This window comes from Phymastichus coffea, unplaced genomic scaffold (genome assembly GCF_024137745.1).
Source record: "Phymastichus coffea isolate CEN01 unplaced genomic scaffold, Cenicafe_Pcof_1.1 PCOF00039, whole genome shotgun sequence".
Lineage (NCBI taxonomy): Eukaryota > Metazoa > Arthropoda > Insecta > Hymenoptera > Eulophidae > Phymastichus > Phymastichus coffea.
In genome coordinates this window covers 1,925,012-2,213,369 of record NW_026706850.1, presented here as the reverse complement: position 1 = coordinate 2,213,369, position 288,358 = coordinate 1,925,012, and the positions used below count along the sequence as shown (strand labels likewise).

General features: G+C 36.3%; 13 protein-coding genes across 18 annotated transcripts; 6 read left to right on the top strand and 7 right to left on the bottom strand.

The window, feature by feature from the left end:
* Positions 1 to 13,429: 13,429 nt before the first annotated feature.
* LOC131663903 (uncharacterized) lies at positions 13,430 to 28,847 on the bottom strand. The gene is made up of 6 exons (XM_058934662.1): positions 28,399 to 28,847; positions 25,938 to 26,143; positions 20,584 to 20,719; positions 19,446 to 19,579; positions 16,514 to 16,781; positions 13,430 to 15,017 (listed from the first exon to the last, which is right to left on the bottom strand). Exons 1-6 carry the CDS (start codon positions 28,469 to 28,471, stop codon positions 14,938 to 14,940), a joined length of 897 nt encoding a protein of 298 aa, XP_058790645.1. The 5' UTR covers positions 28,472 to 28,847; the 3' UTR covers positions 13,430 to 14,937.
* A 54,403-nt stretch (positions 28,848 to 83,250) lies between these two features.
* LOC131663913 (nucleoporin Nup35) lies at positions 83,251 to 85,430 on the top strand. Its single transcript, XM_058934683.1, has 4 exons — positions 83,251 to 83,356; positions 83,721 to 83,831; positions 83,957 to 84,263; positions 84,371 to 85,430. Exons 2-4 carry the CDS (start codon positions 83,721 to 83,723, stop codon positions 84,919 to 84,921), a joined length of 969 nt encoding a protein of 322 aa, XP_058790666.1. The 5' UTR covers positions 83,251 to 83,356; the 3' UTR covers positions 84,922 to 85,430.
* Positions 85,431 to 85,477: 47 nt separating this feature from the next.
* LOC131663914 (glucose-induced degradation protein 8 homolog) lies at positions 85,478 to 87,112 on the bottom strand. 2 transcript variants are annotated; one of them, XM_058934685.1, is made up of 4 exons: positions 86,786 to 87,112; positions 86,408 to 86,585; positions 85,897 to 86,291; positions 85,478 to 85,812 (listed from the first exon to the last, which is right to left on the bottom strand). In XM_058934685.1, the coding sequence occupies exons 2-4, from the start codon at positions 86,526 to 86,528 to the stop codon at positions 85,636 to 85,638; spliced, it is 693 nt and encodes a 230-aa protein (XP_058790668.1). In that variant the 5' UTR covers positions 86,529 to 86,585; positions 86,786 to 87,112; the 3' UTR covers positions 85,478 to 85,635. The 2 variants fall into 2 exon arrangements, with proteins under 2 accessions (XP_058790668.1, XP_058790667.1); XM_058934684.1 differs by having other exon boundaries at positions 85,482 to 85,812; positions 86,408 to 86,542; positions 86,786 to 87,106.
* A 3,573-nt stretch (positions 87,113 to 90,685) lies between these two features.
* Positions 90,686 to 93,567, top strand: LOC131663870 (parafibromin). The gene is made up of 6 exons (XM_058934597.1): positions 90,686 to 91,086; positions 91,454 to 92,039; positions 92,128 to 92,416; positions 92,495 to 92,902; positions 92,983 to 93,124; positions 93,200 to 93,567. Exons 1-6 carry the CDS (start codon positions 90,956 to 90,958, stop codon positions 93,234 to 93,236), a joined length of 1,593 nt encoding a protein of 530 aa, XP_058790580.1. The 5' UTR covers positions 90,686 to 90,955; the 3' UTR covers positions 93,237 to 93,567.
* A 55-nt stretch (positions 93,568 to 93,622) lies between these two features.
* Positions 93,623 to 96,211, bottom strand: LOC131663871 (protein Red). 2 transcript variants are annotated; one of them, XM_058934598.1, is made up of 4 exons: positions 96,100 to 96,211; positions 95,432 to 95,924; positions 94,715 to 95,363; positions 93,623 to 94,633 (listed from the first exon to the last, which is right to left on the bottom strand). In XM_058934598.1, the coding sequence occupies exons 2-4, from the start codon at positions 95,909 to 95,911 to the stop codon at positions 94,197 to 94,199; spliced, it is 1,566 nt and encodes a 521-aa protein (XP_058790581.1). In that variant the 5' UTR covers positions 95,912 to 95,924; positions 96,100 to 96,211; the 3' UTR covers positions 93,623 to 94,196. The 2 variants fall into 2 exon arrangements, with proteins under 2 accessions (XP_058790581.1, XP_058790582.1); XM_058934599.1 differs by having other exon boundaries at positions 93,623 to 94,609.
* Positions 96,212 to 97,082: 871 nt separating this feature from the next.
* On the bottom strand, positions 97,083 to 98,805 carry LOC131663956 (N(4)-(Beta-N-acetylglucosaminyl)-L-asparaginase-like). Its single transcript, XM_058934755.1, has 5 exons — positions 98,656 to 98,805; positions 98,443 to 98,599; positions 98,138 to 98,366; positions 97,709 to 98,004; positions 97,083 to 97,374 (listed from the first exon to the last, which is right to left on the bottom strand). Exons 1-5 carry the CDS (start codon positions 98,786 to 98,788, stop codon positions 97,134 to 97,136), a joined length of 1,056 nt encoding a protein of 351 aa, XP_058790738.1. The 5' UTR covers positions 98,789 to 98,805; the 3' UTR covers positions 97,083 to 97,133.
* Positions 98,806 to 99,697: 892 nt separating this feature from the next.
* LOC131663954 (N(4)-(Beta-N-acetylglucosaminyl)-L-asparaginase-like) lies at positions 99,698 to 101,994 on the bottom strand. 3 transcript variants are annotated; one of them, XM_058934751.1, is made up of 6 exons: positions 101,959 to 101,994; positions 101,251 to 101,652; positions 100,996 to 101,152; positions 100,704 to 100,929; positions 100,329 to 100,624; positions 99,698 to 100,048 (listed from the first exon to the last, which is right to left on the bottom strand). In XM_058934751.1, the coding sequence occupies exons 2-6, from the start codon at positions 101,381 to 101,383 to the stop codon at positions 99,817 to 99,819; spliced, it is 1,044 nt and encodes a 347-aa protein (XP_058790734.1). In that variant the 5' UTR covers positions 101,384 to 101,652; positions 101,959 to 101,994; the 3' UTR covers positions 99,698 to 99,816. The 3 variants fall into 3 exon arrangements, with proteins under 3 accessions (XP_058790734.1, XP_058790733.1, XP_058790736.1); XM_058934750.1 differs by having other exon boundaries at positions 101,729 to 101,982; XM_058934753.1 differs by having other exon boundaries at positions 101,834 to 101,976.
* A 148-nt stretch (positions 101,995 to 102,142) lies between these two features.
* On the top strand, positions 102,143 to 105,016 carry LOC131663847 (thioredoxin-related transmembrane protein 2 homolog). The gene is made up of 7 exons (XM_058934550.1): positions 102,143 to 102,250; positions 102,316 to 102,375; positions 102,478 to 102,869; positions 102,946 to 103,126; positions 103,208 to 103,394; positions 103,494 to 103,689; positions 103,759 to 105,016. Exons 3-7 carry the CDS (start codon positions 102,687 to 102,689, stop codon positions 103,855 to 103,857), a joined length of 846 nt encoding a protein of 281 aa, XP_058790533.1. The 5' UTR covers positions 102,143 to 102,250; positions 102,316 to 102,375; positions 102,478 to 102,686; the 3' UTR covers positions 103,858 to 105,016.
* Positions 105,017 to 105,065: 49 nt separating this feature from the next.
* LOC131663846 (probable ATP-dependent RNA helicase kurz) lies at positions 105,066 to 110,308 on the bottom strand. The gene is made up of 18 exons (XM_058934549.1): positions 110,111 to 110,308; positions 109,846 to 110,028; positions 109,502 to 109,780; positions 109,019 to 109,439; positions 108,699 to 108,934; positions 108,263 to 108,614; positions 107,956 to 108,187; positions 107,709 to 107,889; positions 107,448 to 107,636; positions 107,288 to 107,331; positions 106,973 to 107,199; positions 106,649 to 106,894; positions 106,321 to 106,510; positions 106,079 to 106,234; positions 105,794 to 105,997; positions 105,486 to 105,704; positions 105,313 to 105,410; positions 105,066 to 105,233 (listed from the first exon to the last, which is right to left on the bottom strand). Exons 1-18 carry the CDS (start codon positions 110,186 to 110,188, stop codon positions 105,151 to 105,153), a joined length of 3,618 nt encoding a protein of 1,205 aa, XP_058790532.1. The 5' UTR covers positions 110,189 to 110,308; the 3' UTR covers positions 105,066 to 105,150.
* A 275-nt stretch (positions 110,309 to 110,583) lies between these two features.
* Positions 110,584 to 111,639, top strand: LOC131663946 (ARL14 effector protein). Its single transcript, XM_058934734.1, has 3 exons — positions 110,584 to 110,946; positions 111,075 to 111,340; positions 111,501 to 111,639. Exons 1-3 carry the CDS (start codon positions 110,905 to 110,907, stop codon positions 111,592 to 111,594), a joined length of 402 nt encoding a protein of 133 aa, XP_058790717.1. The 5' UTR covers positions 110,584 to 110,904; the 3' UTR covers positions 111,595 to 111,639.
* A 3,968-nt stretch (positions 111,640 to 115,607) lies between these two features.
* LOC131663943 (epithelial discoidin domain-containing receptor 1-like) lies at positions 115,608 to 242,988 on the bottom strand. 2 transcript variants are annotated; one of them, XM_058934731.1, is made up of 18 exons: positions 242,842 to 242,988; positions 242,715 to 242,750; positions 171,792 to 171,974; positions 168,048 to 168,153; positions 162,109 to 162,340; positions 151,464 to 151,611; positions 150,598 to 150,908; positions 139,644 to 139,851; positions 135,264 to 135,615; positions 132,896 to 133,083; positions 131,764 to 131,939; positions 126,302 to 126,424; positions 125,677 to 125,786; positions 122,341 to 122,541; positions 121,688 to 121,780; positions 116,515 to 116,656; positions 116,237 to 116,446; positions 115,608 to 115,775 (listed from the first exon to the last, which is right to left on the bottom strand). In XM_058934731.1, exons 3-18 carry the CDS (start codon positions 171,871 to 171,873, stop codon positions 115,611 to 115,613), a joined length of 2,847 nt encoding a protein of 948 aa, XP_058790714.1. In that variant the 5' UTR covers positions 171,874 to 171,974; positions 242,715 to 242,750; positions 242,842 to 242,988; the 3' UTR covers positions 115,608 to 115,610. The 2 variants fall into 2 exon arrangements, with proteins under 2 accessions (XP_058790714.1, XP_058790715.1); XM_058934732.1 differs by lacking the exon at positions 162,109 to 162,340.
* LOC131663945 (uncharacterized) lies at positions 147,652 to 148,751 on the top strand. Its single transcript, XM_058934733.1, has 4 exons — positions 147,652 to 147,840; positions 147,923 to 148,114; positions 148,173 to 148,340; positions 148,421 to 148,751. Exons 1-4 carry the CDS (start codon positions 147,667 to 147,669, stop codon positions 148,634 to 148,636), a joined length of 750 nt encoding a protein of 249 aa, XP_058790716.1. The 5' UTR covers positions 147,652 to 147,666; the 3' UTR covers positions 148,637 to 148,751.
* A 16,721-nt stretch (positions 242,989 to 259,709) lies between the features above and the next one.
* On the top strand, positions 259,710 to 265,042 carry LOC131664023 (cytochrome P450 6k1-like). Its single transcript, XM_058934849.1, has 5 exons — positions 259,710 to 259,825; positions 263,238 to 264,129; positions 264,209 to 264,430; positions 264,506 to 264,757; positions 264,814 to 265,042. The coding sequence occupies exons 2-5, from the start codon at positions 263,268 to 263,270 to the stop codon at positions 264,978 to 264,980; spliced, it is 1,503 nt and encodes a 500-aa protein (XP_058790832.1). The 5' UTR covers positions 259,710 to 259,825; positions 263,238 to 263,267; the 3' UTR covers positions 264,981 to 265,042.
* Positions 265,043 to 288,358: the final 23,316 nt, after the last annotated feature.

Here is a 288,358-nt window from a genome sequence, read left to right as displayed (position 1 = left end):
TTGCTATCATTTTCCATTCGTCGTCTGTAAGTTGAAATAGATGATCTTCGCGAAATCACATCTACGCTACAATCAAATGAAAAAATTGCATTACAGGAACTTGAAATATGTCTACAATTTAAAACAGTATTTCCCAAGAACAGCAGCAAACAAATACTTCTCTCGCGCGAGCTGGAAATTTGCTTACCCATAACACAAGGAATTAACTCGCCGAAACACAGTCTCACTCTGTGTAAATGCATGTGTACGAGGTAAAGCGAGAGTAGGTTGAGGAGGTACATTAGCGCTTAAAAATGCTGTCGCCTGCTGCAAGCCGAGAGAGAAAGAGAGGGGTAGCCGACAATTATCTCCCCATTTTCCTCCTTAATCAGGAAATTACGACGTTGAAAATTTCATAAGCGAATGAAAATTGCGCAGCTGCGCGCAAAAGCTCGCGTACTATGTACATTTTTCGAATCTATATCCAAGAATTTTCATACTGAAATACTCGCTTTGCTTGGGTCGAATATTCATGCGAGTAATTAAATTAATTTCTTCGTGACTAATGATAATATCAATTTAGTCTAGCTCGTTCTCATTACGCAGTTGTATGACGAAATTAACTTCTGATTTATAACAAGCTCACGCAGAATAGTTTTAGAATTGGAATATTTTATCAGAAAGTTTGAAAACTAATGTAATTTAACTTTGTAAATTAACTTAGTATTTCAATGAACTCTGGTTTACCAGTGTTTTACTTATTATATGTTCATAATTCTTAGCTTACTAACATCATTAGCAAATCCAATTTCCAATCTTTTATCTAAATATGATGGATTTGATTGAACGATACAGTTGAATATAAATTTTACAAAGGAATAACAAAAATTAATGTATAACTTTCACGTTTTATTCATATGTCACATATTTCCTTCGTTGGTCTCATCAAATAAAAATATCTTTTTCACATTTTTGATGTTTTATGTAACAGCAATCAATAGGAGTATCGATGTTTTATTTTGAAATGTATACGTGTGTCTGCTGAAATATGAAACTAGAAAATGAAAAGAATAGTTATAAAAACATTCCATCACGCAATGTATTGAAGCTGTAATACTCGTAACTGAAGAAAAATAAAATGAGAAAAGGAAGCAATAGAAATACGAAGAGGATAAAAGCGAAGTGTAATAAAATAAAAATTCATGTAGAAATAGTACAACCAGAATAAATCTGACTCTGTAACAGAAAAACTCGATTATGAGTAGTTGGATATAACTGCTTGTACATTTAATTTTAGCTATATTTAAATTCCTTGGTAGCCTCAATAGACAAATTATGAAAATTCCGTTGCATGAGGCTGTAAAATGTACTAGTCAAAGTAAAAATCCTATTTTGCTTTTACTTGTCATTTAAATTATCATTTTTAAGAGCACACTGAGTATTTTTCCAATGAATATAACAGCATATTTACGATAATTCCCAAATTGAAAAACATTTAGCTTTGAGTGATCATAGCATATCTGTGTTCATTTCGCTATCTCATACGCTCTCCGTGCCTGGAGAGTGCAATAGTGCATGCGATTAGTACAAAGTCATTTCTCGGCTAGTACGCCATCGAGTATTGGATCTCAATTTCCAATATGGTCATTGACATCCAGAATCCCCACCTTCTCTCTCTCGTCCTCGCTCTCAACCAAATGTGTATTCTACCCTGATGACCGATTTGATTTTGGTGTGCGTCCATGCATGCGTTTGCCTCTCTCGTGCTTTTCCCAAAGTCAGCCATGTGATATATGACACTTTGATTCCCATTTTTACTGCTTACTACACTTGTATTTTCAACTATTCTTTGCTTTATGATTACTTTGTTGGTTATATTTTTAAATTGGTACTTAGATTTCATTGACTAGATACTCAAAGCGATATCAATCAATATCCAATTTAAATTTTTTGAAAAAAAAAAAAAAAAAAAAAATTTGTGATAAAATTCGTGAAATATTTCAATTTTCATTCGATAGAATAGAGAACACATTTTGCTACATGGCAGAATCTTGTTCGTTTCGATCTTGACATAAAACTCGAAAGGTATTCTATCAGACCAACAAACTACGTAATATAAAAAAATCTTTATCTTCAGTTGCTGCAAACTATGTAAAAAAAAGAAAGATTTTCAGGGTATTTTATAGCATTTTAAGAAATTTAAAGTGTTGCCTGATGCTACAAACAACTTTCTTATCAAAACCCAGCAATAATGATCTCAGCATATTATCTCTTGAATATCTTATATAGCATCACATGGAAAATCTTCGGATATTGACAACAGATTTATTTTTATTTCAATCGAGAATAACTGAAAATGTTTGAATAAAAATTTGAGTAAAAAATCTGCAAAGTAAACATACCGTTAATTGTTTTGACTATCTTTTTTAGCAAAAATATTAAATCTTAAATAAGATTATCACAGTATATTACTTTCGCAGTGAATAGGACTTGTAATTGATTAAGTGATTTGCTATTAAATGGTAGATATTAAAGTCCCTTGCGTTAGCATATATCTTATCATATTGATTTGATATATACCGAGTATCTCATATACGCGTTACATTAATGTCACCGTATATGTCGTGTGAAATTACAGCTTCTAAACTTGATGGCCTTGTACGTTAACTTTAAAGTATTTTGATTTTGTGCTGCATATATTAACCAATCAATACGAAGATGTTAAATAACTGAAGAATAATAGTAATCTCAAAATAATTCAAAAACGTCATATACTGTAAATTGTATTACATTATTTCAAAAATCTATTTTATGTTAGAAAACTAAACTGCAGTGGAATCTCTATTTGAGTCAGTGTCTTCTTTTTTCAATTTTGAAAGTTTTTTTCTATAGAACTTCATCAAATAACACTTTACAAAGGAAGTTCTTTAAAAAATAATATACTTTTAAGGATTTTTGTAAAATATTTCTATAAAAAAATCTTAAAATTATTTTTTGTGTAGAATTTTTGTGAGATTATCGAGATTTCAGGAATGCCTTAAGTTGACCCTTAATACAGTACAGAATCTTATAGAAATGTTACATTTTCCGCTTTTGGACTGTGATTGTAGTTATTTTGTAGGTAAAATGGGATAGCGGTATTTTATTTTTCTAAGAAATGTTCTATTACATAGGCCAACATTCCAAAAACCCAAAAATGCGATAATATATTTTCAAAAGTATTCGAAGCGCTGAATCCGAATTTGGCTTCAGAATTGATCCATTATCTAAGGTTCTCAATATACCTAACTTAAAAGTGCAAAAATCACGATTATTTGCTATGTTTGAGGTTATGTAACACTGTGAATAAATTTTTCTTCCAAAAACCTGTAAAACCATCACAAAGCAGCATTAGGATTCAAGAGTCTAGAATTACATGGTTATAGATTACAGGGGTTGAGGGTTAAAGAAATCGAGATTTAAGGGTCTGGAGTATGCGAGATATACGTATTTGTTGATTGGACTGAGTTAATGTTATTACAAAACTGCTTAAGTACTTAACTTCAATCAATATCTCAATGAAAAAAAAACTCTAATCCGAAAAATTAGTTTTAATGGGTAAAAGTGCTCCATTGTCATGATTCTACTTGTTTTTAGAAAAAAATTTATCGACGGTGTTATATACCCTCGAATATAGCAAAATATCGTGATTTTTGAAAACCTTAGGTGATGAATTATTTCTGAATCCATATTCGGATTCAGCGCTTCAAAAACCTACGAAAACATACTCTAGCTTTTTTTAGTTTTTTCTATTTTGCAATTTTGTTGGCCTGTGTTTTGTAAATCATAGAAATAAAGATTTACATATACAATGCCTATATAAGGATTTGAAAATTATATATACGATATATTTATCAAACGAATATTTGACATGAATAATAAAAATTTCCACAGACTTCTTAATGGCATCTAAAACAACTAGTAATACGTAAGAATAAATCCGTACGTAAAAACGTTCAGAACCATCTTGTAGATTTCAATGATACTTGTATTCCACTAACCAATCAGAACAGGAAAAAGAATAGTCACTCAATAAGATATATTTGACTCATTTAATAAATTATGACCTAAAAAAGAGAGCGGAAAATCGAACTGGGTAAGTAGTGAAGAAAAAAAATTATGAGCGAGCAGCCACTGTGAGGAAGGAGGCACAATGAATGAGGCGCAGCAACCAAGAACGGGAACGTATAATAAGAAAAATTTATCAGGGTAATGAGAGAATGCAAAAGGCGACACCAAAGAAAAAAGGAAGGACTAAGAAACGAGAAAATAAATGTTAATGCACAAACGGGAGATAGCGGAAGCATGAAAGTTACGGGCGAATTCCGTCCCGGCAAAATGAGCGTTAAGAAGAAATAATGAAAGGAGAGGCAGAGGGAAGGAAAAGAAATATACGAGCTCGAAAAATAGAACTCAAGTGGCTAAAAGCTTAAGAGAGTGGTAAGCGAAAACAAGAATAAGCGTGATCTCGCGGAAACAAAAGGATTGTAGTTACCACTGCGAAAAGCATATTACGGATATCGAATTTCCCTTTCGCTCTCGCCCTGTCGAATGCTCCTTGGGATAACTAAATTACTTGGAAAGTTTCGTGTATTGTTAAGGATCCTCTTGGTTGCATGCACGAGAAATTGCGTGTGTGATCGTGACATGCGTTACGTCGTGAGTCTCGAAGGCAATTCGTCGAGAACTTACATCACATCTGAAATCTCGTTTCCGCCCCCTTACATTGCGCTTTCGTCATGATTCAAAATTTACGCTTTGAAATTCGCACTGCTTCTCACAGCGAGAGGAGGTGGTAGAGAACTGCAAGCTGGGAAAGATATAGGACGAAGACAAGTAGTTGAGGTAATTGAATATTTTCCTGCTGCTGGAAATTGGACAATTCTCTCTTTTTTTACGAGCCACTGAAACTATTTTTAACCATATTGGAGAGTGAGTTTTTGGCTGCGAGAATGACTATCGTATAGAACTGTCTTGACTGTGTATGCGACGTAAACTTATAATATTATTGAAAAAATAAATTAATGTTGTAGATTCTTCGTGAATTTAATACGATGATATTAAAAAAAAACGTAACAAATTATATTATTTAAAATAAGAACATTTACATTTTTTTTCAATATTAAAGACGAAAATATTGCAAATAGCTTCTTACTTTAAAAAGTCGCAGTGTCGGATACACCTGGAATAGCATCTCTTCGCATCTTTTAACCTTGTTATCGGGTTTCTCAAACAAGTTAACGAGGATCCGTCGATCCATGAAATCGCAAGTAAATTGAGTTAGCAGTAAGGTCAAAAAGTAAACGTTAGATTCTAAAGGACCTTCTTGGCCGAGAGCTTCTCTCTGGAGCTGCTGCGAAAATATAGAGTACTCTCAATGCGAGAAACGAGCCAAGTAAGTGAGTAGCCCGTAGGCAAAGTACACATTTTGGCAACTCGCAAGTTTGACAGGTTTTTTCAGAGCGTCAAATGTTCTTCCTTGCTGTCGATCCCGTCAAACCAAGCTTTTACTCTTTTCACCTTCTCCTCTCATCGTCTCTACCACTAATCTGCTTATCTAAACTGCCATGTGTACGTGCTTATGCGACCTATGCACCAGCTGGATGAACGAACAAAAATTACGATGAATAAAGTTTGAAATGTTTGAATTATTTAATAAAATTCATAAGTTTTAAATGTACTTTATTATTAAAGTTTTTCATCATCGCATAATCAGCGATAGTTTTATTCACAGTTTGAAATAGAAATTTTCTTGAAAGAAGACTCTTTAAATTTTCAATTTGTCTGTATGAATTTTTCTGTATTATCTTCAATTTTTTAGTATTCAATTTTAGTATTTAATTTTAATTTAGTATATTAATCGTCAAGTTGTCTGTTGATTAGCAAGTTAAATTCCTATCCATTACTTTTATATGCGAACACATTCATCTGCAAAGGTGAAAAAAGTCGGCATGGAGCATAGTTCAATCAATCTTGCACAATCAACCGATTCGACTTTTAAAAATCCGGATGCCTTTGTGACTATGGAATTCTTGATTTTCCTCTCTCTTCCCCCCCCCCCCCCCCCCTCTGTGCTTTCATTCACCACGAGCAATTAAGCAACTGAAGTATGAGCAGAATCGTTAGCATCATCATTGGACGTCCCCTTTAATTTTGGGAAACACCGAAGAGAGAGAGAGAGAGAGAGAGAGAGAGAGAGAGAGAGCAAGAAAGAGGAAAGTTTTCATTCTTGCTGAAGAGTTATTCCAGAATTTATTAATAAAATTGGATTTTTTGCATTTTAATAGGAACGTTCTCAATTTCAAATGTACCTTTCTGACAACTTTGTAGTTTTGTAATCAGGAAAGGTAAAAACACTCCATATCACTTCTTCAATAAAAACATTTTCTAATAAATACTTATTTATTTTATCTTTAACTAGATTTCTTGTGAACCGAGGAGTTGTCGAGTACATTTTTTTGATATTCATAAATAATATTGTTGCGGTAAAAAGTCTTCTTTTGCCAAGAAGACTCATCTTATCATAAAAAGATATTCTTCTACACTAAGCGAAAATTCATATTCATCAATCTTACTTTTATAAGAAATTTATTCCAATAATAAAAACAAAATCCATTTTTAGCAAGAGAAATCCACTTGGACCAAGAGAAATTTTTTTCGAGTAGATATCGCTTGATAAAAATGAAGATTGCTAATTTAATATTATAGTACAACTGGAAGTAAGTATACGTTCAGTAATAATCAGATAGATAACCACAGTTACTGTATCGAATCGTTTAAGCAAACACTAAAAATTTATTGTTTGACTTTCGTTTACGCAATGATAAATTCATTTCGAGAAACTAATTGAATTGTTGTTCTACAGGAAATAAAAATATTAAGATATAAGTGATGAAAAAACATGCAAGAAATAGCAAATCTATAAAAACAATGAGGGAGGAGAGAGGATGTAGGTGTGGGCACTCGTGGAAGTGCGGTCGGAAACTTGCGTGAATAATAATAGTGGACGTCCGAGTGAAAAGCCATCAATCATATCTTAAGCTTTGGTCGCTTCCTGGACACGTGCCTTTACACTTCGTTCGCAGATACACGTATACGTACGCGCAATATTCTTTGCCTTTTTCCGCCTTCCGCTACTTATATTATCACAATGTAATGGCCCTCAAGGGAAGACTTGTAAATATAATGATGTAACTCCCATTGTGCTGAAGATGATTTTGTTACTGACACATTAACCTATGGCATTGTTTTCTGACGTGTCTTATTAAGTGTTCCTTTCATCCTGATATCGATTTATCTTTTGTTTTTAGAGGTGAAGAACTCTCGAATATTACTTAGAGAATTTTGAAAAAATTAACAGTATTTTTCATCTTATACAAAAATAAACATTCAGTATTAATTTATCTTATCTTCATTGATATATGTTTCAAACTTTAACAAAGACAATAAGTAATAATTGTCAACTCTTCTAGCATTTTAGAAATGTTGAAGTAACAATCGTAAGGAAAGTATAATAAAGAGTCCACGAGTAGACAATAAGCAGACGAAGCAAAGCAAAGAAAAGCAGAATGTCGAGGAAGTAACGCCGCGCGCTAGTAAATAAACGCGCACGAAAATGCAAATTTTTCCGAGGATCCGTGGAGTGGAACGACGGCCTTCTTTTCCGGCTTGAAAATGTAAAGAGGCAGGAACTGCTCGACTCCCTGACGGAGCATAAAATCGACGAGCCACGTTGTCTCGCATACGAAATCAAGTTGAATCTTTCAAGCGATCATTCCCTTTTTTTCTTTGTCGGCTTGTACTTTGAATCTCACCAATATCAATTCACTTTTCAGGTAAACAACATGCACAAGGAGTCAATTTACTTTGTACTGAATATCTTTTAAAACAAATATCGATTAAAATAAATACAATTAATAGGTCTGACTATATACGGTTTCTTCTACTTATTTTGGGTGATTGAAAAGTCATAAGATGAAATTCAGTGGTAAGGATTTTATTTTTATATACTGTCGTTATATAAACATTATTTTAAATTGAAATAAATGAATATTCTTAAAACAATATCGTTGATTATCGAAGAATTACAATCATTTCAGATTTTAGTATACTTATTCGATATATTATCGTTAATCGAGCATTTCTTCCATTAGTACATCGCACACGAAAGTAAGTCTCGAAAGAAAGTAAGTGGATAAAATTAATTCTTTATCACGGGACAATGGCGGTTAGACCAGTCGAAGACTGCAGCGGCGGCAAATGATAGTGACGCATAGAGGAGACCGCAGCGTCGTCTCTTCGGGCGCAATTTCGGCGAATGTGGGCGAAACGAGGCAGGAAATTTGTGTAAATTTGAAGGTCCTCGATGAATTTCCAATGGGATCGCGCGTCCCACATCCATAAACTGCGCGCTCATGTGTACGCTGTGGATATTTGAGAGAAATGCAGGGAGGTTTGAAACGTGCGGCGGCACGTCGGAGAGGGCATAGTCCTCTAAATCGCGCCTCGCTTCACACTCTGTAAAAATTCAGTCGTTGTACGCGCGCGCTCTCCGGCCGGAGACCCGTTCAAATTTGCACAATCTTTTTTCTTTTTCCGCGAGCTTGAAGGACACTACGTAATGAAGTGAAGAAAAGAGAACGAGCGTGCGAGAATGAAAGCACGTAATGGATTGAGATATTTAATAATGAAGAAGATATTCAAGAGTAGGATAAATGGCTTTTATTATGAGTGATGTTCGAAAACACTTCTCACCAATGATTAATCGACAAACAAATAGACTGCGCTTCGCTCTGCAGCACGTTTACAAAAGTATAAAGAAAGTACATAAAGCATCCGAACAAAGAAAGTAAATTTTCTCACGCAAAGTTCCCTTTCTACTGATATAATACCCGCACACGGTGCGCATATAAAAAGGAAAACTTTTATATGCGCGTCAACCACTATAAATCCAACGTATAGTTCATCACTCACATGGTATATCACAGGTATAAAAGAAAATAAAAAAAAAATAAATCAATCCAACTAAATTAAAAGAAAGCTTAATCTATCCATTAGATTGGTCCTTTGGTGATTTTTCCCACGCAGGCAGAGTACTCGAGTGACAACGTTCGAAAAGTTGGCAACTGTAGAAAAAACGGTGGTTGCTACGGCCGCAGTAGTGAGAAAAGTAGTTCGCGTACCTAGAAATTGCCGGCATCAAGGGTAGAAGAAGAGGAGATGGCAGTACGACTAACGCCGCTGGCAGTCATAAAGGTTGAATAAAAATGAAGGAGCAAAAGGAGCAGCGGCAGCGCCGAATGGAATGAAAAGAAAGAGCCGTAAACGAAAAAAAAAAAAGAAAAAGTTTCTTAAAATCAAGCACACATAGCGCAACCCACTGGGAGAATGTGGAAAGTCTCTAATGCTCAATATCGCCTTCGGGAATTCGAGTGAAAAGGGAGTGAGCGAGCGAAAGAGAGATTGAGAGGTGTGCACAATGCATTGCTTGCGTAATCGGTGCGACGACGACGATGGTTGAGAAAATCGGAAATGAATCTGATGGTCTATCTATTGTGCGGGCTATTGTCAAATCGAAACGCTCTACCTTGAATTTGTATACGTTGGCAGTTTTATTGTATGGGAGAGAGGAACGCGCGCGCTGAGCAAGTGGGACGAATCTTGATGGGATAAATCTCTCATTCATTGTTGACATACTTTACTTTTTGGCATGAATAGAGTTCAATTTCGTTGAAACTCGCTTGTATAACGATAGCAGTGCGATTGTGTTAGCGCTAAAGTATTCAACGGGCAACAATGAAAATTCAATAACGTAGTTCTAATCTTTTATAAAGACACGTACAAAAATTTACATGAATTTCTCCAAAACAAAAGCGTATGCATAAGATCAGAAAGCACACAGGGGTCGAGATCGCATGATCTCTCGCTCTCCCGCTGCCTTTGTTAGCCGTTATTTTGCACGAAAAATAAAAGACGAAAGTAGCAGCAGCAGCCAGGTACTTGGAAACTAAAATAGGTGGAGACAGAATCGATCTTTTTTTAGCGTGCAAACGGCCAATTTGGCCAGTAATTGCATCTAAACTCCACTTGACGAGCGCAGCCCGGGATTTATTGTCGCGCGTAAATGCAGGAGCTGCCAGTCTTTTTTTCGTGTAAGCTTGCGCAGCAGCAACTCGTTAGATGAGAGAAAGCGAGCGAAAGGATCTTCCGAAGGATAAAAAAATAAATGAAGAAAATTGCTTAATTTGGTATAGCGCGGCCTGGTGCGAGAGAAAAGGGAATTAAGGGCGGATAAGAGTGGTTGGAAGCGCATGGGCGGACCACCGCCGCGCGTACAACTAACGAAAATGGAAACGAATACGAAGGCCGCAAGTGCTCGGGAGAGCAGTAGCAGCAGCAGCAGCAGCAACTGGAGGACCGGAATAACGCGCGTAAACTAATTTTAATTTTCACGTACTTATCTTTACGCGGCCCCTTTTCACGTGTGTAAGCACAATAACTTCCTTTTCTCTAGGCTTACTTCTGTTTTTCAAATTAACTGCGTACGGAGCTACGAGCTTACTGTTGCATTTGCTATTTGCAAATGAATTCTCAACTTAATCTTTTTTTATAATTAAAGTACTTTTGAAAAATCAATATGAGTATATAATTTATTGATTTATTATCTCGCTATTGCATTTTATTTTTCAGAATCTAGTAGTAAAAAGTCATCACTTTTTCTCAATTGAAATTTGAAGGTCGTTATTTGGAAAAGAAATATATTGTAAAGTTTAGAAAGAAACTTTCGAGATGCGGACATCGTTTTACATTCGCTGTAATATCCAATATCCTTCATCAAACGAATTGATCGATTTTTAGACGTGCCTCAGGGGAAAAACGCGCGGTAAGTTTTAAACGCGATTACGATAATGACTTCGACTTCGCTTGCTACGTTACGTCTGCAGAGCATTAGATTACCGGCAATCTTATCTTAATTCGATAGCAGAGTAGATTTAAAATACAGTTGAAGGGATATTTGCCAAAGCTGAACCACTCAATGGGTAAGAAACGACTTGCAAATCAACGCTGATGGTTATCTGAAGTCTTCAGCCAACTATTTAATTTTTTCTTGAACTTCATTACAGTGAATGAAACGGTCTTTTCGCAGTTAAAGTTGTTTTGTAACAAGAGCGACTATTCTTAAAAACGTATACAAATGTTCATTCTATGTGACCTGATTTATAAAGTATATTACATTGGTAATTTTCTAAAAAATTCCAATAATTTGTAGTATTTTCTGAATGTCTTTTACAACTCTTCACAAGAAGAAGAAATTCCAATCTTTGGGAAAATCAATATTTATCATCACATCATTGGCAAACATATCTTCCAAATCGCAACTTGCACTTTCTTTTTCTTGATAAATCCCTCGATATTATCAAGATGTATAAAAAATAGAAGAGCCATAAGATCTGAGACCAAAGTACCCGATTAAATGGAACAAAGAACTGCTATGATGAACAGTAAGTAGAAATTAAACCTGCGCCCTAGAAAAGTATAGATTGTTTGAGGCTGAGAAAATTCTCTCTCTATTTGCTTCCAAGTGTTTGATAAACTTAATGAAGATATTCTCAATGAACAAGTTATTTGATATTATTATTGAACATTTTCTCTAAATCAAAAGAATCTTTGTAGAACGCACGGAAAGCGGACTAATATTCTAAAGCCAGAAACCGAAATAGTGTTTAACAAAGTTCGGTTTGTGGTTATTACATCACCTAATAGCAGATAAGAGCTATCTGGGCAAAGCTTTAATAAATCGCTTTATCTTGCTTCCTCTATCCTCGCTCTTCTCCCTGCCAGGCGCGTGAGCGGGTGCATGTAATGGCCGTCGTCACGTGAGATATTCACGAGTTACTAAAAAGGCCTCCGTATCAAAATCTGATTGCATTCTTCAATCAGAATTATCAGGATTCTAGTGGAACTGTTTTAGACACTTTATAATATAGTGTACAAAACAATGGCTTGTTTCATTGATGTTAAGTCGTATGTTCTTTTGTCTGTTAATTTTCATAAACTGGTCAAATGATTAACATAAAACTAAAAGTTTTGTACTGAAAAGAGCTTAAATCAATTCTCTAAATCTCTTTTTTACTATCTCTTCATCGATGAAGAGCTTTCAACAGTAGAATAAAAGTAAATTAATTAATAAATTAATGAAAATGATGTTTATAGAATGTAGTTGTGATTGAACCAAAGATATCAGTGAAGGTAAAAAAGGGAGTGTAAATTGAATTTCAAATTCAGTGATAAGCTGGTTATCGAGTAACTCGCAGCCATAATCCTTTCACTCGGCAGCGCATTATAATTATTCATACGCACGCACAATATCGCGCATTTAAATTGTGGCTCTGAACAGATTGCATGAGAGAGTGGAAAATTGAATTCGTAATAAAGCCTCCAAATATCGTAGATTAGAACTCGGGTGTGCATTATGAACTCGGGTATATGCTATCTCTTTTCAATCCTGCTCGCTCACCGCCACCACTTCTCATCCATTCATCCTTTATATTTTCGTTTTCCAAATTCGCGAGAATGCATATTATTGAAAAATCGGCTTATTAACATGGAAATTAATGCAAGCCATACTTACACTAAAAATTTATTCATTTTATATCCGCGCGCCAACAGACCCACAAACTCATTAAACTTAATCATTAGCATTATATTAATGAACGTAAACTTGCAATAAATAGTTTCCAACTGGTCTAAATGAATCATTTTGTTGATATAAATATCTGTATAGAATTATTATTATTAGAAACAAAATAATTCCATAAAATCTTTTTCTGATTAATGATTCCTAAACATAACATAGTCGAAACCGAAATGAAAGATTTGTATATATAATATAAACAAAATTTATGTTAATTTTTACTGAATCATAAATTTGCCAGTAAAAATCTTTACATTGATTCTGTACAAAAGTATATTAAAAATATAAAACAGCAAATTCGTTTCAAATGAAGGACTTCCATTTCTAATAGCTAAATATTCAATGTACATCAGCAATTAACTTGTTTATATTTATCTTTAATAAAATAAAGATTAACAGACCTAGTCAATTTAAGTACACTTTAAATATAATATATAACTAATTTAATTATTAGTCAATATTGTTTTAATAATTCAAATATTTATATTCTAATATGTTTGCTAAAATAACGAGCTTGATAAGGTCGGCAAAACCAATATTGGAAACAGTGTAATTGAAGAAATGTATATTTAACCTAACAATGTCAGTCAATTATTTATCCGTAATCTGTGAATTCACTCGTTGATTTAGGCTTTGAAATGTTTAATTATCACAAATAATAATTATATAAAGTGCATGTTACATGAAAATATAAAACATTTATTCATATTTATAGCTTTACATTTGAGATTATAATACGATCACCTTTATGAGTATGATATTATAACATATTTTCACCTTATCACACTGTACCTTGGACATCTGGCCGCTACTTTATAATATTGATTAAAGTAATACGTACAGGCGATTGACAAACTAATAATATACACGATTTCGGAATCACATGATTAACAATTTGATAACCATCAATGTATAGAAAACGTTTTAAATAATATTAGAACTATAATTAGATAAAAAATCATAAACAAAAATTATTTAAGAATTAATATTAACTTCTGAAAGAATGTGAATAAACCAAAAAAGTGTACTTCGGAATACAATACGTACTTAATTAACATTAATAATTACCAAGCAATATTTATAATAGCTTTTGACTTATTTTCCAATATGAATAAAACTTATGTATGGTATCAACAGTCTTTAATTGATGATATTAAGTTAATGGAATAAATGGTAAGTATAACAAATAGTTATCTTGTCTATAGATTTTGGCAAGCGAAAGAAAATGATAATAGACTTAAGAGCTTGACTACAAAGTTTACAGAGTACGAATTTCATAACCAAATGTATTCATGCTTTATGGATATAGGTTAGATATATAGATATAGAATATTCATTAGAAATTCTATTATGTCTATTTGAGAAAGTTGTTCGTAATAAGTTTACCATGAAAATATCCGAGAGCAATACTACTGTAACAAGTTTATTGTGAAAGTTGAGTTCTTCTTAGATTGTTGCAATGGGTTAAGATATGATAATCAAATGAATTATCCATCTTATGTTCATCCGTATACGATTCCAAATCACTAAAATATCTTATATAAGTCTTCGGTTTACTATTAATAATTTTCAATAATTTTCAAGGAGATGAAAGCCATGTCAATCGTCCTAAATTATCATACAATGTATGCCAATGTTCCCTATGTATACAAAGCGAGATACTTACTTTGAAAAAAAATTCTTTTATCTCACTCAATCTATACGCTGTGTTTTGTACGTGTTGCCATAGTATTTATCAAAAAATATCAATAAACGTCTATATTCTTGAAGCTTTGAAAGTAACGAAGGAACTTAAGATTGCGGAGCATTAAAACAAACATTTTACACTTTCAACATTCTGATACTATTCACTTTCTTTATCGTATCAATGTAGAAACTAGGACCAAAAAGTCTCATTTTAAATTCGATTGTACAAGTACAAATGAAAGTTTTTATCTACACTTATATCATGAATATCCTTGGTAAATACTTTCTTTTCATTTACCATTCATGAGAGTCGTTCATCTGTAGCAGTGCATTGAATGGGAACGGCTATGAAAACCATAAAATCGAGTAACAGCTCAACGAAAATTTCGCTCGAATTGATGTCTAGTATTTGTATATTTATGTACAATTTCGAGCATTGATATACAGCACTCATTTATGCTTACAGTGTCCAATGCTTTTTATACTTTTTTCTTCTTAATTAATTTCCTCCTTTTCCGATATTCCATACTCATTTAATGTTACCGTATCAATGTACAAGTCATAAATGCCGATAAAGTAGTTAAAATGATCACTAATAAAATTGAAGATATTTCAGGTCCTGTGAACACATAACAACCAGAAAAATACGATGTCAGTAGATATTTTTAATTTGAAAAGTACATAAATAAAATTTTATTGTTCATGCACTGCTATGCATTTAATACAACTAATTATAAAAGTAATTTAAGGAAGGTTACTGATGTAATTTCTATCCGACCTAAAAAAATGTGTCTAAAATTAAAAAATTTCTTACAACAGAAAACTTTTTTTGATTTTCTTTGGTTAAAAGTTAATATTTTGATAACACTACTAATCTCTCAATGTTGCAATTCTACAGTTTAAGCCTTTTTGACATTTTACAATGTAATAAATACCTTCACGTATCTATTAGGAAATCGTGTATTAAAAAAATATATTAAAAAACTAAAGACAAAGTAAAATATTCATAAGAGATTGAACAAACCTAAAGGTATTGTGATTGCTCTAAACCAAAACATAAAATTTCAATAATCGATTCAAACTTTGAGATATTCAGCAAATATGACATTAAATATCCGTGTAAAATTTGAAATTTATCCACCACGATGTTCGTGAGTTACGGTTAATTAACTTTAATCTATTTTATAAGTGAACAATGATAGCGGTATGGCATTTAGACACCCTATAATTATTTTTTAACTTCTTTTTCTAGCTTGTATATATACTACAGAGTGGTACATAGCTGCCTTTATGCAATAACACATAATTTAACGCATGGTGAAAAAAAATATGTTCTGCACTTGGTGCAGAAATGTGTACTTTCCGCACGCTCAAAACGTAGCATGCATTCTAAATTGACTTTTCCACTCCTCGTACAGAAAAATATTATGCTATAGTCTAATGCGGGAGGGTTATTTTTTACCTCGCTTAGTTTGCTTTTTCTCCCTAGCTTTTCTCAGGTAGATACAGCTACACAAGTTTATAACCGTTACCATATCAAAAAATATCATAGTTTTTCCAATGGCAAACCATTTCTCCATAAAATGAAGTTAAACTATTAAAAAAATGTATATTTCAGTAATATCGACAACTTTGTTACGTGTAGACTAAAATGTCAGTGGTTTTCTCCTTGCGATATCATTAAGTAGAATTTCATTAACTATGAAAAAAACAAAAGGTCCACGATTGGTTGACAGTTATATTGACTTTGAAAAAGTGTAATTCCCATTTGCCAAGAGTTGAACTACAAATCAAAAGCGAACGCTTAATCCAGAGTAGCGTTGACGTTGTAAACGTCAAGTGAAAGAAGCTTATACAAAACTCAAATTCAAGCCGCAGCAGCAAAGAAACACTGTTCTTTGTAGCAAAAAGAAATTACTAGTCCAACGAGATTTTGCTGGTGCAAAGTGAAAAGCTTTCTAGTGGCAGCAGTAAAGGCGACGAAAGAGTGAGAGAGAACAAAAGCGCGTAGCAGGCAAAAAGATTTCCCTTGGCGTCGAATCAGTAAAGCAAACTTGGTGTAAAGCAAACAGAAGAATTGGCCGTGTACGTAAGAGGCTTAACCTGGGTATATACCTTGGGAGGAGCTGGCGTTCCTTGTGTGGCTCTGTGCACGGGTCTCACGACTTTCCATTGGCTGCTTGAGAAATCGCTCGTCCCCGGCAACACGGTGCTCGTCGCTACGTAAATAGAGCGACGAAATCGTCGCCAAGCACTTCAGCTTCATATCGCCTCGGCGAAAGTGCTTCGCTGACAAGCGGAACTCCAATCCAAGCTGTGATGAACTTAACCCGCCCGCGTCTACGCTTATATTATGCGGCCCTTTTAGATGTTTACTATCCACCTGAAATCAACGGATTATTTTCCTTCTTTTCTCATTTAGCAAGTTAATAATACACTAATTTGTGGAATAAATTTCTCGAAACTTTGTAAAATAAAGTTGAAAGAGTAGTCGCGAAGGAAAAAAACTACGATTTCCTTATCGGTGCAAAAAAATCCACTTTCAATCAAACCAGTAAGTTAAAAACAATCAAACCAGTTAGAAATTGAAAAGCAACGTTGACGATTGAGAATGCATTGATTTTGTCGCAAAATTTCACCTCAGTTATATATATATATATATATATATATATATATATATATATATATATATATATATATATATATATATATATATGTATATATATATTTATATATATATATATCTTCATAGTAAACCTCATCTATAGGATTAAAAGCCTTCCTGTGACTCCTTTATAAAGCTTCACGTGGTCTATAAACTTTATACGCACATGTGACCTAATGCTTTTAATATAGACCAACGTTTTTCACTGCTGCACATGCTAGAAATTTTTGTATCGAGTCGATCACTTAGTTTTGACTTGTTTATTTTTTCATAAGCTTCTATGAACAAGAAATATATAACGCATGGAAGGATACCGGATGATATTGCGATTGTATCTCAAAATTAAATTCCATTTATTAATCGAACAATTATTCATATAAAAATTTTTTCAATTATATTTGTGGTCAAAATATTTAAAAATTAAAAATTAAATAATTGAAAAAATTAAATTAAACTACATACTCAATTTTTTTATTTATTACAATTTCCATTTTTCTGTTATTATTATTATTATTATTATTATTATTATTATTATTATTATTATTATTATTATTATTATTATTATTATTATTATTATTATTATTATTACTATTATTATTATTATTATTTTTATTTGTATTATTATTCTTATTTGAAATTTGGAACTCAAAAGTATATTGCTACATTTTTCCGAGACTAACATAGCACACTATCTTAAGCGTTCTTCATTTAGTTTATACTATCGTATCCCAGTTCATTTCAATTATTCCTTATCTCTTATTGATCGGTCTAGGAGTCCCGTACTAATAGAATTTCTCTTGATATAAAAGATTATTAATGAATCCAAATAAATAATTTTTTAGTTAAAATCTTTATTATAACAAGAGAAGCATTTTAAGCTAACTGAAAAATAAACATTATTTTAAATTATACTTTTATTATTCTTGCTCTTATTTATATAAGAATTCATCAGGTAGCGGTGAAGAAGTTCATGAAGCTCCAAGAGTCGTACATTGATTTATAAAGTTGACACTTTGCTCGGTCTCATATTACTTCTAGGATTAACGTCACGTATCTCCCTCTTCTTTACATAAAGAAAATCGCATCCGTCAAAGAAAGTAGAAATTAGGACAGGTGCCGTCAGGATGCGACATAGATCCATACCAATAGATCGTTGTACGTGCTTACGTTGATTGATGGAATAAGATTCATTTAAAAAAAATAACAAATTCAAATGTTTTATACTTCAAATTATCAAAATAAAACGAGACTGTAAGACCTCAAAAGTATATATTTTCAAATGAACATACTCCCATTGAAATCGATTAAACTGTTCCAGAGGAATGAACGAACGTACATAAAAAATCAAGTCCAATTTGGAACTTTTTCTTTTTTAAATCAAAAACAGTATGATAAGCTACGTAATATTTATAATGTAAATTTTTTTGAAACGTTAATGTATTTCAATATGTTTTCGTTCACATATTCATGAAGATGAACTGTGATCTTACAAAATCCTTAAAAAAATACTCCCGTATAATATCTTGAAAATTCAAATTTTATGTAGAAAATATTATGATTATCAAAATGGTATTTACAGATAATAAAAAATAACATGCTGGTATCATGATAAGATACAGAGATATGAAATCCATATAACTGAAGCAAAAGAAAGTATGTATATGATTATTCAAATAATTGAAAATCTATCAATTTTATATCAATCTGAAGTAGAAGTTTGAATAAAAAACTTAATACGATATATTTCCATGTTCTCGTTTTTGATAGCCTTTGATTCATTATAAAATAATGAAAATTTAAATGTTAGATGTAACACAGTATTTAATCTCAAATATCCAAGTATACTCTTAACTCGTATATAGTAAAACCTTCCGTAACTTATAAATATGAATGCTTTACTTTCGAGAAAATCCGTATTATATGAAAATTGCTGTCACACTTTTCCATTTTAATAATATAAACTGTGAGATTGACATAATAATTTTTCTATTTCTGCCAACAAATAACGTTACTGTATACTTGGTGCTAACAAATTTCCTTTTAAACATATAGTTTGTCAACATATAATCCTCGTTAAATTAACAAAAATTTTAAAGCTTTCTAAGTCAGCAACTTAAAGCTTGCGCGCGAAAGCTTTAAATAAAAATACAGCAAGACAAGCAAGCAACACGTTACAATAATAAGTGAGATAAATAGTTTCCAATTCTAATTAACAATGTATTTTCATGTAAAAAAATAATTTTTCACTTTTTCTTTGAATTAATTTTTCAACGTTGTACATTTCTAATGTGAGAATTACAGTAATTGCTTAAATATTTCATTCACTAGGTATATCACATAAAGTTGAATAATAAATGTTTGTTAAATTAAATAGGTACCTACTGGTTCCTCGTTGACATACCACATCAATGTGGCAGGCGGTTTCGAGGGAGCGGAAGTACAGTTTAGTCGTACCAAGTCACCTGCTTGGTATTTTACCTTGGTTCCGCTTATTCTAGGGCCTTGCTCCGGTAACACTATGCAAAGGAATAAGAATGTAAATTAATCAGTTACTTTATTGTAATGTATGGTGTCTATACTAAGCTTTTTACGATTATAAATTAATTAATTGGATAATGCGATGCATTTATATTAATCAAGGTAACTTAAAAATTGCTACTTCAAAATTTGCTAAAATAATGTAATGATTATACTCACACGCTGCAGACATTGACAATCTATATCTATTCATACATCGATCGAATATGTAAATAAGATACACGAAGATTGGTGACATATAAAAAAAAGTAAAAAATGGACACACGGAAGACTCGTACCGAGGCATCTCGGTTAATAGTCTCGTGTGGAAGAAATAACGAGTGTTTGTTGGAAACAATAAAGAAAAATGAGAACTTCGAGACTATACATACGAGAACGACGAGTGAAAGGTGATGATACAAAAACAAAAAAAAACTTAGCGTCAAAAGCACGGAAGGAAATAGTACGTGAAATGACGGGTTTGAACTCAGAGTACGTGTTTTAATTGGAAGAGAAAGAAGGAAACGATTGGTACAGAACATAGGCGTAAACTTACTCTACATTTTAAAATCAACTTAAACTCATTTTATGTGATTATTTGTAACGTATTTACTTGATGATTACATAAATAAAAGTAATGCCAACAACTTTTGAGGAAAGATCCAAAAATACCAAGAAAATGCCAATTCTGAACTGAAAGATAGGGCAAAAGATACAGATCGAGATAAAAATGCAGTGGTCTCGTATAACACGAGGAGAGGAGAATATAGACGAACCATAAAACTTGGTAGCTCTTGAATAAGCGCTAATTGTGCACTTTCATTAGTAGCTTGTTAAAGGTAGATCCGACAGATAAGGACAAATTGGTCGAGGATTGAGTAATCAGATAATTGAGCCTCGGCCTACACCTTATCCGATAGTGGATATATATATATATATATATATATATATATATATATATATATATATATATATATATATATATAGACAATGTGACACTTACCAACTACGGTCATATCCGCGTGATTCGAGACGGTGTGGAAAGCTGGTGCCTCAGCTGATACTTCGCACCTGTAGCGGCCTGTACTCTCGTGACTTACTCGCCGTAGCTCTATCGATCTTTCTATTGACTTTCGTTTCTGTAACAATTTGAACATTGGTTTGTCTTTTCAATTTTGATTATTAAATTCTCTTAGATTTCATTTTAAAACAAAATGTTGACAGTACGGTTCTTATAGTCATGCGAGTTAGACGTATTTTCGACTACTGTCTGGATCAGTGTTTACAAGTAGTTTGTACCAGAGTTTAACACGGCTAGTGCCGCTAGGGTCCAGTTGCTTGAACATTTACTAATTGAAAACGTAATTACATTTACCGAAAAAATGGTTTACCAAGATAAACCAATCAACTCACAGTCCCAATTTGCTCAAAGTTCTCAAGAAATCAACTCTACAAACAATGCTAAAGATTCTACAAAGTTATTTTCGAAAGTGGTCAGCAACAGTCTTTTTTTCAAAAAGAACCAGGCTATTATTAAATGACTTATACAAATTGATTTAAAGCTTAATTTAAAAAAACAAAATGTTCAAGATATACACTATTTGCAAAACTGACTTTAACTCTTACAGATGTACAATGTTAAAAAATCAATCAATCATTCAGTCCTTGCTTCGAAGTGGAAATAAATTGAACATCAACTTTGACATTTTTCATAATGTATATGCTTACAAAGTTTTAGAAGTAAATTTTTTTCAATCTAATAATTATAAAGCTATCACGCGTGCGTAGCCAAATGGAATTTACACAAACTTTGTCCAAAGACAAATCTTCACTAATTATGTGAATGGGTAGCTTCCATAAATTAAATTAAATTAAAAAAAACTTTTCTAGTTAGATTTTGCCGTATTGTGCTTATTTATTATTATATTAAACATATATTATTATTCAACAAAAAAATACGGAAGTAATTTAATAGCTACTTTAAGTTTCACGTGCGCTTCTAACAATTTTCACTTTTTATACCCAAGTAATGATGAAAGCTATAAGATATGTTCAATGGAAAGAAAAAAGTTTAGTAAAACATTGGTTTTAAAGGCATTTTAAACTGTAAACTGATCTAAAGTACTGTTATCGACGAAACAATTGTTTTCTAGAGTGATTCGAAATACTGTGGTCGGTACTATTAAAGTATTCAACTGAAATTTGTATGTACATATAAAGAAATGAAACACAGCTCAAACAGTTAAATCAGCGGGAATTATAATCACTGACACAGTTAAGCGCAAGTAACTTTCGTACAAAGTTTGGCCGCTACCAGGTGCAACGCTAGATTAACGTAATAGCTTGTGTTTATGCCACACTACTTTACTCACAAATCATAAAATAATTATAAATTTTTGTTTTAATTTAATTTAATGTCTTATGTTAATTATGCTTTACCATAAAATCCTTCATACAGAAAAAGATTACCCAGGCAAGTTAATATTTCAAAAAGTTAAATAATTCAATAAATAATGTATTCCAATCTGTGACACGTTTGGGAAAAGAGTCTTTAAAGCAAATAAACGGAGGAATTCATTCGAAGAATGAAAAGTTGGGTAGTGATTCACGAAGCAGAATTCAGTTAAAAATGTTTCTTGCCAGTGGTTTAAATGCATGAGCGCGTCTCTCCAACATAGTATATGTAATTATAGTGTCTCATGTGCAAAAACAATGATTGAGCAAGCACTGCGTATACTCAAGGTGTGCCAAAATTGGCGTCGTCACGCTGTTCATTATCAGAGGAACGACAATATCTTGGCACCAGTGGTGATGGTGGTGGTTGGTCTGATAAACAAATGGCACGTGCCTTATCACACACTTACACATACGCTACACGCAGTCGATAGATAAGAGAAGGTATAGCTGGGAAAATTACGAGAGGCGTCCCGCCATGAGAACAAAGGACACTTCTGTGATTTCCTGATGCTACGCGGCGCTGGGAAACGAGTCATTCTATTTCCACTGCACGTTTGAGTTTGCGGGGCCCGAATTTACGGTTAAATCACGTTCTTACCCCCTTCCCTCCCTACCGCCGCGTCTCTCTCTCTCTCTCTGTCTGTACGTCTATCTCTCTCTCTTTCTCTTTCTCTCTCTTTCTCTTTCTCTCTCTGTCTTGTGCTCTCGTTTTCTCACTCGTTCTCTTAACTTTTTTCCATTATCACCTTACGGACCAACCATGACTTCGCCTCCTTTCTTCTTGTCTTCTTCTTCTTTTTTAGTGCGTTTTCTTTTTATTAAAAAAGATATCAGAAGCCATTGATTTTAGTTCGACTGAACGGAATGGGCAACCAGCAAGGGGTAACAGATTTTTTAATCCGGACGTTGTTGGGAAAGGTCACGTTCGTCTGTACGCTAGCAAGAAAATGAAACTTTGTAACTAGAAACCTGATCGTAAGAGAAAAAAATAGAACGGTCATCAGTTTTGAGATTATACGTTTTATGTTTTAGTTAAATAACATGAATGTTTTATTTCAAATCAATTTCTATAACATAATTTACGATTCCTATTTTTCACCAGATTATAAGAAGTATGAAAAAAATGGGAAAAAAGTTTTGTTTGAAAAAAATAATTCATACGGAATATATACGCAAAACAAACGATATCAACTGAATCGACATATTTTTACAGTTTTTTTAAAAATGCTTATGCAGTCATGAAATCAATAAATATCAAAAGAATAAATCGTCGATAATCAGTATAAAGAAAAATATTTGTAACATTTTAAACTTGGAGGGTTTTATAGCTGTTAAAACAGTATCTCTTCAGGATTTTAATTTAAAGAAGTTATTTGTCAATTAAAGTTCTACTTGCTTTTCCGTGTATGTCAATAATAGACTGGACTCAATTTCTCTCGTAATAAAAGAGCTTGTATACAGCTACTTTTATTTACTATAGGTACGATTAATGAGTTTTCCATCTTGAAACGGGCGAAAAATGCGAAGTACTAGTTATACTTATAAAACAGCCTCTCTTTCTGTACATTTCGTATGAAAATATCTCGTGCAGCGCCCTGATTCAATGTGAATAAAGCGCTTGTTTTGCGTCTAGCCGACGAGACTAAACTTTTCTCTGTTTTCTGCATAGTGTCGCGTAGCTGCCGACTAGCTTTCATTGCAACTTCAGTAGTGAACAAGTTTTATACTAGCGCCCCGCTTAATTCAATGAGTCGCGCGCTCGCGCGAATTCGGCTTTAATTCCCAGGAAACGAAAATTAGACGAAGCTTTTTTTTCTCTCTCTAGCTGTAAAAGCTTCTACTCAGGAAAATACTCAAGAATGTTACCAGAAAATGCTCTTGTAGAACTTTAATTAGTCGGGAACTTTTAATGAACATTATATCTTCAAAAGTTGCATTTTAATGTATTCTTTTTCTTTCATTCAGCCCAAAATATCTTATAAAAGATTTTTTTATTATTACTCTTTTAGTCTTTGAAGTGAAAGTTGAGTTAGCTGATTAAAATTTCTTTCGTGGCAATGCAGATAAAGTTTTGTGGTCGACTTCAGTTAATTTTCAAAATTTTTCTTACTTTATCTCGGTTCTGTGTTTGATGCAGCGGATCAAAATTAAACTTTATTATTAGATTATCATAGTCTCAATAGTAATGCGATTCACTGATCAATCAAGATATTTATCCTATTTTTAGTAATAAAAATGATCTTCTCTGTATCAGTGAGGCGCCGATAAGCATGTTCCTTCAGTGATATAATTCTTTGACAACATATATTATATGTATACCTGGCCTCGAGGTACGAAAGCTTTCGTTAATATTAAACAGGGCGCCAGAAGGGTATCTACACGTGTATAAGAGTGAAATGATTTCCCAATAGCATTCCAACAGTATTTCTCCGCCCCTTTTGGCCTCTTATCTTCTTCATTTTTGTTTTGCTTTTCGTTTTTAAGCTGGGCGAAAAAAGAACGAATCCCTGAAGGCATTAAAGGGTCGATTGAAAAAAAGGGAAAAAAGTCGGTCACGCATGTATGAAGATAAAAATCATTCGTGCAACTGAGTAACCGCAGCTTCATTTTTCTTCGTGAAGCCATTTCTCGGAAATGCTAAACAAATATTATTTATTTGAGCAATATTCCTATCTTCAAGTACCAACTCTCGTCCCCCTTTAGCGTGTTTTCCTCTTTGCGTTGCAGCTAACGCCTAAGTGCATTTATACAAGAAAAACGCGTGTAGGCCATTACTATTTTTATCTTTAATAACTCTATTTGTATTCAGGAGTTTCTCGCTCGCGATTTACATTTAATATATGAAGCTACATTATTTCTACTACTGTAATGTAATCATTTATAAAGTGTTTTCAAAGTTATGATTATTCTGTTTTATCTGCCTCAAAGTATCCTTCAAACGTAATAGTAATATCTTGAAGAATTATAATATCTTGTGATTAAATATTCGAGCAATTTTTTTATTTGAATATTACATACTAGTAACATCATAGGAAGTATATAAAATCCATCTTAATTTAAATAAAAATATTATTTCAAATTAACTGAATTATGATTGATTTAAAATAGTATATTTTTAAATTTTATTTTTAATTTAATTTATATTTTTCAATTTAATCCAATAAACGAGTTTAAGTGAACTATTTCAAAATGTGAATCATATATAATGAGGAAATTTAAGCTGTGTCATAAAAAATAATCTTCAATTCATCTTCCTAGTGTACCTATTGGTTAATCTATTTAAATGCTCGTGTTTCGTTGAAGCTATATATTAACATATGGAAGCTATATAACCTATGCAACGAGCAATTCATTTCGAAGTAAATTAATATTGGAAGAAAGAAATAGTTATTCAAAAGATTCAATACAGAAAGAGGTTTTGCAATTTTTGGTAACGTCACTTATATTATTTCTTACTCGTTTAAAGGAAGTATCTTAAATCCTTATTAGGATTAAGCAACCTATTCCATCTTTTCAACAAATAATAGCTGAATTCAAGTAAAAAAAATGTCATCATAAGCAATAATCATGACTCCATTTAATTGATTTTTAGAGTGCAAATCCGCCTAGGTAATTGTTACTATCTGCAAATATTTTTTTGAGTGGCTTTTGCATTTAACTGAAGTACGAATTTGAAAAGCCTATGTTTGATGCTGTTCTTCTCTAATTTGTCTCCCAACGCCTTCTCCTACCTACACTGTAAATTGGATTCGAGAAAGAAAAAGGTTTAATGTCTGATGAGTAATAAATCGTGCGAAATTTTTTCAGAAAGGCTGTTCACGTATAAAATCTTTTACAGCGTATGATTACAAGTAGACATGAGAAAAAAAGGATTGTAAGTGGCAGGGAAAGAACACTCACGTCGACGTTGACCCCAGGTAAAGGAAAGACTTGTACGGCTGGATGTTCTTTGGGCACGTAGCGATAAAACTCATGTCCATCCTTGTACCACTTGACCGAGTAGAGAGTTTCCCGGTCCAGGTTGAAATTGCACTCCATCCGCACCGTTTGATTCTGCACTACGTGCTGTGGAATTTTCAGAGCTGTCATGCGAAGAGCTTCTATACCTGCGAACACAAGCAAAACTTACTAGCGCCTTTACTCGATTTGACCAGTGCCAGTCGCCGCCAAACGCGACGAACCAGGCTAAATGGATCCTCTCTCGTTCTGCTTTTACAGCCAGCACTTGCGAATAATAGCACTAATGGTGCTGACCGTTCTAAAACAAAAACCAAGCTTTATTGAGACTGTAAAACTACCTCCGTATAAATGGCCTTCGGTATGTTGAGAAGCATATAGCATAATTTCTATTCTTTTTTACTTAGCAATCTGTATCTGTCTGTATCTGAATAGCTAACTGTTTCAATTAATCTATATTCTATTTTTTTTGTTTGAAAAAGATATAAAACGGTTAGTCTCTTTATTACATCTGTTCAAGAAGAAAAGCACAAATGAACAACAAAGCAGTTGGAAAATCAGAATTTTCGTGCAAATACCATTTATGCCAAATAATATTCAACACGCATGATTACATTCTGTAAATGGTAATATTCCAATTTAATATTTGTTAAATTGTAATCTGAAAACGGAGATTTGCTTTTTCTACTCTTCTAATGAATTTTCCATGAAGTTTCAGTCATGTAATATAAACTACGTTTTTATTTCCTTACTGTTTAAAAATTTGACTTATGTGGGGTTTCAGTAAATAAATTCCAAAATATTCAATAGTAAGTTATCTACCTGTATTATTGCTCAATAATTCATATTGAGAATCCAGATAAAGTATTACTTTATGATGCAATACATCGAGATTGTTTTTGAAAGTAAATACATAGATTTAAAAAACACACACAAACAAATAATTAACTTTACATCAATAGCTGCGACTAAAAATCACACGTTATAATCAAAAATGTCGAAACAGCGCGGAAATGTATCCAGCGTGTAAAAACAGATAAGAAAAAAGCTCAAACTATCAATACGATAACAGAGACTCAAAAGCTTACTTATGTACAATACAGAGCTACAGAAAACCAGTGCCGTCCAAGGAGGAGATAAAGTTGAGAAGCGAGTGGCCACAAGCATCAACTATCGACTTTCGAGACCGCGTCTAAACCTTAAGCTCTGAGCGTCTGCCTTTCAAATAACCCTACATTGTGTTATCTCAATAGTTGAATTTACGCGACAACTAATCGCGAGTCTAATCGAACATGTGTAATTTCAATGTGTCTATGAGTAAGCAAAAAGGCGGGCAGAATATGTAATGTGAGTTCTTACGAGCGTGTGATTTGTTCGATTGTGAAGTGAATGTTTGAGTATCTATTTGGAATGATAAAATGCGATAACGATATAACTAGTTTATGAATAGTTTGAAACTTCTAGAATCCAATGAACGAGAACTAACAAGTCAAAGGGATGGGATAAGATTGTCGTGCTTTCAATGAAACGATGAAACTAGATAAGAAAAATATCTATCGAAATATTCGTAATACTTAATTTTATTAGCTTATTAGCCCTATATTAATATAAGACCTTGTTATAGTCATTTGCTCAAACGTTACACGTCGATATTACGATAAGAACTTTCATCAATTATTTTGTATGAATTTCACGTTCGCTCTTATATACTTATTACTTCCTTTCCGTACTAATATCGTAAAATTGCTATAAATATGTATGCCATACACATGCCTTTGATAAAAGTTACGTGTACAATGATGTCACTGTATATGATTGATAGTCTGAATTCCCCGATTCATTACACGATGACTGTTCAATGCTTATCCTTTCACGTAGTAATACACTTATTTAAACTTTGTTTAAGTCAATTTAATGCTGAAGCCGTATTTAAATACATATACAATTAAATAATAACAATAACATTAGTAGGTCTATGACTGTTATCACTGAGCTGCGTATCACAAATTAATTTATTATTTCCAGTCTCTATTAAAGATGATATGTGAAGAAACTCTAACTCGGTATTGAAGAGATTTACAAAAAGATATGACAGGCTGATTGATAGTGAACATAGAAAAGAATTTTGTACATTTATTAGTAGAATCAATTGTAATTATTGATAAATAAAATGAGAATAATTACTATAACTAACGATATCTCTAAAAATTGTAGTGTTGGTTTTATGTAGCTTTTAAGTATCAATTGTTCAAGCAAACAGAGAGATAACGCAGCAAAGTATATGAAAATCTGATATATAATCTCAAATAATTCAATTTCGTTCACTTCAATTATGGGAAATTCAGTTCGATTCAATTACAGAAATCATAATCAAGAATTAGGAAGGAAATGAAATCATACGAACCTGTAAGATAATTAAAAATCAAAAGTAGTATTTGGACAGTGTGATACATAGTTTTCCAAACTTGGTAACTCATTGTTCAATATAGACTTGAACTCTTCAAAATCACAATATTACGTCAGAGCACACACTTCTATTATTTTTTTACAGCGGGCCAATAAATGTCGAAAGTTAAACACTCACGCACTCGCAATCAAATGCGATGTCAAAGTCAACTTGTATCCAAAAGAAATAAGAAATTCAACGAAACTGTACTGAAAGGCCTACATCGTAGGGTACACGGACAATCCCAAGAGAAATGTAGCAGTAAACCCATGTCATAAAATTGTACACTCAGGCCTCTACAAACGAGACTCGGTTAACCATATATACCGTTCGCTAAAATTAACACGTACAAGTAGTAAAGGTCAGTGTGTGCCGAGACACAACACGAGCGCGGCGGACCGGCGGAGACTGCGACACACTCCTGTCCCAGCCCCAACCTCAGCCAGAGCGAGAGAGAGAGCTCACTTTTCCACTCCTCCCCACCCACAGTCTCTATTTGACTCCGAGTCTGCGCTACAATTCTATCCCTCTGGCCTCCCTCCTTTCCTCGTGCATGCGTGCTGTTGCGGCAAATATAGTTTGGGAGCTGCCGCGCTTTCTCTCTATGTACGTTGAGATTTGAAGAATCGTTGGCTAAACGCAGAGAAATAACCTGTAACAAATGTACTCTCTCTACCTCGACTCTGAAGAATTGCGCAGTTTTGCTGTAATGACGAAGAATTAAAGTGAGTAACTACGCCCGATAACAAATAGATCACAAAACTGTATCGCTTTCTGCTTTGATTAATGATCATTGCGCCTTTCGAACTACTTGCACATAATTTTTTAATATTGTTTTTAACCTTCATTATTGATTGGTAATTTGTTTGGGCATGAAACAATGTTTCAAGATTTTATATTTTACCAGTTTATTGCGTGATAATAATATCAATTTACGCTTAAGAAGTAATATCTAATTGACAAAGTCTAGACGACGGAACAATTAAGCACTCGAATTAGGAAGCATGTATATATACGTTACTTGAAATCTCAGCTCTGCACTTGTCCTTGTCATCTTTGTTCTTGTTTTATCCGTGGCATTGTGTTGCTGTCTGACTAGCTGCTGACCTGCTTTCATTCGTCCTTAAATCTTTCTTAGTTTCCTTCTTCGCCGAGCTTTCTCTTTCTTTCTCGGAATTGAGTAATTTTTTTCTTCTTTTTTTTACACACTACCACCGCTACTTCTGCGGCTATCTTCATGCACTTTTTCTTAACTCAGTTCTTCTCTAAAACACGTTACCCCTAATGCATTTGCCCTCGCGATACCATACTTAACTTGAGACTGCGCTATGAAAAATTTTTCACAAGTCAGAAAAAACGACAATAAATCTCAGCTGTAGTACTTATATACCAAGATCTAGACGAATCTACCATTTGGATTGATGCCTTAAATCGCATGTTAAAAATAACACGCAAATATTACCTTGCGTATACGGTTACTTATTTCTATTAAAAAAATGTCCATTTTTGAGGACCAGAACCGAATAATTTTTCATTCACTATAGCATTTTAGCTATTTTACCACTCTTACTTAGATATATAGTGACGAAAAGCACTGTAACTGCATCGTTGCAGACCTATAGCATTGAATCTGCAGATCTCCAACCATGGAATTCCAGCGTTAGAGATCCATTTCTGGAGCACCAACACAAGAGTTCTAACTCTAAGGAGTTACGGATTCTACGTTGTAATTCCAAATCTTGAGTATGACTTGCAACATTATATACTACTGATATTCTTTCTACACACTACTGATTTTATACATATTCAAATAATTTCTGTGTATTCCAACGATAAGGCTGGGTTATACTTATTTTCCATCGCAATAAGTTAAGCGCTTATATCAATATCCATCGCTACAATTTCATTTTAAATGTACTGTTACATTAACATTGCTTCGAAGTTGTATCTTTTTCAAGTTTTACTAGAGCAAAAGTTCATTTCTAAAACTTCAATACGATTATTGTTTAGTTCGAGTTCTGAACTCAAAATTTATATGCGAGTATATTGTACAATATATATATCGTATAACGCGTGATTTTCATGTCCTTAATGTGAGAATGATGTACTTACGAAAAGTAAACTACGAATCGTAACTGAAAATTGTTAAAACTGCTTTAGTTGTTGCGTGAGATGATACAGTTAACTTCCTGAAGCTCGTTTTTTTAACGATACGATCTCATTTTGCAGGTCTGAGATACTAACGCAATATACAGTATGATCTATAGCTTGTATTCAAAGCTTTGAAGTATATTAAATTATTTTTGTTTTTTTCAACTAATGTAAACCAATTTATTTCTTATTATCTATATTTACGAGTATTAAATTTATGAAATTCCTACTCGAATATCTAGCTCAGTCATATTAACGTCTGTTATTTCAGTAAAAATAATATTTTTAATTTTATTTTTCGTTATAATATTGAATATTTTAAAATAAAATCCAAAATTTTAAATGTTTACAACGTCACACCTGTTACCCGCACATTAACGCACTTGTTATTTTGAAATAAACATTTGCAATATATTATATTTTTTCTATTTATATCTGTTCATACAGGAATCTCAATAAGGCTATAGATCGGAGAATTTAAAAACAGTTTATCGTTTTCATAATTATTTTCAATCTAAGAATTGAATTTTCTGAGCCACAATAATTCAGTCATATTCAAGATTTTTACTTTCTTCTGTCTTTCTGATTTTAAAGATTGTATTTCGATGGTGAAGTGAAATTTCATACACAATTCTCAATAAGAAAAAAAGAACGAATACAACAAAAATCTGGTGAAAAATTAACTTTTATAATTTCAAAGACGTATATTCTTTGCAGGGATTATTGTAGTATGGGTATGTTAAATATTATTGGATAGATAGATCTATGAAGCGAGCGCGAGGTTTACACACGGCATTCGTAGTACGATCATAACCGTAATATATCATAAAAGTCAGGGTGGCCGACACAACCCACAATTAAGTATAGCTCGGGGAATAACGCGACTGTGTTGTAGTACCATCATCAACGAAACGGCAAATTACATCAGAGAACCGAGAGGCAGCAACACGCCATCTTAACGTGAACTCGTAGGCATTGATTGATGAATACACTTTTTGTGATCTTTTATGAAACTAGTATTCTCCCTCTACCTCATGCAGCTTCATTTTTATTTTTTTTCTTGCCGCTTGTGGTTCACTTCCTTTTTACCATTTCTGTCACCTTTAGAAATTAGTATCGACTTGTTACAAAATTACATTGTATACTCTTGTACTTCTATTCCTATTCCGATCTGAATTAAACACTATTCAAAAATTTTATTCTTTTATAATTTGACGTTATGAGATCGTTGAAAAAAGAGAGGACATTCATAAGTAGTTAAGTCGATATTAACTACATTTCGTGGAATTTCCATTCTGAAACAAATATTTGTATAAACATTTTCACTGTCACAGTAAAACCTAATCTAGCGGAATATACGAGCGCCCACAAATGACACCGCAACGCTCAGTGTATATCTTTCGTATCAAATGAACGTGCGAGTGACACTCGAGGAATTAAATTTCACATCTGTAATATTCGCAATAAAGTGTCACTCGTTATATACGGAATTATTCTCCGGCGTGCCACTTGAGAAAACGCATAAACTTTAATCGACATCTAGCAAACGTCATGAAAAAAGGAAATAGAACACGTTTTCCCGCGGTTCCATACCTCATAATATGTCTATGTGCATCCGACATATGGTGATGTGCACGTATATATATATATATAAAATCATACACCAACGATGTGCGGCGAAATGACACGAAAATAATATCATAGTTTAAAACAAACGATACGAAAGAAGAAAAAAATAAGAATGTAAGAATTCATAGCATTATTTTGTACTAATAGAATAAATGCGGAGTAATGTTTATATACTTTACTTATCCAACAGAATAAAGCATCTTTATAACTATTTGAAAGACACAAAAAGCCTATTTACTTGATTTTATTTTATTATTTATAATAAAACGTAATATATGAGATATTATTTACGTAAAATTTTATGAACGTCTACTGAAAAGATTTTAAACAATGTAGGTATGTAAAATACAAGCGAGTTGCGAAATACAATAGCGAAAGGTAACCTGGACTAGCACTATAAGTGGCAAGTCGAATGGAAACTACATGAAAGGAAGAAAGGAAGGAAGGAAATATAGTCGATAACCCAGATACGGGAAGGGTACGAATCAGCGAATTTGCCATAAACTTCCGCTGATAGGATACTTGCTTGCTCCCTTTGCGTGCTCACGTACCGTGGATACCCGAACTGTTACAAATTATGCCGTGCTTACTTGATATTTTATAATTTTTACTTATACTCCGTATAAGATCATTTTCTTGCGTTGTTATTATGCTACTAAAAGCATGCAAAACGTTGATATCCTACGCTCATTTCTGCATTAAAGTTTCTAGTGCAGAACAAAATTAAATGTTAAATGTAAGATTTTACTCAAAACATATTTATTTTCACTACTGAAATCCTTTCTTATTTCTATTATCAAGAAGAGTACACATTCGAATATATGAAATATATTTAAGTGATTGAAATGTATGTTGGATCTGTGGATAGGAAAATCTTTAGCCTGACAAAAAGATCTTATTTCCTAACTATGCTTATTTATGTGGTCTACGTAAATTTTAATCACTTGCTAAAGAATTTTTATATCCTACCATATACTACTTCCGAGTCTTAAAATCGAATGATGTTATCTACACTACTTTTTTGTTGGATATTTTAATTTTCCACTTATATATCCTCTATTTCCAAGAAAGAACAATAAATAATCCGTGACAGTCACTTTCATCTTCTAACATTCATATCGAAGATGATTTTACTTTCATATCTTTAAAATATGAATGAAAATATATTTCAAGAACTAGAGCTTGATTATTTGCGTGACTTAAGATATCATTCCTGATTAGTAAGGCCCATGAACATAATGTAAAAGTAGTTTTATTTTAAAAATACAAATTTTTATAAAAAATCATATAATAAACATTTCCATTAAAATGTCAATAAATTTGAGATGTTTCAATAGTGAAAATGAAATTTTTAAATTATACATTCATTGATCTGTTAAAAATACTGAATCAATACAATAAATGTTAATTCTTCATAAATTATAGTTCACCTTGGATTAAAATGAGGTATAAATCTAAGAGACACAATTAATTTTATGAAAAAAGATGTATGTTGGATTTCAACCAATTAGAGACTTGGTACGCATGGGCAGTTTTCTTTCAACACTGATAAAGTGGTAAACCAAATCAATTGAAAGAACTTCCAATTGATTCGATAAGTTTATATTTCAATACCGTTAAAGTTGTGGATCGACCGTAGTTTTATTGTCGTGCTCTTGAATCTTTCCGCTAAACTTCGATCGTTATATAGGTCACGCAAACATTTTTACAGAGGCTGGTTTATGTTTTCAAGCATTATTCTCCTTTCAAAGTCTCAGCGAACTGCAAGGAAACACAAATTTCTCTCTTCAATCGTGCTTTAAAGAACATATTTTAAGGATCGCCGCCTGATTAAAGTCATAATATTTTGAACCATATAATGGGATAATTTTACAATATTGGTTTGCTTATTATACGCGCGTCCCTATTTCAGCAACCACAGAAGTAGACAGGTGAATTTTAAGCAGAATGCTTGCGTAAGCTCACATCAACATTAGTGTGACACGTTTTCCCCGATTAATTGTATATGTCACGAGCTTCTCTCACACAGATCCTCTAGCTTTTGAGCGTGAGCACAAGCTTCATTATGGAAATGTCAGTTATCTACTACGTCGTTTCAATCTCTCCCACGCACAAATTCTAAAAAGGATCTATGTGTGACTGTGATGTCTTTACTGATGTAAGAAAACTAAGCTTTTTATTCGCGTACGCGTGCTCTTTGAATTTTTATTTCAATTTTAACTAGCTGACTTTAATATACAATAGATATCTTTCTTTTTCCTCCAAAACTTTTCTTTTCAAACCGTATTCCTCGCGATCTATTGTTCAATTTTAACTGACATTTTCCATCCTTTCTAACAACAATTTCCTTTCAACTTTTTGCACGTTCATCTAGTTTCATTTCCGTCTATTTTCTTAACGCTTTTTGTTCCCTTTCGCTTCAGCTTTTACGGATCTTTCTCAGTGGCGCCCCTCTAACGCGCTGTTTTCTTTCTCAATTCAACATCACTCGCCTCTCCTCTTCTGACGGAGTTTCCGCACACACGTACACAGTAGCCCCTCGAGTCGAGTCACTCGCTCACCCCCTCGCCCTCTCTTCTACCCGCTCCCCTCCGCGCTTACACTCTCTCTCGTTCTCTCTGTAACTTCACGATCTTGCCACGAGTTCTTGCACACAGCGTAAAGGAGCCTATTTAACTGTGTAGGTACTCTTACTGCGCTGCTACATGTGAATTTGCACTTCACTGTCTGCTTTACTTCTGACTTTGCAGCTATGCGTTTATACATGTGAGTAAATATCGATAACTCATATTTATCATGATGTTCTATATTCATAGGTTATAAATTTCTTGTGTAGATGCCACGAATTCATCGCTAATTATAAAACAAGTAACAAGCATTTAATTTCATCAGCAACAACAAAATGTTACTTTAAGATTAATAGTAGTAGATAGTAACAACAAATAAAGTCCGTGACATTTAAAAAAATTATTAAAACTTCCTTCGCCGCGCTGTTAATAGTTTTCGGCGTAACTAGCTTTTTGACCGAGCGATTTTCGTCCTACATATCTGAGTTAAAAGCAACGCACGCTAACTGCTCGTTTATTCTTTGCCTTAATCGTCGTTAATTGAAGCTGGGACTAATGTCCGGTCTCCATAATTTTGCTCTAGTTGCTTCCTTTCGCATCCTCATGCACGACATTGCTGTTGCATATCCATTTAATTCAAATTCTAATTTAATACACTATCACAACAAATAACACTTTTGAAAGATCTTTCCAACTATACAAAAGATTTGAATACCCGCCTGGAAAAAAACAGCAAAAAATGTTATGACGCTAGCATGGCTCATTACGAATGATGAATTAGTTAAACGAAATATGTACTTGGATGATTGATGATAACACATGTTATTCATTATGTGTATTCATCCGTATATATTTGGATTATTTTTTTCAGAAATCTTCGCTTCGTAAGTCAATAATTTGCAATCAACTTTTAAAATTTGATGATCGGCTTACCCGCAAAAATGAAGCAAGTTTACGCACTAGTAGTATGATAGGTAATGACATTAGCAGGGAGCTCAAAGCCATGCGCTATCAACTCGTGCGTGCACGCGTAAAACGTTCATAATTTCAATTTGTGCTAGCTGACAGGAGGCCACGGCACCGTGCGGTAACGTAATAATTAAACCCTTAGCGAGGGATATGTATTGACACGTGACCCATGGGAGGTAAAACGATTATTTAAAACTTTTGATCTGCTCAAGAGAAGAAGAGAATAGATATGTATGCTTACAAGGCTGGCGAGTAAAGTGTGCTTAAACGTTGCGGTCATGCATCTGGCCACACAATAGGTTATGCCGTTAACACGCGATGCAGTGATCGATTGGATATATATAAGGAGTGCGTTATATACGAATTTCACGTTCGCGGGAAAGCCGCGCGTAGCAACAGTAAGCCGAGACCCCGATTAACCAAGCCAATTAAACCTGCCGGAAAGCCCTTGGCTCGCGCTCTCGCACTGCAGCTCTGATCGCTTATTACGCACTGACGCAGCTGATATTGCTGCTATAGGTGTATTTAGAGCCCCCACCTTGCCCCATTTCCTTTAAACGCTCCATGCATCAAATCCGATAAGGATAGTCGTACCCAGATTACACAATGCACATACGTAATAAGCCTCTTTTTCCTATCAATCCATGAATTGCTAGGAGACAAGGACAACTCTCGAGATCAATAATGATTTATGTGGTTAACGTGACGAAAAGTGAATTTCAATAATGCTAATTGTGCCTTTTACAACGGTCGAAGCGGCTTGCCCTTAATTGATTTCCTTGTGTAATCCATGATAATTTAATAATAATACACGCTCCATTATCCCTAATGCATCTTCTATTTCGAGCTTTCCAAATCGAGTATTCAGATCTGTTTGTATTATATCCAAATCGAATTATAGCGCGAATTGCCTTGACAATTTACATACGTTTGCGAACCACAAATACAATGAAAAATCTACTTTGAAGATAATCACATTGAAGTTTACATTTTAGAATCAAAAAAGCAATATTTTAATCTACTTTCAATGAAACTTTTTTAATCGGACATTTTCACTGAATCGCCCTATTTCATACGTCTCGATACTCTTATACATTCTTCTTATTGACGCTCGAGTTTTCACTGTTTGACGTTAACATTTTATTACTTTTCAAGTCTCTCATCTCGAACTCTTTTTTCCGTGTCAGAGAGCTGCTTTCTGAAGTTTATTGACTTTCCAGTAGACTGCAACTGTTTCATAATTAACATTCTTGGATGATGAGTTGTGCCTTTTCTACTGGCAATTATCCGCTGAAGTTTTGAATTTTTTGCGCTTACCCTTTCTACTCTTCTACTAAGAATTTATGCAATTCAAATTGTAAAAGTTTGCTTTTATTCATTCAGCGTTCAAACTTAGATTTCGCTTACGTATATACATAGCTGTAATTAATACAAGCCGAAACAATACCAAACTCGTTCAATACTAGAGGGATTTCATCCTTGACAAATTGTATGTATACCAAAGTGCAGACTGAAAAAATTATTCAGATGTGTACTAAACTAGTGGTTTTGTTTTTTTATATCTAACTGAATATTTAGATGAGAAATAATAGTGGAGTAAAAAATTAACCTTTGGCATAGAATTTTTGTGAATCGATCAGCAAATTTAGAAAAATACAGTCATGACATACATATACCCACTTGAAAATATTTTATAAATATATAAAGAGAGATACTGGTGCATGCCCACAATATTTTTCTAAAAGTGTGGTTTCTCATACATTGCTGTCTCTATAAATGATCTTGAGAAACGATAAGCTCTTACAGAGTATCAGATCTTCATCAAAATTTCTCGTTAAATTTTTGTGCGTGATAAGATGCGCACATTAGGCTATCGAAATACAGGTCAGAACAGACAGAATATATCAGCCGATTTTTACAATGTAACTATTCATCGCAAGTATAGCACGTTCAAATATACAGCTAATTCATTCATCACACTAACATTTTTTATAAATAAAAAGAGACGAACGACGTTTCCTTTTCAAGTTCGACTACAAAATGTAGTTTATTTATCGTTATCGGTTATTCGCATGCCTACATGTCAATAAACAAGCAGCTGTTCACATGAAATCAAACTTACCAGCAAGTAACAAACACTTCATGCAGCTGAACTTGAAAAGAATACGTCGTTCGTTTTCTTTAATTTTTCGAAAATTTGAATGTGACGAATGATATAGCTGTACATTTAAACATGCCTTTCCGGAAGAAACCATTGTTAGATAAGTACGTAGGTACGTTACGTAAGTACGTAAAAATTATGAACATAGAAAAATTTGATCAATAGCATATTCTCTCGTTTACGTAGAGAACATTAAAAAGAATTAAGCCAGTTTTCTTCAATTCTACACCGAGATGGCTTACATTTTTCCTGTACTTTAAATTAGAATATAAAGTCTTCAGTAACTTTGTAATTAGTAGTTGTGTGTATAAAATGAGGAGTAGCACTAGGGTCGCGTCGTAGTAGCGATGCCATAGACAGTTTATAGTAGCCAAGGCTTGTCGTAAAGACTAAACGTTGTAAACGTAATAGAGGCCCAAGTGCCAACATTGGTTAACGGACCAGATATTTTCTCTCTCTCTCTCTCATACACACACACACACACACACACACACACACACACACACACACACACGAGATATAGCTAGTGGGTCAACAGCAAGCGAGTAGGTATAGTGCACACGCGAGCCCGATAAGCGTGCGTCACTTGGCCGTAACTTGAAAATTTTAGTGTAGCACGCCTTCATCATTCGTTCCCAGCCACAGGGACTCAATGTATCGCGAGGACCAAGCTTTTATTTAAGTTGAGACTCGCTGAATGTGAAATGGGATAGTCTGCCAAGCAAGGTAAATATGGCTATGTTTTGAATAAGTGATGCGCTCACGCGCGTGTACAAGGGAAAAGGGTGAAGCTTGTTTGAAGAGTACTCTCTTCAGTAGGAACCCAATGCTAGAGCACCGTGAAAACTCGTATGATCTAATTAGAAACTCACGATAATTTGTTTTAATTTATGCTTAGCCCTTCCTTTTAGCAAGTTTTTGCGAAATATTGTTTGTTGTTTCGGTAGAACTACAATATGTTATTTCAATAACATAAAAACGAGTATATTTTTATTAATGCAATGGTTAAGACGCTTCAATTCTATTATTAAAATACTTATCCAAAAGCATATACAAATCGAAAGATAATTCAAGATAATATTAATGGCTAAGTATTGCTGGATATGAACACTGAAAGCCAACGTTTAAAACTAAAATTACATACAAATTTATTTTGAATGAGTCCGAGGAATAAACGGCCTTTCTGGCTCAAGCTCTTTTCTCCCCCAATCTTAACTTAGTATTTCTGATATCCCTATATGAGCTTCCTATTCGTAGAGCCAACGGTCTGAAGTAGCACATGTAGACCGTTTCTGCTAGAATTAAATCTATATTTACATTTGACGTTTTACAATAGCACAGGTTTAGATGGAATTTCCGAAGAAGACTTTGTACTGGCCTCTCCCAGAGCTTTACTCTCCGGTTCTCGAGCAAATCTCTTGCCCAAAGCTTTTAAGTCACTGAAGGATTAGCGTTTAGGATTACAGTTAATTTATTTGAGTTTCAGGGACCCTTAACTTTTGGGCATAAGTTTACGTGTGTGAATTAAATATGCAGACTTTTATTTAGCTCTAGATTAAAGAACGATATTTAACTATTCAAGGAGATTACCTACCTGTCTATCTAGAAATGTATTTTACGCTAATATTTTTTGTTTACCATTGAATAAAACTTTTATGCTTTAAATCATAATTCTTCAACTAAATACATTTTCAGATACGCATTTTATATTTTATATTATTTAAATATATTAGAATTTTGAAAAAGAAACACATTTTAAAGGGATATATTCTTTGGCAATAAAACTAAATAAGAGATTCTACTAATCGTCTTTCTTAGTGCATAAAAAAGGAACATTTTCCGTTTTTATTTATTTATTTATTTATTTATTTATTTTTTACTTTTTTACTTCAAGTTACTCTCTGAACAGAAGCAGTAGAGTTTCTAATCCAATTATAGCTATTATAGTATAATTAGTATAATTAGCTAGTATAATTACGCTAGCGTTTTTTGTTTAGAAACCAAAATTTTTAATTGTGTTAATAAAGATTAAGTAAATTAAGTAAGTGTAAATTGTTTAAGTGTAAATAAAGATTTATCCTAAGAATTGTGAAATGATCGACAAAATAATTGGAACGTCTGACTAGCGGTATAAAATAAAAAAACAATGAAGAGAGCACGAAGAATGTTCAGTTTTAGTTTCTGGATGAAGAAAATAAAAGTAAAATACAATGAAGAAGAATCTGATGAAGAAGCTCTATAAAAATGAAAAAATGAAAAATGATCTTAAAAACAAGCAATTTTTGAAGTTAAGTTACGCATCAATATCAAGATAAAAGAAAGACTAATAATAAGAAAAAATTAATTCAAAATAATATTTATATAAGTATGTAATGGATTCAAACACTCACGAAAAAAAAAAGAAAATATCGACCTTCGTTCGTAGACTAATAAACAATCGCATACGCTACACGTAAGTTTAGCCGTTGAGTTAACCAAATTACTTCAGAAGTACTATGTATTGTTAAGAGCACCTTCGCAGGCGCAGTTGCGATAATTGTGCGCGCAGACGTATATACCTGCAAGACGATTCCGGAAACCGGGACTTAAATCACTTCCGAAATTTCCCGTTTCCACCTCTCAGACGCCTTGATTCAAAATTTACGCTTTCCAGCCCGCCACTGAATTACATTGAAAGAGTTAACAGCTAGATAATTCATATTCTTCGAACAAAAATCAAGATTCTTTCATATCAAACAAAATAATTTTCAAAATAAGTACCATAATTCAAATTTGTATATCTTTTATGTAGTAAATAATATGATGCCTTTTTAAAAATACTCTAAAAATTATTAAAAATTTTTAAAAATTATTCTATGCCCTCATGCCTAATGCTTTTCATAAACTTATTTATCGAACTCCTAAGGTACGAAAATTGACATTAGAGTGAAAGTTTAAAAATAAGAATGTAATGTATAAGAAAATTATTGAATGAAGCATATAGTATTCTTTAAAATAAAACAGGCAGGAATGTGAAGAAAAAGTTACTTGTAATAAAACTCTAATTTTAAAAAACCTTCATATTCATAAAACCGCAAAAGAATGGAATAAAAAATGAAAGTAAGACAGAGGAACAACAAGATATTGTGCCAGAAAAATAGTAAAAGACTTTGAAATGAAAGGCATCTAGCAAAAGATAAAAATATAAAATATCAAGATATGAAATTCAGAAAATGAAAAAAAAAAGTAAACAACACTGTAAAATGAAAATTGGAAAAAAAAACTACTCTAAATAAGAGGAAAAAGAAGACGAAGATGTACGGTGAAAAAACAACGAAATAAAACATGCAAGATGAATTGGAATAGGAGAAAAGCACAAAGACAAGGATTTAACAACGAAGAATTTGCACGAGTCAAGGGCCATGTAATCCCCTCAAATAAGCGGCTAAAAGAAGCGGCAAGCTCCAGGTGTAAGAACAAGAAAAAGCGATAACCTGCATTTATGAAAAAGGTGGAAAGCTTTTCTAAAGGTAAATCATCTTATATATTTTTTTTACGAATTTTTACGAATAAAAAGATTTTTTGCATTAATTACCATTACATGATATATTTTTCTCTTCGGAAAACTCTTATCTAAATTTCTATTTTAATTTAATATAATAGCAAAGAATTGTAATCACGAAAAATATCTTTAAGAGTAATTCTAATATTTCCTTGGCTCCTATACTTGTCAACTTTCTTTCGTATGAATAAATAATTTATTCTGATAAATATAAGAAAACCTTCTCAATATAATTTGACGTTGTAATGAAAATAAATGATGCTCTTTAAAAATAAAATAAAATTTTTTATGACTGGACGTGGAACATAAACCACCGTTTAAAATTAGTGGTAAACGTCAATTCAAAATCATTCTGTGTACATGTGTTATGTCTTGTATTGGATAAATTATAGATTAACAATGCAATGGAAAGATATATAAAAACAATTTTTCCATTTTCTCAATATATGTAAATATTATAGTACATGTCTACGTAGTTACAGAGTTTGAGTTATGCCTGGCCGTATATTGACTTGTTTTACTGGTAAAAAATACGTCGGGGTTACTTATAGTAAATAGCAAATCGTTACTCTAAGTAATCGTACTACCTCAAAGTGATGTATATGTACCCATGATCATGAATAATAATTTAACCACGATAGAATTGTACCGAAAAGAAAACTAAACTTCTTCGATCGCTCGATATCACCTGTGCTTCAAGTCTTTCATTCATATATCAAAACGCTATTAACCACTTTATTGATTATATTGTTGATAAAACGTTATAAATAAGAATGAATCATTGCTTAATTATTCGTTTATATATTTTACAAGAATAGATGGATTGTAAAAATAATATTCTTTGGAAATAAATGATATTTCATAGAATCAGTTCGATGAAAAAAAGCTACCTAAATAAATATTAGTCGTAACCTCTTCGTAAAATGTCAAATCAAACATAATGACCAAGCAACTTTACATAAAATCAAAGTCTTTACACTGTGATGACAGGGAGCTCAAATGAATGACATGATTCTCATCTATGCAGTTGCAAGGTGATGAATAATATGTCACATGGGACAAGCAATTACTCAAACATACGAGCACAAAGCGACATGGAAAATGAGTTTCTCTTGAGACAAGATGTTTACTACACGTTATTTGCTCGTATCTACTTTTGCATTACTTATACTATGCCGCGAAAAGCATCAAACTGATTCCTTGCCATCACCTCATATTTCCAAATTCTTACAACGAAATTAAAGAAAATATATTAAACTCATTCTGACCTTATTATCCGTCATCAATGTACAAAAATAATAGTGTAACATAGCAATATAGAAAGTTAAAATTAATTCTAAAAAATTGTACTTCCTGAAAATTGAATTCTATGGTAATATTATCGTACGTTACAATACACAATACAGACGCGGGAATTTACCAAATAGAATTTTGGCACGCGTTTGAGGCTGCGGTCCAGTTTCGTGAGAAGCTTTGTTCTAAATTCGATAGCCCTCGATACACCGAGCTCGTTACTCTCACAGTAAAAGCTCGGTATTAGTATTGATCACTTTATTTACATGTCGCTTGTTTGAGTTTTCTCTTTAAAAATTTGCATCTAACGTCCTACGTTCTTTATGTTTTCGTTAAATTTTTTAGTACAGATTGATTTTTATAACTTAGCATCGTGTTTATTGAGAAATTGATACTTCTGATATGTTTATTAACGATACATTTATGATTTTATAACGATATATCAATTAACATTGGACATAGTTATCTAAAAAGTGCTGATATTTTCCTAATAATTATGAAGTTCCAAATCAAAATGGAATATTTATTAATTCACCTTTCAGTTTTTTTAATACTTATCTTATTTATGAATATTTATTCAATTCAACGTGGATAATATTGGTTATTATATCGTTGATTATAGCTCCGAATTCCTTATGCTCAAAAATATCAGGAAAAGTGAATATCAAATCAACAACAGAAAATTTTGTTAATGCACGCATATAATTGGGTGCATTCGGAGATATGTTGTTTAGAAAGCCGCGTGAAGTAGGGCATGATGATTAGTGAGCGTGATGAAATTCAAAATTCAAATATCACTAAAGTCAGATTTTATGCGATATAAACAAAAGTTTACTAATTGCAATTCAACGACACAGTTTCATTTATATAATGTTGACCTTTAAAGATATTTTATTGACTTATTCTTCTTATTAATTTTTCCTCATTTCCCATACAAAATTCTGAGTCTTCGTGTAGCATTACCGCCAAAAGGAAATAAAGAAGGGAAGATCAAGAGCTCCCCACTTAATATGCGAGGTTCTTTTTCTTTTTTCCTCTGCTCCTTTGGATTATAACCGATGGATTTATCGGAAGAAATGGCGCAAGGGATCATTTGATCGTATATTTTCTGGCGATGACGGTTAGTACGGATTTATCGAGCCAAGACTTCTTTTTTCTTGCTCGACAAAGGCCTCAATTTTCCATTGTTTCGCTTCTCAGGCATGCGCAATTTCTTTTTTTTCTTATTCGCAGCCTACTTTTTCCGGATACACTATGTACGTAAAACCTGTCAGTCATGAAGAGCAAAGCTGAATTATGTGGACAGCAATGCTGTGTAGTGTAATACCAAGCTGGTGGAGAGGGGATAAAGTTCAAACTTTAGGAGTTTTATCGTTATTTTGAGAAATGCTGCGCTTCGCGCAGTATAAATCTATGTGGTATATGGGGAAATCCTCGAAACCTTTAATTTGTTTTTGAAAGTGTAATTAATTTTTGTATTTTGAAGCATATTAGTTAAACTTATTTAGACATGATTCTAGATAACTTAAAGTGAAAAATATACCCGCGTTACTCATTTATATGAAGACATCACTGCGTTATCATAAAAAATCGATAAATTAGCTATTCGTCCACAACAAAAAATTTCTCTGAAAAATGTTCTTCTTGTATACTAACGCTATTTTAGAGTTCTCAGATCGCGCGACTGTATATTAACATTCATCGAATCAATCGGAAAAATATGTAAACAAAACTCTAAGTTTTTAGTCATCAGTACGCACTCTATCGATACATCGTATAAATTTGTTCGATAATATTACAAATTTTCAACTTTTACCAAGATAATTTATAAAACATCATTTTTATGCTTTAATTCGTTTTTTTCTCATTCATATACGATACAATATCGCGATGAGATTCGAAAAGTTTTATGATTTAATATTTTTTCTAATACGTCATATAATGTCGATTAATTTGATCAACAACCAAAACCTCGTAGTTTTCATACAACTGAAAATCTGATGTGATGCTTTTGGTAGTAGACTTCTACAATAAACATATACGGATTATGCAATGTTTTGACGTGTAAGGTAGAGCTGTGCCGATAAAAAAATAACATTTTGAAAAATTACGTGGGTATATCTTCGAATACTTTGCTTTCTAGCTTCATGAATTTTGATGGCACATAACTTTTGAAGGCACAGTTTTTTTGTTTTTTAAGAAACTATAACGCTATAAAATTGAAATTATAAATTTTAAAGGCATCACAAAGTTATGGATGAAAATATAAAAGAAAAATTAATTATCTAAAACAGAGTGACATTCATTGAAGTGTGGAATACAGTAAGACGTTGAATGGCACACTAATACGAATGTGATTACTTGAAAAGTCTTACTAAGAGGAATATTTCCTGAAATTTTTAAGTCGATTTATGATGGCATTAATAAAATATAGAAAAAATCTAAAAATATTTAATAGTGACGCTTGAAAATGATGCGAATTCTTCATAATTTATTTTCTAAAGTCTTTCAGATACAGCAGATAATTTTTTGACCGTTAATCATCATTGAATCGACTAGAATAACATCAAAACTGAAGGGCTACATACTTTATATTCACTTGAAAATATTTTTTCCGAGATAAAAAGTCGAGTGACAGAAAAAATAACGGTTCCGAGGATTTTCCTATATAAGAGAAGGTTTATAGAAATTGAGGATAACTTGCTAGTTCACAATTTTTGAATTACTTAACTGTATATGTTTCAGATTAAGCGGTAGCATTAAATAAAAATCTATTCTGCAGTTGATAAAGACATATTATTTCTCTAATGCAATGTTATTACTTCTTTAACAGAATATTATTAACGTAAATGTATATTCTCATAGCGTATTTTAACGAGTCGCCGAAACTCTCAAATGATTTGCTTTAAAAGTTCTTTTATTACTATGATTGTGCATGTGTAAAGTCATTGAAATATGTCTCCCTCGATATCACCAAACCTACTACTTACTCTCGCACTCGAGCACAACTACAGTGCATTTTCCAAGCTACAGCTGACCTTTATACCAGATAATAAACGATGTATATATCGTAACTAGGCTATTTTGAGTCTTTCTTGAAAATTCCATTATTGGAAAATCGAACGATGCTCTATACACCTCTGATAAGTAGTATTCGCTCTTAATTGAAACTTGGAGATTCTCCCTTTAGTCGAGCGAATAGAGAATGGTAAAATAGAACTAGTTTTGCCAATCTTGATATTTAATACCCACGTTACTTTTCCGGTAGTCGCGTGCGATAAGTACGCTCGCAGATATAGCAAAAGGGACTACTTGTGTTGAAGATGTCTAGAAAAGTTATGTGAGCATACGATTGAGAGAGAGAGAGAGAGAGAGAGAGAGAGAGTGAGAGAGCATAGCTATAAGAGGTTTCAAAAAGTTGCGCAACATATCTGCCAGTTTGCAATAAAAACTGCAAGAAATGCATTGAATGTTCTGCGAAGTTTTATTCCCTTGAGATGTCGATTATTCAGTAACTTAAAATATATCCATGCACATTTCATCTAATTCCTTAACTCGATATTATTTTTCAATATATATACCATTTTTACATCAGTTTTGTACCATATTATTGATTCACTTTATTTATCTTTTGAAATATTGCTCAGATATCATGATATATTATAAGATTGTATGCCTGCTTGAATAAGATCTTTTCAAAAGCAATTAGGATTTGTATACTACGAGAAATGCATGTACATTTATAATTTTTTTTCATAGCAATGTATAAACTTTTAGAATAATATAATAACTTACACCCTAATACAATTATATTACGAAATCCTATTTTCTTACTACAAAAATTTATAATAGTGCAATAAAGTAATAGATCTGAATACTATAGAATTCAATATTGTATACTAGGAAAAGGTAACCTACGATAAAAACATTTAAATAAAACTATATCAGAGAGACAGAAATAGAGAGACAGAGAGAGAAAGAGAGAACGTGAACAGCAACGTCAAAGTTTCTGAGTGAAAATCAAATTTGTTAGACAGAAAGGGAAGTGTGCACTTGATAGAAATCTCAAAGCCATTATACGTTATGTGCTCTTATGCACTCACGGAGAGTCAGGCTTTCGATTTTCATAATACTCATATTAACTTAGATAAGTGCTCTTATAGGTTTAAAATAAATGAAATTTAAAATAAATGCCAAAATAAGTTTTTCACATTAATTGTAAGATAAGAAAATATACGAAACTAAAGTAAGATGTTTTTAGAATCACAGATATAACTAAATCAGCGTTAGATACGAAACTAATTAAATCCGAGTTCATTCATTAATCTATCTCCTTGCTCAAGTTATAAAACTACAGGTCTTAATTGAAAATATATAGGAAAACAAAAGAAACTACATGTCACGCTAGTATAGAGGCTTACACGTGACAACATGTCAAGCGTCTCTGCGAGCAAGCGGCTGAGTCGGAATGATGCGTGTATACTTGGCAACAGTTACGCGCAGCGAGAGACTCTACGATTTCCGCTGCTTTGCAGTGTACCGACACGCCATTTCGATACATAGATGTAATCCCAGCTAGTGCGTGCTTGCGTGTGTGTATGTATGTGTAAACTCGGCGATGGCGCCTGCTGATTATGCACCTTAAATAAGCTTTACGATTAGAATAGATACCCATTGTGCACACCTTTGATAACAGGAAAGCGGCTTAACACGGGCGTCAATTAAAGGATCATGAAATAGTTGAAATAGCAGATATATATTTTTAAACCTTCGCTGCGCTTTTGTATCTTTTCGTACGCGTTTAGATCCTTTAATCGACTCACGACTTAAGCCAAGAAAACCTTAGTTGAGAAGAGAAGTCAATAGAAAAGTTGGAACTTTTCAAAAATTTTGAATAATTTTTAGAATATATTTTATTAACTGAAAAACGATTACCATTGGTTGAAAAACGACCGATTCACATAGATATATACAAATCAGAAAAGTATTACATCAAATTCATCGATGAAGGGTGAGTTTATCTAACTTCTGAATATATTTTTTTTTGAAAATACATATTACTACCATAATTATGACCATCATAAGAGCTTGCACAATTATAACGTTTAATCACATGAATTAATGAATATGTTAGAAATCTTTAAATTAATTAAATAAAAAAGTGATTCCAATATATTTTTTAAATCGAGAAATTTCAATAACGGTGAACTACTCGATACGCAAGAACTTTGATCCAATAAAATAAATAAATACTTCAACTAAACTTGTACTATGCAAATAAATTACTTGTATTTATCATGTTCATATTTTCCTATAATGTGACGAAAATAAAATCAAAGGATGTAAAAAATTTCAAAACTATAAGACAAATATTTTGTCATCAATGTCCACAATATTCGCCAGTTAGAGTTAAAAAAAAAGGGAGAGGTCACAAATTCAAAATGCTAGCAACGTATTTTGTACGTCAACCCGCTCGTTCATTTGTCCGATTCTCGACAGTCAAAGTACCGCGAGTTGACATTTTTACGACTGGACAGCCCTGATGTTTTACGCGGTAGCTCTCGGCAGATTAGTAACACCGACGAAAGGGTGGAAGGGTCTCCGACACCAACGCGGTGGGAAACCCGCAAAAAGCATTCTGTATACGTAGAACGCTATATACCGCAAAATGTGTCAAAGTTGCAAGCGCGTGCCTTTGGGGCCCAACCTAAGTGTAAGCTTTGCCCTCGCCGACCACTCACTTACTTGCCTTCGTACACGCTCTGCTCGCTTTTCCTTTGTGCGAGGCTTTGAGCTAACAGGGTTCACTTGTATAACTACCATCTATAGTTACTTATTGAACGTTTACTCTTTGACTTGCGAGGATAATGTAATTTGCTTGTGGTTTATCGTACACAATGGGCGCATAACTTATGGTCTGCAAGCTCTCACTTTTAGAAGTGTACTTTGAATTGTTGAGTGGAATATCGTTAGCTTTAACTTTGTTTTTTAACATAAATTATTCTGAAGTGAGAAAAATCTTTCGTCACTCCATATTTTTATGATGAGTGTAAATATAAAAAGCTTCTGGATCAAGTTAATCCGTTCTTTTTCTTTTTTCATTCGAGTACGTAGCATTACCGTCCCTTGTTAAGCGAGTAATATACAGTTTGATTGTTTTACAGCAGAAACAACTTGTACACCAATTTACAATCAACTCGGAAAGAACATTGGATGTAGGTGGAAGGATTACTTCGCTTTCGTGGAAAAAGTTAATCGCCTGCGTCATTCCAGTTTGTGTTTCTCATTTCCAACAAACGCAGGTACTGTTTTCGTGACTTTAATCATTCGTTTTCTCCAAATATTTTTGATTATTTTTAAATTCAAACGTTCTTTCAACTAAAGTAATTCTTTGAAAATAAATTTAAAAAATATATTTATTGAGGTGTAAAAATCCAATCAAAAAGATATGACAATTCTCGGACCGTAAGATTATAACATTTCTATGGAAATTCATTTAAAACTTGATGAATATCAGTAATGACTTTCAATTCTCAATAAAAAGAATGTTTCATGTACTACTCGACTCTACACACTATAGGTATACGCAAAATTATCCCTCTACTCAACTATTCTGACTTTCTACAACAAAATTCTATTCAACATTAATGTTAATCTTTCATGGAGGTGGACTGCTAACGCTCATGCAGAGCTACGCTTATTAATAAATTCCTCTTGCCCTATTTTGATTTATTATGCTTATTCAGAGCGTATGCTTTCATTGTATTATGAATGAATCATTCAGCGAGCCTGCCTGTGTTTTAGCTGAAAAATATATATACAAGAAATTGAAAAGAAATTAGCTTAACCGCAGAAAATCAACATTTCTTGATATCATTAAATATTTCCTGGATAATTAAATAGGAGCTAATAAAAGCAGCGGAGAATTTCTGAGATTTGCAGACGATAAATCAATCGTGTACCTAAATACTAATCCTTTTGTGACTTGAGAGCTTAGAGCAAGAGATTTGTTTAGAAACCCAAGTGTAAGCCCATGGAGCACGGGTAACACAAAGTCTCATTCGGAAATTCCGTTTGAAACTACGCCGTCGTAAAGCATCAAACGTGAAACATATGTAACACTGGCGAAATCCCACTGCGACTTATTTTAAGACTGCTTTACGATCAAAGTTGTTGGCTGAAGAATGAGAAGGTCAAAAAAAAAAAATACGCTACGTAAAAAAAGATATTTTTACATATGAGAAAGATTATCATCATTGGTATAAAAAGCTTCAAATTTAATAAAAAATGTACAAGAGAAGAATAAACATACAATTGAAATTTTTTGATTTTTTAACTTATAGATGACTATTCAAATGGATATGGTAATATCTGTATAAATTATTTTATCAGGATTCAGATAAGTCATCTTTCTAAAAAAATTTTTCTAATTTCCAACCGCGAATTCATATAGTTCACATGATCGAAAACGTATTTTGAATTTTCGTTTTATCCAAAATTTAAAATATCTATAGGATAAGATCAAATAAGCGCACATGGGTCAAATGTAACAGTTGAAATGAAGAAAAATGAGCTCCAGGTGTTGTTGGACTAAGGCAAGTTCGTGCAGTAACCGAGTTGTGAATATGATGCCTTCAGACTTCAGTGCACTCAAAATTGAATTCCTAATGAATAATATTCATCGATCAAATAAACACTGCGCAAGCTTCATCTATTTAAACAACGTCATATTTGTCTTACTCAAGCTCATCTCTACTTTTCCATTTAACATTCAGAAGCTTCTCTGCCCAGCAAAAGCTCATAGGCACGCCTGGCTTGAACGAGCGATGAAAGCGCGTTTTCGAGTTAAAATTTCAAAGTTATGCGTTTCAGGTAATATGTAAAGGAGAATTCAACAATCACAAACAATCTCTGACTGCAATTCCAATTTAACTAAGGAATCCAAACAGTGCATCTCATGCAAAATTCATGAATCAATATTTTGATCATATATTGAAATTTTCCTATCAGTCAGTAATTGAATTACGCTGGCAAACGAGCGTAGAGTCTTTGCGAGAGAGGAGGAACATGGTGGAAAATCGAATAAGTCTCGGCGAGACATAAGCCAGCTGTGGAACAGCGCCTCGTAATGATTATGCATGCGACCGTTCCGAAATCCGCGACAGGGATAATCGAATAATCGAATCAAGTCGGAAGACGAGATAGAGCGAGTTCCCTATTCCTTTGCAAAACGATAGGTATTTATCTCGACAAAATCAACGAGCATGAATAGCAACGGTAGGGCTTCATCATTCTCAGAGTGAAGACGTTCCTTGCCAGAGACTGTGTTTGCGATCTCGTGTCAGAGCCAAACTCGTGAATATTTGAGAGTTGCTAACCCGAAACTGTTGGAATTTCAAAGTATTGTTTCCACAAGTGTACACGTCAAACGACTCGTTTCGTGTCATTGTCACTTAAACTTATTCTCTTAGCTTCTGTTGCGGACGAAAACTGAGTAAGAGAAAGTCGTCAGTAAGGGAGGGGAGAGAAAGAAAAGGCTCTACATGGAAAACCAGAAACGCGGGCAGTCTGATTTCAGAGCTCGACTAGACAAGTTATCCCTTTTTTTGTTGAAGCACGCGTGCGATTTAATTAATTATATAAACTCGTTTGTATTAGTTAACTTTGATTTTAACTTTTACATTCTCGCTTTCGCCAGATTTTATTGTTTTGATTTCTACGTTGAGTTTATATTCTTACACCTTCAATCTTATTATTTTATTAGTTTTAATTTTAATTTTATTAACTGTTAATTTTTTCACTGCATTGAACTTTATTAACGCGTAAATTTTACTTATGTGTCACTTCTTGTTACTTTGTTACCTGTCCCCAATACCTTTCGTACAACTAAGTTTAATGAGTTAATAACTGAGTAAGTTCAAGCGATATATCAATTCGTTATTCTTGTTTATATGCTAAAGATGTGATAAAAAAATTAACTTCACAAAATGCATTATAAAATCAATGTATGTTTCGCGGATGCTGTCAAATAGATTAATGTATTACTATTTAAAAGGTTTCTAATATCGAAGAAGACGCGAACAGCGTTTAATAAGGTATTGAATTGAAAAGGCATCATCTATTAACTTCAATATAAGTTTTATATAAAAATGACAGAAGTTGATACGCGACATAAAATAACCAGATGGATGTCTGATCGTAACAAATCCTATACTACTTGATAAAGGTTTGTGAATAGGCTAGATAACAAAGTTGTTCTTTGACTTGTGCAAATGAATAGTACGTATGAATATGATTTCATCTATTCACGAACGGCTTGTTTGTTTTTTTAACGTGGATTTTGTTATGGAATTAGGTTAAACAACTGAATCCAAACAACATAGACATAATAAATATACGGCTACTCTATGATTTATACAATCTGATTTGTGGTAAATCAAATACAAAAAACCAATATTTATACGAATAAATGCATCGTAATCGAATAAACTTCGAATAAAAAGAAAGAAATATGATGTAACATATAAAATTGGTTAGCCATAAATAGCTATGGAATCCAACAAATTTTGGATGAAGTGGAAATAAAACTAAGAGAAAGAGAGAGAGAGAGAGAGAGCATAAAAATCTCAATTTTACTAGTTGAACGAAATACAAACACAGGCGCGCGCGCACAAGTATCTAACACAGTGAGAGAGCGAAAGAGCGGATGTACGAAATGAGACCAATAACCATGCCGAAAATCGAGATCCGATGCTGGTGGAGGAAATGACTGTGCTAATCGTGCGCGCGCTACTGCATACTCTCACGAGAACGAAGAGCGTTATATGAGAGAGGTACACGTCGAAACCTCGGAAACATCACGAAAATTACGCATACCGACGAGTGCGCGAATGAGACTACTCGCTCGTTGCATTCTGCGCGCACTTTTACTCTCTAGATGGGTTTTCCTATGCACCAGCGAGCTTCTGCAACTGCATCGGCTATCGCATACTACTTTTTTTTTATTTTTATAGAAAGCCGACACTGTTTGTAGTACTCTTATCGTAGAGGATTTTTTGTTTGTTTGCTATTGAAATTGTATTGCGTGTTTCCAAAATTACTGTCGCCGTTTCGACGTGTTGATGATTTTTTTTCTTTTTTGTTATCACAGCGTGTATTTTTATTTAAATCCGTTGTATAAAATTGCTGAGGGAGAATTATCTTTTTAACATTACAGGAAGCTTTGTTTGTATTCAATATAAAATGAAGGGATTCACAAGGCAGTATTGCGTGCATATATGGAAAAGTTCAATTTTCTGAAATGACGCCCCATGTAGGGTTACATCCATGCAATCGATAAGAATGTTTGAAGATTCTCCTTTTATTTCAAGATGAAAGTATGTGTAACAATGTTCGAGGCGAGAAATACAATACAATGAGTGACTATGAAAAAATCAATATGAAACATTTCTTATCGTATATTCGACTACAAAATCGATCGATCACCTGAAATTCTTTTGACAAAATATAGTTGACTTGACGAGGGTAAGTTTTGAACGTACATGAAATTTTCAAAGGATATTCCAAAGCGCATTGATCGCTATACTCGGCGCAAAATTCCCCTGTTGTACTCGACGAGCAACTACTTTCCAGCTCTATTCAAGTTATTAATAAGTTTAGTTATACGTCAATTTTGCAACAGGTCAACTGAATGCTATACACTTTGCTTCAAGAAGAAGAAAGTTGTTATTAACTTGAACAGCAGCTACTTCTAAGTGCAGGCTAATTTCATCGTTTTCCACAAGAATTTTAGGTAGTTGATTAGACAGAATTCATTGACAATGGGCAAATTAAAACTCTTTATATGTTATTCAGTTTGTTAAACCATTAGCAACTATGTTATAATATCTTTTTTAGATAGCTTTTATTAATAATATATACAATATCAGTTTATTTGAGCCATACTTGTTTATGTAAAATTAATTAACTATTGTAAATAATTTGACAAATATGTATAGTAAATCTAATATACCAATCAAAGATTTGTCCTGAAATTTTAAACAAAAATAATTCATATAATATTACAATCATTCGTTCACCTTATACATTAATATATTTTATACCATCCATACTGTTAAAAACTGAAGATTTCACGTATTATATCTATATCTATATTCGAATTTATAAAATAGGCTTTTCAATATTTACAGTTTGTAAAAAAAATGATTTTAATTAAAATGTCGTTTTTTTAATATTTTTCATTTATACGCATACACCAAAACTATTCAAAGAAACCTTCCAAATAGAAATTTGTTATCAATGCAATTTCATTCGAACATAGTTTTTTGAATTCGCCGTAGATTTCTCGTCCCTTTTCAAATTTGCACAAAAGCCAAAAGTGAATTACTTTTCTATGGGTTAAAAAGTGATCCTAAAATAAACACATACAGATATTTTATTTTAGCATAAATATTTTCAACAGAATCTGCAAAATAACAATTATTATTTTAGTGTTATCTTTGTTCAGTCTTTTAGATTGACTTGTTCTATTTGTAATAGGGGTAAAAAGAGCATCAAACTGAAAAAGTCTACTATTCACAGCAAGCCAACTGCAGGATTTTTAAGAGTTGTTAAGAACAAAGGCTTTAACTTACGGTGAGCAGCGTAGCCGTCGTCGGCCCCTTTGAATTCTGAAAAGGGAAATGATAGTAGATAAAAGAGGGCTAGAACGAGGGCAAAACTCACTGCGCGAAAAGGAAGTTGAAAGATCATTTATCAAGGTAGGCATCTCGAGGCTTTTCAAACTTACGAATTGGCGCCTTTTGGAGATTGCCATCGCTATCCCTGCCCACTTCTCGGTGGTACTTTTTTAGAGTCCACGAAAGAGCCAGCTAGTTCACTCTTGACTTGTGTTATTCTTACTAAGCTCAAAAATTTCAAGATACATTTATTATACATTTGTACAAGTTTCAAATACACGGCTATATGTATGATTCATTTATTTCCATATAAATCCACGAAAAATAATCGTTGAATATAAAAATGTAAGATAGATATTAGGATGATTAAGAACATACGATTATTTTTACAATATAACTAGTTACATGATTCATGGTATGTTTTAGATGTAACTTATAAAAATAGAAAAAAATATGCTATTTGAGTAAATGTAGCAGTTTAAATAGTACTTTTTCAAAAGCCAATAGAATGTGTTAGAAAATTCGAATAAGTTGTTAAATATATTTAGAATAAGGAAATTAAAAAAATAATATATATGTCACAGAAAAACTTTTGATTTTGTTAACATTAAAAGACACTTTACAAATTTTTCAGTAATTCAATAAAAATACGAGTAAAGAAAGTTTCACTTTATTTCTCTTAAAAAAGATACTTCATAATATAGCAAAATTAATGAAGCAAATAAAAGTTGAACGCTTTTAAGTACATACCTTAGTTTGCATACAAATCAAACTTATATTGTTACTTGTCCTTAAAAAATTTGTCTGCATTTACGCCAAAAATGTCCCGAGGTAATATCTAGTTAGCCAATCGTAATAACCCAGCTAATTAATCGTTTACGTAATTCATGATTTCTACGTTGGAGTAGAAATAAAGGAGATGCGATTACAAAGCTATTTACTCAATTCAGTGTTTGCATTATTTGGAATGTATTATGCGTGCTTTCCGTGTCGCATCGCAAATTATATCGAATTATCAAACGATAGCAGATTTGTTACCATACGACATAACACGAAGTTTTATACATATATGACCTCCACACCGTTTCAAATATTTACTCATTTTTAATTAGAAATTTTTTACATAGTATTTGTAGGATGTAAAGTGAAATACTATTTTCTAAATTTCAAGAGTGAATAAAAAATCTATAACAAAACGAAACTATGTATGTAACAATAACAATTTTTGATAATAATAGTTTTATTGAGCATATAAATAAATATTACGACAATATTTTCTCCGAGGTAAAAATTTACTCATGTGTGGCTATGGTACATTCTATTAATAAAAATTTCTTTACAATATATGATTTATTCACAGATTATAAACTAGTGTCCTTTGTTTATAATATAGTCATATACATAGGTGTGATTAATTTTCCAGTATATACATTCCACAAGATTGAAAAATTTCAAAATAATATAAATTAACATTGTTAATCGTACATATGTAAATATAGACCATATTAGAACTCATTTGCTTGTTCTAATTCAATACTAAAATAATACTAATCATTTTTTTCATTTTTCACATCATCTCATGTCTACCGTACATGTAGTTCAAGATGGAACTTTCTAGTTATTTGTATTGTTCCGGACGCTCGGTTAACAAATGAGAAAATTATGAAAGATTTATAAGAGTCTCAAGCGTTAACATGTGTGATTCTCATGCTCAGTTCAAACACGTCAAACGAAAATGAGAAGAAAAACAAGAAAACTGACGTGTCATTCGACTTGCAGTCGCCGATTTACGACCAAGATCTTATCACCCGGCCGCGTGGTTAGAGTTGGCACCTTCGGAAACTCTGAGGTGCACATGTGCGCCTTGCATTTTTACATCGCCTGCCTCTCCGATAGCGACCAAACACAGCCCGCGCTCGGCAGATAAAACAAAAGAAAAAATGTATAAACCAGCTGTAGCAGTGATTAACTATTAATCGCGATAATACGTCGATAGCGTGTGACAAGCTAAAGTAAGGAGCGAACGCAAATAATTGTTGCGGTAAATATAGCTATAAGTTCGTGAGCAAAGGTGCACCGAGAAAAATTGCCGGCGACTGGTGCGTGCGCCTCCTTGCATTACCCGGTAAATTGAAAAGGCTGCGCACAAAAGCGCATCACAATGTCGCTATCACCGCCCTCAAAATTATTAAACATGCTCGTGTGTAATCAAGGGCTCCTAATAACTCGAAATATACAGGTTTCTTCAGTCAAATAGAAAAGGAGGAGGGATTAAAACTCCTACTCTCCTCCAAGGAATAAAGCAGGCAGTTAGGCGCTATCAATGCCGAGTCGTGTGACTCGTAAGACGAGCGGGGTAGCAGACTGCACGACTATGTAGGATAGGAAAAGCTGCTCCCCGGACCTTTGGTCCACGAACGGGGCGAAAAGCCGCAAGAGAGAGGGAAATTTCAGCAGTAGCCGGCCGGCGTCTTTCCTCTTGATCCTCCCGGGGCGAAGTCAGACGCGCGTTAGCCTCTAACTAGCTCGGTACCCTTGCGTTGAATAGCTTGCGATCCGCGTATATAACAAGTGTCGATTCCTTTTTCTTGTATTGCGTTACTAGTATTAAGTCCGAGTTTGATTTATTTGTATGTTAGAAATTAAGTTATCTAAAATTGTTAATAAACTTTGAACGTGATACTAGTTAATCATTGAGACATTCCCACTTCCCTTATCCCGAACACGTATTGTGAGCAAACTTAGTTGAATCTTAGTTCACTCAATATATTTCTTATTATTTATATTATTAATAAAGGCTTAGAAGCCTATTTATTATTTCTATTATAATTACATGTAGCTGTGAATACGATGATTCTTAAACGTAAACAATTACTGAAAAAATCGAAACTTTTATTTTTTGTTTGTATTGTTATATGAAACAGTACTAAAATCATTAAAAAAATTTGAAGTAAATGGCCCAATGCACAAGTTTTGTGATAAATCAAAATAAATGTTTATTCCTTTGTATTGACTTAAACTAATATCTTTTGCATACTGCCCAAACGTTTATACACCAATAATGTCGTCAAAGTAGAAAAAACGTCTGAAACTGTAATTCTTCGATACATATTTTTAAGAAAATCCATGAAAGATGATTTTCCTAGAAAGAGAAGAAAATGACATGACAACGAAATAACTGATACTGGTACAATGCAATTTACCCATACATCGGATTTTTTCCAACTCTCTCGTCGAGTGATCAATCAAACGAATCACTGTACGACAAATCACATCTCTATACTATTGAGCAACGAGGAATGGGCACATTCCTGCTTGTACATTTCCCTTATGGCTAGAATTAATGATCTGAGTGGGCGACCACCATATTTTACGAGCGCTGATGTGGTAGACTTGGCAGGAAATATTTGTTTCAAGACACTAGTTACTTGCGGAAAAAGGTTGTTCAGAAACATAGGCAGCGATAGTTGAAAATAAAAGTTGTGATTGTTTATTTGAATGTACTTTCAAAGATATATGTGATCAAATATCACTGCGTTGTCCACTTATCATGAATTTTTTTATTTATATGGTTTGATTTTGACATTTGAAAATGTAGAAAAACAAGATTAAACGGTTTGTTAAAATCGATTTTACGTTCCAATTTAAACTCAAACAATTTATATCTTTCAATGAATATAAATGATTAAATAATTGAATAAACAGATCGTTGAATTTGGAAATGCACGAATAAATAAACAAATAAACAAGTCATCAAATTCAAAAAAATTAATTTAAAGTTTATTTAGATATGTTTGATATTTTCAGTTTATTCAACGATGAGTTTGAATTTATCAGTAAATAAAATCTCAACTTCACATCGATAAAATTACTAAAATAATCATAAATATATTTGCTGCTGTACATTAAAAATTCATATACGTAATTGCCCCTTTTCTAATTTAGATATATATTGGACACCTTTCTCACTGTATTGAACAAGACTAACGCGCGAGCCAGTCGACTGATACGAATTTCCGGTCATCGGGTTTCACCGCATGCGACGTCTGCCGCCGCGCCTCGGTTGGGTCGATTGCGATTTTTCGATTTTTCACGTGCACGCAACTCACCCACCCTTGGCTATTCTTAACTGTCAGATGCAGCGAGGCTGTAGCGATTGGAAAAAGTGTCCTTCTCGCTACTGACATTATTTTTCTTTCCCGGTTACTCAGCCTGACCTGCCGCCGCGTTCAGTACTACGATATATACGTAGATGCTAATATAAAGATCATTAATGTATTCTATCAGTATTTTCGAATTTCTAACAATATTGTAATCTACTCGATATTTCCTTTTCAAGTTTTCCTCAGAATTAATCCGCATACATTTTCTATTCAAATTTGTGCTGAATAATGTACTCGAGACAAAATTAAAAATTTATCGTATTTTCTATTTCTTTTTATAAAATTTTTCGTCAAACATCTAGTATATCATTTAAATTAAAAATTTCTGTATTACGTTTACTTTTACGTTTTTATTCTATATATTTATACGCGGTCTATACGGTTTTCTTTAAATTTTGTCGTTTATTTCATTTCGTTTTATTTTTCTCTCTCTATATTTTCAGTTGCTACATACATTAGCTAACTAGTGCGGGAAAGCAGATTGTTGTCTCGTGTGAGATTTACGCCCGAGCGAAGCGAGGCTGGAAAGCCACACGAGATAACAATCTCCTTTCCAACCATGTTAGATATAGTATTTTTCAAAATAACGTATAAAAAGTACGAATTCGAGCACACGTATTTCGATGACCGTGCGACAAAGTCGTACTTTTCGCATGGCGTGTTGAAAAATAGCATACAGCACGCACATTATCAGTACGCGACAGATTATTTTACACGATGTATTAAAATTAAATTATACTTTTCCTTAACTTCTGTCAAATATCTATTTCGCTTTATCAAGTTTATAACTAAATGAATGAAAGATATACGTAATCACTTAACGCAAAGTAAAATTTTATTATGCACATCAAATATGTCGTTACAATATCTACTTTTGTTAATAGATACTGAACAGAACTAAAAGAGTTCACATAATTAATCAGTAAAGGAGTACATCTGAAAGCTGAGAGTAATAGCAACCTACGGAACAATTAATTATCAGTTAAAAAATTCATCTATTAAGAGTTCAGAATCACTCAACATACTTCCAAGGCGTGCAAGCTGACTGCTCTTGACACTTTGTTTTGCATTCGCTTCTCTTTTTACGTTTGCTCGAGAGTTCTTTTAATAAATATGCATTGAAAATTTTTCTTTGGCCAAAAGAACAATAGAAGTCTCGGATAAAAAGTAATGGAGAAATAGTTGACAATACCAAAGTTTCGACAAAGTTTACATAGAATAAAAGGGTTGATTAAAAGATGAAGCGGAGTTGCATAACACCAATAGCGAAATGAGCAATGAAAGAGGAGAAGAAGAGAAAGTAATGGAAAATAAACAAGCTGTGTAGTGTAGTAAAAGCGAAGCAGTAGCGGCAGTAGTATCACGTGAGCAAAAGGTGAAAATCTCACATTTTGCGCGTGGGATCAATCTCACCTTTTTATTCCTCTCTCTTTTCACGCCTTGTATCCCAGCACGTTTAGCTCCGTCCTTCCATTTTTCTCAGTACACAGGCGCCGGGAAATCAGGCAATATAGCTCTATTGCTCCCTATCAGTCTTGCCAGATCGCGCTATCCATCTTTCTCTTTTCCGCCTTGTAGTTCCGACGCTGCTCGTGTACTCGACTCGGAGCTAGGCTGTAGGCAGTAGTGCTTGCGCTTTTTGGCCCTTTCCTGCGATTGGATACTTATTGAAAATTTTCTCTTTTCTACTTCTATTTTTTTCTTTTTAACTGTTCCTGTCGCTCTACCTTGTTTAACTCTGAATCCGATGGACATTTACGGGTAAACGCTGGTTACGGAAATCAAACTCAGTGGACATACATTTCTATAGTTAACTTTATATAAATAGAAAATGGGAGCAGAGCAAAATATTCAGGTATTTTTTAAATTTATCATCATTAGTAGAAGCTAAGCTATAGGCATACTGGAACGAAAGTAACACCGGTATTATTAGAAACTAAAATATCGTTTATATTGTTGAATTTTCCAAGTCAAAATATTTTTACTCAACAACTAGCTACTCTTCAATCATTTGATCTTATGATACATACACGTGTTCATGAATTTCATTTTCAAAGGAAATACCTCGAAAGCAATTAGTAATTATGATCGCAAACAATTTTAAAAGTTTTAAATTATACATTATTTTGCATTATAAAATACGTTAATTTTTACTTTGATTTATTTGACATTACTTTTAGTGTAAAAGATACTGTCAAATGAATTTTACAATTAAAGTCTCATTAATATACAATAATCACAGCACCAGTACATCGCCAATAATTTCGATATGAATATGCGATCTTTCGAGCGGGTTAAATTTTATAACAAATCTTGCTAAAGAAATGCAGTTTTCATTTACGTACTGCTCATAGTATAGTATTTCATTTGAATTAACTGGTACCTCAGTAAATCTCAGTGGCAGCATAAATTTTATCCATTATAACTATGCGAAATTTCCCGATAAAGAACAAAACATAAAAAAGAGAAAGGAGTCAAAGCAGCACGCGAATGGCGGGAGAAAAACGCAAAGAGAACCAAAGAAATAAATAGAGTGCAAGAGGGAGGGAAAGGTTGGAGGGGTATAGCGAGACAAGGAGGGCAACGAGTGGAAGTATCTCAAAGAGAATTAAAGAGTCGCGAGAGGTTCACAGGGGGAAAATCCTAGGCTCGTTACGATTTCGCTTCTCTCTGAAGGTGATTTCTCTTTTGCCTTTGTGAGTCCGCGCAAAAAAATGAGAACGCGAGGGGGTATGAAAGTGGGGAGGGGAGGGGGAGGCAGCTCTGAATAATCGTCGCTGGAATTGCCAGTTTCTTTTTATTATTTTTTTCTCCTCCCTCCCTCCTTTTTTTCAACTCTACCGACCCCCATTCTCCCCACCAGTTTTTGTCTCTACTACAGTGCTTCGCACCGAGCGCCGACGTTTTTATTTTCTTTCATTTGAGCTGAAAAATCGAATCCGCGATGGTCGTTCGATGGCCATAAACGATACGATTTAGTGTTATTGCGCATGAAAAGAATTGGCCACGCGAATGCTGGCTGGCTAGCCTCACGCTATTTTTATTGTTTTCGGATTTCATATAGGCTTGAATAGCTTTACGCTGCTTCATTGGTTTTTAAAGCTCATTATTCCGTGAGCAAACCTCTAAATGCGCGCAAGCACATTGTAATTAGCTTCGACTGGATAAATACGGCTACGCTTTAGTCCCTTGGTAATAATAACCTTATTGCTTCAATGCCATCAATCTCAAAAAGCTTAATTTTATCAATAAAATATTCACTCTTCAGTTTTAATTAATATTTTTTCAAATATTAATTCATTTTCCACTCGAACGTCGATCATTTCTTTAAAGCATTTTTCAACATTTAATTTATAAAGCTCAACTGAAGAAACGGATGCAGCCATTAGTTTAATAGACTCGGTAAATAAAATAGCTGACCCTACTAACAAATATTTCGTGCATCATAATAACACTTTCAAAGCTAGCAAATTGATCGTATAAAGCTTCCGACAGCTTGCTAATTAATCGCCCAATAAAATTCACTACCTCACCGTGGCGATACCAAGTCAATTTAAAAAGCCACCAAAACCTTCTCTATCCTGGGCGAGATACACAAAAAAAAATTTAATCTTCGGACGAAATTAATCGAAAGCGCCATCAGCGTCCGTGACGCGTCCAGCAGATCGTTTGGCTCTATAGATATATACATGACGAAAGAGAGGTCGTTTGCTCGCGGGGAGTTGCAATTACGGACGTCGATTTCTTGTCACGCGTATATGGAAATACTGCTTTTAGTTATTTACGCTCTGTGTTATTTATCATTGTGGCGCATAGACGAAAAAAAATATCGGACGAAATTGTTGCCGGCAGCATTGAGTAAAGATATTTTTATACCTTGACATTCTGGTTATTCGATAATTGTTTTATTATTTTAATTGTCCTTGCTTATTTTCATGAGAACTCATTCCATATGGAAACCGCTCGCTACATTTACCATGGTAACAACACGCGTTCGCGCACACAGCACGCACAGAAGAAAGAGGTACATGCTTAAGCACGAAGACAAAGCTTTGTTCCTATAGGTAACCATATGCTTTATATAAGAAACGGTTTGAAATACAAAAGCGTACTAGCAGACTACGTACGTTACCAATTATAATACGCAAATTTTTCTGGGTGACAAGTTTAAGCTCTCCCTCCTCCTCCCGCCCCGTATATATAGATTTACAAATACGTGTTGAAAACAAGCGATACTGTGCTCCATAATTATTCTTTGATGGAAAAAAACTCGAATACAATAGATTTATGACAAATACCTGTCGAAATTTAGTTTTCGCTAAAACAGCTATAAACGATTTTGTATACTTATTTTATCTAATATATATATTTATTATATATATTTATTTTATGATCTAAAGTACTGGATTTAAAACAAATACTGAACAAAAAACACGTTGACATTTATTTTATTTATGTCAATGATATTTCGGAATTATTATTCATATTCTAATTATCTTTCTGAAAAAATAACTACACAAAATTAATTCAAAAAAGCATTAGTGCAAAAAACATACAAAGGATATGTATCATAAATTTGTTGATTCGTAATTTCGCTCCATCAAATAATAGTCATAGAGCAAATAATTCCATGACATTTTCAACATTTATTTGTACATCTACATACATCTGGGGATGAAGGTTAATATATAACTTTTCTTAAGAGCTAGGTAAGTTGGGTTCTACGTAAGGAGACATCGGATGCCGAACATCGACCATCAGGCATTTACTGTTGTAGAAAAAGGTAGTCAAATTATATATTATTGTACTAATAACATCAATATAATAGATCTATATTTTTTATCATTGCTCGCATCCGACGCAATCACGAACACAGCCAGATGTTAAATAAACAATTTGTCATTTAACTTGATAATCTCGGTACACGCCCGATGTTCGTCGTCCGACGTCTCCTTATGTAGAAAGCCTCTTAAAAGTTACGAGCAATTTAATAATACTTGGATAGCGATTATGTAAATTAATGAGAAACCTTAAAATAGCAGCTGATATTTTCATAAAAATTCCTTGATTATTTGATATGTGAAAAGCTCTATAAAAAAGCATTAAAAGTTCTAATTTAATATTTGTACAGCCATTCACTATTGTTATTGTGTAGACTACTTCTTTTAACAGAAAGAAGCTCGAAAGAAAGTCAATTACAGTCTTCTACACCAATTAAAGTAATTACTTACTTACAAATATAGAATGTTTACCTTAATTATTGAAAGGTGCAATATTCGATCGAAGTCTTCTGTTTTCTTTTTCCTCTAACGTTCATTGAATGACATCAAAAGAGGCATACATTTGTGAGACACTGAATTACTTAGAACTGGTAACAAACTTTTTAATAGAATAAGTTCTTGAAATAAAGCGTAAGCTTGTAAAAGCTTTTATTTAATAATTAATATGAATATTTGCTTTGACATTTGTCAAATATTATATGTTAACATAAATATCTATTGATTATTATAGAAAAGTTATAAACTATTATACAAAAGCTCGCCGTACTAAGTTGCAATGATTTTTATTATTCTTTGATTCAATTATTTACAATATCATTAATGTAACAACGCCCAACATAAAAATTTTAAATAAATTGTTTTTTTTTCCGTACTTGAGTTGCTTCTCTAGTGAGTGTGAACTCATTCGGAAAGCAGCACTGATTGCTTGCTTCTCTGTGTGACACAAACGAAATTCGTTTCCCTATTTCTGTCCTACCCGCGGACTCTTTATGTGCGTGAGTGTCCAAAACAGCCGCTACTACCGGTGCTATGTACGTGCACGCCAAATTGCATTTGGCTGGCTTCCGCGCGCGCATATACAAGCGAGTCTTGTCGCATTTTCATTCATCTTCCAAAGATATAACGTATATACAAATTAATCAGGCATTAATTAATATTGTTACAAAATTACTTGGCGAATTGAAAGTATCCCAAAAAAATTATCGAATACACTGCGTACAAATTATTTTCAAGAGTTCAAAGTTGTAAAATATGACTGTGAATATTACTTATTTTTATTATAGTTTTATAAAAAATAAAGTTTTTATTTATCGCAAAATTATTGAAACTAATATCGAAATTATTTTTTAAGAAATTTTATTCTACTGGTTCATATAAGACTCAATGTATACTTTGACTATCACTTTTTACAGCTGTTTCGCTGTGACGTCATGCTATAAAAAATCTATGGGCCCGATCAATTTCAAATAAATATTCTATGTATCAATCATTTCCTGAAATATTATTTTTGTAATCATCCTAGATTACATAATTTTCACGTATTTTTTTATATCATCTTTCGGAACATTTTTGGAATTTGACAGGGCCTTATTATATCTAATATCTAATTTATATTCAAAAATTAATTCACTGCACTCCTTGACCTTAAATAATCCTTTAAGAAACAATTATACAGCAATTGGATGGTTTTGACAACAGAATGCTAATATCAAATGCCTCCGATTGAAAAACGATTTATTGAGAAAGGTTAAACCGTACAAGTTAAACCATTTTGAAATTTATTAATAAAATCTCTAGAGTGATCAGTAAATTGGCATAGTTGTTCGGGTTGAGGATGAGTGAGAATATTTTAATCAATTTTAGAACAAACAATTTTAATTATATAATCGTATAACGTTAGAGAACATAGAATCTTATGGAATAAACACAAATAAAGTAACTTAATTAATCGCAATTAACAATCTCAAGAGCCGTTAATCGTAATAAAAATCAAAATGCCTTTCAAAGTGATACAAATTTCTAGCGCTAGAGAGAAAAAGGACTTGCCTAATCGAGCGTTCGAAGCGTTCTGATCAATGCGTCACTAGCTGCAAGCCGAGAAAAATTGGAAATTCCTCCCCACTTTCATAGTTCAAGATAAGACCAAATAGGCGTTGCTTTTTTTTTTATTGCACCGCAGCCAATGGTGATAATATGCCTGCTGTCCCCCCAATCATACAATAACAATTCTTTGGTTTTCGGGAGAGAGTCACGTTCTCTGCCCTCCACCGTTCAACCTTGAGCTCGACTTACGAGACCCAGATGAGGTCATGAACCATCTTGTTCTGACCTGCTGGTTTAAGAAACAAATGCAGCATCTGTTTTTGCGATGTGTTTGTTTGCAGGGCGTGGACAGCGGCTTCAGTCACAATAAGTCTCATTGACGACAGATTAATCGTTAGATCTTATGCATAGAGAAAGGAATACACGGTCATAAACGTGATCATAATGAACGAAATTGAAGGAAACTCAACGTTTCGCCTCGACTATTACGCTACAAAAACCAAACAAATTTGGCTTGCATCAGGGCGCACTGCTCAAATCGCTCACGCTCACGCTTCTTACGTTATTTACAGTTCTTATAAATATCTTAAACTAGATCGCCGCTTAAAAAACAAAAAATACGCTTAGTCGAGTAAAGGAATATGTTTGTTTTCTTTCGAGGAGGCATATCGCGATCGTAGAGATTATCCGGTGTTACCCGACCGAAAACGCATTCATTGCGATCGACACTTGATTGCTCAGTCAAGCTTTCTTAGTTCTCTCGCCGAGTTAGAACAGATGTCAACGCGCCAGTCAAGTATCGGATTCTACGAATGAGAATTGGGTGAAAGAATGCAAGCGATACTGCGTTTGCAGGCAATCGTTTTGTAGTTGCGCATATTGATATCAAACCGTATTCTCGCGATGATTCATCTCATACCATCCCGAACATCCTCCCCCCTAAAAAATTAACTTAATTTTTTACTCTCATCAGAACCTAATATCTTAATAAGTTTATGTACTGGGCGCACTAAAATACTTTTCCCCGAGCGAACCTTCACGCATCGAACTATTTTGTCAGATTTACTTGGATACACTTCGATTATCCTGCCTTTCTTCCAAGTGTTACGCGGTGCCTGATAATCCAGAATTAACACTATATCGCCTACTTGATAATTGATTGTTGACTTATGCCATTTTTTTTGCGCAAGCATTGTAGGCAAATACTCCCTCAGCCACCGTTTCCAAAATCCCTGCGCGAGATTCTGCACAATTTCGAATGTACGGCGCGGGTTTAAAATCTCACAATCGTAACGAACAAATTTTAAGAACCCGGATGACCGACCGATGAGAAAATGGTTTGGTGTCAATGCCTCATCGTCATTAGGATCGGTCGAAACGTGCGTTAACGGTCTAGAATTCACCATATGCTCTATCTCAGCTAATAAAGTTAAAAGTACTTCTTCACTACACGATTGCCCGTTTAAAACATGGTCGATTGCTATTTTCACACTCCGAATCAACCGTTCCCATGCTCCCCCCATGTGTGGAGCATCCGGGGGATTAAAACGCCATGAAAACCGATTTTTCTCTACCTGCTTGTGACTGTCTAACTCAGGCGAATCAAATTTCCAAGAAATTCGATTTGCTTCAGCAAACTCTTTCTGTTTCTTAATATCTATCTCGTCAATCGCGTCGCGCAACTCCTTACTAGCCTTTACAAAATTTGTGCCATTGTCGCTGAAAATACTTTGCGGAAACCCCCTCCTCGCTGCTAGCCTTTGCACCGCCATTATTGTTGAACTTGCACTTAGAGTACTTGCTAACTCAAGATGAACCGCGCGTGTAGTCATGCAAGTAAACAAGACTCCCCAGCGTTTTTCCCTTCGTCTTCCGATCTTAACAAACATGGGCCCGAAATAATCAATTCCACATTGCGAGAACGGCCACTGTCCGAAAGCCGTGCGACACTCAGGCAAGTCTGCCATCGGCGGAGTTTGCGGTTTTCCACGTTTAATCCGGCAAATAGCGCAACGCTTCGCTATCCATCGCAGCCGCGTACGGAGTCCGATAATATAAAATTGTTGCCGTATTTCGTTTACAATAGTTTCATTATTTGCGTGGTAGTATCGCTCGTGATAAAACTCGATTAAAAATTTCGTTGCATAATGATTCGCGTCCAGAACGATTGGCCTATTTTCAAATTCTTTTACTTCGTCCATCGATTTGCCTGTTCCTTTATCGAAAATCCTTGAGACGCGTCCCCTCGCGCGCAGTATTCCTTCGTCGTCGATGTACGGTCGCAAATTAATTATTTTGCTACCCCTAGGAAGCTCTTTTCCTTTTTTAATAGCTTCAAGCTCGCTCGAAAAGTAAACAGATTGAATTAATCTGTACCAAAATTTCTCCGCTTCACGAATGTTTTTTATACACGTCTCACTTTTTACAGTTTCTGTCGCTTGTTTATTCTGTTTTTCTCGCACTCTGTGTCCACAAATACGGAAAAAGTTTTTTAAACTTTCAGCGATCTTTACGATTCTGTTCCAACCGCATCTCCCGATTTGAGCTGACTCTTCCCAAGATCTTGGTTTGTTAATAAAAGTCGCGCCTACAAATTCCTTCTTCGATTCGAGCTTGTCAATCTCCCGTACCTCTGATTCGGTTAATTGTTTCGACTTCGGCCATGACGCACATTCATCACGCAGAAACGCAGGACCCTTGAACCAGCGATCGTCCGAACGCATTGGTTTATTCGATTGTCGCGTGCCATCATCTGCAGGATTCATTTTCGTCGGCACCCAACGCCACTCTGACGCGCGCGTAGTCGCATTTATTTCGCTTAAGCGGTTAGCAACAAAAATTTGTTTTGATCGCGACCCTGTCTTTATCCAATGAAGCACAGTTGTCGAGTCGGACCAGAATATTCGCTCATTTACTTTAATATCGAGTTCTTCGCTAATAGCAGCAGTTAAACGCGCGCCTAACAGTGCTGCTTGCAGTTCTAATCTTGGAATTGTTGTTGCTTTTACCGGCGCAACCCGTGACTTTGCTATTACAAGTGCAACATGTATTGAACCGTCGCGGGTTGTCGTGCGTAGGTATATTACGGCTGCATAGGCAACTTTACTCGCGTCACAAAAAATATGCAACTGAGTGTTCGAATAATCAGCGCCTTCGGGAATAAATGAGCGCGGTACTGTGCAATATGCCATCTCTTTTAAATTTTTTAGCCAAATTAACCAACTTGAAAATTCTTCACTACGGATTTTCGAATCCCAGCCGATCCCGCTTATCCAAATATCCTGAATAATCAATTTAGCATTAAGTATGAACGGTGATAAGATTCCTAACGGATCGTAAACGGACATTACGGTGCTTAGCATTTCTCGTTTAGTTGGTATCGATTTGCCGCTAACTATTTTTTCATCTATTTTATTTAAACCGACGTTAAAACGCAAGCTGTCCGTTTCCATATCCCAGTACAAGCCCAGCACGCGCTCCTCTTCGTTACACAAATTTGCCTTTTTTCCATCAAGTGACTTATTTATTTCCTGCACATTTTTAACAATATCCGCGTTATTAGAGGCCCAACCATGCATCTCAAAATTAGCTTGACTATTTATTAAACTCACGTCGCGAACTAAATCACGCATTTTTACTACATCGTCTCCGCTGGCAAGAAAATCGTCCATGTAACTATTTTTCTTAATGCTCTTGGCGGCTTCAGGTTTCGTGCGTTCGAAGCACTGTGCGTTTTTATTCTTAACAAAAATCGCGCTAGTTGGAGACGATTTCGATCCGAAAATCAAACACCGCATTTCATACTCGTCAGGCGTTCGAGATTGTCCTGTTCCTTGGTATAAAAAAGTCTGTGCAGCTCTATCTTTCTCAATCATTTGTATACGCAGATACATATCTCTAATGTCGGCTTTAACGGCATAAGGGTATTGCCTAAAACGCGTTAAAACTCCTAGAAGCGATTCGAGAAGGTCTGGTCCGGTATCAAGCAAATCATTGAAACTTACGCCGTTCGTTTTTTCAGCGGCGTCGTGCACCGGCCTAACTTTATCGGGCTTATTCGGATTACTCACACTGAATATCGACAGGTAACGTCTAAGAGGGGGTGGCGGAGTGTGTTCGTTAACTTTTACCGCGTACCCATTATCTATCCATCTCCTTATTTCTTTGTGGAATTTTTCGGCAAAACTTTTATCACGATCGCACTTCCTTTTCATGGAGTGCATACGTCTAAGCGCGGTCGCGTACGTATCTCGCATGTCAGGCATTGTATCGCTCTTCCACAATAACCCGGTTTCCCAGTGTTTTCCTACTTTTCGTGTCGTTTCATTCAAAATTTTTTCCGCTCTACCTATTTCATTTCCGCGCGAAACCGTATCCGTTACCCCGAGATTTTCTAAGATGAAATAATGTCTGAACATTTCGTTCAACTCATTCAAACTATCGTTTTCATCAGCATGTACACAATCTATTGTGCAAACCGTCGCGTGTACGTTCAAGGAATGACTTCCCTCTCGTCTATGCTCGCAATGGCCATGCACTACCCACCCAAGCAACGTGCGCGAAGCTACTATTCCTGAATCCTCGAGAGGTAACGATTCGATTGAGTTGATTAAGCGCCAATTGTCCTGTCCAATTAAAATTAAAGGCTTAGCATTTTTATACGGTTCTACGGTTAAAAATTGTTGTTGTTCGAATTTATTAGTTATTTCTCGGAATAAGCTTTGTGCTGGCAAGTCCATATGGGAAACAGCCAGCGCGTGTTCAATTTGGTGCTCGCCAAACTCGCCTATCACTCTAAAATTCAATCTTTCGCACTGTGTGTGCTTCTCACTGCCCCATAGGCCTCGAATTTGCATGTCAATCTCTTTTCCGTATAGACCTACCGTCCGCGCTAGTTTTTTATTGATAACTGTAACCGTCGAACCCCCATCTAACATCGCGTACGTCTTAGCTACGCCGTTAGGCCCTTTAATCCTAATGGGTAGTATTTTTAGAAGGCCTGTTCTCGGCGGTAGTCACGCTGACTTACGCGGCTCGCGATTATCTTGCCGCTGACTATTATCCGAACGCGACTCTGAGTCGCGCCCCTTCTTTTGATGATTGTCTTTTCGTTCTTTATCCTTTCGAGAATAATGCAATAGTGAATGGTGATGCGTGTCACATTCGTTACAAGCCCTCTTTGATCTGCAGTTCGTACGAGAATGCCCTGTTCCGAGGCAATTGAAACAAACCCTTGCTGTTTTTACAATTTCCCACCTATCACTGATTGACTTCTCTTTAAAACAAGAACATTCGCGCAATTTATGCCCGTCTTTTTTACACAAAACACAGTCACGATTTTCGTGCGGCCGTTGTCTTTCGCGATCCGACTTCGCCGAGCCAGTATCAGTCACGCATACTACTGCCTCTCTCGACGATTTCGCATGCCTCCTCGAATTATCATTCTCTCTCGCTTTGTTTTTTGCAGACGATGTTGCAGCCAGATTCACGATCCCCGCGTTGGCGACATTTCTCGCCTTCTTTAATAGAAAATCAGACAATTTTTCTAGTCTCGATTCAGTCCCGGTTTCAATAGCAAGGTTATCAGAAAATGACATTTGCAAGTTTACCGGAAGTTTTCCAATTGCGGCTCTGTACAAAGAGGATTCGCTTAAATAATCGTCTAATGCCATTGACTTTAGGGCAGTCAGCGCGTTGTTCAAACCCGTCGCAAACTCAACTATATTTGCCTCCCCCCGTCTGATCGAGGGTAAATTATCAATGTCGTCGGCAATTCGGTCAGCAATTACGGCTGGATTTCCGAATTGTAGCTTCAACGAAGTCAGCACAGACTTCGCCGTCGATGCAGTAGCTAGCAAAGTTTTATTTTTGTGCTTGGCTTCACCGCGTATAGCCTTTTGTAATCTGACCATATTATCGCTATCGCTGTAGCCGAAATCCCTAGTCGAATCTTGAAAACGTTTTTCGAATAAAATCCATTCTAGCGGGTCGCCGCTAAACTCCGGTAGCTCTTTTAAAAACGATGGACGGCCCCCCAAGCGCGAGCCTCCCTCACTAGCTGCAACATCTCTGACCACACGCAGAGTTTCCATGATCGCTTGCCCGATAGAATTAGCCGGGTCCAAGCCCGCATTCGTGTTTGATCCAACACTCGCGCTCGCATTCACTCTTGCACTCGCACGTGCACTCGCCGGCACATCATTTCCTATCACAACATTTTGATTGTCGACCCGCTGGTCAGACACTCTCATACCTTGAACTTCATCGTGAAAATCACCGTAGAGCCTTTCATCTCTCTCAAAGTCAGCGTTGCGATGACCTGGCACTTCGGTCGCTCGGCGCCTTCTTTGCGGAGGCTGTTCGACGACGACAACATTCGCGTCGACAGGTTGATGTTGCTCGATGATGGCGTCCGCCTCTAACGGCTGGTGCTGGATCGAGGCCGGCTGGTTGTCAGTCCGCGTGTGCGTTGTCCGGCGATTCGTAGTCTTAGTTGTAGTCCCTTTGTTTGCTCTTCGTCGCTTTCCGCCGGCAGCCACTACCGTTGCTGGAGCTTGACGTTTTTTCGGTGGCATTGCGTCGATGACGAACAGATACAAGTAATTAAAATTAGAACACTCACACAATTATTCTCACTTTTCGCTCGCGGTTCCTCACCCGGGGCACCACTTGTTCGGGTTGAGGATGAGTGAGAATATTTTAATCAATTTTAGAACAAACAATTTTAATTATATAATCGTATAACGTTAGAGAACATAGAATCTTATGGAATAAACACAAATAAAGTAACTTAATTAATCGCAATTAACAATCTCAAGAGCCGTTAATCGTAATAAAAATCAAAATGCCTTTCAAAGTGATACAAATTTCTAGCGCTAGAGAGAAAAAGGACTTGCCTAATCGAGCGTTCGAAGCGTTCTGATCAATGCGTCACTAGCTGCAAGCCGAGAAAAATTGGAAATTCCTCCCCACTTTCATAGTTCAAGATAAGACCAAATAGGCGTTGCTTTTTTTTTTATTGCACCGCAGCCAATGGTGATAATATGCCTGCTGTCCCCCCAATCATACAATAACAATTCTTTGGTTTTCGGGAGAGAGTCACGTTCTCTGCCCTCCACCGTTCAACCTTGAGCTCGACTTACGAGACCCAGATGAGGTCATGAACCATCTTGTTCTGACCTGCTGGTTTAAGAAACAAATGCAGCATCTGTTTTTGCGATGTGTTTGTTTGCAGGGCGTGGACAGCGGCTTCAGTCACAATAAGTCTCATTGACGACAGATTAATCGTTAGATCTTATGCATAGAGAAAGGAATACACGGTCATAAACGTGATCATAAAGGAACGAAATTGAAGGAAACTCAACGTTTCGCCTCGACTATTACGCTACAAAAACCAAACAAATTTGGCTTGCATCAGGGCGCACTGCTCAAATCGCTCACGCTCACGCTTCTTACGTTATTTACAGTTCTTATAAATATCTTAAACTAGATCGCCGCTTAAAAAACAAAAAATACGCTTAGTCGAGTAAAGGAATATGTTTGTTTTCTTTCGAGGAGGCATATCGCGATCGTAGAGATTATCCGGTGTTACCCGACCGAAAACGCATTCATTGCGATCGACACTTGATTGCTCAGTCAAGCTTTCTTAGTTCTCTCGCCGAGTTAGAACAGATGTCAACGCGCCAGTCAAGTATCGGATTCTACGAATGAGAATTGGGTGAAAGAATGCAAGCGATACTGCGTTTGCAGGCAATCGTTTTGTAGTTGCGCATATTGATATCAAACCGTATTCTCGCGATGATTCATCTCATACCATCCCGAACAATAGTATTAAGTGAAACTTTATTCCAGTCTAACTTTTTAGTTTCCCGCAAGTCTGGTAATCTTCTTATATTAATTATTACCTATGCACCACAGATAGAAAAATATAAAAACCTATATAAGAAGTAATTTACACAGGAAATCAAGTTTACATCATTCGAAGGCTGCAGTTTTATACCGAATACATAACGTGTCATTTTTGATATTTTAATTTTAAAACTACAGCTCAGGTCGTCAAATATTGACTTTATTCAAAAGTTAAAATTACGACGTCGAATATGAATTTTTGATCGATCGACTTTCTCTGATAACGTCAATCTCCAAAAGTAATAGCTGTTATTTTCTAAATATCATATGTGATATTTTTTTCATCACTTATATGACATATTCGAAGACCAACGAGTTCATCCAGATTGAAATTCAATATCACATTGATGAATAAATTTCGAGATTGAAGTAATTTTATTAGAATGATCTTCAAAAAAAATTTTCAATTGTGATGTTTGCATAATTATTATCTCTTTACATTTGTGATTCAAAAGACAGGAGCCCTGTCGAGCTTTCGTTAACAATATACTCGTCATAAGCATTAATCTGAATCTGTAGGTTCAATGTCTATCTGAAACTCTTTTATTATACTTAGGTACTGATGTAATAAATGTAGAATTGGCACTATTAAAATATAATTATCAAACATGGAAAATTTTATGTAAAAAATTTTGATATTATATTTTTAATACTTGCTTGATTAAGATAAGAAAAGTTGGTTTTAAGTTCAACTATTCGCTCAAGGAAGAAATAACGATCGGAAAAAGAGCTCAGAACGTTCCCTACTAATCAATTGGGCGGTTCTTGCTCTCTTTCTCTCTCTTAATTCTCTCTCTGAGTAAGTCTCGCTTTAATCGAATTATTAGCAAAGGCATTTCCTACCCCAAAGGACCAATATTCTCTTTGAAATCTATCTGATCAATTATTTAATTTGCAGTTTTTTTCGAAATTCCTAACTTTGAGTGTTTAGAATTATATATATAATGTTCAATTGTTGATTATCCTATCAATAAATATCTACGTACATTTCATAAAATTTATTTAGCTCTTTGTGGTTTTCACTTACGACTAATTTACTAATATGGAAAAAATTTTCTTTAAAGCAAAACCAAGCATAAAAAAGTAAGTTCGCATTTTTAATCTCGCATTTCGCAACCGCATGGAAAATTCGTAAAATACACACAACCGCTTCGTTTTCCGTTCGCGTGATTCCAAGCTTTTTTACGTTTATGCTGCGTGGAAAAGTCAATATTGAGCTGAAGCGGCCAGCGGAAAAACTCCGTGGGTAATTAAGTGCATCTGCAACTAAACTACTTGGAAAACCAGGCGAAACAGAGTCGAGCGGTTAACGCGCGCATATATTTAAATGTAGCTTATTTGAAATTTAAATATTACGCTATATGCCTTTTTTCGAGGAATGAGATTTATTGTACTGTAAAACTGGCCGAAACCGGGAGGTATAAATATTGTTCGTATAAAAATGTCATGGAAAAAACTGTTATTTTTATTTTGATCAAGGGTTTCGTTCTAAGATTAAAATTACAAAAGTAGGTTCACAATGAATAGTTTAATAGCAACAAAAAGATAATACAATGGCGAATGATGATGCTCATCAAAATAAAAGACAGTCTACTGAATGATATACAATCTTCGTAAATCCTAGCAACAAATTTCATGGTTAAAGCATGAACGTAGAAACTTATCTGTACTATATTATTATGGCAGTGCATGTTAAGCGATAACTTTACTACAGACTAATAAACCATCGAAACGTGTATTAATTTGTGCTTTCATAGTAATTAACGCATCATTTTGATAGAGAGATTATTTGTTTAGTGATTCAATTGTTCTGTAGACGCAATCAATAATATTGAACAAGGAGTATAAAATATATTCTTAATGTTTCGAAATGAATAACTGTATTAGCTATGTCTAACTAATTTCTATCAAAGAAAAACACTTGATGCTTTTCGACAACTATAGAAAAATGACGGTAATGTAGACTTTCATTTTATTTTAGGCGAGCGCGTGCAATCACACTTACCCACATACTTATAAAATTTTTAAATAATTATAAAATTGTTGAAGAATGTGTTATTTCGAACGATTTTTGTTAAATATCCTAACGAATGCCATGAAACGACATAATTAAATTGAATAGAAGTACATTTATTAATTTAAAAAAGTTCCACTTTTTTTTTGTTTAGAATCTTATCTACTGTTACTTGATTTTGTCGTTATTTTTGAGCTTCTCTCAATAATACCTATCAGTCACCAGAAGCAGTGGAGTCGAATAAGGCAGAGGAAAGTGCCGCGTAAAAGTTTATAACTCGAAGGAAGGTGGGAGTTTGAAATTCTATCTTGGATTTGGAGAAAATGTTCGGAAAGATGCGGGTCTGTATAAAATCAAAGTTCGACTTATTCGTCAAGAGTATAAGGATTATTCGTTTGATATTTAATCATTACAGATGGTTAATAAAATCTCTAAATAATCATCTGACCAAATAGTATTGTTAGCAAGAAGCGTATAAAAATATTACTCACTTTAATTGATCTGGCTGACAGCATCTGAAGTAAGAAACTGCAAAAAGATTGAATCTGACTTGCGAATTTCAAAATAAAACGTTTAATCAGAAAATGGAAGTTTGGGTGAACCCTGGAGAGGATACATGCAAGCTGTAGAATGTCACCTCTGTACCAACTCGTAATATATTTTCATTCTTCGTGTACATTTTTCTCGGCTGCGCATTTGCCTCCTATATACTATCAATCTCCGTTCGATTGTACGAGAACTCCGCGCCGTACGAAATATCATCACGGGAGCTTCGATACATCCTCATGCGTAAATAATACCGTGAAGCTAGGGAGTTCTTCGATGACCTACTTTGAAATTATTTTTCGCGCTCTCTTATTCTGCGCGAAAAAGCAAACGATGTCTGTGTATACATATATACGGCGAACGATAGAACCTCTCAGAGGCTTGCTGCCAAGCAATATCTGCAGCGTACGCGATGAAAATTCATTTTTCTCGGAGCTGCCGCTGCTGCAACGGCGCCCTGCCAGTCTTCGTGCGTTAGGCGTAAACGCTTGCGTCGAGCGGGCGTCGGAAGTAAGCTATTTTAAGTCATTCTTAACGTTATGGGATTGGAAAAACCGAACGCTCTATATATGTACACTACATTTGCGACGCAACGTTACGCTTCGACGGCGACGAGCTTTTGTGGCCGTAGCGAGTTATCAAAATGCGTGCTTCGCGGTATTCCGTGTACTTCGGTTTTATGTAAGGTGATTTATCAAGTACCACCCTAACGTATTATTGTCGTATTCAAAAGGAAAATTGTCCCATGCACGTGAATGTTGTATTTATAAGATGAATTTACACAGCCTTTAATTGTCTAGAATGAGGTCAGCATAATCCTCTCTAATCTCACACACTCACCGAATAACTTACCCTTTTCAAGTTGAACATATCGTTCTATGTACAATGCAATTTTCTCATTCAGTAAATCATATATAAGCGCTGACAAAAATAAAAATCTTCTTCTAAAATTCTGGCTAAAATTCTTTATACATACACTGACCTACTAGCGAATACATGTAAAATTTTCAAACATCAGAGTTAACAAGGCTTCATTAACTTTACGCGCTCGGCATTCATGTGGTTAGCGTTCAATGAAAAGTCAGAGTGTTTGTGTGCCTGGAAATCAATTTTCAGAGAAAAGTTAAGAAAGTTACACATACATGCTATAATTTAATGACTCCCTTGACGACACAGTTGATTTCATTTTACACGTTCATGAAATATTTTATTAAATTAATCATTACTTGTATGACTCATTCATCACGCTAAAATAGAATACAATTGAATTTCCAAGAATGACAGTGTCAGTACAAAGGTAAATGATAATTCGAACTATCAGCGTAGCGTTTGAATTTTTGCAAATGTGAATTATAGGCCAGGTTTGCTTATACTAAGTACCACGCTTGACTTACATCTGCTCAAAACACAAAACATTCAAATGGAGCATCACATAATTTGCGCGAAACGATACACAGCAGTGATTCTAGGTTAATCACATACGTTCCTGGTTGAAACGTTATGCGGAATATCGATGAAACGACAAGCAGCTCACGCGAAGCATTTCCTTTTGACGGCTTTTGTTCCCTAACCGATCAAGCCTTTGAATCGCGCTGCATAATTCGGCCTGTGAATCAGCTCGCGAAAGAGCAAAGGTTTACTATCTGCAGGGATCTGTCGATGAACACTGAAGCATTGTTTTTCTTTTAGAAAATGTGAATTGAATTGCCGTTCCGTTGCCGGACAGCTTTCTTTATCAAAATCGATGCCAGCCTGGAGCATTCCTATTTCCGTATATCATTTTAATATATTTTGTAAAGAGCTACATCATCAAAATTCAATGCACTGTCAAGGTTATTTATGTTGATCGATTAATAATTATTCACTTGAATTGTACGACAATCCGAGTGAATAATGAATCAACTTGCCAATTATGACAGATTAATGTAAAACTCAAATACGTAACGTAATACAATTAGTATACTAGCGAAGTAGTTATATTCAAGTTTAGTCAAACATCATGAGATGGTTCATTATTAGCAAGCTGTGGAGCTTTTTGAAGTGCATGTACCATCTAGTCGAGATTCATTACTCGGGATATTTTACCGTATTATAGTTCTATTAAACTTTTATTCATACTACAACACATATTGCGTTGCAACAATCGAATAGTTTAATATTTTTATTTCAAATAATTGATTTAAAGAGTCGTCCAACAGCATGTGCAAAGTGTTCAATAAATGCAATTATTATAGGTACAAAATACTTAAGCTAATTGATAAAAATACATTCTCACAAAATCGTAACATTTATTGAATGATGATTATTATCCACCACAAATTATTTAACAATAACTTTTATGTATGTTTCGATTTGTTTATTTAATTATTGCAGGAGGAAAATCTCTTGGCCAGCCGTCCATTACTGACTCATTGCCATTAATAGCGTCAGTTGGAGGCTTTTACCACATCGATAAATCGTTCTTACCACAGTTAATTCCATAGGTTCGCGGCAATTATTCAGAATTCCTTACCTTGCTTCCCTTTGGCACGCCAGCAACAGTAGCAGTGGGTAAAAGGAGGAAACCGCACTAGTAAACCTCGACAACCGTACATAGCTTTCTCTGAGCTTTAAATACCTGCTCTTTAGAGGTGACGTGAACATTTTTCAATTTTGAAAGTTTAATACCTATGAAGTTCTATATGTACTTTCCATCAAACTCAATTCTCCAAAGTTAATACCAAAAGCTCATTAGGCAAAGTTGTTAATTTATCCGTTAAAAAAAGAAAGAAAGACGCTGATGAAATTGCCGAGGATACGGAAACATGTACACGAGTGTGCATGTTCGGATATATAGTTGAAGTTCGATCCGCAGCACTTTGAGAGCCATGCGAGTAGTTTCGTATCTGACAGAGGCGAGAGGCTGAGCGAGGCGTGTTCGGGGTTTGAACGCGCGGCAGCAGCGAACTATATTAGGAATTTATATGCTAATTCCTTGGGAACGAATTGCCGAAGAGACTGGTAAGGGTCTCTCTCTCTCTCTCTCTACTCTTCTGTATACTATATATGATATGTACATGTGTACGTGTGCGTGTGTATGTGTGTATCAAGTCAGTAAGCCAATAATGCCACTCACACGCGTGAAACGTCGCACTTATGCAGATAATACAGAGGGAGAGCGAGAGCGAGAGCGAGAGAGAGAGAGAGAGAGAGAGAGAGAGCGAGGAGTGTACGTCATTGAAATTCATAGCAAAAGTCAACTGATTGCTAAGTGAATTTATGAAGTGCCGAGTGCTCGTGTGCGCCATGCCAAAGTCGCGAGAATCAAATTTTACGGCAAACGCGACATATATATATATATATATATATATATATATATATATATATATATATATATATATATATATATATAAAGTATATTTTACCTGAGTTAACGGCTGCCGGTCCTCGTTTATAACTCAAACGTTTATCGGCTGTATAAGTAAAAGCAATGCTTCCGCGTGCTCTCGCTGATTATTATCACACGTGCATTGCTGCATATATAACTTATACATTGCGCGCCCGAGGTGATTCTGCATTTTAGTGCTCGCGTATTCTTCATTGCGCGGGAACTAGTCGAGCAAAGGAATAATTGTATTCACGCGGACTATATGTTGAAGAATCTTTTGGAATAATTGCTAAAATCAAATCATATTGTCATATGGATGGATATAAGTTATTTAAGTTTACTGAATAGTTGACTATGTATATTTTATACATGACTCTAAAATTTTTTAAATATCCGAAACAAAAATTGAATAATTATCACTGGTTTGAGTTCACTGAATAATGATATCAATATTTATAAAGAAATCGATATCTATACGTTACAATTATTTTTATTGAAATATAAATAACAGTAAAGTAATATATGAAAAAAGAAAATAATCTTGCCAATAGAAGTAGTGTATGCTAAAGGCATTATTTAGTCGTTGCAGATAGCTAATTTCTAATACGAGTGAAAATATGAAAAGGAAATCAATCATATATTTTGTCAAATGCATATATAACACGAGTTATATATTAAATAAGCCAAATTTATCGATATGTACATGTTTATAATAAACATTCAACAGTTGCATTAGATTTGTAAATAATGTCACTGACTAAATTTATGTGAAAGACATTTAGTAATGTCACATAAAAATCATACCATTTATGTAATATTTTGAATGTGAAGATAACTAAATTAATAATACAAAGATACGGGGGGTGCTATAAAAAAATACCATATACTTCGGCATCCTTTCCTTGAATGTTCAAATTACGTACACACTGTCAATTTCACGAGTTATTATTCCACGGAATATAAAAAGATTCGTAGTACTCTGATTCATCCGCTTTCTATTTTTATTCCATTTTTGTCTGTGGAAGTATGTTGGATTCACGTGAACATTATGTAGCCAGACACTCAATTTAAAAAAACATGATTTTTCATAATTTGTCATGATTTTTCAAAGTTCAATCAAAAACGAAAAAATACAACGCTAATCTAAGTTTCAATTCAAATTTCAATCAAAATATGTCGAAAACTATATTTTAATTTATTAATTTTGACACTCGTAAAGAATTGAAACTACGCAAATATTAATGAAAAGTAATATCCCCGTATACAAAATTTCATATTTTGTGTCCTGCCTGCAGTACTTGAAACTCTATATAGAACAAAGGAACACACAATAACAAGTCACATTTCAAACTAAAAATCAACTTCACATTTCAAATTAACAATAACAAAATATATGGTTTTTTACATACTTGTTGACGAGAACGCGGATTTCAGCTTGAATGAACGTTATCGCTATTTTATTTTTTTTCAAAAAACCATGAAAAATTACGTTATCTTTTTTCGACAATTTCTAGAACTTCTATGAGAAAAAAAAGGTATTACAAGTATTTTTAATCATTGACCAAAGATTTTTTTTGATTCTATACGTCAAATTACAATATAAAAACGTGCACTTATTTTGACTATATTCTCAAATGTATCGAATTATGGTACTTTTTTGTGAAATTCTTATATGAAATTTTTTCTTTTCTTTATGAATGGGAATTTGTACAAAGATAAATTATGTGTTTTAGCAGAATAATGAAGCCGTTTTTCGTTTTTTTTCGCGACAATCTCTTGTCTTTTATTTCTCCGAGTACAAAACTATGGACTAAATGGATGTCTTGCCGTTTGGGCTTTGTTAGGGGTTAAATCATACATTGATGATCGCAATTAATTACAACTCCCTAAATGATTAATAATCGCTGTTGTTCTAGAACAATATTGTTTGGTCACTAGAAACTAATATAGTAAAATTGGTGCGAAAAGTCTAGATAAGTTTTATATAGTACGATTCAATGAATAATTTCTGCCGTAATGAATATTCGTACGTTATTATATCTCAATCATTTAACGACAAAGATACAATCTAATACAATTGAGAGAAATAATAAAAAAATATTAGAATTCGATAGGCCAGTATTGAATTCATACAACTAACAATATTACGGTAGGTGGAAAGTAACATTGGTCCGGGCTAATTCAATTGGTGCCGAAATAATTTACGGTTATCCTATTAACAAGAGAGAGAGAGAGAGAGAGAGAGAGAGAGAGAGAGAGAGAGAGAGAGAGAGAGAGAGAGAGAGCAAGAGCACACGCGTCCTTCGTTAATTTTCGGCAAAACGCTTTAACCTCGTTATATGCGGGAAAATAGAGAGAGCGAATATCCGAGCTTATATTGCTTCTCCTTATCCAGTTGGGCAGTTAAAAAATCTTTTCTCTCTTTTTTTTCGCGGATTTTTAGTAAAAGCTGAGGTATAACTGTACCTAACGATGAACCATTTACCATGCGCGCGCGTTTTACGCTCGATTAAGACCTGCGTTTATATTCTCTTCGCGTTCGTTCCAGGTAGAGTAAACACTCATAATTTTCTACGTTCGCCTGTTTCCTAAAAATTTGCTTGATTTATCGCCTAGCAAATGAAAAATTTTTTCTACGTCAGTCCGCTCGCTTAATGGACTAATTTCGCGTATATGTCGACTCACCCGTTAATTTTGTTATTCAATATGCTTTGAATAATTATTTGCATCCTGAATATGTGAATTATCGATTTAATATTTGAAATGTTTAAAAATGCTTTTGAGAAAAAAATTATTTAAAAAGTGTAAAAGCATTATTTGAACTGATTAAATATTTAGTATAAGTAAAGTCATAAAATCAATGGTTGACTGATTGATATGTTGGCATATATTCAATTTTTTTATTTGAAAAATGTTTTATGAAAAAATTTTTGATGTAACAAAACATTCATGAAGACTGTAAAGTACATAACAATCATTAGGAATAGAATTGGTATTATATTATTGTCACGCTTGATATATCAACAATATTTTTTGTTTTATAAGGGACATTTATTTTTCAAAATCATTATTTTATGCTATAAAATGTAGTCGAAATTTTGTGATCTCGCGTCCCCGCATAGAGTAGCAGTCGTGTAGTAAACGCTGCGATCGCAAATCTCCTCTTGGCATACATTACCCGTCACGTTAATATTCGTGCAGAAGTAACTAGTCAACTTGCATACCCGAGTTTAATAAAGCTCGGAAGAAACAAAGCTAAAAAGGGCAAGTGCACTCTCTCGCGCTCGTCCATTTCGCTACATTGTCCGTCGTTGTGTACGCAAGTGTTTAGCTTGGCGCTGGCCTTAATGCCTCCCTGTCGCGCGTCTCGCCTCAAAAATGTCGGCCCGAGGGTGAAAAAAATCTTAATTAATTAAATATAATTTCCTTCTGACTTGATTACCTCGCTCGTTCAGCGGAGCAACGCGAGACTATCATAATATCCTTAAAGTATGTCACTGGAGGAAAGCCGCTGTTAGCTGGGTAGCTCAACTCTTGGTGCTACTAGAAAAAGAGTTTTACTTGCTAGCTTTTGATGCGATGCTGAGAGCAAGACTTTTAGATATCTAACGTGACCTTACCTCCTTTTTTTGTATTGTCATTTCTTTGCTCGAGAAATAAAGACTATGAAAAATGGGCCAGCAACGACAATCTCGCTTACACTCGTCCTCTTGAATACGTGCTCATACCGTCCGAAAAAATATATATATATATATGTATTTACAGTCACAGTGATACACGTACACATGGAAAGAAGAATGGCGAGAATTTCGAGTTTGTGTTATTGTTGGAACAGTAACAGTAAAAAAAATTATGTTGAATACAATTTATTCGTATAAGGCTATATAAAATTTGTATTTATTAAAATTCTTACTGACGAAATTTCGAACTTTTATAAAATTTAAACCTGAGCGGTAAAGGACGTCATCACGGTTTGGTAACCAATCATCATTTTTAGAAAAAATCTTTAGCGGTTTAAAATTTAAACCCAACGTATGTACAATACAAAGTAGTTCAACTCCGAAAGATTTTTAGCTGTTTATATACTTAAATATAGATAACAAAGGTCAGAAATTTATCCAAACAGTATAAGAATTGAATTAAAGTATATTTATTGTATATTTGTTGATGTAAATACATCGTTTGATGCTGAAAGTGATATATAACCTTTATTACTTTATTATTTTTTGCTTGTATATTCATTAAATAAATAGTAGTTTATCCAGTTCAACTTTATTAATTATCATTTAGCTTTACAAATTTATCATTATAAATGTAATATCCCAAAAGCAATTGTCAGAAAAACCTAACCTACACGCAATAATATATTTTGACATTTTTCAGTTAATATCTTTAAATTTGTACTGTGACATTTTCCAAATATTATGTAACTAATCTTTAAAATGCTTTATATTTATTATAACCTTTAGATGGAACCAATGGCTTTGGGATCACCAGTAGGTAGTCCAGCACAGTCCCCTAATAGTCCTGGAGTCAACTCTGCTTACCTACCTGGATTCTTACTTGGAGATTCTCACCAGGTAAATTTATGTTAATATGTATTACTTTGAAAAGCACAGTTTTTCAAAGAATATAATAAGATCTGAAATGTAAGTAATGTAAAATTGAAAAGTAAGTAATACAAAATTTTTATTAATTTACACAGCAACCAAGAATAAGTGTCATGAGTCCAGAATCATCTCGCTTCACCCATCCTGGACACCATGGAAGTTCAAGTTCACCAGTATCAAGTTATGCTACTCCTGAATATAGATTAAATCGACAGAAAGCAATGTTTGGTGGAAACACCAATGCAAATGGGCCACACATAGGTAATGAAAATCATGTTGGTGGCCCACCAACTAAATCATTATATGAAAGCTTGGACACAAGACAGTCATTGAATACTTCACATAACATTTCTACAAACAATCAAAGCATAAATCAGTCTAGATTACTGAGTACAGGATTTGGTGAGTTTCTTTAAAATATTATGGTTTAAATATAAATTTGTATTTTTCTTTCATTAGATCAAATTTGTCCTATAATGTAATATTAATTTAATATGTATTTCTTTTAGCAAACAATACCTACAATTCTCTATTTTGTGATACGCCATTGAATACTACACAAAATGAATCAACACAAGGGCTTTTGCAATGGATAACAGTATTTGGATTTCCTATGTCTGCTTTAAACACTGTTTTATCACATATCTCTAGTAGGGTAAGAATTGTTGATAGACATTCTGCACCTCACTCACAGAGTAATTGGATTCATTTAAAATGTTTATCCGAACAAGAAGCTCAACGAGCTCTGGCTTGTAATGGCAATATTGTATCTGGCTCTATTATGATTGGTGTCATCCCTTGCACTGATGAAGGTGTAATACTAGGTGGAGACAAAGAAAATCGCACAAAAATGAATGAAAGCATGAGATTATTTTCTACACCTGTAAAACAATCTGGTTTAAATTCTACCAAAACTCCAATCAGATTGCAAAATGTTAGACCATTAGTTTCAAATTACAATCAGCACTTGAGCTCACAAGCTGTTCAATCTCCAGAAAATGTGCCACATAAATCTACTGGTATAGTCACAAAAGCAATGGAATATGTTTTTGGATGGTGATAATATTTATTAAGAATTTTCTTTTTGACAAATGCTCAATGAGTAAATAGTGTTATTTCAAATAATTAATGGTGCATTACCCTATTTAGCAATATCTTCCAGATTTCTAATATGTTTAACAGCAAATATGTAAATATAATTGTGTTAACATTTAAGTTGATAATGAAAAATCATACTGTAATTTCTTTTAATTATTTTGGAATAGTAGTTATCTTTAGTCCTTTGTGACGGAAAAATAATTTTTTTAAGATTTTGAGTCGAGATTCAACTAAAGTTGATACTCTGCAAATTGTAAAACTCAATTCGAATAACTTTCATAGCTATTTTTAATTGCAAATCAAAATTTTAAATCAACTGTCTACCATAAATTTGCATGAAATTTCGTTAAAATGATTTGTCTTTATTCTAAATTTGTAAAACATCCAATCGACTATTTTAAATATTCTAGCTAAATGTTGTTAATGAATAAGATTCATGTCATCTTGAGTTAAGTAACAGAACTACAATACTGTATGGAAATAAAGTAATTATTTTTATTTTCATTAAAAAAGATTTACATATTTAATATTGCAAATAAACCTAAAACTATCTCAATGTAAATTCATTCTGTAAGCAAATAAAATTGCGCGACATTACAGAATTCTTTTAATAAAAGCAATATTTTATTCACAACTTTTAAGTAAAAACTAGTCTAGTTATCTTTGCAAAATTTCATTATTTCGGGCTTTCAATCGTAGCATTACCCAAATCAGTCATCTTTGGATACTTTACTTTCTTCTTATCCAATTCATCCTGGGCCCAAAGGATCATTTTTAATAAATTATTTAGCCGTGGGCTAGTGGACTCTTGATGTTCCATCTTCAATATTGCAGCGTTTAATTCACTCGCAATCTAGAATTTTTATTTTGTAAATAAAATTTGTAGACTAATATAGATTAAAAGATTTTAAAATAATTGACTTCCGTTCAAATATACCTTTTGTCGATGAGTGGGGTGCAATAAGTCACTGAAAGGGCTTTTGTGTGGCTCGTCAAATGCAAGTAATGCTAATGTACGTTCTAGTTCACTTAAAATATTTTGATCTGACTCACCAGCTTCACTCAATTGTTCTTGCGCAAAATGTATCGCTTCTTCTATACGACCTGTACGAATGAGTTCAATCAAGTGGAGTTGTTGAAGATGAAAGTGTAAATATCTATCATTGTCTAGTAATTCTGGGTGTAACTGATTGACCAAAGTTTTTGCTTCTTCTATACGTCCATTCTGGATGGCATCTCGAATACGAATCCGATCATCTAGAGAATTTAATTCTACAGTTGGTCCTACACCTGATTCTTGTTGAAACTTTTCAGCAGCTTCTTTAAAGCCCTCTAAAAATAGATATCAACATTAATTCATACTATCTGTTAAATATTTATATTTCAACAAGACAATATGTTACATTCAATTATGCTAAATTACTCTTACTCCTGTGATTAGAACATACCTGTGACTAAATAGTTCATAATGAGACTATTCATTTGCACCCGTTGAATATGTGAACCTTCTTCCAGTTTTGCCATCCATTCTTCTTTGGAAATACTCTCGCTCTTATCGTTGAAACTCATTTTTCATGAAATAGCTTGAAATAAAACATATTGTTTAAACATCATACATGTATTATACTATGATATAATATTACACAATGGAGTGTAGTGAAACAGATAGATTGTTAAGCATGACAAAGGAAATTGAAAAATTTGATAGACGATTTTCATACCATATCCATAAATAGGCACAAAAAATTGAAAAGAATATTAACAACACAAACAATACATTGGATAATTTTTTTTAATTCAATCATACTATAAGGATAAATGCATACCATTTGATTTTAGGACGAAATGCATATAAAAATGCACGATTGCAGTGAATAACTCAGCTGTTTCAATCCTAATACATACAAACACGTCGACTTTAAATTCTAATTCTAATCTAACTGTATGTAAAAAACCATCGATAAATCTACGTAAATAAATTAAAATTCACTATCTTAGAAGTTATTTACAAAATTATTAAGCAATAATGAGGTAAACAATGAGGATCTATAACTTTGACACTCTATCACAAACACCTCTGAAATGCACAGCAAAAAAACGCATCGAGAAAATACTACTCTCGTTTCTTAAAGCTTGAAGTATAGCGTCTAAATCGAGAGGTAGAGAGGGAGTAAGTATAATCGTAATCGAGATGAATAAAACGTTACAAAATGTGAAAATATTTACCAATCTCAAGTATCCAGTGTACACTATGCATTATATGTTTGCATAGTGACAACAAATTTTGTATAAAAAAATATTACATTTTAATAATCAATATTTTTAATTTATTAAACAATTCCTAAAAATAACAACAAAATATCTAATATTACTTGTCTCCATATTAAAATTTAAAAACATTGCTTAAATGATTTCTTAAATTTTTTTAAACTTTATTAATTAATAACATTAATTATTTTTAGAAAATAACGCGTGTTTCTTATTGACCACCATTCGCGTCACATAACCGCAATGATATGAATAAACCTTGTAAGAGTAGTTTTATAATAATATTAATTGATAATTTTAATAATTTCTAGATCATCTCCGATACAACTGACTCTTTAGTCAGTTGTGTCGGAATATGAGTATCAGCAACTACAAAAAATATTCCGTGTTGCTACAGTAAGGGGTTTTCTACATATCCGGATCAGACATTGGACAACAGGTATATCGGATGTGTACCAAAATTAACAAGGTAAAAAATTAATTGTTGGGTGCATTCATGATGTCACAGAATCCAAGTAATATATGATAAAAAATATAGATTATTATTATTTTAAAATTATTAGTACAATAATATATCATTTGAGTATTTGACTATCTTTTTTCACCATGGTTTTAGAAAAAAAGTCCCTAAGTCTGCGCCTTTGAAATTCATAGATTAATTATAGTCTTGAGAGCTTCTCGAACTTCTGACCTTTTAAGCTATCCTATCTGTGTGTGTGAGAGAGAGAAAACGATCTTGTGCTGCTTTTATAAATTTTAGTTCGGGAACAATACTTAATTTATATATTTCTTTTTCGTTAGATAAATATGGATTTTTAAATATAATTGGAAAACGTTATTCAGAATATCAGTTAATTTAATTGTGAACTGACTTATTACCTTAAAAACTATCATTGAGCTGAGTTAGGTTACTACTAAATTATTACTTTTTTTCTTTACAAGAGTGATGTGTAATATTAATAAAAAAATTGGAGGCCTCTTTTGAAAACAGGAGGGTGAAGAAGGTAACTCCATAGTTCATAGAAAAATAACGGCTTATTATAGTAGAGTATTCTTACATAATAAACAATACATATAATAATTAATTTTGCTTAATTATTAGACAGATATCTTAATTATTTTTTATATTAATTTTAATTAATTTTTTTACTACTATTTAGTAATTTGAATTTCAATTTGAAAGAAGTTTATATCTATAGTGGTTAAGATTATTTTACCGTTACAATAAATATTATAATAATTATGTTTCATAATAATACAATAATTATTAGTGTAAAGTAAATTTATCTAATTATTAAAAAAATAACTAATGTGTTTCATGACTATGATTCATGATCTCTACACTACTGATATATCTATATCTATGAACAAACCTTACATCATTTGACTGCCAACTATCGTTACTGATCCGTACCAGTTCAATCGTAGTAACGAACAGTAAATATGGCAGAAGCATTGAGTTTACTGCGGCATTATAACATTCATAAAAAAGAAATAATTGAAAGTGATGATCAAATTTTATTTGATGAATGTCGCAGGCCCAAAAACGTTGAAACTAGCTACTTAATATATGGGTAAGTTTTAAATAAAAATTAGTATCTAATATATTTTGCATTAGTGTTGGGTAAATCCAAATTCTTGCTATTACAACATATTTTGCTAAATAGATACTGCAACTACAAATGATATTTAATACACTATACAATACTAATTACTCTATTAACAGTTTAGTACTATAGTATCGTGTTGCGATTGTAATAGCGCATTAAATATTATACTGTAGTTTCATTATTGCGACTGCCCTTTACTGCAAGGCATCTATATAAATCTTATAAATTAAAGTAATGGCATTACTGTAGTTGTGCTACATTTTAAAGACGTTTATAGAGCAAACAATATTGCTTCTGTTTAACACTATTTTACATATAATTATCTCATTATACCTTTGAACATCTGGAGTTAAATTATTCTTTTTCACTTTTCTTTCTCCGACTGAATATTTACTAGGCTTTACAAATATATCGGTATACAATTCTGACTCCAACCTTCACATATTTTTGTGCTTTACAAATATTTGAAGTTTCCGACGTTTCAGACGATTCATGCTTCCAAATTTTTATACTAAACTTATATAAATTCGTATAAAATCTTCAAGTAATTCCAACTTTTGGCATTTCAAAATCAAGAAATTTTACTAAATATCGCCAAGTAAAATGAAAGTTACGACCGTTATTGAAAATACTTAAAAATATTTGGACAGCTCAGAAACCACAAAAACTAGCTTCAGCTCTAGAGCTCGAGATAAACTTGAGCGCTTCTAAACTTCCAATTGCTAGGTCGATTGAGATTTATTTTAAGTTTTTAAATATAAAATTGTTATTACCAAATATGTACAAAAGATATTTCATCAATAAAAAAATACTTATTAGAATTTTTTTTATATTTTCATATTTGATAATTTCGTCCTTCAAAATGTAGTGCGATATATGAAATTCTTAATTTTATTAGACAAATGTTTAAGTTTTTTAAATTATTCGAATAAATCGTCTATTTACATTTTATTTATTAAAAATATCTTTATTAATGTATAGGTCTGGTAAAAATGGAACACCGAAACAATATTATACTCTTGAGTGTTTACTCTTCTTTGTTAAAAATATGCAGCTTCCACATCCGAAGTATGTGACACTAGCAGCCGCAGCAAATATTCCAGTGGTACGGAGACCTGATAGAAAAGATTTAGTGGCTTACTTGTCAGGTGAAATTGATACATCACCTTCTATAGATAAGTTAGCACCCACTGAAGTTGAAAGAGCAGTCCACCATATGAGAAATCTCACAGTGCATAAATAAAATTTGTAAAACATCCAAGTGAAGTATTATTTTAGATGTCTGAATATTAAATAAATATTATTAACAAGAATAGCATAAATGAAATGTTTTATTTGTCGTGTACAGCTCGTTTTATAATCCCAATAAATCTATTTTATGATTATAATATATTTTTCGAGTGGTTAGATAATCGGCAAATCCTCATGGACTAAGTATGATGGTATGTAGTTCACCGAGGTTTAGGCAAAGATTCCTTACGTTTAGATCTGTTAAGTCAGCTGGTTCTCGATGATCGGGGGTATGAAGACAGTCTAAACTTCACCTAATCTATATTTACGCGATCTCAAATTATCCAATTGCAAATACCCTCCTGCTATACAGTTTTCATGCTTCCGGTCAATGAGAACCAGTTGACCGTTTAAACAGGTCTGAACTATAATTTGCAAGGATCCAGCGGTAATATGCACACACTTATTCTTTTCTTATGTATTCAGTTTTTTTTAAATTAGCTTGAAGAAGAGATAAATAGGGTAGTTTATTACGTAAACCATTTATTTAAGTTTACGTAATAAATCTTATTTATCTCTGTAGTTATGACTCTCAAATTCTAACCTATTTTGGTCGAGAAAGAGAAAATTATCCCCACCCTTTTACACTCTCTTTCCCCTGTGAAGGCCGTAGTTTTTCCTCTCTTTAGGCTTAAATACTTCCATTCTTTAAATATAAACATATTGGACAACTTGAACAGACGTGCTAATGTTGTCCACTAGGAACACGAGTTTGGCATTCCCCCTCCCTAATCATCTCGTCTGCATAATTAGTCAGTAATAATTTAAGGACAGTGCACGACGCGGCCGCGTCAGTCCAGTGTTTGCTCGTGGTAGTGACTAGTCAACATGGCGGACCCGTTGAGTTTACTTCGTCTTTACAATGTTAATAAAAGAGAAATTATTGAACGTGATAAGCAAATTCAATTTGGTGAATTTTCCTGGCCAAAAAATGTTAAAACAAATTATTTGACCTATGGGTAAGTTTTTAGTATGATAAAGTATTTTTCACAATTTTTTCAGGTGAACAGTCTGCCACCAAACTTACTAATTGTTTTTTTTCAATATTTTTCGAAAGTCTGCATAGTAATTAATTATCGAACTTTTTACAGTAGAAAGTAAATCTTATATATTTTCTTATTAAGAAATGCTTTCAGTAAATATTGCTATTGTGTAATTTTAATATGTACACACATTTTTTCCTTTATATTGACATGTTAACTTAGTTTATTGTAATATTTTCTTTGTTTTTGATTTATTCTGATCTTAAAAGTCAAATTTTATTTCATCATTGATTCAAGTGAATGTCTTTCTGAAGTAATTTATTTATTTCAACTTGTTCACTAGGTCTGGCAAAGATGGAGCACCAAAAGAGTATTACACTCTTGAGTGTTTACTTTTTTTACTCAAACATGTACAGCTTACACATCCAGTTTATGTACGACAAGCAGCTGCAGAAAATATTCCAGTAGTACGACGACCCGATAGAAAAGATTTATTAGCTTACTTGAATGGTGAAACAGCTACATCAACTGCAATAGATAAATCAGCACCTCTTGAAATTCCTACACAAGTCAAAAGAACAGCTGAAGATGGTTTGGAAAGCAGTTTGGTCAAAAAGCCTCGGTTTGAAGAAATGCATGTCCAAAAAGTCAAAGAACAACTCGCTGCCAGATTAGATGCTCCAAAAGAATCCAATGTTTCAGTTGAAAATATTAAGTCATTATCTGAAGCTATGTCTGTTGAAAAAATTGCAGCAATCAAAGCTAAACGTTTAGCTAAAAAACGTACAACAATTAAAGAAAATGACGATATTGGAATGGGAAGTGATCTTAAGGTTATTTTGGATATGGATGTTGATGACACAAAAGATATTGTCTCTAGAGAAAGGCAGTGGCGAACAAGAACAACTATTCTACAGAGCAGTGGAAAGGTAAGGAAAATAAATTTTAATAAATATATACATTATAATTGATTTTTAAAATATAACTATGACATCATTCAAATATTTATAATTTCAGGTATTTGCCAAAAATCTTTTTGCTATATTATTAAGTATTAAGGCTAGAGAAGAAGGTAGGCAAAAAGGACCCATGGTCCCGACACCAATGGTTACACCTCGCTCCACTCCAATGAGACCGTTACCTCAACCTGCAGTATACAATCGTTACGATCAGGAACGTTTTATTAGGCAAAAAGAAGAAACTGAAGGGTTCAAAATCGATACTATGGGAACATATCACGGAATGACATTAAAATCAGTGACGGAGGGAACAAATCCAGCTATACGAAAACCACCACAACCAGCTCGTACGTAATAAGAATTGCAGATAATTCTGCTCAATTGTCTTTCTTCAATAAAATATATACAAAAACTTGTTATTTTAGCTGGAAATCCTACTGCAACACCAACATCTGGATTATTACCGACTTCTGCCGCGAAACTTACTCCACAACAAGCGGCTCAAAACAAACGACCAAGCAGAACGCCTATTATCATTATTCCCAGCGCTAACTCATCTCTTATTACAATGTACAACGCGAAAGAAATTTTACAAGATTTGAGGTACGTGTCAAACGAAGAAAAGAAAAGACAAGCTACTAAGCGCGAAAATGAGATATTGTTACAAAGGCGAAAGGAAGGTGGTCTGACTGTACCGTATCGCGTTATCGATAATCCACAAAAGCTAACAAATGCTGATTGGGAAAGAGTTGTCGCAGTGTTTGTTATGGGGCCACAATGGCAGTTCAAAGGCTGGCCTTTTGATGAGAATCCTGTCGAAATATTTTCAAAAGGTAAACATTTATTTTTACGTTTACTTAAATTATTTTTAAATTATTTATAAAGTTGAGGTTTTTTCTTTTTCTTTTTTTAGTTTGTGCATTTCACGTAAAATATGATGAAATGTGTCTGGATGCAAATGTGGCGCGATGGGCGGTCACGGTAATTGAACTCAGTAAAACAAAACGACACTTAGATCGAGCTGCTATTATGAGGTTCTGGGAAGTACTTGACAAGTAAGTATTTTTATTTCGTAATTTTATAAAAATAAAGTTAATTTGAACAGACATTTATTTATATATATATTTCAGATATCTCATAAAAAATAAAGCACACTTGCGATTCTAGTTTGAATTATTTCTTTTATTTGTTTGAGTAATTTAATTGAATTACTTGATTGATGGATATCAAGCATACCTTTGCGTACAAGACACAAGACTTGAGGATGAATATTTTGAACTCCAGAAATCTCTTTTAGCAATGGTTTTTCACGACAAATTAAAAGTTGGTTAAATTAAAATTTACTTTTATTAAAATGTATACGTTTTGTATGAAAAATTAGGAAAAAGAAAATGCTTTTTTCTCACTTAAAATTTTGGTGGTATTCAAACAAGAATTACTTATCTAGTTAAATATAAAGTTATGTATTTGTAAACTGCTACATTTATAAATGAGGATGTACATATTGATAAACATTATTATTAATACGATTGTATAATTTATTTTACCTTACACACGATCGGATTTGGTAGAATATAGTTATTCAAATTGTAATATAATTGTAATATACATTGCAATATTCACCTTTATGATTAATATAAATAAAAAAACATACCTAGTTTTTTTATTTATAGTTTATTTTAAGTTTTTAAAAATACTTAGTTCTAGTTCAATTACCGTAGTTATTGTTGCTCATGCTTCTACGGTATGCTACAATTCACTTTACGGGCAAAACCTCTGTAAATAACCAAATTATGTTACCACTACCATCACTGGATTTACAGCTCAAAGTGAACCATTAGAATTATATCCTTGCGGTGTTGTAATTAGTACGTAAACATTTTCAGAGGTGCCCACTCCAAAAATCGAATCCTGCATTGCTAAACAACCACGAGTTAATTATTAACTTTATTATTATTATTACTATTTAGTTATTTTTTTTTAAGATTGAAAAACCACTAATAAAGTAATTATTATACATATATTTACAAAAATAACAATAAAATCATTCTAGAAATTAGGAAGTTCTACAATTGAAAATATACACTTGATGTAATTAAAAAATCAAAACAAAGAATCAATTTTTCACTAATATCTTGCGATTTTTGCATCTGGACCATCTCCACTAGAAGGTTTCCTCTTATTCATAATATTTTGTATTTTTTGCCATTCTCTATCTAGCTCTGCTTTTTCATTTTTCTCTTTATTAAATTTCTTTGTTCTTCGTCCATCAGCCATTTTGACACCATATTGAAATGCTGCTTTTGGCAAAGCTTCTTTTTTATTCATATAATCAGCATATTCCTCTTGCGTATCAAAATCCCAACGACCAATTGGTCCTTTCTTATTTCCTAAATCCATTTTAGTGTAGTCCACTTCATCATCAGAATCATCTATAGCATCCTGCATTTCATCCAAACCTGGATAACATTCAGCATATCCTTCTGGTTCAGCAGCTAATTTGTCTAACAAACCGCCCTTTTTCTGAGTAGCTTCTGAAACTGCAGCAAGTTTTGTAATTGTTGCTACAACAAAAATTTTATCAAATTATTGATTACTCATAAGAAGATATATTTATAATTTATAAATTAAGTACTAAAAGTTACCTGTAACTGATGCCACTGAAGGATTTGGTAATTGTGGAGCATTGTCTTTTTCTGTATATTCTTCTGCAGGTTTATCAAAGTATGATTCTTTCTTTTTACTTGACTTTGAGTGACTTGACTCTATTTTTGAGATTGATGGCACATAATCACCAATATCACCATATATACTGTCATCTTGTACAGTTTTTTGAGGTGCCAGTTCCATATCATTAAAATCTTCAGGTCTTCCTCTTCCATCTTTATTCTTCTTTCCTTTTTTCCCATGCCTACTTCCTTGTCTCAAATATGACAAAATTTGAGCTAATTTATTAATCACAATATCATTTGTTGTCAGAGTTGGAGTATTATCAATAGTTGGAACATCAGCTTTACTTCTAATCAATGTTGTTGGTATATCACCCTCCGTATCATCATCTAAATCAATAACATATGCCATTCTCCCAGGTGTAAAAAGTTCGTTGTGTTCAACATTTTTAGATTTCATAATTGATACTATTCTGTGAATATTGCGAGCAGTTTTGGTTTTGAACATAGTTTCTTCATCTTTTTTCTCAACTTTCTTTTCCTCTTTTACTTTTTCTTTTGGTTTGATAAGTTTTTCCATTTCTTGTTCTTGCTCATACTCTTTTGCTTCAATTTCACTCCTCACCTAAAATCAAAATAAATAAACTATCACTACAGTTCCATTCGGTAGTCAATTTTAAAACTTAAAATTACCTTTTGTAGCAATGCATAATCAAGACCTTTCACCAAGTGAGTGTGCTCCATGTCTCCACCTAAGAACTTGGATTGTTGAATCATTTGCCTTCTTCGTTCAGCAGCATCCAAGCCAGATTTTAAATCTGGAGCAACAGCTCGATAAGCACTGGCATTTGTTATTGGATCTTCAACCGAGTCTTGATTAACACCATCTCTTCTTTCTCGTGCACGATCTCTGTATTTTTCTGCCAGTTCTGCCATTTTGTCATCTTCTTGTTTTTTGAGCTTGGCATAATAGCTTTTCTTTTTCCTTCGCAACTCAGCTCTGTTAGAATCATTGGTGACAGGAGTTTGTGCTGTTTTTGCACTAGCATCTCGAAGAGTTCCAGGTGCAGTTGCCGGTGTAGCTGCTGGTACTGATGCTCTTGGTGTCATAAGCAATTTTCTAAAGTCATCATTTGTCATGCGAGTTGAGGCACTAATATCTTCTTCAGGCATTGTGATCGTTTATCTGAAAGAATATACAATTGACTATGAAAACATAATTTTTTCTTTTTGATCAATTTTCTTGTCGATTAAATTGAAATTTTAATTCTCGGTAATTAATATAAAAATTTGAAAATTTTTAAATAATAAATAGAGATTATATATCATCATATATACAGGAGTAATAAAATAATAAAAACCTTTCTCTTCTTCCTTCAACAATTAAAATTAAAATATAAATAAATAGATTCCGTGCCGTGTGTATGTTGATGTCTTAAAGTTCAATGAATTGAAGTTGTATGCAGTTTAAAAAGCATGTGTGCGCTGCGTGCTGGCGCAAATAAAAAATCACTAACAAAGATATGGCACTACAAAGTCATTGAGACCCCGTCCCATAGCTACGTATGAATGCGGACGGATACGGACGAGAATCGCAACTCTAGTAACATCACTAAAAATACCTAGTTCGATTATTCAGTACCAACACTACCGGTAGTGAGCAAAAGTAACTGTTGTTTAAAACTGTAGCGCCGAACGTACCACATTTAATGTTCAAATGTCAGGTCTACAATTTACTTTTCAAATTCTCATGAATATTGCTTATTGATGAGTATGCTAATGTAAAAAAAGCTTTTGGGATGATTAATACATATCATTTATATATATTTGCTTCTTCTTCTCATATATTCAAGTACTTCCATAAAATTAAGGCCTAATTCCACTAATTGTAGTTGAAAGTCTATCAATTCTCTATCATTTGCCATCTTATAGACTGCAATAATGTATAAGGTTAGATAGGCGTTACATTAAATGTGGTACGTTCGGCGCTACAGTTTTAAACAACAGTTACTTTTGCTCACTACCGGTAGTGTTGGTACTAAATAATCGAACTAGATATTTTTAGTGATGTTACTAGAGTTGCGATTCGCGTCCGTATCCGTCCGCATTCATACGTAGCTATGGGACCGGGGCCTGAATATCGGAAATGTTCTTTTAGAATTAAACATATTCCAAAATTTTTAAATAAATGATAAAGGCATAAGCATTTATCGATAATCAAAAAGTACACAATAATCAATGTAAGAGTTGTAAAGAAACTAATTTCAAAATGCCACCTTAATTCATAATAATTTGTGTCACAAATCAGTGAATAAGAAATGCACGTTCAATGCAAGAAATTTATTGAAAAATGTATGTACAACGCTGCAATTTGTCAAAAAGATACAGAAAAGTTTTAAGGGCTGTGTGTAGTGATACAAGGTTTATTCAATTCCTTAGCAGCGCCCGTTTCAACGTTAGCAATATAATATGGGAAACTGTCGTATCCGTGGCAGTTAGCTCCATATTCGCCAGCTTTATTTAGTGCAATTACAGCACCACTAAATTTAGGATAGTACTTTGCTATTCTCCTTATTGCCGTTTCAGTTGCCGCATTTGGTGATGCACCCAGTCTCATCAATTCCACCGATAAATAGCTAAAATCAATAAAACTTATTTTGAGCAATCTGTAATATTTTTTAATTATTTTTTACATTACAAAGCATCAAAAATAATTAAAATCTAATAATCTACGACTTTGGATTATCAAGATCTTTTAGAATTATCTTATCACTCTGATTATGATCATTGTAGCGAATAATCGTTTTCTTAAATTATTATAGCTTTCTGTTAAAAAAAATCAATGTAAATTTGAATTGTTCTCGAAGAATTCTTATATATTGACATTTTATAAAGATATTTTCTATTTTAAAAACTAAGTTGTAATGAATTTGCATAGAAAATTAATTAATAAAAATAAATTTTAAGTACCTTGGCAAAAATCGCATAATAATATCGCCGTCACCAGTGGCAGCTGCAGCACCAACTTCACCATCGGCATAAGCACCAGCACCACTGACTGCTGAATCCCCAATTCTCCCTGGAATTTTAAACTTTTGTCCGTTAGTTGACACCCCAGCAGCAACGCGACCTTGGATATCAAGAGCTATAGCGCCAATAGTATCGTGATTATCTTCGTCAGTTGTTGGTGCATTAGCTTTTGGATCATCTAACTGTGCACCGAGGTGATATGGACCGCAGCTGCTAGAGGGATTTGGTTCAACGTTCTGTCGCAATAAAATTTCATGAATTTATTAAAGTGGAAATTAAAATATCTTACATATATATATAATAAGATGTATATGGATTTTTTCTATCGGCCATCGTAAACTTAATTCAGCAATTTTTACGTAAAAATACCTCCCAAAAATTAGGTTGACATTTATTTTCATTTTTCCACTTTTGCCACATATCACGCGACTTGTCTGTTTGCAAGCTCTCTTTCTTGAAGCCCATTTGAACAGCAAAGTCTGCCGCTAAACTTCCGCCAAGCAACGAGTGTCTTGTATTTTCCATAACTTTGCGAGCAACTGAGATTGCATCTTTCACATTGCGGATTCCGCCTACGGCACCAATGTCCATCGTCGTTCTGTAAAAAAGAATAAATTGTTCCAATTTTAAAATAAAAAAAAATATTCATATCGTATAAGGTATTATAATTATACCCGTCCATAATTAAAGCATCCAAGGTAGTTTCTCCATTTTCATCCGGATTGCCTCCGAAACCAACGGTCCCACGACATTGCATTTGTTCACATAATTTACAACTTTCTTCAACAGCATCTACAGCACTTCGTTTTTCCTTGGAAAGAGTTTCCCAAGCTAGGATGAAAATTTTTTGTTTAATTCAGAACTTAAGATAGCTAATAAACAATTACCTTTTTGCGTAGCATTGGGATAATTCCATGTAATTACAACAAGCGGACCTGCCTCAGCTCGGGTATTTTGTAAAAGTAAAGGTAAAATTAAACATGCTAATACAAGTCCACTTTTGAATAAGAAAATTTCCATCTTGAGAGCAGTGTAATCGTCTTGTAGTAGTATTGAATCACTGCTTTGAACAGTATATACTGACAATCGGTGCTCGTGATTTACTTTCTGGATTTATCTGTACTTACTAAAAGAACGATTAAGATATCTTAAGTATGCCACTCAAAGATTGATACTAATACGCAAAATGTTTCCATTAAAGGTGATATTATTACAAAGCTTTATAATTAATATAGATTGGTCATTTTTTAATTGAGTTGCAATATTGTTCGATTCAATAATTATAGTTAACGCGATGAACAATTTTATCTGCCCGATATAATTTATATGCATGCGATCGATTCGCACTAAAATATATAATTATGAATTCAGTAGCAATAGAAATATACTTGCAAATTAAGTTGAGTTTCGTAATTACAATAAATACTAAATTAAGAAATTATGGTTTCAAATCGTAACTGAGCAAATCTTTTGTTTTAGATTATATCATGACTGTTATAAATTATTTAGGGACAGTCTACATAAAGAGACGTCGGACAACAGATGTCGGACGTTTACCGAGATTATCAAATTAAAAAACAAATTGTTTGTTTAACATCTGAATCATAATCTGGGTGTGTCCGTGATTGTGCAAAATATGAGCGATGATAAAAAGTATAGATCTACTTCATTAAAATTACTACTACAGTAATAAATCGTTTTATTATCTATTTTCACCGTGGTAAACGTTTGATATGGCCAATGTTCAACGTCCGCGATGTCTCCTTATATAGAAAATCCCCTTGTCCGTTGTCGGTAGTTATAATATTTTACTAAAGTTTTATACAAGGATATTTATAATAATATTCTTGTACATAAGAGAATTAAAACAAATTGTTGTAAATTTTCAAATTCATTTCATATATTTAGAAATGGAACATACACATATAATAAAATTGTATCAATTGTCATAGAAAAATATGTTTCTCACTATATTTTGATAATTTAGTTATCATCATTTACAAATGAATAATAATATTAACGAGCGCATAAACATGTCCAACAATTGCTTAATTTTTTTCACAAGGTACATAAAAAATAGTTGGTTTTCCTAATTGTAAATTACTAGCGTAGAATGGGAAACCATCCATTCCATTGCAAGCAGCTGAAAATTCACCATTTTTATTTAATGCAATTACTGCCCCGAAAAATTTTGGATGATGTTTGGCAATACGTCTTATTGCAATTTCTGCTGCTTCAGCCGGCGATTTTCCCTGACGCATCAATTCGACTGCCAAAAAACTAAAATGACCAAATAAGTAATCAGCATTGATTGTGATGTAACGCATTATGCAATATAAGTGAATTTGTAAGCATAACATTGTCATATTTTAAAAATTGTTTTACAATGAATTTGACGTTATTAAAAGGAATTGCTATATAAACGCATTATCTTTACGTTATTAAAAGATATCACATATTATTATATTTTTTCCAAGGACACAAAAAACAACAAATGTAATGAATCGAAACTTCTTAATTTATTTAAAAAAAGACCTTACCTTAATAACTATATCTTTACCTTGGCAAAAAGCGTGTCATAACATCTCCATCTCCCGTAGCTGCAGCAGCACCAACTTCCTGATCTGCATAGGCACCAGCTCCTGCAATTGGAGAATCACCTACTCTTCCTGGAATTTTATATTTTAGTCCATTGGTAGATGTTCCAGCAGCAATATGACCTTTTGTATCAATAGCAATCATTCCAATAGTGTCATGATTATTTTCATTTACACGCGCGTATAATTCTTGAGTTCTTTTTAATGCTTTTTTTGGGTGATAAGGTCCACAGCTGGCTTTAGGATTTGGTATCACATTCTAAAAATTGAAAAATATATTATTTATTATTTGTAAATTAAGTAAAACTTAATTAAGAATGAATATAGTATTGAAATACCCTCCAGAAATTTGGTTGACAATTGTTATTTCTCCATTTTTTCCATATATTATAAGACTGTTCAGTTTGAAGAGTCTCATTATGAAATCCTACTTTTAGAGCAAATTCTGTAGCGTGACTTCCAACTATTAATGTATGAGCTGTATTTTCCAACACATGTCGAGCTACAGAAATAGCATTTTTGACATTTCTGAGATTTCCAATTGCACCAACATCCATTGTTGTACTAAATAAAAACAAAAGATTTTGAAATATTTTTATAAGTTATTTTAAAATAATAAAACATTAATACCCATCCATTATCATAGCATCTAATGCAGTTTCACCATTTTCATCTGGACTACCTCCATATCCAACTGTATTATCACATTGTGCATCTTCACAATAACTGCAGCCTTTTTCAATGGCATCGATAGCACTTCCTTTGTCATTGTATATTGTATTCCAAGCTATATAATAATTTTAAATTTTATTGAATATTTTAATGTTCAAATCGTATACAGATGTAGAAAACAATTATTCATTCTAATACGTTGAACGTATTTACCTATTCGGTTAGCATTTGGAAAATTCCATGTATTGATCACAAGCGGAATAAATTTATTTAAAGCTGTTATATTAGTTACACTTAGTAATATATTTAAACTTACTAAGTATAATAAAAGCTTTAATACAGCCATGGTTTGATATTGGTCACAATTGCTTATAATATAGTGCTATTAATACTCTATATCTTATTTTTAATTCAAAGATATAGTAACTTAATGATATCTGATGAACTTTTCAATCAATACAGTTTATTAAAGAACACTTCATCTTATAACTTTGATATGCTCTTACTTGCCAATATAATTATGAAAACTGTTGTTATGAAATATTAACATTTCCAAAGCCAAATATTTAGCAAATAATCGTCGAGTTGAAATACATCAGTGATGTAACAATGTATCTGTAAACAAATGTAAAAAAACAACAATAAATTTAAAAATAAAGCTGTAGAATAATTAAATTATTTGAAACATAACTAGATGTAACACCATTTTATGTGAAAAATATTATTAATTGTCAAAGTTTATTAAAAAGAATAGAGTGAATAATTATATTAATCTACAAATATTTATTGGTCAAACATGTTTAATAATCTGCAGTTTTCATATTTTTGTCTTGTTATATTTTTGTATTTTAAAAAAGTAAATGTAGTAACGAATAGCAACAGATAAAAATTGATTTATTAATTTTTTAATTAATAAATTACGGTAATGTCGGTAATGTGGGCGGATAAAAGTTTATTTTCACAATTACATTTATGACAATGGCTTGAATATAGCATGATTTTTTCGCCCTCTTTCTCTCTCTCTCAATCTAGAAATTTTATTTATTTAATGGTTGGCGTCTTGATTATTCCCTAGATTATTCAAATATCGATTAAATTCACGCAGTACAACAGTAGTTACAGTATAAGATACTCGCGCAAACTGTAATTAATATATATTGAAATACATACGATAAGTGATAGAAACTGGATTCTAGAAAGAAAATAAGTGCTTGTGGGTGTGGTATAAATTATTATACATAAAGTAACAAATTATGAATGAAACTTATTCCATTTTAGCCCCAAATAATACAAAGTGAACATATCATCACGTACATTCAAGTTGAACCGCAATTATTGGTAAGTTCTCTGATGAAAAAATTTAGTTAATTCATGATTGTTGAATGTATGTATAATTATTCTGTACAATATAAAGAATAATATAAAAATTTGCTTGCTTAGATGATGCAGTTTTGGAGTAAACAACAATTTTTTCATCTAAATTATTGATTCAAAACCTCAGCAAGGCACAAGTTTATTGCTTTAAAATAGTACAAAAAAAGGACTGCTCGCATGAGGCTTAATCTATTATTTTATCTTGAAAAGGAAGAAGTATCCTGATAGTATTTGTTTTCAAATATTTAAGCTACAGGAGAATCAAATTTGCCAAAATGTTTGGTTTCAAATTACCTGATTTCAAAAAAGATTATCATAGGTTAAAACGAGATCTCAGACAGATTCTGAGACCTTATTATTTAATTAATATCTTCCTTAGCGTGTCTTACATAATTGCTAAAAAATTACCTTATTTTTGTTATTTTGTATTTTCTGAAACTGACTGTGAAATTGATACAGTAAGAAAAGTTTTCTATTACTTTTATCTTTTCATTAATATTGATTCTAGTTAAATTACTTATGTTTATATTTCAGAGGGAAGCTGAGATCTTATTTTTCTTAATGATAGTCATAATGCTTAGAACAAAGAAATCTGGGAGTGTAAATATGATCAGTTATCTTTCATCAAGCTTTGTGTATACCAAAGTGGCCAATTTAATTCTTTGGTTTTATGCTGACATACATTTAGGAATTTTGTATGGAATAATTTTTCTCTGTAAGTATAAAAATTAATGTTTTTCAAATACCTCTGAAAACTAATTTAAATTTTAAATATAAAAATTGTTAATCATTGTAGTATGTGGATTGATACTCCCGGAACCAACTTATCAGGGTCCAGAAAATGTGATTTATTTGCGAGGAGCAAATAGTTTGCAAGAAGAATTGGAACGTGATACTAGAATTTGCTGGTTAATTACATTTTACACTGCTTGGAATCCTGCATGTGTGAATTTTGCACCTATCTTTTCAGAATTGTCAGCAAAGTAAGTAATTTACAATTTTTTAATTCAAATCTCAAAGAATATATATACTATTTAATCTTAAATACATTTCATTATTTATGTTTAAAATGCCATTTCTAGATATGCTCTAGACAATTTCAAATTTGGCAAAGTAGATATTGGAAGATATCCTGATGCTGCAGCAAAATATCATATCAATGATTCTAGTAAAAGCCAACAACTGCCAACTTTGATACTTTTTAAGGGAGGAAAAGAAGTTGAAAGAAGGCCTTATGCTGATCGACAAGGCAAAATAGTCAAGTTCCTTTTTTCAATGGTATGAATATTAAATATAAATGAAAGTTTTATATTGTATATTTTACAGATGTAATTTTTTAAATTACAGGATAATATCAAAGATGCATTTGACTTGAAAGGTGTCTATGATCATTGCCAGAAAAACCCAATCAAAAAGAAAGATAAGAAACCAACAAAATCTGATTAAAAGTATTTTTAACCAATGATATTGTAAAATGTAGTGTAATTAGAATTCACTTGACAGTGATGTAAAAGTTTATATTGTCGAGTTATTTCAACTGATTTCACAAATTATGATTTCTGTAAAAATTATAATTCTTTTGGAAGATTTAATTATATATTTAAAAATGCATGAATATTTTTTTGCCAAATATTGATCTTCTACTTGAAGTTATAGCTGATTTCACAGTTGGATAATTCTAAATTTTGTGCAATTTCTAATTATTAAATCAAGGATAGAACGTTTTGTTAGGTGAAAGTACGAACAGAGTAGATTTATAGGTTTATAAGCTAATTTTAGCAGAACCAGTTAAAAAGCAATTTGTTACATATGGTTTAAATGATTAGCATGTGTTATTAATCTAAATTTGTGTAGTACATAGCTAAAATAGATTGATTCAATCAATCTTATTAGTGGAAGAATCTTCAGTAGTTTACAAATTTATAAATTAGAAAAGATACAATTTTATTAAGACTGTTATTATTACTAGTTATAACGTCAACAGCATTAGCTACTATCCAAAAAAAGAAATAGAATTAGAAAAAGCAAGGCGATAATCAAATCAATGAATTAGAAGTTATACATGAAATTGAATTCTTATTAATGAGTGAACAAGAATTATTAATAAAGTTTTTTGCATCTATTTTTCAAATTCATAAAAATATCATTAAATAATGTTAACTCAGATATTAAAGTATATATATAATATTCAATTTTTTGTGATCAGTATTAACATAAAGCAATAATTGCATTCAATAATTTTGAAATAAGATTTTAGATAGACATCTAAACTAAGTATTTTTGACTTAACTTTTTATGTAACGCATTACCCTAAATTATTTGCATGTTTAATGATTAAAAATACATGCGAATTAGCAATTACTTGACAATATTTATTATATATTTATTCGTACAATTAGTTAACTTAAGCATCGCCTTGCTTCTTTTAAGATTTAATTTTAATGCTGTTTTTATTCAAAGATATGTACATGGATCATTACCGACCTTTCGAAATGAATCATTTGCACAATTAATCTTTACAGTGCGATATAAGCTCAATTATGAAATTACAAGAGTGCATTTTTATATACATTGTTTGTCTTTAATAAAATAATATAATGGACTATATATATTTTGTGCATTTAGATCTGATTTCAACATTTATAACAAAAAATATCTAAAATAAAATTTATTCAAATAACATACAGACTTTTTATCAAAATTTATTTTACATCTATATTTACAAACAAAAATTTTAATTCACGTTTCCAAAGGAGGCCACATTAACATTACTTCAGCATGCGCCGATTCGGGTAACCACTTCTGATATGCTGATAACAAAACTAAAAAATAGATTTGCAGTTGTAATAAATGTATCAGTATTTTTTAAGAGCAGCTTCATTGATTGATAAAATTACTTACATTGTGGATCTTCTTTCCATGCTTCAATCAATTTATCTTTAGACATTATTCCTTTTGACAAAAGTAGCTTTGTTATAATTTCAACTCGCGGCAGCAGTCTAGAATAAAGTCAATAAAAATGTAGTACTGACAAACTTTTACTTGCCAAAAAAAATGTTTATTTTTAAACTCACTTTGCCCAAGTCTTATTGAGACTGCTTGGTGTAGATAATAAAATAGGTACATATTTTTTCAATTTTGGAAAAATTTCACCCTCAAGAAGAAATTTCGCAAACCACTTAATTCCTTCAAAATCATTTGGAAATTCTACTTCGACAGTAGGTAATTCCCATGCAGCTGGTCCAAAAGTTCCAGTTTTGTGACATAATACTTTTCCGAGTTCTGCATCATATCTGATAAAAGACATATGAAACGATATTGATAATTTTTTAATGTTGTTCCGGTATAAATAGTGAAAAATATTGAAACGCATGTATGTTACCTAGGAGGAGGGTCAATTAAAGGTTCGCTTAGAGAGCACAGTGATGGAACAAACTTTGGTAACCATTCGGGTTCAATAGCAGTAATACCTCTGATATAAATTTTATTTGTTTCATAAACTTCTTGATATACCACCCACTCAGGAGCTGATTTACGTAATACACATGACGAATGCATAAAGACTGGATCTTCCATTGCTAAGGTTCTATAAAATATGTTTTGTGAAAATAAAACTTAAAGCATCAAACAAAAACTCTAGAAACATACAAGTCAAACTTTTGCTTACTTGTAAGCGTATTTCCACTTAATTTTGTCGCCTTCGGTTTTGGTATTGTATTCTTTTACTTCCTCGGGTAATAATTTATGCGCTACCTGGTCAGTCATACCTGATAAAATAATTTGCCGTAATAGTTTTGCTTCGGTATCGGTGGGAGGTGGCATTCTAAAAACCGAAATAGTTAAGTGCAGAAATGGTTATCTCCAGAAGGAAACTTATTTTAAATCAACTAATGTTAATGAAATGCTTACTTTGGATCAATGGTCAATTTCAAATCGGGCACACCTAATAAAATTTCATTTGTCAATTGGCAACGCAGTTTCCTTATTTCAATCATAGCTTTCTCGCGTAAACCATTCTCTTCACAAAATTTTGACATTTTGTTTTTCGTTGACGAATACTCGGCTGCTCCAACTGCTCTAATCAAAACCATTGGATCACCTATGTAATAAAACAAAAATAATTTATAAAAGTACGATATATAATACCAAATATGTTCATAAAAATTATTTAATTAAGATTTTACAGTTAATTGTATATGATCTACTAATTTAAAAAATTATAGATCAATAAATTTACCTAAAAGAAAACTATTCCCAGTACCAACCCATGATCTACGGATTTGCGTCCACTTAGTTTTTACATTGTCATCTATTCCAAAGGCTTCAACTAAAAGTTCCTGTACTGATAAAGCTGCTACCATGCATATTGCGTAAGCAATAAGATTATGTTGCTGCGAAAGAGCCAACATTTTACCATAACGTGGTAAGACCGGAAAAGCAGCTATGCTTTTTCCCAAATCAGTTATTTTTGCGCAATATAAATCTGAAAATCAAAATAACAGCGTATTAAGTATTGATGAAGGATTATCAGTTAGTTGTATACATTTTTATGTTATTTTACCTTTCTTTTGCATAACACTAGGTTGTTGGAGAGCGCCTAATAAGCGTAATCTTTTTTCTGCCATTTTAAGTTGTTCTTCTCCTGGTGGAGTCGGAAATGGAAAATTCACAACTTTATCTATATTCATTAGTTTCATTTGTAACAATAAATCATCCACAGGCTTTCTACAGATTTCTGGTTCACTAAATTGCGGGAACTGATCATTGAATACCGCTGATGAATAAAGTCTAACAAAAATAGAAATAATTATATGGATTTTTTTATTTATGTTCAATTTTTTAATTCAAATCGATGCAGCTTTTCAAATAGATATACCTATAACAGTGACCAGGACCCAACCTTCCGGCTCTACCAGAACGCTAATCGGGATTAATATAATTTAATTATCTTAATTTATATTATAAAATAATATTATATAATAATAATATTATATAATATTGACCTTAATTTATATTATATTAAGAACGCTATTTACCTGATTAGCAGCAGCTTTACTGGTATATGTTACCATGAAAGTAGTTACACCAGTAACTTTGTCATACATTCTTATTTTAGTTTTACCACTATCTACGACATACTTTATATTAGGAATAGTTAAAGAAGTTTCAGCAACATTTGTCGATACTACGACCAAGCGACAACCGTCAGGAGGTGGTTCAAATACCTATTGAAAAATATATTTCTTAGTTTATAACAATTTTTATTTTAAATGATAGCAGTTAATTTGAAAACTCACTTTTGCTTGTTTATAACTAGGAAGTAAAGAATAAAGTGGTAGCACCCACATTGGTTGCAGATTAGTCGCTCCGTCTAAATCAATTACTTCATCTTCATCGTCGTCGAGCTCATCATAGAGTTTATCATTGTCAATATCTATTAAATCATCCTGACCATCATCGGGCGGAATCGCATTGTAACTAAAATTGAAAAGATTTAGTTGATATAAGTTTATACCATAACAATTATGAAGCTAAAGCACTTACAGGTCGAGATTCACTTGCGGTAATTTTACTGTTTGTGGTATTTTTTTATGTTTATTTTTAGAACCTTTTGAAAAAAATTCATCTTCAGAATCATAATCATTATCAATTACATTTCTTTCATCCGTCGATGTTTCCTGATTTTTCTTATCATTTGAATTATTTGTCCATATCTTTTTTCTAAACGGAAATGCTTTGCGCAGTCTTTTAACTACAGTATTTACTTCTCGCTGGCCTATTAAAATTTCAGATTTTAAGATATGATAAGAAAATTAAATAAATGAATAGAATCAATCAGTGTTATAGGTACCAGTTAAAAATACCAGAATCCCACCGTCTGGTAGTTGAGTGTGTATTTTCACCGTTTTCCTGAATGCTTCTTTCACATAATCTTCATCAGTTCGTCTATTAAAATGAATTGTTACAGGAAACTGTCTTGAGTCAACATTTATTACTGGGGGTTTGACTTTAAATAATCGAGGATTATTAATAAAATCTTCTACTCTCAGAGTAGCTGACATTATAATTAATTTTAATGGTTCTTCTCTTTTGCTTCGTAATGAAACTATCCTAGTTAATAAACCTATTAATATGTCAGTATAGACACTACGTTCATGAGCTTCATCTAAAATTATAACTGAATATTTTTTTAAAAGGAAATCCTAAAAGTAGAATAGACAAATGAAATATGAAATTATGAATAAAATATTTAAGGAATTAGTGAGATAAACTTTAAATCAGCTTACATTTTGAACCTCTTTCAAAAGAACCCCGTCAGTCATAAATTTAATTTTTGTCTCTGGATTAACGTTTCCTTCAAATCTGATAAGATAAGAAACTTCTTTCTCTGTGAGATTCATTTCTTCTGCTACACGCTTACTCATTGAAATTGCTGCTACTCTTCTAGGTTCTGTAATACCAATCATTTTCTCTTTTGCATAACCCGCTTCATAAAGAAATTGTGGAACCTGTGTAGTTTTTCCTAGAAAGTTTATAAAATAAACAATTGAAATATCAATTTTTTACTAAGTTGTATTGTATAAAAATATTTTAAATATTATCTTACCACTTCCAGTTTCTCCAGTTATTATAACAACAGGATTCTCATTGATAGCTTCAACTACAATCTGCTCATCTGCTAAAATTGGAAGCTTTAACCTAGCTTCCTGTATATCGGATTTTCGATTTAAACTAACAAACACTGCAGGCTTTTTATCTATTATTTTGGCAACAGTATATTTTGCAATTTTAGAATCTTCTTTATTCACATTTGGAATAGAATTTTGGGCACTTTGTTTATTTACTATCTCATCAATACCTTTTTCATCAAAATTATCAGTAATGTCCTCTAATTTTTCTTTTTGTTCTGGCTTTTCATTGTTAGTTTTTGTTTTTTGTTCTTGAGTTTTTGAATTATCATTATGTATTTCAATATCTTTTTCATTTTCTTCATTCTCATAAGTTTCACTTTCACTGTCACTTGTTGTCTGAAATTGATTAAATATTTTAGAAGATATTAAAAATGATATTAAATATAATTCTTTCTTACATCAATGTCTAACACATTTGGATCTTTGGAATTATTTTGTTGTTGGACTACACTTAATATAGTAATTCTCCTTTTCTTAGCACCTTTCAATGCATTTACAACAGGTTCATTCAATTCTTTATTTGTGGAAAATTTAATAGAATTTATATATGTTTCCAATTCTTCTTCTTGTAAATGTCTTTTCAACCCTTTAGTCTGAATTGCTGTGAGTGATACATATTTTTTTAATTCTTCATCAGGAACATTTGTTTTTGACAATTCTTCAACTAATGCTGCTCTCTAAACATTAAATTCAACAAAGATGTCAAATTATTTGTATGCATAACAACTAAATAAATACTTACGTCTTTTTTCTTTTTCTTTCTCTCGATAACTTTTTCTAGCTGTTTCCTTTTCTTCTTAGATAAAAAACGTTCAGCTTTTGCTGCTTTATCTTTAATAACTTTTGTTTTCCTTTTTTCACTGGGCAAAACTAATGCATTACATGAATCAAATTCTTCATCTCTATGTGTGATATCTACAGATATCTAAAAAAATTGTACGATTTCTTGAAATATTTTCTCGTCATAATTATAATTATTATAAAAAAATACGAATATCAATGAATACCTTATCTACAGAAGAATTATCGATTTTTATTTCAGGAACGTTCCTAGCTTTTGAATTAAACCTCTTATTTCTACCCATTTTTAAATTTACATCAAAATGTATAATTCATTTGATAAATGATCAATTTTTAAATGGATCAAGTTGTTTAGAACAGACGTTGAGGTTATATTTTTGTATCGAAAAAACACGTGGAGCATGGAATAGAACGTGTACCTGGAGAGTATAGAATACAAACAAAATCGGAGCCAGAGTAGACGACCTGAAGGCAGTCGGGAAGCGATCTTGAAGCGGGCTATATTTGATAATTTGATTCGGTGATTCGGTCCAGCACGTGACGTATATATAGCCCCGGTCCCATAGGTACATACATACATACATACGTATGGATGCGGATGGATACGGACGCGAATCGCAACTGTAGCAACATCACTAAAAATATCTAGTTCGATTATTTAGTACCAACACTACCGGTAGTGAGCAAAAGTGACTGTTGTTTAAAACTGTTGCGCCGAACGTACCACATTTAACGTCTATTGTAACGTTTACACGAGACTCCTCGTTCACACCTATGCATACGCATTAAATCTTAAATAGCTACATATATAGTTAGTATGTCACAAGCGTTTCAAACTATGTAGTTGAGGTTATAATTTGTGTTTATAAACAGATTGAAAAAATCACCAGCATTCTGGAAATTGATTTACATAAAACAACGCGAAATATATAAAAACATATTATCTCTTGTAAATTATTAAATATCTAGTTTACTAAAGTAGTAGAAACATATTGTTAACATGGAAGCAAGTAATGCTATGAACATGAGTGGACCATCAAAGGTATAAGTTTATATAAACCTCGATACAATTAATTACATCATGTTAATAAATTAATTTTGGTATATTTGAAAATATTTAACGTTCTATCACTAGTGTTCAATTAAACTTAAGTTATTATAAATTTTTAGAGAACTAGAGGTGCTAGACAAAAGCAAGTGACAGATTCTGTGACGAAAAAATTTTTGCACAATTTTGATCCTGAACAGAGTGAAAGAGAAAAGCGTAAATTAAATCGACGCTTGCATCATGGAAATAAAAAGGCAGCTCTCTATGATGATAAAGGTATCTATATTACCACTGGACAAGACCTCTGCGATTGCTTAAATAAATCGTGTCAAGGATGTCATTTTCCATGTCCTAAGTGTAGTTCAACAAAGTGTGGGCATGAATGCAGGTATAATAAAAATAAAATTTATTTATAAATATAACAGTAAAGCAAATGGTAAAGTGATAAATGAATGAAAAAATGGTTTCTTGTTTTCATGTTTTATATTTATTTCATTGTATATATTTTAATTTAAAAATGTTATTTAAATTGTGGATATATTTTTCAGAAATAATCGTAAATGGACATATGACTCAATCGAAAATGAAGGCAGTGATAATAATGTTATTAAGAATCCATGTAATCCTAATCAGGGAAATTAGTTTGAATGGCAATTGAAGGGATATATGGGATAAAGTTAAAGTAGATAGTTATTAAAATCTACTAATTGAGCTCTTATTAAGCAAAACTTTTCAATTGCGATGCAGGAATTATTTTAAATTGAGATTTATAAGGTAACTACAGTTTTTTTTACTAGTTTTTAATACTTTTTAAATATCTTTAAATAGACATAACGTAATTACAGAAATGGATAAAGATTTCTTTTTATAAAATTTTAGCAACGCAGAAAGATATTATGTTTAATCATTCAATCTGCCTTCCAGTGTTCGAATTTTAATAAATATTATAATTAATTTCTCCATTTCTTTATCCATTATACATGCACAAGTATTAAGTAATATTAAAAAATTTGTTGATTATTTGAATTTAAAGACTTACAATGTCCGTAATGGGTTAGTGACTGAAAAACTGAATTCATGGATGAAAGGGAGGGAGATAATTAAAGATGATTCAGGATGAATTAGTTATAATTTATTGATCTTTTCTTATGTTTATTGCATATTACATAATATTTATTAAATTACTACTAATCGAAACATATCTTTGTCATGTATAATTCTTTATTTATACCATTGCCTTAACAATGATACAAGATTTTAAGACTTGTATCTCTTTTTTTGTCACTAAGATATAACATTATTTTGATGAATGGCATTGAAGACAAACCATTCATTCATTCTGTGTGTTACATTAAGATATCGTTTGACATTTTAATGAATAATTAAAATCATACTTTGTTACTGTAAAAAAAATAAAATTGTAAAAGTGTTTTTATTTGAATTACTCAAATTCGATTTTTTTTTTTAAGTAGTATCTTTCAAAAACCTCAATATTGCTCTTTATTTACTGTGATTTTTATCACAATTTTGTCATAGTTTCACTGTAATGTTTATTAATCATTAGTAAAGCATTACAAAACTTGCAAAACAATCCTTTTTTACATTCAGTTTTATCATATTAACTTTTCACAATATTATCATGCAAAGCACCAGAATTGAAATTGTTATAGTAACGTCAAACATCATTTAGTAATCAGAATGTTAACTGATACATCACAGCAAAAAAATTGTATCAAAGAAAATACTCTCTATTCTATCATTCCAAAACGAGTTTTAAAAAACTGATACGCAAATTGTATGATTTAATAAATTCTAGTTTAGAAAGCTCATGAAACTTTTTACTATTTGACATTGACGTTTCGAAAAATGCATTACTGATGACTAGCTAATATCTAATTTGTTTATTTACAGTGTATAAGTTTGTTAACAATTTTTATGTTTAACGTAAAGTAATTACAATATACAGGCAATTTAGTTTCTAAATCATTGTACATCTTTATGCATCTACACTATGTATTTTAATACACCGCAGAGGATCTTTTGTAGTCGACGCAAATATTGGTTTTTTTCAGTTTAACTTTATTTACAGAAACTACATACAAAATTATAGACAGTTAATTGTAAAAAAAATAGTTTCATGATTATTGAAGAATATAGAGTTTTTTGTTAGTTTAGATAGCAGTATACCAATGACTATTTTCTAAATTTTAGTTTTCTATTCTTTAATCGCACAATATTGAAAATGATTTTTATTTTATTTATTGCTTTCGAAATGTAAAATGAATAGAGCATCTTCCAATAATTTGTTACTTACTGAATAAAATTAATTTAAATGGAGAAAATCTTGATCTACTAGATTGAAATTGTTACATTATTAATTATTATGTTTACTGTATTTATAACGAAATATTAAATGAGTTTTTATTTAATAATAAATCTTGTGATAAAATACATTATATCAACAAAGATGTATTTCAGTCTCAAGGCTCAAGCGCGATTGTCAAACATACCAATACAAATGATTTCAAAGCGATGTAATTTTATTCAGTTTACTCTACATATGTGTCAGGTTCCCTACGTCAATAGCTCGGCAGTGATAACTCGTACACAGATTTTGTTTTCGTTGCAATGCAAATTTGTTGTAAATCATTAAGACATGAACTGCTAATTTATAAAACAATACTCATACTGAATTGTTAAATGAAATTTCAACTATTGAGAATCAAAGTGGTTATACGATCGAAGCAAACGTTTACTGTTTCAAGTATTTTTACATCAAGTGTATAATCTTCGATAGCCCGATGGCTTCTACACTTTTAAATTTTCGTTTGACATTCAATTGATGCTTTAAAAACTAGATATCTAAACATTGGAGCACAGATATATGTTCGAACTAAAACATGGGTTTGTCGTACCTTTGGTTTTTATTCTTTCGAGAAATTGAAATCGATAGACATTCTAAGCGTTAGACGTAGATTAGTAGGTACACAGAGATATACAAATTATCACATGATTAAACAAATCAAAATGTATTGAGCAATAATTTGTAAATGATACATTGTTTCACTATGTGTACCATCGATGAATTTTTCCTCAACACACTTTTGATCTGTTAAGAGCAGTTAGGGGCGACAATTTTAGCCGAAGGCAGCGTTATGCTTACACTTAGAATACGTCATTATTTATATATATATATATATATATAATTCATAGATGTTTTTGTTCATGTATAACATATACCTCTATGTTTTGTGTTCTACCTAGATTTCTTATATATAGATCTTATTCAAATTACATAAATAATATTTTAATATGATAACGGTAACATCGTCTAGCGTAATTAATTTTTATTTTATTTTTTAAGATACGACGCTTATAATAAACTTATTTATCTATATTTCACCCTTATAATTAACCAATCCCTTCTCTCTTTTTTATATCGTGTTTGTATCGTAAGTGTTCACAACTATTATTATGAGTGTGAAAGGTATCCTATATATCGTCGTGCTCGTTTGAAAAATAGCTTGTTTCGTCCGATATGTCAACGGTTTCGTTACTTCGTATTTGTTTTCCCCTGTGTTCGTTCGTATCATGATATAACATTTTTTTTCTTATGTCTTCTTCAATCAAACTAAAAAATATCCACTTTTTACGCGGTATAATTTTAATGAAGAATTATATCAGGGAGGAAGTGATATCGTTTAAAACGAATATATAGTATAGCGACTCCGTTCATTTCCATATATACTCTATACACTTAAATGGCTATATTTACAGACGATATCTTTATTCCTCATTGATCCCACCTATTATATAATTTTTTTTTATCCTTATGATGTGTCATAGCCGTATAATTTTGTTTCCTTCGTGTCGTTACTTAATTCAAGATTTATAATAAACATTAATGCAAATAAGTTAATAAAAAGTAGCCAAATATTATAGCAATTTAAAACTAAACATTTTTAATAGTAGGACTAAACCATTGTCGCGGTTACAATCAAAAACTTTCTTTTTGTTACATAATTTAAAATGTGTCTAAAACTTTTCCACAAGCTCTAATTGATGTATAACTACGTCATAATACCTAATCGACACTCCGTGCGCAAATTTCGATTTTGAGCGCACGCTCGACCAAAACCGTGCGCTCAAAATCGAACTTTGTACATGTCGTATCAAAAAATACCATACGATACATATTTGGGAAAGTAGATTCTTGTCTCGTGAACGTTTAAAACGCACTTGTATCGTAATGTACTATTAAAAATACCATTTCTTTTTTTCTTATCACTAAGCGCTTGAAGTATAATAGCTTCATCGGAATCGAAGAACGTTACCACGCGATTCGCTTTATAAATATTATAACGCTTCAAAGTGATTCTCATCGATGCAGGAATGTTCACAGATATCATTTAAAATTACATCCTTGGTTCACAGGCTTATTTTTAAAAATTCAACACCTTGATCCTTATCAATTATTTTTACACAAAAAAAGTAAAAACTTCCAAAATCACAAATAAATACTTTTCAATTCGAAACCGAACTATCATAAAAGCGAATCAAATCTTCGTGCGACGAATAAAAAAATCATGCTCGGCCTCGGATCAAGAGGCTGCGTTCACTTGGATCTCGACAGTGTAGTCGAGCTCCCTTTCTCAGTATCAGGATGTCGGCGCGTAACCAAGATTCTTGCGCTGTAAGAATAATGAAATCTCACGGAAAGCTGGGCGCTCGGACTCATCTCTACGCCAACATTCCAACATCAAGTCGTAAATGTCCTTCGAGGAGGCAGTAGGCTTTGGTAAGCATTCGAATTTGTGGGCAATCTACAATAAATTTTACATAATTAGCTTTCATATTTAAAAAAAAAATTAAGCTATTTTTAAAAGTCAGAAAAATTACAGTCAATAGACATGAAATAAAATTAATGTCTTCGTTTTTTTCGCGTTACTACATTGAGGTATGATGAAGAAAGTATCAAGAAGAATCAAAAATTTGAATCTTCATATCAGTTTTCCTTAAAGTAAAATAATTTTTATGAGCTGAAGGTCATAAACGAAAAGAAGCTCTCTACTAGATTAAAACTCATAACTTTACATATTGATTCTTTAGTGCATTCGTGGAAGAAAGTTGTAAAAGAGATATAAAAATTCCATTGATCACAAAAGCAATTTCACGAATCATACAGATTATTACTTTTTTTAATAGTTAGCTAAAATTAATACTATATTAAGAAGATATTCAGTAATTGAAATATACATGCTATATAAACCAAAAAAAAAATTACCTTCTCGTCATCGTCATCATCTTCTTCCTCTTCGCTGCTCTTAATCTGAGAGGCTTCGTCGCTGGCAGCGCATTCATGGCAAAGACTGCGTAGACAACGGACGAGTTCTCTATCGTTGAGATGTTCATAAGGAACGCGCCTTCCGAGATTAAGAATTTCCCAGAGCGTTACAGCGAACGACCAGACATCGCTTTTGGTCGTGTACTTGCCCTGAAAGAAAAAAAATATATAAGCATAAAGCTTATTAACTAAAAACCAAAATGGAACGAAAGCATTACCAAGATAAGAGATTCCCAAGCCATCCATCTTACAGGCAGAGGTATTCCACCATCAACTTTGTAGTAATCACAGGCGTATAATTCGTTGTCTGTACCAAAGTCTGAAATTTTAATGTGATAGGCTTTTCCTACCAGGCAGTTTCTACAACGAAAAAAAGAACGAAAATATTATACCATCTGATATTTTCAATTGATAAGTAACTATTTATTGCATTAGTAGAAAAACCATTTGGCATCTCTTTTTATTCAATTCAAAGTCGAAATTGGCCAAGAGTGGTTTTAAAGCGCTCAGATTATTATGGCGATAGATCGCCGCATGGCTATTTTAGGTTTCAATATTGGAGCGCACCGCGGCGTTGAATCGGAGAGAATATATATCAGGGAGAGAAGTCTTTTCGCTTGATCTCGGTTAATTGCTTCTGAAGTATCATGGGTTCAGGTTGCCATCACGGCCATCGCGATAAATTTACTTGAATGTACTGCTTAAAGAAATATATAAAGCTTTTCTCAAATGGCTTTTATCAGTATATACGAATATTTTATGCATGTATTTGTTTTTTGTTCGCTAATGATCGAGAGTATTCCGAGTTTTGAAAGACAGCGAAAAATGAGTAGAATTTATCGTGTTTAGTCAGACCGATCGATAAAATTCGAAAAAGCATAAAATAATAAAACCAAACGTACTAGTGGTATCATAAATGAATATTCACATGTGACTCGTTGAAATACATATTTAAAAAAAAGCTGCAAAAATGAATATATAAAATTTCATCGAATTTTTTTATTACAGACATGAAAGTAAAATCGCTTAATCCACTCACATCAAAACGAAAACGCTTGACATTTGGGTAAAATAAAAAATTCATAGTAGCCTTTAACAAACAAAGACCTCAATCTGCGCCGAACATAATAAACAAAGAGAGATAAAAAATGTGTGCGTGTAGCCGTAATCCTCTCTAAATCACGCGTCGTTGGAAAATCAAAAGCCCGAGAGAGGGAATCAATGTCGCGCGAATGATGGTCATCAATAATTTTCTCATGGCTAATTGCCCGCTGACGCGCAAATCATTTCTCATCAAAAAGCTCCCTGCACGTATGCACAAGCGTCCGCGCTGATGCATAGCTCTCGCGCGCGAGAGTATTAGCGCTTCCGACTCAAATATTCATGTGGCTGTATAACGAATGAACGCTATGTCTATGCCAGGCAGCCTTTGCAGCAGCAAATGCCTGGTTAATGGGAAAACGACAGAATTATAAAGATAATCGTAGATATAAAGGTCGGGGGGGGGGGGGGGATTTCCAGCTTATTTTCTTAACGAGGCACTGTTAGTTGTGCGTGAATAAGTAAAAACAGCCGAGAAAATATAATGGAATTACGTTAGTTTTTTACGTTATGCTGACGATGAAACAAATTCAGCTACTGCTGGAAAATGGAAAGAAAATGCGATGCGCAGTATACTGCTTCTTGTATTTTATATAAAACTGCTAAACCTTGGTTTATTTTTTATGTTCTTGTAGACCATTGGCACTCTCATTATAGCTGTAATTTGCTTTGATACAGTTAATCAAAAAGTTTGATTGACTAGTTTGATGATTTTTTTGTACAGCAATATATGTACGAAATATAATTGATTATATCAGTTAATAATTAAGAGTGAAAAAATCGTGCTAATTGTCTAACAGATTGAACCAATTAGATACGTACAGCATCAAAGCACGCACATTGGTATAAAAATGAACGAAAAGTAAAATCGATGAATTCTGCTTGGTTTTAATGACAAAGAGGTCGTAAATTCCAGTTGTACATTTTTCACGGCTAATTAATATCGCACTTTTCAAAATGGCACTGAACAATAATTTACAACGAATTACGCAGGAACCAAGTCTCTCGAGCAAAAGTAGATAGATGTGCGAGAGATAGGAGGATAGAAAGGATGACAGCAGCAGAAAGGAGCAGATTGATGCGTGGAAGCGGAAACTGAGACAGAGAGAGAGAGGGTGAGTGGCACAAAGCACTTCTCTACATTTGTAACCGAGGCCGAAACAAAAGGGGACTCGAAGCTGTTGCGCGATTTTGCGTACGACATGATAACGTGCTAGCGCTATTATTTTGCAGCGTTAAGCCCATTTACTCAAATCTTTTTTTTTTCCTGTTTAGTACCGTAAGTACGGTATTATAACTTTTTCAGTTCGAACAGCTTGCGTATGAGAGGTTTGAATTTCACGCTCAACGTCAAATGGTAAGGCTGATGATTATTTTTTGAACGAATATTTGATAGAAACTTCAATCTAATAGAAAAAAACTTGTTCACAAAAATACTGACCAAAAAATGAATGCCGATCGTGATTGAATTAATTATAATTCATTTGAACAAGTAAACTCAGTCCGAAATCACAAATAAATATTTGTAAAAATTTTTTTGCGCTGTACATAGGCAGTCAGAAACTCTTTATGCATGTGAAAGCGTAACACAAAATAAAACACTAAATTTCATTTGAGCATATATGTGGCAAAGACAAAACGATTCCTGATATTGGCAGGTCATGCAAATAAAAATATACAACGTTTGAATGTTTTATATACAGATCTAGATCTTTCTCAGTTCAGTGGAAAACTGCATCTCTAAAAATTGCAAGCAGTTAAACATCGCCTAGAAAGCGAGCATTGAACAGGAAAAGCTGCGTGACAAAAAAAAAGAAAAAGAAATAAATAAAAAGAATGGCAATAGTAGCAGCATCGTCGTCGCGAAATAGCACTCGAGTTTCGATCTTTCGGGGCACATGGAACGCGAAAAATACATTATAGCGGCTCACACACTCGATGCTCGGGGAGGCGCGAAAAACTCCGACGGGAGAGGACTAAAGCGAAGAATAACAGCCGGCGAAAAAAGAGAGAGCTGCTCTGTGCGCTTTGCCGGGTCAGCGTTCGACAACATCACCTGCACACTTGCCCCATTTTCCAGCAGCACGGGTACTATATACCTCTATATATATATATATATATATATATATCGTTGTACGCATCGGTGCTCATGAATAATTGGCGCCTGAACCGGGATTACGAATTTCGCCCTAATCCTTGTATCTGATTTTGTATTTTCTTTTTTGACTGTTTTTCACACTCTCCAGTACTTTTATAATTGCACGACTTTTTCCATTCTAAAAAAATTACACGAACGCTTTGAAAAAAACGAGTATTTACAATCGTATTGATTGACATGGGTTAGTTAGTTTTCAACGAAATTTTTTAGAGAGAGAAAGAGAGGAGAGGCGGAAGGGGATGGGTCGTGTTATTGACCCAATATATCAAAATCCGAGCATATTTTTATCTTGACGTTTTTATGATCTTATTCATTGTTCGTTTTATCTCCTATTTATAACGTTCGACGTGCTTGTATGAACAGTTATCTCGATATATCATGGATTTAGGATGCAAAACTAATGTTTCCATTTGGTAAGTGGCTTACAGAAGAGCATTGTATGTTTTTTGTCAAGATTCTAATTATTCGTCTTTTTTTCAAAACAAAAAGGAAAATAGTACTATTTCGAAATGAGAGTAATAGCAGCAAAGTTTATTGATTTATGAGGAATACCGCAATGTTAGCTACTACTGCGGACAACATGTAGCGGTAAAATGCCCTGCGGAGTTTCACTAATTTTCTGAAATTTTTTAATTTGTAACGAGCGTACGACATAAACTCGCCCCCCGTCATTTTCCAATTCACATCGTTACATTATTTTATTTATGTGAGGCCAGTAACAACCGGCAGCACTTAACCTACTAAACTTCTGGCGCCAGGACAATTTTCCCTCTCACGATCCTCAACATATCTATTGACGTCCTCGAAACTTTAACACTGTACCTACACTACGAATTCCAAAGTTTTTTTTATTCTGTTCCAATATAAAGCTGTTATTTCCTGTACGTTGAATAAAAATAGACTTTTATAATAATAAACGATGAGTCACGACTGTTCCCTATTTTTTCAAACATTCTGCATGTACGTTTTTGAAATTTCAACAGAACGGAGACAAAAATGAAATAAAAACCGCTAAGTATTGGCGAATAGATTTGTAGTATATTGCAATTAAGTTTTCCGGTTGTTTTTCCAATGGTGTTCGTATTTTGACTTGGCAATAGAATGATTCTCGATAAATCTACTCGCAAAAATTGAGAAATATTGAAGCTTTGGATTTTCTCTTGGATAGATATAAAAGTAGTGTATAAAAAAATCTAAGGACAATTCTGAAAAATATTTAATTAATCCAATCTGATAAATCTTATGATAAATTAGTCTATCAGGATCAGACAACATCCATTAACAAAAAGAAAAGTCAATCTGATAAGGTGCAGCTTGCAAAATCTAACAATTAATTTAACGTTACACACAATCCGACAACCACTTGGAATCGTCGTATAGGTAGAGCAAAGTCCAGCCTCTTGCAAGTGAGTTTCATTGAGATTTACGATTGGCTCTGTCGATGAGACTCTTGCTACGCGTCTTTGTCGTAACATTCGTGGCACTTCCCTTCTCTTTTTGAGAAAGTGTATGGGCAAACGTTTATGCTCCGGTTTTCTTCAATAAATTTTCGCGCACAGGTAGCTTCTTCGATTAATACCTTTGTTTCTGTGAAACGATAGCGAGCGAGTGCTCTTTGAAAATTGCCCGGTAAAGCGGTGTGTTTACGACGTGACCTAAGAAATTAAGTTCCGACTCCGTGCTTCTGCATAATAATTGAGAACGTCGGTAGTTAGCTGTTTCGTTATTATTGAAAAAAAAATTATCAATTTTATGTTGTCTTTTGCATAGAATTTCAAATTTAATTATGCTCTTCGCACATAGTAATTTCGACTTCTCTGTAATATAAATAAAAACCAAATTAAGCTTTCAATTTACTCGGAGCTTCTGGGTCGAAATGTAGGTATACCAGGGAGAAACTCAAAAGTAAAACTTTTCCATTTTGAGTATGCTAAATATTTACGAGATTTCGTAATGAATTATTCGGTACACTTATTTTCTACGTGCACGGGAGGAACAAAAAATATAACTAGGAAGTGTTTTTTGGAAATTTTCATCGTGGCATAAAAAATGGGAGGCTCTAGCTAGAGTTGGCGTGGTTGAATTGCTCTGTGGAACTTTTGAGGAGGCGCTTAGGATTTCGCTGTACCCACCTCGTAGCCAGATCTCGATGCACAAAGTTGAGGTTCTCCAAGTACCGCATCCCCGATGCAATTTGCGCGGCCATGTAAATGAGGCAGTTGAAACTGAAACGAGAACGAAACTGACTGTAAATCTGTATGCGTATACACTGCATGCTATGCGGGGAGTTGCGACTATTCATTTCTCTTAGTTCTCGACTTTTTTTTATTCATTTAATTCCATTCTTGTTACAGTACAAAGTCACGGAATACATTTTAAATATGGCATAAATGACCGCGTGAAATCATCAAACCAAAAATAATGCTTTAGCAAACGAAGTCTATTTTCATTAGCTGTAAATATAATCATTTATAGAATCTTTGGAAATAAATAATTTTTTATTGTTGAAGTAATAGTAGAATTGCTATTTCATGTTATATCATCGTGAGTCAACTTGGTGATAAATTTAATTTTCCTTCTAACTTACGTGAAAAACAAAAATCTCACTTCGCGATCGACAAATTCAAAGTTGAAGCACAACTCTGTACAAAAAGCATCCAGAACAAATGAAATCGGCACTACAGTACCATAGTCACTCTATTCAACTTTTAATTAACGCATAGACATATTTATTGTTTATTTAAATTAAATTGTACATAAGTACATCATCGATTTATCGCAGTACCTTAGAGTCTTAACGCCAATTGGCATTGAGTGGGCGTCCTCGGCGGTGACATGGCTCTTGAGGAATTGACAGAGATCGCCGTGTTCCAGATATTCCATTACAACGCAGTAAGGCTCCTCGCGGCAACAGGCACCCAATACACGCGCGATGTTACGGTCTTCTAAGGCTGCCAAGATCCTTACATCCCTTTGAAAGTCAAGCCTATATGCGCGACATTTTACGATTAAAGACCATACGGATCATATTGCAATAAAAATTCAGAGAAGAAGGACTAGGATTATTTTGTTGTTTTTCACAAATATAAATATCAGTAAAAAGATAGCGCACTTGAATGCAAATTGAGCAACAGTTAACATGAGTAAAAACGACTATTCAACCCGAGAACGTCATTTTCTAACTGTAGTGTCATGTCAGAGGAGATAAGAATCGGTCTGGAATTTGTGTACAGCTTCACATGCTTTCGGGAGAGAGCTAATCGATTAGTTAGTTTTAAAAACCTTTAAACGTAAACAGAGGACGAGGCCGGTAGTTAAGAAAACTGTAAATGTGCGGCGGCAGACTTCAATGCAGCTTGCGCAAGCTCTATCGATTGCGTCCGGGAGCATTTCTACGCGCTTCCTCATTCCCGCAACCTCTCGCCAATTCCTGTTTTTTTTTCGTCTTTTATTAGTGGCGATACGTATCATTTACCCCACTGATCTATTTTTCAAAACGCACGATATTCGTTGTGCCATATAAATCATCAAAGATCTATGGTTATTGTGTAAAGAACAAATAAAGCGATTATATAACGTGAAAAAGCAAAAGAATTCGTACGTGCAATATGGATTGTTGTTTCCGACGGAACATGCATATTCAATAAAACGAACAAAACAAGCCGAATCTCCAAAAATAATTTAGATTCACGGCCCGCGGGCATATTATCGCAAGAGCAGCAGCAACAGCACGTGCTTGCGCTCGCTCGCTTCGTAGCGCTAAGCGACTCCACATTCGCAACAGTGGCTTATTTACGGCAGTTGGAACCCATCGACCTATTGACGTACGCACAAGCTAACCATTTACGCATTTACCCTTTCTTTTCGACGGAATTTACAAATTCCGCATACGCTAATTCTTCTTTCTTCGAGCTACTTCTCATTTTGATCTGTCAATTATTTTACTCTGCTTCAAAGATAAAAAAAACGCATTGTTGAGATGAAAAGTCAATATGCAATGGACTAAAAAACTTGCAGCTTGATCATCGACATGTCGATGCAGCGCTTGACTGACTCTGTATGAAATTACTCATGTGTGTCTGCTGTTCCACCGAGTATCGACTTTCTTCTCAGAAACAGCTCCCAGACCTTTTTTTACGTCTCCGATCACATTTCGCTAATTATTTACAAGATACTCTTTTTTCTATCTTCAAATAAGAAATTATAGTGTTTTTGCTGACGTTATCTGGCGTGCTTTATTAAAGAGAAAAATTTCCTTTGAAATACGTCAGAAAAAGAAAAATGTATAAATAGAAAGTAAATCTGAAAGCTCGAGTGCTATTTTTAATAAAGAATCGCCAAGGAAAACGATATATAGCCAGAAGGCGCGCGTTCAAAATACCCTTATCTTCCGTTAACACAGACGCGCTTTTGCTCCGTCTCATCTGCGACAGAGTTTATCCACTTTTTTCACTTATAAGCCAACCAACCACCGATCCGTGAAATACCCTAGACTAATGCTATCTTTTTATTAGCATAGCATTGTCGCATAAAGTAGATTCTATCAAAATATTTCTTCTTTGTCGATGAGCGACAAGGTGATCTCCACATTCATAAACATTTGATACCAAACGTTCTTTTGCCAATGATAAATGCAAATTCCTCGGCACGCTAAGTCATTTCTAAGTATTTTATATAAGTGAATTGCAAAAACAGTAAATATGTTGAGATAGTAGGTCATTTTTAAATTAACCTTAGTTAAAGTTAATTTTGTAATCTGTCATGCCAGCATAACCGTTGGTATTAACCGCTTAGACGGAAAACCGTTAGCTGCATGAAGCGCAAATCTCGACGAGTGGCTTTAGAAGTTTCAATACAAATCGTTGAATCCAACAAATTTTGATTCATCCTTTTCCTTGAAAGTCCACAACGACCGAAGTTTAGAAAATCTCTCTTCTTGGATACTCAAAGAAAGACGTCTGCGGTGAGAGAGAGAGAGAGAGAGGCTCCTCGACCGGCTGTCCGATACGAATCGTAGAAATCGAACATGAGGTAACGGAAAAGAATCGTGCCTCATTTCGTTGCATAGAAAATCACACGAGCGCACGAGTTTTTGGAGAATGTCCTACACACTCTCCTCTGATTGTATGCAAATCCCTAGACGCGCTGAATGTTCCATACAAGGAAGAAGAAACAATGCCTTGACGGAATAGGAGAGCACGTGCAGACGAAAAAGAGATGAAAAAGTAAAACGAGAGGAGGTGTAGCAATATGCAGAAGATAAAACATCACGTCTATAATGTCATAGAGATTCAAAAAGAGTCGAGTTTCGCCGCAGCGAGAGATAGCGAGAGATGAGTTTTAAAATGGTCTAATGTAATCGTGATCGTACGGGCTCACTGTGTTTGTTCTATGCTATTTAATGATGAAGATGTTTACCTTTTGCACGAATATTTTTATTTCAAAAGTGAACCTCGAAAGTGGTTTACCTGGAGATTGTGTACTAAAAAGCATACGGTGCTGGCAATCCACTAAGATAGTACTTCGATTTAAAGGGCCATCGTTTCTTCCATATTTTATGCAAGTCCCGAATATTTTTACAATTGCTATAATAAATAATTGATAACAACTTTACTAATATTCAAAATTATAACTTGAAATAATGTATAATAGTTATTCGTCAAATCGATAGAGAACATTCTTGGCTATAAGCTCTCACCGTCGTGTCACATCGTTTGTATTAAAAACGGCTGTTGGGTACGATTATTTTCACGATGACACTCCAAAATTAAAATATCGTCCGGCTTGAGCGAGACATTGATTACTTGCATGAGAGAACGAAAGTTAAGAAATACATGAATTTCTTGGAATTTCACAAAGGCCGGCAATTCATAGCAGCGTTCCATTTCCGTCATTTCCATCGAGGATTAGTGATAAGGGGGTAAAACTCGCATACTCCGTGAAACGGTACGAATCGTTTGATTGCTAGAGAGAGTGCGCAAGTGAGCAAATTTTTTTTCTCTTCGAATCCCCGAGAGTTTATTGTGCGGAATCCACAGTGTAAGAATAGAAAAAAATAAGGGCAGACTTGAGGAGGGGAAAGAGAAAAGAATTAAGGGCACAACTGTGTGTTTGTACTTACTTTTCCTTCTCGTTCGCTTCCGGTAGTAAAAACTTGACTGCCACGAGCCTCTTACCGAGGGTTGTAGTTGTGCCGTACTCCGGAATTCCCTCGGCTTCCGCGATGTAGACCTTCATTAAAACGGATTGTTTTTTATCTTTTGAGAAAGCGAGAGCAGCTCTTTTCTTTCTTCTTCTTCTCTCTTTTGCAGAGGAATGTTTATGGAAAAGCGAAGTCAATCGTGGATAGAGCTGACGCTCATTTTACGATTATTTTTACGATGGGAAAATGGACGGCGAGTCCAAATCAATCTTTTAAAATTGAAAAAAGAAAGAGAATTGGTCCGATTGCTTAAATGTTGTACAATTTATATTTCAACAAGAAACAAAAATTATGAGGGAAAAAACGAGGGAATCATTGAAAAATTACAATTACTTCTGTACATTCTCAACGGAAATGTATAGTTTCTTAAATTCAAATTATTTTCCTCAGATGATGACACACAGATATCAATAATCATAAACTTTAAAATGATGATTTTTCAAAACAAATGAGAACAGTGTACTTGTTATGTATTTAATAATCTCTCTATGATTTTAAATGCTATCTTCTTGATATTTAAGTTATTTTAGAAAAGAATACTTACTGAACCAAAGGCGCCCTCGGCTAACTTTGAAAGCATGCGAAGTCGATGTCGCGGAAATAAGGGTACATTGGTTTGTTCCAAGCGTTTCTTCAAAGCAGAAAGTACCTCCTGTTGTGTTGGCGACTGTAACACGCAACAAGTGAGAGAATAAAATAATATTATTTTACCCTTCTACTTCAACAAATATATTACGTATAGTATGTAATAAATAAATAATGAAGTAAAGTTCAACTCTAAATTACAATAATATCTATTTTACTGTTAATCCGTTATCAAATTAACAGTAGTAAATTTCATTAGTATGCGCATTTGTAAAACGGAGCGTATATTATAAATGTATTTTTTTTCAAAAACAAATAATGATATGTTATCTATTGACACACGTTTCCATTTTAAAAATTTGATTGTTTATTCTTTAGAGAATACAATATAAAATAAATAAAACAAGCTCACTTTTCCCGTATAACTCATTACGTTATAATTTTGAAGATAACGATATATCTGGAAAAGAAGTATCGGATTCAAGAGCCGTAGAAAGTACCCTTTGAATTACATCTTGAGCTTGTGAGAAGAGGGAAGGGAGCCTTTGAGAACACCTTAACAATTAGCGCAGACGCGTTCTTGGCCAGGGGCAGTCAACGAGTCGCGTTGAGGGCCATCGATTATCGGCTACGTCTCTTTGTGCGAGACCCCGGATTAAATGACTATCGCGCGGCTTCTTAATGCGAGAAGAAGTGGCTACTTGGTTTAGTTCCTTTTTTTTTATCCTTCGTTTACTCAATTGACCCTCAGACTTCCTTGTATTAATCTCTTGAAATATGCATTTGCCTTACTTGCTCGAATTCGTTATGCTATCAATAATAAAAAAGAAACAAGTAATAATATACGTATGTAAAAACTCAAACTGCTCGATTGCTGTCATTATGTAAAATGAAACAAAGCAATTAAATTGGATTTTAATAAAATTAAACTAATGGAAAGTTAATGTATTCAAATGAAATCATAATAATAATTCATGATACGAGACTGAGCGTTTAGTGGACAGTTTTGAGATTAAAATGCAATTTTTTAGCACACACTAAATATGCTAATAATTTCAACTACTTTTCCGATCTTGCTATCATCCAGCGATTATTATGTTTTACACGTATAAACTTGAAGTAATTGTCTCCGAATAGAAATTATATTTATATTTGTCAGGAAATAGCCAATAACAGGAAATAGCAAATTTAAATAAGGAATGCCTTTTTTATAATTTAGTGTTTGTGATTAATTTATTATATAGCCATGTTCGTAGCCAAGTATAAAAAACGAATGAAGTTCTAATTATATAGAAATTGTCAATTCTATACGGAGAAATATCGAAGATTTAATACAAGTCATGTTGGTATTTTATGACGAAAATCTATACCTTATCATAAAAATAAATTATCAGATACAAAATACAGTACCGAAAGATTAATATGCATGTGATTTTATTGTCATTAGAACTGGAAATACTGGTGCAACTATTGCTTCAAGATTCAAGGAAAATCCTAATATAACAATTCTATTGATAGAATCTGGAGGTAAAGAATAGCCGATAATGGATATTACCCTCACGGCAGTGTCTTTACAGTTGAGTGATCAAGTGAATTGGAATTATCAAACGGAGAGTTCTAATAAATACCTTCTAAACTTTAGGGATCGCAAGTGCAATTGGCCGAGAAGCCATGTGACCGGAGACAGCGGTGTCCTCAATTTAATAAGAAAGATTACAATGACTGGGCTACCGAGATCAATGAAGTTCTAACTAAAGTCTTTTGTACGAAGTGTTTGTGTTCTAGCTGATATAATGTCGCAAAGAATAATTTGTTTTCATCTGATAATCTTCTTTCTTACAAAATCAGTCCAATCCTAATTTATCCAAGATATATTCCCAAGGAAGTAGAATAATAAACGACCAATGATTTGAAAAGTCAGCAGAAGGACATCATTTGCAACAGTCAATTAGCAGCATCGCACTAATCATCATACAATCCAGATAATTAAGTCCCAGAGATCAATCGTAGTATGCATCTGTGTGTAGCAATTGGCGCACATCAATTTCCCCAGCGTATATACGTCCGTAGAGGTTGCACAGTACTCTGGCCAGTCGTGTCTATCTAAAATTACTTGCAGCACACGTCAGAGAGAGGAAAGGATATATATACGAATACGTGTGATTGACACGCTGCTCAAAACAGCACGCCGGACCTTGACGCACCGAGCGCGCGTACACGTCAATCAGTATAGATACGCCATGGCGGATTATTAGTAGTGATTCCTATACGTTTCAATTTCATCTGTCCTCTTTAGGCATACAGCTTTTAAACGATTGTCGATACTAAGAGGAAAAGCTTACAGTTGTATATCTATTATTTACTCATGATTGAAATTAATAATTATTTCTTGAGAAATTACAACGCGTCCAGTTTGTTCAACAGTTAGCACTTATCTGACCATATCGGCGAAATTCTAATTAAACAAAAGCACACGCCGTCATTCAAACGTTAAGAACAATACATTACACTTACAAAGGAGGAAGAGTAAGATTTCTGGTGTCTACGTGAGTGGTTCTGTACACACGCAATGTGTATGTGCGGGAAATCGTTTTCGCGGCAGCACACACGAGAGGAATATACAGGCTACTACTGACTTTGCGGCTATTGTGATTCAGGATACGACTCTCTCTACGTTCCAAGCGCAAAATTAAGTTTTGCCTATATACAACGATCTCTCTTTCTCCCCCCCCCTCTTACTCTGTTAAAATCAATGTTATCCTAAGAGAGTGTGCGCGCGTAGGGTGTATTGTCTGAATATTGGAGTATTTGGTTAAACTAGGAGAATGTAGCTTAGTCGTAGCAAACTAGCTACGCGCGAGCAGGGAGAGAGAGCCGCTTTGAGGAATGCATTCGCAAGCCAATCCTACTTAAGCTCCCCGAGGCATAAATAGCTCTGACATAGACCGTTGCACTAATCGATTAACCTCAAAATCAATCGATGCACGAGCGCTTTGGCGAAATAGGCATGAGGATTACGTTCAAACAGCATCGTTAGCTCATATGCAGCTACTTGGCTTTGTGCGCGCACCAACGATCAAATGAAAGTTTGGCAGAAAACAAGACTTGTTCTACGCGGTTGAAGCGCTAATTTTGTCGAAAAACCATTGGAAAGCAGGGCTTTGAGCGACAATAGGAAAAAATAATCAAGCGCCATCGTTGATATATAGAACTTTCCTTCTCTCGCGCTGTCAGCATTCGCACAAATAGAAAATGCCAAGGAAAATGCAGACACCCGAGAAAGGCGACCCGTGATTACGGAGAGAGAGGAAGCTCACTGGAGCGCGTTATGATGACGCATTCCGGGCCACCGCGGTGTGTCGTTTTTTTTTCTTCCTCAAACGCGGGTGTACCACAACTATGCGCATTACGCTGCTGGGAGGTCTTTTTGCTCGCTGCACAGTTGGTGATTGATAGTGCGCTGCAAGCACGAGCATTAATCACCTTCTCAAGACCAAGAAAATTAAGTTAGAGAGCAGGGTGCAAAGGCATATTCGACAAGCCTCGTTGAACTTGAGCAATCGTAATAATTCCAAAGTACTTTATCTCTCTCTCTCTCTCTCTCTCTCTCTTTCTCTCTGCTTCGCAATTAGTGAACTTACGGTGCGTGTTCTAAAGGATATATAGGTTGCCGTGATTTTTTGGGTTGAGGAGAAAGCGTGGAGTCTTTATAGTTTCTTTGGTGTGGTGTTTCAATTTGGGAGTTATACAGTTTTTACGAAAGACCATTGATATTAGTAGAAGCTAACAATTACCAAAATTTCTTCAGTTAGATAAGCCAGAAGATATAACAAAGTGATAACTACGGGAAAATGTTAAGGAAAGCTTGATACAAAGCTCGTAAACCCGTTAAAAGCAATGTGGTTACCGTAAAAAATATTGCAAAAAATAAATCTACAAAGTTATTACAATATGCAGAACGAAAAGTTGAGCCCCATTACAAGCACATCCTGTCGTAAATTCCCTTTTTACAACGAAGAGAGCACGCTCGCAGGCGAAATTGCAGTAACAGAGCGCGCGGGAAAATCTCCCAAGGAAAGCTCGGCAGCAACAAAAATTTAGCAGGCCGAGCGCGCGCGCGCGAGCAAGTAGCGAGTGAGCGAGGAAATACGACCGACAAGGGTAAGATCCTTGGCTGAATAAGGAAGAACTTCAGCCGCATAAAAGAATCATCGTCCCTAGGAATTCACGTGCGAGAGGGAAACTACTACCTGGCCCCATCGGATATTGATTTCAATTATTAATTTTGAAATCTCCCTTGGTACGCTTCTACCTGCCGCGTGTTTTATTGAGCGAGGATTCTTTGTGGGATACGTTGAAAAATGCGGCTTGATCGTTTGACTTTACGAGCTTGACTTTTTTACAGCAACATCGAGGCTACTAATCTTTGGAATCTTGATTCTGACTGACACTTAAATCTTTTTATTTTATTAAGAATCAGATGAAAACAAGGTTTAGTAGAAGTTACTCGATTTAAGCATATTTCTATTGTGATTACGGAAAAAAGCTGTTTAATTAATTTTCTTTCAATTCATGATTTGTTTAGTAAAATAAAATAAAATGAAAAATAAAATAAATAAGTTATAAACATATTTGTATCACATTGAAAAACAATATAATCACAGTTACATTCAACCATTTTGATGATATTTTCTAACAAATTATTTAAAAATATAATCTCTTTCTTTCGCGGTGAATTTTTAAGATTGCACTGAATACTGCAGGTACGTTTTTTGGTTATTTTGGGATATTTTTCAAAATCTGAAAGGCAAAAATTAATGAATTGAAAAAATCACATTTTTTCGAAATTTCGAAAAACTTGATCTCATTAGAATCATATGAATATTTTTGTCATCCTCCGGTATATAAAAATAAATTGATTACCCGTCAAATTATGACGCATGATGGTCTTAAGGCACAAATGATTTGAAGAAAACTATTTTTTTATCAAGACAAAGCTTCCTCTATGAGGAAGCACTATTTGCGTGGAAAAGCAACACTATTCGATGCTTCGGAAATGCAAGCATTAAAAATTTTCCAATATCCTGCAATCTCTTGCAATATTCTGACCAAGTCATATAAACCGCTCGAGTTAAATCCAAGAATAAATATACACATAGTGCAAAAGCCAAGTATGTAAATCTTTGGCAATATTTATAAGGTACGTGCGAGGAAACTTGTGCGATGTTCGATCGGCAAAAAGCTACTACTACCTTAGAACGAAACTCGGGTGAATCAGGGATTACGTGATCTTATGCGCTTTTGGCGACGAAAAGCTTAGCAAATTTTAAAACTCGCGGCAAAATCCGTCTTGTTGAGAATTCGAATATTAAATATTAATTTCTGCACTTTAGCTTTGAATTTTACATAAAAACAACTTGCCTTTTTATCATCAGGTCGACTGCAGCGCGAGGATGTCTTCGAGAAGACGCTGTCCTGATCGCTTGCCGTGCTGTTGGGGGTGCGATTGTCAGAACCGTTGAGAAGTGGCTGCTGGGTACCGAGCTCTGGCACTGCGTACTCGTACGACGCGTCGACCGCACCATTCGCGTATAAGCCTGCAAAGACGGCCGCGATCGATTGAGACGTGGAGGCTAATTGCTCAATTTCGCTGTGGTTATGTGTGCATCGTCTAATGGCTTGGCATTGGATCAGAATGGATAATGCTATACGGTCAGGTATCATTAGGTAAATATACTATTGTTGAAGTATTGTTTTAGCCTGAAATATCATATTTTTGACATAATTTTAATCAATCAGTCTCTTTTTTTGAAGTCTACCTTGATAAAATTTGAGAATTGATATCCATGTTCTTTACAACTCTTTTAGACTTTCATCAAGGTATACTTGTTCATCGAAGAACTTTCGGCTTCTTTAAACTTGTTGAATGCTAACTCCGCTTGAATAATGCGTTTCGAAGATCTTATGACGAAAGTCACTGCTATACAATGTTGCGTATGATATATTATATATTCGCGACGTTACGGTTTCGTTTCTGGCTAAAGTTAGTGCGCCATTACTTCGGAAATTGTTAAACTTTGGCTATTATGCACAACGGACACCCGGGCATTATTACAGTAGATCGTCAGTTAAATTTCGAATCTCATTGTTTCGCGCGTGGACGTGAAAATGGTCTTTTAACGTCACCTAAATGGTCGCGCGTAACATTGACCTAGTTAATTTGGATCATATCGTTCGTGAATACCATTTTACGAGGATACGATTTCATAGCATTTAATACACGTATGAATTTTCATTATTATTGTTTTCAAATAAATATACTGAAATCTGTTGGTTACAGTAAGATTAGATGACCAACTTTAACGACGATATCGATTGATTCAATGAGTCCAGATTCTGTGAAAATTATCAATAGTCACTTTGATATTTCTTATCAAATTTTTGTGTTAAAACTATAATTCACGCCATTCATTCAATTTATTTCAGATGTGGTGTATTGAGAAAACTGTAAGCATCAACAGAAAATAAAATTGAATAAAAAGTAAAAACTCACCTGTATGATTAACAGTGGGAGGCTTGTTGGTGACCATATCCTTCATTTCCATAACGACAGTGCTGTAGCTGTAGTAAGGCGCGTATTTAAGAGCCTGATACGGCTCCTGGTAGTCATCAAGCTTGACAATATCTAAAAGTCGGTTGCCAAGATCCCGGGGTAGCGTCGGCAGCGAGCCACCAGCATATCTTTCGTTTATTGTAGTCCAGAAAAACAGCAAGCGGGAAACAGAAAAAAAACACACGAGGCCACGGATTAAACGGGCTCTCTCTTTATCGGTACAGTAACGAGACGGAAAACAACGCGAGCTCTCGCTCTCTCGTTTTTTATTGTTATCTGACTGTACGATGACAATTTAATTTGTTAACAAGCAGTTATTTGTCAGCTTTGTGTGCAATTATTTTTTAGTTGTGATATAATATTTTGCTGCTTTTTTTAGTACAATCTGTTTGTAGCGGTGAGAGTTAAACTTTTTGGTTAAATGTGTGCTAACAAAGGATGAAAAGTAAAAATTAAAGTACGTTAAATGCAAAGCTTGCAGTGTTGTTATTGTTATTTTAATGCTCATTGCCGCTTGTTTTTTATGGTATTGTAGGTTTTTTCAGCTGGAAATTCGTCTCGTTCGTAAGTAGAAAATGATGGGCATTCCGGTAATTAATGAGTCAAAAAAATTGAAACTGAAATTAGGTTTCAATACGGCGATGTTATCTTAAAAATTGTACGAAAGATAAATGAAATGACACCAAAATCGAGTATCGAGGCAAGAGAGGGTGATGATATAACGAGCGAAGGTATAGACTAGAAACGAAAAAAGGAAAAAAGCAGGGGAAAAAAATAAAGAGGTAGTGAAGGGGCGTTTTCATTGGGACGTTATTGGACGACCGCTAACGAGCTTCATACGTCGATTGAGAATTGCAAGAGAGAAAAAGAAAGTATCGAGAGGAGGAGAGAGAAAAAAAGAAACGTAGCGTGGGTTGGGAGCAAAAAAGGAAGACCGAGAGGGCGCTCGACCGCAAAGCGACGAGTGATACTTTCCTGATTTTCAGGAGGAACATTTTTAGACTCAACGCTACTTCATTGAAACTTCTTTTTACGAGAATTTTCACGTTAGAGCTTACTTTTTTGTGCTACTTTAATCATGCTTGCATGAAAAGTGGCAATGGCATATTTTGTATATGTTATTGTCGAAATTTCTATCGGTATGTTAGATAAATACGTGATTGTTAATTCGCTGCTTTATTCGATTAAAAAATGAATGACTCCTCAGAAGCGCGATTATAAATTAAATTTCTGTAAGTTTGATTTATGACTATAAGGAAGGAAGTATTTCAAAACACGTTTTGTTCTTTTTTCCAATTTAAATATTTATTTCACTTGTTGAAAAGTAGAAAAATATAAAATGTATGTTCTTATCAGTATAGATTACTATCAGTATAGCAAGTTACTATTGCTTTACAATTTAGTCATTACAATTTAGAAATATATTACTTACTCGTCCAATACGCTAATTAAGTGACTTAATATGTAGTACGAACGAATCTATTTGATTGTATTGGCAATCCCATATATTATCGTGATTTGAATTACTTTTGATAAAATCAATTAATTGCGCACGTAATGTTTTTTATGCCGGCAAACTTAAGTCACAAATAAAAGTTTCGGAAGTATTGGCTTTCAATTAACTTACAGACTAATAAAAATAAGTCGACTTTTATCATTTGGCACGTTGAAAACTTGTAATTATTACTCATAGTCTTTTTCAAAATTTGTGGCATCGTCATATTGCTATATTAGTGAACAACATCTTTATTGATTCTCAAAGTACTGCAGAATTGCAGTAGTGGTATATTATTTATTATTATTGTAACATTATCACAGGAAGGATCATGTAGAAAAATATTAACTTGAAAATAAAAAACGAGTTGTATAAATATTTTGTTCACGATACTAAGTAATTCTTTAAGAAAAGTTGGCAAGTTCTGTATAAGTCTTTACGTGTATTATTTGGTATCTTATAAAATAAGTTTTTAAATATTTCTGTGGTTTGTACTACACTTAAAATATTACCCGTATATTACGCTGCAGGAATGTCGTGTATATATATATATATATATATATATAGATATCTACGCAAATGAAAATATATTCTAAATCTAGGTGTACGTACTCAAGAAGTTGCACGAGACAAATATAGCATTGGTGAATGAAATATTATATAAGATTAGAACGTTGAACAATGACTCGATTGAAATATACATTATACTGAAATCTCGTGCAATGTCCTTAGCCTTTAACGCTCTCAGGCCGGCAATACAAGTGATGGCCGTCGATGAGCGTGGCGTGCTCGTCGAAAATCGAAAGCTCATACCTCTCGTCGTCCTCGAGGGTGTAGGCCATCAATGCAGCTCCTTTTTCCACGGTGGCGCAAGTTGAACCGAGATGAGATGGAGTTTTACCATTGACTGGACTGGCGAAACATTTGCGTTGCCTGTGACGTGTGACAATCAAAAAGATCGCCACCGCCAGCAACAGTATCACCGCTGTTAATACGCCAATCACCACTGCCATATAAGTTGGATCGTCGTGTTTTGCCTGGGAAACCGGGGGTTGCTCGCGCACTGTTGACATCGAGCCATTTTTCTCGATGAAGATATCACTTTGAGCTGGCGTTTCCGTTGATGGCATTAGCTCTTCTGACGTGAAATTGCCGTGAGCTACCACTGCAACAAGAAAAATAATAATAGTAAATATGTTGATTGGTAAAGTAAGTTAACGAGTTACTTATGATTATCTTTTATTTGTAACAATAAATTCACCGCTTTAAAGGTCTTTTTCGTTGATTATTCAGAAAAGAATCAATTTACATGGTAATATAAATTTATAGAACATTTCCCAACGGCAAGAATTCCTTGGAAAAGAATTAATTTTCGAAATTTCTTTCGCTTTGTCGACTTTTATTCTAACTTTAAATGTTCGAAATTTAAAATTGGTTCGTATTCATCCATAAAAGATAAGTTACAGCTTACAGAAACGTATACAAACGTTGCAAGTTCTCCTCTTATCTGAATTTTTGATTAAATATCTTAAAAAATGGCAAGTGATTTATCACTATAAAAATCCTAAGTTTGAAAACTAATCGAGTCGAATGAAATTCCAAAATGTTTCGCATGGTAAGGAAGCTTTGGCCAAGCAACAAAATTTATATACGAAGTGAAAGTGTCATAGAATCTCAAACGGTCCGGAAATCAGGGCTCACAGAGAAATTAATATTCATTAAAACTCGAAACGGTTTTTGCTTACAGAAACTTTTAATTAGTATCTCTAATTTCCTGATGTATTAAATTGAGTAATCATTAAAATTTGCTATGCTGGTAGTCGAGCAACGTCAAAACTCATTTCATTCGAGATTCTACTTGCCATCAGTTTTGAAGTAACACTTATTGTGCTCCACCGAATGCGTAATTCGGCACAATTAGCATAATTAGAAAGGCATGATAATACGGGTAATAATCTGTCGAAACATCAGATGAAAATAGACAGAAACGATCGTTACATAAGAAGCTTTTACGGATTTCAAGCAGAACGTATTCTATAAAGATGAATAGAGCCATGAGGTCTAATTAAGAAAGTTTTGAACGATAGTCACTCATAAGTACATCATTAAATATTAGAAAGTTGGTTGTTCGTTTTTACGTTGATTATAAATATTGAAATTGCAAGTAAATCAGATTAACCATATCTTCTATTAATAATCCATTTTTACGTCGTAAAATTAATTGTTATTTGATCATTTTAAAATTTAAATGTAAGTTGCGAAAAGCTTAAAGCAACTAAAAAGTCGATGAAGTCTCAAGAAATACTGGCTGTACAAAATGAATTTTGAAACGTCAACACGAAGTGGTATTTTTGGTGTTTTTTCTTAGCAGAGCTGAGATATCCGACGTGGCAAAACAGGAGTGAAAACAAAAACCGTAACATGCCTCACAGCACTATAAGTCGTTTTATACCAGTATGAAAGACGACCTACAATATATTCTAGGCGCATGTCTGCATGGATTTGGCATGGTCGACCGGAAAGCTCAATTAACGAGATGTCTATTTTAAGTTTAAAAGTTTTTGATTGCTGAATAATGAAAGTATGATATATCATCCTCGATTGCTAATTATCTGAAAAAAAACTAATAATAACGTAGATGACTTTATTTATTATTTCATTACGTTAAATTTGTATGTATAAATCATTTTTTTTAATGCCCCAAAATGTTTCCGTTGGAGAACTCGCGTAAACACAGCTGCCAGAAACTATTAATTTCTTCACACGTGAAATTGTACGAGCCACAAGAAGGCATACGTACGTACGTATAAGTCGTTGGTCGCGCACTCGCGACGCACATCCGCGTAAACTCGTCGTCTCCGCGGGACTACGACGACGGACGGCTGCGACAGCCGCTCCGAAATCTGGCTCTCGAGGAAAACACACGCGAATATAAGCGTGTCATTTATACGGCTTTTGCTGCGGGGCGGGGGGGTGGTTAAGCCGTGTGGTCCCTCGGAATTCCCGGGAGGAGGGGATGGTCGGGATTACGGCGACGGCAGCGGCGGCGGCTCGTGCAGGAAACAAAGCTGTCTTCTCGTCGTGTTTGATATCGGATTTTAGCGGGCGACGCTGAACCTGCCACCCCACTCCGCGTTAGCCTTTTCTATGAAATCTGATATTAAACATTCTTTGCACGCCAGACAAGGGATTTTCTGCTCTGGCAGGTGACCGCACCATCGCACAACCACGTTTTCTTTTAATTTTTTCTTCTAACGGAAGGGAGGGTTGCGTCCCGCTGAATAACTTGGTTACAGACCACTATGCACGAGGGATACTGAGATGTCATAGTTTGAACATGATTATAATGTCAAGTCGAGCGGTCACTCGACTATTCGGATTTCTTATGGATTTGAAAATAATTTTGTTAATGAGCAGAGTGACATGCATAAAATGATATGTGAAACATTTGAAAAACTTTGAAAAAATGTACAAGGTTTAAGAGAATTTAACACTCGTTTCGAGAGTAAAACTCCACAGTGTCAACTTTGTACGTATTATTTGAATGAAACTTTGAAAATAGGACGTCAAAACGAACTGTCGCTAAAATTTATAGGTCAATTTTGAGCCAGCATATAACCAACTACTGAGCTATAGTTTATATATATACATACATAACTTCAATAACACGATATTCCAAGAGCAGGAAGAAACGTCGATAATTTGCAGTTACGTATAATGGGTCAGGAAAGATGTAAGCCACGTTAATGTCATGCATTTGGCGCGATACACAGGGAAGCTGTCATCCGAAGGCATTGCGGTCACGTCATATCGGGGAATGGCCGTTTATCGAAAATTTTCCAATTTTCTCCCTTGCGTCCGCACGCGACGCGTCGCAAGCTTGCATGCAAAAGCCACGCGTGTGCAGCTGATGCACGACGTCAAACGCCACTAATGCAGCTCTCCCTCCCTTCTCCATTTCTCTTCCTCTCTGCTCTTGCCTTCATCTCGCTTGAGTGCCAATTTTTAGCTCTTTGATTTAGCGCGCTTAATGGAAATGCACCGCAAACTTCATTCGCACGCCGGTCAGCGCGACTGATCCGTTCCTTTCTTCTTTTTTCTATTTTTAAGGATTTTATTTTTGAGATTGATAGGAGCGTTAAATTGAAGATTGGATTAAACCAGTTTTTTCAATTAATTGCGCAATTGAAAATTGGAGGAAACTTTTATTACGTCAATAGTTTAAAATATTCTTCAGAACATCCACTACTTGATCTTTAGAAATCTATGCATAGGTAATCGTCGGCGGGCATCAGTAGTGACGCTTCGAAATCATTGAATCCTAAAGACCCGAAACATTACGCAGAGAGAACGTTTGAAAGCCTTCTCCACCGAGCGATGGAATATGAGCGCATAAAACGCATGTGAAAAAAAGCCAAGAAGGTAAAAGTAGGAAATAGTCCCTATGTGCTCACAAATTCTCATTAACGAGCTGCGCCAATGAACTTTTCGATCCTATTGAATTCGAGGTTTATTCTTTTATGCTTTTTCTGGGATAAAAAAATGGTAATTGTATAAAGTCGTCCTAATTAATAATCAGCAATTTCATTATTATGCGTATAATACATCATTTTCACTTATTTGATGCTCAGGCTTAAACGCAAAATTAGATTTCTAGGAGTACAAGTCTATTTTAGTCAGCCGTAGATTTTTTTTTTCGTTATATGCTTTCATACTGGCGTAGGTACATCCTAAACTGAAAATATAGTAATACAAAATCCAGTAAATTGAATACAGTGAACATAACATTTCAATATCTCGAAAAATGTATGCCGGCGAATTCAAGAACAATTTAAGTCGATCATATTCTTGCACTTGTCACATTTTCGCTAGCAGATAAAAATGTTTCAATATATACGTCATATACGATTTCTCGAGTTATCTCTTTCTCAGGTTTTTATTTGATGTACACTTCTAGGTGAAAATCTTTTTCTTTAGTTCTTTTTCTCTTCTAAATCCATTTTAGGAAAATTGACGAAGTACTTCATTTTAATGGAAATGAAGAAGTTATTTCACTTTTAATAGATAATTTGGTAAAATATTTCTGATCGAACCCCTTTTTGCGCACTACCTTAATAATGTCAATCCACTTATCATGAAAAAAGAGAGAAAACGTTCATTGCGCACGTAGGAAGCATAAAAAGTAAAGCTTACCAGAGACGAAAGTAACTTCGCTGATCATAATCCACTTAGCAGCAAAGTGTAGCCTGAGTTTAACGAACTTTCCCACGCGATTGTGAAGTTTGACCGTGATGTTGTGTGCATGCTCGAAAATGCTATCCTCCACGGAATTATAGGTTATCGGCTCTCCACCGTAATACTTGCCGCCTATGCTGAATAGAGCTTCCAATTGAGAGAACATCTGAAAAAAGTCAGCTTGTTACTTAAACATTAATTTATACATCTATATTGGCTAAAAATTTACAGTTTATTCGTTAACTGTTATTCGTTAATCAATAGTTTGTCGCTAAAATAATGAAAATGTAAGATTCAATTCAATTTTAGTTAGAAGAAATAAATAACTGCATCTAAATCATCAGATCCTACGTAAAAATGAATATTTGGCATGAGAGATTCGCGTTTTTCATTTTCTTATAAATTCCAAATAATGCCAAACGATAAATTTTCCAAAAGAAAGTATCTCTCGCAGAATATAGAATCATAACAAACAATCGTTTTGTTTGGAAATTTGTTAATTAATACCTGATCATACCTCAATCTAAGTATACTAAAATTTATGAAATAAAAGCTCGAGGTAGTGAAATATGAGTTGAGTAACGAATTTCTGTAACCGCATTATGAATAACCGTCGTATATAAGGTAAGAAGTGTCTCTCGTAACGTTTCCGTACGAAACCCTAAAGCGTCACGCGAGAATTGAATGAGCGAACGATGCGAATTAATCTGTTAAACGCGAACGCGAGACCGGGGCGTCGTCGTCAATGTATATTCTCGTAAATCACTTTTCGCGCGCGCGACATTGATAGATGCGACAGCAGGTCCAAAAACTTGCCGCTTATTCCAACTTTTCCGAGCGCGCAACGAATTACGTCTGTGGCTTTTCTCTCGCTTTCGCGAGCGATGGTGGCCACTCACTTGGAACGGAGGAGCTTTTCCAAGTTCGATGAACCGCGTGATCCTATTATAAATCAGATATTTTACGGAGGTAGAGGATCGATTTAAGTTTTTTAGCTCTGTGAACTGTGAGACAGAGAGAGAGAGAGAGAGAGAATCCAGGACGTTGAATATTCAGTACTGTCAATTCAACGAGTTTTTTGTGCGATCCAACTTTACAATTATCCTACTACTGCGCGATTTTCAACCTGCGCGACTGATACGATTCGTCAAACTTTCAGCGAACAAAGCTGAAGACAATGACGAATCGAAAAATTTGCTCGACCAAATCACGATGTGTAATCACATTGAGAGAAGCGACCGCAGTGAATTAAACTAAATGTTGATCATATTGTAAGAGCCAAATGACACACAACGAAGCTTAATGAATTCATTGATTCCACGCAAGACAGGGCCAATCTGCGGCGTTGTTGATTAAGCCAGAACACGCTAGACACCGCCAACAACTTATATATTTCGCTGAAGAAAATGGAATGTGATTAATCGTGATGAAGATATATACGAGCTGCGTATGCTATTTAAAATAGATAGTCATCTTGCACGAGACGAAGTAACAAAAGAAACAGAGGAGTTCTTTTTTTCCATTCATGAATATATACGCGAGATTTGCTAAATAGATATTGTTGGAACGTCGGCATTCCTCGTTTTTTTAAGAATGATGGATTTGAATAGCCGTAACTGATTCATTTTTTCATGAGCACTGACTGTACTTGCAACAGATGGAAATGACGTGAAACAAATGTTTCTTTATGCACTATCGTTGTCTATGTGATGTTTACAATTCCAAAAAGCTTTCAGACAGAAAGAAACATTACGAATTTTTCTATGGCAAATATCATTTTTACAAGATAAACAAAGATGATTGTCAAATATTTTATATTTTATGGAAAAAAAATGTTTTTCGTTCAGATATGCTGCAACAAAAACATATAATCGAATTCGATAGCGAACGCATAAAAGAAACGGGAATGAAAATAGCATGATGTTATTCCGATCACGTATAATTTCCATGGAAATGATTTATTTGCCCGAAAAATCGGAATGCGGTAACACATATCGAATTCCATTTGGAAAATCAGCTTTCACGGATGTAAAAGAAACAATATGAAAACGCAAACATTGAAAATTTCAAAAAGGACCAGAGAGAAAGGTGGCCAATGAAATTACATCGCCAATATGCGCACCATAGAAAATTACCCCTATTGAAAAAGTCTGCTGAAGTTGCTTTCCACGGGAAATAAAATTAAAATCTCTGTCCCGCAGTCGCCACAGTAATTTTTCAACAATGCAAACAGTTTTTGGGCCAAAAGGGAGAAGAGAGCAGTCCTCGCCAACGAAAAAAAAATTCCAACAGCTGCATGCAGACACACTCAGAGGTAGGGAAAGGTAGCGCGCTGCAGTCGCTGATATTTCAATTTTAAATTGAGTCGCGACTGTATCAGTGGATACAACGCTGCTGCTCTTCTCTTTATGCATCGCAAAACGACCAAGGATTGGTACACGAATCAGATTTGGCATACGGTGCAAGCTCGTGGTATTAAATTGAGAGCTATGCATGAGGTTTTTCTCATGGAATCTACTCGTAAATATAGTTCAGCCATTTGTAAACGACGCGTGACGACACAATTCAGATTTCCGTGGAATCTGTGTCAACAGAATACATGTTGTTTGACATTTTGTAAGGCGATTAAGACTTTTAGTCAAAATTAAACTGGAAAATTTCATAAAAACCTTCCACACCGATAGATTATCTCTCAATGATGTTTCGTTCTTGATGCTTCATACTTCTATTTCCATTTTAAATCTACATCCATTCATTTTGAAATGCATGCGTCACTGAAAAAATGAACATCGAGAAATGTTAAGAGTTTATAACGAGGAGATCCAAGCTATTATGGATTTAAAAAGGGAGGCAGAAGGAGCTCTTTTCCATAAAAATTTATTCAGCTTTTCAGATGCAAAGAGATTCCGAAAAAAATTTCAATAACATTATGTGATAAAAATGCAAATTGCATTAATTTTCTACACGCAAGGTAGATTATCTTCCTACGCCTCCAAGGTTTAAGCTTCATATTCACTTTAATTAAGCTTCATTATCGAAATTTGATCACGCTAAACGAGCCTCATTTTTCTCTACCTACAGTGTTATCTTCATAACAATGCCAATAATTTAATGACGCCATGGTTTGAAATCGAGCTACCCAGTAGAAACGCTATCTGAAAAATGTTATTCAAATAACAGAATGAGATATCATATTTGAAAATCATAAGTGATAAAGCTAGTGGATGTATTCCAAAAACGAACGAAAAAATACTCGATCCAAGCCGTCACGAAAGAAAATACATTCAGCCGCTTAATCACTCGCGCTTCATCTGCAAAACAAACGAAGAGAAAAGTATACCAATGAGCTCAAGTACGTCCAACTCCGCGGTGCGGGCTCAACATCCATCTTTTTCCAAGCACTCGGCTTTCCATAAATAAAAGCCGTCTTAAATTCGATGCATTAAGGGCGAAATATACCCCACCCCCTCCATCACGCGAACAAAGCCAGCTTATATACTATACACACAAACTAATTTCGATTTTAAAACTTTCGAAGTATGAACAAAGCAACGCGTTCAATCACGTAATTCGTGCGCGTCGTATCTTTGGTAACCGAATGGTGATGTTTGCTTTCTTTTTTTGCGGTTAAACACGCGAAGCTGCGTGTAATGCAGCGAGAAACGGGAAAAAGCTCCTATTCAAATTCTCCGTAGCATTGTTTCATGCGAATGAAAACACGCTCTTCATTTTTAATGTTTCAAGCTTTTGAAATATTCGAACGAATTATTACTTCGTGAAGGGTCGAGGAAATTTGTATGAAAACTCGCTCGTTGCGTGTACGCGCCTTTTTTTATTATGCCTTGAATTCGAAAGGCAATGTTAACGAAAAAAGTTGGATGAACGAGGAAATTTTTATTTTTTCCAAATTAGTTTTATGTTGTGAATGGTGTTCATATTTTACTTTAGACATTAAAAAACTTGCAAATACTCATTTAATGATGGTGTTACGTTTTGGAATTTGATTGATAAAAAGTGACTAAACGTTTACTTTTAGTTAAGTGTAATTTGAAAGGACGAAATCGAGGCAGTTAAACACTTCACCTAATGAAACATTAATGAAAGTGAACGAAAGAAAACTATTTAATTGCTTGCAACAAAAACTTAGTGTACACTGGCGTGTTTATTTATTTTTTCCACTGAATTTCGGAAAAAATAGTAAGTAACCTTTTCACTATATATCATTCAAGCGCATCACTGAAACTAATGAGTTGAGCGAGGAAATGTAGTATACCGGAAAAATCAATCAGCAAAAATCAGGAGGATTCCATAACGGAGAGAACTCATTAAGTCGATCGTCAAGAAACTTAAAAGCTGCGCTAAAGCGAATAAAGCGTACGCATGGGAGGTAGCTTTTATATGAAAATCACGTACTCCTTGGTAGAGTGACTTGAAGCGTGAAAAAAAGGCATTGCATTAAGTTCATCCACTTAGGCCGAGTCGAATCCGAAGACGTGCCTTTCTTCCTTTTTATCTCGCCTTCGACACGCACATTGGCTTTTAGAGAGTCTCGCGGCTGAGTATAAAAAGGGAGGAGCGGAGGTATATAGGCGCGCTAGGAAGGACGAGTAACAGCTCGTCGGCAGTGTGAGGATGCTGTGTGAGAGATGCAATTTCTTGTCTCAAAACTTTTGTCGTCTGTATACGGGTTCTTTTATCTTTCTTTTTCCGTCTGACATTGATTTTTTTGTTAAAGGATTGTATGCGATAAAAATGTTATTAACGAATTTACAGACAATTGTTTTTTCTTTTAAAAATAAATGCAATTTTTCTTTTTCATCTGTAAAATTTATTTTTTAACGTGATACTTTGTGCTTCATAAACTATCAAACATCAAATTTTATAATTCTGCCACAGTGATAAACTTTCAAAGACAAAATTTATATTTTAGTTTTGAACTTCAGAGAAAAATCAATTTCGAATATTGCCAATACCACTATGATCTTTGAAATACAATTTCTTTTCGCAGAAAAGTCCTTGTGAAAAATAAGCAATAAAGTGGAAGAAAAAATAAAATTTCGTGAGTGATATTTTCTATGTATAAGATAATATTTTTCGAAGGAAATATGTCCATCAAGCAAAATTATTGCTGTGCTAAAATAATTTTTATTTTTAGGAATTTTCATTTAGTGTATAGAAATTTGTAGTTCAATATGATCGGTTTCAAATAATTTTTACTATAATTATTTATTTTAAGCGACAATTTACTACATGACATAATTCCAATCAACAAAATTATCGAAGGCAATAGTAAGAGATAATTTAAAAATCTGAATTTTTTCCGATTAATCGTAAAAATTATAACTAGCCATTTGTAAACTCAGCCTATACATTGCCGTCACCTGTTCACTCTCAATTTCGTCATGACGTTCGTTCTCATTCCTCTCCCTTTTCAAACTTTTCTCTCGCTCTCGTGAAGGGAGCGCTCGCTTGGATCTCTCTTTTTTATCCAGAAGCGAGTGAAATATATTGAAGATTCGACGGGCGTATCTCTGATAAAGAGCCGAGTGGAATATTCAATCAAGGCGCAGAGCAGCAGCAGCAGCGGAGCATCGTAGACGCGCTAGTTGGCTTTGCCGGTGTGCAAGGCAAGTCTTCTTCACTGCGAGTTGGCAATAACGATGCTGCTGCTATGTATGCGCGTCTTTGGCATTATGCGCCGTGGAAAGGCGAGCACCAAGCCTCCTTTTACTCGTGAGTTACTCTCAAGCTGGATTATTATGCCCTATTTTGTCTCCGCACTTGCAACTCACGAATGCCAAATTTAAGAGATTATTATTATTATTTCGCGAGTAATTTTTGAGTTTTTCCCTATTGGGCCTATTGTCTTCACGCTAACTTACTGCAACAATGAAAGAGCTTTTCATTTATACTCGCAGGAATTTTTTAATTGTGCTTTATTACCTTCCTGTACTACATTGACTTTTTTATTTCTTCGAACTAAATTTTTGGTTTCGATATAATTTTTAACAGGATCTTGTATATCGCTTTTAAATTCTTCATTTTATTTGAAATCCGTTTACAAGAAATAAATAGTGTAGGGTAAGAGCGGAACACTTCAGAAAGGGTTACTATTTACTTGAATTAGATGCCTTCATACGAAATTCTGACGCCGGATTATTCCTTTTCAATTTGGATGACATTTGCTTCTTCATTTTGCTCACTTTCAATAGAATATTTGAAGAATATATAACAAAACGGCAGTAAACTTGCATCGCTCTTTGTTCTCGATCTTAAGAATTGATCAAAATGGTATTTAGCCATATATTGTGAAAATTGATCACTATACCAAAGATATCGCAAGTACCTTGAGTTGACTGCTCGTTGCCTATTATCATAATTGAATTTTACTGGATAAGAAGATGACAAACAAACAAACAATTTCTTTTTTCGCAAAAAATAATTCTATGACTATTATTAATACTTATTGCACGACTTTGAGGTACTTTGATAGTTTACATTTAAATACTAAAATTATATTTTTAGTGACAACAATAAAATAAATGAAATGGCAGAACATAATCCCATGGGCAATTTGGCAGAAAGTTTGGAATCGAAGACATTCCAGTAGAACTGCGCACTTATCGCACCAAGCGCTAAGAAGAGATCGGGAGCACGAGAAGACGGAAAAAGTCCCAGATAAAGGTCGGTTACTCTCTCTCACTAGACGACTAAGGAGGTAGATAGGTATGAGACCGAAGCCTGTTGATCTCTAGCTCTCTCTCTCTCTCTCTCTCGTGCGACGTCCGTCGGAAGTGCGCGCTATTTTGGTATTCAGCGTGAATCCGAGACGCGACACGAGAGTATGGCGGCATTATGCCAAACTGAGCAGAACACGCGATTTCACGAGTTTAACTATCGGCGATATTCGTATTCCCTTTTCACACGATTTTTCGGTCGCTCATATCTTGGATTTAGAAAGACCTAGAGAGAGAGACAGACAAACAGACAGATAGAGAGAGAGAGAGAGAGAGAGAGAGAGATAAAGCGAGAGACAGAGGGAGTGATGGGGAAATTGACTAGAATTTCTCGTTAAGATTTTTATTTGTTTTCGAAAAGCTTTTTGCAGTATTGAAAATAGCGCGAGAATGACACGTTTTAAGTTTTAACGCAACGACTTACGTACGAAATATGCGAAACTTGGACTTTAGAAGTTGAAGCTCCAGTCGAGGTCGTAAGGATGTCACGTTACCTCTTAAAATGGTAGCTACCTGGTCTCTCCTAAACTTTCGGCCAAGAATCTTTAATATCTTACTTGGCCGCGTAATGTAACTTGAAATCGTAGTGGAAGGTAACTCAACTTTGAGTTAAATCGAAAAACTTGAGATTGGAAAGGATTTGTCAAATAATCTATCAACTAATACATGTTTTAACAACCATTTTTAATTGAAAAGTGTATCAATCAAAACTAACGCAGCCCACACGTACATTGTTCATCGTTCATAAATAGGTATTCAAGTATATCTAGTGATCATAGCAAAATCTAGTCGCGAATGAGAGAGAAGCCAAATTCACGCGATATGCCGCTTGTCGTTTTAACTGCGGATGCATCAATATTCAAATTTAACCATAGAGAGTAGGATGCTGCCTGGTTGGGTTGTAGTAGATGGGTTACGCTCTCTCTCTCTCTCCTCTCTCTCGCAACGTTCGATTATCATTGATTTCAATTGGCCCGGACCAATCATGAATGATTTATAAAGTAGCCGTAAATGAGAAAATTCTCAGTCTAATTGATTCGAGGCATGTCGGTCAGACAAAAATATGCCGCTATCGCGCGAGGACAATCGTGTAAATTTCGAGTAATGAAAGTTAATTAAGAAAAGCGCGCGCGAGCGTTGATGATTACCCCTATCTCTTTTAAGGATGTCGAAAATGGGAAAATGTATATTGAAGACGATATTTTACTAACGAGTGTGTAATGGAACCTCTTAATAGCAGAAGTATGGCTCACGACAAAACCTATCTTATCGCACGAGGCAAATATATAAATGATTTCAACGTCAGTCACTGGCATACGTCTCTTAGCTCTTCAAAGAACATAAAGTACGTTCAGCCACGAGTTTTTTCAAAAATGAAAGGTCTTCTACTTGTATTGATTTTCGCTGCAGCGAAACAGGTATGTAACGAGTAATATTAACTATAATTGAATCAAATTAATTATCAGTGATTACATTTTATTTATTTTATGCTTCGTAAAGAGTGGCATTCTAGGAAGAACTATTAATGATGAAATTACCTCGCAACAAATGATAAATCAAACGCCTGATATTAAAATGCGTATTAATCAGATTAAGGATTTGGCTACTGCCTTCGGAAAAAATATAACAGAAACTTTAACTCAAAATATTACTACCGAACTAGAAAAGCACTCTATTGTACTCACAGCTGAGGTAAATAACATTTATATTTTACTTCTGTATTACAATTAATATTGTCTATCAATTATAGGAATTTTTCAACTACCATAAACGAACAGGTTCTCTTCCAGCAGAATGCAAATCTGTATATAATTCACAATATAACAAAGTGAAAATAAACATCAGCAATAAACTTTTTAGAAACATTACTAAACACTACAGGGAAAAAAACCAATTTTTAACAAACATAATCAAAAATGTAATGACACTTTTCTATATTTTTTTCGATTGTTTAATAAATAAAATTTTACATGAAAATATTCTGTTGCATAAAATCAGGGGCTGGAGGATTTTGAAAAAGGCAAATCTCAACCAACGTACGCAAATGATCTTCAAGTAAGAATAAATGAAGCTTTTAAAATGATCGACTCAATGAAAAAAGAAAAACATGAAGTTTTAAATGAAACTTTGAATTATTTACACGGAGACGAATGTTATACATACCTTCATCAAAATTTTTATTTACCTTTTATGAAATGCTTAAAAAAATATTAAGTGCTAATTTATAATAAAGAGATGACATGCCTCATCACGGTCGTCAATCATTTGTATCATTATATAAGAACCAATTTTTAATGATTTGGAATTCCTATAATATTTGTAATTAATTAATAAATGTTTGTTAAAATATTAATTTGGACGTTTTTATTTTTTCTCTACATGCTGTAAAAAAATATGTATTAATACTTTCTAGATTCTTAAAAAATTATTATGCCAAATAAATAGCGCTAAATATAAATATATGAGCTACGAATTTATGACGTATTTTCGTGTTTTTCGACTTTCAAGGCCACCAGGTAAATGTGAAGGCTTCGTGATGAAGAATGAGGAAATTGTACAGTGCATGTGACATTCGTATTGTCAAATACATAAATACATATTAATGGCTTTGTTGTTTGTCTGCGGTTGCCTAGTTTGATAGTGTTTCATTGATATTAGATCTAGTCTGTACACTTGAACTAAATTAAATTCCGTGATATGTACATACGTTTATTAGTAATAGTATTGAAACAGGCTTTCCTATTTTACGCAATATTTAAATTATTATTTGAAGCTGGCATCTTATAAAATTAAAAAAAAATGCAAATTTTATAATAATAAGTATCGTATGTAAAGGCATGAGATGAATTACGGTAGCAACTTGATTATATAATTATTAAATTGAATCGACTGACAGCTTGGATAAATAACATAAACAAAACAATTTACTGGCAATACTGTCAACTATATTTTTATTGTAAAATAAGTTACGACGTTTCGTCTACATAGTGAGTAGACCTTTTCAAGTCACTAAAAATGTACACATATATAATACATATAAATAATGCTATAAAATATTAAAATAAAGATATCACTCACTCAAATCAATAATACAAAACCAACGCAGATAAAATAAATTGTGGTGAAAAACCATGTCAAAGCCAATGTGACATTTGTATTCTATCGTAGCAATATAGCTACTAATACTCATTAAACCAAGAGTCAAACTAACATTGATTAAACTAAACTTGATTATGTTTTATAATGCGACGAGTTTATTCGTGAAAACCAATTTTTCATATTTTTATTCATAACTTCGAAAGTACAATCATTCAATAATCAAGAAACTTTTCAAAATTATTTATGCCACCATCGTGAAAAAACAGAAGCTTGAGATAATTAATCTATTGCATATTGTAGTCACGTAACTATGCACAAGTAATATATCGACAACATAAATAAACTAAAGTAGAAATAGACGAAGATACGGTGATGGTAATTCAATATAACGAAGAAATCTTGCGTTGTTGATAAGGCAACAATTAATCAACATCACAATAGCAGCTGGTTGTCTCATTAATGAGTATTTGCAGGCTTTTATTATTGTAAGTTAAGTATGTTATTCCATATAAATTTCGTACAGATAAAAGAAGTTTTTCATAGAATATTGTTTAAAATATTGTTACAAATAAGAAGTACAAGTGAGCTAGCGTTATTATTTGCGTCTCTCTCTCTCTTTCTCTCTCTCTCTCGCAACGTTCGATTATCATTGATTTCAATTGGCCCGGACCGATCATGAATAGCACCGAGAACACGAGAGTCGAATTATGCTGATGGATTTCAGCGTTGGGTAGCAGCATGAATCGAAAGTAGGTTTCTAATTATTACCGCTCGCCTGACACACTGCAATCTAGGTTTATTACCCAAATATCATCTCTGCCGAGAATAATTGAATATAAGGGAGATGTATATTGCGTGGATATTCGCTTCGGCAATTCTATCTTTGCTTTTAAAATATGCAAATTGCTATTAATGCCATTTCCTGCCGTTTGCATATAAATATAAAGTTACTGATTTTCGATATTGCTTGAAGCAGAATAGTTAAACACTGCAGTTGAATATACTCCATTCATTTTTTTACAAGTGATAATCGTTTTATTTAATTTTATATTTAATACACCAATATTTTCACTCACCTTGACATCCTTGGTGAACTGATTGTTGCAGACGATATGCACAGCCGAGAACTCCCTAACGCGATCGAATTCGAATTTGATCTCGATGGGTTGCCCATTCCTGGTATCATTCTTCCAACCAACCCAGCCTTTGCCTCTCACGTGCGAATGGAATCCATTCTTGTAGTTATCAGGGCCTGCCTTACCGTCAATCAACTGACCCAGACCACGACGTAACTCACCATCCCAGAGTCCGTCGTAGGTCACGTCGTAGAATTCCCAGTCTTTACTTCTTGTCTCCCCTTGGGGCATCGAGTAGGAGACTATACCATCTACGAATATACACACAATATCTAGATGAATTGCTGTATAGTTTTCTGTAGCCAATCATAGATGTGTATTTTCTTTTGTTGCTGTTTTGACCGGTAAAACTATCAACTATATTTATTTTTATTCTTCGAGAATATTTGCCGTAGAGATTAAAAATACAATAAGTATGTTACATTTATTAGTAACGTAATATATTACAACAACGTTGAGTTAATGTATTCTGCGAACGTGCAATTTATTACAGCATTATATGCAGTTGCTCCAGATAAGGTTATTTGTACCGTAATACAACTATATCTCTTGAAAGGACGTTAAATTGAACTTTGACAACATAATAATATCAAAATTGTACATTATTCGAAGTGCGCTACGAAAATTGAGAACTGGCCTGCATTAAAATATATGATACTCGGTGCGTTAATCAGAAGAAAAGCTCGGCTAGTATATATTTGCTTATTGGTGATTCCATGGAGGTAACGACACTAGCAGTGTAATGGGGAACGTCATTACACGAATGCACGTTTTTCAACAGGACAGAGACATTAAATGGTACTTACCACTCCAGTAACATCCGTAGAGCTCGACGCGCATGCAGACCGTCCGCATGTGCGAGTCGTAGGGCAAAAAGCGAATCTTGCTCGCCCATATGGGTGGGTCAAGCTCATGCTTTGCTTCTAGATACGTGTTGTCGTTGCCCTTAATTACCTGTAACAATGCAGGTGCATTTTAAACACATGTATCGTTAAACTTCATTACGAAATTTTGTGTAATTAAATGGCATTTCGTTGCTGCAAAACAATGATGCTCTAGATATTCTCGGATCGTATTAGGGGTGAGAAATTTGAAAATATTATCTCCATGATTTTTCTTTACTTTGCGTCTTCTTTTTTCTCAACAGCCATGGAATATGTAGGTCAGATTCATCGTATAATTACTTCTATCGCTTGGTATAATATTTAAAGTAGGCAAACTCGTGTAATTTTAGTAATGATGACGACATAAAAATGTGGTGTTACAGCTATTTTTATCATTGTTTTATAAATATTTTATCGCTTGTTTTATAAGTGAGTAGAGCACAATTACTTAAAAGTAACTTGCAGCTTGAGACAGTTGTTAAAATATGTGTCCATACTCTCCATAAACTTTATAAATTATTTAATTACTTGTTAACTTTATTTATAACTGTTCCAAGTTTATTTTACAGTCTGTTATTTCGTTCAGTAATATCGCTTAACACTTTGTAACATGTTCATGCTACAAGCGTTCTCAATAAGCAAACTTGTAAAAAAAAAAAGAAGAATCCGATCGATTCATCCAATAATGCTCAGGAAGTCTGAAGAGGACCAACAAAAACTACCTGTCATCCCTCTTCCTCTCTTCTTTCGTTCGCTATCAAGAATTTGAAGCGTCATCCAAAATTTCTCGTCGCCTGAAAAGCAAGCGAGCGTAGATTAATCGCTAGGACGATGCGCGGATATTGATTTTAGCGCGATGTTAAGCCTGATGGCACACCTGCGCATCTATGAATAAAACGCGTGGCTTTATTTGACGCGAGCGAAAGAGCTTTTCTTTTTCCTCGACAACGTTAAGATACGGTTTTATGATGCGTGCTCCGAGTGCCACGACAAAGCGTTATGGAAAAATAATGCCGAGCGATCTGTTTGTCTTAATCTTTGACAAAAATTAATTTCGTATCGTTTCTAAAGAAATATAAATGTGCTTTGATTTATATAGTGCTTAACTTTAGACATTTGCGTGATTTCAAATTTGACAAACAAAAGTAGTAATTTCGTTTACGCAAAATTACAACAGTTTTCCAGAAAAATGTAGGATGTATGACATTCAAATGGAGAGTTGGTCAACATGTCTTTTCAAGTCTGCGTGCGTGAGAGCAGCAATAGTCCCGTGTACCCCTCAAAATTCAAGCATACACACACACACACACACTCTCTCTCTCTCTCTCTGCCCTTTCTACATAGAATTTACACGAGTAAAATGTAAATATTAACTCGGGACACTATTAATATAGGCGCATATTCAACTCTAAGCACATTGCGAATTCAAACACTATCTCGAAATTTGCAGTTTTTCTCCTGCAAAACAAGTATAGGTAAAATATGGGCAAAATATGATGACAAAGTATGGCGATAGATACTATTCCATACTTCATCATGTGTGGGAAAAGGCACCCAGATCTTATCCTAGACCTTAAAACAATAATTAGATAAAATAATCAGTCCAAGATTCACATTGATTATCGTGTATTTTTATTTATTATATTTTAAGCGAAAATTTGACGTGCACTTTAAGTCTCATAAAAAACAACGCGTCGATGCAGATAGTTTTTTTATAATTGCTCTTTCTTCAGCGTTATTGTTTTTGACATAAAATTGGTATGTTGTTTTATTTTGTTGCAGTTAGTTTCTATAAATAAATCTCAAATTTCATACGTGAGATATTAGATTACTGATATTTTTGGGGCTTTCGGGTACAAGTGTAAAACTGCAAGCCATCACTTTGGAAAGCAATCGACTGTAGAACAAAAACGAGCTAGCAAAATCAATTGCCGCGGCATTACATTGCTGCTAACAACTTTAAAGCGTTCTCAATTAGTCGAAGAAAGAACGAAGGAGGCGCGATGGAGACTATAGCATATAGCGATGACCCCGACTCTGCAAGCTGCACTTGGGATACAAAGGATTCAGTGCACGAAGTACTTCTTTTGCGGGGTTGGGCTCTTGGTTCTCTTGGGGACTATGCATCTGTATTCAAGCGACAGCCCTCGTGTCTTTGTCGACTCGAGCGCTCGCTCACTCGCTTGCTCCTCCGGGGAAAGGTGTTGCACTACTACGGCCAACGTATCCTTCCGTTGCACGCCGGGTGATGGGATTAAGGTGTCATTCTGTCTTATATAAAAACTTTTTGTTTTGTTTTTTTTTTCTTCTTGCCGCTGTCGTACAAAGAAATTTTTAACGAGGCGCGTATTGCTTTGAAGGTTATAATTATTATAATCAGCGATGTAACTTTTGATTGAAAAAAGAAGCGCGAACTTTCGCTACCCAATGCGACAGTTAAGTAAGATGAATAATACATACACTTTACGTTCTACAGCGAATTTGTATTCAATTACAATGTAATCTGTGAACTCGCGCTCAGAATCTTATTTCAAACGTTTCAACGAAAAGCCTATTTCTAAATCTTCTATTTGACTTGGAACATTATTACAATATGAAACAAAGTAATACCAGACAAGAAACTAAAGCATGCACATATATATCGAGAGAGAGAGAGAGAGAGAGAGAGAGAGAGAGAGAGAGAGAGCAATCAAAATGCACAAATTGAGTGCAAAGATGAATTCGTTCGTATAGCGAGTGAGCGAGAGAGAGAGAGAGAGAGTGCTCTACTCTAATCAACTTGGCGTCTTTGAAACTTCCTTCCGGGAAGTAACGTAAATGCAGATGGATGCTCTGCTAGCTGCACCGCACCACACGCCGGTGTGTGCTGCCTCCTTGCAAAGGCGCGCGCATACGTATGCGTGTATATATACCTAACTTAAATGCAATTTCCTCGCCGCCCAACACGGTTATAGCATGCGGTAAAACGCCCGCGCAGAACGGCGTGCGTTAAGTAGCGGCCGATTGCATGCTACGCGTTGTTGTATCTATATGCGTGAACTTTGATGAGATTTTGTAACGTTATTACGCATCTTACTAGTTTTCTGTCTCTAAATTTAATAATTACTTTTTACGAAACGAGTTTGCTAAAGTGCAAAGTGATGAGATAAAATAAAAGTACAAAGTCATCGTGAAATATTTTCACTTCGCGGAAGTTTTCGGGGTAAAGAATTAAAAGAAAACAACAGTAGCAGCAGCAACAAGCTTAGGAGAACGTAGCACGAAGAGGTTTTTCGGAGAAAGAAAACAGCGGTAACACAGCGAGTAATCCGGGCAATCATGTGAGAGTCCGATAAGTCGAGACGTTAATGGCGGGGGAGAGGTGATTAGACTTCACTTTCTCTGGTCAAAGCATACATTTACGACGTCAGATAATTATCTAGGCAAGCAAGCAAGTAATTCGACAGCAACGGCGGGGGTGTCGTTTGCGTGCTCTGTGCACTCTATGCTTTTCGTTCTTTTTTAAAAGAGGTGCAGCTGCTACTTGTGGCTAATAAAGAAAGAGTTGAGAGAGAGAGAAAACTTTCATCGCAGGTTGATTGCTTTTATTATGGTAGTTTTCGAGAGAGAGCGAGAGAGCGAGAGCTTGCATGCTCAAGAGATATAAGTGTGCAATATGCTGCCCACGTTAATTTCCTTTGTGGTCGCGAAGTAATTGCGTGCTAATATGATGTGCTACTCGCTATACATTTTTCATTTGAAAAATATTTTACGTGAAATTTATGCGTTAACTTGTAATTTATCGGTACGCGATGTGAGTTAACGGGCAAGAGAAATGCGAGCGGATTGATATCAAAAGTACTCGTGACTGAAATGATTGGATTGAGCAAGAGCAAGCAAATAAATTCAACGGCCGAAAGAACGAAAAAATGAGCCACGCGCGAGATTGACGTTCGCGTGAGACGATAACAGGAACAGATCAAAACGATGGGTCTCGCATTCACGAAACCATACCTTTCTCGAACCTTTCATTTGATGGATTGGCCTCGCTAACCCTCTTGGAGTACTGGAGTCTACTGAGTCGAGTTAATGGGCTCTATATGACCCAGAACATTCAAACTTATTCGATTTTTTTCATAACGTAGCTCCTTCAGCTCCTTTTCATGTAGATGTATATTTATGATGCTTTACGAAAATTATATTTATCGGAGAATAGCCTATTAAAATAGAATAACTGCAGTACTCTGGTTGATAAAAGAATTTAAATTTATTATACGGACAGTGTAAATTACTCTCCGTAGAATGTAGTTGCCCAGGCAATTACAATATTTATAGGGCTGTTAAGTGCTCTGTTTTAATTGCTTTCCCCGGCTTGAAAAGAACTATTACATTTTGTACGTTATCTAGTTGAGGACCATTAAGAATAGAATTTTTTAGTATCTTAACGTTTGTGCTGTTTATCAAAGGGACCGATTGTGAAATATTAATTTAGTCTGAAATTTAGCAAAAGATGAATGCTCACTATTAATAATTAGTCGTGAAAGGTACGGCTCAATAAAATATACTGAAAATTACGTTCTAAGACCGATCAAAATACAGCAGCTGCAGTATATAGGGATTTCGAAAAGCAAACCGCAAGCTGTCGAGAGTGCAACACATCCGGTACACGTACGAGAGCTTTTTCGAATTTGCGCGCCGGCGACGCGTTTCGAGAAAGCCTATGTTTAATCCCAGGGTTCTTGCTCGCTCGGGATTTATACTCCGTATAGGTGGGCTAATTAATGTCGACGTGTGTATTACATTGGCGGGAGTACGCGTACGCTACTATTTTTGGCACTAGAAAGCTTACATTTCTGGGAGGTTTATTCGTTGCGACGAATTACGTTCCATTTACTTCGTAATGTCTCATTCTTGCGCACACGTTCACGCCAGTTTCTGTCAGTTTGTAGATAAGTTATTTAATTTGTCGTGTGAGATTTAGATGCGAAACTTGCCCAGATGGAATTAACATGGATAACTGAAAAAATATTGTATTTTCGGTGACGAATTTAGTTATTTGTTAATACGATAAACGTTTCTATCGCCAAATATCTTTCGAAAGTTTCTTTTTTTATTTGACCGACAAATTTTCAAAAAATATATACATTTAATATTATTAATTTATCAAAGTAATTAACTGTTCATGCTCTTTCCTGCAGAAAATTGAAAATTGAATAATACAATAACAAAGCTCGTGCGGCCTACTTGCCGCAATAAGTTCTCAAAGCTACGCGCAAGCACTTAAAATAAAAACGCTCAAACACAAAGCTTGACCAAGTCATCACATCATCAGTAGAGTGCGAGCTCGGGTGGAAAATTAAAAACCCCAAAGTTGCAAGTATTATGATCGTGGAAAAGAAAGAGAGATTTTAAAGAGAAGAGCCAGAGAGAAGGAAAAAATGGAACGCTTGGCTCGCAGAAAAACCAAGAGTGAAAACGAGGGTAGCCGAGTGAGAGAGCGTTTGCGCGCACATATACACACGTGTGAAGCACACATATGTGAAGGCAAAAAGAGTATAAGAGCGAGTTGCCTTTTTCTATACATACACAGGTGGAAAAGGGAAACTCAAAGAGGTACCCGAGCTTTTTCGCAACGCAGCCCGCATGATGGCTTTAAATAATAAATACTTGCCCGCGAAAATAAACGGCGAGCCGCAGATGTGTGCGGGGCACTCGTTGGGCTGCAACGCTGAATTTCCTGCGAATATCGTTGTCACTGCTTGCAAGATCTTAAATTGGCCTGGCACTTTGTGCGTGAAGCTCTGCAGATGGAGTGAGGCCGATTTATGATAAGTGTATTTTACTTGATTCGAATTATGGAACTGCGGGCGTCGAGTAACTGCTGATAACATGATATCATGTGTGTTCAAATATAGATAATCGAAGAAAAAGCTTTACACGTACTTTAACTGTATAGGCTAAAGCTAGAGCTGCGATATAAATTCACGGTTATATATTTTTATGCCTGGCAGAAAAAGAGAAAAGCATTAGACTTATGCACGCGAAAAGCTGCAGAAACAAAACATTTATCGCGTGTCAGTGTGCTGCTTCTCGACCAGTTATTTTTATTTCTTCGTCGAGAGTAGCGCTTATTAATGGCGCTAGTTTAACGAGATAAGGTGTGTAACACGCAGTATAAAAAAGGATCGAAACCTATTTACTCGGGTGATTACGCGCTTGCGCGCACGAAGTCGTTGAGAAAAAAATCCGATATAAGTTTATAAAAGGTAGCTGTATTGTAAGAAAGCCAGCAGGAAGGTGTAGTTTTTCTAACGATGCGCTCGTAACTTTTTTTTATTTATTAAGTACATGTTCGTCGTTGCAAGGAACATATATTTACGTCAAAATGTACATGTAACTGTTTAAGCATTATGATTTACATTTCCAGATTTTTACGAGTTCACGTTTCAATTAATAATACGAAATTCTAGTTTTTTTCGAATTATGGAAATGCAGATCTTAGTTTCTTGTTTCTTCAGTTCATTAAACGATGAAGAACGGTAGCGGCAAATCTAAAAAAAACAGTACACGCCAGCGGCATTTATCCATTGCCAAGACTCCCGAAACGTAACGCCAGCTAGGTTCGTTAAAATTCATGGAATATTTCAGTGAGCGAATTATTAATAAACATAGATCTGCGCTTTGCGCACTCCAGGCAAGCTCCAAATGAAAAGGCTCGCTCTCACGCTAATTGCCGCGAGAAGAGTAAGAGAGCGTTATGGCGATTCCAGAGAGAAGTGACAAGCGCCGATATCGCCAGAGATAACGAGGCGTTTACTTAGTGATGCGCATCGCGCTGTATCGGCCGCCGCGTAATGAGATTCCCGAAACCAATTAAGTGCAGCCGAGAATTTCTTAACCCGAGAGCGAGAATATAACGATTGATGCGGATAAGACGACGTTGAGAGAGTAGTGAATTACGGCAAGTTTAATAGGGAATCCGCGACAAACTTTTTTCGTCTTTTTATCTTATCGGCTTGCTTTGTAATTTTCATCTTGGATTATGAGATGAGAGAGCCGAGCGATTATTGCGTTGTTTGATGTTTTATATAAGCCGTTGCGATTTTTTTCGAGGAATTAATGAGTACAAGTCAAACAGCTTTGAAGCCCTCGAGATAGGATGCTTTTCATGAGAATTTAGAGGACGAAGAGATGCTGTGCTACTGCTACCAAGATGCATTTTACATGTAATTATTATTATACTACAATTAGAAATGTACGCTTTTTTCCTGGAAGTTATACTGCTGCGAGACAGATCAATATTTTACTCTAACAATGACGCTGATATAAGTATCTTTTGTTTGTTTATTTTGAAAGAATGCAAATACGAGCGTGCAGTAGGAAAACCACGGTGACACATATCGAGGAAAGTAGGTATGTATCGTGAAAAAAAGAAGAATAAAAAGAAAAAATGATCGAGAGCTACAAAATGCTTACCGACACAAGTAGAGCATGTCATTCGTATAGAGAAACTGGAGAAAGTCTTATCGAGGGAAATGACCCGTGAGAGAGACGTTTTTCTTTTTTGTGCGCAGAGATTACAACGGGAGGCAGCGGTAATGATGAATCGAGGCGTTAAAAAAAAGTAGATACACAATGTATCGCATGAATCCAAATATAAGCTATGAGCAAAGTTGAGCAATTATTTGCAAAGATAAATTTTTCATCGATATGTTAAAATAAAAGAAGCGCGTGTATAATTCGCCCAACACCGTGCAACAAACTTGCCGCGAAAAGTTGCCTTCCAGCAAATCCTCGAAAAGATTTAAAAGACTTCACAGAGTAAAATCCCAAGAAAAATCCTATCTTACTACGGCTGCTATGGCGCTAAACAGGTGAAAACTCGAAAGAGCGAGAAAGAGAGAGAAAGAGGACGTCTACGAAATTAACCGCACGCATCTCGGATAAGCGGGCTTTGCTCGCATAATGCGTCTTTTCTATTTGCACAATCGTGTTCTCCTTTAAAGAAAACTCGCGCGCGCATGTAATCGGGTCGCGAGGCAAAAGTGCCGAGAAAGAAAAGTCGACGTTCTATTTCACTTCTTTTTAGCCAAATCGCTATGGTATTCCATTTTCTACGAACGAACGAACTGCTTGCTACTCTGTGCGCGCATTGCATTCAGAATTTTAATGGAAAGCAATTTCATCAATATCTCCGGTGTGTATACATACTAGAATTCAAGCTAAGAGCTTTGCCTTGCTGGACTCGGCCTTCTTTTTAGGGAGGAGGAAGGTGTTTTTACTGAGAATGCAGCACGCGCTTTATACACTGTGATACGCGTACGTCTACTCGAAATCACCAATGTCGTTTTCTGAAATGTTATGAAGAGCATTACGCATGTTCCGATATTACAATTTTTATTATTTTTTATTTTGTATAGTTTCAAAATACTCACGCGATTCGTTATAACAGTTATACACGTGAGCGAAAAAATATTTGTTCTTTATAATGATAATAACTCAATGACAATTATATGAAAGCTAAGCTGTGAATAAATAAAATAATTTTAGTTATAATTACTGCGCCACTAATTGTTTCACTATGTAGAATTGAATATCTTCACTAGTATAATTAAAATAGGAAAGTTTGATTGCAAAGGAATGGTCGACAAACAACTGGTACGATCAACGTATTTTAATGACAGTTCATAAATGTCATTTGACTCATAAAATCAGTTTTTTTTTATAAAATATTATGTGTCTGTATGCGTATACCTCTTACTTTTTTTAACATCTCCTGGCGATTGTTCAATAATTTAAGAACATTATTATATATCTTTCGACGAAGATAGTGATTAGTCTAACAAAAACATCAGAAATGATAAAATAAGATTGATAGGTTTCGATTTATAAAGCTTTAGAAACAGAGAGACAGAGAGAGAAAAGTTCAGCGAGCATGGTACATAATAAGCCTCGTCAGTTGAGCTTTTATCTCGCTTATATAGTTCCGCGCGGCGAAAATGATGTAATGCGCCACTATGTAGTGGATGAATAATCCACGGACTAATCTTATTATGCTATATGAGTAGACTGCGATTTTAATCGGGGAAAGTTATTAATGACGACATTCCAAGTTACATGTACATCTGATTCGCCAAGGCACATGAACTATAAAAACCACGTTGTGCGTTCTCGCATACTATATTATTTCTAAAGAAAGGGAAATTTATGCTCACTCTAATATCGGAATTGAATTATTATCCGAGTACGTCGAATGTCTATTTCCAACACGCGAATGTCTTAAGGAAGAAGGAGAAGCGTGACCCCGAGAAAATCGGAAGACTTATTACCATGGCGAATGGATTCAATGGATTCGGTTAGTTTCTCTCTACCTCTCTCTCTCTCTCTCACTCATTCTGTCGGTGCGGTTTAATCGAACGCCCCCACAACTATTACGTCACTTGTATCGAGATAACATTTGTGAGCGACGACGTGTTCTCGAAATTGAACAAATGTATTTGCTTTTAAATTTCATACTTTTCGTGAATAAATTGCGGGCTGCATAGCGCTCTATTCAATAAGGACATATGCTCACTTGCGAAATGTAAAGACCGTATTAAATCATTAATATTCAGTATGGGCAATAGCCGCGGTCATGAAAAGGCGAAGAGAAAAAACAATGTGCACTTATACTCGCCAATGCAACGCGAAGAGATGGATTGTCCATAAATCTCTATTCTTGGCAAGTAAGCGCAGACACGTCGCACGCCCAAACAATCGACCAACTTTGTTCCGAGAACACGCGCACGCGCGCACATAGGCCTCGGCGACAGAATCCTTTTCCTCCACGTCACTGTTCGTTGACTCTCGCAGTGCGAATCAAAGAAGCGCCTCGATCGTGCGTACTGTACACGGGGCTAATGGACATCACGCTTCTCCGAGATTGATACGACTGATATTCCGGCGCTTTAGCCCTGCTGCCTGCCGGCCCAGACTAATGGCTGTTTGATTTAATTCTTTTCGCGCGGACGCGTCGGGCGCGCGCCAACGTTACTGCTCTAAAGTGCTTTCGCGCCCAAGCGGTCGATTTGTTGATGTGACTTTCATTGGCTCTAGTTTTTTTTCCTTTCTCCTTTGCATTTTCTATTTTATATTTCGTGCTCAATTCAATAAGCACTGAAAACATTCGATATTTCTCGCTCATAGGTGCACCCATTTAATATATTAAAATTATGTAAATTGAAAATGCAAATGATGATGTCACTTCCTCTTGGCAAAGGAAATGCGCGTGTGCGTTGCAACGATCAGATGATTTCTTCCAAATAACAATAGGTGCATGAAAATCAGTTTGTTAGAGCGCAATAAAGGAGTTACTTTGTTATTTAAAATGAGGCATTGTGCGTGGTTGAGTTGAAAACTTGTACTTCGCTTTGAATCAATTGTGAGAAATAAATCGTAGCTTGTCAAGGACATTTAGCCTGAACATAATTGATTTTGCAGACAATGAAATACGTTTACAAATTGCAAATGTTTGCCTCCTATAACTATCCAACGAAAATTCGACATTGTAAAGGAAAAAAAGAGAACAGAAAGTTGAAATAATACTCACCTCTTGGCCTTTTATGTCGCGATATCGCACCCATTTTCCAAGCCTTGGCCGCCAGTAATCAAGTACATAGGCTTCAGCATATTCGACACCCACACCATTACCAAAGCGACCTTGGGTACCAGTCGCGGTAATCAAGTGAACCGTGTGCAGATCAATTTCTAGCCACTGATGAGGATCCGCGGTCACCGGCTCCTTCGGGCACCAGGCGCCACCGTGATTCTCCGAACGCAGCCTAAAGAGAAAAAAAAACATTTTTCATTCGGAAATAACTGCCGAGTAAATCCCAATCAACGCTGTATATTTCATAGCCTGCTACGTGGCTCTCTATGGTTGGTTGCTTTCTCACACCTTGAGTCACAGAATTCTTTATTGCCGGTTGAAAAATACTATTAGGTGCAGATTAAAGACAGAATACACAAATCAACATCTAGTTATACTTAATACAATTTATCGCGAAGGAAATGTACGTTGATGAGTTAAACTTATACGAAAAGCGTTTAATTATGTAAACGATTATCTTTATACTTTGAATTGCAGTGACAAATTTCAATGCCATAAGTGAAGAGATGACAGCCATATAAGAGCTTGAGGAAAAGACTTGAGTGGTCGACGATGAGATTGAAATTGAAAGACAGGCAGAAAAAACATGAGCAGGGCACTTGACACTTAGTGATATTGATAGGTTCATGAGTGGCTATTTATTGACGATTCAACAACGTCGCGATGTAATTGACTTCTGAAAATAATCATATAATTTTGTGTGCAACAAACGATCAATTTCAAAAAGAAACCGTGGTGAATAATACATTGTATAATGTAATTAGATGAGTTTTGCTCTTTGGCGCAGAATATTGCTTGCATATATCCGGCGATAATTAAATTAGACGGAAGAAATCTGGAGATCAGCAAAAAGCAGAGCAGCAGAACACAGAGCAGACAATAAATCGTGGTCCATTTTGTAAATTTCGCGAAACCACAATATCCGAGGAGCAAAAGCACTTTCCCAAAAAGCTCGGGCGGCAGAGTAGCGGGCGAAAAAAAGACTTGCATTGATATCGGCTGAAAAACAAAGGGAAGTCTGTGCGCTCGCAGATCGAGCGTGCTTTAGTTTTAATCTCGAGGGAGAAGAGGAGAGTAGCAGTGGTGGCAGCGGCCGCTTCGCGTGGCATGAATAAAAGATGAGAATGGGAATGGCGTGCGAAGCGCCTTCCCTAATTGCACGGCCCGCCGAATCTCCGGGACCAGTACTAATAATCGCGTTTTACATTCATCAGTCCAAAGCGATCCAACCAAACCAACTCGCCGAGGACCGGCGTGTATATGTGTGCATGTGTACGTGTGTACACTCTGGGTTTGCAGGTCACATCGGGAGAGCGCTTTTTACTTTTTTTCCCGTCGACTCGACCCTGTGCAGCGTACAACGCGGTTATACGTGCTTCATGGTATATTGCTTTTTACGCTCGGATTTCTTCCTTTTTCAAAACAAAGAGATTTATCAATGTGAAAAATTCATTGCACATTCTAAAACTGATTTTCATGTCGAAACATTCGTAAGTCACGTTAAACTATGTTGTATCTGCGATTCTTTGGGAGGTTGAGTTGGGGAAGACGTACGTAGCTAATATTTGGAGTAATATTTCATAAAAATGTATGTACGTGAGCAAGTTATTACTGTGTGTAGCAAGAGAGCTTGGCAAGTAGCGGCAGTACTACTTCGCTATACAACTAAATTTCCCAAAGGCTTTGTCATGCACCTAGAACTTCTATTTATCATGTAAAAGCAGCCTCTGTTACGTGAATTTTCCATGAACGCAATGCTTTGTTGTGTGCGGGACTTAGAACCATTTCGAGCGGAATATCAAACTTTTGTTGTCAATTATGCGTATACTGCTTGGAATATTATAGAAATGTTAAAATATATCTCACTGCTCTGCAAAGGCGCAACCATTATTACTTTGAGGAAATAAAATTAGAAGCGTTATATCAATATAAACTAATCAAGTAGAACGTAAAAGTTGAAAGACGTTGAAGCGCAGGATTACAGGTCAAGCGCAGAGGCGATGAGGGTGTATAAGTATCGACCGAGATAAGGAGTCACGTACGTCGTGAAGCGAAATAAAGTTAAAGGTCGCGCGCGACTTGACGACGGAGCTCGAGCTCAAAGCTAAACCGTAGAGCAGCGAGCAACCGACTCTTTAGCGTCGCTCACCCCGCGAACGAAACTTCAGACTGCTGCTGCCTGAAACTTGGCAAAACAATAATGGCGTGATATTAAACATCGCGCAAAGCGTTGAGAAGGTGGTCTATTCTTCGGCGCCGCCCCGTCGCGCGTCACAGTGCGTATACTCAAGTTTCTAATATACGTGCCTTCTTACGTGGATAATTGAAACGATAAACAATCTCCACTCTGACGTTTCGGGCGATATATAAGTGTGCGGCTTTGCGGAACACGCTGCTGCTGATGATGAAGACGTTTTTTACTCGCGTACCACGTTGCTGTGACCTCCTTTCGCCACGATATCATACTTACGCGTTTTATGCTTTTTAAGAAGTAATGGCTACATTTTTAATAAAAAGTCGTGTCACATTGGCAGGTTTTATGTGGCATTACTTTTATTTTATAAAAATTCGAAACTTTAATTTTTTTATGGAAAATAACCCAACGCTTTGACAATAGGTTTGACGAATCTAAACTCTTATTCCGTTTTCCAAAAGAGTACTACACTTTCTTTACTGTAAGGCTGGCTCTTGTGAGGTCAAAATTTTTATGGTGAAAGCACGTCAGCTTTTGGCGTAAAACTAAGATCCTTTAGAAAGATTTTTCACAAATTTATGGTATTATTGTCTGATGGGCGAGCTTGGAACTCAGGTCACAGTGTTTTCAGAGGTCTGCTCTAATAGAAGCTCAGAACGAAAACAAGGTGCTAAAAAAATGAAAATAGCGGATCTCGACAAGTAGCAGCTCGCGAAAATGATTAAACAAATATTCATAGCTTAATAAATGCAAAATTCTTAGGGTGGAACAAAAGAAAGAAAGAAGTCGATGTGAAATTTAATCAAGCGCTAAATTAAGAATGCTCACGCTATTCGCTGCAAGACCAGTATATAGCACATTCGGCGTGCGACAAAACCAAGAGCTCACCTCGAGGAGTCGAGAAAAAAGAAGACAGAGGGAGAGAGCCGCGAGTGAACAGCAGAAAGGAAGCACATGTGCGGAACAAAGTGACTCGCTGAAATTTAGAAGGTACGCCGACGACGACAAGGAAGCGCTTCTCTCTCTCTCTCTCTCTCTCTCTCTCTCTCTCCACGCTTCTAAGGAGCTCACCGAGGCGTTGACATCGTGACTCAACGCCCGCGCGTTGCCGTTTATTTGCTCGCCTTCTTCCCGTCTTCAGCTACTGCTGCTGCAGGCGGTAATCGTTTCATCCTGCGCTTTCATGCTTATTTGATGTTGAATTATCTCTCACCCCGACTCACGCCTTTTTCTCTCTCACTCTGCTATCTTGTTACTGCATGAATTATTTACGATTATGCCTTTTGTGCTGAGAGCCTGTCTTATTCAAGTAGGTTTCTGATTTCTTTCTGTTTTTGTGTCCTTCAAAAGCCAACTCCCAGGAGAGCGAGAAAGACAGTGTGAGGATTTCAAAAGCTGATACTCGTTATTTTCTGTTAGTTGCTGCTGCTTCAACGTACGTCGCTAGGCTGTTATTTAGCCAAAGAAGACGTTCTCGTTTGGTTTACTCGCAGCGGTTGCGGTTTACGGGACCGTAACCAAAAGATTGGAGCTTTCGCAAAGACCTTTTATATAGCTGAGGAACACAGTTTATTTTTGCAGACTCATCTTCAAAGATTACGAGTGCCTCAAATATTTTAATAACAGAGATCAAAGACCCTTCTCACCATTTCTTAATTTTTATCAATTTGCCTTGGACTATAAAATACAATTATTCGATGCTGGAAGAAAATTTTCCATCTCGCAACAGCAACACAGCACCCAGATACAAGAAACTGAAAAAAAAATTGCCTGGCGCACCCCTCCGACCATATGATAACTGCAAGCATCATCTCTCCCCGTGTCCCCCACGCAACACACAAACCAATTCTCACCAAACCACGTGCATTAGTACTGGAGGTCCCCAGAGCGTCTGCACGCACACATGCAGCTTGCGAGGGGAGGGTGGTGAACATCAGCAGCGACGCAGCACCAAAAACGTAGCGCGTTGCACGCGAGGAACGAGAGGCACCCCGTGTACGTGTGTGGCTACATCGAGAGAGGCTCGATTAAATTAGATGCCGAGGACCAGCCCCAAGCTCATCAGCGCGCGGGACGACCATTCAGCCTGTCATTGTCCGCGGTAATGGAATGTATTAATATCGGACGAACTAGGCCTATAACGTAGAGCTTCCCACGGGACGCAAGCACAACCGTACATGTAGAGAGTGATCTTTCGCTGCGCCTCGCATCGCATTTACGCACTGTACCACTCGCATTAATAAAATGAATCGCCTGTGCGACGAATCTCTTTCTAACTTGTACTTGTGCTGGAAATGAGATTGCCAGGCAGGTTATTTTCAGAAACATTAAAGCTGTTCCTGACTTCCTTTGTGAGGTTTGTAAAACGCTTACACGACAAGAACTACATTAATAACAGTTTTATTCCAAAGCTCAAATTTACCTACTGTGTTGATCTTATGTTCTAAATCAACCTAGAAATGAATTAATGGCACATGTTTTCGTTAAAAAACTTTAGAGCGTTGATAATTTCACTACGAAGGCATTATATTACATGCCCTACAGCCAAGTGTAATGGAGCAAAAATCTTTCCAGTCATCAAAGTTTAATTAAAACATACTTTGTAATTTTTTACATAGTAGGGTTTGCTAATTAAGTAAGTTGTTTAATCAACCCCTTTTGTGACGAATTTTTAATTACTATAAAACAAGTAAAATCAATTGAAAATTATAATTTCAATTAAGAAAACTCTTTACAAAAAAGGTATTGAATAAACTTGATCAAATATTAAAGTTTTTATTCCAAAGTCGAAAAGCTAACGATTGCAAAGATAATACGGGGGTGTCGAGACGAAGGAGTGTGAGAGGCACGAAACTATGAAGTACGCCTCGTCGTCTCAACCATGAGCTCAATTATTCAGCGACGCAATTAATAAGTGATTATTTATTCAAAATACGTGCGGAGCTGCGTCGGATGTACGATTTTATGAGGCGAGACTCACGCGTATCACTCATTATACTGCTAACGTATAATGCTTCTCGCGTGAACAATGTTCGAGCTATCTTTATTCTTGACAGCCATTTTTGATGGTTCCAAAAAAACAAAAAATAGAGCTTGCACGATCAAGGGGTGAAGACTTTTGGAATTGAGTTTTTTTTGTAATTACGCATTCATAGCCGAAAAATTCGTTCCAGTTTTACGATTCGTATTACTTCAGCAGCTACACGAAGAGCTTTTGATATAAAAGTAGGGCAGATCATAAAGTACTTGAGGGAAGACATTTTTCACAGAATTCATTACGTACAATTTCCTGCGAGCACTCCTTTGACGCTTAACGATGTCGTAGGGAGAGCATGCGAAAGCGGAAATGAGTTTCTCTTTTTTCAAATTTGTGTAACATTTTTCCAATGACGCGCGGGTAACATCAAACACGAAAAATCTTTTTTACATGTGACGCTGACGCAAATAAACTTGTCTAGTCAAAGATTTTATTCCCCTTTTCACTTAATGATTTTCCGGGTGCGCTGTTCGAAGAACTTTTCAATTGAATCTGCGCTGATACCTTAACGGTGCAAGTTTGTTAAAAACAAAATCGTATAACACGCAATAACAGAAAAGACTCGAAGCCGATAGTTTGAAAAGTATCGAAGAAAAAACTAGAAGCAGATACGCTGAGTGCAATGGCTGTAGGTATGTATATACTGACCGAGCTTGATGAGGTCCAACGTTGCCGCTGTCGAAGCTCGAACTGGCCGTGATGTCGGCGTCGGGTATCGCTCCGGTCTCCATGCCCAGCGGCGCGATGCATTGTGCTGCAAATGTGTAAAAAAGAATGAATGAATGAAGGTTTAACAGTAGCTCTCAAGCCTTCATAACCGGAGATTAATCTACGAGGGAAGAAGCACCGAAACGGTACACGTATTTTGCTATCTTAAGTACCGATCTAATCGGTTCATACATAAAAGCCTGTGCACGACTACCGACTCGCAAGATAATGCTTTGTTAGTTTTAGGTGTACTTTAGACGTACGAGTTGTTTGAACGAACAAAATATTGGGCTTCCATACGATGCTAGATAAAACCAATTAACATGGAAATTTTTCCGCAATGTCGTGCGGCCAATTTTCCATTTTTTACTGCGAAATCCGCGCGATGAAACTTTCCATCAGCTGTTGATTTTTCATTAACTATTTCTTGTATAACTTAGTCTCGATGAATGACTCGCCAAGCTGAAGAAATTCCATAAAGATTGAATCTTTATGAATTTTAATCAATAAAATAATATTTTATCACAATCTTGGCATTGCTGACTTTACTCTCAATGAATAACCAAAAATGAGAGACAGTAATTCACTCAATATAAAGAAGGTGCTCTATCGTGTGAGAGCAATCGTGAAAATACGCATCATGGACTGCCGAAACGCTTGCGTTGCCAGCACAAAATGACGCGTCGACCTCCCCCCCCTACCCCCCGCTCTCTCTCTTGAAAGTAGATACCATCTACTTTGCATACATTATCCCATCGTCGGCTCGTTCGCAGAAGGCGTTGCCCGATCGAGAGTCATACCTTTCTCCCGACGTTGATATTCGCGTTGGCTCGTTAACGAGCTTGTTTTTCGGGGTGGGGAAGTTAAGTGACGCGTGAATACGGCAACTAGGCAGCTCGTATAATGCGTGTGTGCATGCCCCAGAGAGAACATGACGATGTGCTGCGCGAACGCACGGAAGTATTCCTAAATTAAGCGTATACGGTTTTTGCATGTAAATTCGAGCAACTCTCATGCATTTGTGTGTGTGTGCATGTTGATTGAAAATGTTGGACGTTACGCGAGTGCGCTCTTCATATTAGGTTGTTACAATGAAGAGACTATTTTAAATGCTTCAAGCTTTTTTAACGTAATGTTGGATGGAAAATATAGTTTTTAAGAAACTGGAAATATATCCTATTAAGTTGTCGTTGCAACATACGTATTTAATAATTTAAAGCAAATTTAAACGTAATTTGCGTATATACTTGGTTGACTGTAGCAAATTACTGAATGCTTTTATAAAACGTTTTGTATCCTTATAAAAAATGAAAACCAATAAATAGTCACTTTCTAAAGGATTTAGAATAACTACTTTTATTTCTTATTTTTTATTCTTTTTTATATGGACATTATATGGTTCATCGACAAAATTCGTAGTAACTTTTGCGAGTTTTCCATCGAAGAGAATTAGGCCTCGAGCAATTTTTTTAGTGAAAACAATACGCACATGAAGCATTTTCAAAATCTTGAACAAATAGAATATTCATCCGAAATGTAAAAAGATGGTTATTGATCTTCCATCTACGTAAAGTTACATATTACGTATAAGCTACAATATTGTTGCTTGCCGCTTTAAAATTAAACATCTTGATTTTTGATTACCAAGATATTTCTTATTTTGATGCAGCTTTTTTCTCTACTGTTGATCGATGGTAAGTTACAGAAAGTTTAACAGAGCTAATTCCATAAGTCAATTTGAGCTGATCATTAAAATAATAAATTAATTCAAGTTGATCATTTGAACTTGGAACGCTATAATTGATCGAAAGTACACAAATTTGCATTGAAGAAAAACAAAGCTTCGAGAAAAAAGGAGCGTTTACATTTCAAACTACTAAAGACGTCTGGCGAAAAGGGCATACAATAAAGTTCGCGCCGTCGCGTAGCTTTTCCATTCACAAGTAGGTCACAATAGCGAGAGAGCTGAAGAACGAGAACTTAATTAAAAGAGCGTAAAGAACGAACTTTATTATAAAACCAAGGGATTAAAAGTTGAAGGATTGAGATTACTCGACAATGGAATACTGGATTAGCCGCCAGCACAATACCAACCCTCGCGTACCGCCCTTCGAGACTTCAGTCCTGCTAGAAGTTCAACGTTCCTTCGCTCGCTCACTGTTCTGCCTTGAATTCGCGATTCTAACCGGCGACGACCGATCATTAGCCTGCGTACTGCCATTTAGCTCAGGCGCAGTCTTGTATTACCAACCGACGACGACGGAGTTTGAGACGTTCATTGCTTTCCCTCTCTCTCTCTCCCTCTCTCTCTCTGTTTATACGGGTTTGTACGTTAGTATAGAAAATTCAGCTACGCTACGATCGACCCACGCTAATATTTAGTATCCACTCTGCCCCTTGCAGTTTGAGAAAGTTGCAAAGCTATCTGGGTTATGCACCGACACATTTTTTTTTCACGGCAATTTCCAAAGGAAAACTTTTTTCTTATCCACATGTCATCGTATGATCTAGAAATTAAACTAGATTCTAATCAATTAATTTGAATGTAAAAAGTTACACTTCGTTAAAGTGAGGAATCAATTCAATTTTATAGAACTTATCTTTTACCGAAGATTTTCTATATTAATTAAACCAGATCTGTGCCTACGTATGACACACTGGCTAGGCGAACGACGAAAAAGTTTCGTGCGACAGAAACGATTACCCATAGCTTCTTTCAACGAGTAATAGCAGTTAATGGATGCATCGGTGAAGAAAAGAAGTCAAGAACGCATTAAAATGACAAAATAGCTCGAAAGATTAAACACTAGCGATAAGTTCTGCGACAAAGTATACAAAAAAATAAATGCACCTTCGGCTGCCGACGAGCAAACTCGTTATCGGAGAGAGAGAGAGAGAGAGCGCGGCGATGACGCCCATGCGAATCGGCTGCAAAAAAAAGTGTCATAGCCGTCTCTCAACGAGGATTTATGGCCGTTCAATTGGATACGCTCTCTTGGCAAAAATCGGTCGCGATATTTTTAATATACGATTCTAGCGACACACTCTCTACGTAATCTTTCTCAAAATTTTTATTTAAAGACGCTTTCCAAAATAGGGTCAGTTGCAGTCGACAAATTATACTTGTTCAGTCTTGATTAAAAAAAGCTTTAGTCTAGTTTTATTGAGTTATGTGTGTCAATTAAAGCTTTTGTCGATGCCGCTTGGTCAACTTGAATAATTTAGTATTACTTGGTCGATTACCATATAAATCTTTCACAACTGATTCGAATGTGCACTTTTTTCATCACTCAATAAATATATTTAACTAAAACAACTTTTTAAAATACAAATTGATCAAGATCAAATTAATTTTACAATTATTTATTTATATTTCATAATTTTCTTCTGTATTTAGTTATACTTGAATAATAAGAGCGGAGATCATATGAAGCCGTGTAATTAAAATGTCTTATAAATTCAATCAACGACGACCGCTTTTTGAAGTCTCACAACGCATGAGCCACACGCACACATTCAATTATCAGTTTTCTCAAAACTCGTCGTCAACTCCGGTGCAAAAATAAACGTAGGCTTATCTTGGAATTCAGACATCTCATCTGCGTCCAAGAGCAGCAGTTAATTTAAAAAGTAAAACGAAACAACAAAACAAATATATGAGTGTGCGCGCATTGCGAAACTTACAAAGATCAATGGCTCCCGCCGTCGATGCGAGGACGAGGAGAAGCGGAGCGATAAGATCGGAGAGAAGACAACCGAAACTCATCGTCGTCGTCGTCGCTTTTCAGCCTGCCCTCACCGCGATGCTGATGATGCGCCAATGGTCAACGTCATGTCGGTCTGCCGCTATTGCTGTTGTGTTCTTATCTGTAACAGAAAATGAATGATTCCTTCGTTAAGCTACTCGCATTTTTCCATGTTACATTTTTTTCCGTAGAACTGAATGAATTATAATACAAGTTCACAGTTTTGCGCTTCGCAAATCTTTATCGATGATTTGTAATTAAAGGCAATGGTGAAAAATTCGGTAAATGATATTCGTATTGTAAGAGGTAAATGCACTAACAATTGAAAAACGTCAGCAAGTTCAATGCTTGATAAAGAACAGATTGCAGTGTTTTCAAAACAAACAGCAAGAATGTTCTTTTACAGATGTCAAAGTTTAAATCGAATATTGACTAACAGATATATGTGAATATAATCGCTAAACAAAACATACATAGTTATACTATAATTTAATACAATAAATGTTTTCATCCAAATAGTTTATCATAAGTTACAAATAAAGTTTTTTCAAATTAGATACAAAAATGAGTTTCATTTATTTGGAATACTCCACTTGTTTTGTAGTCAATTATTGCTTCTACTGCCGACTGGTGGCGGTGATTTGTATCTTAAAATAATGTAACATCAGTTTTGAGATTGTTTAAAAAAATCAATTAAATCTCTTTATTGCCATTAAATAAGTCAAAAAAGGCAAATAACCAGTGCAATTTAATCAAATATATAAATATAGAACGTTTATCCAAATTACAGAGTAGAGCCTTAACGATATTCCTAAATTATGCCATCATTAGTTTGATGCATAAGCAATGGATCAGAACGAAAGTAGGCAAAGTAAAGCATGCACGCAGCTGCGAAGGTAATCGTAGTTTGAGATCAGTGAAAAGCATGTTCAACTAATGCAACCCGTTGTCGCGATCGGTTGCTGATGAAAGTCCAGGGAATCGCATTTGCATCTCACTCACCAGAAGTGCCTGTGTGCTCAACTTGTCTACGTGTATAGGAAACTGCGACGGCAACGACAGCAGCAGTGTGCGTTGTAGCAAAATTATACTTGTTGCGATAGACCTCGATTATGACTTAAGTATATGCAGGGACTGTGTAGACAACTTGCCGGACACACATGCATATAGCCCATTGCATTTATAATGTAGTGTACATTTAACAGGCGTGTTGAGATAACCAGCGAGAACGAGAGAAAAAAATTCCAAAGTCGATATCTTTAGTAAAGTGATTGTCGTTTGGGTTGTTTATCTGCGTTTATTGAAAATTATTATCTTTTACATACGTGGCTTAGATATCTGAATTATAATTGACCTGTAGATATATTGATATTAGCTATTCCCTTCTGGAGCAATAATTTTCATAAATATTAAGTTAATTATTTGTGAATACGAAATTCATTGAAGGCAAACCAGAAAGCAATTACCCGAGATTATTAATGTAAAGTCGATATAAAATTTATCCGATTGGAAATGGAGTCCTCGCAAGTTAAGTTTACTGAGTTATGTATAAGCAGCAAGAACTCAAATGTAATCTGGAATTTTCTTCACTTTGTCGATAGTATTCTTATTGGAACGCATCAATAGGGTTGTTAAAAGAATATCAAATACCATTCCAATAAAAAATGGATGGAAAAAGAGAAAGAGAGAGAGACGAACAATATCACAAAGCTTTTTATTGTTTCTTTGTTGTAATAGTAAACCAACGATAACTGCTAACGAAACAAACAAATTATTAATCTCTTTCGCCAAGTGCAATCAGTAGCAGTCTATAAGCTAAGCCTCGAGCTCTCCAATATAGAAAGGTATAAACGTTTAGCGTGTAAAGACAGCATGTATGCATGAACAGTACGGGGTAGGTTAAGGTCTCTTGCTGTAAAAAAAGCAATAGATATAAACGAAGGGGTTGATACGTTGCACGCCGTAGCTTAAGGGAAAAGAAAAAAAATTACCGGTAACAATAAGCGCACGGAAAATACTATAGCTACCGCTTACACAAAGCCACACTATACGCAAACGTGTGGCACGAGAAGGGAAGTAAGAAAAGCTGCTACGAAAAAGAGAGAGAAAAAGCGCAAGTAGTAAAGCTAAGAGGACAGAGTAAGTGGCTGAGCGCGAAACAAGAGCAGAGTAAAAGATAACGTTGACGTTCACCGCATCAAAATGGCGTCTACGTTAAAAAAAAATTCCGTCCTTTTTTTTAATCTTAAAAAAGTAAGCACATTGGTGCAAAAAATACGTTTGAAAAAGTGTATTCGCACTATACAAACGAGGAAAATAGAATAAAATACGGCCAAGCTATACAAGTACTAGAGCTCAGGTGTGCGGCGAGTTGGCGAATTGTTGCAAAGTTTGAATAAATGACGAGAGGAGTGCGAGTGAGAGAGAAAGCGCGAGAAGTCGCCTGTGGGCCGGTTGATGCGACATATACTCGCTAGTCCGAGCCTAGCTTCCTTGTATTCTGATCTATTAAATTTACATGCCGTCTTCAGGACTGTGTATACATCCTAGAGGTCAGTGCTTGTTCTTTCACAATTCTACAGACCCGGAAATTAATCCTGATGTGGTTTTCAAACAAGACAATCAAATTAAATTGAAATTTGTACAAAATCTCTTGCTTTTTTTCGAGTGAATGAAAAATCTGATTTTCTTAAAGATTAAAATTTTCATGGCAAGGTAAATTTTTTGTGAGCTTTCACAATTAAGCAAATTTTTGCGGCTAAAACTTTTGGTATGAGAAAGATGTCATGTAAAGTAATGGAAACTTTTTACTTTCTAGCGCGTGCTCTTTTCTTTCATTTTTGTCTGGCGCTTGTCTTATGAGCTTCTTACGACTCGCAAGCCAAGAGTGAGAAAACTTAGAGAGTGGAATCCGCATGAGGACTGTAATGTATCAATTTTATTAGTGGAACTCAAGCGCTTGGAACGCCTTAGCCATCCTTTCAACATTCTTAAATCAAGATTCCACTTTAATTTTATAATTGGTGATACTCGCAAGATTTCCTGATTCTACGTTTTTATGAAAATTTAGTTTCGTTATCAAAATTCGATATAGTTCTGACAACCTTTTCTTTACTATCTGTAATTGACTGTATTGGATTATATCATGTTGTGTAAAGCTTTCGTTTTCTATAAAAGTGATTTGAAAATGTTTCTTACTTATCTTATTATAGTAATGACGAATCGATTTTCCTAGAAGAGTCATTTTTATTCATATTAGGTATATAAATAAACGAAGAATCATTTGCATAAAATTACTACCTATAATGCATGGTAAAATCTAGATATATTTACATTTTAAAAAAGCTATAATTTTCAACAAGTTGAAAGTTAATTATTAACGGTACTTGAAACTCGAATACAATCCTGTGAATTCTACTTTCCACGTTCCTTTAAAATCGTGTAATTATCTTCTCTTCAATAACATAATAATTTTCCTCGAATATCATTACATTTATAAATTTAACTAAAAGAATACAACATTTAAACAAGAAATTAATGACAAATAGAAAGCTTTAACTCTTTCTTCAGATCTTCCTCGAAGCGTTCTCTCTCTATCTCTCAAATACTTTTATATCTCCGCAAGTGTATTTAAAAAGCCTCTCTAAAGCCTTGCAGGTGGAATTAGTCGTCTCTCACGGCGGCGGCGGGCGTCTCGCGCGGAATAATCGAGGCCCAGCATTAATCGAAGATCCCTTCTCAATAGAGTCGCCGTTCGGCCTTACACTTAGCGATTCTCACGTGCGGCGCCTGCTGCTGCCTCTCTCGCTCTCCTCTCTCTCTCTCTCTCTCTCTCTCTCTCTTCCCATTTGCATAGGAATGAGTTTATGCAGATCAATACAAGCGAGCGCGCGTGTACCTATAAATTTGGACACTCGTCACGCATGCTACTTTTATTTGCCATATAAGAATTGTTTCTCGAGTCTTGTTTTCACATCGTGTTGTAATTTTGATGCGCTTGTTGTCGGTGAGTGTCGTGTATTTGTGTTGAGGGATATCGATTATGATAATGTATTTTTACTCTTATGTTCTCAGTAATTCCTCAGAAAATGTTTGAATACAAGAAGTTATAATTTTTACGACTTGTTTTCTGCAACTTATCATGAATATTCGTCGTCATGTTTGATTTCAAGATAGATGAGAATATTATGTAAACTGTACAGCAAATATCATGTAAAAAGTGCCATAATTGCCGTGTTGTATACTCAATTAGTAGTTCATTTCTTATGGTGGGAGATAACGATTTAATAGCTGATCAAGCGCATTATTTATCTCGCAGCAAAACATGTAAAATATCGTTTCCTAATACCCTTCTCGAAACCCATTTACATGGCTGATGTCGAAATTGAAAGGGTGATTTTTATCGAAAATATATAGACGCTGATATTTTGAATTAGTCCGTAATTACGATGGTTTTGCATCGACAAGATCGTTTCTTAATACTGACTTGGCATTAAATCAAGCAATGACTATAACAGCTTACTCTCTCTCTCTCTCTCTCTCTCTCTCTGCAATACAATCCAGGGAATGATATGAGAAATCTCCCGAATGTTCACGCTTGCCTAAGCTCCACAAGCGTTATATATCAAACACAACGAAAATTGCCTCTATTTCAGTGCTGCACTCTGCTCTTCGAAAACAAAACCGCCTGGAGCATCATCTCTTCGTATTCGCATCTCTATATCTTTACGGCTGCGTGAACTAACAGTGGCAGTTACACAAAAGGGCTCTAAACTCAATATATACCAAACCAACAGTTTCCCTTTTAATTAAGTGAAAAACCTTTGAAGTCTTTCTCTCGGTTGCAGTGTGTATGCGTGAGCCCAGAAAAAAGAACCCTCGAGGTCTAACGCGATTTTATCGCTTGGCAACTAAAGGTTCTGACGGAAAGGGTGAAAGAAACTATGAAAGACGAAACTGCTGATTCCTTTGAGTGTTAAAAGCAAGGTGGGCAACGGCTATGATTTCTTGGAAACGCGTAGAAAAAGAAAATGAGGATGTCAGGTCTGAGTGACAGTGAGCCTGATGAATTCATTTGCATAATTGAAGCCATAATTCGCGATCGCCAGTTTACTCAACACCGTAAAATGACATCCATTCAAGTTAGTATTTATACAAAATCATTTAAACACGTACTATTTCAAATGAAAAAGTAATTAAATGGGGAAAAAGTAATGAAACGAATCGTTGAATCTATAAATCTTATCGTTTTGAAGAAAAAAATAAGTTTAAAATACTATCATAACTGCGTTCAGAATTTTAATAACGGTTAATTGTCTATTAAAACACAAAAAAGAGCAATGCCAATAATGCGATTACAGTAAAATGTCTACGCAAAACAAGTGAGATGGCAATTCAGTGTCGATATGTCATTAACCTATATTTTCCCTCATTCGTCCTGACATTTCAGCGATCAAGTAACTCGTTGATTGAAAAGTATCGCAATAATTGTTGACAAACGACAAGAACATTCATGATTTCCGACCGACAGGTCTGTATTTCCATTTCAATATTTCTTGTTGAATTCAATTGTTACATTGTTCGAGATAAAGTCATATTCTCGACCTGAGCTATCTGCGAATTCTCATTATCTCGCGTAAAAAAATCGCTGACATTTAATTTCAGTAAAATTTCAATCATTTCATCTAAATTAAAAAATCCTACATCACATTCATCAGCTGATAATGATCAGGTCCTCAATGGGCAAACATCAAAAGACAGCGTTACAATGTAATTCCACAACGTGACATTCCAGATGGCACTTTAATTTTCCGTAATTCTCATGAATGGGCATATTATAGTTGGACAGGAGAGTCGCTTTACCTCATTGATTGCGATCTTTTAGCCATGGCGAATACAGATTCATTATATCCGTATGCGTACCTGCGTGTATGTATAGCGCTTCGTATCATTGGATGCGTTGCGAGCACTAGTCGCGCGCAAACGAGGCTTTGGCATCGAGATAAACCGAACAATACGATGATTTACGGCGAGTGCTTGTCATAAATCCCGCATGTATATCCCTCCTCTCCGCGTATATACGTGCTTGTACGCGAAGCTGTAAAATCTTCGGCAAACTTTCATCTTAATAATACTCGCATGAAATAACTCATACGCGTGCGGCCATTAATGAGTCGAACATATGGGGAAAAAAATCCACAACCGCGTTGATGAGACGAGGATCATTAAAATTTTAATATTATTCACGCGAGAATAACGCATTTGGACGATGTGAGGGATTATAAGGACCGCCAGGCGCTTATTGCTTGTACACAATGGGTGATATATAGCGCTGAAGCGCGTTTTATTGGGGAGGCCGGTATGATACGATGTAAATTGTATTTTACTCCGATGTTTCATCAAAAAAATAGGCGACGATCGATTAACGAATCGCTGATATTAATGAAGATTATATCTGCTTTCATGAATGCACACGTTCTTATTCAAATTATACTCGATTAATGTTTGTTTTAAATATAACGTTAATATTTACCAAGTAGATGGTGGAATAAAAAATGCCGACTACACATATTTATATATTGATTTCTATTACATCAAGCACGTTATCCGGTTTGAGAAACCATGTTTATGTTGGATACATCAACTAAAACATTTGTAGCTCGTGCTCAACACGTGCACCTCCTGTTTATTCTAGCACATAACTAACTTGATCATAATAGTTATCTTGAAGAAATGAATGAGTCATAAATGAGATATTTCATGTTGGTAATTCGATCAATGAATAGTAGATGCGCGTCCATGGGCAGAAAGTCAGTAATGAATCTGCTCCCAGATAAACAAAAGAAGAAAAGAAAGAATGCCCGGTGTATAGCGTTATTAAAGCAAACATCGTTATCAAGAATTCCAATCTGTCTGCGCACAGCTCGTGACCTAGTGATGTATTTCCGGGCTGAAGATGATGATACGCGTAATTGTGGAAGAGACAACGAGGTCGGATGCATTTGACAGAGAGTAAACATGGATTCAATTTCTTTCTCTTTTTGCCATGAAAATAATAATTTTTTACCCTCCGACGATCATTCAATTAGGATTAATTAAAATTCTTCTGCAATTGGAATTAATTATTCGCAGCGTTGAGATTACTTACTTGACAAAGGTGTATCCAGTTGGAAAACGTATACAATCAGCGATTAACTTTTGTTAATTTTGAGAAAAACGTCGGTAGTCGAGTTAAGTTGCTAAAGTTTGGATTTGTAGTCGAGGATAATTCATTTCGATTCGCAAATTTAAGGTCGCAAAGTGCGCGACACTTTTGAAAAGTTTTCAAAAAGTTGTAAAACTACCCTGATTCGTGCTCTAATGAAGTAAAGTAGGTCAAAGTGAGTAGAAAGAACGTAAATTGGTTTTCAAAGTACAAACTTTAACTATGCCTTATACTACTCAGGAAATTCTACGAAATCGTATCAAATGATCGATGTCCTAATCTCCAAAGAACAAAAATTCAAAAAAGAAAAACTTTCGATAACAGATTGATCACCCGCCAAAACCAAGCAAAATCCGATTTTGTGGAAAAGTTAAACTCCAGCGGAAAAAGCTTGCAGCCGAGACTTGCCGATTGAGTGGTATCGCGTTAAAGTACGCGTGAGCCAATTTACATAAAACCACAGAGCCGCTGGTGTTACCACTCTCGTGTATGCAATATACGTATAGATGTGACTTTGTTGAAGGCCCTTCAATGAAGCGAAAATTTTGCCTGTATAGAGTCGTTGTTCTAAATCTCTCGCTAGCGGCCACTCGAAGATTTCGCTCGTATGCGTGTTTCGCAGCCACCGAGGCGAGGAAAGAGAGTAAGGGCGTTTAGGTAGATAAGAGTATGCTTAGCACAATTTTTTTTTCGTCGTCAATTTCAAGTGCTTGTTGAGCTTTTTCCGCTAAGAAAAATTTTTTAACAATTTTAACGACATTCTTCGAATTCCGAAAAATTGAATACAATTAAAAACTAAGACCTCTAAGATTTGATTCGATGAAGAATAAAAATCAAAGAAAGAGAGAGAGTACAAGAAGAGAAGAATGCGCGGTATTTTCTGTAAAAGGTGGTGATGGCAAGCGAACAACAAGTGCAGTGAAAAAGCACCTTTCGTGGTATTTGACCAGGCGTAATGCCACTTGCACCAAACTACGTTCCACTGCTTGCCCACCGCAGTAGCAGCCAGCTGCCCTTACGTGAGTTTCGCGCGCTTTTCTCATTCCCTCGTCTTCCACTCTCTCTCTCTCTCTCTCTCTCTCTCTCTCTCTCTCTCTCTCTCTCTCTCTCTCTTTTCCCCTCTCTCTTTTACGATTTTTCTTTCTTTTTTTAGCCTTACTATTTCTTGGAGAGTAGAGGGTTAAAAGTTGCCGCACCCGGGATGCACGTATACCCGCACACTGGGTCAGCTTTTTTTCTTACACGAAACTTTTCAAATAGTTTTACTACAGCAACATTCCGCTTGAGAAAGTCGCGTGCGGGATTAAATTATATTTATAATTAATTTAATGAAAAATTCTTGATGATACGATGCGAGAAAAGATAAATAATGAGGTTCTAAGCTGTTTCCTCGAATTAAATCCATATTCAAACGATCGATTCAGTTATTCCTTAGGCTTTACAAAGTAATAAACTCATTCGTAACGAAATATAGGCCTTTTCAAATCAAAGCAAGAAGCTACCATCAAAGTTCATCAACACTAATTTGCAAGGTGTCCCGTTTCAAGCGAGGGAGGGCTAATTTAACAACTCGAGCGAGATCGTCAACGAGCGCACAATGAGCACGAACACGACTCGTCAGCTCCTCTCCTCTCTCCGTGTTTCGCAACAAGCCTCCGTGAGCGTCCTTCCGTCATTATAAACCAAGAAGAGGAAGCAAAATACAGTGTTGCCGGATATATATATTACCGTGATTCTCATGGTTTGGATTTCACTTTAAACTGTAGGTCCAGTCACGATGCGTGTAAAACTTTCTCCTCCTACATCATTTTAAGAAAATAGTGGAGGAGGTGGTTCTACATAGTCAAGACTATAGGGAACCAAGATTAATGTGTACAGGTGCCAAATGTACCTCTGCAGCATTACACATGGATGTAGTTCTTGAAGTCACAATAACAATAACAATATACGGTAGCTATGTCTATATGATTAGTCGACTAATGAACAATGCTTTAAAAGTATGATCAAGCAGATTTTCGTGAATTACAATTGACGTCCGAACTGTGGAGAACATGTTGGATAAGGAAACAGGTGCGGCATGCACATTTGTTACAACAAACGTATCTACGTTTCAAATGCGCATTTGTTGCGTGAGTAACGATGATACGTTATTTTGAGATTTCGGTTGATAAAAAGAGGTTTCAAAAGCTAAAAAACGAATATGCCGTGTGAATGAGATAACTTTTCACAGAACGAATGACATTTATGACTTTTGATAATATCACTGACATCTTCATTATATGTAGAACACAAGTCCTGATAGAAATCTAAGATTTCAGTGATGAAATTTATATAAGAATTTATGGCACAGCCGACGGTGAATCAGCGCTAATCAACCAATTTAAAAAAAACTGTAGCCTCATTCACAAGTTTCGGATTCCCACGTTACGTAACCAAGAAACGCGGAAAAAGAAGCCACTTATTTGTCAAAGCTTAGTCGAGATGTCAAACATTAAAGGAAAAAAAAAAGAATTGGAAACGCATGTAAGTGGCACAGTTCCTGGGGTGCGGGCATGTCATTGTGCGCGCGCGAGCTGCTCGTAAACGATTTCATTCGGCGACGGATTAGTACCTACACTCGCGGCGATTGGCCATTCAAGTGGCCCATTAAACGGAGCTCTCTCTCCCTCAAAGAGTTTGCTCAGTTTGCCGCTGGCAGTACTTGCCGATAAATAAAGCGTAGTATGGGGAGGGAGACTAGTCACCTTTCACGCGTGCCCAACTGTCACTTGCAGACTGTGTTTCGAAGAAAATGCCAGGCGGTTTTTCACGATCAATCGAGCGCGAGCTGCACACTTTTTTTGGGAGGGGACCTCTGTAGTTTTTTTGTGGCAAGTAACGTTCTTTGGGCTTGTTGTATATTTCTCATTCGATATATATTAAATTGAAATACGACTTAATTGAATGCCAATACGCGATCGATATGTCTGTTGTAAATACGCTGGCGTATAGTTATTTAATTATACATGTTTGTGCAAGTAACGCATTGGGTATGGAAGCCTATCGAATTTCACGTAATAACGGCATAGCTTCATATCATAAATTTCTGCACACATATCAACGTAATAAAGAAGAAATGTAAATAATCCACGAGCATTCGTACGAAATATGAAAAGCCACGTTGTTAATCACTTCAACGACGTGTTGTATCAGTATACTTGTGGAATTTTGAGGCTCTCGACACCTTGTTAAAATTACGCAATACCTCTGTGTGCTTAGCAATAAAGCGTTACGAATGAAACTAGCAAACATCGATATAGAAAGAGAATTATAAGTTTCAGAGGTGGATCTTCTAATGGAAATTTATTGGATGTTCCATTGATTTATCACGCGAGGCGAAGGCCCTTTAACCTCGACTCACGCCCCTTCCCTCCTCCCGATTGATGACGGATTCTTCGGATGATTGCGCGCTTGGCGCAAGTGCATTTCGCTGGCGCGCAGCTCAAAGTGATTTCGCGTTTGACGACCTTAATTACAGGCTGCTGGCGCTCAGCATGTTTATAGTGCAGGTATTCGTCACGTGGACAGTTTTGCAAAATATGCGCGTTATTACGCTTTGTGAATTTCACGTATGGCGGACTTGTGGAACGAGAGAAGTAACGTCGCGAATTGCCCTTGACATACTGTTACCCTCCTCGGAGTCTCCTTTCATTTCGTCGCATAGCCCGATAATCTGAAGACGTCGCAGATGCCGGAATTCAAACAGACGTACGTACGAGCGCGCGCGTCCCTTTTTTTTTCTTTGTCGACTGATCGCTTTATAAAACTTTTCGGAAATAAATTTCGGGAACGTACAAGGCTGGGATCGCGAGTAGGGGCACAAAAGCCAATGAAAGCGATTCTCTCCCTTCCGGGCATCAGGAAATGCACTACTATATCTTATGTCCTTTCGTCGCTTGCGCGTATAATTCCTCTTTGCTTTTCAACCTGACTTTTATTATTTCTTTTATTGCATCCACGATCCCCTTATTACTTCGCTTCTTTCCATGCACGTACACGTAGACAATCGCTTCATTGCACTCGTTATTTTTTTTTCGTTATCGCAGATTAAAGTAATTTTGATGTTTCTTTTTTTTCGCCTCTGCTTTAGCGAGAGCGCGGCAGGTGCAGCCAAACAGATCTAATCACTAAGCTTTTATTGGGTTTCTGTGCACACGCGCGCTCACAACTTTATTTGGTATTTGGATAACGCATTGGAAACCCGAGTTTTCGTTTAGCGCTATCAGTTGCGACATACGCCGCGTATCGCAGAGCATTTCTTTCGTGTAGCTTTCTGTACGTGAAAATACGTTATTCGACAAAAGTCTTTCTTTTTTTCAGGAAAAAGCAGAGCTGCTGATCGATTCAACATTGAATTATCGCACGAACAATTATTTTGCTAGAGAAAGACCAGTCATAAAAAAAGTATCTATGGTTTTTAATATTCAGGAACGAAGCCATAGCGTTAATTAACATTCAGATCAAGAAGGCAATCGTTAAATCTATAAATAAAAGCGTCCCTAGATAAATCAACATTGCTGGGAGGACTTTTAATGATTATACGTATTCACGCAGAGTGAGAGAAATAGTGATAAAAAAAAAAGAGCGAGTGAATGCACGCGCACGTAAAACGAAACCGATGCACGACACGAACCCGTGCGCGTCCAAATACCCGCGGAGAGAAGAACAACAAACGAATCTAAACGATTTACATGCATAAAGCGTGCGAGCTCGGCGCATGTTTTTCTTGCGCACTTTGCATATCCGCTCTTTAACATTTTATTTCCCCCTTTCGCGACTACTACCACTACTAAGTTTTTTTTTATTCTTTCGTTGGAATTATGTCATTGGAATTGCCCGTCCTGCGGAAACAACATTTTTCATATCGCGGATTATTTTTTCACTTCGTAAAATCATCACGTACTCGCTGTTTCGAATAAACGGTTGTTTTTTGACCCCGAACGGGAATAACATTTTTGCGTGTTTTAATGCTACCCAAAATTATACGTGAAAATGGTGAAACTTCAGTGGCAGAAGAAATGGTACGAGTACGAAATTTTTAAATTACGCTACAAAAATAGCTTTTATTCACCAGAAATATGATTTTAACCAATTTCTCTTGTCATTTCGGATTTTATTTTACAATGGTTCAAAAACACGAATATTTTAAACATTTTCGGTGAATTCACAAAGAATATAAATGTATGTTTGTTACAAGCTTTCGTTTGAAAGAAAATTTCATTTTACGTTAATTTGTTGAAAAATATCATTCTCCATTTCAAGCATGTTATATAAATCCACAGAGAATATTATTTAAAATCAAAAATTTTATTTAGAGGAATGTAAATAGAGAGATGCCAATTTTCTGAAAACTATCTAACGGAATCAGTGTTGCGAGAATTTTAGAAAAATCCTTTATTCACAAAGCATAAAACCTTCACTGCTAATTAACAAAACAAGCAACAACAACAAAAATAGAAGGGAGGAGAAAGTGTACCTCTGTTGCTCTGTGAATTTCAACAGGATAAATTACGACGTGTCGCGTGTGCTTGTTCTTTTCCGCGCCAGTAGAAAATTACGGATTAGCACGGGACGCGACGACTAATTCGAGGCAGCGTTGGAGAGAGCGAAAGAGCTGCCTAAGGGCTCTACACTCGCGTTTACGCCGCTATACAGAAAATGACACACGTGTACGCTTGCAAGCATATAAGAACCAGAAAAGGATCAAGTCGCAAGAATGCGTAAGCAAAAACAAAAGACGCATGTAAAGAAATTAAAAGCCAGGCTATACATGCATACTTTAATTAGTTTGAGTGACTTTATCTGGAATAAGGGAGTTTTCGAAGCTAAAAAGAATCACTGAGACGAAAAATTAGGACAAGCAAGAAAAAGAAAAGTGTAATATAGCGTACGAATAATATGCGTAATCAGGTCCGGTAAACGCTCAAAATTTTATTGAACGCCCAACAAAATTCGTGGAATGTTTTACGGCTGATAAATATCCAAATAAACACGTTCGGAATTTGGACGACTCGCGAGCGCACGGCTTAATTAATTTATCTTAACTCAGCAATGTACAGAAGAACTCGTATAACACACACAGCAGGAGGGCAACATACACACATTCCATCAGTGCCCTAATGAGTGCTCGCGCTCATTTTATATGTATTCGTTCACTAACTGATACGCGGCTGCTACTCTCTCGACTATTTAATTGCGCGTCTACATCTTGTTGACCGATGACTTTAGGATGACTTTTTTTTATTTCAAGCTTTTAATTTCGGACTATTGCTGTGTCGTTGAAGGTTCGCTGACCTATCTTTTGTTAAGACTAACGTATCACTGTAATCAAGTGCTTCATGTCTTTTTCATCTATATGTGTGTTTTACAGTTAGATTACGGCATCTTATCTCTCTACGGTTTGTTACTTTTTAGGTGTGATTAACGATTTCACAACTGAGTAAGCGTCGTTTATGACAGTATTTTAATCATGACAATAATGATAGATAGGAAATAGCAATAATGATAGATAGATTTCATAAATGTAATCAAAAGTCATAGTTGAGTTTAGTTATTTGCTTACGATATGTATTTATCAAAAATATGATACAAGTTGAGGAAGGGAGCTCTAAATCATTGAACTTACCTGAAACGAGTAAATAATACATTCTAGATTCCGTCGTAAATGCTACATCGGAATATTAATATTACAGTCTATCATCAAGTTTTTTTAATATTTATTGATACAATTAGAAAAAAAGCCACTAAATAATTCCGTTGTCACGAAAAGAAAAAGGAACAGAATTACTGAAGTAAATGAGAAAGACCGGTCGAGCGTGTAGTATAGAAAAGGTAAAAGGCAATGCCTTAAACCGCCACGTCCGTCCGAAAATTGATTTACCTGTTTGCCGGGGCACGTACGTACAAACAGTGCAATTTCGAAGTAGCGCCAGTGTATATATATATATATATATATATATATATATATATATATATATATATATATATATAGTTAGTTGGTCTCGCTGCTTGCGCGCAATATAACAGCAATACATCGGGCAACAACATTCCGAATCCAAAATTGGCTGCCGCCGCCGCCGCCGCGAACTATCTCCACGCGCGTCTTCCCTCTCGGTGCAGCGTTAATATTGTTTAGCCACCCCCGGATAAATTCAATCGTACCTATACACCCGCGAAAACTAGTCGTTTAAGACAACCACCCCTGATGCGACTTGTTTGTTACAGAAGTGTAGCTGAGCGACTTGCCTGGCGACTGGTCTGGATACACAGTTGATAATGACTGGTTTTCAAGTAAATATTTGGAGTTTCATAAACTTTTTCGAAAGTTAAATTTATATAACAGATTTAAAGAAAAAAAAATAAAACTTTTGGAAACTGAACGTTTGAGTCTTGTAAGCTACAAGAAGTTTTACTTTACGGAGAACTGTAATGAAACGAAACTTTGGCTTTATAAAAATATATACGTTATCTTTGTATTTCGCTATTCTTTTAGTGAGCTGAAATTCGACTTATTGTGAAGGAGTCTCCAAAAAAGCAGATTACTCCGTTAAGAAAAGCTCTGCAATTTTCATTAGCCCGATTTCCTCGCACGACAACAGCAATGTCTTGTGAGCTCGCAATAGCCCATTGAAAAATTGAAAGCTTGCGAAAGCTGGGCCAGGGACAGCTGTCCCAATAAAGTGAACGTTCAAAGTGCGCGTCTCACAAAAGTGTTATTCGTCGGCTGTGCGTATATATACATTCGTTAGCCTTAGCGCCTTTTCAACAAGAAAAGAGAGTTCTTCTCTCTCTCTCTCTCTCTCTCTCTCTCTCTCTCTCTCTCTCTCTCTCTCTCTCTCTCTCTCTCTCTCTCTCTTGTGCTGCACGCGCGCCAATTTCAATGGCGTGCGACCTCATTACCGGAATGGAACTCATTATCGTTATGCAGAGAAGCGTTTGCATTTTGTTATGTGCGCACGAGCTTTAATGGCCACGAGTCATTCAACCGAAAGCGCCACTCCAAGAAAGCCCAAGCCAGTCTTTTATTTCGCACACGACCGACTGTTTCAAGCTAAATTGACGACGGCATCGCAGACAGTTGCAGCTTCGCTATACCTATTTCTCTGTGCTCGCTACACACACGTATGCGCCGGTATCAAACGCTCTTTTTTCCGTGGCTAAAGCTTCACTTTCAAAGTGGTCTTCGCTTAGCTTTACTTGCGGGACGTTTTCATGCCATATATTGTCTGCTTTCCAGCTATTCTTTCTTCTTACTATTAACCGCCGATATTTATCTTTCAATTTGAAAAACCAAAACTACAAAAGTGAATCTTTCGATAGAAAAATTGTTTATTTGAAATGTTGTGAAAGGTTTATTAGCTTCTTCGGAAACGGTACTCCGGGATAAAGAATTCTTGCGTGGCATCAGAATGTAAATAAAATTACTGCAACGACCGTTGCAAATAAAGACCTCGTCACGTAAGTCTTTGCATGTGCGCAAAAACGTGCCATCACCGACATAGTGGATGGACAGTTCAAGTAGACGAGGAGCATATCCCTGCCCTTCCTCTTGGCAAACTCGTTTGCATCATTGATTTAGGCAAAAAAAATATATGTAAACAGCACAGTCGTTAAACCCTCCTTCCAAGTGCGCCTACACGTTTATTACTTGACTGTTTTTCGGCTCGAAGTGTCCACGAGGATAATATAATGGTGGCTGAGTGCGTGGATAGTTTGTAATTAGCTGGGATTTTTTTTCGGAAAGACTTCAGATTTTCGAAGAAACAACATTTTAATTATTTCGTTTGTATAGTGGCGGCGAAAACTCGTTTCGGTTAAATAAATTTTTCGCTGCCGAGTAGTCGAACGACAGCTGCACCGAGAATTTCATTTTTACATATATTTTTTGACTTGCGATATAATTGATAATGTGATTGATACAAAATTTAATCGGACTTGCGTTAAATTAAATTGGATTGGAATTGTCGATAAAATCGTTAAAACACTGGGACATATGCTTATATATTCATTGACGCATATGCCCCGAATGAATATTTTTTATTGAAATTAGTTCAGCAAAAGTGATGTATGCATAGCTGTAACGATGGATGAGAGCCGACTCATTTGTCCTTGTAAATAAAAATGAAAATAATGTCAGCAGTGAATCACTGGCAATGAATAAGGTGATTCGTAGCACATGAAAGGCTTGAACTTGTAACTCGCATCCAGTAGCAAATGGAGAGCACAACACCTGCCGAGACAAAATTATTTACGACAGATCAAGCACACAAAGAAATTAGGACCATCTGACGTCGTCGAATTACCTCTTCTAACCGGCGTGAAAAACAACGATGAAAAAAACAGCGGCAGATTCAACGCCACCCATATATATCTCCATTACAAGCACTTAGTGTCACGATCTCCACCCATCGTCACACCGTCCTCGTTGCCAATGCAACAACCCTTTTACTCTCTCGATAACCCTGAAAAAAAGAATGCGTATGTATGCGCATACGTCGGTATATGAGGGAAGAAAAGGGTCTCTCTCTCTCTGTCTCTCTCTCTGGCGTCCTATTCAATGGTGGCGGCCAGCATTTGGCAGAACTTCAACAATGCGAGTGCTAAGTAACAATGGCTTTATTCGCGGGCCGGTTCGCCACTCGAAAGCATTTCCTTTTCTGCTTTTTTGTTGTGTGATTCATTTGGTGCTTGCACTGCTCCCATATAATGAGACCGAATGAATTTAGCGTATGTTATGTATGTGATGATGGGGGGACGATTCTCTTTATTAGCCTGGCAGCTCTTCGGCTCCGCAGTTGTTTTGCGCGCGTGCAACACTCGAGTTTTTACTTTCGCTTCGCTAAACTTGCTTGATGGAGTGGTGTATCGTCTTCAGATCTGTTTGTTCTGTGCGCGTACACGTTTTGTGGAAGGAAGAAGGGGTTGCGTTGTTTGCGATTTGACGTGGGAGATTCGATTTTGTTGTATACGGATAATGGGGATGATGGTCTTTACAATGGCGCTTTATAAAGGTAGAAAAGTTTATCGAGAAAAATAATTCATTCTATGATCTATTGATCGTAGTTCGTGCGACATTGCGGGTTTCGATATGCTATGAAGGAAAAAAGAAGGAAGATCGAAAGGATTGAAATTTCAATAGATGAAATCAGGTGAAAATGGACGTATTTTTTGTCATATTTTACATACGAAAAAGAGATTGTTATGCAAATGTTACCTACTATTTTCCCAAAAAATTCCGCATTCTTTCGTACAAACAGTATGCACAGTCCACATACCTTTTAAAAACGCAGCTCTCTAATGACAGAAAGAAAGTCAAAGGATTCAGAGTAGGAGCGTGAAGTTTTTTTCCTTTCCATCCGATAGAACATGCGGCAGAAAGAGAACCTAATTGGTCGCCTCAATATTTTCTGCCGCTGGAAACCAATCTCTCGGCAAGTCGTCTTTAGGAAATAACAAAATTTATTGTTCTTCAAAGTAACTTTTTTCCCTCTGGACTTTCCATTACTCTTGTTGCAAAGGTAAACGCAGCTCTGTCGAGAGAAGGTAATTGAGTCGCTCTCTTGTTTCCATTTTATCACGAGGGATGCTTGCCCGCAAAAGAGCGTCTTCAATTTTGTTTTTCAATAACAGAGCTGCACAATTAAGATCAATGAATAACTCAGTTTTAAGAGGCAGCAGGGAACGCAGTTAAACTGGAAATGATGGTACACGTCGAGCTGCCCCAAATGCTCTGGGGGTAAATACTCTGGTATAAGCTTTTCTCTACATACATTCTTAGAGCTCACAATAAAATCTTTATCTTTGCTTTTTGTCTTTGTCTTATCTCCTCTCTTTCTTTCTCTTTCTCTCTCTCTACTGTAGTAATAAGGTGGTTTGCACGCGGAAGCTATCCCCCTTCCGTTACGGCTCTGAGAGTTTCTCTCATTAGACGGAAGGTAAATTAGCAGGCTAAGGCAAATACAGGGAGTAAGCCAGCCACCACGAAGCTAGTTTGCCCTACTACGCTGCTTGTCTTTCACTCTCTCTAGGCAAATCTCTACTTTTTCTAGTTCATTCTTTATTTTTTATTTTATTTTGCGCGTGCTTTGCTCGCTATTAGCTACTCGTTGCGAGCACTACTCTCGCGCGGCTAACCCAAAACGTAATTAATCCTCACGGTCGGGACGATATCCGATTGGGCTTTTCAATTATCGCGCCATTAATAATTTTGTCGCGTGACTTGGTATTAGGAGCGGACAGGGGCAAGTACTGATAATTACTATTAACGTTAGCAAGTTGCCTGGTTAGTAATATTGTTTCTCCTATGTTGTATAGTAGTCCCTATATTCACATATATATATTCTTCTTCTTTACTCTGGCAAGCCTCTCTCCAGAGGATATGCGCACGGGCCACATAACGTTCAGCATGCGGAAAGGAGATTGATTATTCCCCATCGACCAGTAGTGGTAGTAGTAGTAGTAGTAGTAGTAGTATGTTGTATGTGTATAGCGTGGCTCGCGCGCGCGAAACTTGCCCCTGCTCTTGCTGATAATAAACTTATACGTGCGTCTAGAGGGATCTGATCTTATATACGGGTGTTATGCTGGTGTTGCGTACCGACGCGCGTTGTTATATTATTAATGGGCCGTGTGTATATATCACGCAATTTTTTGTCAGCTATTTCGATTTTAGGATACGTTTTATCAAGACGAAGAGATATCAGTAGACAATAATGGTGAACTTTGAATAAATCGTTTGTGAAAAACGATTCGTTGTTATTTACGAGGTTATGCACATTTTTAATATTTCATAATGCGTACTCTTTATTTATTGCATGCAGAAACAACACCACCTAGCGATCGTCTACAAACAATTATATATATAAATTTATTCAACCATACGCAACTAAACAAGCTACTTTTCTACAAATATTTCTATTGACATGTTGATTTTATTTATTTAACGAACTTTGACGATACTTTGTAGAGATAACTAATTAAGTCAACCTTATTCAGGTAATTGTATTACAGATTAAAATTATAAAAATATCACCGTAATGAGATGTAACAATTAACCATAAATAATAAACTGCGTTCGCGCTATTGAAAATCCATAAAAAATTTCCATTTCCATTCCCAATGACTTCGCAGCGCCATAAATGTAGTCTAATTCAATCCGACAAAAATGAGTAGGAAGGCAAGGTTATACCGAATTAATTAAAAATAAAGCTCTTTTTCTCTCGAGAAGGAAGAGAAGGGAAGAGAAGAAACTTGAAAGAAGGGAAGAAGAAATCGAATTTTTTTTCGTGTGCTCTTAATGTATATAAGATTTCGAGTTAAAATAACAGCGGAGCGCACTGCATGAGCCCATAGCCGTGTATAAGGGTGGTGCTGCTGTGCTTACGGGAGCGTAAAAAAGTAGGGCGAGCCAACGAGTATACGGCTCGCGCGGCAGCAACGAGAAATGACTTCGATAACTGCTTTGTTCCTTTTCAAGCAACTGCAGAGTGCTACCCTCTTTCCTGTTTCCTTTATTTTGAAGAAAAGAAAGTGTATACCTGAATTCCTTTTGATTATTGCTACGAGAGGAAAAAACTTGGCGAAAATTAATGACTGCTACTATTGTATCGTTAGACTATTAGATGCTTTCATTACATTCTAACAAAAGACCTCTTACGGAAATGATTCATTAGAGCGAGCATCTTTTATTGAAATATTTTAATAAATGTACGAAAATAAAATATTTGATTTCGCGTAAAAACAATGCAGAGATAAAATTATCGGTCTAATTAGTTTAATGAGCAAAACAGCTTGTTGTGAGCTTATTCGGTAAGAGTGAAAACCTGAAAATCGGATTGCACTAGTGGAAGACGCTTTATGACGAATTCAAGACTTGATTCTAAAAGAGGCTCAGCAGTTATAAATGTCAGAGAGAGAGAGAGAGAGAGACAGACAGAGAAAGAGCGAAAGAAAAAGAGAAAGCAAAACAAAAAGGAGAACGACATAGAGAGAGAGAGAGAGAGAGAGAGAGAGAGAGAGAGAGAGAGAGAGAGAGAGAGAGAAACTTGACGAAGAAGACGAAGAAAAAGTAAAGACGTCGCGGGTTGTGATGCAAACTACGACGACGACGACGACGACGACAACGACCACAGTGGTCTCTCTCAACTTTTGGATTAATTAAATTTGGGCGCCAGTTAAAAGGATTAATTAGTAGCGAGTACTTGAACGGCCTCCACGAGACAGATAGAGAATGGACTGAGAAAGTTTCAAATTTTGCTGAGCAGCAGCAGCAGATGGCTAACTAAACGAAAGTACTAACGACCGATCGTTCCTTCACGACACTCGATTTTGCTCTTTTTCACTTGACGAATAACGCTACAGTTCTGACGTTAAACATCAACAATAAAAGATCATTTATAAATAAACGTATTTTGTACCAGCAATGTATCACGAAAATTTGATTTCACGAGGAAAAATTTCGCTTTTCCACTTTTGCCGTACTTTTTCCATGAAATAAATAAAACATAAATAATGGCTGCAATGGAAAGACGTGAAACGTATGCCAGAGAGAGTCCCGTAAAGTTCAAACGTCCGCCGCATGAATGAGAGTTGGTTTTCTAGACACGTGCCAGGAATTTGTTCGGTGATGCAGTGGCTTGTAAAAATTTCAATGTTATTAGGATCCGCGAGTGCAGTAGGTGAAAAATACTGTTATTTTTGCGTACAATCTGACTTCGTCTATCGAACGACAATTCATTACAGAACATTCTAATTCGATGAGAAAAGGGATTATTTAACGGTTCGATTTATTACTGATTTGAATAATCAAAGTTATCACTATAATTCAATAAGTGTATCATTGAAGCTGGTAAGTTTTTCAAACATCAGATTCATTGAAAAAGAAAGTCGAGCACCCTAAACTTAACTATTGCAAGGCGAGAGAGAAGCCAGCAGTCGCGTGATCGATGTTCGTAATGCCAATAATATCGTCACGGACATACGCCCATTCTTATATATTTACCATTTGATCAAATAAAACTTTCAGTATCGTAAATTACAATGCGCGCATAGTTCGGTTATTGCCTGGCGATCGTGTATATATATATGTGTGTGTCTGTGTGCGTGTATAGGCTGCAATTATCGGATAACTCTGGGAAGGCCGTTGGGGGAGAGGGAGAGGCCGGAAGTTATATCAACGGAAACTGAAAACTATGTCCGTTTGGAGAGAGAGGAAGGTATACCTTTGCAAAGTTTTCACATTAATTAATCTGGCGTCGTCGTCTTGGTTGTGGATGGCCGGCAAGAAACTCTCATCTGCTTTGTGTGTACATATAACGGATGTTGCGCGAGTCATTGTACGTCGATTGTATGAAAAGTATTCTATAACAGTTGTGAAATCAATGTCTAAAAATATTTGTAGAATTTAACGCGTGGAAATTAGATAACAAAGTATAACGTGCGTGTCGATAAAAGAAGCGTGGCAGTCTGACGTAAGTGTCGATTAGAGTCGATACTCGCGCATACGAAGCAGTCGAGTGGGAAACATTGTCGCTATTGCTCGCGAGTGCTCCGTCTTCCTAATGGAAGGTTGTGTCCCTCGTTAATTTCGCAAGAATTTAAGACCACAAGGCCGTCTGCGCCCACTTCCAAATTTTCAACGTGTCTCGCGAAAAATGAGCAATCCTGCAGACTCACTCTTATTACATTTGTCATTTCGCTTGGCGAGCGAGACGACAAAAAATCAAGAAGAGAATAGAAGACAGAACGACGTTCTTCAACACTTCAAATTAACAAACATTAGACGGCAATCATAATCGAATCTCATTTGCATTGATTTTATGCTGATCCATAACGACTTTTGCTTTGGATAATAATTGACTTCTAATTTTCATTAATTTACGTTAAGTGTCAGCTTGCTCTGACGTTAATTAATTATACCCATAAAAACTGAAAATAAAAAAAATTTTTCATTATAATAAAAAATAAAAATGCTTAGCTTAGATATTTTTGCCAGGCAACGAGAGAAGAAAAAAATACCGAGGAGAAGGAAGAACATTAAACATTGAAAAGAATAGCGAAGGAAACGAATGAAAAGAAGCAAGTTGAAAATTGCCGGAGGACAGAAAGAGAGTATAACGTTGAAACCGGAGAACGACGAAGGGGAGCACGGAAAAACTCTCCGCTTGCCGAGTTTTCCATTCGCGAGCGCTTTTCATGATCCGTAGTAGACTCGCGCGCGAGCGCAATCATTACATCTCTGAACGAACCCTGCAGCAGCAAGAAGCTGTCTCCGAAATGTTTTTGAGGATATGCCTGCTCTATAAGCCGAGCTTTATTACTTATTCCTGAAACGAAAAGTTTACAGGCGTAAGAATTTCATAATTTTTTTTTTCCGAGTTGGTCAGATCGATTCTGTCTGCGATAGTATTCAGTGATATTAAAGCTCGCTTACATTTTCAAATTTTTTTTATACAGACTGATAAGATGTCAGGATTAGTCGCTTCAAAAGTAATTGGGTGTCAAAAAAATCTAGAATAAAATTTCGTACGCAGATGAATTTTTCTTTGCTATAGACAGAAGTTTTTTCTTTTCAATTTAATTATATAAGAAATAAAAATAAGCATTTCAATTGTCAATACATCAATTACTCAGCGAATTTAAAACGGTGCAAAAATGACTTCGCATGACATTCGTCTCGGAAGAAAAGAAAAGCGAGCAAGGAACGAGAAATCTTCACACTCACAAGAGACAGGAAAACACTCGGGAGATTTTTCTCTCTTGCAGAGCCACACGACGATTAGCCGTAGCTCTAACGACCACAAAACGGCGGCGGCGGCGACTCGCACACTCATGGGAGCGAAAAATCTCTTAGCATTTTCTCTCAGTATGGCGGCGACTTTGTACGCCGATATTCCAAAGTTGAAGGAGGAAAGATCCTCGTGGAGTAGTTCATGCAAGGCAAAAAAAAGAAACCTTTTTTCTTTTTCAATTTCTCGCTCAGGCCTTTCCTTTTTTCGACCCCTCGACACTGCTTGTCCTAATCGTCCCTTGCGATTTTCACTTTGCTCTTTTGTCTGTCTTCTGGGATGCAGAAGGCTTTTATTTCTTTAAAATGTATTTTCGTTTATTACGAAAAATACAAGTTTTCTTGGTCGTGAATGTTAAAATTCATTTTTACTGAGAAAGTTCTAAAAAATATTAGTTTTTCTTCAGCAAGTAACTATTTTACATAAAATTACCTTTTGCCGTACATAATTCCATTCTGTTAGGTCTCAGGAGAAAAAACTAGCCATGTGCATCATTTTATCAAAGTATAAACATCTAATGAATAACACGGAAATTATTTCGGTATAAATCCGCTTTAAGAGCGGAGTGGGGCTTAGGCATTAACATTAGTTTTTGAGCGGCGAGTGCGCGCACGTAGAGATTTTAATTTCACTGAGCACCCGAGTTGTGGAATAGAACACGCATGAGAGAGAGAGAGAGAGAGAGAGAGTGAGGGAGAGAGCGCGAGAAAGAGAGAGAGAGAGAGAGAGAGAGAGAGTGAGGGAGAGAGCGCGAGAAAGAGAGAGAGAGAGAGAGAGAGAGGAGAAAGAGAGACAGACGAGACGAAGCGAGTTTGCAATGGGAGCTCGTGTGGAGGCAGATTAACGGCTTAAAGGAGCGAGCTTTGACTGCACACTAGTACGCGCGTGCGAAACCCAGAGCGAGAGAGAATCGAGGGATATTTCGAGATCAAGGTTCGCTCCCATGTCGTTTAGACGTTTAACAACGACGCCCGAGGGAGAGAATGACGCGTGGAAAATGAGACACCTTGTTTCAATTTCGCTTTTCGGAACAGGGATTGGATTTATCGAAGCGTTTTCTCCACTCAGAAGTCAATTTTTGTCTGTCGTCTAGTAACTTTTATTACATCGCTAATGAAAACTTTCATGAGCATTAATTCCCTTTAGGGCGGCTAATTCAAAAAGACAAAAGCCAAATTGAATTGGAATGACGGTATGAGAAACATCAGTGCATTAAATAGAATGACTCGGTAAACCTGCCTATCCTGTTGATTAACCCTACGGATAAATGGAGGCATCTCAATCTACGAAACGCACACCCGAGAACAAAAAAAGAGAAACTAGAAATCCACCACATTGTATTAATTGACACGAAGCTTACTGCAATACAAAAAAATCCACGTGTGTGCTACCAGAGAAAACTTAGAACTGTCGACAGTATAAATAATGGCAGTGGCAAGATCGTTAATATGATCTTTTTTTTATTCGAAATGAAAGTATTTGATGTTATCGATTCGACGAAATTGTGGAAAGGGAGCGCGGATACAGTACACGAAAAGTCGACGAGAGAGAGGCTGTGCACGCCGTAGCACCGCAGCAGCAGCGCTGGAACTTTCGGACCGCCGATGAGAGATATGACGCAGGTGCTGCATAAATTTCATCCGTCTTTTCGAGATTCTAGCTAAGCTGCATATATATATATATATATATATATATATATATATATATATATATATATATATATATATATATATATTTATTTATACGTGGATTGAGCATGGGGTTATCCAAACTTTCCTTTTCTCCTGCTTCGTTAGCGTTTTGCGTGTTTTTCGATTTTGTTCGAGGCCTATTGTTCGAGCAGTTAATACGATTAAAAATTTAGAACACTGCAAAATGGTCAATACTTTAATTCTGATATTATTGATTTGAATAATGATTACATTAAGCACAGATTTAATATAATGAAAGTCTTACTTTTACTACTTTTGAAAAATTAATTCTTACGCTATACGTTGTAATGAATCTGCTCGTACGAAGGTAACGAAACGCAGAACGAACTCAGAAGGTGAAGACAGTGCCAATCGACAACTAAATTTCTCACTTTGTTTAAATTTATAAGATCTTTTATAACATAAATTTCTTATTTTAACTATTACTAATACATATGGATTGACCACCTAGCGATTACTCACCAAAGTTTCTCGTTTGATCAAATAAGTCATTGAAATCTACAATACTAATTTAGTTTGACTGATTTTTGAGCGAAAATCGGTAACTGAAATTCTAAGATTGTTCATATCGTTAGTTGAATATGTTGAAAATACCAAATTAATCAAGTTATAGTTTACTACGTTTTAAAAGATACCTACTCACTCTACTGCTGTTTTTCTAAATGTAGACTCACCTGAAACAAAAGAGAAAACATAATTGTAATTAAGATCATGAATCATCGATAAATCAACCCTTTTAGTTTTTGTGATATAATTGATCCGTAAAATGAAGCCAAGAGAACATAAAAAATATCCCAAAGGAACGAATAATCATCAAAATGCAACCAATTACCAAGCAAATACTTTTTTTTCTTTTCAATTTATTTCAAGACCGATCGAGCTAATAAAACATCGTCGAAACGACTCTCGAAATTCATCGCTCGAACGAGTCCTCGAGAGTTCCGCAGGCAAAATAAGACCAGTCTTTCGGTCGATGCAATCGCGGCGCGTACCTATGCTAACAATACCCCTCCACGAAAAAGCAAAGGAGCATAAGCGAATGTACCGATCCTCTCCCTCGAGGGACAACGATCGACAGGTATTCAGTCGTTATAGGTGCTTCTTCTGCGGACTTATATACTCCGCTCTTGACTCTCCATTAGCTAATGGCTGCGCGATTACTCTGATTTATTTGTACGCATTCGCCGGGTCGACTTACGCGAGACGAGTAAATCACCGCTACGCCCGAAATAGCCCGCGATATTACGTTGTTCCTCTCGCTCTCTTCTCCTGTATTTGGTAGCGGCTTTTTATGTACTCGTATGCATACACCAAGCGCCCGATTACTTGCGTTATAAAACGTCAGCCCAGCGAATGTTTTGTATGTCTCTCAAGAAAGAATTTTGTGACCCCGACTATTGAAGGTGGGTTGTACGTATTGGGAAAAGAATGGGACGATACTTTACAACGCGCTGTCTTGTGGGGTCCCTAATCTTTGTTTTTTTTAATCATTTTGCGCAAATAACAGTTTATTATGAGTTGAAACAATGACCTTTCAAAACTCCTAGTTTTTATATCTAAGAGGCAGTTATTTATTTTCAAATATACCCGTAGAGTATTTAAATAAATAAATATCTAAAAAATGGAGGATTACGGGTACTATAATTTTTGTAATCCATTTCAACTGAAAACTTACTTATATTTCGTATTTACAACGTTATGCCTATTTTACGTTTCGTTCAGGCACATATCAAATAAATAAATAAAAAAGTAAAAATAAACACGTTTCTAAGTACAACTGAAGATTAACATGAAATCATTTTCCTCGTCTAAAAAATAACTTTGAAACAAATCAATCTATTACAAGAATCCCTATATGTACGTCACTCGGTAACTGCAAAAAATCGTGTGCACGTCAATTTATGTATATACATATACCGTAAGTTTGTCACGGCTACTTAGCTCCGAACGCACCCGAAAAGCACTTTACGGCCAATAATAAAGCCAAGCGCGCATGTATGTATATGCACCTTACGCACACTTAACGAGCAAGCAAGCGCGAATATAAGTTATATCGTTGTGGGTGGGCGAAAAGGCGCAGATTTTCCATGCAGGCGTGCGTCGGAGCTTCGATCGTTCCGGAAAGTTAGTGCCTTCCGACGGGAGGCAGGCATAGACTGTCTCAAGGTCTTGGACGTTGAATGAAGTGTGTGGATTGTTTGTTGTTTACTTTTGCACATGCCTGTGCACATGGGACGGGACACTTTATTGGCATACCTGCCATGATGGACTATTATTACAGTCTCTGTTTTGAAAATTTAAACAATCAGTTAGCTATAGATCCTCTCGATAATGAGCATTTAATGAATGCTCATGAGTCGCGCGTGCACACATGAAATTTTAGCACCTTGGCAATTATCGTGGACCTTGGAGAAAAGTGTACGCGCGCGCGCTTCCGATAATTTACAACCCTAGTTATGCAAGTAAATTTATTAACCTATCTGGTGACTAACAGAAACTCCCTGGTACAGTATCTACTCTATTCTTTTTTTAGGGCATTGGAATCGTGACCGCGTAGAAACTTAAAAACGAAGTTGTAAGCCCTCCGAGTATCGAATTCACAGTAAAGTGAGACAGTGCGTGAGAAGAGAGCGGGAGCTTCATGGAGCTTTAGTTGTCTCGAAATTCAATTTCCGTGCGGCGCACTGCGCGACTTGGCCGTAAAATCTTACATCGAACGAGCAGCCGTGCGTATATCCACAGCAGACGAGAAAAAAAAGATCATCGCTCGGGATATATGTCCCTTTTTTTCTATGTACTACGACAGTCCTACTACCGATCCTCTTGCGTTGCAGGACATCGCGCCAAATGCAAATCTATGTTATTTGCATTTGGCGCGAGTTTGTATGACGCCCTTCTATTTAAATGAGAGGCATTGTTGTTGTTGCCTTGGATCGTTTTGTTCAGTTCTACTGTCTCTTCCAAGTTCAATTAAATTTATTCGTTTGCACACTGATCTTCGCAATCGGAAAAAGTCGTCACGCGAAATTTCAAGAGCTAATTCAATAAAATGTATTCGTTTTTTTGCATGATTCTACTACATCGCCGACAGCGGAGTATAACACTTGCGGAGGTATACCTTAAACGGATGATCGTTAAGCGCGCGTCCAACTTTTACGACGTCGCTCGCCACGTGCGTGCGGTGCATCAAAGTCTTTTAGCTTCTTTTTTCTTCTTTCAAACAAGGTGTTCGCCGAGTTACGCGCGCGCGGGCAAGAGTAAGTAAGGGTTCATATCTAATTTGTAGGTAACGCCATCGACAACTTTTCTTTGGCTAATCGCTTTACGCTTCCTTTCTCTGGCTGCGCGAACGCGTTTATGGTCTCGTGGAATCACTTGCGACTCACGCTCGCGCGCAAGTTTTAGAATGAGCACTGAAGAATGAAGATTGGCTTCTGAATGCTGATAGAACTGGAACTAGCACTATAGTGCCGAAAAAATCAATTATTTGAGAATTCCACAATAAAATAAGAAAACGACGAACTAGACAATAATTGGCGTACACGGGAAATACAATTGTGCAATAGAACAAGTGAAAACAAATAACATTTTGCAACATTTTACCATTAACGCTGCCCTCAAATGCACCCGAAACCGTGAGTAGTGCAATCTCAAATCGACAGCCAAGCAACACTTTTGCCAATGTTCGCCGACGTAGTTATTGATTTTCGTCTCGAAGTGCTCTCTCGCTACATATTAATTCACTTTCTTTTGAACGACGTGAGTACTATTGACGCGCGGCGCGAAACATTCGGCCCTTAACTTCACGAATGGTTCGTTCCCCTAGTGCTATATGTTAAAGGATACGAGTGCACTTTTCCCAGCACATGTGCAACGTCTATATACGAGCTTTGAATTTTAATATATTGAAAAAAAGTACTGAATATACTTGATTTCACGCGTCTATTGGTACTTTCGTGTTGTTTTATTGAATATTTTCAAGGTTGATTATTTATTCAAATTGTATGAATATGAACTTTTCACCTAATAAAGAAACAATTAAAAAAGACTCTTTAAAGTTTCTAAAAGCTCATTGAAATATTAAAATTCTTATAAGCGGTTTATCTATACACTGTCTATATCATTTTTTAATGAAAATGGCCATAAAGGCGGCAATTCCCCTCTACCTTTGAAAATATTAATAATTAGCAACGCATGTAGTCACGTAATCACAAGAACGTAAATGACTAATGAGGTGAATTGATTCTATAAAAGAGATAAAATAAAAATAAAAATAGAAGTCACTATAAAGTCAACTGAAGCTTTCGCAGCAGTTGCATATGAAATAGATATCATAAACCACACGGGAGTATCAACTCAACTCACAGAGAACTATGAGAAACGCACCAGCATCATCAGTACGTGTGTGTGTGTATACACACACACATACATATGTATATATATATACATATATACACATAGAGAGAGAGAGAGAGACAGAGGCGTTCCTGTGGTCGAGCACAGGGAGTAGAGAGTATGTCGGAAGTGCTAGGTCCGCGAGTGGTTCTGATGTATGGGATGGGCATAATACGATTCGGAGTGTCAGCCAATATGTCCCGCTCTCTCTGTCTCTCTGTCTCTCTCTCTTTCTAACTGCACATATCTATTCAGTCACGAAAATCATATGAAAATAAGCTTTAGTCGTTGGCGTTGATTACCGCTCGTCGTGCAAGCGGGCACACGCTATGAATACTAATTCTCCCTGAGCATTCATTTTCACGTCAATTAATGGCCCAAACCACTCTATTATGTCGCGGTGCTAGCCGATAGCTAATGTTCTATCGATATTCAAATATTTGCAGCGAGCGCACTGCGGCAAACCGCAACCCCATTTTCCTATCGTTTGTTCGCTTATTATAATACCGTAATCTATCTTATCTTCAACGCAGACGTATTCTTTGTTAATTTTATTATCAATTCGCTCGCTTAGGAAAAAAAATTAAATCTTTTCCTTGAACATGCCGTATATGTATCTATCATTGCAAGCGCGAGAGAGCCCATAAATTTAGCCTACATGTCAGAATCATACATCTCAGCAGCACCTGCCGATCCATTGAGTATGTGTGAAAGTGCAACACCAACTCTATACACATACGTACACACAAGTATTCGCCATTCATACATATGAGAAGGAGCACTTACTTAATACATTCAGCACTCAGCATTCAAACACCATGTCATCGCAAATACTTTGCTCTGAGTGTAGGTGCCAAAAAGAAAATAAATCGTATCACAGATTCGAAGACAGTAAGCTAACTCTTACAAACGTGTCAATTTAAAACGTATCGATTTCAAAAAGAAAGGACACATGTGTAGCGGGTAGATTTCTCACATATATAATCGAGCATCCGATAACGTATAAATTATCCTGGACAATATATACAGTGCGTGGAGAGCTTTAGTTTAGGCAACGGATCGACAGGTGCGCCGAGGCTCTTATGTTACACTCGCGCGGCACATCGCCTTTTGAATAATGCGATTGAAGACGAGAGCAAAAAAACCGCCGAGCAAGCGTCTTTCGCGCGATGATGGGTAAAAGCGAGCGAGAGGAAGCTGACGCACGCGAGCGCGCGTAACCAGCGTGTTGCTGAATTACGGCCTATTTACGGGAAATATTTTCCCAAGACTGTATATGAGCGATGTATGTTTGAAAGACTTCTCGAGTGACAATAGAACTAATTTCTATGCTTCTACGGGAATGATTTGACAATTATGGCTGCTGTACGTAATTGAAAAATTAGGAATAAACTTGGCAGAAAGCTTACGACAATATAGTATCACTTCCTCATTTTGAGACACACGAGGTGTTCCACTGAACTACGATATTTCTATTGCGAGAAAAAAACCGAGGCGGAAGTATTTATTTAGGAATCGATAACCATGCCTGGTAAACTCGTTTATTTTTTTAAGTAACGCTTATGGATTATTATAAATAATACAGTATCGATGTGAGCTTATAATATTCTTGACAGAACATTTACAAAAAAATGAACTCGGCATATTCGCGTGAAAAATTCGTCTAGATATTTTTCATAAATAATATATACTAGCAGCCTGTGCGATAATTGATAACGACTATATTATTATGATTAAATATTAGTCATAGAGTCAAATTTCGACACTCATCATTGCGAATTGTGAAACGAAAACGCCTACTTCAATTAAAAATTTTAAGCTCACATGACAACCGTTCTTCTCGCCACTCCCCGGCTAATTCACTCTCCTCAAAAATAAAATTGAGCTGCACCGAAGCAATTTGTGAAAATAAAAAGGTTGGTACGTACCTCGCAGCGTGTTTGTATCACATCGAAATACCGACTTAACGCTAACAGCAACATCTCCGCCCCGCGACACGTGCGTGCACCTGCTTCCTACCTCTTTAAGCGTTTTGAAAAAAAAAGCAATACACGACGGCAGCGGCGCCCGTGGTACACGCAAAGGCGCCGCGTGCGCGAGCACAATACCTTCGTCGCCGTGAGAACGCCTAATAACAGAGCCGCGAAGGAATGAGCAAAAAGAAGAAAAAATGAGCACGCGGAGAGAGAGGTGAAAAGGAGCTAGCGAGCGAGTAAGAGAGAGAGGGACGGGGCCAGATGTAAGCCGAGATATACGTGCGGGGAATCGAAGGGAGAAAACGAGGCTGTTATTATGCGAACCTAACTTTAGTGCTCGGTTTTTTTCTTTCTATTTGATGCTAAGCTTTGATTAACGTATTGCATTTTTTTCGTTTTTCTCTCTCGTAAAATGGATTGATCATTGTAGTTAATTAGAGATCGAGATGAAAGTCAACCATGTCATGAGCGCGTTTAGTGCAGTGGCTCTGAAGAACCGTTTCAATTCAAGAATAGTAGCTAAGCTAATTATAACTATTTCATTACCTAAAAACCGATAGTTTTCATTGATTTTCGATTCTTCAAGTGAAAAGCCAGCAGGCTTTATAGTAATTGAATGGCACATATTTAAGACTGCAAATGAGATCCCGAAAGCTCGAACATTAAAATCATTTTTGGAAGGGAATAAACTTTTCGTCAAAAGTTTCATCAGCCAAACTGTTTTATCTAATGATTCTATCTTTACGAGTATACTGATGAGACATAAGATTTATCAGAGCTATTTCGCGAAGCATTTTGAAACAAAATTTACGATCCATTAAATAAATTAGGAAAGAAAAAAGCAATGGCACCCGAAAGCGCGAGCACTTGCGCTCTCTTAATAATCCAGCCCTCTACCTAGTGGCCAAGCGCATGAATCACTGGACAAATAAAGATAAATAGACAAAAGCAGCTTAGATATATGCGCGACAAATAGATAAAGCTCGCGCGCTGCAAGGACAGAGCTAAAGCTGAATGTGGCTTATTATCGCGCGTAAGTCAGCCGCGCGAGAGGGAAATCAATCAGAAAAGGTTCCTTGCTTTCTCTCTCTCGAAGCGATTATCATACACACAATGGATGCGACTGTGTTGTTGTATGCGTGCGTAAGACGCCATGCACACTGAATTTATTCGAGCCAATTAGTCGCGGACTGCTGCTGCTGGTCTAACAAGACCGTTTCTCAAAACGCAAGGTTCGCCGATTAAGGAAGCGATGTGTTTCGGGCTTTCACGATGTTTGTTTTTGCTATTCTCGAGTAGATAGACAATCGAGACTTGTGCCTGATTAAACACTTTCCATTTTCCACTGCTAACTATTCAATGCGTAACGTAGACTTGAATAATATAGGGATATAGCTTGGCATTTCATTTTTCTGATAAGCGCTATCTGATCTTCATTTTTCAATCTATTATTAAATGATTCTCAAGAAGGTCATAATAAAAAGAGTATATTGCAAAAGATGGATAAAAGTAATTAAAGATTTGACAAGTAAGTAATGATATTTATATTCGCATCTTATTTTCTTAAAAATATTTATTTCACGAAATCTGTCTTCAAAGAAATCGACCCAATCGCCACTAAAACTTAAATAACTAAACGACTGAAAATGCGGCGTCAATAAAAATAAACTTCTCATAATTGGCTACAAAGCGCTTGAAAATGTCGCAAGGAAAAGTAAGAGCCAATTAAAAGCCAATTATTCTTCAAAATGTTTGTCTTTCTCAAAAACTAATAAAACAATAGTCACTAAGCGGAAGATGTTAATCATGCAGAGTTTCTCTCCTCCTCGGAAGTCGCTCAGCAAAAATGAAAAAAAAAAAAAAAATGAGAGAAGACACACACCGCGGACAGCCGTGAAATCGTCGGATCTCCTCTCCAGCGCGCGAGCGCATCGTTAATAAACGTGCGCGCATCTTGTTGGACGTTTATCTCCTCGTTAAAAGCGTCTGGCTCTCCTACCTACCCTTGAAATTTCGCGGATCTCAAAGAAGCTCTCTTGCAGGCAGCATTATTAAAATAATGCACTTTCCCCTGGCTGAAGCTTCGTCGTCCGTGCGGGCGGTGGCGGCCCCTCGCTTCTGAAATATGAGCCGATATTCATCTTAAAAGCGGCGGCAACTGCGACATTTATCCCCGTCACACGCGCTCTCTACTCCTTTTTCGGAGGCTGCCATCGCGCCCAAACCATTCAGAATTGCTTGGCTTTACACGTGTATATGCTGAACTTCTTTTTCTTCTTCTTTGTCGCGCGCGCGCGCGACGTTCTGCGGCTTCCCTTCTCTTTTTCTGCTATTATTTCTTCTTCTTGTTATCCTTGTAGCTGGCAGAAATTTTTCTCATCTGCCTTGGCATCCTACTGCTACCGCATGATGATTCAGAGAAACGGATTTGCTGCGATTTATGAATACAAATTTGTCATTGCTATCAAACATGTTTTCTTTTTAATTGGATTGCGTGATTTTCGTGATTTTTTGAGGACATTTATTAGATTTAGATAGTTGAAAAAACCTACTTTTGCGTATTGTAATTCTATTGTGAAAAATATCATCTGAACCATATTATGCGATAAGTCGTTTGCTTGACTTTCTCGACAAGAGCAAAACTAAAAAAAATCGACAGCACGCAACTTCTAAGCTCAAATCGGCACAACGACTAAATCGACCGCGCATACATTTATTTCTATTTTTCAAAAAAGTAACGTATCTCTGAAATCTAACTCACTTAGGCCTCTCTCCGTCTATTTTGCTCGCACATCCAACTTACTCTCTCTCTCTCTCTCTCTTTCTCTCTCCTTTCTGCCCTCTTTGTCTTTCTCGCCGTGCTAGACTCTTCTTATTCTTCGCTCGAAGCTCGCTGGCCTGCATATGTGTGCATCATCGCGGGCGGCCTGTGTTTCTCGGAAGCTTAACTATCTCAAACTCTCTCTCTCTCTCTCTTTCTCTCTCGCGCGCGCGCTCCTGCTCTAATTCTATCTCTCGCCTTTTTCGACTGTTGTCTCTCTCGCTGACGTTTATCACTTTAATTAAGATATTCACTCGATTCTCTTGTGATGTAGAAACACGGTACAATGTAAAAAAAGACGTTTGAACAATTAATTAATTTGCCAGATTCTCACTACATACGTAGGTGTCTACTAAATGGTCAAGTAGATGCATTAATCGACAATAACTACACTACTTGCCCTAATGAATTTGCTCGGGGTTTCTGCGGCTTATCTAGTTTTATTTCCAATGCAAACGACGACGGCGACGATTCTCCTGTACCTATTTTCTCTATTTGCCTATTCTGTCCTGTCCTCTTTCTCGGCAGTACGTCCTCGTCGTGGGCGTCGTGCGGAAACATTCACCAATATTGAATATCCGGAGCCTCTCTTTTTGCCTTTGTCGGCAAACAAGGAGAAATACATGAAGAAGGTGTTGCAAGCGAAATGAAGCTCACGAAAGCTGCGTCTGTTTCCCGTGTAAATTATTCGAGAAATGTCACCATGTTACCGTATGTACTTCAATGGATTTGTACGCGGCATACATGCAACGATCATGAAGCATTGATGATCCTTTACAATAGTCTTCGACAGTTTTGAAATTCGCACGAGTGACAATGTGAGCTTGAGCTTTAAGCCGACGCTAATTTCGCGTATCGACTTATAAATCAATATTATAAGAAATATTTTTCTGACAATTAAAAATTTTCATAAAAGCTTCGACTCCATTTTTTTTTGTTTGCTTGAAATCGATTCGCCGCGTTCAATGTAATGATGTAACAACCAGTAATTAAGGTCGAGCGCGCCCTCATATTGTGCTCCACACCTCTAAAAAATAACACGTCGGATTGCAGCTAAAATATTAAGCACAAAGCCGCGGCGACCGCGCTCACAATTAATTGGCCGCTGCGCGTGGTATTTTGATAAACAACACATGCGAGAAAAATATCAGGCGCCATTGCCCGCGGGGCACTACAGCACTGAACTCCCCCTTTCGCTCCCTTTCGCGAGTGCAAAAAAAGGAGGCCGAGGATCCCGCAACCCCTCCGGCTGTAGTTGGTTTGATGTGCAGTTTAAGAGGTTGCATTTGCGTCAAGGTGGATTTTAACGTTTTGAATGTCTGAATTGCATTTTCACGAGAATCATCAATTTAAATTCGAAGTCGCTCGGCAAAAGTACAGCATGTTCAAGATAAATGTCGAATTGGATAAGAAATAGTTTTCTAGAGATTGTTGACGGGTTTCGCGGAAATGATCAGCCATTTACCCGTTTGAAGTGGCGCTTGCGCACGCTTAGTCAACGAAGCCGCGTAGTGTTACTATTAAGCGTTTCTCACTGTCGTGGCTGCTGCTCTGCGCTCGCAAATCTAATTCACTTATAGTGTGGGTCGGCTGACGCTGGGACAAAATCAATGGTTTAACCTACATACAACTTAAATTGTATATTGCTAGCTTGTGCGATCGAATCTTGCCAAAGTGACCAGAAATAAACGGCGTGGCTTCCCTATTTTTATACGTAAACAAAAATAAAAAAAGATAAAAACAAAAGTTGAAAAATAACGTATTGGAAGCAACAACGGTGCGCGCGTGGATGCATTGGCAGCTATTCTGTTTTCAGCACGTATGGCAAGCAGGCAGCAGAGGGAAATAAAAAACTCGACGTACGTAGAAATGGATCGCTTCTGCGCATGCTGCCACTCATTTTTTTTATAAGCGCTCGCGCGACGCGAATGTACGCTCCTAGAATTCTCTTTTTTTATCCACCGCGATAAATATTTATTTGCAGGACGCTTTTATGAAAAAGTTGCGCTTGTTGCGTGTTTTTTTTTTTTTTTTTACGTACGCATTCGATTCCGATAGCAGCGTCATAAAGTCAGGTTACTTTAGAGCAACACTGTGTATGAAATTTTATTTATAAAAGCATAGACGCGTGAAATTTCATCCGGCGGACAAGCACCAAAAATATTTAAAAGTTAAAAGCATCGTTACGTGTTACGAAAAAATTAGCTTGTAAGCACCGCAGGCACGATAACATTTATCACAAAACAAGTCATGTCCCACCGAGATTCCTCGATACTTTAATCCTCAGGACAAAGCATAACAAAGATGAGAGTGACACGCGATACCAACCAAATCTAAAGCAATTACATAATCGAAAATTGAGCTCGTCATAAGAATTAAATGTGTGAGAAAACATAGGTTTGGCCCTATAAATAGATAAGTATCGTACAACACGCGAAAGCTTGAAGAACCAACGCCCTTCTTTTATGTGCATTATATAATACGCCTGCGTGTTCCCATCTATTGGAATAACATCAGTGAGGGATTATTCTAACGAGCGAGCTTTTCTCTATTTCTCCTCTTCCTCCGTTGACTTGCTGCATTCGTTTTTGACAGGCTAAGTTGGCAGGTTTAAATGGAATATTCTCATTGGAAAAACTGGCATGTCTCGCTATCTCAAGAGAGCTTTTTCCGTTCACTGCGTCTCGTTTGAAATTCACTTTGGAGATTCTGCGTTTGCGATAGAATATATATACATACATTTTATAATTTTAAGATTCGCGCGAACAAACAAAATGGCCATCTAGTCATTCTTATTAAAAGCCCCTCTTATTTAGACTACTGCGATCAAAGTTGACTAAAGTTTTGCTCTTTACCCGCATTCAAAATTGGTCAAAGGGTAGCGTAATGTAAGGGTGAGTTCGAGCATGTAAGCGTATAGAGCCGGCGAGTTTTGGCTTGCATACTTTGTTTGTAAAAAGTTTATAGCTCCATAAGTACTGTTGGATACTATTTCTCACTTTACAACAAAAAAATTTTTTTTTGCCAGTTTCGCAAACGTAAATTACATAACCAAGTTTTGAAATGATTTCGCAAACTAAAATCACAGCACGATGGGATGTGCGCATACTTTGGAAAGTTTGCCGCGGAATTAAGCATTCAAGCGGAGTACATACAGCAAAGTGCAAATACACACGGAGATGCACAAGATCGGATGCATCGTCGCGGCTCTAAGCGCGGGAGAGACAAACAATACTGCACGCGCAGAGAGAGAGAGAGAACAAGGCATTTCCGTGTTTGGCGCGATATTGCGTTTCATGGATAACCACCGCGAGCACGAGAGAGAGTGAGAGAGAGAGAGAGTATCTGCACGTCTACATCTCCCTTAGCGATTGAATTTACAAACATATTACAAATCGCACGTGCGCCGCACGACTAAACAGATGCAGCTAAAGAGGCTAAAGAGCTACAAGCGCACACCATTGCATAGCTACTCTCCGGGGCTCCATACAGGACACAGGTGTTGCGCGCACTTTCGCGTTTTACCCGCGGGCTGCGTGCAACTATCGTTGAAGATACACCTTCAGCCGAGCTTCCATGTCTTTGCATTGAAAGCTTCATATCGATGGAGGTTTTTTTCTTTTGTAAATCATTATTTGTTTCAAGTGGCTTCATTTTTTATTGAATGATCAGTTATCAATTCAGTAATTAGTAAATGCAATCGAAGCTTTTATTCGAAGAAATTCTAACAAGTGAAAGCAGCTCTTCAACGGCAATGTAAATATTAGCTTGATCACTTTTCAGCCAATTATCAAGTGGTAAAAGTGAGAGCCGGCCAAAAAGTACGCGGAATATTTCGCATGAATTGAACATTTCAATAGACAGTTCGACGTAGCAGTGGGCAACTAGAGAGAAATCCAATTGCGCCGCATCGTTAATGCAGAAATTTCACGGATGTAGAACGACGAGCTACAAAGCGTTAATCGAGCGAATCAGTCTTTTATGAGAGAAATGCTGGCGGTAGTCGTAGGGAATGAACATGAAAGGGAGAATTTATACTTTGCCGAGGTAGTTTTATTGAAGAGTGTAATTGCTATTCGTCGGTGGAACTTTATAAGCGTCAATATTGTGAAGCGTTGCCGTAAGGATCGAGTGAAATTGAATATCGACCCGACGTCTATAGATAAACATTCGAATTAAAATTTACTCCAAATAAAAGCAGCAAGCCAATTTAATCAGCTTAATGTCACTATGATGAAAGCGATCAGTCGTTTGAGTTTGAAAACTACTTACAAATTATCGACGATCGACCGATGCGAATGGAAAAAGCTTGTCGAGCCATATCAATCGGAAAATATTGAATCAACAGTTGCCGAAGAATCAAGTAATGGATCCTGTTGACAGACCAATTTTTGATTTTTCTTGGAAGTGACGGAATATACAGAGATAGCAGGAGAGCGTTAAAAATCTGATATCGACTGTAATATTATAAAATACCAAAGGAGGGTGGTGGATTTATCGGAAGGCCATAACTCGATGAAGGCTCTTTTGTCGGCGGAAGGGAATAGCGAAGAGCGATGCGCGCGGAATTGGCTCTCTAGCGCATGCGACAGCCATCCAATGATGCGGATGAACGCCAGATGCTTGGACCATCGTCTCTGCGCGACGACATGCTGGACTTCATTTCTCATTTCGCGGAAGCTTCTTTTATACTCGTGCTGCTTTCTTTGTTTCTCGATCGACTGGGACATCTTCAATTTACACGGTATTAATTGAATTTTTATGTTAATTTTAATATTGAGTATCATATGCAACGATACTCATCAAAAATTACTCAGACTGATCGATCGCACTGGCGAACACAGATCAATTCATAAATAGAACGAATGACCGTAAATAAAAATTCCTCTAATTTTTCTACGAAAGATTTATCATACGAAAAATTTAATAACTACATTAATCATGTCTTCTGGCAAAATATTTAATTTTATTTTTATATCTTGCTGGTAATAATTTAATGCGATTATTGAAATCACGAATCTTTCATTCAAGTTTCACAAGTTTTTCATTTAGGAAAACTAAATCTAATTATTTATTTGAGAAAATTAATATTTTCATTTCTGTTCGCCATTCAGCTTAGTACGGAAATAACGTATATATCTTTCGAAAAGCAATCCAACTGGCAAAGGTCACAATAAATGCACATTCATCATGATATTGAGGAAATATTTTTCGTGCATCCTCCTGCTGAAATCAATAACGTGATACCAGCACGAGTATATATTTATCCATACATCTCTCCTGCAACAGTGAACATTGCAGTTTGCATATTATATATTCTCAGGGTAAAAAATCCTTTGGAAGCACCGTTGCGCGCTTGCAGAGAGCAAGATAAGAAAACTGCATGCACACCCAACGAGAGGAGCATTTAGACAATAGATAAACGATCTATAAGCTTGGGCGCGTTATGAGGATAAGCTCTGCGGAGAAAGAGTCACGAAATGATTCCCGCGGCGACTCTCTATCCCACGTAACGTTGTAACATCGCATCGAATTCAGCTCTAAAAGAGCAAGGGAATCTTTAAATTATTAATGTGCCACGTCGCGCACGTTTCGCTTAATTCGCTTTAGGCAAATAATATCTCTTTCTCTTTCATCTGCTGCTCTATCTGCTGCTGCTCCAAAGCGAAGCGCTTTTTCCCCTTCTCGTCGCTTTTTGTCTGCGTGCTCGCGCTTCGCAGCTTTGTTTTCCGCTTATCACATTTTCTACTCCCTGCGCGAGCCCGCTACCGATGTTTTTATTCTCTACCTTGCGTTTTTTCCTTTTCTATAACTTTGCTGTTGCTTCTATTTCCTTGATTATGTTCGTAATACTCCACTGCTATGAGGACTAGAGTCAGTTGTATATTTCAATTACACATACCGGATACAAAAATCTAGTACTCGTATATTGAGTGGTTTTTCAAAATGCCCGTTTTGACTGGTGCAAACTTAAAGGTTATTAGTAAAAACTTCTTAACGGATACTGTTAAGAAAAAACTAGAAGTTCTTGCTTAAGCCTATACGGCTATATCTCAGAATCCACACACAACATTAGCTTGTCTACCAATTGTTTCGCGGGAATCTTTATCTCTTTAGTTTATCAAATTTTCAATCAATTATACAAATAATTATAGTACAATACAATTCTTTTCGTACTCAAACAATTTTCACATTTAATCTTGCAATGACTAAAATGTATCAATAATTTCTCTTTTGCTTTTATGACGATTTAATATTTTATGCAATTTTGATCCTTCAAATATATTATAATTTATTTCAAATCAATTTTAAATAATAAAAGATAGATCTCTATATGAAAAAAAATTTAGACGTGTATAATGCAATTTCGTTTCAATATTTACTCAAGTTCATTCTTACAAAGCTTGTCGCTTTATTTTCTTTTTATCTATTATCTTTTGCAGATTTCTAGTTCCACTCTTACATTTTTCAAACTAATTTTATTAGTTTTTACCTCTTTAATACATCCTCAATTTTCTTTTCCAGTGGCAATGTCTTTTCGCGGACAACACGTGCAATGCATAGCTTGCATTTGTCGCTTGCGGAACCGGAATCATAAACGATCTTTCATGACCAAAGACAAAAATCTATCCATACTACAGCCACCTTTGTGATTAAATGATTTTCTGTCAAATGCAATACTGATTCATAAATCTAAATGTGCCCCAATAAACGCTGCAATCTCAGCATTTTCTTCGCAATGCAAAGGTGGTAGTTCAGTGTACGTCCACTGTGTTCGTCTGGCAGGAAGCCACTTGGGTTATGACGCTGAGCAGGAATAACGCCGGTCGTGACATAAATATCTAAATGCACAGCGTAACGTCGAGAAGATACACTCGGCCTCTTTCTTTTCTCTTCTCTCACTACTGTCCTTTACTCCGAGGATTTTACGGGATTATAATGCATGAATTCGGCTTCACGAACAGGAATGTTATGCACCCGGGAGATAGAAAAAGTGAGAGAGAGAGAGAGAGAGAGAGAGAGGAGAGAGAGAGAGAGAGAGAGAGAGAAAGGAAGCGAGTAAATAATTTGCACGGGGTCGAGCTTTTGAATATATTTCCTTCCTTTATTTCCGCGTCTCTTTCATTGCACGCGCGCTTTTTAGAGCTGAGCAAGAGCTTAGAGGACTTCTCTTAATTAAATTATTAATTAAGAGGCACTTCTCTAGCGTTTACTCGAGTGTTTCAGATTTTCAAGTCTGTGTGAGAGAGACTATTACGTTTTACAAACTCAAACATTCATTTTCCAGATTTAATTGTGTAACGGCTTACTATCGGTTAAAAAACCATAGGCACTCCTCACTTTCGAAACGCATATCTTTGCGAAATAACGTCTTGCATGTCTATTGATTTGTCAGCGCTTCATCTAGAGCAGTTAGACCAGTTGGCAAAGATCTGAATCTTCACTGCTACGTAAGTTCCATTCCCAATTTTTTCTTTGACAAAGAAAGTAAGGGCTCCATGTTTTTTATCGATAGTAGTTAACGACTTACGATATTAACTACGTCGTAGTCCCGTGCAACGCGTTGCTCGAGTGTCGTCGTTATCTCACCTGCAACATAAAAATTATACTCATAAAAGAAAGAACATTTTGAATCACTTAACGAAAATCGAATTAGCGCTCGTGACCCGAAATTTGGTCTACAATGAATTAAAGTTCATCGTGATTTACGAGCGACGACGACTGACGGTTGACTTCTATTTCTCTCGGTGCTTGCGCTCGCGCGCGAAAATCACTTGCGCGACGATCTTTACCTCGTTACTGTCTAATGAATTTTCTCTCTCGACGTTCTCTCAGATTGACTTCGTGAATCTCATTTGGTATTCAAACATTCTACAAAGCCTACTGCGTAATTGACTTAATGCCAAATTTTCATGCTGCAATTTCAAGAGAGCACATTCACAAGCTCTCTATTAATGCAGCTGACGCGATTGACAGAGGATTGTCTTAACGTTGCTTTTAATCTTCTGTATAGACTTTTTCACTGAATTATCCAACAAAATCGCATAAAAAAATCATGAACAATACAATCGATCCAGGTAAATTTTATTCGTTTGAGATGCGCCGATTCGAAACACTTGGACCAATTAAGAAAGCCGTTAAATCATTTCACATGATTATTGCTGGTAATTAGCTGAAGATAGCTTAACGATCGACCGCGAGCAAACAAAGCAAATCGGAGCAGATGCGATTTGCTTCATTGACCCGAACGACTTTTTCAGCCGGTAAACGCTTAATCTGCTAATGGGTATAAAGTAGATAATGCAGTCCTCCTGAATCGTATCGCGGCTCTCGTGCTGACGGCAAAGTGGCCCCTGACGAAGCTAACACATCATTGTCTGACTAATTGAACGATCAAAACTTTGCCTCTTTATTAACAACTCTTTTACGTATGCTTTTTTATCAACTAAAAAGCTTGCAAGTGTTCTATCTCAGAAAATTTAAAGTTGAAGATAATTGGTATTAATTACCGTAACTACATCCTGCAAACTAAAAACTTTGAAAGTTTTCGAACAGAGCGCTCAATGATTAAGATAACTGCAAACCATGAGCATAAAAAAAGTGTGGCACACGGCTGCTCGAGTAGAGTTCTGAGGTGGGAAACCACTGCAATGAGAGTCGGAAAGCCTCTGCTATACGCGCGGCTAAAAAAGAAAAAAGTTCCGTAGCGAGCCAAAAGAGATAAGAGGGCAGCGGCATAGTTGAGGAACTCGCCGCGAGAGAAAGAGATAACCGTACATAGATGCATATACATATCTATTTTTGGACGGCCAATTTTGCGAAATCTTCATCTCGAAATGCTCGTTTTTAAATTTTGTATTTCCATTAGCGACCCTTCACAGACACTTTTCTACTGTGATTTTACGGTTAACGAGATTTCACAAGAGAAAAATACAGCTTATGTTTGCACACGGAAAATGAGATAGAAAGAGAAAAAAGTCTCGCACGACTATATGTTGTCATGGAAAATTTTTCCTGTTTGAGAGTCCGATTTAATCGTCAAAATGAGCGCTTTTATGAAGGATTTACGTTGGCAAACTCATTAACGGCTCAATATGAGGGTTGAATTATAATTAGTTCCCTTCATCTCTTATTAGCAGTTACGTTTCTTTGTATAAAGGTAGCGTGAATTTGGAAACACGGAGGAATTAAAATAAAAAAACATTTCTACTGGAATTAATAAAACCTATTTTTTGTTATTCCAGGAATAATTATAACATTAGCTAATTAAATTTTGCCGTTGAAATTTTTAAATTCACATTGTCATAATATCTACCGGTAGTCTAAATATATATGAAATCTCATTGCTGCGTTTCAGATATTCGCTCAAACATTCAGACCTTTATCCATTTATTGCATTCTTCGTTTTAGAATGGTAATTAAAATTGACCTTATTACTTACGCATCCAAGAATATCTACCACATGAAACCGGATATAATGAAAAAAAAGAATAAAATTACACGAAGGGAAATGAGAAAAGATGACCGATATTAAAGGCGGAAAATCAAATGCAACATCAAGCAGCTTTCTCGCTTCCACGAGCACTTTGGATTAAAAATCGCCATTAAAGCAAATTAAAAAAGCATGCGCCCGCGCGCGTCAATCGTAAAGCGGCTTTTCTCGCCGTAATAGTGCTGAAACTTTTCTGCTTCGCGCGCGACAGAAAAGCAGTAGCAGCAGATGAAGCATCTGCTTTCTCGTTGATGAGGGCGTTATTGAAATCGAATGCGAAATTTGACGACATGCTTGGATGTGGTGCGGCATAGAGAGAGAGAGAGAGAGAGAGAGAGAGAGAGAGAGAGAGAGAGAGAGAGAGAGAGAGAGAGAGAGAGAGAGAGAATTGACAATAAGGATGAAAATCTTTCGATAAAGTTTCGTTTTGCAGGAGTTTATATACTTTTTTTTTTATTTTAGCTATTCATCGGAAATCCATGTTTAAAAGTTGATTATTGAAGAAAATAAGTTGCTTTGACAAAAAGGATAAACAATATAGAGCGTAATAAGCTTTTTATGAGATCAAAGTATCTCTTTAAACTATGTCTCCATATATTAGGCACCCTTTTTATTCGATCGTAATACCATAATTATAAAAAAATTTAATTTTTTGTAAATCTACGAATTGTTTAGCAGCGATACGTCGCGCACTGTAATAATATCAGAACGATATTTGTGTAAACAAAAAATTCATCGGCAGAAGTTTACTTTCACTCGCTATAAATAAACATTTTTAAATTTGATTTTTCTCTTTCCACACACGCCTGCAGTCACAATGCTACTATGCGTTTCGCAATATTTTAAACATACACACATACAGATGCGTAATCCATCTCCATTCGCGCAAAACAAATGCAGCGTGTAAAAAAAGAGAGTTGCAGCGTGAATATAACCGCTCTTTTCAAGCGAACCGTTTGTTTTGTACAAATGCCAAGAGTAACAGCTTTGGGTATTTGCGCGTGATTTTAAACATTTTCGTTCTTCGCTCAAAAGCATTAATTTCAACTGGTTGTTTCTATTTTTTTTCTGGGCGGTGAAACAAATCAAATCGTTTACGCCCGCATATCAGCACATAGGTAGGTAGAGAACGTCAATGGGTATCCCTTGTGTGTCTTCTCTTTGCACACACACCCATACACACAGACGCAGACGGCCATTGTGAAACGTGTGTTTGTGCGGCCCTCCGGTATTCGAGACAATGCTAGCTGCCGGTGAAGGGATGCGGGCCGTTAATTAGCCTCACGATGAATACCTGCTGTGCAACTCCTCTCTCCCTCCCGACCCCTCTCTCTCTCGCTCTCTCCCTCTGTCGCTCGCGCTCCAAACACTTCAAGTCACGGCGTGAACCGACCTATTGCTTGCGAGCGCGAGAACAAACTTTCGAACCCGTGCCTTGTTCTCTCTCACTGCCTGCTGATTTATGCATTTTTGTTGTGACGGTTGCCCCCCCCCCCCCCCCCCAGTTCAGCGAGCTTGACGATGGCTAATTAGGACTGAGGTGACGCCGACAAGTGAGAATAACGTTATTTTAGACATTGGTTGGCTGTCTGTTCTTTGAATTTTTTGAAACAATTTTTATCTACTTCTCTTAAAATCTTCTTCAGAAGTAATTTTGCAATTATATAAAATAACCATCTATCGTCATTGAATATACGTTTTCTCATTGAAATAAAAATCGAGAATCGAATATACACTTTCGATTCCGTATATTTCACCATTTATATCCACGAAACGAAAGCTTGCGGTAATGATGGATATATTTCAACTTTATTTTTCATTCTTCAATCGATATTACGAACTTCACATCAAGAAGCTAAGGACAATTCCAATTAATAAGACAACTCTTTTAGTGTGCTAAAACATAGAAATATATATAAATAGTGACGTTTGCATGATCAGAGACGAGTCGGTGCGTTGACCTATAAATCCCATAGGATTACAAACGTGGCCGCGAACATATCACGAGCGAGAGAAACGAAATGGAGAGAACGGGATCAGAGGAGTCAATGGGTGCGGATTAGCTGCCATGCCGTGGCCAAACATATACATATACCTAACAGCAACAGTCGGCACAGTTCTCGCTCTCCTACTCTCTCACCCAGCAATTAGCTTGATTTGAAGAATGTATGCGCAAGAGCGAGAGGGAGAGAGGCTTCATTAGAGCTCCGACCAAATCCAATTAATCAATTCTATTCTGACTTGTTCATTTCCTCTTTTTTCTTTGTTATAAACAACACATTCAGCAGTGAATCGGATTTTTGTATTATTCGATTCCTATTGTGCTTGTACTAATTATAATTATATATCTGCTGTACAATGTTTTATTGACAGCGTTCGAACGAAGATTAATTAACTTGAAACCTTCGTAAATACAATCTATTCAATGTTATTATTTGAGAAAATATTTCTATACTGCGTATTACTATCAAAGGGCATCATAAATTTGTTTGGCTGACCTTATCATGCTGAACATCTAAAGACATGAAAAAAGGTGACGAAAGGCAAATTGTTTTCATGGTAAAGAGACAAGCGCTGAAAGAACTAATAAAGATGGAGAGTAAGAGATATAGGTGTCGTCCCAGACGTGCCATATAAGCGATATATGGCGTGCGATACGCGCGGAGGATCGTTGGAAAAGACAGCAGTGCGCGCGCAGATGAGGTGTACGTGTCAAGTTTCAATTGAGCTCAGCGCAGAGCCGACGCCACGACCGCATCACGCGACCACGCGCTGCTCTCCTCCATTACGAGCTTGCAAGCACACAGTTTTGTGTGTACAGTCAGACAAACAATGCAGGCATGAAAATTGTTGCCGTTGAAAATGCGTACGAGGAAAGAAGGTGGTTGAACCGCGCTGCTAGGAAACAACCAATGTTACTGATCTTTTGAAAATAATTTCCATAAGTGGTAAGATTTTTATTTTCCAAAGTCAAAATTGCCATGGACTCCTAAAATTAAGCGGGAACTATTTTGACACGCTCCAAGTTTTCAATTTCGAACTTTTCATGCGAATAAGCTTTGCCGATACGTTCAGCTGCTATGTTGATTTTCTTTCATTTCAACTTATTTTAATACATTTGCGAGTGCATTTACGTTCCGTAATATTCAAAAATATATTGGTTTTCAATATAATATACTTCATTAAGCAAATAGCGCTATTATAAATTTTTTTGCGTGACACGACTGGTTTACATTGAGATGAATGTGCGCAAGGTATTCGATGACAGATGTGTATACCGCCACTGCATTAGCGAATCCACGTAAACTTCCTGTTAGGCGGAGGAAGCATAATGTCACATGTTCACGTTTATACAAACAAGTTTCCGTTTATAGACGCTCTCGTGCATACAACGCATTAGCTTTGAAAATGACGAGCTAATTATGCTAAGTAAAAGTCAAATAATAAATTATTACAAACTAAGCGATCTTTTATAAAAAAGTATATATTTTTCTCGCACGATAAAGCCTGCACAAGCTCTCATATAAAATAAAAATACAGCAAACCCTGTACTCCACAGCTCGAGCAATTAGAAAAGTAAAATCAAGCGTGCTATACGCATGCAATTTGGCATATCCTCGAGAGAACCACAAGCCCGGTTACATGAAGAGCGAGAAAGAGAGACGTGGGGGATGGGGGGGGGGGGTCAAATTAACAGAATGGGTTTTTAACGGTTACCTTTCAGCTTTATCAGTCTCGGGTGCTTTTCTTGTGACTCGTATGCCTTTTGATGAGAAGGGTCGACAACGACCCTCGGCTGGTCATTTCCTTTCTGATCGCGTAGGAGAAAAATTGACAAAAAAAAGTGGAATTCACCGACCGAATTGTAATTATGAATAAAGACAAGTGTATTTAAGTGACAGAGACAGCACATTAGTTTTATCTTGAGCACAACATGTGGTGTGAATTTCGAACTCGCAGCAAAGTGTTTAAATGCAATTATATCATTTGCAGTTGTAACGTGACCCACTCCCCACTATCTACGTGACTTAGATATATATATTCTTTTGTTGTCGGTTTGCGCATATCGAAAGTATCACATGCTGCCCTAGATATATACTCAATTGCTATCTAGTCCAAGCAATCTATCCTCATAAATATAATTTTACGTTCATCGAAATGCACACTTGACGTTGCACAATTGTCTTCGTTTTAACGTGGCAACAAGATCTGTCTATCGTGTGGAAAATATTTAAGAAAATTTAATTTACAGTACTACCTACAGTTCATAATTCATTCAGTTATTTATTGAACTACAATGTATGCGTTGAAAATAAACTTTGTAAAGCTCTTTAAACTGCGGAATAAATATGTCGACACTTTCTACGTGTGAAATACCATTCAAGAAAAAGAACGCTGCTTTAGTGTATACTTTGTCTTTGTCGTCTTTTTCTTACACGTCCCAGGGCCATGAATTCATACTTTCAATTCTTTCCACAAAAAAAAAAAAATAAAAAGAGCAAACACAATATAGCCCGAGCCCAAAAGCCGAACAGCAGTAGCAAGGTGCACACAATATACCTTCTAGCCTCTTGAAAGTGCGCGCGAATCGCGTAATGGCGCGTGAAGGCGAAACTCGCCACTCGACGAAAAAAAAAAAAAACAACTACGCCAGCGAAATATTATTTCTAGTCTTTTAATTAAGCCGCGGCGAGCTAGCCCGCAAGCTCTGTCTGCTGCTGCTTTGATTAATGGACTTTTCGACCAGGGCGCGCATTGCATAGCAGCTCGAGCCGACTGCGAAATGACGAGCGCAAGAATTTTCAGTATCCGCGTATGGAAAGGATTGTTGTTGCGGGTGATTGAAAAAAGCAGGAGCAACTAGGGAGAAGAAGCATATAGTTATTCGGCTGCATGGGTTTGAGGCAATATTAATGCGCAAAAGTACCTGTTCGATTCTCAGTTAGAAAATTCGTCGACAATTTCTTCGTTTCTAATTTCAAAGGATAAAACCAACGTACCAACGTACCACTGTTTAATTCAGAAGAAGCATAAGAGCGATAAACTATTAAAGTTCAGCGGCCTGCTGTTTGACTGACCTAAATATGATAATATATTTGCACGTAAAAAAATATAAAGAAGAAGCGTGCAACGTTTTGCAAAGAAAATGCGATGCACGATTCTCGTTTGGCAAGAAGGTGTGTGTATACGTATACACAGTAGAAACTTATTCAAAAGAGGCAGCGTAAAAACAGCTACTTGATAGACGTGCCGGCGCGATATACGCCAGTAATCCGTCCAAAGAACCGTCAGACTTGTTATCTAGATTCTATTCTAAACTCTCTCTCTCTCCCTTGCATAGTTCAGTTTCAGCCAGAGTAGATTCCCAAAACTTCTGACATGTAACAAAACTTTCAACAAATAAAGTATATCGCATCCGATAAAGCGAATGAGCGAAATTTTCAAGTAGTTTCTTGATAGGGTTGGTTCATTAGAATCGTTTTAATGCGCAAAAAACTGCTGACTTATATGATTATAGTAGATCTACCATACACAAGTCGAAACGAGTTCAGGAACGTTCTTTGTAAATCGCTTTGAACTTTGCGCTTACGTGTATACATTTTTGAGTTAACGTACTTTTATTATCTTGAATCCTTTAAGAATTCATTTATAGGATTCTTTTGCGTTGCAAATACTGCGAAAAAAAATTGAATTACAAAAATATTGCGAGTAAATGCAGAATTCCTAATAAAAGATGAAATGAAAAAAGGCAGTATTAATGCGAGAGTATTGTGCCAGAATTTATGAAGAATTATTATAAATAGGAGTCTACAAGAACCTAATGCTCATGAAATAAACAGGAATGTTTTTGATAAAAAAGTGAACAATTATTCTCATAAATAAAGGTTTGAATTTCAACGTCACAAAGAGGAAAAAAAACTTCCACCCAATTTTTCAAATCATCCGATACTTTTCATCGCCGAATAAATCTGCACCGAAACATGAAAAAAAAGAAGATTGGAATGATCGCCACACACAGCTCCGTCGACAAACTAAAAAAGAGCGCAGGTGCGCATTCTGCGATTTTTAGATCCGAACTGAAATGCATTTAGTTCCGCGCAACGCGTCCCTTTATACTCTCCTGGGGCAACACGTGGTCGGTGTCTCTCACTCCCTTTTCATCGCCGTAGCGAATGCAAACGGATGTATATACCCGTATGCAAGCGATCGAAGGATAAATGATTGGGAGCACGACTGTTGATCATTTTAAATTAATTATCCTGGAAAATCAACCATTACGAGGTAGGGAACATGCGTGCATTACTGCGGCTTCCTTTTCAGAAAACGTCATCTTTTGCAAAAGATATTTTGTGCCTTTACATTTAAGGATGAATCTCGATTGTTCGAAGTGATTGATGAAAAGATCTAAAAATTGACGTGATTTCAAATAGTCCATACAGCGAAACATCTGCAGGCCAGAATCTCGTAAATTCAGTATACCACGTCGGCAGTACTAGAACAAACTGTCAGCGTGTCTCGGCAATGGCATCACGGTAGGTGCACGCGAACGAGTTGTCGTTGCACAAATAATACGGCGTTATTGAGCCGAGATAAGACACGAAGAGTAGTGTGCGTATACGTCTCTTCTATAAACCTGGAAACAAAAGTCTCACAAGAGAGCGAGCTATTTTTCTTGCAATATCGAGAAGTTTTCCACGAAAACAAAAGCTCTGTTCTGTAGCCACGTATAAGACAATCATAATGTTGTCTTTTGCACCAAGACGCCAACCTAATGAAAGTCTTTCTAAACTTTACTTTCAATTTACTTCGCGATATACTGGTATTAAATAAAAACGTGGAGAACGATCTTATATATTTAATCGACAGCTCTCTCTCTGCTTATGTGAGGATTATTGGTCCATCTACCCACCTACACTTGGTGTACTAGACTGTCTTTCGTCTTTTTCTCTTGACGAGTTGCACGGAGATTATCACGAGGACGCTAACGATCCGTCGACTTCACTCACTGCTCGCAACGAGCGAGAGACAGAGAAGAAAACGCGCAAAGAGCTCGAGTATAGATGAAATTTTTTCCTAAGCTTCGGATGGTTGAGCAACTTGAGAAAGCTGCGTGTAAAATGCAAGAGAAATTTCTGAAAAAGTTTCCTCACCGTGGTGCTGGAATTTTTATAACGATTCACGTCGTTAAAACGTCATTGCTATCAATTGCACGTAGAAAATATATCAAGACTGAATTCTTGGGACGTGAAAAAGAAACTGCGAAGAGGTTCATGCGCACTCAGCTAACTTAAGTCTACGCGGGGTAACAAATTGTTTACTGCCGCACGTTCAAGTTCAGCCTTGCGGCGCTCGCCCTTGCACCATTTTCTTTATATATTTTAACAAACGAGAAACTTTACTCTCTACATTCAATCACTGCCCTTCGATTTTGTTTTCGCAATAATATTTTACCTATACCGCGACAATCTATTCTAGAGTGAGTCAACATTGCCACGGCGATATATATTATTGATTTTGCGGGAATAACGTTCATTTAGTAAATTAAAGAAAAAATGAAAAAAAAATATCCAACAGACGAAGACCTTTATGGGAGTTAACGGTTTTCCGGAATGAATTGCGTTTGACCAGACGCGCGCAGTTTTCTGCAGTACGGCGATTGATGAAAATTGATACATGAAAATGAAATTAACTCTATTCAATGTACACGAGAAGCTTTCGAAAAAGCACTCTAACCAATCAATTTGATATTTTATTTTCGGAAAACATGATGATACTTATCAATTGCAAAAAATGCAGTTATCATTCGATTGATACACCGCTTGCATCCGACATACACGTAATGGAAATGTTATTTTCACAAATCAGTAAAGAAAAACTCTCAAATTGAAAACGCGCATTTGTAGCGCGTCTACGGCGAAGGAGAAAAAATGAGCATGGCGGTGTTTCTAAAAAACGAATTCGCTTGCAGTACTGAAGAGCTGCTGTCATAAATTCGCATGATAAATTCGGCCGATCAAACGTACCTGGGGACGAGACGTTAAGAAAAGGTGGCGGTGCGCTTCACTTCCATCAGTGCTCACAGCTGCTATCTCGAGCGTAACCTTATTTCACTTTCTCTCCCTAAGAGCGATGCTTGCATCGTATCCTTTGGTAACGTTGGCGGTAGACGCGGCAGCGAGAGAGCGGATCATTTTTATCGCGGCTTGCAAGCGCGAGCGCGTAAAACAGGCGTTTCGGCTCTTCTCTCGTTTATATCTCGCACAGCGACAAAGCGCACGAGGGGTGGAGAAGGCAAAAACAACACGACAACGCGAACGCATCATCGGACTTGCTCATATTGCCGTTTTCTCGCCTCTACCATACTTTTGTCTTGCTCGTGCATATATATACATATATATAAGTTTTGCTTTTTGCGTGGACAGGTGTGCTTCTCCCTTCCTCAGTTTGTACCTGTACGAGTTTTCGTGATGGGATGAGTGATATTTTATACGTAGCGCTGTTTGCGGGTGCATGAAAAATTCTACTGCATGCTTTCTTTTAAATTCTCTTATCGGATCACAAAGTGCAGCTTCTTTATTTCAGCATTTACAAATGATACGTGAAATACCATTTTTATATCAACTTTTCGTGGCTTTTCTAATCAATCAATCTTCTACATGAAATTTGTAGTATAACAAATGAATCTTCTACATTTTTAATAATGTTACCAAATCAAAATTTCATCCCAAAATAATACGCTGTGGTAGAACAATGCCGTAGCAAAACCTCCGGTTAATCTGTTTATACATAAATTCACGTACACAAAACGCGCAAAAAAGCTACACACACGTATACCACACGCATCTCCCCCTCTCTCTCTCTCTCTCTCTCTCTCGCGCGCGTGTGTGTGTGTGTGTGTATGTGTGGGTGTGTATACGGGTTGTCGCAAAAAAAGTGCTACAGCACCCCCCTTCGGCATTGCTATCCGCATCAGAGTAAACGCGCGAGCGACGCATATATGTATCGCGCTTGCGACGACCCTTTCGCTGAGATGGCCCCGGAGGCTTTTACGAGGCTCTTTTTATACGCCGAACCAAGAGCTTTTGTGGATATTCCATTAATCACCCTACCTCTGCTTTGTTTTATTTCTCACACGCCTACCGTATTTTATGACTTTTTTTTTTTTTTTTGACGACTTTGCCTTGGATTTTTTCGATTAAATTATAGAGCGAGATCAATTATTTGTTTCCCGAATACGTTATTTGATTGATTGGTCGAAATAGACATTAGCTAATTCAGGCATCCACATTCACAGCATTCAGTATACGAAAAAAAAAAATATATATATATATACACATAATTATTTTGCAATTGAAATACGTCATTTACACGTTCGACGTTTTTCGATTAGAAAATATTGAACTTAATCATCCTGCTAAAGAGTTATTAATTTTCAATTATAATTAATCTATGATTATTATTCTATCTATGCACAGCGCCGCTCGACATTTCGTTGAAATGCTAATTGGATGGGATTGGATACACTGACATTCCCAATGCCCTAATTATTGATTGAAATTTCAAATCCAATAAACACGCTGCATAAGTATGTATGAACATGATTTGAAATTGATTGGAAATGCACGTGTTTTTATTTTCGAAATGCGAATAAACTATTATTAATTTAGTTATTTATAATTTCAAGAAAAGTAAATATGCAACTATATTAAATATTTTTATCATAGAACTTGGCAACTTTAGAATTTACGTCTTTATACCTTGGAACATCTGCGCCATACATGTGGCTCGCATTGGACTATCTATAGACGCTAACTACATATTGAGTTATCATTATCCACGTACGTTTCACACTACATAATATAGTCTAAAGATTTCCATCGAGCTTCAATATTTTTTCTATTATTGCGACTAAAAAGTACTGGCACCACGCAATAAATCACATATGAAAACACTAAAGGAATCATCAAAGCGCCAGGTAACCATTTTGAAGATTATTACTACTAGCGAATACAGCATATTATATGTACGTTATAGTCTTGGTGATTGTATATACTCTTCTCTCTCACACGTTGTTTCTGAGATTTTTTTCAGTTTCCAAGAGGCCGGACACTGTAATCATCTATTCACGGCGCAAAAACGGCGTGCGCAGCCGTATAATTAGGTTCCTAGCACCTCTCACACAGTTAAGCCATTACTTCGAGCGCTCGCATCGTTTCTCAGCTAGCAACGTTATAGTCATCAATTACGACTTCTTCTCTTCTATCCGCATGAGTCTTATTACGGAGAAAAGGCTCCGCATCTTTATATATTTCAATGCCGAAAGTTGTTCTCTCTTTGACGCTAGTCGCATTGTTGTGATGCTTGGCGGTATAATTGAGTGCAATCAAAGTACATGTACAATCACATGCTTTAAAAGCTGAATGAATGCTATAACTCTATGGTGAAAGTTAACTTTCCACGGTGAACCATTGTGCAATCAAAAGTAAATTCAAACTTTCAATCTTGATAAGATATATCACTCCGGCGCCAGGCATCGACACCTCCCCTTCTGACCCTCGATATCTCTCAGAAAAGACGAATCGCTCTCTTTATTTTCTCACGCAAACACCTCGTGTACACATAGAAATCAATAAGCAAGCGTAGAAGGAAGCTTTTCTCAACAGCTGGCAAATAGATAAGCAAGTTTGAACGAACGGTAGCTGGACGACGAGACGACGAGATTAGGCGCGTCCGGCGAGCACCAGGAACTGCAGCGAGCCTCTCCGAAGTAGGAAGAGCGGTCAAGCACGCCTGTTATCTCATTACCGATATCGCCGCGGCGCAAGTGCGAGCAAATGTTTGGCCTCCTATCTAATTCTCTTTCCTTGCTACGGCGCAGGTGGGCCGCACAGTTTTCCGCCTTCCTGCGCCGCCGCCTTATTCGGCGCGCGCGCGTACACGCGAAAGCTGCTGCTCTTGCCAGATAAGCCCCTTCGCGCGCCTGCAGTCGACAACCGTTGCTCTATACTTGTTTTTCTTCGCTAACTCTGGATGTTCGTTTTGGCAGGATAGTTTTTTTTCTTTTGTTTTCAAATTGCCGAAGAATTTTACGGATGTTTGTACAATTGACAATACAAAAGACGTAGACTCACATACGGATATTGGCCGTGCAGCTATTAAACCTTTTAGCATTGCAAAGAACAACTCTTTCGAATGCGTTGTCAAGCTTATCAAACTTTTAATCATGCCTCTTAGATTTTTTTACTCCTCTCTGCGAAATCTCTATAACTGCTTTCAGTGGGCTTTCAAGCTTGCTAAACAATAAGTTTAATGAGCTGCGCTCGCCTATATAAAGCTGCGAGGCGCCGCTGCACACATCGGCAACAAACAAAAAAAGACGGAAGTAACACTTGCGAAACTCGTTCTAAAACTTCTAGTTCCGCGATTTTCCGTGGCGGCGGCGGCGGCGGCGGCGGCAACCTAGATTTTCGCTTGCGCGCAAGAGAACTCCTCCCTAGAGAGAAGACAGGTAGGTAACTCGTTCTCGGCCCCAGAAACGAGATATTACGCTTGCACACCGCAAAATACACCCCCTCCTCCCTTACGCTAATTTCGCATTAGATTCTACCGGTTATCTTAGGAATTTCGCTCTGCTTAACAAATTTAAAGTTGTACTGCCTGCTGACTCTTCCTTGAGATGAGATTAAACCTTTACTTACTCTACGAATGCAATTTAATGCCTCTCTCATTGCGTTTTGCCAAAACTTTTACTTGTATTTCCGAACTTTGCGAACTGACAATTTTGAATTTGTAATTCGCTTTGAAGATTTTATCTTTCTATTACGTATAAAAATAACAAATAATTGCCAAGGAGCAGATCAATACTCGCCACTGATGTAACACAAACGAGCCAAGACAAAAAAAGCTTCGTGATTTATCCGAATCCGATTGGATAACAATCAAGCAGGCAGTATGACCTGAGAACCCACACATTCCGAAATATTTGCGAAGTTGCAACCCGTAAACAGTGAAATTCCGCTAACTCGCCAACGAGTGTGCGTATGTATGTATGTTGCTACAGTATCAGCGAATCCTCAATGAGATCGGACAAAGCCTCTCTCTCTCTCTCTGTCTCTCTCTCTGTCTCGCTGCCGCGTTCGAGCAAAATATCACCTCCAGATCATAATGGTTGTTTTGCTGCTGGTGCGCACGCGAGGGAGTCGAGTCTAATTGGGAGATGGCGTTCCACAGCACCTGTTCGCCCACTCTCTCTCTCTCTCTCTCTCTCTCTCTATTTTCTCTTTCGCAATAATTATTTGCCAGGCGAGGTCAGTTTATTCGTTGCTGCCAGGCTTGTAATCCACCCCCTACAACTCGCTCTGGCGTTTGTCAAAGTTTAGCCTCGTGCGTTATTCCCTCGGATGGACGAACGAGTGAGAGACCAAAGAGACAAGTGCCCTACGGCTTTACGCTATTGTTCTGGCTGCTGTTACTGCTAACTTTGTTTTATCATCGTTACATAAACTTTGCGTGTATGCTTGTGAGGATGAAAAAATTTCGGAGGATAAGCTGCGTAATACGTTCCATTGGATTTCAAGTTTTAACTGAGAGAATTTGAAAAGTTTTTAATTCTTATCCCATTCTTCAGGATTAGTTGAATATAACACCTAGTAGTATAACATATACAAAATGTGAAAATCTTTGAAACGTAAATTTATCAACTTTCACGCTATTTTTCTTAGTAAGGTGGTGTATTTGTAAAGCTAGACATTGTAGAACCTTTCAATTTCATAGAGAAAATTTTTATAGAGAAAAGAAATATTCAGACCTCGACAGATTTTAAGTTAACCTACGTTTCGTTTGAATATTTTTTCAAATAACAGTCGTAGAAGAAAGTTGTCAGTATTCATCAGTGAGAGGTATTACTGGGATTTCATGGTAAGAAGGAATATTATTATACTGCGTTGAACTCAAGTTCGAAAACAAAGTTACGATGTTCAAACGAAACTATGTGACTAGAAAAATACTTAATATCGGTTGGTATTTGTTAAAATTTCAATTTTAAATTTTATACAAGCCGAAACAAAAGAGAAATTTTGCAACAACAAAACGCTTTCACGTGGAGAAATAATACTTTATTCAATTCCAAAATCCTTGAGCCCCAAATAAGCACTAAATTTTCTTTCTCACACAAGAACTCCCAAGTAGTATATTAAACGTCATTTTAGTCAAGCGTATTGAAGCATACTGCGGAAAAAAACAGCGCAGCCACACGAGTTGAACCGGGAAAAAGTTCGGAGGTAACATTCGGTTGTGAGCATACGTTCTTGTAATCATGACATTGTTATGTTAACGCCGGCTTGTGCACTGTTATTGCTCAGTCGTCGTTTTGACTTTATTAACGCCATTTTGACGTTTGCGCGAAAATTTCGTTTTATTTACGGGTAACACATTCGCTTACGCATTGGCTTTTTTTATGTGCTGTCAACGAAATATCGCGCGATGAAAAATGATTAAACAGATATTCCCGCTGGAACACTATCGATCAGGACAAAAAAAACAGGAACGGGCAGAAACGGGGTCATCGCGGGATTTAAAACCGAAAAGAGATAATAGCCCCGGGCCGAAAATTCGCAAATAAATCACCGCGTCAGATTCAATTTTAATCCACGGGGACAAGAAAAAAGCGACGCGGAAAATATGAAAAGAGCAGTCGCGAAGAGGAGGTATAATACTCCTAGCATATAAGATTTATTAGCGAAGTTGCGAGGGTGAAGAATACCGCGAATCGTGTAAATCATCCGATTGATTGCCACTATTATGCACTTATCCATGATGATTATGCCCCTTCGTCGTCATTTTTAATCTCATCTCAACAACGCGCGCGGTGATTCGCTTTTGTAAATTGCGCGGCATGTGACCGCCGTTTCAGAAACGTCTGTTTATTGGGATATTTATTGAGGTGAGTGTTTATGGGGCTATTGCTTTCTCTCTCTCTCTCTCTCTCTCTCTCTCTCCTCGAGCTAAAAGTGCCGCGAGAGAAAATTCCTTTAGTGCTGTTTCTGCGAGATTGTTTATGAGTTGCGCGAGCAAAACTTTCGCGGTTGCAATATAAGAAGCCAGAAACTGCTCTGTATATTTCATCAGTAATTTTGTTCATTGATTTATTATCGTCGATAAATTTTTTGGAATACCTTCTTCAGATAGTTTCACACTTGAACGTACAAAGATTTTTTTACAAGAAATAATGTGGCGCTGATGGATTAGAAACAGTTCCGGTATAACTGTTGTACCAAAATTGTTGACCATCCCGAAAATAATCACGAAAATGTACCGAAATAATAAATTTAGTTATTCTTTATAAACGAAAATAAATGTCGAAGCTTCAGAAGCCAAAGCATAATGCACAATTTTACATCGCTTGCATTATGCATAATTTATTTTCCTATCAAACAACTACTCATTTTACGCGACGGATGCACTCGTCGCACGAAAAAGTCACATAAATAATAAAACAAAAATTTACATCTCATGTCATAATAATTGAGTTTTCGTGCGTATAAATCAAACACTACACACAGCTGCATTTCAACGGCAAGGCAGCTTGTATATAAATCGCATATAACAACGAGCGCGCCCATCTTATCGCAATTACGAAATCGTAACTGCGTTCAGGAGAGTGATAAACGATTCGCGTGCGCGCTAATAAAGACACGTTGAACAGCGTCTCGTAAAAAAGAAAAGAGAAGCTTCGTATTAAAAAAAAGTGCGTGCAGTGCTGCTAATCAGGGCCTCTGCAGCGCCGTAAATTAGGCTGTAACGCTCTTTACGAGTGAGAGAGTTTTTTTTATAAAGAAGCCGCGAGGAGAAAACTCGGTCACTTCTTCGTGCGAACGTATGCGGTACATGGCACATGCGCGCTAGAGGCCCATTATTTCCCTTCCCTTAGCTCATTGTACTATTATTTTTCTTCCATGCGAAATCTTCGTTTTTGCTCTCCGCTGCTGCTCGACGCTTTTTTCGCGCGCGTTTACTTTACGCCACGCTGAATGTACATTTGCATTGCTCGCGCTTTTTTTGAACTCGCTCTCTGCAAAATTTAATTTAATTAGAATTGTCGTTGCACAAGCTGTAGCTTTTTTTCAAATTACTTTGCAAAGAAATGTAAGAGGTCTGAACATAATTACGTACCTCAATTTTCAATTCAATTTTGAGTGATATGGGGGTAACGACGTTTCTAAATCTTACCTGGAAAAAAATGAGAAACGATGCAGTTATTATTAAAATTATTACAACGGTATCACAAGGCATTCCTGATTTTTGTCCAATATTTCGAAAATGATTTCAATCGCGTGACACTGAAAGCCCTTCATTCTATCATTATATAAACAACACCTACAGTACATGTTGATTAAATTAAACCAATAGCCAACTAACAGTATCAACTGGCAACTCGAATGCAATTCAAACGGAATCAGCTCAGAGAGAACAAGATTGACATTGAATGCACGCGCGCACGAGGGCGAAAAAGAAACCACAGCAGCTGACCCGAAGCCAAGTAAGGCTTTAGCTCAGTCGCTCGCTCGCACGAACGAGGTGCGAGTATAAAGAGAAAAAAAAGCGATCTACAAGACACTCGACCCTGACATTTAGCACTGGCGGCGGCAGCAGCAGCTTCGGTGAAGGGATTTATTACTTTGACAACCATGTATGTCAGGTGAAATACGATTTAGACATTTTTCTCTGATGCTTATACGCTTCCACGTCAGGTCTAATTTCGAATGATCTTTTCTTTCTTCTGACGATACCCGCGGGCGTAAATCAAGTTAACGCACTGATTTTCCTTGAAAGTCTATTCGGCAATTTTTCAGCGCCGAGCGAATATAACAGCGGTAATTACTGCTCTTACGAGGAGTCAGCTCGTAATTTTTCGAGAGGGAGAGAAATCAGATTACCGCTCGACTGCATCCGATAAAAAAATTGCCTTCCGGACACCTGAACTCTTCGTCACCGCACGGCCAATCTAAAATCCCTCATCTAATATATCCTTGTGCAGGGAAAAAGTATAACGCGAGCAATCCTTCATTTTTGGCGTATTGCTCAACTTGTATGTACGTTATATGTTTATAATCGCACACACGCAATACCATTTCTTGGACAAGCATGCAAGCTTCTAGTTTTTATACTTCGAGGAAGACGAGGGAGAGGAGTTGTCGCTTGGGTTCTTAAGATGATTGTTTCCACACGACTTTCACACCGAGCAAACGAGTTTCATGTCGCTTACCTGTTTGCTTTACGACGAGTTCTTTGCCGCAGTACAGTGCAGTTTCTTTATCGCGAGTTGCGTCATTACGACGAACTAGATTATAGTTTATTGACCAAGTAGTCTTGCGAGACTAACTTGAAAGCTTTATAGCCGTTATTTTCTGTATTGAATAAAAATAGTGAATTCGATCAGGAATGAAAAACAAAATTTTTCATATTCGAAAGAAAGGGATAAGATTGAGAACGTTTCCATATTGACTACGTTAAAGATTTCACGCAGCAGCAGCAGCAGCAGCAACAGCAGCAGCAGCAGTAGCACAAAGCGCACCGAATCCCACACTTATAAAATCAATCTCGTAACTTTTCCCGCGAATCTCATTCGAAGCGTACCGCATGGCATATAACGAGGGGGTGGTGCCGTTATCGTCGTCGTCCCTTTTCCTTCTTTCCCCCTTGAACTCTCTCGCCACCCACTTCACTCTTAACGCTCGATCCAGTCGCCAAATCCCCTTGTACTTGCGAGAATAAAGAGAAAGCTCCGTTCTCTAACTCTTTTGTACTCTCACGACTGCGAAGAGGGTCGAAACAAATAAAATGAATCTCGCGTCGTCGATCAATTTATTTTTATTCCGCATTCTTAAATGGTAACGCACATACGCTTGGAATCCACAAAAGCCGGCTTGACCTCAATCCTTAGGCGTGCTTTGCACTTGTACTTACGTTCGTTTGTTATAGTTCACTCAGTTCACAGGGATTGCACAAGTATGTTTTTTTGACTTGCTGCTGCCGACCGCATTTGTGTGGTTTGCGGTCAAGGACTGACAAATTCCTTAGCTTTGGCTTACAAGTTTATTGCTCAAGATTATTCTTGCGGGCTGCTGCAGGTTTCCAACTAACGATCGGCGATCGTGTTTAACGATCAAAGTTCCATGAAGCGGTCAACTGTCGAATTAATATCCTTGTTTTTTTTTCTGAAGAAGCTCGTTGGATTCGTTAAAAACTTCACGAAAAAAAATGCTTGTTAGAAACTCGCGTTATTGACGGACTATCACGTCGAGCGAGAAGTTTTATAGCTCTCTACAAGCAGTTCAGGGATGGTGGTAACAGACGGACAGACACACTGACAGACAGACGGAACGCGAAAGCGCACGTGGGGACCTTCGTTACGACGACAGGAATTTCGCGTGACAGCCGAAAGATATCTCGCAGAGATGCGCCAGAGCTATAGATAAAAAAGAATAATTTCCAAAAAATTATCCTTTATTCCGGCCTTTTGAATAATAAATGTCTACTTCCATGAGCTGAAAGAATATAGGCAACTTAGCCTCGATACAGGAATTTGTTTACAAAAAGGGGAGGGTTGACGGAGAATCAATATAATAACAAGGTAAACAGCATAATAGCTCTTAAAAAGAAATGTTTGAATTAGCGAGAAAAAAATCGGGCAAACAGTCAATCGCGAAATTAAAGGCTGTTGTCCCAATTCTGTTTGGAGCAGATATCGCGCGACGAACGAGTTTTCCTCTCCGCTGCTGGCAGTGGTGCCGTTGCTGCCGCTGCTTCGCGTTTTTTAATTAAAGTTTGTCGCTGAAGGGCGACGCGCGGTGGCAGCGATCGAGAGCTCCCGAGAGAGATAAGGAGCGATAGACTGCTGGAGTATAGCGCGTGGAGATAGAACTGGGCCGGGACGCGTAAGGCACTACGTATGATAGCGAGTAACGATCTTTGGAAACAACAGTAAGGGAGGAGAAGAGATCGCCAATCAGATATGATAGATAAGATTCCTATTCTCTCTCGAGCTTGCTCTTTATTTAATTATTTTTTAATTACTTCTGATGGCTGAGCTGCCAACGCTTTTGGCCTCTCCAAATACATCCCCTTCAGTCGGTACTTACAATGGGAAGCGCAGTGATAAGCAATTCTATCTATAAGCTATTAAAAGTTATTAGGTTTGTGGCTCATATTTTTAACGACACATAGGATATGATTATTTTCAAAATTTTAAGAATTTTTCATTCTACTGTTTTTTGACTGATATGAGAAATTGGAAGTTTGAAAGATTACTCAACGAAAGATGCTGCTTCTTAAAAGCAGAAAAGAAAAATAAAACTTTTTAGTGAAAAATAGTTTGCAGGCTTTTGAAATTATTATCAAAAGAGAAGTTTTCGATGAAATTTTAAAACAGAATTCTCCACCTCTATACATTTACGAGAATCTCGAAAATATATTAAAAGTCGCAAAAATACATAATGAAAGTTCAAGATAAAGATTAAAATAAACGATAACTTTTTCAGGCAGATTTCGATATCACCTAAAATATCACACAATCGTGTCGCAGAGCAGTAAAGTGAGTCATCATTATCGTCATCCCTTGACAAGAATTTATCGTAAATGCAAAGAAAAAACCTACAGCTCGTGACACCCGCCAAGACAATAGATCGAATCAGTGTGAAAAATTCAAGCTGAAGTTATATAGATCGACAAACGGCCATGAATTTTTCGTCCGAAGAATTTGCACAAGGCGTTCTTTCGGTCCGCGTTCTATGTCTGTGCGCACGAAACGCGTTATAACTTGGCAGCGCAGATGGAAAGAGAAAATCGAAAGGCTCTCGGTCCATAAAATATGTAAGTCGTGCAAAGTTCTTGCAAAACGCCCACTTGAAATTCTTCGAAGGAGCGTTGAGGTGGGAGAAAAAGCCTTCAACGGCGCCGTCGCTCGACGTCGCGCATGGCTTTTCACGCCGCAGAAGCGCGTCAGAACGAGAATTCATATACTTAATAGGGAGGCAGGGCGTTGCACTATTGTGTCAGAGCCTTGCCGAGCTTTACTTTTGCGAAGCTTTAGCGCCACAGCCTTATATTTTTATTTTTACGCGTCAACACTTTCATTGTTCGGTCGATGGATCTTTTCACGCGGATATGTGTCAAGAATATGAGATGCTGCTACGATTTTGCAGCACATTTTATTTCTTTCGATATGCTATCCGATAAACAATACGATTGATTGACTTTTACGAATATGTTTGTAAAATGCTACTCATTGTAATTTTTCAATTGTTATGTTTTCAGTTATTGTAAGCGAAACATAATTTTTAAGTAAAAATTATTGATTCGTTATCAATAACAATAATCCTCTAAAACATATAACTGGATCATATTACGGACATTCGAACCAATATAATAATTCTACAAAATTCAAATAAATAATACAAGTTTAATTAAATTGAAACTTGCAATAAAATGCCCCATTAGTGGTACAATTAGTACAACTTACGTTTCCAAAAACTCAAGCAATTTCTTAACTATTTAGGTTTAATATCAACTCAATAATATTACACATTTCATCAAAATTCTTTAGAAAGTCAAAATCTTTCAGTTCAGAATAGTATTTTGACTAAAACTTAAATTCCATACATTATAACAAATCTAACAAAGAAAATTAAGAAAATCACTTACTACGAGGCAAAGAGGTAATAAACGATTCTTGCGTTGCAAATCGACGAGTGGTCGCATAAAACACTCAATCAAACTCAGCTGACGGTATTTATACACGGGGTCGAATAAAACGGGAAACGATGTGTAGTGCATGCACGCCAATATCGAATTAGAGCATTTCAGCTGTTTTGAAGCGTTTTGCGCATGGGTTATTGATCTGCAAGAAGGATGGGGTAAAAGGGGGTTGCCATTAATTTCACTAATGGTCGCTTTGCTAATCAATGGAAGAGTCGAGACTCTCTCTCTCTCTCTCTCTCTGCTACCAAGGGTGTCTGTGTGCGAGTGTGTGTGTGTGTGTGTGTGTAGAGAGAAAGCCGCATGTGCGCATTCGATATCTCATCTATATCCTACGTGAGAGCCTTACTGCTCTTAAATATTCTGTCTCTCTCGTTCTTATATTTTGAATCATGGTCTCTATTAGGTCTCCTTTTTCTATTCTATAATTACCTTCAGATTACTCATGTGTGTACCGCGAATTATATAGTTGATAATTATGCTTATCTGTAGTTAATTATTTCTGCGCGTGTTGTACTCGTACACTGCGCGCTGATGCGTGCGTTGATCGATTGAACTAATGTGCACATTTCCAATTATTTGATAGTTTGGAAATTGCACACACTGGACGACGCTGTAAATTACTCGCAAGCATTAGTTTATATATAAGGACAGTGGTGTAACACATTGAATCCATTATACGCTATCCTGATCTCTATAACACGTGTCAAGCTGTCATTAAGCATAAAAGCTTAACTTAGAAGATTGCGGCGACTGTAAAAACTAACAATTATTTAAAAAACATTACGTCTACCACGTTCATGTTGCCCACGTAACTGTTCAACCCTCTAGCTGATTAACTTGTGGACGTATATTTTTCGTCGACGCTCGCTTGACTGGAAATGCGATCCACGCATTAATAGATTCCGATCGATCAATTCCAGATTTATGTGTACGTGTACAATATACGCACACTTATATGCTAACGCACGCACCACCCAGTCGTCAATTTCCTATTTGCGACTGCCTGCACGTGTGCTGAAGTTCCTTCAATCCCACTCTCGCTCTCCCCGCTCTCTTTCTCTAAATTTCGCGTCGGCTAATCTACGATGCTAATTGCAGAGCTTTCGAGTGCCATTGACCTAGCTACTGCTGTTGGTGCTGGTGCAGTGTTTTTTGAATGCACAATGATGGTAATTTCGATGCCGAGAGAGAGAGAGAGAGAGAGAGAGAGAGAGAAAGAGAAATGGTTTGGGTTATCTGCGCCTAGACGTTGTTATCAACTGTAAAATTTCCAGATGTTCTGATTGTTGTTTCGATATCTAAATCACGCTATATTGTGTTCTCAACATTCGTTGTATTTCGACATGTACTCTCGACGTCGACTTATACGTAATATAATAGAATATAATTCTCTTCTATTTCTTAATCAATGTAGAGCATTACTTTATCTAGCTTTTTCGATTAAAATTTGTTACATGTATGTGATATAACGGAAAAAAATGTATGGAATATGTGCTACTTCATTGAAAGCCTAATCGATGCTGCGCGAAGAATATACAGTTTACACTTTTGTATGAATAAAACGAAAAGATAAGATTATATCAGGTGTACAAAAATCAATTTGATAAATATTGGTAGAGCAAAATATATTTGCGTCAAGTATGTAAACATTTTCTATTGATCGAGCTTTTGAAACGATGATGATAAGTGCTGAGAAAATATTTGCATTAAATTTATCAATGATAAGCGAAATTGAGATGGCTATCAGTTGATAATTTATTGATTGAGATCAAATGAATGCATTTTCTAGTTACTTTCCTCTAGAAAACTGTACTTATTTATCTGCTGACGGGAATCAGTCTGAAATTATAGGTTTTTCAACGGATTAATTTTAATTAAAGCAAAGAAGACATTCGTAAGTCTTGTTTCGAAATGAAAGGTTAGGCGCCATACGCTTGATAAATGATAATCTCGAACGAAAATCTAAAGAAAACAGAGAAGCAAACTATATTCACGACACGCGCCATTTACTGATATTTCCAGCTTGCTTGCCACATGCTGTAACATCTTTGTCGTGAAAAAATGTAATTTAGGAACGTAAAATGTAGGTCACTTTTGCGCAGCCGACGGAATTTGAAAAACAAATGCCATTATACGATCGATAATAAGAGAGAAAGCTAGATGCGATTAACAATTATAGTTCAGCAAATAATTGAAAAGCACACACAATCAACGAGAACACACAACTGTCCTTCACTGTCATCCAATCAAATCCAGCAAATTGATAATGACGTATTGCCGCGAGCACGAACAAGCAAACAAGATCCAAATGAAAAGCAAAAGGAAATCCTCAACGCACAACATTCCTTCTCCATCTCACGCACGGCACCGTGCAAGACAAGCACTCTAACGGTCGTACATTTTGTTTTCCTTCTGCGCACCTCCACAAATCAATCAGCCTTTGACGCGATAAACCAGTTTTTACTACTTTTCGCCAAAGTTCATACTCTTCGCGCGCATTCCTTATAACGAGACGCGAGTTTATGAAATTATCTCGTTGTTTGGCTATGGTTTTTTAATTAGACAGCCTCATTTGAATTAATTGAGTCGCAGTGCAAACGACAGAATACTAATGAAGGAAGCTTACACTCAGATATGTCAACTTCTAAGGTGGTCGCGTCGTCGACGTTTCCGATTAAAATAAAATTTACATGTATTTACTGAAGCTACCGGGATGGTTTTCTACTTCAGGATTTATTTATAATCTCGAATGAAGTGACGTTTATTTAATCAAGACTTCAATCTCCCGCGGAATAACGAAAAACTATTATTATTTTCAGATCAAGGAACCGTGCCTCTCAAGACTTCAATTACTCTGTTTGTTTCTCTTGGCTATTCTTTGGCGGTGAATAAAGTCATCTAAAAATATACCAAAGTAGTAAAAGATACTAACTCCCTTTCAATTTTAATCAGAGTTGTGCTCGCCATAAAAGTCGCATTGAAGAGAGCCAGTCGATATGCACTCATAGTATGATAATTGAAACAATAAGCCTCCTTGACACTCTGCGCTGAAAGAGACACTACTCGCGCTCGTAAACAGAATGAAGCTGTCGTAAAAACTGATCAGTTGTAAAGTCCGATAATAAAAAGAGCGCAACAAAGCTTAAGTCGTGACTGGGTTTTTATTGAGCGACCAAAAAAGTATATATAATAACTCATTTGCGCGGCCACATCGGTGACAGGCGCCACGCGAGGCTCAAAAAAAGAAGACATGACTTCCGGTTTCTACGGGGTTAACGGGCAGTCACTCGAGAGGATGCACCGGAATGCCGTTCACGTACGCGCACGCACTTTGTATATTTTTTCATTCACCCTTGCTTTCATTCTAAATAGTTTTGTGTATAACTGTGTGCATGGGTTGGAAGTATTTCCTGAATTCGGGATGGGGCTCTGGCAATTGCTTTTGTATACGTTTCGATGAAGCACGTTTAATTGAATAAACAACTGGGAATGCTAACGCAAATGTGAGTTTAGGGAAGGAGAAACGTTTTCGATGATGCATCACGTTGCGCATGAACAACATATACTGTAATGCCGTCAATAATAATATCAATTCACTTGGTGATCAGTGCAACTCACTGTTTACTTTCATCCGCCCAAGAAAAAAAATTCAATTATGATCAGTATCACTTATATCCATCCACTAAATCAAAATACGCCTTCCTCCTTCATATGGAAAAAAAAAAGATCATCAAGTGTACCGCAACATTACGTTGAAGAAAAAAAAAATAATCACAGTCTTAAAAAAAGCACTTTATCACTCAATAAATTGATAGAGTCAATTAAGCGCTCGAGACCCCCTACACCCGATCGAAGAAGAAAGAAAAAAACAACGAAAGAAGAAGCGTTCGAAACGATTGCCTTATGAAAAAGCCTTAAATCATCTATAAGCTAACGCCGCAGTAATTCCCGAATCCTCCATCGCACGCGAAAAGATACGTTCCAATAAAGCAGTGATGCAGGCAAAAGTACCGAGTACATACATAAATCATCGCGGATTCCTTAGTGCAGTGCAGCAGCGAGCCTATATACTACAAATCCCTCGAAAGCCACAAGGTGCAACCAAAACACGCAGCGCAGCGGCAGCAGCTAAGGCGCTGTGTTGTGGTTACAGCTATTTGGCTAACTTTGCTCTTTGCCAGGCTCGACTTGCTATGCCCCCGTGCAATATTGCTTAGTTTATGCCAAAGAAAGTAATAAGCTTGCCTGTTTGGTGCCTCAGCTCGTCTAATTTTCTGCTATATTTTTTTATTTATATTTGTACCGATTTTTTATTGCTTAATTTGGCGAACAAGATTCTAAAGAGCGTAAAAGCATGTTAGACGATTAGACTGTAATTTACAGAATATTTATCGCAATTAAACAGAGCTCATTTTTAACTAAAGTCAACGAATGAAAAAAATTACAAATATTTAAATAGTTCGTCGACTCTTACATTCGAATGATCGTACTAAGTTAGAAACGTTTCGGGCAAACTTGAAAATAAAAGGAAATTACATACAGCCGACAATCCTTCTCAAGCAAAATCAACTGGCCACAGTTTGAATTCGTCCAACCAAGCGCGATATTTGTCGATTGCTTTGATAATTCAAAGAGCATTCACATACAATGCGTGCAAACCTATAGTACAGAGGCCTAATTATTCGATTAGAAAGTAAAAAAACGGAACAAAAGGCCCATTCCCATCGAGCGATAACGAGAGTAAATAAAAATCCTTTCAACAAAGTCAACTCGCGTATGCATACGGGGGTTAGAGAGAAGAGCGACGGATAGTCAAAGCGTGCCGAGAGCTACAGCCGAAATTAACATTCTCTCCCGGACAAATCGGAACATAAGCGGAAGTAAATTGCACGTACACGAGGAGCCGCCCAACATAGTGGCAAAGGACCCAGCGCTGCCACTATATAACGCTCCGCACAGAGAGAAGGGCAAGGTAGGGTAGGGGGTTGGGGAGGGGGGAGGGAAGAGCAACAGGCCATTGTGCGATAGCAAAGCGCGTATATGGTGCGCACCAAAAGCTCGCGCCGATGTGCACTTGCTTGCGTGCCACTGCTGTTTTTCAACTTTGTTTCATTGCCTGCAATTTGCTCGTGCGACAGCTTTTTGCAAAACAAACGTATTCTAGTCTTTTTCTCGTTGAATTATTCTAATGGGAACACGGATAAATAATTTCACTTGTGTGTTCGATAATTCAACGGCGCCAATTGCGTACGTTCTCTCAGCTGGTTGTAAAAATTAATAGTAATCCCGGTGAACTAGGCTGCTGCAACAATAATAATAAGGGCCCTACTCCCGCAACGTTATTAATTAAGTTATTTGCTTTATTCACTAGAGCTGCGGCTTTGAATTGCGCGCATGTAGGATAAATAATTAGGATAAATAATAAAGGCTAACAAATTAACAATACGTGCGCTGTTTTTCAAGTCCATCGCATCATTTCATTGTAATTATAAAAAAAAAAATATAATATTATATACAGAATGACTAATTAATTAATCAATACATTGAACAATTAATTAATGTAGATTCAGCTTTCGTTTATAATCGAATTGCGATGCTTTTATTTGTTTTCCGTATATTCAACGTGATGAGAGCGAAAATCTCTACGCAAAATTCTAAATTAAAACAAATAGGAGTGCGCGTCGAGGTCAAATAAATCACCAATAAATTTCTTCACTCTTTTTCGTCTCTTCGGTACGCCAGCGCGCGTGCTATCCAAATGTTTTCATCTCTTCTCCCATATAAAGATCATCTCTCGCGTCTGCGTGTTTACGTATGACAGAGCGTGGGCTCGACGAAAACTACAAACGGAACAGTTCACATGTAAATTAAACGTTCGCGGCGCGTAAAGACAAGCGGGCACTCATTAAAACGTAATACGCAACGCTAAGCAGAACACACGGCAGTGCGTGTGTGCCGACGCATTGTTCAAATTTTCTCTGCCATTTATCTTTCGATATGACTATTTCGACTGAACATCCAAGGAATAACGACAAAAACATGTTAACGTTTGCGTGAAATTCTGTGCGGCGGCTACTGACTAATCGGACTCGACAGTTCTGCAATCGCAAAAATAATGAAATTTGAGTGTATATGTACAATTACCGACAGTAAAAGTCATTTGGCAATACACTTTGATATATCCGACAACGCTGCAGGTCAGCGTCGCGCTGAGACAACGTGACGCAAAATACAGGCCCGTTATCTTAACCACGCGGGACATAATCCTTATCAGCGAGCTATCATAGATGACGTGCCAAATGCAATGGAAAAGATGATTTTACCAGTTAGTTCGTTGCACTCGCGCGCGCACGCACGGCGCTTTCGGTCTTTTTTTTCGTCGCTCGTTCAAGCTAAATATGCAAATGTCATTCGCACTCGCGCATTGCGCAATCGCGCGCGCGAAGTTATTTCCGCCAGCTCTATTTTACGGATTTACATGCGTATAGCTGAGCGAGAGAGAACTGCACACTTTTATCTAATGAATGCAAATTTCATACTCACAGCTCCCCATAATACACGTGTCGCAATTGTTGCCGCGAGTGAGCGAGAGGGCCGATTACAAGTGCATAATCGTACGGGCTTACATACATTTTTTTATTCGCTGTTCTTGTACGTGCGCGAGCCATACGTGTGGGTTTAAATAAACTCGGACATTTTTTTCAGCTGATATTTATTGAATTGTAAATAATTCTCGTGATTTTAATGGACTAGCAGCAACCGATGCACTCAACGTGTCGTTAATTATTGATACTCTAATTGGCTTTTAGTACAATTAAAGTATCGATTCCACACTGACGATAATATAGATATTTTTAAAAAGCCTCTACTTGATCATGCATTTCATATTATGAATAACTTTTTCCATTTCAAAGATGGCTTCGAATATTAATATTACGTAGGCACAAATATTCTAACGAGTTTTGATAAATTGAAAGTGGGGTTACGTAAATACATATATGACGAAGCGTGAATTGCTTAAAGACTTTGCGTAAATGTCATCGATACAAAGTCAGTCACTGTTAGAAATCAATTGCACACTATTAATCTCGCGGAACGCATCAAGAGGAGACACCGATCAAACTCTTAAACTTTCAAATGGGGCTTCGGAAGGTATCTAATAGCCTGTTTTGAATAATAAAAACGGTTATTAATGAACCTTCCGATTATAAACTACAAGCGATATGAATGTAAACTTTCGTAAAACTATGTAACAATACGACTTATTGGAAATTGACTGCAAGTTATACAAAGTATATCCTGGTCTTAATTTCGTAACTGAACTTTGAAAGAGGAATTGGTCTAGAAAACTCTAGGTATTAAAAAGTGAAAACAAACAACCACGCATATTTTGATTGAATTGATTGAACAGCGATTTGAAATAAACACGATCTTTAAATGTTTTCACCAAAAAAAAAAAAACTATTTTTCATTTTCATCCATGCAGCATGGCTACGCTTGAATGAGAAGAAAAAGAAAAGCTGTGAGGAAAGTCTCGCACGTTTTGACAGTGAGAAGAGAAAAACAAAAATCCATCGACCCTCTGACTTACAATGATACTTTTTCATAACAATCGACTCTTCTAGCTCGAAAAGAATCATATCCGAAAAGAAACACTATGTAGTAGCACTCAACTCACCTGGGCGAAAGCGCCGTATCACCTTGCTCCTTTTAGCTGAAGAGCAACAGATAGGTGTACCAGCGCCAAGAAAAAGGATAGAGTCACCAAAAATATAACGTAAAGAAAAGAAAATTAGTCAACGCACTAACGCAATGCACAATCGCGAAAAAAAAATGGATGTCCAGGTTGTGTCAATTGCAGTGCAACGACATACAGCTGCAGATAGATACACGCGACCGCAGTGACGGCAGTGAAGATGAGAAAGACAAGCGGCGCGTGGCAATGTAGTCTCCCCGCGCGGCTACGTCCCGCGACTGACTGACGATCGTATCGAAGCGCGAACCGCGTTGCCCCCAGCGCCACCCATGACCCGGCGGCGACACTGCGCAAACCGCCAGGATATAGCCATGTGTGTGCGCCGCCACCGCACCGCTTCCGAATAGTCTTCTCTCTTTTTCTTGGCGCTTGCGGATTTCTTCTTTTTATTTGCTTTTCAATGTCTTTTCTGTGTTGGCTGTGTTATCTTAGATGTATCGTCGTTGTTGTTGCTGTTAAACGGCTTGAAAATTATGATTAGCTTTTGTTTCCAATGGAAAGAATCTTTCGTAAATTTTTATTTTAATTCGCGGCTTGATTCCGATATTTCGATAATTTTTACTGATAAAAAATTCTTGAAAACAGCTTTTTCTCAAGTTACGCAGAACATGATTATAGTTATCTCTAAGCGTGAGTTTATGTTATTGTATTTAAAAATCAAAGTATTCAAATTCCTTCAAAAGTGTTAAAATAATGTTCGATTAAAAAAGGTTCTCGCTGAGTCCAAACGCAAAAAAAAATCGATTTAAAAGTCGATCATGTGCATAATTTTTCAATCAATTTTCATTTTGGGAAGCATCTGCCTGCGCGCCTCTCCTTGATTTTTCTGTTGCTTTTTTCTGCCCTTTACCCTTTCGCTCGCTCAACAGTTTTTTTCTTCTTGCTGTAGTTTTCTGGCTCTGCCGGCATAAAAGCGCGCGAACCCATCAAATTCGCATCGGCATTGTTTTTACAGCAATGAGTAGTTTGTACCTTGGTTGCGCAGTAAAAATAAATAGAATTGTTTTTTTTTCTTTGCTGTGCCATCAGAACAAGAAACTCTAAAAAAATAAATAAATAAATAAAAATGTAAATTTGTTACGACGAATCAATTTGAACAATCGCTTGCAAATTCAACAAAAAACAATGAAGTCAATTAGCATGTGCAGTGTCAAAATACGCAAGCAAACTCTTAGATAACAATATTTGCAAACTTGCATTTTCCACATATTCCCTAGACGGATTCATCGGTAAACTGTTCTCTGACTTGTAACTTTTGAAATTGTTGATTGGCGCACTCGCGCGAGTGACTAATAGTTGGCCCAACTAATTTGTCGGCGAACAGTTTATTAGGGCTTTTCAGCAGAGCTGCTGTGCTGCGAAGAAAGCCTGTCTGTCCGTCCCCCAGAGTATATATATATATACCCAATGCGTGTCCCCGTGCTAAATTGAGATCAATGCGCGAGCGGCAATATAACGGTCCCCCCGTAGGGGCCCGACTTTGACTTTGCCAAACAAAAGCAAACGCCGTGACCAATTTCCTTTTTTATGTATAGCGCCCGTCATTTTGCGGCAAAATGATGTCTCGGGCGGGGATAGGTGCTTCCGGAATGGAGAAATAGTGTTAGCAGAGAAGTATACGCGCGTGTGACAGGGGGACATTGTATAAATCACCTTTCGACGCGGGATAACATTGAGAGAAAAAGAGAGATAGAGAGCGAGGACAATACGTCGGCGTGATGCGGCTGGTAATGGATTGGAGATTTTATTATTGAAACACTACAAATTACTGCACCTTTTCTGCCCGAATCTATCAGCTGCCGATGCAGTTTATATGCAGTAGTTCATAAATGCCTTTACGTATGGATTATATAAATTTCGAAAATGGTTTTACTTTTTTCATCGTTACACGTGCACAGCCTGGTAAAAGACTGGTTCTATTATTGTATTAGAGCCATACGAGTGTACGTACAAGTTCAACAACTCAACTTTTAATTTTCCAAGGCATTCCTTCGTTGCATTTAATTTCGTTTGAAAAGCCCGAATGATTTTCAGCAGCAGCGCGCGAGATCAAAATTAATCGCGCTTCTAAGTGAGTATCAATCACAACTACGTTTGACGTTGAGCGCCTGTACGATTTTCATTGAGAGAGAGCTGACAACAATCAAGCGTGGTTGGCGCGCATTAATCACACACGCACAAAGAGCATCGTAAAAATAAAAGTGGTAACGATACGTGAAATAAAATAAAGCGCCGTGGAAAAGAAAAAGTGTATACAGAAAAGGTAATAGTCGAAAGAAAGGATAGAGAGAGAGAAGGCAATGAGATATAGAGTGAAGCAGTCAGGTAGCGAGGAACGTTATTCTGCGCGTACATACGGGCGGTACGGTCAAAAGTATATAAAAAAAAGAAGGAAACTGGCGTGCACGTTAGGGAGAATACAAGTGGAAAGCAAGACGGCGAAATAAAAGGTTGGCTGGGCGAGCGGGCCGCGCGCTACGAATACGAAAAGACGTAAGAGAGCGGAGCGCGCGCGCCGGCGCACACACGCACATTGGACGTGATCATAAATCTTTGTTCGGCGCTCGCCGACTTGCCCGTAAAACAGCCCGGCCCGGAGTTTCCGATACGCTCGCGCACAGACGCGTCAACCCAATCAACAGCCGACCTATTGCTTGCTCGCGCGCCAAAATCAAACTCGATGAATGTCGAGAGGCTGCGGGGGTGTATCCGCCTGTATCGCGCGCGCCACGTCGCTCTATTTGTTTCTCTTGGCGCGAAGCACCGCCGGCCGCCGCCAGTTTGCTGCCCGCGCCGTTTGAATATGCATTTGCCGTGTGCGCATTGTTTGAAAGCAAATAACTTGCAGCTCTCCGCGCGGCCGGCAAGTATATGAATCGTGATTGGCTTTTGAACGTGCGCGTTGACAGAGCTCATGGATTTTTGAGGCTTCTCTTATTTGCATGTTTCAAGTTGAGCTTCATTTCTTGCCGACCCTCCCGTGAGATTATCGTTTGTGAACATTGCAATTGTTCATTATCTGCATATTCACAACAAACGTTGTATTAATTACTGATTATGTGAGTATGCATACGATTTACACGAATCGTTACTGGAAATTAACCGGCTTCACATATATTATATCACGCTACTGAATATTCGATTTCCATTTCTCCTTGTTCATTTCGTGGAAAATCCAATATTCACTTAATACTTGCGATAATTACGATGGAAACGCAGTAGAGGCGAGATATTAAAAATAACCCAGTCGCATTTGAACGTTTAAAACGAATTCAACAACAAATAACAGCTCAGAAAATTTATTTCATATGTACAAAAATGGTATCGGCTACATACAGGTGCCTACAATAAGGCAATCGTCACATAGTTCTTTCACTCGCTATTTCCGAGGCAGACGAGGCACAGCATCGCAATCGAAGTCAGCTCGAATCACGAAAAATCACGGCGGCATCACGCGTCAACTGCATTCTTCAGGCGAACTTATTCTTTGCGACACTCTTGCCTCCCCCTGCTCCGTACTTTTTTGCACTACACAGCACTTCCGCCCACACGAGAATGCAGTCGCGCGCGCTGGTGTGGCGACAGATCGCATCTGGTCTACGTGCTCGCCACGTCTATTCCAGATCGTCACGCCGCATCGGTGCAGCGACGACGACGTCGAGAGAAAAAAAACATTTATAAAGGAGCAAAACAGTGCCGCAAATTTTAATGTGTCGCACGCACGCACAGGTGGTCCGCCTGGAAATTGCTAGGGTGCGCGCTGTAAAACGAATCGCTTTTTTACGTGCGAGCCGCGATAATGGCGAAAATCGCACCGTAAAGCTTCGAGTGCCAGCGAACGATTATTTTCTTTTTTTTTTCAAGAGAGAGAGAGAAAGAGAGAGGAGCCCTACTCACATCGATCCGATCGTTTGTCTAGTTATAAGGCTCTGAAAAGAAAGAAATTTTTCTCTCTTCTCACTTTGCCGATGTTATAATGAGACACTTGTCCTCGGTGGATGGCCTTTTTCTTATGGCCGGCTTTAGGTTTCATTTGTTCTTTTTATCGGACTTGCTGGATTTTAATTAGTGACGAAGAATGATGCTCATAATGATGAAATCTGCTAGCAAGATTTACGGGCTTTATATAAAATCCGAGTATTTGGAAATTATCTTTGACGATCAATAAAAAATATGGAAATAAATGGTAAGCACTTAAAAACATCATGAACATTTGAAAAAAAGAATTTAGATTACAATATCGTTCATCAATACGTGGTGGAGCGACGCGCACTTCTCCTTTTCACTATAAAAACGTGTATATCTCTCTTGACGTTCGTTGAAAAATGGTGCCCTGGAGGCTCGATGACCTCATTCCCGTTAACTTTGTTAACTTGTGCAATACAGAAATTTCCACGTTGCTCATCCAATGCTCATACATCATATTTGCTCGATATTACTTTTTGATGCGCGTGAACTGGCAAAAGCGACAATGTAAAACTACAAATGTATGTATTTTCATGGGCAAGCTTGCAATGCCGTGTGTTTGAAATAACGGACGACACTTCTATTCCAAGGACATTATTGTTAATTGCCTAAAATTCAAAAGGATCCTTCGCATGGCATATTCTGCATATGCAGCGTTAAAAGCGCAGCTCTCGACTCTCAACGCCAACTACGCGCTTTAACTGTCCTCTAAACTAGTTACTACATGGTGTAAATTACTTTCGTGCTTGTTTCCAACACTCGTAATTCATATTGAATTTCCCATGACTTTGGAAGAAGGCACTAGTAAATGACTTTTCATGTATTTCATGGACTTTTTTCAATTTACATTTGGAGTTTTCATTATTTTTAATAAATTTTCAATACAAACTTGTACATTCACAAGTTAGTGAAATTAAATTTTCAGCTTATGTATATTGCAATAAACAATTTTTACAGTTTTCACCGCCAAGTGACAAAATCGTGCCATCGTAAACCATATAAATTATCCACAAATACGTTAAACATTAAAGCTATTTGAGTGAAAGGGGAAATAGTATATTATTCATGAACATTATTACACATGTGAATAGCCGTCTACAGATAAATCCGTCACAATCGATGACAAAATTCACTTCACGCTTTTATTCACCGAAAATCGGTCATAATCCCGCATTCAGCCGGAAAACGTCGAAATGCTTGCCTGTTGAAATCTGTATGCATAGTCCCCGGTAAACATGCTTGCGCTGACCGAGCGCATATCCGGTCGAAAATAGATATAGATTTCAATGGACATTACGAATTGCGCGAAATCAAGAGCGAAAGAGTAGAGTATGCACTCGGCACAGTTTGACCCGGCAGCAACAGCAGCTGACTAGTCGGATCGATGCCAAACGCGGACGGATGCATTTGCAGCGCGACGACGACGAGGTCGACGTGACAGAGAAGCCGAAACTAATTGAGAGCGAGACAGAATGCGCAAGATTGAAGGCACGTAATGAAAGACGTTTAATAAGAAGAAAAAGTTGATCGCTTTTTATTATTACATCTACGAAAAGTCCATTTTTTGTAAATTTAAATGCTTTATTTTTTATTATTGCCAGATGATTCTATTCAATACGAACACAAATAAAATCTGCAATGCTGCTGCAATAGCCGTAATTGTATTACTTCAGGAATTACAATATACAGATACTTGAACAACACAGAACTGGTAGCTCGAACACGGCAAAGAAAACGAGCGTTACACGCAAACAAAATCACGCTGAAAAAGCTCGGGAGAAAAATCCGAGCACTGCAAGCTGTAAAATATAACATTCGCTTTGCCTTAACGAGACAACATTTTTCCGCAGGGGGCACAAGAGAGCCCAGCGCTGAATAAAAATTGCGTTTGCGTTTCAAGTATTTTTTTTTTCACCGGGATAAAAAAAAGTAACTAATACCAACACAGCGGTAACCGTGTTCTATCCCATTATTTGGTCTTCTCGTCTAGTTGCCTTTAGGCAATTAAACGTCAACATTTTGACAAGTTAGAAAATATCTGTCGAAAAAAAGAGATCTCTCTTGGAATAAAAGGAAGAAGACAAAAATACACAAGTCGTCCGTACGGAGTCAGCATTTAAATATCTGTGCTCTGCTATCATTAAAAACAGCCGGGGAAAACAGTCTACGTCATACCTTAATCCTTTCCTCTCTTGAGAATATTTTTCCTGAACCGGACCAGCACCCGCAGAAGCGCATCTGACTTCGTATACCTACAACCGTTTTTCCTTTAAAGGAATGGGATACGGAGTTACAGTTATAGACGAAAATGCCTAGTCATGTATATGTGAAATCGCGTGGGGACTGATTTTGTACAGCTATATATTATCAACGCTTGCAACAATTGGAAAAAGTCATCGCAAGAATATAATTCACGTTTATAGATCTTTGCATCTGCTTTTTTTTGATAAATTGTATAGTTAATTAACTTGCTCTAAGGCAGACAATTTTAGATTTTTCATGTATGGAGCAATCTAACGATGGTTAAATCTGCCTCCTTTATTTTACAATCAGAAAATGTGAGAGCATTTTGTCACGCTAGATATCTTACGCTACAATTTATTTGTAACTTTTAGTAAATTTACCACTCATAATAAATAAGCATACTCACTCATCGATCGAATAAACAATTTCAATTGAACATTTATCGACTACATTTCTATATTTAATACATTTCCATACTTATTACGAAAAAATCTGCTGCTTGATACAAATTATAGGGACGGAGTAGTAAAATAGACATTTTTTAAAAGATTAGTTCCGTGTAAAATACTTAGAAATTTATTAGATAAAATAGTTAAGCCAATCATTTGCTGTCGATGGATTATTAATATTGCAGTAAGATAAATTAAATGGAATTATTTGAACAGTCAAATTAAGCAAACATCGCAACTATATACTCGGCTTGCAACGCTAATAATTTCAAAACTTGAGCGTAACAAACGCTCATAGACAAATTCATAGTAATTTTAGCAGCTGACCCCCGAAGCAATTTCGTAAACCGCGGTTCATTATGCGTACGCGGCTCCTGTAACTCACCCTCCGCAGAGGTTGGCTCTTATAGTCGGGGAATCCGTTGCACATGAGTGCAGACATAAAACGCCGACTCTTGGGACTGCGGAACGATAAGCGCGTATGTGAGTGCAGATGTAATTGTAAGTGACATGCCAGCAGCTCGCCAAAGTTTTTGCATTTATAGTTCCAGCACGTTCTCTCGTCTCTCGGCGCGAGCCTCGAGACGTTTGTCATTTGGCGTGATATCTCGCGCAGTGGGATATACATGCAAAAGTTAGCCAGTCTAGTTCTAAACGATTGAGGATGCCGCGCGGAAAGTTGTGGTTTCGTAAGTGACGCAAAATATTTAATTTCGAGTTTCCCGTTGAACGGACCGGACTGAACGCCGATGTGATTTGGAAAACTGTCAATGCTAAATATTGTTTCGAGGTGGCTGGATATAAGATGAACATAATTAGCTATAACGTTTACAAGTTGAACAAAGGGGAGACTCCTGATACTCGTTCGTACAAAATATTGCCGTTGAAAGGAAGTTTTGAGTACCCACACAAGTTCCCTTTTACATTTCAGAATTCGATCCGGAAATCCAAGTGTAAATTGCATTATTGCATTAGAAAGGCAGAAAATAAATTAGCAGTAGCACTTTCGTCGATAACAAGCTCTCCCTCAGCTGAAACAGTGCGGACGTCGAAACAGCTTCACACACGCACACATTCGAAGCCGAAAGCGAGAAACAACGAGCAGCAGTAGCAGCTAGCAGAGCGTTCGCGCCTAGAAGTTTCGAGAGGGCGTACATAGCGTATTGAAAGGGACGAAAGTAACTCGGTAATACCGGAGTTCACCAGTGTTCCTGCGGAAACTCTCAGTTCTGTCGTTCAGTTTTCGCGAACAACGACGGAATGATGCCACACGGCCCTGCAGATGCGCCGACTTTTCGGCTGTATATACGCGCGACTACATACGTGTGCTGTTCCGCCTTGCCAAGGATCATCCTCGGTAGTCTGAACTGACTAAAGAGGATCAAACTCTAGAGTGTATATAACCCCCGCGAGTTATAGTCATTATGCGTTCAGACGTTGCAGACGTTCAGCTTAAGGAATTTTTTGTGAAAGGGGAATAAATTGTCTCAACAGATTCTCATTCATAGTTGTTTATTTAACATAGATTTTTCATCATTCTGATTTATAATTGAAGCCGACATAATCAATTGAAAACGTCCATATCTTTTATAAATATTATTTATTTTCGCGATATCAATGAGACCTGAACAATACATAATTTGTTGTTTCCAATAACCAAGTAAAACAAACCATTTGCAGTTATTTCCATCGTACCTGATTTCTCCACTCGCTAAATATCCATTACAACGCCTCTTATCGTAGTCTTTTTTCTCTCTCCTCCTGTTCGAGCACACGGTGATATATATATTTGAATGATTGATCCCCGCTGTCCGAGGGGTTCATCCCTTTCCTATATACAAGGGATAAATATAGGATCACCGCGGCGACGCGTCAGGGGAAAAAGAAACTAGATGCTTCTGTTCGCGCTCTCTGTCTGCCTGTCTGTCTATCTTTCTCTGTATCTCTCTCTTTCTCCCGTTCTAGAAAATTAATGGACAGTGCCGATCATCGCCGAAAGATTTTAAAAACAGACGATAGCATACCAACCAAAAAGTCGCGTACAAACACTTGATATCAATGATGTATATCTCTCCAATTGAACCGTTTTGATCCCCTCATGGTTCCCCGCATGGCACTCTCGCAGGGCGGTACATTTCAATTTCACCTTTTTTAGTTCACGGACATTCTACGTTTATTCTGACGTTATGCAGATGTTATAAGCCTGTTGAGTGAGAATAGATCGTTTAGTATTGTCATACGTTGATGACCTTTGTGAATACAGTCAGAATAATCTATCACACACGTGATAGATTATTTGTACGTGTGATCACTGATTGATTGAAATCTATGGTGCGTTTGTTATCACACGTTAATAAAAGCGTTACTAATAATTAATTGCAATAATCCGACAACAATAGTTGTCAGAAATAATTATTGTTTCGAGTAAAGTTAGATTGAATTGGTGCACAGATAGAAATACGAGTTGTGATTTGTCGTTTTTGCGGTTCATTCATAAAAAACGTTTGAACAGAAAGAATGCAGTACGAATGAAAGAATGTAAAGGACAAAAATAAAGAGAAAAGAAGTGAGAGAATCAGTGTCTCCAGAGAGCAGCAGCGGGGGATAAAGCATCAACCAAGTGGATGAACTTTCTGTTTAAAATATTTTTCGTCCCCATAATGTCTCTACAGCCGAGTGAGTTCGACTGGCGGTCGCTACTTGAGAGCTATTGTTTGCAGAGTTTTGCCGCCCCCGCAAACCATAAAGGACGAAGCTATATGCTGAGTGGTACGCGGTCTTCCGTGCTTTTTCGTGGTTTTTGTGGCCGCTGCAAAATCATTTTCCTATATTAAGCTCGCCGATTTTTCGAATATATAGCTACAATTTGTACAGCCGAGCATTTCAAAAAATTTTCGTTTTTGTATTCTCTCTCAGATCGACTATTCACAAGATTATTAAAAGAATATAGTATAATTTATGCACGACTGGCAGTTACGGTTACAGATTAGTAGTTTGGTGATAACATCTATCTATAATGACTGTAGAGCGCAAAAGCTTACTTCAATAATAAATTGTCCATGAGTATTTATGGTAAAAGTATATCATAAATCCGCTTACAGATCTGGTAAGTTGTATCTGTCTTTCGTAAAATAACGTGAACTTTAATCACCAAGGTATAAGTGACTGGCAGGAGAAATATTTTTCAACGAAATACTTTGAGTTCGCGCGAAGGTGAACTTTACTTTCACCGGCCTGTACCCGCACATTGCAACATCTCGCGCGCGCGAGCAGTTAACAAAGTAACCATCTCTTCTCAACGCTCCCGCTAAAGTTTCGAGCTCTCCACATTTAGCTTTTTCAGCTGACCGACCGCGCGCCGACTTCAGATAAGAGGTTTTTGCTTTTGAAGCGCGCAGACTTAGTAGCAGCAGTCGGCTTTGCGGCACGCGAGCAAGCGAAGCTACTCCGCCGCTTCATTACATAGTAAACGTCGAGGCGAAAGGAGAATTGTCTCTTAAACGTCGGAGAGGCGAATTATAAAACGTTAAATGGACCGGGCCTACACACCTACCCGTACGGCTAAGTATAATTCCATCGAAAGATTTTATTTATCGCGAGGAAGAAAGACAAGAAAGAAAGAAAAAAACACACCATAAAGCCAGGTGGTACAGCGGAAAAATTATGATAGCACGAAAAAAAGAAAATAATAAAAGAAGGAGCGGAGAAGAGGCGAGTTTAATGCTGCAGTGGAGTTTTTAAGCGAAAAAGTCGTCTGAGGGCTCAGGTGTGCGCGGTTGCGTCGCGGTCGATACTTTTTATTTCCTCGCTTCATTCTCTCTCTTTATTTTTTTATTATTTTTTTTCTTTTCGCGAAGCTCGTGGCACGCAGGTGAAGCTTTTCAAGCAGAATGTTTCACGTACCAGCACTGACAAATAAGGCCGTTATTGAATTCAGAAAGAATGTAATACGTCGCCGGCGTGTGCGCGGCAGACAGTATGTATGGATATTGTAATTCTTTGCGGTAGGACATTGTTTTTTCACTAAGCATCCGAACATCTGAGTCTACGGTTTTTCGATAGCATATGCTTTATTTGTATGACTATATGCACTCGAGCTAAGGGTGGCATGTCGATAAATCACCGATGTCATTGGTATATAATATATCGATATTTTACCAGAAAGATACGATAAATTAACAAATTCACCGTATTATTTTTTGGTTTGATGCACTCTTTTTTAGAAAACAAACGCCAATTAGTTTTCCTAGAAACTTTCGCGCAAATTTCCAGTGCTGTCAGATGCAGCATTTCCATGCAGTAAGTAAAAAACTATAAATATTCAAATTGACTCTGACCGAATAACAAGGATCCAATTATATAGTGAATTTTGCTAGAAAAAGGCTTAATTAGCGAACTTGTTTGGATGTAAAAACCCCAAAGCGCACGTACTCGTATAGTTATGCCGGCCAAACACACAACGTTACTTTTTTAGTTAAATTTTAACACGAGCATAGCCGTTGATAAATTATCGCAAACTCTTGCGTGTTATCAGTGCGGCTAAAAATCCGTCAGAGCATTCAATATCAAAACTCAGCGTTAATCTCCTCACCGGCATAAATTTGTTTGCTAAATCAAATTTGACGCGAGTGAGTCGTGTTTACGCTGGCGATCAAAAAGTTTTTGACAGCGGCGTGAAAACGCGCCGCGGCAAATTAAAATATTAAGGTCGATTCGCGGCAGGGCGATTTTCTTCGCTCGTGAGGCACGCAGGTGCGTGAAAATTCCTAATTAAAAAGGTATTCGTCGCTACTGGTGCTGCGGATGGTACCTTGCTCTCGTGCACGCTCTGATACGCATCTGCAGAAGAGGAGGTTGTCGTTAATTATGCCGTTTTGATTAAAAGTGGGATAATGGGATCGTTAGTCGTTTTTTCGTGAGCGAACGAGCTTTGTACGCGACTTTTTTTCAAATTACCTTTTTATTTTTCATTTTACAGCTCAAAGAGCTTTTAGCAATTTTTGATCCTAGTTTTTTGATACCGTTGACTTCGCTTTACTCCACTTTTAAGATCCGTACTGGAACAGATTTTTTAATTAAGTTTATCGTGTGAATGATTAAGCTAAAGTTTACATAAAATATGTAGCTTGATACATGGATATAAAAGGACTTTTTGGATCCACAGATTATTTTTTGATTATTGTAGTCTAAATATAACGTTCATGTTTCTAGATTAATCGAAGCCATTATTTTAGTCTGTATCAACAATTGCAATTAGAACAATGTAATTCATAACACCAAGTAAGTTGTTTTTCTTATTACTCTCAGGCGACGAGGAAAAAAATGAATGTTACATTGTCCATAATAATTCTTTTAGCCTGACGTTTCATACGACTGCGTAAGTCACTTTGTCATTTTTTCCTTTGGCAGAGCCGTCACCGCAAGAAGCAAAGACAAACGAGCCCACAAGTTTCAGCACAGCCGAAGCGAAAAAATAATCGAGGCAGGCCTTTCGTCGTATATAACAAAAAAATCTCTCCGCTAACCACCACACACAGACAAAAAGACATACGCGGCGAAAGAAAATGAAGGTGGGCAAGGAAGGGTGTGGAGGGGGAGGGGTTTAGATTGTAGTGGGAATCAAAGGAAAAGTGTCAAGCCGCGGAGAAGAAAGTTATCGACGCTATTACCGGTTTCTCTATGGGAGAGAGAGAGAATCTGTGTCCCGGGGCTGCTTGCTGCCTCCACTCGCGATTATCCGAGCGGAATGGTTAACGATCCGTGCGAGGCGCGCGCTTTTGGACTTATCGAGAGACTCCAAGAAGGGAGAGAGAGATTCGACGACTTCACAGAGTCACGTACACATTACTATAAGGATCTCACTTCTTGATTGTCGCGATTTTGTTGACATATGGTTTTACCGTTGGGAACTTTCTTACGCCTTCGAATAACTACACGAGTGTGATTCGATTTTCCAAGCTTTGCTGGTTTATACGATATGATCATTTCGTATAATTTACTTTTCAGTTTGATTACGGTAATTTTCAAACAATATCGATTCCGTTTCTATCCAGTAAAAATAGCCGTCCACTGAAACAAATATTGCTTTTGCTATTGTGACTCTAAGAACTAAATTCACGTGGACCGCTGCAGAAGTACTTGTACGCATTATTATGTGAATTTTTGAAAATGGTGTAGGAGAAAGTTTTACATACCCTTTGACTGGACCTACAGTTTAAGGTGGAGTCACGGTAACAAACATATGAAAATTTCATTTCTGAAAATCTTCACATGCCCGGGGCTCAAACCCATGACCTCTTGCACAGAAGCATGGGCTCATACTTACTAAGCCACCGTGACCCTAAAATATAAATATATACCTTTATAAGCTTTTGAATACGTTGAAATTTAATATACAATTTCATAGATGAATAATCGAGTAGCTGATTAGCTAATCATTAATCGATATCGAAGGAGATTCAGTTATTTATTTATTCAAATGTCCAAATGAGTCACAATAACGGAGTCTAAAAGTATAGAATCAAATTAGTATGTCTGCCTCGGTAATTGCTAATTTGAATATTTAAAAATACGAATATTAAAAAATTCATTATTCAACAGTCAGAAATGGTAAATTTATTATAATTATTTGCTCAGATTTTTCAAACGAATAACAATATATATTTTTATAAAGGTACAGAGATATGTTATTATTAAGGTTTTCAGCTCTATATCGATCTACACTTCCAATTGCGTGTAACATTATTTGCCAAGAATAATTGCATTTGGAAATGTAACGTACAGCCGTTGGATACGCCTGAGTATAAAACTTTGTCCCGGCGAGCAAACAAGAAAATTCATCGACTGTTCACTTAGCTGTCCATCGCACGTAAATGCGCCCAACATGCACGTGCATATTAAGCTGAAAATCCAAAACTTTTCGCTGGCTGGCTGGCGCGCGACACTAATCGAGTATACGCGAAATATAATAATTCGATAGAGTTTGCTGGCTGTCAGTTAACTTTCGGCAACGATGCAGAGCGAGCAAGTACAAGGGCGCAAATTGAATAATTCGATTAAAAGCCGCGGAAATTAAGATCCCGCGGTACTGTGTGTTCGTCGACGTCAGCGTCGGCGACCGGCATAATGCCCGAAATAAGGTGGTGGTCTGCAGACTCTCTCTTGTCGTCGTGTCGCTGGACTGAATTTTAATCGGTGGCTTCCGCTTGCGAGCACCATCATTTCCTTTTGCCTCCTCTCTTGGGGATCTAACGCGCGACTCGCAACTTGCACGTTTCGTGTATATAGAGAGGGAAAGAGAGAGAGAGAGAGAGAGAGAGAGAGAGAGGCGCACGATTTTGCTCTGCTGTCCCGGAAGTTTTCCCGCGGAGTTGCTTCCTTTCTTCCGGTACGCTTTATATTGCACCGCTTCTTCTTTTGATACGCTTCTATCTTTTGCTCGTGTTCTTCTTCTCCTCACTTTTCAGCTCTCCCCCGCGGTAAAACTTTATCTAATATGGCTTTTCCTTGTTAATTTTCGATGCTTCCTGATGAAATTTGCCGGCAAGTTAAACTTTTCTTTTCTTTTGAAGCTTATTAAAATAATTGTGTATAGTGACTTTTATTTGAAAAATAGTTCGTGAAAATAATCAATTTCCAAGTATCTGCAAACAAATCTAAACATATCCATTACAATGAACATATTTGAATGTTATACTTTCGTAGTGACGTGCGTACTTTCTGTAACTATTAAACTTTTCATATAGCATTAATTGCACGTCATACGCAGCAAAGTTTATACAGTACTTAATTATTCACGCTTATTAGCATTTTTCACGATAATGAGCATTGAAGCTTTACGTCCGTTACGTAATACAAACATTAATGAACCATTTCGCAATGTTTATGCCGAATAACAATTTTTCATGAGCAATTCCGTTTACTATAGCGGTCCACGTAGATAAAGTTAAAACAAACAACACGCTGCAGAGCAGCAGCATCTCTTGCATTAAAAGTTTAACGCGACCATTAGGAGAAGCGCAAGAAACCTACAGAGCTGGCAAAACCATCAAATAATAATAATTATTGACGGTCAACACAGTGCGCATTGATGGCATGGCAGTGCGGCAATATTCATCACCCCTCTCCCCAAAATCTATAAAACAGCGAAAATCCATTAATAATAATGACCGTACATAGAAACGTGTCAATGTTAACCGTAGCGTCACAATCGAATTAGCACAGAAATGTCAATTGCGGTCAGCGAATGTGACGTCGCGCGATAAATCTTCTTGCAACGCTATAATAATCTTTCAATGGGCGTTTTAGAGTCTGCAAGCTCGAAAGTCACGCGGAAAAAAAAGGAAAGGGTCCGATAGTTAATGCGCGCGCGCAAGCGTTGCATGTAACATTGTTAGAGTGCGCACGCACGTGGCATCTTCTATGTATAACATAATAATCGGACCCAGTAAATCTCTCACGCATGACCGCGACGCGAAAGGCAATTAGCCATTTCGCACGCGTGCACACGCGCGCAACTGTCGATCCGGGTATTCTCTCTGGTAAGTAAGAGTTTAATCTTTTTTAGATGCTTTAGAACGAAGATTAGAACGTTGAATGCGAGTAGATTACTTTCAAACCCTCTTGCACTTCTATTGAAATAATTTATTACATTTTTAATAGTACTTTATCTTTTATCTATTTTGTTCTATTGAGTGGAAATAAATAAACGCGATTTCAAACCAACGCTACGAAATTGCTGTTCCATATTCAACCTACGAATCCAGTTATATGAATGTTTTCATAAAGGTGCAGTTTACTAATGACGTAAAATGATGAAATAAGCTCAAGTATATAACTAATTGAATGAATAAATTAAGAGCCATCTGCGATACATAGTAAAATAATCACATGAACGCAAGACGATCTTGACGGAATATTTCTCACAAGTAAATGTGAAAAATACTAATAAAACGTAAGTTAACATTGATCTCCATCTGCGTAAAGTGCATTTAGAATAGTCTGCTTATGCAACAATAATCTTGATAAATAACGACTCGTCATGGAATTCTTGACAGCTTCGCTGCTGGAAAGGAAAACGAGGAGCTCCATGAGTGAAAAAGCGCCAACCGAAAAGTAACGCGAAGCGTGTTGGATTCATGTATATGCAACGAAGAAAGAGAAAAGACACGTGCGCTTCGTTCGGGGACTATAATGCCACAGCCGATCCATCAACATCGCAGACGATATATACCTCTTGCGCGAGCGTGAGCGCAATCGGCCCATCCCTCTCGGCACGCGCACGCACAAATGGCAAGCTTTATGTCGTGGGAAATGAATCTCGTTTTGGAACTGTATGCGCGTCGTGCCTTTAATCTCTCTGTCAGTGGGCCGCAAATAGCGATTTAGGGACGGTCACTTGGATTACTTGACTTGCTCCTTTTTCTCGCTAGAATATGTCTTATGTTCAATCACTCGATTCACTATGATAATTGGAGATCTCATTTCGAAATATCAAACGATCATCATGCTTGTTTATGCCGACTCATTTATCTTCCGCATTTTACTTACTTTTTATTTTTATGTGTATGTCGTTTTATTGCTATCCAAATTGATATATATTCGTAATATTTTTGCTCGAATTGAAATCTTCAAAGATAACAAGTTTTATTTTAGAAATATTGATTTTATATATCTGACAAATACATTAGACTTGATATAAAATAAGATTGAAAAATATTTATTCCGATTGCTTATGCACGCATGAGGTGGAATTTTTAGTTACAATAAATAATTGGAGCACGGAGGTGAATTTATTTGAAAATGTTCTCTTTGCAAGCGTGCTTTGACGCTATCAAGTGTCGTTAGAATAGTTTCAAAGCATTTAACTCGTTACACTCTCTGCATGCAATTAAATTTAGTCACTGCCTGTTACTCAATTTAAAGAAAAAGTTTTAGCTGATATTTAGTATAAAAACTGTTTAAGCATTTTCTAATGTAAAATTTAAATTAATTGCAGGCTCATTTATTTGCATAAAAACTTACATTTTTTGATTCCGTGAAAATTTACGTTATAAATCATTTCTATCAAATTTCAATTGGCGTTATGTTGCTTGTTCTCGTAAAGTAAAGTTTGAAATCAGAGAGTATCAGTACTGACAACCTCCTCGATCTAATAGTCACTAGCTGCATTGAGTGTACTTTGTTCATGCTATCTTTTTCTGAATAACGTGTGCATGATCAAGCAACAGCTGATCACTCACAGTGCGTCGAGGTAATGGCTGGTACAGTAATCGACTTGTGTTTTGTTTTTATTAAGTGGGAAGAAAGTAGTCCAAAATCATTACAATATCTATCTGAATGAGTATTGCACAATAACAAGCAAGATATCAATTTGTAAGTGATTATAATATCTAGTATATACTGATGTTAACGAAATAGTAGTTTCGCAAAAATCATGTCATCTGATTTTGCTAATGATAGGATTTTCACATGTATGAAACATAATGATGACTATTCATTTATATAGAACATGTGGCTTGCGTTAATTAATAAATTTATTTGTAAATTTTTTTTTTCGTTAATTATTTTGCACAAATTATTCGTCCACTAAAATAATCTCCACCGAACGAATAATTTGTGCAAAAGAATTGAATTTGATTCCCTTCGTGAAATGGTAAATTTTCATTAATACCAAAATAACAAGTTACATATCGTCACGAAATAAAAAAAGTTTTAAGAATGAAAAAATTCTCAGTGGAATGTCTGGTATTGATCATTTTTCTCTTCCCCGCAATTGAAAAAGAAAAGAAGAAAGAAAATAATTTGGCTGTCCATTACCAGGTAAATCATCTGGAGCTTCATTTTTTCGATTTAGAGCACAAGATAGAGCTTTTGGCCTAGAATTCTCGGTCGATTTATGTACCACCTTGAGCGTTTGTTTCCGTTTGACTTGGCGAGAAATGCGCGTCCTTTAAGCCTCCTTCCCCGCAGACATGACACGTGGTTCATCGAGGCGTGAGAACGTTCCTTAAAAGGTGAACTCATGTGAGGAGAGAGAGAGAGAGAGAGAGAGAGAGAAAGAGAGAGTGGAAAAATTGCAAAGAGGCCTCCCTTTCGGCGTTTGGTCCAGTAGCCATTTCCAATATACAGCTCTTGCAGCTTTCACTTTGGCCTTGCGCCGTCAACGTCAAGAAGAGGAACGCAGCCAACGTATAGACTTGAATTTCATGATGAGCCGCCCGAGAAATTCAATTCCTGCTTTCAATAGCCGCTGACCTGTAGCACGGTCAAACTGTCCAGGAATTTTTTTACAAAGCTAGAGGAAAGGCCGATGCAAGATTCTTTATACATGTTTATTTATGTTGTGGAACGATGTGGTAACGTTCATTAATTAAATATTTTTCAATTTTATACACTTGACATTGACCAAGGAACAACTCTTATAGCGAATATTATTCAGTTATAGATTAACTTCAGCTCATCTACTCATACTTAAATCATTGCCAATGTAGGCAAACAACTCTTATCGACGCGATACAAAATCAAGCATTAATTTGCCAAAAAGTGAAAAAAAAAATCAATTATTCACCCTGTCCAGTAGCTACAGCCCCAGTACTCCTTCACGCATGGATGCATAAAAAATTCATCTAAAAAATTGCTTTTCACGCATAAAAAGACACGTAGCCCACCCCAACGGCTTTTCTCGATCTCTCGTGCGCGCACAAGTGGCCATACGCATCGAAATCACCGATGGTCGAGAGAGCAGTGAGAGAAAGTAACATCTGGACAGTCGTTAGAAAACGGAGAGAAGGGCGCGGCACAAATCCAGGGGATCGAGAAAAAAGGCGTACCACAGGTGCGACGGCATGCGCCAATTGCTGGGCGGAAAGAAAAGTCATCATCGATCAGGCGCGCGACGCTTTTGTTTGAGATGAAATTTCGGGGAAATGATCCGGCACAATTTTTGATGTCGTTTGCGCAAAGCTATATTGTCGTCTGTATTTTTCCAGAGATTTTTTCGGGAGGGGTTGTTACTTTGTAATTGGTCGCAGAGCTTGCGGGATCGTTTTAGTGCCTGGGATTTGGCTTCACGCGTTATTGTTCGCCTAAATTTATTTTGTCGTGCAATTTTTGGACGTAGCTGGCCAATGTAGACGTCATTCAGGAATTTACGAGTGTCATTACCTTTTTGGGAAACTTGTTTGGGTTAGTTATTTAGCTAGTTTATTGTATGCATGCATCTTTATTCATCCAAGGTTAAGCTGATAAATAAAATAAATAAATTAATCAATACTTCCATGCAGCTGTTTTAATTCATTCACTGTTTTGTTTTTCACGATATATTTTTACAGCAATAGATGGACTTTATATCTGGAATCAATTTATAATTATAAATGATTTATATATTGAAGCTTATCAGTGGAATATCATTACGTATCTTTTATGAACTGTGACATTTCAGTCAAATTTTCTAAGTAACAGCCAAAAAACGGACAGTTATTGTAAACTTAGTACTGCTTGTACAAATCAATTTATCTATCGCAAAATATACTATATATACAGCACAGATATGAAATAAAGCGGAGGGCTGACTCATATATCGCAGTGGGCCAATATCGCGACCCAACAATAACTCCTTGGGGCACCCCCGCTAGCTGGACCACACGCCTGGAGACGACGCATATACACACTTACACTTGCAAACGCACATACATCCTCGTCTTTGTGGCTTTCTCCAATCATAAAGTCTCGTTCGCCGCGCGCGCGTCGGCTTATCCTCGCCAAGCGCTCGTGCTGCCTGCCGTCATATTGCGCCGACTCTCGCATAATACGCAACGCGCTCACAGAACCCATTATATTACCGCGTGAGCGAGTGACGTGTATCAGAGAAAGAGAGAAAGAAAGGATAAGTCCTTAATGCCGGGATCACGATCGGTCGAGTTTTGTTTTCGATTGCGTGTATTATGTGTACGCGACCGAGCGTCGACAGTTATGAATAGCACCTTTCGCAATCGATGTACACACATATTCGCAGAGAGGGATGGATTAGCTGTGTTTTTTTCTGTGTATAGCCTGACGACTAAAGTAAAATTTATTCGCTGTGGAAAACCGGCTGTCGCGCACAGTATTGCCAATTATTATTTATTCGTTGTACAAGTTTGTGCGCAAGAGATTATTTTTGTCAGGAATTGGATCTCTGTTTTTATTTTACTTTTTTTTTATGCTGATAAATTGCGGATTTATATTTTGTCATCGCTTGCAAGAATGAGACTATGCCATCTGTTTTGAGGATTTTGGATACCTTCCTTCAAGGGTCACATAAAATTCAATCTACGATCATTGATCCTTTAAGCTGGAATCGGCCTAAAAATAGACACATCTGTTTCAATCTGCACTTCTCCGGGTTTGATTTCTGTTTTTTTTTTGTGTTGCTCTTATTCAAAAAGAACTTTGACAAAATTATAAATAAAAACTTCTATAGTTTTTTAAACAACACCTTTCACAAATTAGTTTTTTATTATTTTTTAAAGTTTTACAAGGATCGTTTACAGTAACAATATTTTAAACTAGGGAAAATTGATACACACAATCAAGTTTTATTTTAATGAATTAAATAAAAAAGTAATATCCTAAAATATATTACAATTACGTCAAAATCATAAATTGCATTCCAAAGTATACAGCAAATATAATGCATTATACTTTTCTTATTTAAAAAAGCATCTAAGTAATATTTGACTTTTCAACTACAAAATATGACATTATTGTAAATTCTTTAATTTTTAATACCATTTCTTTCTTATAGGATAAATAATTCAAGGTATAAATTATTAAGATGGAAATCGGGATATTGGAGATTCTTGGTGGCTTAACCGTGTTACTCTTCACCGGCTACTACTACTTCACTTCAACTTTTAATTTTTGGCAAATTCGCGGCGTCATCGGTCCAAAACCCATTCCTCTTTATGGTAACTTTAAGGATATAATGTTTGGCAAAACGTCAATTCCTGACTTTGTCAAACGCGAATACGAAAAGTACAGCGACGAGCCAATGTTTGGTGTATTTGCAAATCGCGTGCCAATTTTAATCGTCAATAACGCCCGGCTTATTGAAGAAGTTTTGATAAAACACTTTTCTTCATTTGCCAATCGTGGCATTCGTATCTTTGAGAATATCGAACCATTATCGGCCAATCTTGTCAACCTTGAAGCTGCAAGATGGCGCCCTTTGAGAGCCAAGCAAACAACCATGTTTACGACAGTCAAACTTAGGGAGATGTTTTATTTGATGAGACTGTGTGCTGAGCATCTTGAAAATACTTTGGATGTGATGGTAAAAAACGACGACATCGTTGAATGCTGCGAACTTACTTCGAGATTTAGCACTGATGTTATCGGTGCATGTGTCTTTGGAATTGATATGAAAGCTTTGGCTAATGAAAATAGCGATTTTCGAAAGGTCGGAAGGAAATTTATTTATGCCGATAAGTGGAGAACTTTTAAAATAAGACTTAAGACTATATGCCCATCGCTGTTTACTCTTTTAGGATATTTTATGTATGATCATGAAATCAATGACTTTTTCATAAAATCTATGATGGAAACAATGGAATATAGAGAAAAGAATAATATGAAAAGAGGTGACTTTGTAGATCTATTGATTGATTTGAAAAATCACCGAGATAAATTTAATTTTGGTAAGATTTCCACAGTTAATAGTCTTGAAAAATTGTTAACTAAATATATTTTTAATAATTGATATATTTATTATCATAGAATTGACAGATTCGTTGTTAACTGCACAAGCATTTGCCTTTTTCTTTGCTGGATTTGAAACTTCATCGACAACCATGAGTAATGCTCTTTATGAATTGGCTCTCAATCCGGAAATTCAGAATAAACTTAGAGAAGAAATTAATTACGAGATTACAAAAAATAATGGGGTATTAGAGTACTCAATAATTGAGAATATGAAGTACTTGCAACAAGTTGTCAGTGGTAATTATATATTTAAATAATTTAGTAGATACTTATCAAAATGAATCTTGATGAACAAGTCATTCAATTTTTTAGAAACGTTAAGGAAATATCCAATAGTATCTGTATTAGTCCGACAAGCTATGGAAAATTATACCTTCACCTTTCACAAATTGTCAATTCCAAAAGATACTAGAGTATGGATTCCAGTGTATGGAATCCATCGAAACCCGAAGATTTATTCTAATCCAGATTTATTTGATCCAGAAAGATTCAACGAAAATAATACAAAAGCAAGAAACCCATTCTATTATTTACCTTTTGGAGCTGGTCCTCGTAATTGTATAGGTGAGTTGTTTCTTCTATATTATAAAATGTACGTCTTCATCTTCTAATATCTTCAGGAGCTCGCTTTGGCAGCATGCAAACGAAAACTGGACTTATCACTATTTTGAGGAGTTATAAGATTGAAGCCTCTGCTAAAACTGAGATTCCTTACATAACGCACAGAAGAAGATTTTTACTTGGACCTGCCGACGGCATTTATTTGAAATTTACAAAATTACAATAATTTGCTGGCTAAATGTTTTTTAATGTAAAAAGCATTTTATACGCGAATTTTCACAACGTAAAGAAGAAAATATAATAAACATTTAATAAACATTTTGTAATAAAGATGTGAAAACGATTCGAGCCTTGATCAAAATAGAACAGCAAAATTGCAAGCTTAGTTATTTATTTCCATCAAACGTCATAATTTGATTGGTAGGTAGCATAACGTAATCTAGAGTTTTTGAAAAAGTCAAGTCGCTAAATTAAAGCAAATCAAGAAAAAGAAAGAGGTATAGGTAATAATTTATCGGTTGGGAAGTCGGGAGTACACCATATTCGCGTAAAGGAGAGAAAAAGGAGGCAAAGTCGATAAAGTTTCAATTCGGTTCTCGCGCGCAGACGAAACGTTCGTGTGTGCGAGCGCGGGCGCAGATGAATTATTAAACTCGTGTTTTCCTCCTCTCTTTCCGCTTACATACGTACGTACACATACGGCTGGAAGTGATAAATTTGCCCAACGTTTTCGGGCGCGTTATACGACTATACCCACTCGGTCTAAGTAGTTCCAAATTGCTATGGTACGCGCGCGGCGTTATTGCCTCTATACGAAAAGGGGTTTTCGACCGCGTAGCTTGTCGAGCGGTCGAAAATCTTGTACCCACCGATTTTACGAGTGCGATTTCTGTAAGACGAGGAGCGCAACTTTGTTCGCCTTTAAGCCGCATCTTTAATGGCTCCCACGCGCGCCCACGAAAAGGGGTTGTAATACTCATCTTCAGAACAAATTGAATGACTTTGATGTGGCACTTTCAGCCACACCGAGAGAGAGAGAGAGAGAGAGAGAGAGAGAGAGAGAGAGAGAGAAAGAATGAGAAGAGAGAGAGGAGGCATTAAAGAATATTGAAGCTGAAGCAGCAGGCCTGATTAAATTTTCTTCTATTGTCGCTCAACTTTATGTTGTCGTATAAGATGTAATCTAACATACTTTTTTCTTTGTTTTTCTTTCTGTATTTTAGGTTGTTAGGTAGTGCAGAAATCTACCTTTTAACGTTATTCTTTTTTTGCGATGACCATACATTTATTTAAAGTATTTGGATCTCACCAACTGAAGAATTATTTACGAAAGTTGAAGTTCATCGAACTAAATGACTAGATATCGTATTCCACGTTATAAGTCAGATATTCAACAAAAAAAATTACTTATACATAGCGTTTAACATAAAAGAAAAGGAGAAAAAGGAATAGAGTTAATGGATCGAATTTTACCGTGACTGATTTGTTGTATGTATTACTAAATAAAGGGAGTTACCGCTAGGTGGAAGGGTGTGTAGGTACATAAATAATGAAAATTATAGGGAGGGGAAAAAGCCTTGAGATGGATAAAAATCGATTCAAGTTTTATGGTAATCAAATTTACAATAACACTGACTAACGAGTATAATTGATCTAATGGCGAGGCTCGCGTAACCTATACAAAAAAATCGAATGGCCAGTTCGACGCGCTCGATTCAAGAGCTCTCTTATCTCTCGACGCTCGGGCAGGTGAGTTATTTTGGATAGGAAAGTAGTGCCATGAAGAATAGAGGAGCACGTAGTACCCACGTCTCGAGGACAGGGATAGTCCACACTACGGTGCTCCCAATTTGGAGGCAACGGGGTTTGGCCACACCTCAAAGGAGCGAAGGGTCCTCAGCTAGCGTAGCGGAAGATCCGTCGCTAGCCTCGCCGAGGAGCGTCAGATGTCCAGGTGATGCACACACTGCGTAGTTTTATGGAAACATACACGTATGTACGCACAACGGATATTGCAGAGAACATCAGTCCGCTCGTGGTTGCCACAAAACGACCGCGCGCGCGAGACACGGCTAAGACGTGGAAATCTGCTTTGGTGAGAGTGCGACCGGCTAACAGTTCAAACAAAAACTGAACTAAAGAGAGCGCGTTTGCTCGCAAAACACCTCGTGGAAAGCGGCGATTAGTGAGCGGATAGTTTTCCTTCCTCCTGTTCTTTGGGTCCTCAAAGGGTCCAGTCGATCGGGGCGAGGGGGAAATGACACACGCGCGTGTCTACCGTTCGCCACCTGAGCGCAGCGCGCTAGGGTGATCGCTCATTGCAGGGTAATTCCGATGCACATGTCGATAGGCTGGGATTTCCTCGTTCGTACGGATGTGCTCAACGAGGGGATAAGGGGCCATATTTCCAACATGTGGACCAGATACGGCTACTGTTGGAACACGAGAGTTCGCATGTTTATTGCCTAATCTAGGATCGTTCGTCCGTCCGAAAACTATTGTCTTAAGAAAGAGTAAGCGTGTGAACAATAAAACTTAGGGAGCGTAAAATGCGCGAACACATAACAAACCAATGAACAGGTCATATAAATAATTCGATAGCAGAAAAACATTCGCTTGATTTTGATAGAGTGCACGTAACACTACGACGTCGGTAAACATCAAGTGGTACATACGTCAAATCAATACGGGCAAATTCGTCATCAACGAGTAAACGATAATTCGACCTCTGGGTTTGTGCATATTCAAGTAACATTCAAGTTCGAGGTAGCCGTTCATAATAATTAAGCTTTCAATCGATCTAATCTGTTCTTCCTTTGTTCTAGACAAATCGCATTATATTCCTGGAACGTAGTTGGAACGGGTCCCTGAGTCGCAAAGAGATATTTGGTAAGAGGCTGGAACTGACCGACCTAGATCGGATTGAGATCGCGAGCATTAAGTAAAATACGCGCGACGTTCATTTTCAATTTTAATCGTGAGCCATCAACTCTGCTGCGCGCTTAAGGTGCGCCTTTTTAAATCTTTTCCGACGACAGTGTAAGTCCCGAAGATACTGCTTGTTTTGAGTACTTTAGCGTTACGTATTGGGTTGGGATAAAGAGCATTGGACCCTATTTCTAGATCGTTCTATTATCATTTTCATTGTTATATTATTCATCCAGGCAACACTTTTAAACGACTCATTTGTCTTTCTTTTGGCAACTTATTCGTACAGTTATAACGTATAAATGCATATTTTTATTTCGATAATTTCACTAATATATTTTATACTATTGAGTCACAATTGAAATCAAATTCTCTAGAAAATATTGGTTCACGGCATTTACAATGAAAACTGTTAGCTAAGTATTCAACTTTTTGCGTAAGATCTTGCATATTTAAAAAATTACTCAAAATTGTTTATTGAAAAATTATCAATTGGACTCCTGTATACATTTTCTATATTTTAGACAACTAAGAAAATATGAGGGTCCAATAAAATGCTCCATCAACGTCGCGTCGCGTCGATTATGTTTCCTCCGAATCCAACAATGGCAGCTACGAAGCTAAGTGTCATCATCGTCCATTTACTTTCTGACTCTCTCTCCACGCAGCGTGCATCAGAAAAGGTGCTCATCACCTCCGGCCCTTAACGCAGTGGCATTAACCTATGAGCGCATCTTCTATTCATTGCTGCCGCCGTCGTCGTCGGCGTCATCGCCGTCCACGTCGTTGAAAAAAGGAAGGAGAATTGCAGAAAAGCTTTCTCCGTCCGAGTGGCCATTTGACGGATCGATTAGCGTCGTTAGGCGACATTCAGCGAGTGTGAGCGAGTGAGTAAGAGCGAATCGATCGCAATCGCATCACGTGATTTCCCGCGGGTGCCGTCAGCGGGTAAATGACCCGGCAGCAACCGAAGCAGCGCGCGCCCGCGCCTGATCAAACCATTGATTGAGAGCTCAAACCTCCTCACCGACACGACTCTTCTTCCCGCCGACTTACTTCTGCACTCGTAAATTCACTAGACTTTTTTCTCCCGGAGCTGGCTTATATCCTCCAGCGTTCGGGCTGCAAATTCACTTCTGATTCGCGTGAATTCGATCCCGCCAGCAACTTTCCCTCGGCACAACTTTTCTCGCTCGTCTCGCACTCAAGAGCGGCACTGCGCATGCACGTTTGATTGTTTTATTTCGCAACGTTTGCCTGATTGCGATGCGTGGATAGAATATAAGAAGATAGAGATAGCGCGAGGAAAAGAAAACCACCTGTCATTGGTAACGAAATAATTCCTTTGCATCGTGAATGCATTGACCATAAATGAGTCAAATCGAGGTATTTTTCGTACGGAACTAGTGCATACACGTTATTTCTCCAAGAGAATCGGATTTTTATTATTTTTCATTACTTCATTGCAAAAAAGAACTAAAAATTAAAATATTTGATAAACAGCAGTTTTCATCCAGTAATCTCTGCTAAAAATATTAAACTGTTTTCATTAAAAATGGAATGAAAAAACACAAAACGGAAGCAAGTTTGAAATAGCGATCGCTAGAGCAACGTTTGTTTCACTTGGTCGAAAGGACGATTATGCGAGGTGCCTTCAATCCGAGCGCTTAATAACTGACGCATGTAATCATCGCATTACAATGAGCAGAGAGGGTGTTCCACCCAAAGACACGCAACACGCGCAATATAACAGACGACTAAGACTCTCACGAGGCACTAAAGTCGCGGATCGAGAGGCCGTATTATTAAAGCGTTGTAAAAGAAGTGATAGGCGTGTGTCTAGAGGGGGGAGGGGGGCGACGATGAATAAATAAAGCTCACCCGCGCGCAAAACCGATATGGATTCTCTCGCTCCTCGCGAGGATTACACGTCTTTGCACTGTTTATACGAGCTCGTAAAGGCACGAAATAAGGGCCGACGAGCCTCGCATGCAACAATAATACTCGCTGTACTCCCCTTCCCACAGTCGGCAGAAGAGAAACTCCAACCAAATAACCCTCATACACTAAGTAGAGGCCAGAAAGGGAGAGAGGACGACCTCGAAACAGAGCTAAAAAATGTAAGAGGAGTACAGCCGAATACAGCCGAACTGCCTGCCGAATACATATCCACTGGATCAGACGTATAATGAGGGATTTGCAGCAAAAGGATAACCAGATATGGCACTCGGCAGTAGCTGAGTATTGATTCTAATGGCTAGACGAAATGGAGATATATTTTTAAATTATTTACGTTAGAGAGCTTAGCAATAATGCAAACTGTCCCTTTGCTTCGGTTGGTATAACGACTGCAATTACAGCTATTACATTTTCAATTTCCTTATTCCTTCTGTTTGTTCTCTCTCGTGTCAATTGTTGTACGGCCGTCGTGAATACATTGAAGTGTCGAGCGGCAGGCTATATGATATTGGCAATCAAGGGAATGTTTCGAGTTCACCCGGAAAATGATACCGCAGAATATTCGCGTGCAAGCGCCTGGGATATTGAAAATTGTAAATGAAAGTTTTGCACTGTCGATCGATATATACTTTTCTCGAAACCAGTACAATACCAACGGCATTCTATTTATCGAATGGATATTATCCGAAAAATTTTAATAAATAACATGACGGGAATGGAGACGCCACATACAGCAAATTGCTCGATAAAGTAGGTTTTTAAATTGATTTTATGATAAAAACTTAATTTCCATTATTACATCTAAAGGAATCTATAGGCAAAATTAAGAATTTATTTTTCATAACAAATCACGAAAATCACTCCGAAGAGGACGTATATACGGGCTAACAAAATTGTTACTCTCGACGTAATCATATTTTTTAAGCAGAAATAAGAAGATGATAAAAATCGCAACACAGCAAGCATACAGATAAAGAAAAATAGTTCTCATAGCTTACCTAAGCAACCGAAACGTTCGCATAAAACCCATCTGGGATATTACGCTTGTTCCTTTTCGTATCTCCCTTTCCATGTGCGCGCGCGGTAAAAAATATTGCGTAATGCGATGCCAGCCATCGTCGTCGTCTCGAGCACTATATGTATATCGACACTGAACGTGCGTTCTCAACAAGATTTATCTTTAAAGGCTCCTTGCGAATACACCAGACGGACGCTTTGAATTTTTGGAGGCTACTATTCTGTGCGAGAAAGAGAGACAAACAAGAGTAGCAGTAAAATCTGGATAAAACTAATTTTTTATTTCCAACGTTGTCTCATAACAGGTCAACATTTGGCTAGCTAATTTGGCCTGATAGACTTCAACACTTTGTTTCATTTATTCTTGGTATAAATATTTATTAACATGAAATTTTGTTAGTTGAAGTAAGTTTATATTATTGATTTTTTATTAATGGTTTCATTACGATAATTTAAAAATGGAAATATTTATGAAGAAAAATTGTTCAAAAAGTTATATACTAATAAAAATTATTTAAGAAATTTGACAAACTAATTAAAAATAATGCAAAATTACTTTTTAATAAAGTTACTGAAAGATATATTTTTTTTCAAATTTTAAAAGAAGTATTCTTAATAAAAAAAAATAAAAATCTTAGAACTATTTGTCTTTTTATCTATATTTGCTACTTATTAGACGTATTGAATAAGTCAAATACCGTTCATATGAGAAATATTACGTGTAAGTAACATTTCGAAACTAATATAAATGTCGAAGCTAATTTTTTTGATCAAGGTAGTGTGGTTGTATTGACTAAATGACATGCTCGTAGCATGTGGGATTTACTGAAAGTTATGTTTTGAAAAGTCATTTATTTGATTTTTTTCTTTATATCAATTTAAAATAAAGTTCAATGAATTTCTATAACTGGCAAAGCGGATTTGGCGTCCTCTTTACTTTAGTTCTCAGAAAAAACTTAAAAGCAGAAGAATAAATTACATTCAATCGATGATAATTATGAGTTTGATATGTTAAGAATACTATCGAGGCTGATTTAACTTTATTTTTTAAAAGGGTTTTGAAATAAATAACGAGTGAATCGAGAACAAAAATATACTGGATTCGGATTATTTCTTTTTCATGGAAAAAGTTAAAAGCATGTCAAGACAATCCATACTCGATTAAATCATTATTGAAGAGTTTTTTGACTTTTTAAAAAACTTATTCCAGCGCTCAAAATATAGGCAATCCAACTGTAATACAAATATCATGCTGCTTTTTCAGATACTCTGATATTGCAATCAAATCATTTTTGAAGATTTTATTGAACCTAATCAAAAGTAATGGCTTTTCGGATTGAGTCCGAAATCCATTTAAGAATTTTCAAATTATACGACGATTATTATATTTGAGCGCATAAAGTGAGATTAATGAGTATTTATTCGTGGTTCCGGTCGTTCGGTTCATACAGCGTTAGCACATTTTCGCACCTGGCGGTAGTTATATACAGACGTACGCTCTCGCGCGTGCAGAAACATTAAAAGCACCCGCGAAATTTGCAATAAAAGGCCAGGGGTCAGCAACAGCAGCATTTCCATGTTTCTCGCTCGTATAAGTCGGTAATCATGCGGTCATCAAATCCCTGACATATTTTTCCTACGTTATATACATTCGACGTTGGGCAGGGCGTTGCAATCGTACTGCAAAACCAGTGCTGGATTGCTACGCTATTAAATTATTAATGGACTTTCCTTGTATCCGAATTTCGAGGGGAAAATGATGCACATTGTTTTCCAAAGCACTAGATGAGCTTTTGTTGGTAGGAGTTTTGTGCTACTGGTAAATAGGACGTAAAAAATATGACGTTTTTCTCTTCAAAGTACTTAATGGATTGAAAAGCGGTAATAAAATTTCTACGAGTAAAGGAGCCCAGATTTGCGAGCGCTTCCCGCAAGCACGAAAATCAGAGTTAATTGAACGCCTGCCATAGTGACGAAACAATCAGAAACGAGACGGATGCGAAGGAGACTCGTCGAGGTTGAAGCACGTCAGCCGGCAAGTAACTCGATCGTTGGAGCTACGTCGTCGTAAATAATGAGAGCCATGGCGTCTCGGTGTATTTGTTTATTTAGCGAGCACTCAGCGACCACCAGCGTCGCCCGTTTTCGCGCCTCGCCTCTGTCGCGCGCGCGAGTGTCGCCTCTCTCTCTCCCTCTCTTCCCTCCACTGCTGTCCATTATTTACGGGCTCACAATTAGCCGTAGCTACGGCACCTATCCTTCACACTCGAGTAAATTTAATAATTCAATTAAGCCATGCCTGCGCACCCAGGTATAGCATTTCGTATCTCGCTCGATACTTGCCGCCGAGAGCGCGTTTTAGCGGCTTTCGGCTTTTGCTGTTTCATCGTTTCCCATCATATAACCATCCAAGATTTAGCAAGTTTTACTCTCGCGTAACTATTATATGGTTAAGCTCGATCAATTTGTCAGTTTACTTTGGCTAATTATATACATGACCACATTTTCAAAATGACTTTATAAATGACAACATTTTAAGTGAATTAGAGAGTTACGCAAGAGTGTGAGTTTCGAATACGTTGGCACACGAAAGAGACAAAGATGAAGCTCGTCCAAGTCCAAATGTATCTTCAATTATGCAAATAAGATTCGTCTACATGAATAATTCGTGCGAATAGTTGGGCAGGAGTGAGCACGTATATATATCGAGGTCAGCGATAAGATGATTTTCGGTATGCAAAGATGAAATGGGATAAAGTGTAAGCGTAACTTTTGGCCGGAAGTAACGAGAGCACACACGCGCGCGCGCGCGAGCACAGCAGTGAAGTTCTTCAAGTCGCGTGTTCGCGCATTCACTGGTTTCTGACTTCTTGCATGCAACTGCAAAGTAATAGGACCTACTGTTGCCCTTCAGCTCGCATGTAACTCCGTCAGCAGCGAATTGCACTCACGCGCTTGCAAATTCCGCGATTCTTTACATTATAAAACTCATCTCTACCAAGGAATGAACTAGCAGCAGCGACGGGACGATGCAAAGGAAAAGAGCGCTTGGGGAAATGAGAATTTTCCTATTTTTTTATTCCTTTTACACCGAGTCCCAGGGACGTGATGAAATTTCAAATTTTTAAATTGATATCGAGAAAAATACCGGGAGAAAGAACGTTGCTTAATCACTGTGCGAGAGAGAATGTTTTAAATTATTATAGAATTAGAATGTTGAATTGCAGATTGGTTTGAACGAAGTATTTCTTGATTACTCTGATTTCTTTTATTTGATAAACGACGAAGAAAAAATAATAACAATGTTCGGCGAAAATGGCACAATTTCCATCTCGATAAAGTATTATTAGCACGTAAATATGAGTAGCGTACGAGCAAACTTTATTCTTCTTTTTTTTACGACATTAAGTATGTAGAAGTTCCCGTTCCACATATATAACATTCATCCTTGAGAAAGTTTATCCACATAAATTTTGAACTTTGCCAAACATATCGCATCTGCGTAAAAGTTTTTTAGTTCCATTTTCGAGTCACACTTCGCGACAACGAGTGCACTCATGTACACACAGCGACAGGAAAAGGAGACAGGACACTCTACGGCAGCGGCTCTCTTTAATAAATCCTCCTCGTAACTTCGTATTTGGGCGCTGATTTTAATTCCCTCGTGACTTTAGCAGTGCGCAGCGTTAATTCGTGATTATTATTAACGACTCTAAGAGCTCCTACATCGGGTATACATAAGCTCTGCCGTCTCGACCAACTCTATTTTATATCCCATTCTCCTTTTTTCCTCTCGTTCCCACTCTCTTCCTCTCATCTTATATGTGTATACGTCCTTCTCCACCGCGATAATCTTTCGTTTACTCGCTTATAGCATCTTTTTTTTTTTGGTACGATTTTATGCAAGGTATTTACTGATAATGATGAGCAATTTCTTAAACAGACGACAATAACTTCAACTTTTATTTTAGCATAATATAATTACGATGAAATAAAAATTGGAAAACAAATGTCAATATTGAGAATTCACATCCTACTTTGGCAGTCCAAGGGGATGTGATTTAAGGGTTTCAGAAATAATAGAAGCTTGAGCCATGTGTGCAAATAAATACTGCAACCATTATTACAAAAGAAACCATATTAGAATCTCTAATTACAATTTCCTAAAAAAGTTAAATCAGAATGTAAGCATCAATTTAATAGAAAACACTATAATCAAATCATTGAATTACAAAAATACACACAATCAACAAAAAGCTTTAAAGCGTATGAAGACTACAACTATTGCTTAAATCCTAAAACTATTGGGGTTAAGCACAAACATTTTATAATAGCATGAAACCCAATTTATAAATTAAAAAATCTAAACAAAGAATATTATAAATCTATTGAAACTGTATTTACAAAGTTAGATAAAGTATAAAAATTCAACAATCTCAAAGAACTTCCAACAAAGGTAACGAGTGCCTCAAGAATATCAATACTGCAAATAAAGAGCTATAGGATGACATATGGGGATATTATTACCTTGGAAACAATACTATATTTCGATAAAGGTGGTAAAGAGAAGCAAATTTTCACCAACTCGCTTTACTTTGATAAAACAACGGGCTAAATATAAAGACGTGACGAAATAGTGCTTTTATCAATTTGTAAATGTATTTCAATTCAGCAAAATGAAAGAATGTTTACCCATTACAGAGTAACACTTGAGCTTACATGTCAAACCAGACTCAATTCCATGGAAAAGAAACATATATAGCTCGGATAGACATGCAGTTTCAACTAGATACAATACTGCAAGAATGATGCTCATCAGAAGTTGGAAATAGTTATTTATGAAAATTCTAATGTAAACTGCTAAGTTAGTCGAATAGTCTTACTATTGGTACCAAGGATAGCGGTTTAATTTTTTAGATTTAAGTTTTCTTGTAATTATTTTGTTTGTATAATGTACACGCCAGACCAGCGTACAGGAATTTATTACTCTGCTGGGTCACATGTATTTATTGCGTAATGTATTGTAAAATTTGCTTAAGTGGATTATACAGTACTCCGGTTAATAAATAAATATAATAATAGAGTGATAAACGAATTGAATGAAGTTATTTATTTAAACTTTTGATATTATCATTAATATATTTTACCGCAAAATTTCATGCATACTCGCGTATTCAAGTCTAGAATGTTATAACAGGAGTCCAAACATGCGAATTCGAATTTCAAGCCATAATGCGCGCGTGCTTACAGGGAACACCAGGCTCAAAATTTCTTACGTCTATCTGACAACCGAACGTGGAAGGGAGAAGTTGGCTGAACAACCCAACGTGTACACATTGTCAAGTACAGAACTATGCGTGGCAGTGTAAACAGCAGTCGAATTAGAATAAACTAAGCATTCCATGGCGAGCAGTAATGCAGTAGTAGTGGCTGAATAACGTGACCAGCATCCAAGAGCCTTTGGCGTGCAATGTGCAAACGGTTGGTATTCTCCAATCGATGCTATCCTCGACATAACTGTGTTGTGCCTTGGCATTTAAGAAAATCACCCTGGGCGAAATAGCTTAGCGCCACTTTGACGAGGGTTAAGTTCAGGATCTCTTCTTGCCAGCTTGTATATCCGTTATAAAGACAAATAGCGTAGGTGCGCGACTCTCTCCGAAACTTTCTAACTGATGGCATACATTCGCAAGCTTGCTTCTCGCGCGTGCCTTTATGTGCTCCGCGCAAGGCATCCATTGATCATGTCAAAAACGTGCGAGAGTCGTATCTTCGTAACGTTGCTGTAGCTCACGCCCTGCAAGATTCCGATGTACGTTGAGGCTGACGTTTCGACGCTCAAAGAAAGTCGACGCGCCCGCCTTTGTTCGTGGAGGGGAGAAGCTTGTTTCGAAGCTATTAAGACAAATGGGGATAAATGAGCCGTAAAGAGCTTGTTTTGTTGCTTCAACCTTTGTATGGAGATATTTTTTCCGTCAAATCGGAGTGCTTTAGCCGCATGGCTCTCTCGAATTATGCACCGTCTGTCATTAGCACAAATTGAGCTTCGTTCTAGTGACGAACAGAATGTATCTGATGCTTAATTTAAGTATTTTTGTATAGCTTTGTGCAAGTGGCATTGTTTTCGAGTGACTTCCTCGATTATCGATACAGCTACGGAAAACTGAGCATCGATAGCCTTTCTCGTGCAATTTGTAATTCAATCAAAAATAGTCTCCTTCCACGAAACCAATTACCAGGCATTCGCCGAGCGGGTGCTTTTCTTTCCTTTTTAATTTTCAGAATCCACCCTTGAGCCACCGGATCTAGGTATATTTGCATGAGAAAGAGCCCGCGCAATATTACCTGGGCCGGCGAGCAGAAGATAAAAAGATTTCGATTTGTAATTCAAATATCGCGCTCTCTCGCGCTTGCGCCGCTTATCGTATCCTATCAAACCTATACACGGAAAAAAGGCGTGACAAAGGAGAGCAACTCCCCATATCGCTGCCGCGCCGATAGAGGCATGACTTTCATCGGTCTATACATAAAGGGGAAAGTCATGAGAATCAATTGTCCGGTAAATCTCGTGGCGCATAATGCTCGCTCTCTCTCTCTCTCGCAGCTCCATTGACTTGCACGGTGCGGCGCGTGTACGAGCTGATCACGGCGACGGATAAATCTGCTTGTCGGCGGTCTTTTTCTTTTTCGTTGTTTAGTGCCTTTGTAAATGCGTGTGACGCGAGAGAGAAATATTGATTTGCTGATAGGTTATGCGTGAATTATTGTACCGAGTAAGGGTTGGCAAGCTCAACGACTTCATCGTTCACTACGTATATTTTATTTGAATTTTGATGTTCGATAAAGTATATGCCTCGGATAGCAGTGAGTTTTATTAAAGAATCTAATTAGATTTGGGTAGATGTATGAATGAGAAAAAAGAAAGAATAATAAAATAATGAAGACGAATTAAGCGGCATTATTAAATACTTTGCACAAAAGATTTACTGCATGAAATTGAAGAATAGTAGCACTTTCCGAGATGAAATTAGGTCAACTGAATAAAACATAATTTAATTTGACACTCAACTAGCTAAAACTTTTTCAAGCCGCTTTTTTTCGACAGTTTCGAGCATACAAGCTTAAAAAAGAATTTCGTTCCCGTGCAAAAATCTCCCAATTAGGTAAATCAGATACGCCAAAAATAAAGCTGTCTCATTCAATTATAAGGTCGTTAATGTTACAGCAAAAACTAAAAATATAATAAGAAAGTCGAGAAAGTAATGGTGAAAAGTATGTGTATATATAATCTCGACCAATCCAAATGGATATTAAACGGTACATTTAGCCTCCGGCGAGGCATGTGTGTGCAGCACAATGATGCGCGCGTGTTATAAAGTCGCGCGATTTGTCGCGACACACGACCGCCCAGATGTATGCAACAAAGGGTAAAGGATTATTTTAACTCTCTCACTCGGGGAATTGAATGAACTCAAAACTAGACAAAAGAGGGCGTACAGGAGCGAGGGAGAGATATGTGCACGCACATAAAGAGGGATAAACATATAACGAGTGAATTTTGAAGGGATAAGGCAGCCTCGTTGAAATTGATGCTCGTGGCTTTTGGCTTTTCTATTCGCACGTGTAATCTTTCGCACAAAAGAACCTGCAGCTTTTTGTTTTATAATATTTTGTATACGTAATGGAAACGAATTATTATTACTGTATGCTAATTATAATTCTCATATTCCGCATACGAATTAATTTTGCTGCATATTATGAATGCAACAATCACTGGTCATCGTTGACTATATATGAAAGGATCGAATATAACGTTACGTTTCAAAACGAGTTTACTAACGCGAACGCACATTACGCATCGCTTAATAAGAAATTATTTTATAATAATTATTCAATTGTTTTCATTTCGCTTTACATACTGTTGAATTTAATTTCATATGGCAAACTGCAACGATGACGAAGAAAAAAAGTTATGTCTATCTTTCTCGTCATTTGTCTTATAAATATATACATCTTATTATCCAAAACTTAGTCTTTTAACCACTTGGTTTTTTTTGCGTTTTGCATGTACGATCCATCCAATGTATGATGATTAACCTCCTTGAACGCTAGAAACTAGCTGGAGTCTGGCCAACTGTCCTACTTCTGGGCCAAGCCAAACGAGCCTGTCTGTGAGTCTCAGAAGGTACCTTCGTGTTCGTGCTCGAGGGCAATGGCGATTTATAAGGAGGTTTCATCTATTGCATAAGTTCCGCGCTGTGCAAGTGATATTTTTACGAGGTTATTTAACAGCTCCAATTTTCGGCAGTCATTCGGAATTTACGAGCATGCAGAGCTCTTTTGTCTAAAGTCCGGAATTTGATTATTAAATTGATTTTGAGCTTTTTTTTAGCATCGAAAGTAGTATGGGTGCAGTATTCTTTTGGTGTTCGAAATTTTGATAGATTTTCTATTTGATTTAATATTTTAGGAGAGAAAAATGTAATTTTGAAAATCGTTCGATGATCCTGTATCTTCATTGTCACATTGACAAACGGCATTTTGATATACCGTAAGAAAAAATCTTTTGAGGAATTAGTATACATCGATTTTAAGAGGATTAAATAATAACTTTTATATGATGGAACTGTAAGTTTAAAAGTTATATATGGCAGTAAAAATAAAATAAAATATAGCCTTCGGTCACATGAACCTAACGCTCATACGCATTTCGTGAATAATTATGAACATAATTTCTCACTGCTTTTATCCCTCTATAAAACATTTTCCACGTTTCCACGCACACGCACAAAAAGAATAAATTAGCATCTCAACGGTGCACCGAAAGGAAAGCTTTCATCCCTGTACGAGGAACGAAACAACAAAAATTTCATTCCCCTGGAGTTAGACGCGCAGCCGTGCTAGTGCAAGACGTGCGTCAATCTCCCTTTGCGGAAAGCAAAGCCCACGGCGGCGGCGTTTGAGCGTCACATAATAACATGTAGCCAATCGATTGTCCAATGCGTTGCGTTTGCGTGCTCGCGCACGCCAAACGAAAGTAACTGACGCTTTTTGTTCAAGGCCCTCTCTCTCTTGACGTTGCGTTACAAGAGTCGTGAAGCTGACGATGTGCGCCGCGCACCACTTTTGTGCGCCCGTCAGCTGCCGTGCGGCGCGCACGCCTGTCAGGACCGTATAGCCTTTTTGCACTCGTGCTTCCTATTCCACGATCGTGATGGATCCGAATAAATTAGTCTCTCTTTATCATTATTATTACTATGTACGTCGTTTGGAATGTACGTTAAAGGTACTCTTAGAATTTTGTAGTCCGTGGAACTTAGTAGTTATTTATACGACAATAATAAGTAACCTTATTGTTCGCTACAAAAAACGTTATTCATTTATAAGATGTTTCGTTTTTATGAACGGACTCGTTGCTTACGTCAAGAATAGATTAAGACAAAATGACTGACCCTCATAATTATGAATAATTACAAGAACAATGAAAAAAAGAAAATATGTAAATGATACTCAAGATAAAAACTTTCTTTTGTAGCATACGAAATGTCATTCTTTATTATTTATCTCGTTACTATTCTTAGTTTTACATTAGGTCAGACCCGTCATCCGAATTGCGCCACCAGGCGCATTTCAATTATCTGCTATGTCGCTTCACACACTCCACAGGGCGTACAAATTTCATCGAATCCATTTCGCTTTTGCCGCATGACTTTTCGGAAAAGGGGATTAAAATGTCGATGGCACGTGTCCCGATGTTTTTTCCAAACTTTTCGCGCGCGCGAGATTGAAAGAGATCCTAGGGCTCACAACTGATCCAGCCAAGATATTCTGTTGGCGCGATGGAATACGGCATTATTGGGCCTCTGGGGTTTCAAACCGCGACTATGCCGTTGAATTGGCTTATTTACAGGGACCACCTCTCTTGCGAGCTTTAAAATATACTGATTTATTATCAGCTGGCTTAAGTAGACTTCTGGTTTGCACAGCTGGTTGCATACGACGAGTCTTTCTCAAATACGTAAATGCGTAGGATTTTTCAGACAGTACATTTTTATATTTCTAACGTATTGCTATTTAACAAAAGCAATGGAATAAGTCCAATAAGTAAATTTTTTGCGAGTTGAATATTGCTAATATTTGTTTACGTGTTTGATTTGATAATAAATATCGAAAGTATATTCACCACATTGACATATTGAAGATTTATAGATAATTATGTTTACTTTGCGTCAGGTCATTGATCTGCGAGACTTGTTTAAAGAGAATTATTAGATCGCTTAATTTGTATAACGGTCATTTGTAGACTAACAGATAATGAGCATACTTGGGCTTGATAATATTTCAATTTGTTGAGGTTTTATCTAAAAAGTAAAAGCATATAAGTGACTTTTGATGAGGTATTACAGTACCGTAACTTTACGTCAAACTTTCATTCTGTTTATTTTGACTAGATTTCGAGTATTGAAGAGTTGGAATTAGTTGGCTCATCACATTTGTCTATTCAAATTTCGTCTTGTCGTTAGCCTCCTAGTAGTTGGATGGCGTATTAGAGCGCTGCAAAAAAAATTCAGCCAAAAAAATCTAACAAGCGTTGAACGATAATATTTTATTCTTTGAGCCACATTATATTTGCATGAGAATAGCACATGTGAATGATTGCCACTCTGTCAAAAAAGGCTGGATTTTACATATGAAATGTAGGTCGCTTTGAAGATAAACAGTGTCGGCAGTTAGCCAAGGTTTATTGACGCATACCAATTACAGAGCAGAGTATACATCTAGACACTAACGTGTTTACAGTTTATATTGTTACAAAAGCATTCAACAAACAATTTTCACATTCGAGAGTTCGTAATATTATAGTTAAAATAATGACAATATTATTACTTATAACATTTTAACACAATTTTTTTTATTATAAACTTTTTAAAAAATAAACTTTTTATATTTTGTTATACAGTTTGTAATTCAATGATAAAGAATTAAAAAAAACACATTCAATTACTCGAAAGAATTAAAGTATTATTTTCCAGATAGCCGAATGAAGTGCGGTATCACTGCACTGCTTTGATCAATCAAACCAAATATCTCCAAGTTAAAAATTAATAGTTTAAAAAAAAAAATTCTCACTGTTCGGATGATCATGAGTTCGATCTTCACCTGGAAAGTTATTTTCAATTATTTAACTTATACATTTTTCCAATCATTCAACAAATTTATGTATATGAAAATACCAAATCATATTGCCATATTCCTCTTAGAGATACGTGTTTTGATTGATAAATCAACCCCTAATATCTCACTCGTCTTGATTATCTCGTGAATAATAATTTTATTAGTCCAAAATAAAAATTTTAGTTTAACTTTTATTTTAATTGAGTTCATATGACCACAATTATAGAAAATTATATCACGATAATAATGATTGCATTTTGCAATTTTACACTGATACAAAAACTACGCATTACGCGGACGAGAAATGCTGTACAGAACTGTGTTCCGTACAGGTGGATTCGATACATATGACTCATCAATTGATGATTATTATGAATAGAACATAATATAATTATAACTTGTAATATCGAAGGCTATAGTATGGTGCTGGATTTTTTATTATTTATATCACAAATATTTTTATATTTCAAAGAATTTCACTGAATTTGAGTTTAAATAATGAATATAACTTGAATTGACGCACAGATTAAAATTATTCCTACATGTTATCTATCGAGTCAATACATTTAATAATCAATTATAGGATCTGCAAAATTTTCTAATGCATAATAAGTAATAATTAATGTCCAATAACTAATTTATTAATAATTATCTATTGTTTAGAATTAATATGCTATAGGTGGTATTGGTTCATCGCATTCAAAGTAATTCAAAGTGCTTTTACTATTTATTAAATATTGCACTAAAACACATCAGTATAACACAGTTTTACGACTAATATGGAGTTTGTATAGCTGTGGAGCGCAGGTGCGCATAGCGTTCCCACAGGATACGTCGCAAAGCTGGTTTAATGGCAGCCTTCGAATGTATCCAAATGCATTGCATGCACGTCTAGTGTTATTCTGTGGGGTTGTATGCAAAATATTAAATTCCGACGAAATATTTTGTCTCTCCATCAGCTTCTTTTTTAATAATAATTTAAAATGTTCAAAGCTTTACTTAAAGCTATGACATTCTTCCTTTTTTTTTAGTTTTATATTAACAGATAATGGTTTTAATAAATCAGCTCTGTCGTTGTATAAATATCAAGGGTATAATCCTGAAAAATCATTTTTACAGCCAATGAAAAGATCTAGGGGAATATTTATTAATATGTTTTCACTGATATATTAATAAACATCTAAGAAGTGATAGAGTTAAACAAAAAAAAGATTAAAAACAAATACTAATTCAACTTTGTACAGCAATACGTATACTTTTGACAACGTCGCATAGCCATAGGAGGGTGGAAATTTGATCAAAGCCACCAGAGCCAGACTAACCATTAACGAGGCGAACGGTGGTGGCGGGTTTACGTAAAAAGAGCTTTTAAAGTAAAGTAATAACTCTCTCTTGTCACGCATGATTCTCATATCATTAGCCAAAGCCTCGTGTTACTATTGCTTTCTCCCTCTAAATTTGCCGTCGGGTCGGCGCGGCGGGGCGCGAGTCTAAAAGCAAAATAAATTTTTGAGGACTTGGTTGGCTCATTGTTAACAAGATAGCTCTTGGTTGTATTCCCTCGAGCCGCGCAGCTCATCGGTAACGATAACGACGCCTGTAATGGAATCTGTTAATACGGGATGTCGTTTTCCCGCAGAAAATTGAAGACGTAAAGCGTAAACTGTAAATCGATCCCCACACAGACCTCTTGCTCTTACCCTTTTAAGAGCTATCCCCCGCAGGATTAAAAATATCAGACTGACCGTTGATAGCCTGTAGTAAAACTCGAAGGATGTGTATGTGTGTGTCTGCATGTCGTTACGTTCTCGCCAAATTATCCTTGCGAAAATCTGCCAGCCACCGAAGACGACGACACGGACCTAATAGCAAGTTTAATGGGCGTAAATAAATTAATGCTTTATGGATGTTGTACTCGAATGAGGGCTTCAGAATTTCGGACGCTTTATCAAGGGCTATACGCTTGGGAAATAAAGTTGAGATTGGCGACGTAATCGCCATTCTTGATTATAATTAATTCAAGTAAATTTTGACGTGAACAATTTTCACGTAAACAACTTTGGACTTGAAATGTTAATCGAATATTTATTACAATCTATTTCATATTTATGAATATTGTGTTTTTAGTTTGCTTTTCGTCATTTTTATAAATAATATACAAAAGTTATAACATCAAACTAATATTTTAAAAAATATTGAAAGCATTTGGAATTTCGCAATTTTTATTCGCGTCTCATGCGTTTTCACATATTTTCAGTTTCTGCGGTATCATATGCGACCGAGTATGCATTTCCATTGACCGAACAGTAGATCTAAAACTACCTATAATACTTTCACACACTCTATATATTTGATACCCATCCATGTCACAGCGAGAGAGAGAGAGAGAGAGAGAGAGCTCACGTAAAATTCCGCACCATCCGTAAATCTGCTCTCGTTGCTATATACGCACACGTAAAAGCTTCCACGCTACTAAAAAAGCTTCCAAAAATATAACGCAAAAAAAAAGAAATCCCTGCAACGCCTACTGGAAAATTTAATAACCAAGCGACCGCGAGTTAACGTGAGCACCTAGATTCCTTTGGAAAAGCCACACAGAGGCATGGCAACAGAAAAAGCTCGTAAATCAGCGCCAGTACCAATAAATTGTAAAATCAGTCTGGCGCGCGGGATCTGATGTGTATAGTGGTAAAAAGGGCATAAAAGATTATAACGCAAGCAGAGCAGCCATAAAGCGCAGAAGCTGCGAGCCTCGCGCATCAGTTGCGTGACAGAGAGTAGGATTTTGGTGTCAATCGCAGGCAATGCGTATGTGCGGCGTGCAGCTCGCATAAAGCACGGATGGACGACGAGGCTAGCTCGGACTGGCCGAGCAGAGATTACCGCTCCAGCGTAATTACGAGCTGGCTCTGTTTAATCTGCAATTAATGTTTCAAATTGCCATAAAGCCTTGCGCGCACAGTTACATGAGGGCGAAGCTGTCCACTTGTCAATGTACCTTCATGGCTTGTGTGCAATACGCATATACACGCACACACACATACACACATTATACGCCGTGCAGGTTTATCGCCAGACAACACAATATCCCTACAAGTGGATCCGGCAACCTATCATCTCTATATTCCATTCCACGAAGCTCTCCTTCTCTCTCTCTCTCTCCAAGGCTACAGCTTGTAAGATGGTCCATGTACTTGTTTTCGAGTTCGCGTACTAATATGAATTTACCCTGCTGTCTTATGGGGGTCTAAAGAAATACTCGATTTATAGATATATTGGTATTTCATTAAACTTTGTTGAAGACTTTATTATGAGCTGGTATCTTATACCAGAAATCACCGGAGTGGTAGATTATGTATCCTATGAATTTACGTGTAAGATTATTTCTCACAAAAACAAAATTTTTGCGAATACATAGTTCTTTGTTTGTATATTACAAGACATAATACGTGAATACAATTTAAAAGTAAATAAGCATTATATAACCAAGAATTTCCAGTAAATATTGTAATAAATTGGACAGGATATATATTTTACATAAAAATGTAATTCATATCAATAAAAATAACAGTAATAAATTATAGGTAGTCAAACAATTTCAACTAATGGTTAAAAAGTTTAATATAATCTATAAACGAGTGATATTTAATATTTTCCAGCGATAGTTTATCACTGAAAATACTAAATCATGTATCTTAGAAAGAATAAAATGAACTAGTAATAAAACATGTCACAATCTAAGCCCACACGAAAAACCGTAGACATAAAATGAACGTCCGAAAAAAAAAGAACATTTACCCAACCCTCCCCCTAGTCAAACCAAGAAACTCTCGAGAAACAGAAAGAGTAATGTCACGTGTCGCGAGCGCGACCCCCGAAAAACATACCTATTAAATCAATCCCTCCTGAAGCGTATACACACTCGGATACAATCGAGAAAGAGAAAGTCAAAATGAACGAAATAAATGACCCAAAAGGCTGACGATCAAATCTACTTATCCTGCACTTGCCCTTTTATACCCTCCAAGGAATCTATGGGTGTATATATGCGGGGTTGACTACAAACACATACCGTATGCACTGCATTTTCACCCCCTGAGACTGCGGTGCACGTTGCGATTTTCGTATACACTGCACCCACCCTCGCCTTTCGTAATTCAGGTTATTATTCGTTTTAGGGCTGGGGCGACAGAGAAGGAAAGAGAGTACACACGTTCGAAAGAAAACATGTGGCGATTGGGGGTAAGAGGCTGTGGAAAATGCGTAGGTTGAGTGTGAGTTTGATGTTTGGACTGTGTGAAAAATGAAATAGCTTATGAGTACGTACGTCTTTGTATTGGATTTTGAAAATTCAGCATCAGACCTAGTTGATAATTAATTTTCTTCGGAAGCAAATACGAATCCATAATATCTAGACATATTTTATACGGATAAATGATTCCCTAACGTAATACCTTACATCTTTTAGCTTGACCGCCAGCTGGCTATGCTGCTGACTTAAAAAAATTGTAATCAAAAGTAGGAATGTTTTATTGCAGCATCACTACTTCTGCAATATTGCTGCAAAATTTTCGATATATTCCTAAATATCTGAAAGAATTAAATGGATACAAGAGGGAGAAGCAAAATCAGCCTGCTTCTGCCGAGAGCGAAAAAAACCCACGAAAGAAAAGTATGAACCCCATGCGGTCCAAGTCGCCGTCCAATGTTCCATCTGGCCTGAGCGCATTGCAGTACGTTATTCCGAAAACTATCTACTTAGGTACTTTTATATTCAATACATTGGCAATGCCGAGGGTCGTGGCTGGTGCTGCTGTCTCTAGCACTCCCCGGAGAGACTGACTCGCCCCTTCCATATCGAAGGGTTATAGCATCGACGCGGCGGTAGTAGCGGCGGTGGATGGCGGCGTTGGCTTTTATTTTGCCGTTGTCTCTCCGTGGGACTCTTTGTCATCGCGGAATGCGTTATCGATTCGATTTTTCAGAGCTCGCGAGACGGATGAGTTTCGTTCTGGCAGCAGCACGCGACGAGGGTCTAAAAGCTATATGCGAAGCTAAGGTATTAGAATGCGTTGCGACTTGGATACGGAAGACTCGAGAGCCTTCCCCCTTCTCCCTTTCAAAGCCAATATCGAGTGTTCGCGCGAGCCTCGCCCGCTGCATTAAGCATAATCGATGCGTATTTTAATATTCAGCTATGTGCCGCAGGCGAAACTGCGACGCCGACTACTCGACACCCATTTGTAACTCGATAAGTAGCATGTTCAACTCAATTCACTTTGTTTATGCTACAATATTCGTTAAAACATGTGTGCTGTGCGACGCGAAAATATCTCGTAATAATGTGCATGAAATCTCAGGAAATCTTGCGTATAAATCTTCATTTGTACAACAGTGCCGTGCAGAGAGTATCAAAGTATCGAATTGCCGATTGGCGGTTCGTTGGCGTTAATCTGATTGCGGTCGAACTGAAAACTGGGATAACGCTACCCAAGTATAGCTACTGTATTGTTTCATCCAATATATGTATATCGTAACTGCGTACTACTCATTATTAGATTGTTGCTGCAGCCATACCACTGAAACGCATTTCAAATCGACCTCTACCCTACTTTTACGCTCTCTACTGCTGTAAATTGTAAGATTGCATTTTATTGTTGGAAGCTTACCAAGAAGAGCAACTAGATAAGGGTCGTAAAATACGGATAGGTAATAGATAAGCTGTCGTGATTAATAAAACATATATGAGTGCAATTTGCACACGGAAAATTTATTCTTATCGTATTATTATTGTAGGAATGGAATAATGTTGCTTTGACAGCTTGTAACAATTCAAAATTAAATGTAAATTCTGTTTGAATAAGTGCTCACATCCAATCAATTAAATTATTGACCAACGCAAATACACGTCAGCCTGAACTACATAAACAGCCGCCCTAAGAAGAATTATTTCCCTCGTCCAATAGGATGGCGACGTCTTTTTCAAATCTTGGAGTGCTCGGCGGAGTGTCGTACTATGACGACCACAGCATCGTTGCATTAAACACAGCGTGCAGGCACTGCATCCGCGCGAGTATATCGCGTATACCGGGACGAATAAACACGGAGATCGCGGCTCGTTAAGTAACTGCCGGCAGAAGCAGCAGCACGGCAACTCGCGTCCGTAATGCGAGGATCGTGTAAAGGGGGGTCGCCTACATGCGATGCCCATGGCCCAGCATCCACCTACATAACTGTCACTGCTGCGCGTGGCTGTAGGTATATCGTCTTGTAGCCATAAGCGCATATATGCGCCTTTTTTTTATAAGCACCGATGGGCTATCGGCCGAGAGTTTCTCTTCTCACTCTCCGGTAGTCTGCTTTATGAAGGACATCCTCCAGAAAGAACCTCGCTGCACTCTCGTATGAGACGTTTGCTCTCTCTGTATATATATGTACTCGCGTATATGGGTTGTGTCCTTTTTTTATCTCGTTTCCTGCGTACGTGAGCTCCTAGATGTGTTATTTTGCTACTGATATCATGGA

What these genes read in the sequence shown, in the direction of transcription:
- LOC131663903 (XM_058934662.1), bottom strand. Translation starts at nt 28,471, where the DNA reads ATGAGTTACCAAGTTTGGAAAACTATGTATCACACTGTCCAAATACTA. An exon ending in TACCTGGGGTCAACGTCGAC is followed by an intron (nt 20,720 to 25,937) that starts GTGAGTGTTCTT and finishes AAATTGTTACAG; the next exon opens with AAACGAAAGTCAATAGAAAG. An exon ending in GAACGCCAGCTCCTCCCAAG is followed by an intron (nt 15,018 to 16,513) that starts GTATATACCCAG and finishes ATGTGTTCACAG; the next exon opens with GACCTGAAATATCTTCAATT.
- LOC131663913 (XM_058934683.1), top strand. Translation starts at nt 83,721, where the DNA reads ATGGAACCAATGGCTTTGGGATCACCAGTAGGTAGTCCAGCACAGTCC. An exon ending in TACTTGGAGATTCTCACCAG is followed by an intron (nt 83,832 to 83,956) that starts GTAAATTTATGT and finishes TAATTTACACAG; the next exon opens with CAACCAAGAATAAGTGTCAT. An exon ending in ATTACTGAGTACAGGATTTG is followed by an intron (nt 84,264 to 84,370) that starts GTGAGTTTCTTT and finishes TATTTCTTTTAG; the next exon opens with CAAACAATACCTACAATTCT.
- LOC131663914 (XM_058934685.1), bottom strand. Translation starts at nt 86,528, where the DNA reads ATGAGTTTCAACGATAAGAGCGAGAGTATTTCCAAAGAAGAATGGATG. An exon ending in TATGAACTATTTAGTCACAG is followed by an intron (nt 86,292 to 86,407) that starts GTATGTTCTAAT and finishes ATCTATTTTTAG; the next exon opens with AGGGCTTTAAAGAAGCTGCT. An exon ending in ACCCCACTCATCGACAAAAG is followed by an intron (nt 85,813 to 85,896) that starts GTATATTTGAAC and finishes TAAAAATTCTAG; the next exon opens with ATTGCGAGTGAATTAAACGC.
- LOC131663870 (XM_058934597.1), top strand. Translation starts at nt 90,956, where the DNA reads ATGGCGGACCCGTTGAGTTTACTTCGTCTTTACAATGTTAATAAAAGA. An exon ending in AAAACCACCACAACCAGCTC is followed by an intron (nt 92,417 to 92,494) that starts GTACGTAATAAG and finishes TTGTTATTTTAG; the next exon opens with CTGGAAATCCTACTGCAACA. An exon ending in TGTCGAAATATTTTCAAAAG is followed by an intron (nt 92,903 to 92,982) that starts GTAAACATTTAT and finishes TTCTTTTTTTAG; the next exon opens with TTTGTGCATTTCACGTAAAA.
- LOC131663871 (XM_058934598.1), bottom strand. Translation starts at nt 95,911, where the DNA reads ATGCCTGAAGAAGATATTAGTGCCTCAACTCGCATGACAAATGATGAC. An exon ending in ATTATGCATTGCTACAAAAG is followed by an intron (nt 95,364 to 95,431) that starts GTAATTTTAAGT and finishes TTTTGATTTTAG; the next exon opens with GTGAGGAGTGAAATTGAAGC. An exon ending in TTCAGTGGCATCAGTTACAG is followed by an intron (nt 94,634 to 94,714) that starts GTAACTTTTAGT and finishes TTTTTGTTGTAG; the next exon opens with CAACAATTACAAAACTTGCT.
- LOC131663956 (XM_058934755.1), bottom strand. Translation starts at nt 98,788, where the DNA reads ATGGAAATTTTCTTATTCAAAAGTGGACTTGTATTAGCATGTTTAATT. An exon ending in TCCCAATGCTACGCAAAAAG is followed by an intron (nt 98,600 to 98,655) that starts GTAATTGTTTAT and finishes TTTTCATCCTAG; the next exon opens with CTTGGGAAACTCTTTCCAAG. An exon ending in GATGCTTTAATTATGGACGG is followed by an intron (nt 98,367 to 98,442) that starts GTATAATTATAA and finishes TCTTTTTTACAG; the next exon opens with AACGACGATGGACATTGGTG.
- LOC131663954 (XM_058934751.1), bottom strand. Translation starts at nt 101,383, where the DNA reads ATGGCTGTATTAAAGCTTTTATTATACTTAGTAAGTTTAAATATATTA. An exon ending in GTCAACCAAATTTCTGGAGG is followed by an intron (nt 100,625 to 100,703) that starts GTATTTCAATAC and finishes TTCAATTTTTAG; the next exon opens with AATGTGATACCAAATCCTAA. An exon ending in ATGACACGCTTTTTGCCAAG is followed by an intron (nt 100,049 to 100,328) that starts GTAAAGATATAG and finishes TGGTCATTTTAG; the next exon opens with TTTTTTGGCAGTCGAATTGA.
- LOC131663847 (XM_058934550.1), top strand. Translation starts at nt 102,687, where the DNA reads ATGTTTGGTTTCAAATTACCTGATTTCAAAAAAGATTATCATAGGTTA. An exon ending in TTTTCAGAATTGTCAGCAAA is followed by an intron (nt 103,395 to 103,493) that starts GTAAGTAATTTA and finishes TGCCATTTCTAG; the next exon opens with ATATGCTCTAGACAATTTCA. An exon ending in TCAAGTTCCTTTTTTCAATG is followed by an intron (nt 103,690 to 103,758) that starts GTATGAATATTA and finishes TTTAAATTACAG; the next exon opens with GATAATATCAAAGATGCATT.
- LOC131663846 (XM_058934549.1), bottom strand. Translation starts at nt 110,188, where the DNA reads ATGGGTAGAAATAAGAGGTTTAATTCAAAAGCTAGGAACGTTCCTGAA. An exon ending in CCGCAAGTGAATCTCGACCT is followed by an intron (nt 107,890 to 107,955) that starts GTAAGTGCTTTA and finishes TTTCAATTTTAG; the next exon opens with TTACAATGCGATTCCGCCCG. An exon ending in CTCAATAAGACTTGGGCAAA is followed by an intron (nt 105,411 to 105,485) that starts GTGAGTTTAAAA and finishes ACTTTATTCTAG; the next exon opens with ACTGCTGCCGCGAGTTGAAA.
- LOC131663946 (XM_058934734.1), top strand. Translation starts at nt 110,905, where the DNA reads ATGGAAGCAAGTAATGCTATGAACATGAGTGGACCATCAAAG. An exon ending in ACATGAGTGGACCATCAAAG is followed by an intron (nt 110,947 to 111,074) that starts GTATAAGTTTAT and finishes ATAAATTTTTAG; the next exon opens with AGAACTAGAGGTGCTAGACA. An exon ending in AAGTGTGGGCATGAATGCAG is followed by an intron (nt 111,341 to 111,500) that starts GTATAATAAAAA and finishes TATATTTTTCAG; the next exon opens with AAATAATCGTAAATGGACAT.
- LOC131663945 (XM_058934733.1), top strand. Translation starts at nt 147,667, where the DNA reads ATGGCTCACGACAAAACCTATCTTATCGCACGAGGCAAATATATAAAT. An exon ending in TTTTCGCTGCAGCGAAACAG is followed by an intron (nt 147,841 to 147,922) that starts GTATGTAACGAG and finishes TGCTTCGTAAAG; the next exon opens with AGTGGCATTCTAGGAAGAAC. An exon ending in CTATTGTACTCACAGCTGAG is followed by an intron (nt 148,115 to 148,172) that starts GTAAATAACATT and finishes TATCAATTATAG; the next exon opens with GAATTTTTCAACTACCATAA.
- LOC131663943 (XM_058934731.1), bottom strand. Translation starts at nt 171,873, where the DNA reads ATGAGTTTCGGTTGTCTTCTCTCCGATCTTATCGCTCCGCTTCTCCTC. An exon ending in GCGACATAAAAGGCCAAGAG is followed by an intron (nt 151,612 to 162,108) that starts GTGAGTATTATT and finishes GCATTGTTACAG; the next exon opens with GTAATTAAGGGCAACGACAA. An exon ending in ATGATGACGATGACGAGAAG is followed by an intron (nt 115,776 to 116,236) that starts GTAATTTTTTTT and finishes AATTTATTGTAG; the next exon opens with ATTGCCCACAAATTCGAATG.
- LOC131664023 (XM_058934849.1), top strand. Translation starts at nt 263,268, where the DNA reads ATGGAAATCGGGATATTGGAGATTCTTGGTGGCTTAACCGTGTTACTC. An exon ending in CCGAGATAAATTTAATTTTG is followed by an intron (nt 264,130 to 264,208) that starts GTAAGATTTCCA and finishes TTATTATCATAG; the next exon opens with AATTGACAGATTCGTTGTTA. An exon ending in CTTGCAACAAGTTGTCAGTG is followed by an intron (nt 264,431 to 264,505) that starts GTAATTATATAT and finishes TCAATTTTTTAG; the next exon opens with AAACGTTAAGGAAATATCCA.